The sequence below is a fragment of the Bos mutus genome, chromosome 28, assembly GCF_027580195.1.
Source record: "Bos mutus isolate GX-2022 chromosome 28, NWIPB_WYAK_1.1, whole genome shotgun sequence".
In the NCBI taxonomy this organism is placed as follows: Eukaryota; Metazoa; Chordata; class Mammalia; order Artiodactyla; family Bovidae; genus Bos; species Bos mutus.
In genome coordinates, this window is record NC_091644.1 from 3,630,102 (window position 1) to 3,918,459 (window position 288,358).

The following is a 288,358-nucleotide window of genomic DNA, read 5'->3' on the forward strand; positions in this document are numbered from 1 at the left end:
AGGTGGTGAGTAAAGACAGCACCGAAGTGGTGATATTTGAGCTAAGATTTAGAGGATGAGAATAAGGCAGTCAGGTGGAGAGCGGGGGGAGAAAGCAGTCCAGGCAGAGGGAACAACAAGTGGGAATGGGCTTGACTGTTCAAAGAACATAAAAGTTCATGATGCTGGAGCAGATGAAGTCAGAAGCAAGGGGGGACTCAGGGGCCACACTCAGCAGGGCTGCAGGATGGGGAAGAAGCGGAGGACACGTTATTTTAAGAGCAAATGAAAGCCTTTGAAAGGTTTTAGGGAAATAACAAGATCTGATTTCTATTTCTGACTGATGGAGCTGACTGCTGTGTAGAGGCTGCCGTGGCGGGGCCGATGGAGGGGGTAGGAAAGTACAATAGGGTTGTTACAGTCGTTCAGGCTGGAGGCACTCTCGCCTTGACATGGAATGGTGATGATGCTGGTGGGGTGGGACTGGCGAGAAGTAAACAAATATAGCACACAGTTTTGGAAGCAGATGGGTCAGGACTTGCCAGTAGTTTGAATAGTTTATCAGTTTGGATGCTTTTGATTTCAGGAAACAGAAAACACGTTAGTCAACTGTCTTCAGAATATAAGGTGAATTTAGAGACTCACACAAATAGAAAGTGTGATGAAGATAGGCTTCAGGCAACTTTGATCAAGGCTCTAACCTTATTTTTCTATAATTTTCAGTCTCTGCACAGCTCTTTCTGTGTTGGTTTATTCTTAGGCTGACTTCATACATAATTGCAAGAGGCCTTCAAGAGCAAGATACATGCATGCTTGCAAGATGGCTCCATTTGCTTGGAGGAGGAACAAGCATAATTTGTGACAATTATGAAACAAGAATCTTGATCTTGGGATTGACTGACCCATATTTAAACCAATCCTTATTGCCAAGAGCATGGATCAGATAGGTGGCTTAATACTCCTACTATACCTCCTTTGCCAGTGGACTGATTCACTTTGATGAAGTTACTGGAAAGAATTACCATGTGAAATGGAATTAAATTACCTTAGTTGGCTTGGATCAATGACGGTATAGGTGTGGTCTGTCCTACCCAAATGACATAGGTGCTACATAGTAGGCGAGAACAGCATGGATGTTGAGGAGAAGGTTACAATTTCCACTGTGGGAACTATATGAGATTTGAAGGCATGGGAGAACGTAAGGATGACTCCTAGGTATTTTGGAGGTGTGATATCTAAGATGGGGGAAGATACACAGGTTTGGAGGGGAATAAATACAGATGCCTCTTAGAGGCTCAGGTATCTGAGTCCAGTGAGCATTTGGAAACATGAGTAGAAGCTAAAGGGAGTTGTCCTGGGTGGAGTAACCCACATCGCATGCCATCCTCTAGGTGTGGGATAGAGTGACCAATTCCCAGTCTTGGCACGGTCTCTCTTGACAGCCCAGGAATTAGCACGAGGATAGGAGTGCCCTAAGCTTCTGATTAGAGATTTAGGGCCAGTGATTCTCCAGACCAACTAAAGCCATCAGTATTAGTATTCTACTACTAGGGGGATAAGTGGAGGATCTTAGTGAATATATGGATTGGGAAAATTTAGAATTAAAAACCCCTTTTGGGACTGCCCAGTGGTTCGGTGGTTAAGACTCGGTACTTCCACTACAGGGGATGCAGATTCAATCCCTGGTCAGGGAACTAAGATCCCACATACTGCATGATGTGGCCAGAAAAATCACAAACATACAAAAAAACACAAAAACCCACATCTCTTTTTCAAGTCTTTTCTTTCTGTGATTCTTAGAACAAACAAAAGAGGAAATCAGGAAGGAGATTTGGAGCCCCCTTTTTTGTGAAAAACTGAGATTCACACAGGTTAACTGATGACACCAGAGCCTGCACAAACCCCATCCTCTTGATTCTAAATTAAGCCTCCAAACCCCGCAGATCCGAGTACCAGATAAACTATTCTTGGAGAATGTGTCCATGACTCAAGACAACACGTGCTCAGATGTTTTTTTCAGCGGTGACTTAACAGGGTGGCAACAGGTAAAGGGCAAGAACCCTGGGCTCCCAGTCAAAACAACACCAACCTTGGAATCCCAGCTTTGCTCCTCCCTTCCTGTCTGACCTTGGGTGGGTCACTGAATTTTCCTGGTCTATATTTTCATCTAATAAGGGATTGGGATTTTATAGCTTGTTTTCAAAGTTTAAAAAAAAAAATGAAAGTATTTGTTTGTCTGTTTTTGGAGAAAAGCCATACCAGGATGTAAATAAACCAGAGAGATCCCAGCTAACTCGTCCCAGTCCTCTTCTCTGAGAACCATCATCCCGGAAGGCCTGACGACCCTCTTTTTGCATTCTAGGAGTCTGTGTGTTGCTTCCCTTTCTAGGGAAGTCCTGGGGCTGCCCACCCACCCCAGCTTTAAAGCCTCCTGTGCCCAGGAATGCTGCCTCACAGTCCCTGCCTTCACACCTGGCAGCCCCACGAGGCAGCGGGTGCTCTCTGTCCATAGGTCTGTCAGGGCACGAGCCCCACAGATGGAGTGCCTTGGTTGTTCTGCCTCCCTGGGTTTCAAAGAAAGCCTTTGTAGAAGCTCAGGCATCAGAGAGCTAAAGACACTATAATTCATCAGTTGCTGTTGGCAGGTACATTTGCCCAATCCTTGCTTAAGTTAAACAGGAAATGATTAAACAGCTCCCTGGAGTTAGAAAAGGCAAAAAGAATAAACACTCATAATTATGAGTAGCATTGCCTGACACTGTGCCGTGTGTCATCTCATATAATCCTCTGAACCATACTACGATCATAATATTGCGATTTCAGGTATTACTATCCACATCGCATATATGAGAAAACTGAGACTCTAAGTGATTATAAAAACTGCCTTAGGACACTGTTAATAAGTGACACGGTTGGGAGAGAAACTGCCAGAACTATCTAGATACAAATAGTTTTTCTAAGATTCTCTGGAATTAAGGAATAAAGCCAGAGAATCACAAGAAAACACATAAACTTATCCTCAGTGGTTACCTTCTTGGGACTTCCCTGGTTTTCCAGTGGTTAAGACTTCCAATGCAGAGAGTGCTGGTTCCATCCCTGATAGGGAAACTAACATCCTGCATGTCACGTGGAACAGCCAAAAAAAAAAAGAAATGGTTATCTTCTTTGGAATTCAGTCACTCATTCCCTTAATAACAGCTTGCTATTTACCAAGCTCCTGACTTCATTCTGGAGGTGGAGATAAGGAGATGAATAAGACATAATCCTTTCCTTCTAGGAGTTCATAATCTAGCAGGAAAATAAAGTCATACATTATTATTTGTTACAAGTGCTTTAGGTGAAGTTGATTAAAAATGCTATGGGGTGTCATCAGGAAGGATGGAACAATATATCTCACCATATAGTTCAGTTTTAGAGTATGTACATTAAAAAAGCTACAGGATCTCAGAGGAAAGTTAAAAGGTACAGGGAGATCCAGGAAGGCTTCCCTGAGGAGGTAAAATAAGCTCCCTTTCTATTCCCTCTCAAGTCTCTGAAATATAGTTGGCTTGCAATCATGTTCAAAGAGCACTGAGGTCCCGATTCAAGCCTTCCTTTCCTCTGTAAAGGCTTTCCATCCCATTGACAAAATTCTCCAAACTCTACTTGTTCATCCTTTCTTCAGTGGAAATTTCTTCTACATCCAAATATATTTTTTGTAACCTTTTAAAAATCATTGTTTAATAGACATCTTTTTTTTTTTTTTTGCCACACCATGTGGCACAAAGAATCATCCCTACCACCGATGAAACCTGGGCCCCAGATAGTGGAAGTACAGTGTTAACCACTGGGCTGTCAGGGAAGTCCTGTAATAGATTTCTTGCATGAGAATTTTCACATCTTCCCCATGTTAAAGGCTGGGTCAGGGTGGGGGAGGGTCAGTCCATGGGGATGTAAAGGAAGAGGTGGGCTAGGGGCTGAGTGTCAGGGCACGCGGGGCATCATCCTGTGACTTGTAGCATGGTTTTGCAGCACACTGTGCTTACACCAGAGTCACATGCTATAAAAGCGATGCTGATAAGGAAACCATGGCCCAGTGCCAGGATCCATTGGGTTGTGTTATTGATCAGAGTGGGTTCAGAACAACAAACAGTGGTGGACACACCACGGGGTACCATGGACGGAGCAGAGATTTGGAGATGGGCTGGAGGAGCAAGGTCCAAACTCTAGGTCCTGGAGGAAGGAGCATTCATCTTTAGAACAAGAATTGCCCTCTTGCCATGCTCCTCCCGCCCTGCACCACTCTCTGGACCTTAATATCACTGAGATTTGAGAAAGTCGTACTATTTTAACTGGGGTGTTTTTGAGATGTGAAAGGAGCCATTGCACTAAGGCCATTAGGGTTGAATTAACAAATGGGAAGAAAGAAATCCTGTAAGCTGAGGCAGGACACACTGATCAGACCACCCAGGTCTGTTTACAGATTTTGGACTTCACACTAACTGGAAAGCATAGAAGGGGGTTAAGCATAGGCCAATATGATACAATTTATAGTTTGACATTCTGCCACAAAGAAGAGTTTTTGTTAGGAAGAGTGGGCGCAGGGGATCAGTTAAAGGCTATTTATGGACATCCAGGGAAAAAATGGTAAAAACTTGGATTGTAACGAGAGCAGTGCAAGTGGAGGAAAGAACTGGAGGGTGGATGGGTTTCCAGGGGAAGATTACACGTTCAGCCTGAGATTGTTGTGGTGAAATGTCTATGTGAGGTCAAGCGGAGATGAAGAGAGGGTGATTAAGTATAAGGATTTGGAACTCAGAGATGTCAGGATAGGGATGCAGATGTGTCCCACTTTGCCTACAGAGTTGACAACTTGAGCTGTAGTCCTAGATGAGATTTCCCAGGAAACGATTACACATGGAGAAGAGGAAAGAGCCTCAACTGAGCCTTCAGGAACTCCAAGATATTTAATGGCCTTATGGAGGAGGAAAAGTCTTGAAAGGAGACAGAATGAATATCCAGAGTAACAGGGGAAAAAGAACCTAGAGTGGGAGTGTCCAGAAGTAGAGAGAAGTGAGTGTGTCAAAAAGGAATGTGTGAAGTCAAGTAAGGATGGAAAAACGCATGTTGGATTTCGTAACATGGTAGCGATCATTGATCTGGTTAAAAACTGTCCCAATGAAGGGAAAATGGAAGCCAGACTGGAAATAGAGGAGATTATTTCAAGAATTCTGACTGTGAGGTAAAAAAAAAAGAGAGAGAGAGAGAAATAAGGTAATGTGGAGGAGAGAGGGAGCTCTGTAAACTCTTGTTTAAGAAGATTGAGATTTGTGAATTCTCTGGTGGTCCAGTGGTTAAGAATCTGCCATGCAATGTAGGAGACCCGGGTTGGATCCTTGGTAGGGGAATTAAGATCCCACTTGTTGTAGAGCAACTAAGCCTGCACTCTGCAAGCACCCAGCCTGTGTGCCCCTCGAAAGATCCCACGTGATGCAACGAAGATCTGAAGCAGCCAAATAAATAAAATAAATATTTTTTAAAAATAAGGATGAGACTTGAGCAAGCTTAAATGTGACGGGAGACCTGGATGTGTTTGTGGGTATACTGGCAACATTTATAAGGAAGCTCCCATTGGATGGCTTCAATTTTCTTTGTGAAAGAGGAAATCTGCTACTAGCAAGGGAGGAAGTAAGAACGTAGAAAGATTGGGAAAAATGATAAGAATGAAGAAGATTTAAAATAAACGTTGAATTTTACCAAAGAGGATTACAAATAAGCACACAAAAAGATGTTTAACATCATCAGGCATTAGGGAAATGCAAATTAAAACCATGAGAAGTGACAAAAAAAAAAACACTTCAAAACCCATGAGAGAATTCTTGTTTCCAGGAAATTGGAATAGACATACGATTTCTTGTTCGTCTTGCCAAGTATAGCTAAAACCCCCAGACATTATGTATAAAACAAACAAAAGAAATCATCAAAAAGAGGGAGAGAAGGAAGACTGCTCAGAGACCTCAAGACCAAGAAATGACACAGCCGTAAGTTCCCTGGGTTTTCTTTCTTTTTTTTTAAATATGGAGGAAATGACCGTGCATGACTGGGTCTCTTGTGTGTGTGTATGTGACTGCTCTGGGTCTTTGTTGCTGCGCGGGCTTTCCTCTAGCTGCTGTGAGCAGGGAGGGGCTAGTCTCTAGTTACAGCACGCAGGCTTCTCATTTCGGTGGCTTCTGTTGTTGCAGAGCGTGGACTGTAGGGCATACAGGCTCAGTATTTGTGGTTCCCGGGCTTTAGGGCACAGGCTCAATAGTTGTGGTGTATGGGCTTAGCTGCTCTACGGCATGTGGGGTCTTCCTGGATCAGGGATCGAACCCATGTCTCCTGCATTGATTGGCAGGTGGATTCTTTACCACTGAACCACCAGGGAAGCCCTCCCTGGGTTTTCTTTTTCCTCCTGTATCACAGATTTGAAGCTGAAGAAGCTAGCAGCCTAGTCATGACAACTAGCGAGGAAAAAATAGAGCCCCAATGAAACCTTGCTCTCCCTAGCCAAGTCAACAGGAACGGTGAAACCTGGCGAGATAGAAAACATTTAGAAAATAACGACCCCAATTTACTTAAATACTATGGAAAATTATATTTAAACACATTATGTGTTCACATTATGTGAAATCATATAAATTTCACAACTTAAATTTTACCAATTCCTTAAAAAGTGCAAACTATCACAACGTATTCGGTATGGAACAGATCATTTAAATAGCCCTGTAACTTTCAAGAAAATTTAATTTATAGCTTAAAAATTCCTATTAAAGAAATCTCCAGGCCCAGAGTATTCTACCAAATGTTTAAAGAAGAATTAACACCAATTGTATGCAATCCCTTTTATATAATAAAAGGGAAGGCTTCTCAATTCATTTTATGAAGCTGTCATTATTACCCTGATTTCAAAACCAGACAAAGACAGGACGAGGAAACTACAGACTAATCAGTTCAGTTCAGTTCAGTTCATTTGCTCAGTCATGTCCGACTCTTTGTGACCCCATGGACTGCAGCACGCCAGGTCTCCCTGTCCATCACCAACTCCCTCCTACAGTTTACTCAAACTCATGTCCATTGAGTCAGTGATGCCATCCAACCATCTCATCCTCTGTCGTCCCCTTCTCCTCCCACCTTCAATCTTTCCCAGCATCAAGGTCTTTTCAAATGAGTCAGTTCTTCCCATCAGGTGGCCAAAGTATTGGACTTTCAGTCCAATACTTCAGTATCAGTCCTTCCAGTGAATACTCAGGACTGATTTCCTTTAGGATTGACTGGTTGGATCTCCTTGCTGTCCAAGGGACTCTCAAGAGTCTTTTCCAATAGTTCAAAAGCATCAATTCTTTGGTGCTCAGCTTTCTTTATAGTCCAACTCTCACATCCATACATGACTACTGGAAAAACCATAGCTTTGACTAGACAGACCTTTGTTGGCAAAGTAATGTCTCTGTTTTTTAATATGCTATCTAGGTTGGTCATAACTTTTCTTTCAAGGAGTAAGCATCTTTTAATTTCATGGCTGCAGTCACCATCTGCAGTGATTTTGGAGCCCCAAAAAATAAAGTCTGACACTGTTTCTCTATCTATTTGCCATGAAGTGATAGGACCAGTTGCCATGATCTTAGTTTTCTGAATGTTGAGCTTTAAGCCAACTTTTTCAGTCTCCTCTTTCACTTTTATCAAGAGGCTCTTTAGTTCTTCTTTGCTTTCTGCCATAAGGGTGGTGTCATCTGCATATCTGAGGTTATTGATATTTCTCTCAGCAATCTTGATTCCAGCTTGTGCTTCATTCAGCCCAGCGTTTCTCATGATGTACTCTGCATATAAGTTAAGCAGGGTGACAATATACAGCCTTGAAGTACTCCTTTCCCAATTTGAAACCAGTCTTTTTTTTCATGTCCAATTCTAACTGTTGCTTCCTGACCTGCACACAGATTTCTCAGGAGGCAGGTCAGATGGTCTGATATTCCCATGTCTTGAAGAATTTTCCACAGTTGGTTGTGATCCCCACAGTCAAAGGCTTTGGCATAGTCAATAAACAGAAGTAGATGTTTTTCTGGAACTCTCTTGCTTTTTCAATGATCCAGCCGATGTTGGCAATTTGATCTCTGGTTCCTCTCCACCTTTTCTAAATCCAGCTTGAACATCTGGAGGTTCATGGTTCACGTACTGTTGAAGCCTGGCTTGGAGAATTTTGAGCATTGCTTTACTACTGTGTGAAATGAGTGCAATTGTGCGGTAGTTTGCACATTCTTTGGCATTGCCTTTCTTTGGGATTGGAATGAAAACTGACCTTTTCCACTCCTGTGGCCACTGTACATTTTCCAAACTTGTTGGCATATTGACTGCAGCACTTGAACAGCATCATCTTTTAGGATTTGAAATAGCTCAATTGGAATTCTATCACCTCCACTAGCTTTGTTCATAGTGATGCTTCCTAAGGCCCACTTGACTTCACATTCCAGGATGTCTGGCTCTAGGTGAGGGATCACACCATCGTAATTATCTGGGTCATGAAGATCTTTTTTGCTTAGTTCTTCTGTGTATTCTTGCCACCTCTTCTTAATATCTTCTGCTTCTGTTAGGTCCATACCATTTCTGTCCTTTATCGAGCCCATCTTTTCATGAAATGTTCCCTTGGTATCTCTAATTTTCTTGAAGAGATCTCTAGTCTTTCCCATCCTGTTGTTTTCCTCTATTTCTTTTCACTGATCACTGAGGAAGCCTTTCTTATCTCTCCTTGCTAATCTTTGGACCTCTGCATTCAAATGGGTATATCTTTCCTTTTTTCCTTTGCTTTTCGCTTCTCTTCTTTTCACAGCTATTTGTAAGGCCTCCTCAGAGAGCCATTTTGCTTTTTTACATTTCTTTTTCTTGGGGATGGTCTTTATCCCTGTCTCCTGTACAATGTCCCTAACCTCCGTCCATAGTTCTTCAGACACTCTATTGAAAGGTTGTTGTTGAATCATGTAAAGACACTGGGATTCTTGGCCCTGGAGGAGAAGAATTCAGTCCGGGGCCAGAGACGAGGCTTGATCGCTCAGAGCTTTTGTGTAATAAAGTTTTATTAAAGTATAAAGGAGATAGAGAAAGCTTCTGACATAGGCATCAGAAGGGGGCAGAAAGAGTACCCCCCTGTTAGTCTTCAGCTGGATGTTATATCACTAGCAGTCTGTTAATGAAAGAAAGGAATGTCTTAAAATTCAGAATGGCACCAGGCCCCTCACCCATAAGATGCATTTTGGGATAATCTTGGCACCAAGTGGTTTATCCTGGGCCATAAAATGATTAACTTGAATCTTGAAGAAGGGCAGACCACCATACAAATAGTTTCATTTACATAGATTAGGGGAACAATATCTGAGTATAACATACCAGTTTGTCAAGTAGGTTCTGAGCCAAGAGGCGGAACTGACTTCAAGACAGAGTCTGGGGTAAATGCATAGCACATTAGCATAGCTTAAGACAAACATTTCTGTAAGAGAAAGGCGTTGGTTATCTCAAGGTTTGAGAATAGTTAACTTCAGGCGAAACCAGGTGTCATTATGGCAACACAGTATTTTAAGAGAAACCTCCTTTTAAATTTGTATGTGAAAGTGAAGTCGCTTAGTCGGGTCTGACTCTGCTACCCCATGGACTGTAGCCTACCAGGCTCCTCGGTCCATGGGATTTTCCAGGCAAGAATACTGGAGTGGGTTGCCATTTCCTTGTCCAGGGGATCTTTCCAACTAGGGATCGAACCTGGGTCTCCCACATTGTAGGCAGGCGCTTTACTGTCTGAGCTACCAGGAAAGCCCAAAGCCTAAATTTGTATAAAGAAGGAAAAAATATCACTAGTTTGTTTCCTCCTGCCGCTTAAGAGAGATAAAAATGCCTGACACTTGCAGGCTATTTCCTCTGTTTGGAGACCCCTGACCTTCCTGCCTGTTACCCTCTCACTATCAGATCTAATCCCTTTAATCTATTTCTCACTTCCACTGTATAATTGTAAGGGATTTAATTTAGGTCATACCTGAATGGTCTAGTGGTTTTTCCCTACTTTCTTCAATTTAAGTCTGAATTTGGCAATAAAGAGTTCATGATCTGGGCCACAGTCAGCTCCCAGTCTTGTTTTTGCTGACCATATAGAGCTTCTCCATCTTTGGCTGCAAAGAATATACTCAATATGATTGGAGATCAGTGGAGAAATAACTCCAGGAAGATTGAAGAGACAGAGCCAAAGCAAAACAACACCCAGTTGTGGATGTGACTGGTGACAGAAGCAAAGTCTGATGCTGTAAAGGTCAATATTGCATAGAAACCTGGTAAGTTAGGTCCATGAATCAAGGCAAACTGGAAGTGGTCAAACAGGAGGTGGTGAGAGTGAATGCCAACATTTTAGGAATCAGTGAACTAAAATTGACTGGAATGGGTGAATTTAACTCAGATGACCATTATATCCACTACTGTGGGCAAGAATCCCTTAGAAGAAATGGGGTAGCCATCGTAGTCAACCAGAGTCCGTAATGCAGTACTTGGATGCAATCTCAAAAACGACAGAAAGATCTCTGTTCGTTTCCAAGGCAAACCATTCATTATCACAGCAATCCAAGTCTATGCCCTGACCAGTAATCCTGAAGAAGCTGAACGGTTCTATGAAGACCTACATGACCTTCTAGAACTAACACCCAAAAAAGATGCTCTTTTGGTTATAGGGAACTGGAATACAAAAGTAGGAAGTCAAGAGATACCTGGAGTAACAGGCAAATTTGGCCTTGGAGTACAGAATGAAGCAGGGCAAAGGCTAATAGAGTTTTGCCAAGAGAATGCACTGGTCATAGCAAGCACCCTCTTCCAACAACACAAGAGAAGACTCTCTACACATGGACATCGCCAGATGGTCCATACAGATTAATATACTTCATGAATATAAGACACAGAAGTGCTTAACAAAATATCAGCAAATAGAAATCAACAACACTTAAAAACAATTATACCTAAAAACATGATCAAGAAGAGTTTATTCCCAGGGACAGAAGCCTGGTTCAATATGGGAAAATCTATCAATGTTATTGTGGACCAAGAATGTCATCTGCCATTTCAGTAAACAAAGAATGCTGACTGCTATTCCATAAACAGCAAATGTTGCCTACCATCAAGCCATCAGCCGCTGCAGCTGCCACCTCCCTGCAGTGCACCCTGAGGGGAATTCAGGATGGGAAAAACAGGATACTGGCCCTAAATAGCTAAGATGCATTTAAGGAATAATTTCAGTGTGGCTCAAACTCTTGTGTCTTCCCATTCATAGAAAAAGCATTAAAATCATCAACTTGAGATGTCTGGGTTTGTGTGTGTGTGTGTGTGATTAGCAATAGTTTTATGACCTTCAACTGCACACTGTTGTCGTTTTTCATGACAAACTCCTATCTATTCTGGCTTCTCTCTTACCTCTTCGGAGCAGTTCCTCAGAGCTCTCTGAAAGGCCTTCTCTCAGGCTTTGGTCCTCAGTAGGGTCCCTGAATGAAACATAACTCAGAAGTTTTAGGTTGAGCATTTTTCTTCAGTTGAAATAATCCACCGAATTAACAGACTAAAGAATAAAAATCACATGATCATACCAACAGATGCAGAAAAAGCATTTGATAAAGTTCAACACCCATTCATAACACAAATTCTCAGAAAAATAGAATAGAGTTCTTTAGGCCAGACAAATACAGTTTCTTAATTTGGTAAGAACATCTACAAAAACTTACAACTAACATTCTACTGAAAAGTGGAAAACTGAATACTTTCTCCCTAAGATCAGGAGCAAAGCAAGGATGTCCACTATCACATGTCCTATTCAATATGACGCTAAAACTTGTAGCCCTTAAAGTCAAGGCAAGGAAAGGAAATGGATGGTGTAAAGATTGAAAAAGAAGAGATAAAACTACCTCTATTTGCAGAGGAAAAGATTGGCAATGTAGAAAATACCAACAAATATCTAAATAAACACCTAATAAGTGAGCTAATAAGTGAGCTCAACAAGGTCACAAAATAAAAGAAAAACATATAAAATCAACTATAGTTTATATACTAGCAACTAACATGTGGAACTGAAATTAAAATACAATACCATTTATAATTATTCAAAGACAATGGAACAGTGGTAAATCTATCAAGACCTATATAGGACTTGTTGATTTTTAAAAAATGCATGAGAGAGTTGCGAGTTAAGTTTTATTTGGGGCAAAATGAGGACGGCAGCAGAAACAGCGGTTCAAATAGCTCTGAGGAACTGCTCTGAGGAGGTGTAAAGGGAGGAGCTAGAGTATACAGGAATTTTGCAACAAGGGGCAGGTAGTCAGGAACATCCAAAGATTACTGTTAAAGAAAACCAGATATCCTAAGTTCAGGAATTGAGTGTCTTTCTATATGTTTGTAGTTTAGTTGCTGTGTTTGACTCTTCTGTGACCCTGTGGACTATAACCCACCAGGCTCCTAGGCAAGAATACTGGAGTGGGTTGCCATGCCCTCTTCCAAGGGATCTTCCCAACCCACGGATCTAAGCTATGTCTCTATAGTTTCACAGTCAGAGGAGAAATGGGGAGGGGGAGAAGACCTTCTTTGTCTTTCTCGAGTAGACTTCATGCCTCCATTGTCATCAGGGCCTCCTGCAGCTTGGGCAGTGCAGTTTTTTTGTCCCTACGTGGTCAAGCTAGGTCCACAGATTTTTGTTTTCTTATGTGTTCAGAGATCATGTCCTATGGATGGCTAACCTACTGAGCTCCCTGGGCAGGATGTGGGTCTCCTGCCGCCACTGTTGTGTTGTTTGGGGGCGTGTCGCATGGTTTTGTTGCTAAGCAAGCCTGCTTGGTTTTGTGGTTAAGCAAACCTGACTTCTTGAGTGATCATTAATTTACAGGGGTATCCCATATTTTTTTCTACTTACAGCCCTCTAGTGGGATTAGCTAGGAGAAGGCAATGGCACCCCAATCCAGTACTCTTGCCTGGAAAATCCCATGGACGGAGGAGCCTGGTGGGCTTCCGTCTATGGGGTTGCACAGAGTCGGACACGACTGAAGCAACTTAGTAGCAGCAGCAGCAGCAGCAGCAGTAGGGATTAGCTATGTAATTACTTCCTTTGTCCCTTCACTGTATCCCTATCAAAACAACCAATTATGACACTCTCATGGTATTGCATCCAGCCCCTCCCCTCACTTCCATCTCTGGGGTAATTAGAATGTATTCATCCTGTGTGTTGTGAAAGTCCAGATACCACTGTCTAAAGTAGTTCTTTAATCTACCTTTCTAGTGATCCAGTCACAAATGGCTCAACTGAGCCTGGCACGCCCTGTGCTTGGTGTGATTTTCTACACAGCACACTCATTATGGGTGGATAAGACAAATGATCTGATTAATAAAGAAAGCATTTTGTCCGAGACCCTGTAACCCCCATTAGAAGGAAAATACATTTCCTGTTCGAGAAAGCTTGGATTTAAGTCTTCCATTTGGAGGTTGGAGAGTATAAAGAATGGACACTGTAGCAACAAACTCATCCAAATCTCTGTACAAGGTAAAGATTTACTACCGGCCTATTGTTCCGAGCTATTCATATTAAACTTTTGAGGGGAAAGCAGTCTGGAGTGTCAAGGTGACAGCATCTTCCTGCCTCAGAACTCCTGCGTGCCCTTTATATTACCAAGGAATCAAATGTTAATAATCATAAACACTTTGTGATAGAAACCACTTTCACCCCTCTCGGCGTCATTACACACTGCTCTGAAAATGTTTCAAATTCTTCCAAAGACAACTGCCCGGGGAGCAGTCATAGAACATTCTCCTTCAACCTGCTTATTGACCCAGCAAGCAACAGCTTTGGAATTATGCACCTGTGATCAGGCCCAGTGTGGTAGGAACATTATTTACGCCCATCTCCTCAGACAGAAAAACAAACAAACAAACAAACTCTGCATTGCACATTAGTCTCATTTTTTTTTTCTTGCTCTCTGCCCAGAGATCCAGCCCCACCCCTTAAAAGGCTGTTTATTCAATCAGAGAGACACACATAGTTGGCTTGTGCAAACCAGGCATAAAAGACACAGGAGCAATTTGTTCTGGTTAATAAGCCGGGAACAGACATTTAGAGGTCAACTGTATGGTGGGCGCAGAAGGGTGTCTTGTTGGCGGGTGTCTAATGTCATGGCAAACACTGTTAATTGTTTACCTACCCAATAGCCACCCTCCTTCTTTATTGACTAGAAAAGAACTATTTGTTCCAGGTATCAGGCAGGTGGCCCTGGGATTTAGGAAAGAATGATTTGCTACCAGCCCTGACAGATGAACAAATGAGAATTTCTCTATACAAATGTTGGGAGGCAGCTTCGGATCCTCAGGTGACTGTCACCTCCTGGTCTTCTTGTGCTTGTGTAATTGTCTCCTGCACTGAACAGGGCTGATGTGTCAACAACAGGCTGTTGTGGAAATGGCAGGGAACACTGGCCAGCAGACCTGAGGACCCCTAGGAATAAAACATCTCTTGAAACAAAACCCGAATCAGCCGAGACCCTCTGATCTGATGAGAGCTGCCTTTGGACCCATATAACCTTTTTAGCCAGGAGGAAGAAAAGAGTCGATACTCTTACAATGTATATACTCTGTGTTATCACTGGACTAGGTGCTTTATAAAAATTATTTTAGTTGATTCTCACCACTGTGTGTGGGCAGATATGTTGGCATTAGTCTCCTGATGAAGGACCCAAGGCACAGAGAATTTAAGTGACTTGCTGGAGGTCACCAATGAGCTAATTGGCGGTGGGGAAAGAAATTCATTCCAGGTCTCTCTCAGTCCAGAGCTCCAGCTCCTTACACTCTGGATGTTGCTATTTCCAAAAAAGTAAAAAACCACAGTAGACCCTTGATTAATCTAAGAAGAACTAAAGAGCGTTTGGATTAGATCATAAATATTGTGAAGTCTTTACTATTATAGTGCTCTGCTTAAAGTCAGGAGATACGGTTCTTTCCATACCCACATCTTCAGCCTTCAAGGAAGCACCTCTAGATGCCAAAAAAAGCCTGAAAGTAGCTTTTTTTGGGGAAAAAATGAGACCATTCCTGAAAACTTGGACTGGCAATGCCCTGGAAAGTGACTTAAGCCAGAGAGCACCAATGCTTGACTGCAACCTAAGGATTTCCTGGTGTGTGGTTATGTGCCAGTGAACAGAAGGGGCTTCACACACGAGGACTTGAAGCCCATCTTGAAACCATTCCTGAGGTGTGGTCAGTTCAGCAAACAGCACACTTGGGTATAAACCTTTTACAGGAAGATAATAGCCTGGTGGTTAAGTGCCAGTTCAGGGTGTTTGCATGCTCATTGTTTCTACTAGCTGCATAATCTGGGCTGCACTGGTTTATCCCATAAGCCTTAGCTTTCCCATCTGTAAAATGGGGATAATAGGGTTGCTTGTATGCAATTATGTATGTCATATGCTTGACTTATGGAAAGTATTCACTCATCTTTACGTATCTTTATAATCATCATTACTGTGCAGTGATGCAGGTCACTGAAGGAAGCAGAGTTTCAACAATAAAAGGGAGATGGTCCTCACTGTGTATCCGGATTCCTTGAAGCAGAGCTGGAAAGACAGGATGGACTTGGCCTCCCTGCCGCCCTAGGCCCTCCCTGTTGGATTGTCATTCCTCTGCAGAAGCAGCCCCACCCATCTCCTGAACATTCCCAACCAGGACAGGAGGATGTCATGGCCTCAACCCAGCAGCTGTATCACAGTTGAACCTCTCGCCAGATTTCCAGTGAATCCCAGGCCACCCCTTCTCCTATCCTTGTCCATCTGACCTGGCTTCTGACTGGTTTTCTGTGCTGAACACTTGTCTGGGACTGTGTCCCCAACATGGATGTCATGGTCCCCTGCCCAGAGGTTGGGGGAAGAGGCTCCCACATGCTAAGATGACAGCTGAGCTCAGTCCCTTGTGGGTGCTGACTGTCAGAAGAATGATGGCTCTCTGTTTACTGGAGCAGCTGCCACTCTGACTCCCTCACCCGATGAGCACATGCCATGCCCCTGTGGATCACCAGCTGTTTCGTAGAAAGGTTCTCCAGTCCTGTGATGACCTAATCTGGCTTTCTTATCGTCCCCAAAATATGATACCGCCGAGGTCCCTGTGGGTCTTGCAGATATACTGACAAAGGACATTTTATACACAAGACAAGCTGCTTATAATTAAACAGACTTGCTTTTCAGTTCCTGGGCCCTACTTCATGACAGATGGCAGCCAGCCATCTGGCTTAGCCACATAGACAAAAGGGATTCAGAAGCTTTCCCACTCATTAGAGCTGCCGCCTTCGATTCTAGACAACATCCCTTAGTGGATCTACTAAAACCCAGTCTCTCTGCTCCACCTGCTTGGTGTACCCCAGGCAAGCCCACAGGCTGTTCTTGATTTCAGTTTCTATCACTGATTGCTATAGGAACATGGGAAATAGTAACCACATGAGAAACTGAGAACGCTCAAACTACCGCACAATTGCACTCACCTCACATGCTAGTAAAGTAATGCTCAAAATTCTCCAAGCCAGGCTTCAACAGTATGTGAACTATGAACCTCCATATGTTCAAGCTGGATTTAGAAAAGGTGGAGAGGAACCAGAGATCAAATTGCCAACATCGGCTGGATCATTGAAAAAGCAAGAGAGTTCCAGAAAAACATCTACTTCTGTTTATTGACTATGCCAAAGCCTTTGACTGTGGGGATCACAACCAACTGTGGAAAATTCTTCAAGACATGGGAATATCAGACCATCTGACCTGCCTCCTGAGAAATCTGTGTGCAGGTCAGGAAGCAACAGTTAGAATTGGACATGAAAAAAAAAGACTGGTTTCAAATTGGGAAAGGAGTACTTCAAGGCTGTATATTGTCACCCTGCTTAACTTATATGCAGAGTACATCATGAGAAACGCTGGGCTGAATGAAGCACAAGCTGGAATCAAGATTACTGAGAGAAATATCAATAACCTCAGATATGCAGATGACACCACCCTTATGGCAGAAAGCAAAGAAGAACTAAAGAGTCTCTTGATGAAAGTGAAAGAGGAGAGTGAAAAAGTTGACTTAAAACTCAGCATTCAGAAAACGAATATCATGGCATCTGGTCCTATCACTTCATGGCAAATAGATGGGGAAACAGTGGAAACAGTGTCAGACTTTATTTTTGGGGCTCCAAAATCACTGCAGATGGTGACTGCAGCCATGAAATTAAAAGATGCTTGCTCCTTGGAAGGAAAATTATGACCAACCTAGACAGCATATTAAAAAGCAGAGACATTACTTTGCCAACAAAGGTCTGTCTAGTCAAAGCTATTGTTTTTCCAGTAGTCATGTATGGATGTGAGAGTTGGACTATAAAGAAAGCTCTAAAGATCTAAATAGACATTTCTCCAAAGAAGACATACAGATGGCTAACAAACACATGAAAAGATGCTCAACATCACTCATTATCAGAGAAATGCAAATCAAAACCACTATGAGGTACCATTTCACACCAGTCAGAATGGCTGCGATCCAAAAGTCTACAAATAATAAATGCTGGAGAGGATGTGGAGAAAAGGGAACCCTCTTACACTGTTGGTGGGAATGCAAACTAGTACAGCCACTATGGAGAACAGTGTGGAGATTCCTTAAAAAACTGGAAATAGAACTGCCTTATGATCCAGCAATCCCACTGCTGGGCATACACACTGAGGAAACCAGAAGGGAAAGAGACATGTGTACCCCAATGTTCATCGCAGCACTGTTTATAATAGCCAGGACATGGAAGCAACCTAGATGTCCATCTGCAGATGAATGGATAAGAAACCTGTGGTACATATACACAATGGAGTATTACTCAGCCATTAAAAAGAATACATTTGAATCAGTTCTAATGAGGTGGATGAAACTGGAGCCTATTATACAGAGTGAAGTAAGCCAGAAGGAAAAACACCAATACAGTATACTAACGCATATATATGGAATTTAGAAAGATGGTAACGATAACCCTGTATACGAGACAGCAAAAGAGACACTGATGTATAGAACAGGCTTATGGACTCTGTGGGAGAGGGAGAGGGTGGGAAGATTTGGGAGAATGGTATTGAAACATGTGAAATGTCATGTATGAAACGAGATGCCAGTCCAGGTTCAATGCACGATGCTGGATGCTTGGGGCTGGTGCACTGGGACGACCCAGAGGGATGGTATGGGGAGGGAGGAGGGAGGAGGGTTCAGGATGGGGAACACATGAATAAAGAAAAGAATTTAAAAAAAAAAAGAAAGCTGAGCACTGAAGAATTGATGCTTTTCAATTGAGATGTTGGAGAAGACTCTTGAGAGTCTCTTGGACTGCAAGGAGATCCAACCAGTCCATCCTAAAGGAGATCAGTCCTGAATATTCATTGGAAGGACTGATGCTGAAGCTGAAACTCCAGTGCTTTGGCTACCTGATGGGAAGAACTGACTCATTTGAAAAGACCCTGATGCTGGGAAAGATTGAAGGTGGGAAGAGAAGGGGATGACAGAGGATGAGATGGTTGGATGGCATCACCAACTCAATGGACATGAGTTTGAGTAAACTGTAGGAGGGAGTTGGTGATGGACAGGGAGGCCTGGCGTGCTGCAGTTCCTGGGGTAGCAAAGAGTCAGATACGACTGAGCAACTGAACTAACTGAACTGAGAAACTGAGCTTGACTCTGGAATATTATAGAATCCACATTTATAATAAATGGTCTTGAGCTTGGGTCTGTATTATTAAAGGAAATGATTCATGGATGCTTGTTAAAAAACAGCAAGACAGAGTTTATTCAAGACTATTGCAACAGAAGAGAGACTAACCTCAACTTTGAATATAAATGGAGATTAGGAGGGGATTTATAAACAAGGCAGGATGAAGGAGACACTAGGAGGAACTTGAAGAGGTATCAAGAGTTGGGAAGAAGAGGAATTTGATTGGCCCTGGGTGTTCTTTGAAAGGAATGATGCTGAAGCTGAAACTCCAGTACTTTGGCCACCTCATGCGAAGAGTTGAGTCATTGGAAAAGACTCTGATGCTGGGAGGGATTGGGGGCAGGAGGAAAAAGGGATGACAGAGGATGAGATGGCTGAATGGCATCACCGACTCGATGGATGTAAGTCTGAGTGAACTCCGGGAGTTGGTGATGGACAGGGAGGGCTGGCGTGCTGCAATTCATGGGGTCGCAAAGAGTCGGACATGACAGCGACTGAACTGAACTGATAAAAGTGGAGCAAAAGGAGTTTGATTGGAAATCAAAGCGTGATGGGGGAAAATTCTTCATAAACTGTCTTAGAAGGATTATTTGGTGAAACTAGACTTAGCAGGCCAAGGATGCACTCTAGTCAAGAAGATCAAGGAGGGAGTCTTTGTCAGTATCAGTCAGAATCTGTAGAGAAACAGAACCAACAGGATATATGTATATGGAGAGGGGATGTGGGATGAGAAGGAGGGAGAGCAAGAAGGAAAAAAAAGAGAAAGAGATTTATTTTAAGGCATTGACTCATGTAATTATGGAGACTGGCCAGTTTGAAATCCATAAAGCAGGCCAGCCGTCTGGAAAACCCAGGCTGAATTTCTGTGTTACAGTCTGGAGGCAGAATGTCTTCTCTGGGAAACCTCAGTTATTTACTCCTTAGGCCTTTCATGGATAGGTTGAAAACCACCCACATTATGGAGGGTAATCTGTTTGTGTATTTCTGATTTTTTTTTGACAGCACCACTCAGCATGTGGGATCTTAGTTCCCAGAACAGGGATCAAATCTGCACACCCTACTTTGGAAGTGTATAGTCTTAAGCAGTGGACGTCTAGGGAAGTCCTCGCTTCATCCCCGCTATATTTTTGTGATCTGCCTTTTTTTTTCCAAGTCAATTGATTGACCTGTCAATCATTATCTATAAGTCACATTTGTAGCAACATCTAGACTAGTGATTTGACTGGAAGACTGGCACCCTCTTTGAACCACCTTGACATAAAATCACAAGGTTCAAAGAAAGTACACTATGTGGAAAGCCAGTGGGTATGTCCAGTCCCCTTGGACATCTGAGGGGTGCGCACCAACCTCCTGATCCCAGTTTTACAGAAGATAATACAGAGGACCCCTCTCTACAATGGTCCTTTTTATAGCCCAGAGATTAAAATGAGGTAGAAAATACTTGTGCCTTTACACAAGTGGACATCTTTTGTTCAGGCACCCACTGTTCTGGGAACATCTGCCTCACTCAGCAAAGGTGTTTTGAGCTGTTTCATACAGACGCACTGCCAAGGAAAGGGAAAGAATAGTCACTTGAACCTAAAAGCAAGACCTCAGTCCCGGAGACATTGAGGTTTGGCAAAAATGCTAAGAACACTGATACAGGCATCACAGTGTTATTTAGAGGTAAGAGCAAGGAAGGATTAGGCCATAGCCCTAATGCCTAATGCTCAGGGATGACTGAAATGAAAAATCTCACTTCTCATAAATGCTATTGTTTCCTGACTCAAAAATGAGCTTCTAGACTGGGCAGGGTGGGAAAAAACACACAGATAAAAATGGCCACCGTCCTTCCCCAAATACGAAATTGGCTTGGAGCATCTCACTGGTCTGCTGAATCTTCATAACAATAACCCACAGAGTGAAAGCTAAGCTGCTCAGGACCAATTTCCTGTGGCGGCTGCTGCTGCTGCTGCTTCCCCAGGCACCTCAGTTCCACCAGGACGGGCTTGACCTTATTTTGCGGGGAGTTCCTCTAGTCGAAGACTGAGTTGGTCTTCAAATAAGCAAGGGAGTGAATATAGTTTTCCTCAATTCTGTGATGGATTTTCTTGGTGTTATTATAAAGCAGGATGTTTGTCTTTAGAAACACAGCTCCCTTGGCTTTACTTACTACATCCTGTTCTCCAGGAACTTAGACATTAAAGGCTGCGCTGAAGGACAAAGCTGCAAGACTCCAGGTCTGGCTCCTTCTTGACAACCAAGCCTGATTGGATGAGGCTCAACCTGTGGGAATTCCTCCCCTCTCATTCACTCACAAATGCACCTTAAAAATGTATTTTGAATGCTTATTACGCTCCAGGCACTGCTCTGGGTGCTAGGGAATCAGCAGAGACCACACAGCCTCCACTATCCTGAACTGTCCTGTCTCGTAGAGAAGACCTCTGCTCTCATGACCCCAGGGGTCAGATGTGTCCAAATTGGCCTGCTTTCAGTCCAGACTCAAGATGGGCTCTCTCACCCTACCTATGTTTGAGCCATGCTGCGAAGCATGAGAAAACTTCCCCACCAGGAATGGAATCTGTGCCCCCTGCAGCGGATGCTTGGGGTCTTAATCACTGGAGCATCAGGGAATTCCCTGCATATTTTAAAGAATATATGGAAAGATTTGTCAAATAGCACTTCATGGTAGATAGAGATCTTTAAAATAGGAAAATACAGAATAATATAAAAAAGAAAAGTAGTCCTTTCCACTGATACATCCATACCCAGAGATAACAACTATTAACATTAGTATATCAGTATATTTCCTTCCAATTTTTCACCAATATGTATAAAATTGAAAACATTCTACCCATCTTTGTAATGGGAAGAATTGGCTATTATCTCCATTTCCTCCAGAAGGACTTGGAGGATCAAAGGCCCTTGGCTGAGGATGAAGAGAAGGTATTGTTAGAAGCATCATTTCACAGATCCTCTCAGAGTAACCAAGGGAGCTTCCTCTGGGGCATAATGTGGCTCCTTTAGTTTTCAGGCCAGGCCCAAGGAGAGGCAGGAAATAATCCAAGCACAACACAGCCTGGCAATGTGGCGTACAGACTCCCAGGAAACAGGGAGGTGCACTTCTAATTATGGAGCTGCTCGGGGAAGAACTCCCGAGTGGGTTTGGACACTGTCTCTGACTACTAGCAGTGCTGTTTGTCCTTGGGACGTAAGGGTGTTGATGCTGGCTTTAACAGCTGCATCATTTGAGGAAGCTGGATGTAACAGGTGCATCCCTGGTAGGAATGTGGCAAAGAAAGCTGACCCAATGACGGCATCCACCTCAACCCTTGACATCTGAGGGAGAAACCACCCCCTCCCCCGGCCCAGGATGTGCAGGGGACTAGATTATGGGGTAGGAGCTCCCAATCATCCTTGCAAAGCCCAGCGGATGACAGACTTGGGCCTGGGGAAAAGCACTGGGACCTTATAAAGGCATGGGTGTGGGGAGTGAGAGGGCTTCCTCAGCGGCTCAGCAGTAAAGAATCTGCCTGCAATGCTGGAGATGCAGGAGACTCGGGTTCGATCCTTGGGTAGGGAAGACCCCCTGGAGGAGGGAATGGCAATCCACTCCACTACTCTTGCCTGGAGAATCCTATGGACAGAGGAGCCTGGTAGGCTACAGTCCATAGGATTGCAAAGAGTTAAACATGACTGAGCATGCGTGAGCATGTGGGGAATGATATACTGTTCCTCAGAGGGGCTGTGTTGCTCAAAAGTTGAGTGGAGGTTTAAAGAAGGAGGCATCACCACAGTGGAGCTGTTGCAAGAAGGGGATCTAGAGCTAAATTAGGACCTGGGTCATGCTCTGAGGGGCCCCTCTGTGAGTGGCTCATCTCTTTGGTACTGTTTCTTTGGATTCTGGGGAGAAATGCTAATTACCACCTTCCATGAGACAAATCCTCTTCTTTTATGTCCTAATCAAAGGCCTTGAATGACATCAGGGGTCAGGAGGCCCAGGTCAGAGTAGACAGATGCCACTGCAAGGGGAAGGCTCTGCCTCCTGGAAAAAAAAGGAGATAACCGCATACTTGTACCACAGAAGCCTTGCTTTTGTGGTTACTGTTTAAAAGAAGAAAAGAAAGAATGTGAGGGCTTCAGGAAAGAAAGACACAAAGAAAGGAAATCTACTGATAACATACTCCCACTCACAACATTGTCAACGTGGACATAATCAGGTAGCCTCTGTTTATTGATTTAACCAAAATAGTAATGGAACTATATTGGGAGAATGGAAGGAGGGAAAGATGACGCAAGAAAGCTAAATCATGGTCCGAAGGAAGTAAAGAAAGAATGTCTAAAATTAATAAATTATGATTAGAAGTGCTCTTCCAGGGAGAGCTGGGCTGTGGTCAGTGGTGCAAGATACTGCTTTATCATCCTCCCCTTCCTTCTCCTTCTCCTCTTAATCCTCTTAGCCATGTTTGTGCATAACTTTTACCAAACAATTACAATCTAGGAAATCATTTGGGAAATGGAAATGTGCTTGTTTATACAGCTGGTACATGGAGAGAAAGTCTTGGGGGCTACAGGAGAGTGGTAGAAGAGGGGGCTTCCTGCATGACTCCCAGCCTGCCAGCCCTGACGTGTGTGCTGTCTTGGAGGACGAGCAACAAGCAGCCACCTAGTCGATAGAATCCAGGAACAGCTCGAAAGCTGAGGACGTCCAGCAAGGACCCCTCCTGAGATACACGGTCAGACCTTCTCCCGACTTGTGTAAGTGAGAGGAAGCTGGTCTTGGATGGGGAAGTTGAGGCTGACCCTGATGCTTCACATAGCTCTATGACTTGCTTTTTTCACTTGTCTTATAGGCATTTTTTCATTATATATATATATGTCCACTTATATTTTCAAATTTCCCTTTGGACATTTGACTGAAGTGATATCTCATGCTGTGACTATTCCATGTTCACGGCAGAACCCAAAGCAGCACCGCTGAGTAAGAGGGCAGGTGTACCAGTCCCATCTTCTGGGCTGGAGTCCTGGCTCTACCACTTTCTAGACGTGTGACTTTGGGGACACACAGCTTCAGTTCCCGCCTCTGTAAAGTGACCTACTTCACAGGGCAGTTGTGAGATTTAAATAAACAGATACATGCAAAGTGCTTAATATAGCATCTGTTCCATAGCAAGCACTCAATAAATCATAGCTATCACTTAAATAATATTTAACTATCCTCATTTTTAAATTTAGTTTTTTTCCCCTAAAGCTCACTTTGATAAACATCCTTGTACAATTTTTTTTGTGAAACAACACAATTATATTTATTATAGAATTTATATTTATATTAATTTAATTTAATTTATTTAAATGTATTTATTAGAGAAAAAAATCAACAATGCAGATGAACAAAAAATAGGAAAAAGAAAAGAAGAAAAGCTGCTTGTAACATTACCCCTCAAAGACAACCGAAATATATTTGGTGTATATATTTCAAATGTTTTTCCTGTATATGTGTATACACACACACACACACAAACTCTTCACAAAATGAATCTTGTGATACTGTTTTATGATTTTCTATTTACCAGTTAAGAATAATCATGACCACTTGTCAGGAAAAAAAGGCAATGACCTAGTTTTTATTAGCTGTCTAGTATTCCCTTGTATATCATTCTTTATTAGCACCCACTGCCAATTACAAACAACATTTTATTATTCAAATTGTGTATATATGGTGGGATAAAAAGATCAGCACAGTCTCCTCAGGTGCAGAAGAATACAGCTTTAAATTTTCTCTATAATTAGCACAAAGTAGTCTCTATCAAGTGGAGCAATGACAAGAATTTAGACCTGCCATTTAAAAAGTTTTGGTATCTCTTCTGGTCTGTATCTCTTATTAGAGATATTAATAAATTCCTGTTGATATTTAGTCTTCTTCTGAAATGGGGATCTGGGTTGATAAGAGCATGGTGTGTATAGGAAGGAGGAGGCTAGTTCTGAGGCAGAACTTGGAGCTCTGTCTAGCATCAAGACTCTGGGGGTCCCTCTCTACCACCTGAGCCCTTGACCCCCGACTCCTGCAAACCCTCTGTCTAGCCACTTTCTCCATTAGTCTCTTGGACAGTCTGTCTTCACCAGTATTTATCAATCTTCAGTACATAGAGCAATTAACTGGAGAGCTTGTCAAAATAGATTCCTGGTATCACACCCAGAGGTTCTGATTATAGGTCTGATCTGGGGCCGAGAGTTTGCATTTCTAACAAACTCCCAGGTAAGGCAGGTCCAAAGGCCGTAATTTGCATAGCCCTGGTCCACGTCTCCATCACAACCTCTGCTTTGGCGTCACTTTGCTCTCACGAGGTGGTCTTATGGCTGGCTCATTGGTTTCCAGCTCAGCTGCCTACCCCATGTGTCAATGAATGCCTGCTCAGTCATGTCCTAGTCTTTCCGACCCCATGGACTGTAGCCCACCAGGCTTCTCTGTCCAGTGGAATTTTCCAGACAAGGATACTGGAATGGGTTGCCATTTCCTCCCCCACGGGATCTTCCTGACCCAGGAATCACACCCAGGTCTCCTGAATTGTAGGTAGATTCTTTATCATCTGAGCCACCAGGGGAACCCAGAAAACAGTATGGAGGTTCCTTAAAAAACTAAAAATAGAGCTACCATGCATACATGCGTGCTCAGTTGCTTCAGTCTTGTCTGAACTCTTTGCAACCCTATGGACTGTAGCCTGCCAGGCTCCTCTGTCCATGGATTCTCCAGCTAGGAATACTGGAGTGGGCTACCATTTCCTCCTCTAGGGGATCTTCTTGATCTGGGGATCAAACCCACATCTCCTGCATTGGCAGGAGGAGTCTCTACCACTGTGCCACTGGGGAAATCCACCCCATGTGTTACTGGGAACTTCAGAGGATTTCCGGATTCCTTGCATTCTACAAGAGAAGCAGGAGTTGGGGCTGGGGACGTGCTTCCTCTAGCTCCCCCTGGATGAGCATTCCATGCTGCCTCTTCTCCCCTAAAATGAGGTGGGGAGCTCCCTCTGAGAAGCATCCTTACAAAGTACTAGTTGGGAAGAGAAACACAATCTCCCTGTGCTTTAGGCTTTTGGCCAGAAGAGGCAGTTTATCTCTATGATCTTCCCCCATTTTAACTTAAGATCAAATGAATGTAGGGAGGGGTACCACAGGGACCCTGGCATTGTTTGTATCTCTCTCGGTCCTCTCCTTTCCTCCTCTTTTGGAAAGAACCAAAAAGGCTTTTTTTCATTTCCCCCTTTGTCTGAAAATCGCTTTCCCATTTTTAATGCCTCCTTCTTCCTATGGTGGACATTTGACTGCCTTCCCTGGGGCCATAATGGCAGAGTGGCTTCTGGGAAACATGAATAAGAGAATATTAAAATATATACAGTTTAATGTTTTCAAAAGGTTGTCTCTGATACATGCAGTAATTGTGTTATCTTTTTTCTTTATTACATTTGCCAGACATTTATCTATTTGTTTATGCTTCTTTATTTATTAATTCTACTTTTTTTTCCTATTTTAAAATTCAATAATACTGTTACTTTTTTTTTTTTTGGTTGCTCTGCGCAGTTTGTGGGATCTTAGTTCTCTGATCAAGGATTGAACCTGTGCCGCCTGTATTTGAGTCTCAGTGTCCTAACCAATGGACCACAGGAAATTCCCAATATTTTTACCTTTATGACATCCTTCCATTTTATATTTTTACTTATTTTTTTCTAATGTCTTGAATAGAAAGCTTAGTTTTCCAGTTTTTATCATCTTGAACTTTAAAAATATATTCATAGTCACATTTGGTATAATAGGCAATTTTACATAGATGGGATCATGTCACATATGGACACCTTCTCTGCTACCCTCAGTTACATCATACCTTTGCATCAGTACTGCATCCCTTTGCCTTTTTCTTCTTATAGAGCATTTGAGGCTAGAAGTTTATCCCTTTAAATAGTTTTGGTTGTATCCTATTAGTTCAACATATAGCATTCTCACTGTCTTTAATTTCTATAGGCATTAAACTCTGGCTGTAGGTTGCCACATAAATAATGTGAATTTGAACATAATGCAAATTTAGATCTATTGAAATGGTGCTTTGCCCCTCCTTTCCTCTGAGCCCTCTTTTTCCTTCTCAAATAGGGGGCAGCTAGAACTCTTATCGGAGAAGGCAATGGCACCCCACTCCAGTACTCTTGCCTGGAAAATCCCATGGATGGAGGAGCCTGGAGGGCTGCAATCCATGGGATCGCTGAGGGTCGGACATGACTGAGCGACTTCACTTTCACTTTTCACTTTCATGCACTGGAGAAGGAAATGGCAACCCACTCCAGTGTTCTTGCCTGGAGAATCCCAGGGATGGGGGAGCCTGGTGGGCTGCCATCTATGGGGTCACACAGAGTCAGACATGACTGAAGTGACTTAGTATAGAATTCTTATCTTCTGCAGAGGAAGGAGGATGTTAGGAGATGTGAGACTGGGCAATGAAATGAATTTAGCTGACAACTTCCTGGGATTCTCCTGGCCCACTGGACCCAGGTCAGTTGGAAGACAATCACTAAGCGATCCTGGGACTGTTGCTTATGTCCTGGATGGAACCAGCCACAGAAGTCAGATGCACCCCTGTGAATAGTTAGGTTGGGGCAGCCATCTGCCAGCAGGCAGGACCAAATGCAGCCAGGACCTGGATGATTTGGGCAAATCCCAGCTACAAAGACTTGACCCTCATCTTTTCATTTCATTAAACTTCTAGTAACATAAACCTGTACATTTTACAAAACTGAATATTTTGGACCCTTCTAAATGGATTATGGTGGGGTTTTACTGTAGAATGTGTCAACAAAGAATAATGAGCATCGATCATCACCCACTTATATTGATACAAGGGTTAAGCTGAGACTCACTGCGGTTGCCCACCGACAGTATACCCGAGAGAAGTTCAGGATGAAAAACAGGAAGAGGTACTCTGTGCTTTGGATAAATGGGCTCCGGTATTCCTAGGGAGTTAGATGCCTATCTCAGGAAGATAAATTCATTTCATTGTCCAGTCTCACATCTTCTAACATCCTCCTTCCTCTGCAGAAGATAAGAATTCTAGCTGCCCCCCATTTGAGAAGGAAGTCATTTCAATGACTCTCACATCTCCCCATATATATAACAAAACACTAAAAGCATTCACTTGAGATGTTTTTTATTTGTGATTAGCAGTAATCTTTTACCTTGATGTATGCTTGACTGTATGTATTTCCTAGCCAAAAACAAAACACTGGCTACTCTCCTACCTCATTGCTAACTAAGTGGCCATCTCCATGGCTATAGTCCTCAGTAAGACCCTGAATAAAACTTAAACTCGCCACTCTTATATTGTGTTTTTTGTTTAAGTTGAGAGATGAATTATACTTGAGTCTGTTCCTACCCACAACACCATGAATGCGCAGCTCCAGAGAATGGCTCCTGCCCCTGGTGTCCTCTTAGCCACCACCCTCCTTCGGCTCATCTCAACTGTTGTCCTGGTACCAGGCTTTTCTGCATTTTGTAGCCTTCAGTCCTATTCCTGTCTGCCATTTCCTCCCTCAAGCCTTCTGCTTCAACCAGTGGTTCTGGTACTTTTCTTTTGACTATATTTTAAAATTATTATTATTACTATTATTATTAGCAGTAGTAATATTTATTTCCTATATTGTATAGGTATTTTCTGCATACAGTACAGCACTGAAAAACTACACAAGAGTATACAGTGAAAATAAAGTCTCCTTTCTTCCACATCTCTTAGTAATAGGGGTAATAGAACTCCTCTTTGTGAAAGCAACCACTGTTAGAAGTTTCTTGAGCATCTTCTGAGAGATGTCCTTTAAAAAATACAAATGTTTGTGTATGTATCATAGCATCACTGACTCAATGGATATGAATTTGAGTGAACTCCTGGAGATAGTGAAGGACAGAGGAACCTGGTGTGCTGCAGTCCAAGGGATCGCAGAGTCAAACAGGACTTAGCGACTGAGCAACAACAAAAACCTGTTTGTTTTTCCCTAAACAAATTGTAGCACATTATAAGTACACTTTGCACCTGGCTTTTTCCCCTTGACATTGTGACTTAAAGGATGCCCCATTCCAACACATGGAGACTTGCTCATTGCTATTAAGACCATTACGTTTCTTTAGCCTTAACTTTGGGAAAAACATCTTGGGTCATTCTTGGGAACCCCCAAAGCTGCCTTCTGCTCCCCACACTGAGGCTTCCAGTAAGAGATACCGTGTGCAGTCCTCCTGCCCTCAGGGACTGGCTCTCCCTGGCTCCTCCTGCCACTGGTGGAAAGGAACGAGCCAGTTCTAGCCACAGCGCTCTATTTCTCCCACAGAACAGACCAGCTGAAAAGGGAAATGGCTTTTTCTGGAAGGGAGTTTGTGGACCTTCAACAATGACATGCTGACGCCTGGCAAGGAGCCCAGAGTCACAAATCCTCCCCAGTCATAGCAGGCAAATAGTGTTTATACGGGAAGGGCAAGCCTCAGTAATATCAAATCAGCAATCCTTTCTGCTTTATCTGCGTGTTTATCCTGTAAGAAAAAACAAAGGGTCACTCTCCACAAGGACCTGTCAGCATCCTTCTCAGGGCCCAGAGCTGCAGAATATCTCAATTTCCTGACTCCTTGATCATACAGGTTATTGTGTTCTCACTTCCTAAAAATCAGCCTTTTTCTTCCTAATTCAACAAATATTTTTGAATACACACTATTGTATTCTAGGCACCAAGAACATACCCATACAGGAAGGTCTTTGCTTTCAGTCTAGTTTCCTTATTTTTAAATTCTCCAGTCTTCTCTCTTACATACTCTAAAACCTGTTGGCCACTTCTTGTATGATATGTTCATGAGGTGAAATGAAGTGTTAGTTGCTCGTCATGTCCCACTCTTTGCAACCCCATGGTATATCCATGGAGTTCACCAGGCAAGAATACCGGAGTGGGTTGCCATTCCCTTCTCCAGGGGATTGTCCGGACCTAGGGATCAGACGCAGGGATCAAACACAGGTCTTCTGCATTGCAGGCAGATCCTTTACCAACTGAGCTATCATAATATGTTCATTGGAGAGTAATTTCGTGGCAAGGATTAAAAAACTCTGTTCAATTTCCTGCTTGCTCTTAGTTCCTATGCCTTCTTCCAGACATGTCCTTGGATCAGGTTTTTCAAGCAAAATCTCCTGGTTTTCTTGGTTTACTGCCTTGGTGCTCTGGATCATGCAGAGGAGGAAGCTGAAGGGAGAAGCAATCAGACACTTCACTGAAGTCGTCTGTGGCAGAGATTGCCTCTAATACACGTTCTCCTTTCCTTCGTAGGCATAGATTTTTTACCTGAACACAAAACTATAGAGAGGAATGAATGCATTTGGCAGCCTCCCTACAACTAGGTGTGGCCAGGATCTAAAGTTTGGCTGAGGAAATACAAGAGGAAATGTCCTGTCCACTTTCGGGAATCTTCTTTAAGAGACTGCTGGAGCATGAATTTGCCCTGTCTTCATTTCTTTCTCCATCCTACTGTTTAGAACACAGTCATTGACTTAGATCTTGAAGATGGGAGCCACACCCTAGGGATGGTAGAGGAACTTCCAGGGAAACTGATAGTGCCAAGCCCCCATACCAGCTGATACTGGGCTACATACACCTTGACTTTTCCTTGAAGGAGAAAGAAATTTTCGTGTAGTTGTAACCTCTGTCCGGTTGAATTTTGCTGATTTCTTTTTCCTGTCCCTACTGTATTCTATATCATGAACTGCCATCCACTCAAAATTCTCAAGAAATGTATTTTCAGGTTTATTTTAAAATCTCTGCTATTACTAATGGCAAGGGTTAATTTATAAATGTTGATTTAAAAGCTATCAGCTTGGGACTTCCCTGGTGGTTCAGTGGCTAAGACTCCACACTCCCAAGGCAGGGGGCCCTGGTCAGGGAAGCAGATCTCACATTCTACAACTAAAGATCCTGCGTGCTGAAACTAAGACCCAACACAGCCAGATAAATAATAAAAATAAATAAATAAACAAATAAAAGCTATCAGCAATTCTCAGCCGGCTGCCTTTCCAACCTATTCAGTAAATTCTTCAGCTTGAAACCTCAGGCCTAACCTCAGTCTTACCCAGTGTGGGTGAGCCTGAGAGCGGGGTATGGAGTGTGCCTGTGGAGCGGGGCAGGGGGTACAGAGGGGTTTGGAATTGTCTCTTTCAGCAGCTTGGATTCCAATCTGCCCAGGTTACTCAGGTGATACTCTGAACGCCGTGTTCTCGGTCCAGAGCCTGCCTGACCCTTGGTGTTTTGCTTTTCCATCATGAGCAAGTCACTTACTCCTCAAGGGTGCACATCCTCTTTCCTGTCTGTTGTAAGAACCAGCTATCGGTCAGTGCCCTCGGATGGGAATCCTGTCCATGGAATCCTTTCCATGGTACTCCCTGAGTACCAGGGAAACGGGAAACAGAATTGACACGGGAGCCAGTTGGGAGGAAAGGAAGAAGGCAGCCCATGGGTCACTAAGCAGATGGTTTCCTATCAGTGGCACATTATTGGCTGGAGGTTCATGGGCCCATTTACCCAGCTGGAAAGTCCAGGCTAATTTGTATAGCTTCTGACAGAAGCCTCTATGGGTTGTTGGTGCCTGGTGCCTGCTCTCTGCCCAGCTCTAAACCAGATGGGTCACTTGGAAGTGCTCAGATGCTGCCAACGGGCTTATAGTGTCCATATTGTTTAGAGAAGCTGCTTTTGGGCTTCATCACTATATCAGACTGGGATGGATGCTAGCTCATAATGTAACTCATATTTGCTATGTACTATGTATGATGATTTGGAATCATTGCTCCCTGTGTTGGAAGTCCTCTCTACAATGTCCTCACTGACCTGAGCCTTGGGATTACTCATCATCCCTTTTCTTCCTGGTCCATTGTTGATCCAATTGCCCGGGATCACAGACAGATTTCAGAAGCTCTGTGGTGTTTGCAGGAGCTGAGGTGAAGCCAAGTCATCCAGAAAGAGCTACTGAGCCAGAACAAGCCAAGAGGACCGTATCTCCTGCTACCTAATCTGGAGTCTCCACCTGGAAGATTAAACAAGGGACACAGCTCCAGTGACTTGAGAAGGCAGGAGACAGCATCTTTGAAGACCCCAATTCTTCCCCATGACCACAAGGTCTTAAAAGCTATAGCCCCTGCCTCTGTCATCCCCCATAAATTCAGATACTTTCTTACAGAGAGAAGCAGGGAATGGATATTGGGCCTTTTAACCGAGAAATAATCAAGGTATTATTTAAAAGATCAGCTATGTCCAAGTTTTAAGCAGATTGATAAATTCTGCCCCCCGCAAAACCAGTAAATAAGGAGTCAGGGGAAACGTCAGATTAGTTATAATCAAATAAAGGAGTTTAAATTTCTCTGCTATTATGGGTTAAATTGTGCTCCCCTAAAATTCATATGCTGAAGTCCTCACCACAGTACTGAGTGTGTTTGGAATGGTAATTAAGCATTAATCTGTATTTAAAGTGGTAGTATATTTAAAGTAAAATGATTTCAGTTAAGGTAAAATGAAATCATTAGTGTGGGCCCTAATTCAACATGCTGGTGTGCTTTTAAGAAGAGGAGAATAGGATGTAGACACAGAGGGACACAGGGAGCAGATGCTCTACAAGCCAAGCAGCGGGGCCTTAGAAGAAACCAACAATGCAGACACCTTGACCTTGGACTTCCAGCCTCCAGAAGATGAGAAAAAAAAGTTTTATTGTTTAAGCCACACAGTCTTTAGTACTTTGTTATGCAGCCCTAGAAAACTAATATATCTGCACATCTGAGTAACAGTGTAAATAAATTTATATTCCCATAACAACCTTAATTTTTATATAAATTGAAGTGTGCTATAATAATATCTAATTATTTAACACTTCTTCTGTGTCGGGCTTTGTTCTAAGGGCTTAGATATATTCATTTTATTCTTTTTTAAAAATTTGTTTGTAATTAGAGGATAATTGCTTTACAATATTGTATTAGTTTCTGCCATATAACAATGTGAATCAGCCATAAGTATACACATGTTCCCTCCCTCTTGAACCTCCTTCCCACTCCCCACCTCATCTCATCCCTCTAGGTTGTCATAGAGCAAAAGGTTCATTTTATTCTTATAAGAATAACCTCATTTGATCTCTGTTTACAGATAGGAACACCGAAGAACCAAAAATGTAGCTTCTAAAGCCCCACAAAGCATCTGCGGTGTGTGACAGAGCCAGGATTCCAAGCTAGACAGTTAGGCTCCAGAGCTACATGCTCCATCAGCATGGGGAAACTTGGTTTTTCACTGAAACATAATACTTCCTGGTAGTTTCCCATGTCAGTACATGCATACCTATTGCGTTTATTTAAAGAGCCACATGAAATCATAGTTTGTTTTAGGGTAGGGAAACTAAACCTGCATTAGTGTTTTTGCTGCCTTAACAAGAAGTCTTTTGTCCAGTCTCAGGAATAGTGATTCATCTGGAAAGAATTAGGTATTTCCTCTCACCCTGAATGAGCAGGGTGGCTATAGTGCTGCTAAAAATTGCTGGACCCTGGCTTCCCCGCTGCCTCAGCAGTAAAGAATCCACCTGCAGTTCAGGAGCTCCGGATGGTATCTGGGTCAGGAAGATCGACGGGACAAGAGCATGGCAACCCACTCCAGTATTCTTGCCTGGAGAATGCCATGGACAGAGGAGCCTGGCGGGCTACAGTTCATGGGATGGCAAAGGCTTGGACACGACTGAAGCGACAGAGCATGCAAGCACCTTCACTTTGCAGGGCTCCTTTTTGAGAAGCTGTGCTTGAAAGGAATTTAAACCATATTATGACAAAAAAGAAGCAAAATAAAGATTTGTAGGAGAAGTACTAGATGGATTTGTCTGGCACCTTGAGAAATGCCTGGGATCAGGGGATAGGAAGAAGTCCTCTGAAAGGTCTTGGGCCCATACTTGTATGGTCCTATCTATGCATATAGTGTGGAGAGAGTTAGGTCTAATGTGAATAGGGTCAGAGGACTCTAATAGGTTCTACTGGAGTAGCCAGGGTGGATGTCAGATTAGAGGTGTGCTATTTTGCAACAGAGGCAAAAAGCCAGGGTGGGCCACACAGTGGGAAGAGGGTGTTTGTCCTGTCCTGGTGCTAAAGTGCTGCCTGCCCAGCCTCCTGGGAGAGCCTATGAAACCCACATTCCCCAGTGAATCATCTGCCAGTGAGGATTTCCTCTTCATACTCTAGGAATCTGGTATGCCTTCAGGAGATTTCATTCAATTATTTAATCTCATGTCTTCAGTCTTTTTTGTTCTTTCATCAATTTCTGAGCGATTTCCTCAACTTTATTTTCTATCCCTTTTATTGTGTTTTTTTCCTTGCTGCTATATCTTTTTCATTTCCAATGGCTTTTGAACAGTTTTTTTCAGAACATTTCTTTCTTTATGACATGTATTCTTGTTTCATGGATGCAAGGATACTTCTTATTTCTTTCCTAATTCCTTAAATATATTATTGATACTTTTTTAAAATGAGGCAAGTGAATGGGGGATAGTTTTCTTCTTCTGCAGAGTTTCTGGTTCCTTTCAGGTCTATTTGTTTGAGTCTCTGTTTTCTGTGTTAGAGGTTATCTTCTAGTGTCCTGAAATTTTGGTTTCCTGTTCATTGTTAAGTAGGAAGGGGGAACTAAGGAATCCTATAAAATGATACAAAATTCTGTACCTATAGAAAATATGACTTTTTTGAAGTGCACAATGGAAAATTCATGAAAATTATCCAAATATTAGGCTCACCAAGAAAATCTCAAGCTATCCCAAATAATAGAACTATATAAATAACATTCTCTGATCATAGTGCTGTAAAACTTTGAGAAATTAATGACAATTTCTGAAAAATAAAAAATTTCCTTTAATCCATTAATTAAATATTGGATTGAAGAGAAAATAATAAATAATACTGCAAAATTTCTTGAAAATAATAATGAAAACATGACATAGAATCTCTGTGATACCACTAAGGCAGTTATTACAGGAAAACTTAAGAGCTTTCAAGCACCCTGATTGTAACTGAAATAAAAACATCAATATAACATCCCAAATGGGAAACTAGGGAAGTAAGCTAAAAGAAAGGAGAAAGAAATGAATAAAGATAAAATTACAAAAATAATGATTTGGAAAACAGAAAAGAGTAGAACTAATAGATCCAAGGGCTTCCCTTGAGGCTCAGACGGTAAAGAAACTGCCTGCAATGCGGGAGACCGGGGTTCGATCCCTAGGTTGGGAAGATCCCCTGGAGGAGGGCATGGCAACGCACTCTAGTATTCTTGCCTGGAGACAAGAGGAGCAAGACATGGACAGAGGAGCCTGGTGGGCTGCAGTCCATGGTATCGCAAAGAGTTGAACACGACTGAGTGAGTAGCACAATAAATCCAAAAGCAGGTTATTTGGAAAACACAACAAAATACATTAACCATTAGCTAACTTAAGCTTTAAAAAAGGAGAAACGTCTCAAGTGGTAAAGAATCTGCCAGCCAATGCAGGAGCATGCAGGAAACACAGTTTCAATCCCTGGGTTGGGAAGATACCCTGGGGAGGAAATGGCAACCCGTCCTGGGACAATCCCATGGACCATGGAGCCTGGCAGGTTACAGTCCAGATTTGCAAAGAGTCAGATACAACCGAAGAGACTGAGCATGCAAGCACACACAAATACAAGAGAGAAATTGCATTAAAGGGGATAAACCATTAGCTAAGTTACGATTTAAAAAGAGAAATAACAAAAATAAGAGGAAAATCACATAAAAACAGAGAAAACAATTTTTAAGAAAAAAGCACTTTGTGCAACTCTATGCAGGTAAACATGAAAACTTAGAAGAAATGGGTATGTTTTCAGGCAAAGAGAAGCTTCTAAAATTGATCCTAATAGAGACAGAAAGTCTAAACAAGCGAATTATTATAAAAGAAATGAAAAGGTTAAAGAGTTATTGCATAAAAACTAACACACAAAGAATCAGTAAGTCAAATGGTTTCATAAAGAGATTCCACATAATCTTTAAAGGCCAAATAATATCATTGTTACTTAAATTACTTCAGAGCGTTTCTTTTTAGGAAGCACATATAATCTCCAAGCCTGATGAAGACTGCCTGATTTTTATTTCAGTACATTTCAATTTATTTGGAATAAATTCCAAAGATTTTTAGTCCAATAAAAGGAAACCATACACCATTTTCACTTAAGAGTTTCCTTATCTATTCATCCATGTGTTGGTTATTGTGAATTATGTTGTGACTAACACTGAGGTGCAGATGGAGCTTCAGGATAGTGCTTCAGTGTCCTTCACATATGTACCCGGAAGTGGGATTTCTGGGTCACGCGGTAGTTCTATGTTTCATTTTTTGAGGAAACTCTGTAGTTTTTTCCATACTGGCTGTACCAAGTTACACTCCCACCAATACTACACAAGTATTTTCTATTCTCTAAATCTTTGCCAGCAACTTTTTAATCTGATTTTTTTTGTTGTTGTTGATAATAGCCATTTTAAGTGGTATGAGGTGATATCTTATTGTGGTTTTGAAGTACATTTCACTGATGATTAGTGATGTTGAGTATGTTTTCAAAGATAATAGATGTGTATTATAGTCTTTGAGCAATAAATTAATACAGAAAGTCCCTAGGAATACTGACTCCAAACTAGTAAAACATATTAAGATATCTATAAAATTAAGAAAATACACTGAAATATTATGATTGTATTAAGTGTGTTCATTATTGTGTAATATTATTGTATGAAGTGTGTTTGAGAATTGTGAGAAAAGTCTTTGCTTTATCTATTATGATTCTACTATAGATACTTTTTAATCTAATAAACATGCATGGTAAAAATATATAAATATGCTTGCTGACTCTTCTTTAGATTCATTCCCATACAAACATCCATAAGTCAGAAACCTCACCTCCCAGACATTCTGTGCTGTCATACCATTTTTCTTTATAAGCAAGTCCAGACTGCAATTGGAAAGATCTTACAATTCCCTGTTTCTGTGCCCTGATAGCACTGGGTCCATCCCACAAAACAAGGAAGGTTTGTCACAACACCAGCAGCCCTGCCTCAGCATTTTACGCACCTGCCCCTGACTCTTCACCTTCTGTTCTATTCCTCCTGCTACTGGGACTGGGCTCATACCCTGGACTTCTCATCTGTGCTCTGCTGCCTATGTTGAAGGCTGTCACAGTTATGATATTTATCCACATGGTAACACATGACACTTAAACCTTTGTCTCTCATCAGTGATTCATGGGATCCTGGGAGATGGTCATCTCCTACCTGACTAGGATGATAGTTGCATAGATTGCTGTTAGTAACAATGGTTCAAAAGGTGTAGACATTATTCCTTCCAGGAACTTATTAGAAATACAAATTCTTGGGTACCACCCAAGCCTTCTGAATCAGAAACACGGGGTGGTGACCAGCCATCCATGGTTTACTAAGCTCCCCAAGTGATTCTGGTGCATGCTAAAATTTGTGAACCACTGCTCATCTCCATCTGCCCTCTCACCTTTAACCTCTGTCATAAACTGGCTTTAGAGTCTCAGAGGTCAGACTTCCATGGATATATATAATAAGTATACACAATATATTTGTATTTAATATTAAAAGCTTTTCTATACACAGCTTATGTGCCTGATAGAATGAATCGTAACAACCAAGTAAATGAAATTGGGATTAAGAGTAAACAGCACTTTTCCGAATAAGGAAAATTAGATGAAACTGGGAGATATTCGTACATAGCAAGCACTCAATAACCTTTGTAGAGGAGGAAGGGAAAGGGGACAGTACTTAAGAGCTGCCAAAGAAAAGAGAAAACAAGATGATCTTGTCTTTAGAGCATCACAAGAGAGCAACCTAGCAGTTTTGAGAAACATAGCTCTTTCTGGTTTTTAAAACAGAGATGTTCCTTTCCTCGGCCCTTGTATGCATACTATCGAGTATGTAGCATTTTCCCTAGTTCCTATGTATACAAGCCATGAGGAGCCATTTTTTGTACCACCTCTCAGTTTAGCTGATGGCATAACTCCCGAAGCACGTTAGTTAAGTGCATCTCTTGAGGATGTTCTTGAGGGTTGTGTTCAAGGGTTCAGTCTGGTGTTTGTCTAATTATCTGACTTAATCCAAAGATAAATTACAGAGTGTTTAGATCTAGTCTTTCTCAACATTTTAAACATACATCTTATCATCCAATAAATACAATCTTTAACTTTAGGGGTTGATATTAAAAATGACACTTTATTTTCCAAATATAAAAGTATTAGGTCATATTAAGAGAAATGTGGTTCTACAAGTTAGGCATGCTCGCTGGTATCAGTCTGGAAAATTTCATTCCCTTTCCCCTTGAAGTATCACTGATCTGGAGGATGGAAAAAATAAGTATTTTTCAAGAAATTCTCCTTAAATATTATTTACTGCAGTGGAGATGTTGATAAGGCTGGCCCCCAAGAATTTCAGGTAAAGCTAGCTATTGCTACACAAGGGCAGCTTCAGGGCTTTTATATCCAGTAATATCCAGGGCAGAGGCCTCCGGGTGCAAGAACACTAAGAGGCCCAGCCATCAAGTAAGAAAGGAGAAGAGAAGACCTATGGGTGATTTAAGTCCCAAAGGGAAGGAGGACCTGGTCCCAGGCAAAGGAAACCCAGACTGATAGTGTTGTGAATTTGTTTCCATTCTCAGCACTCCGGTGTGCCTCTTCCTTCCCCTCAATCTCAGCAAGATCTGCCAGAGTGTGTGGTTCTGACACTACCAGAGCAAGCACGGGAGGGCAGAGAACACAGATGGACTTAGAAATACAAACTGTTAGAGATGTCTTCTCTATCCAAAGGTGGGAGAGGAGCCCATGTCAGACCCAAAGCTCAGACTACTCTTAACTTCTCAGGGTCAGGAGGTTGAATTGCCAGGTTTGACCACGGTCAGGCGACAAATGTTGGTTCAGGAGGCCGGCTATAGGTGGGTCAGCCTGTTAGAGGCATCACAGGTTTGCATGCAGCAAAGGCCTGAGTCAGGGGGCAGAGAGGCAAGGTCAGTGGAAGGGGGCGGGTCCCGAGTGGGGGCGTAGCCTGGGAAAGGCTGGCGTGTGGGCGGGGGCGGTGCCAGAGGTGGGCCGAGGCTGGAGTCAGACGGCGGGGGCGGGCCCAGAGGCGGGGCCTAGCCCCAGACGGTTCGCGCCTGCGCATAAGGGTACCGGGGGGCGGGGCTGCGCGCGCGCGGTGTGCGGGCTCCGGAGGGCGGAGTCCAGGCAGGCGCCGGCAGAGGGAGGGGGCGCGGTGGCTTTGGAGTCCTGCGCTCCCTCAGGCCGTGGACGCAATGGTGGCTGCTGCGGGGCAGGCGGCGGGACCGGCGTGGATGTGATGGGCGGCCCCTCGCTTCACCTACCGTCCTTGGGCCTGTAGGTCGCTGTGCGACCCATAGCCGGGCCGCGGCTGAGGAGGCAGCGCGACCTCCGCACGGTGAGAGCCGGGGTCGGGGCGAGAGCCGGGGAGCGAAGTCGGGGGCGGGAGACGAGGGGTGGCGAGCCCCCACGGCAGCGCTGAGCAGGGTTCGCGGTCCTGGGCCCAGACCTGGGCTCTTGGGATAGGGCTGTGGCGTCTTCCGGCCTCCTGCCTTCCGGAGGACCCTCTGGAGCCCCCGCGAGCCGCCCGAGGCCGGGCAGCTGTGGAGCGGGGAGGCCAGACGCCCCTCGCCCCTGGGGCTGTGACAGGCGCATCGGGGGCCTTGGGCCCCTGGGGCTGCGGCCCTTCTCTCAGGAGAAATCAGAGGCAAGCTGAGATACCCAGTGATTTCAGAGTCAGGATGCTTGTGAGGGTTGATAGGGGAAAGTACCGGGGTGCCCCGAATGACTGTGGGTTTTTTTTTTTTTTTTTCCTTTTTAAAATTACTGGGCCCAAACAAAGACACACCCTAAAAACACATCTTGAGGAAAAACTTTGGTGGCCCACACCGTTGCATAGGTTCAGATTCTTCTTTTCTTTTTATGCATCTGCCGTTTCTCTACATATATATTTTTAATGCACCTTACTTTTTTTTTTGTCAGGCAAAGGGAGAATGAATCCTTTGGGGGAGCGTTTGATGGCCAAGCTTGAGTTTGAATTTCAATAATTGCAAATTCATCTTTGTAGGCTACCCAGCCAATTAGGCTTGCTGTTTCTAGACTAGGCCTGAGCAGCGTGGAAATTACCGATGCAGGGACTCTCTGCAGTCCCAGACTGAAGTGTGTATGTTTCACTCTCACTGGTAAAATAACTGGAAGGTAGCCTTTTCAAAATAATATTTTGAAAGACATTCCTTTTCACCCCCTCAGCATTGAAATATTAATCGAACCTATTAATTTTGCCATTAAAAAGAATTTCTTAAGTGTAACCTTTTAAACTAGTTTAAAGAGAGTTTGGTTGTTGCACTTCTTTAACCTAAAGGAATTTAAGATACTTGCTTTCTGAAGAAGATAGTCACAAAAAACATGGTTTATCTGTAATTGATTTATATATTACAAGAATTTAAGCATTCCTCCCTGTTTTGCCTGAAGTCAGACATTATTATTGTTTACCTGTTTATTTACTACTTCGTATCTTTAGTAGTTTCTTGCTTGTTTTCTTTGGTGGTTCATCAACATGACGTCAAATAATCTTTAGGTAACACACACAACACACACTTCCTTGAACCTTTTAGCTGTAATTCATACTCTTTTACTTCAGCGTTGTATTAATATGCCATAGTAACAAACTGCTGGAAGCCATCCTGAACAGCAGGAGCTCTCCATTTAACAAAAACATAAGACAGTTTATTCTACCTTTCCTCACTCAGACCTACATTTTCTGTTTGACTCAACTTTGAATGGGAAAGAAGGGGAGACGTTTAAATTTCATGTTTAAAAATCCATCAGTGACTCTTCATAATTTGTATTCGATAAAAGTCAGAGTCCTTCACAGTTTCTGGTACTTGTCTGTATTTCTGATTTCATCTTCTGCCATTTTGCCTGCCCTGTCTGTACAAAGAGTACTTAGAGTTTTCTGAAGATGTCCTCTTGCTTTGTGCTTTTACCTCTATTGAGAGTTTACCTGTTGCCTCTATTGATAATTCTTCTCTAGTAAACAACTTGCCCTTCCAGGCCTGACCAAATTATCACCTCTGAATCTTGTCCAGACATCTTATCCCACTTGTCTCCACTGGTGCATTAGTACATTGTACATTCTGCAGTTAGTACTTGTCAGTTGGTAGTTAATGATTACTTAATACGTCTGTGTCTACTAGACTTTTGGGCTTAAGGGAAGAGACATTTGCAACTCCTAACACATGCTGTTGTATGGCACAGGTGCTCACAAACTGTTCATTGAATGAATTTTTGAGGAATGCTCCTAATCTTGAATATAGTTTCTAGGCAAAGCACGTTAGCTACCTCTTGCCATGTTAGAAAACTTAGAAGAAATGACTGCACAAGGTACTTTAAAATTTCTAAGAATAAAGTCAAACTTACTGTAGCTAGTTAGGAATGAAACCCTATTTATGAAACCCTATTCAGAAACCCTATTATGAAACCCTTTATAAAAAAAAAAAGCCAATATGTTTTATGACACAAGAATGACAAAGAGTATGACCAGTAAGGATTTCTGCTTTTTAAATTTAGGCCTTTAAGACAAATTTGGCCAAGGTCATGCAGGTAGAAAGGGACAGAACTGGGATACAATCCAGGTCTTTTGACCATCTGTGTCCTTGCCCCCAGTTTCTTATTTCTAACTCTTTTTAACAATCAGAGTAGGAGATTTTGAGAGGTTTGGACGTATTTAGTTAAGGGAGTCTATTAGTGGAATATCGAACTTGAAAGAATTAATAGATTATTTGGTTCAACTTTAAAATTTTCACTCATTAAGCAACTAAAGACCCAAAGGGCAAGAACCTTACTTGAGGTCACTTAGAGTTACTTGTATCCCGTATCTCCTGACGTCATGCTTGTGTATTTTTCATTATTCCATGGTGCTCTAGGGGAAAATGAGGAAGTTACCAATTTTCAGAGGGAGAGCAAATCAGCTTCAGCCTCCTTGACTGCTTAGCTGCCTGCCACTCTTAGGGTCTTAGAACTCTTGAGGCTAAGAAACATGATGATTCATTTGGGAATATAGGAGAAACCTAATCTCACTATTCCATTTGTCTAGAGAGATTTGGATCTCATTGCTCGACAGAGTGTCCTATAATAAGTGGCTTCTGCTCACCATATGGAGACCCCACATAAAGTTACATTTTGATGGTAAAATAAGATTTAATAAAATAAGGTTGTAGCTGGCCACTGCTACTGCTAAGTCGATTCAGTTGTGTCCGACTCTGTGCAACCCCATGGACTGCAGCCTACCAGGCTTCTCAGTTCATGGGATTCTCCAGGCAAGAACACTGGAGTGGGTTGCCATTTCCTTCTCCAGTGCATGAAAGTGGAAAGTGAAAGTGAAGTCACTCAGTCGTGTCTGACTCTTAGCGACCCCATGGACTGAAGCCTACCAGGCTCCTCCATCCATGGGATTTTCCGGGCAACAGTACTGGAGTGGGGTGCCATTGCCTTCTCCAACAGCTGGCTGATAGCATGGTTAAAATTACATGTATGGCTAGCTGTATGTGAGACGAGCTATCTGATTACACCTACATGATAGGTTTTTTAGGAAAGAAAAATTGGTTTTATGCCTTTGAAAACTTAGTTTTGGAATGTATACTTAGTATAATAGGCCTGATCAATATCAGCACGCTACTTAATGGTCAAAGAAATGAAAAAAAATTAAACTTAAAAGTTTTTTCTCATTTATTTGTAATATATACACGATTTTGTACTGTAATCAAAGCATAGATATAGTGTTCAATATTTGCTTTCATATTTAATGTTTTATTTTTGTTATGGTTTTTATGCATTTAAATTATTATACAGTGTTACAGTGAATTTATTTATAATAATTGGATATCTAAGCTGCTTCCCATTTTTCACAGGATGCAGTTAGTTAACTTGTCGAGGTCCTTTGTTTTGTTTCTTACCTTTAGGCTAAAGTTCCAGAGAGAGGCTTATAAGGTCAAAGGGTGTGAAGGTTTTTGTCATCTTTGAAAAATATTGCCAGATTTATTTCTGATGGTAGTATTTATTTACACTGCTTCCAGCAGCTTTGTTGACCAGTTTTATTTTTTACTTTTACAGGCTTTTGTTTTTAACTTTTTTTCCCCAAATGAGTATAAGAGTATCTGGTGTCTAAGATCATTGTTCACAACAGAAAAGGAAGTGCAGTATTTTTCTCATTGTATTTTCTTCTTTGTAGGATTGTCTTTTGCCTATAAATTTACTGGAATCTTCTTACTAATTTTCATTAGCACTTAGCCTCATAAATATATTATTCTCTTGAAATACGTTTGTGATGTTTTATTTTTGTTATTTTTATTGCTGTAGACTTTCAATTTTAAAATTATTAAAATCATTGACTTAAAATTTTTTGTGTGAGATTTCATCTTTTGATTATGAGGTCTGAGAAAAATGTCCTTCCACCATATTTTTATTTTCTTAAGCTTGTAGAGTTTGTTTTATATATGTGTGTATATATGTGTGTGTGTGTGTGTGTGTATATATATATATATATATGTATATGCAGTTGTAATTGCATTTAAGTTATGTGGCTTTTATACTAAAGAGAATCACATTCTTATGAATATCTGAATTTCCGTTGCTAAACTACTGTCTTTTTTGTTCTTGAACTTGGATAGGAAACAAAATGAAGCTAATATAGTTTTTTTTTTTTTCTTTTTTTTCCACAGAGTATTTAGTATCTATTTTTATGAACCAGTGTTCAAAAGCACAACTAACAAGAAGTCTGGAGCATTCCAGACTTGAACATTTTTAGGCAAACTTTTCATCTTCCTTGGCTAGATGAGCTCAAGAAAAACATTTCATTTAAGAGGGCTGCATTACAAAGCTTTGCCCCAAGAAAACACAAACTCTTCAAGAGTAAGGACTTGGGGCTGGTTTTCTCAGTGTCTCCAGTATCCACCTGAGGTGTCCTTACATCGAAGTATTCAATAAATATTTGCTGAATTAATGCCATCGGATGACCATCCTTCTTCTTCTTTTTTTTTTTTTTAGTATTTTATTTTATTTTTTTTTTTTTTGGTGCTGTGTGTGTTTTTTTTTTTTTTTTTTTTTAATTAAAAAATTTCAGGTATACACGTGCTCCCCATCTGAACCTCCTCCTCCTCCCCCCCCATACCATCCCCTGGGCCGTCCCAGCGCACCAGCCCCAAGCATCCAGCAGCATCGCACTGAACCTGGACTGGCATCTCGTTTCATACATGACATTTCACATGTTTCAATGCCATTCTCCCAAATCTTCCCACCCTCTCCCTCTCCCACAGAGTCCATAAGACTGTTCTATACATCAGTGTCTCTTTTGCTGTCTCGTATACAGGGTTATCGTTACCATCTTTCTAAATTCCATATATATCGGTAGTATACTGTATTTATTGTTTTTCCTTCTGGCTTACTTCACTCTGTATAATAGGCTCCAGTTTCATCCACCTCATTAGAACTGATTCAAATGTATTCTTTTTAATGGCTGAGTAATACTCCATTGTGTATATGTACCACAGCTTTCTTATCCATTCATCTGCTGATGGACATTTCTCCAAAGAAGACATACAGATGGCTAACAAACACATGAAAAGATGCTCAACATCACTCCTTATCAGAGAAATGCAAATCAAAACCACTATGAGGTACCATTTCACGCCAGTCAGAATGGCTGCGATCCAAAAGTCTACAAATAATAAATGCTGGAGAGGGTGTGGAGAAAAGGGAACCCTCTTACACTGTTGGTGGGAATGCAAACTAGTACAGCCACTATGGAGAACAGTGTGGAGATTCCTTAAAAAACTGGAAATAGAACTGCCTAATGATCCAGCAATCCCACTGCTGGGCATACACACTGAGGAAACCAGAAGGGAAAGAGACACGTGTACCCCAATGTTCATCGCAGCACTGTTTATAATAGCCAGGACATGGAAGCAACCTAGATGTCCATCAGCAGATGAATGGATTTTTTTTTTTAATAAATGGATTTAAAAAAAAATAAATTTAGACCAAAAATTTCATGAAAGCAATATTTTGGTTAATTGAAATATTTGTTGGTTCAGGATTAACTAGAAGATCAATTCTGATTTAACTTTTATTGTTAATCATTCTAAAATATATGAAAATAAAATTTGGTTATCTTCTTCCTTGGGGAGTAAGATAGTCTAGATAGATGAGACAATCTTGGCATAATAGTTAACATTGATTGTCGGTACTTTGCTGGCACTTTGAATAGAACTTCTTACTTAATCTTCATAATGATCCTAAGATGTGGATTCTTTTCATATTTTCATTTTGGAAATGAGAAAGAGAGGTAAGGTGACCTGCCAAAGGTAACACAGCTAGTAAGCATTGGAACTAGAACTCAAACAGTCTGCCTGCTTTTGAAGTTCTCTATTTGAAAAATATATTATTTTCCCTGCTAAGGATTTGAACTTTATCTTCAGGTCCTGGAAGCATATTAGGTGTTTCAAAGCAAAAGAATGATATAGGATGTTATATCTTTTAGGGAGATGGCTGCTGTGTCATTGGATACGTATTGACATATGTATATTGACATATTGTGGATATATGTTGAATTGTGTTTCTGATAGGAAGTAGTTGAAATAGGTCTAAGGAGAAATGAAGCCTAAACTGCAAGTTGGAAGTAGAGATCAGGGGATATTATGGAAATATATGGAGCCTAGTAACTGATAAGAGAGTGGGAAGCTGGAGTGTTGATTTGGACATTATCGAGTTGGATAATGACAAATGACTATGTGCTCACAGCACTTTGTTCTGTTTTGCTCATAGCACTGACTGTGATTTATTGTACCTAAAACTTAGTGACACATTTACCTCCCCTATTGGGTTATGTGCTTGCCAAGGCCAGGAACTGAGTAGAAAGCATGAGCTAATACAGGCAGATGGCAAGAAACTGAACTGGGGGTAGGAAACATGAAATCACCAAAATCAAAAAGTGGCTGGAGGAAGAGAAGCTCTAGAGAGTGGCAGCTGTCCGGGAGAAGGGGAAAAGCCATCAGTGCAGGATTGGGTGTGCTAAGGAGAGGGGAGTGTTAGCACTGAAGAGAATACAGAATGCCACCGCCGGCTGCAAATGGCTTTGGTTTGTGTGATTTGCTGGTGGGCAGTGGCTCTGTGGAATTAAATAGTCTTTCCTTCGTTTCTGACCTTTTCCCCTCCTCAGGACCTTTTTCAGACTATGCTGTGTCCTCTTTATAGCTTTTGCCATCTGCTTGCTGCAGGTGCTGATGCTGGGGCCTGACTCAGCCTATGGAGAGCAACCAATCAGAATGATCCTTTCTTTTTAAGTGAATTGACCAAGCAAGAGCATGATAGGTGTAGTCGCTTGAGTTTTCAGTTCTTTTCTCCTGAGTTGGTTGCCTTGAATGCTTCCAGAATTACCTCTCTGACTTGGTTACTACCTCTGGTTGGTTGAGATTTGGAGTCATTTGGAAGCCAGAGGATTCTTAAAGCCTGCATCCATGAAACATTTTCACATTTTCCATGTCAGTCAGAAAGTTAATTTGAAAATATTTAGATTGTTTTTGAGGATTGTTGACCATCATTCCAAATAATTAAGAATCTGTGTTCTCTTTGTATAGTTCTGTCATTATCTAAGGTGTGGGAACTTGTTTTAAATTTCTGTGATCAGTTCCTAACTTACTTCATTTGTCTGTTTTTCGAGGAGTCACTTAGAAAAGGAATTTGTGCATGATATCGTCTGCTGCCATTTGCTTCAGAGCATCCTTTCCTTCACTGTCTGCGTTGTCCTTTCTCTTACCCTTATGCCCAGTTTCTGTACTTGGTAAGTAGAATAGGAAGTGGAAAAGAGAAAAAATATGGGTAATTATTCCTCTCTCCCGCCTTTCCAGTTGTTACTCTTTTCCCTCCCTATTACTGCTCCCAGCTGTCCATTTTGGCATGATCTGCCCCATCTCTTCAATTCTGTGTGTGGTAATGGGAGGGAGATGCAAGACAGCTCTTTAATTGAGGAATGCTGGATTTCTTAGGGTTTTGTTCTTCTGTGGTCTCTGTTTTGATGTCATGTTGAAGAGCCTAGATGACATCTTATATCTTAACAGATGTTTTGATTCCCTGGCAATCTACTTCTCTTTAGAATGGAAAAAAATAAATGCAAATCCTGTTTCTTTGACTCCCTCCTGCCTCCCTCCCCCCACCCCCAACACCACCCCACCCCCGACCCCGTCCTCCCATATCAAGATACCACAATCTTTTGATGATGGAGCCCCTAGTGGATACCCTAGAGACAATGAAGATAGGCAGTCACCAGAAGCTACTTTGAATTGTTGTTGTCATTATATTAATGAGATTTGGTTGCAGCCTGAGTGCTTTGGGGAAATTTGAGAGCTTTCTCTGACCATTATGTCTTGGCAGGCAGTGTTAGGGTTGGGAGTTACAATTTTCTCAGAAGACCATAGCTCAGAAAAGCTGGGACTATTCATAAGAGCTGTTAAAGTGTACAGAATGGATCTGGTGATATTTTGATCTGAATTGGTAGGCTAGCCTACAGGAAACATATCCAGGTGGTGTTTCTTTACAGGGAGGCAGGGATGGCCGTTTCTTCCTCGTTTATTTAAAAATTTTATCTCAAGCTTATTTTATTTTAAGATAGTCTGGACTTGTCAGCCCTTATTTGTAATTGGCATCAGCTAGAGCCGGAAAAGGCAGTGGCACCCCACTCCAGTACTCTTGCCTGGAAAATTCCATGGACGGAGGAGCCTGGTAGGCTGCAGTCCATGGGGTCACTAAGAGTCAGGCACGACTGAGTGACTTCACTTTCACTTTTCACTTTCATGCATTGGAGAAGGAAATGGCAACTCACTCCAGTGTTCTTGCTTGGAGAATCGCAGGGACGGGGGAGTCTGGTGGACTGCCGTCTATGGGGTTGCACAGAGTCGGACACGACTGAAGCAACTTAGCAGCAGCAGCAGAGATGTAGATTTGGTCATTTTTATGGCCAGTTCTGCCGTTGACTTTTTTTTTAAATGACTTGAGGATTTCTTCATGGTAAGTTTCCTCAGCCCAGACTTTGAGACCAGTTCCTGGATCTGGATTTTCTTTGTCTATGCCATCTAGCCATTCAACAAATACTGCTGGGCACTTGCTAGTAATGATGCAGTGAAGAAAACATATTTTCTGATCTTGTAGGAACTTATATTCAAGTAACAAGATACGGGAAGTAAACAAGTATATATGTAATATGTTAATTATTTTTGTTGTTATTGTTTAGTTGCTCAGTCATGTTTGACTCTTTTTTGTGACCCCATGAACTGTAGCCTATCAAGCTCCTCTGTGCATGGGATTTTCTAGACAAGAATACTGGAGTGGATTGCCTTTTCCTTCTCCAGGGGATCTTCCTGACCTAGGGGTCGAACCTGAGTCTCCTGCATTGGCAGGTGGATTCTTTACCCCTGAGCCACCAGGGAAGCCCATCAGCTACTATATTGCTGTGGAAAAAAGCAAAGCAAAATAAGGTGGGAGAAACATGCAGGGGGGATGCTTCTGATTTATATAAGGCAGCTAGAGGAGGCTGCAGTGATGAGTGGTAAATGGAGATGTGGAAGAAGTGAGGTTGTGATTAATTTGTGCTGATATTAGGGGAGGGAATTTGAGGAAGATGAAATAAGAGCGCAGTCTTTTGTCTGAAGCATGCTTGTACTATTTGAAGAGTTGTAAGTAGATCCTTTTTTTTTTGTACTTTGGTGAGGGACAGGGATGCCTGGTGTGCTGCAGTTCATGGGGTTGCAAAGAGTCAGACGTGACTTAGCGACTGAACAACCACCACAAGTAGATCGTTGGAGGCGCTGAGGGAAATGACATGAAGGTGGAAGACGAGGTCAGAGAGGTGTGGGAGGGGCTGCAGGGATGGCAGTGGGTGTGCAAAATAGATCATATATGACGTTTTAGGCCAGTAGATCTTTTCAGTTTTTACCCTTGAAATGGGAAGCTATTGGTTGATTTTGACTTGTTTTAAATAGACCTCTTCAACTGCTGTGTAGAGAATGTCAAAGGTGAGGCATAATCAGATAATTCAGCAGGCTTCTGCAATAACCCCCGATGGGAGATGATGGTGATTTTAGGCAGGGTTGGGAGAAGTGCGCATGTTCTGTATACAGTACATTTTGAAGGTAGAGCCACCAGAATTTGGTGGTGGATTGGATGTGGGTTGTAGGTTTTGACGTGAAAACCTGAAAGAATGGCATTGCCGTTTACTGGCATGGGGGAAAACTTCAGGAGAAGCAGGTTTTAGGGGTAAGTAATAATGAGTTCAGTTTTGGATTTGTTAGCACTCCAAGTAGAGACACTGTCTAGACAGCTAGGTATACATGAGTCTGCAGTTCAGGTCAGACAAATGGCTGGGGATATAAGTTTCCTGTCATTGGCATAGAGGTAGTATTTAATACTATTAAAACTGATTGAGATAATCTAGGGAGTGAGAGACTTCTCCACTGGAGAAGTCAAGAGACTTTGCCTTGGGGTCCTATAATGCTGTTGGAGAGAGAGGGACCTGGAGAGCGAGAGTTAGTACTAGAGTTAAAAAAGGAGAGTGGATCACAAAGAGTCAGACACGACTAAAGATTGAGGAGGCGCGCGCGCACACACGCACACACACATCAATTTTATCCTAATCTGTGACCCTAAGGTCTGTCATTATCATATATGTGTCTTTATGTATTGACCTATTTTTTCCCAAATGAAGACAGTGGCTCCTGGAGAGAGATATAAAAGAGCATCTCTTCCCTCCACTTTGGTGAGTTTTCTTCAGTTCAAAAAACTGTAATTTTTATATGTGGGTAGCAAAATGTTTAATGAGTTATTAGGAATCTATCAAGTTTTTTTTTTTGGTTGTTGTTATTTTGACCAGTTTTTCTTTGGTAATTTTTACTAATTATCATTCTCAGTAGTTTTGCGCACTGCTAGCCATGTGGTTTGTGTGTTAGTTGCTCAGTCATGTCTGACTCTTTGCAACTCCATGGAGTGTAACTCAGCAGGCTTCTCTGTCTGTGGAATTTTCCAGGCAAGAATACTGGATTGGGTTGCCATTCCCTTCTCCAGGGGGATCTTCCCAATCCAGGAATCGAACCAAAGTCTCCTGCATTGCAGGTAGATTCTTTATCGTCTGAGCCACCAAGGAAGCCCTTAGCTGTGTGGTAGGTTCTGAATTTTGATTTGGTTTTCTCTGTCTGCTCTTGTAGTTTTATTATGAAGTACCTTAAATTTTTTTAAAGTAATAAAAACCTTTTAAAGTATAAGCAAAATACTTTTAAGGGAAAAACTCAGCGGCCACTCTTTCTCCTTTTTTTCTAACGTCTCTGGTTGCACTTGTACTGTAATTATTTCTGATTATTGAGTTATCTGAGATGAGTTTGGAAACTCACGTTGAAAGCCCATATTACAGTTACAGCACTTTATGTGCCTCTTTCTGTGGTTTACTTATGGTTGAGTAAGTAGTTGTCAATATTTAGTGCTGGAGCATTATTGCAGCCGTTTCTTCGACTTCTTTAGTTTTCTTCCAGCTTTTCTTTCCTTAGCCACTGATCCATGCTGCTGACTTGGATTTCTGAAACAAGCTTTGTTATTGCTTAAGAACCTTCTGTGTCCCTGCCCTGTGTCTGTCTTCTTTCCCTCCTCCTACCTGCAGTTGTGCTCTGCTTTAGGGATGTAGAGTGCTCCGTAGGGAATACTAGGGCACATTTGAGGTTTCTTACCACTGGACGACAGGGGAAGGGTCAGATTCCTTATCAGTGTACAGAAAGTCCTTCATGAGCTGTGGCCCTCACCTCTGTCATGGTTCCATGAAGATGAGAAACTCTTTGACATCCCCGTGCTTTTGCACATACTGTTTCTTATTTTTACAGAATACTATTCAACTTCTTAGCTCTATCTTGTTAAGTGACTTCGTCTTTTGAAAAGCTCAGCATAGACATCTCCTTTTCCAGGGTGGCTTCTGGGTCCATTTTTATCAGGTCTCCTCTCCCCATCCTCCATTATCTTCTCTGTCCTGTTACCTGTGTCCCTTTACATTTTGCAGTTATTTGTTGTAGTATTTGCTGTATGTTACTTTGTTTGCTTTTTGTCTGGTCTCCTTTGTTCCATTGCAAACTGATAGTCCCTCAATAAATTTTTGTTGAATGAATGATTGAATAAAGCAATTAATTATTCAGTTCAGTTCAGTCGTGTCCGACTTTCTGTGACCCCATGAATCGCAGCACTCCCTGTCCATCACCAACTCCCGGAGTTCACTCAGACTCACATCCATTGAGTCAGTGATGCCATCCAGCCATCTCATCCTCTGTCGTCCCCTTCTCCTCCTGCCCCCAATCTCTCCCAGCATCAGAGTCTTTTCCAATGAGTCAACTCTTGGCATGAGGTGGCCAAAGTACTGGAGTTTCAGCTTTAGCATCATTCCTTCCAAAGAAATCCCAGGGCTGATCTCCTTCAGAATGGACTGGTTGGATCTCCTTGCAGTCCAAGGGACTCTCAAGAGTCTTCTCCAACACCACAGTTCAAAAGCATCAGTTCTTCGGCGCTCAGCTTTCTTCACAGTCCAACTCTCACATCCATACATGACCACTGGAAAAACCATAGCCTTGACTAGATGGACCTTTGTTGGCAAAGTAATGTCTCTGCTTTTCAATATACTATCTAGGTCGGTCATAAGTTTTCTTCCAAGGAGTAAGCGTCTTTTAATTTCATGGCTGCAGTCACCATCTGCAGTGATTTTGGAGCCCAAAAAAATAAAGTCTGACACTGTTTCCACTGTTTCCCCATGTATTTCCCTTGAAGTGATGGGACCAGATGCCATGATCTTTGTTTTCTGAATGTTGAGCTTTAAGCCAACTTTTTCACTTTCCACTTTCACTTTCATCAAGAGGCTTTTGAGTTCCTCTTCACTTTCTGCCATAAGGGTCGTGTCATCTGCATATCTGAGGTTATTGATATTTCTCTCAGCAATCTTGATTCCAGCTTGTGCTTCTTCCAGCCCAGCATTTCTCATGATGTCCTCTGCATATAAGTTAAATAAGCAGGGTGACAATATACAGCCTTGACGTACTCCTTTTCCTATTTGGAACCAGTCTGTTGTTCCATGGCCAGTTCTAGCTGTTGCTTCCTGACCTGCATACAGGTTTCTCAAGAGGCAGGTCAGGTGGTCTGGTATTCCCATCTTTTTCAGAATTTTCCACAGTTTATTGTGATCCACACAGTCAAAGGCTTTGGCATAGTCAATAAAGCAGAAGTAGATGTTTTTCTGGAACTCTCTTGCTTTTTCGATGATCCAGCGGATGTTGGCAATTTGGTCTCTGGTTCCTCTGCCTTTTCTAAAACCAGCTTGAACAACTGGAAGTTCACGGTTCTCGTATTGCTGAAGCCTGGCTTGGAGAATTTTGAGCATTACTTTACTAGCATGTGAGATGAGTGCAATTGTGTGGTAGTTTGAGCATTCTTTGGCATTACCTTTCTTTGGGATTGGACATCAGTTTAATTTTTACAGGATGTGCAAATAAACAATTCAGACAGCATTCTTAAAGCCAAAGACTCACCCTCATAGTGTCTTAGGAAATTGACATTTTGTTAAATATTTGTTCTTATGAGCAAATAATAATATTTGTTGATGATTCATTATATAGCTCAAATTTCTCTTTTTGTCTGAATATCTGAAAGTAGCTGATTTGAGCAATACATGTTTGAACTGCATGTCCACTTACGTGTGGAATTTTTTCAAAAGTAGATACTTAGTACTGTACCATCTTGGTTGCTGACATCTGCAGATGCAGAGGGACCACCTATAGGCAAGGCTGACTGTAAGTTGTACTTGATTTTCAGCTGCATGGAGAGTTGGCACGCTTAGCTCCTGTGGTTTCATTTTTTTTCTCTTTGATGTTTCTGTTTGGATATTGTCCTTAGACATCTCTCATCCTAACCATATCTTAAACTAAACCATATCTTCCCTAAACTTTATCTTGACTTCTCCATTAGTGTTTTCTATATTACCATCTTGTAGTCACTTAGGTTTCTCTGTGGTAACTTTGAGTCTTCCTTCTATATCTTGTCATTACTGAGTTCTTTTGTAATTCAACAAAATGTTTTTGGCCACTTCCTGTGTTCCTGTTTTGTTCTAATGGTGAGAGGTCTAATAAGAGCGGGTCCCAGTCCACAAATGATTACGATGCAATGTGATGGGTATAATTTAGTAATAGTGGAATATCTAGGGCACCCTGGGATTAGAGAATATCTCTCTTTCATGTATCTGTTTAATTCTTATTTTGTCTACTGCCAGCATCTTTCAGGCCCTTGTTATTAACGTTTAGATAATTTTGCTGCTAAGTCGCTTCAGTCGTGTCTGACTCTGTGCGACCCCATAGACGGCAGCCCACCAGGCTCTCTCGTCCCTTGGATTCTCCAGGCAAGAATTTTAAGACTGCTTAATAGCTTGTAACTCTCTTGTCATTCCAGTTCATCATGAAATTTGTCACCAGGCTAGTTGTTTCAAAAAGGAAAGAAGAAAGCTACTTGCCTTTCTTTTTTCTCACAGAATAAAATCTAAAATAGAATAAAATCTGGAATGCAAGTCTTTGGCCCAGACCTCCTTTCTTGTCTTCTGCTACATGAACCTTTCATTCCAGCAAAACTCTCCCACTTTCTGTTCCCAATACACTTTGCACTCTTCCTTTTTTGTTTCCTCCTCCCAGCAATGTTTTTTTTTTTTCTCTTGCTCCTTCTACTCATTGAGATTGTATCTATCCTTGGACATAATTTCTAATTGTTAAATCCTGTGTGAACTGTTTAGATAATCATGCCCATTTCTTGACACCCTCTTTTTCTTGGCTTCCGTGATATCACTCTCTCCTGTTTCTCTTTATTACCTCTTCCTTCTCAACTGTCATTACTAACTGCTGTCCCTTAATGTTCATATTTTCTAAGGTTTCAGCCTGACCTCTTTTTTTCTTCATTGTTATGCTTTCTTGAACACACGTTATTTTTTATTACGTGTTCATTTATTCACCCTAGTTTCTCTCTTGAGCACCCCAGTCCTTAAGTTTGCTGTTTAGAATGTCCACCTGATTGTTTAACAGAAAATCTGAAACTTAAAACATCAAATATTTGTACATGGTCTTCTCTGGACTCACGTATTTACTTCATTTCCTGACTTGGCTAGTGATGTTGCCAGTCACTCAGTTACCCAAGTTGTAAACCTGAGAATCATCTTGACTTCTGTTCGTTTTCCTTTGGCGGTCAAGTTCTGCTGATGGAGCTTTTCCTTCCCCATTCTCCTTACTGTTTCCTTGGGCCAGGCTCTAATATTCTGAGTAGACCATTGTAAAAAGCCCTTTTGAAAGTGATTCTTCTCCTTGTGTCCTGGATATTCTACAGGAAATGCATGTTGGTTGTATCCAGCAGGAATGTCAAAGGCAAAATAATTTTGAATCTGCCATCCTAGAATAGCACTTGAACCAAGGACTAAACGTTGTGTATCCATTAAAGGTCTATTTCCTAAATATCTCTGTTAGGTGACATTGGTATATGCTTTTTACAAGAAATTTGCTTAAGGGTTAATAACATAATCTGTAAGGATAATGGGAAAAAGCAAGAAAAGATACATGGATAAGTGCCAGATACAACCTTACAGCACATTTTCTTAATGAGGTAGGAAAAGAGATTAAAGGTTTGAAAGTAATACTTGCTGTTCTGTGTCCAAATGCCAGTTAAAGAACAACTGAGTTTAGGAAGATCTTGAGGCTGTGAATAAATGAAAATAGGAGCTTTAGTGTGGAGAACTGTAAGCTAATATATTTGAGTAGTACTTTGAAGAGATGCTGTTTAACTGTCAGTTAATACCCAGAAGAGACTCCTGATATCATTGTTGCATGTTCCTGGAAGATGCTGGCCTAATATGCTGATGCTGCAGATAGGATAACATAATCACTGTACCTCTACATCCTTTAATATGATTCACCAGCACAAGTTGTTTAGTATTGAATCATCATTTTCTGAACCCAGATATAGCCATAGAAGAGCTCTTTAGTTTCCTGAACTTTTTCTTGATTTGCTAACAGATTTTGTAAAATTTTGTGGAATTTGTCTTGCTTGTAACATTTAAAGAATTCTACATTTGCAGAAGAAAGTATTTTAAGATTTGAATCCTTTATATTCTGGATGATTTAGCACATATTTCAAAATAATTGAATTTTACATGTTGGTGAATATTTTGCAGAAATACTAAGTGTATTTTTATTAGCCTTTGCTGTTGCTACATTGTTGATCTTTATTTACATTTTGGATAAATTTAGGGTTTGTGAGGCTGGCAGTAGATTCTCACTTGGAAATTATGTTGGAAAATCTTTGAGCATCTGTAATGTAGCATTTTGACATTTAGGGTGGGGTGTGTGAATCATTTTGGCTTACATTGTTCTGCCTGGGGAGCACCCTAGAGGAGGTAAGAAAGAAAGGTAAAAAGTCTTCAGAGAGAATAAGGTGGACCAAGGTCCATGGGTGGGCATTTTGAGCCAAGGCGGGTAGTATGGCTCCAAGACTGTTAAGAAGTCCCAAAAGATCATGGTATGGTCACAGATCCTTGGGTGGTTTGGTGTAAGTGGAAGACAGGGTTTATTGTGCAGTGATGAGAGAGAGCTGCTGCAAGGGAATGAAAGCCAGATTTTGAAGGTTTTTTTGTCTTAACTGCATTTTCTTTTAATTTTTATTTTTAGTTGGAGGATAATTGCTCTACAGTGTTGTGTTGGATTCCGCTGTCTAACAGCGTGAATCAGCCAGAGGTGTACACGTTCCCCCTCCTTCCTGAGCCTCCTCCCAGCCCCTCCTTCCACCGCACCCCCAGGTCGTCTCAGAGCACCAAGCCGAGCTCCCTGTTTTGTGTTCAGTTGCATTTTCTTACAGTCTGTGTGTCTATGGATAGGTCGTGTGGTTTCTCCAGTTTCATTTTGCTTAAATTTACAACATGAGAATAATGAAAATATCTACATTGTAGGATAGTTGTGAGGTTTAAATGAGGTATTGTAGGTACCTGGGATACAAGTCCTCGTTGATGTCACCTGCTGCTGTTAGTACTGTTTTAAAGCATTTGTTCTTTGGAGGGCCACTGAAAGAGTTTGAGTTGAAGAGGGAAATGATCAGATTTGTGATTTTAAATATCAACTCTGGGAAAGCTATAGGGATGAAATGAAGGGGAATAAACTGAAGGTAGGAATTAAGAAAAATTATGCTAGAATACTAGCTAGAGATGGTAAGATTCTAGATTAGGAAATGAGGTAGTGTTGGAGAAGACAGAATGGAGTTGAGAATTATTACAAATTGACATGACATTGTATTCCATGAGTTGGAGAGATCTAAAGGAAACGATTCATGGGGTTGCAAAGAGTCGGACACGACTGAGCGACTGAACTGAAACTGAACTGAACTGAAAGGAAACTAGGAGAGCAGACAGCCATCATGGAGTACCCAGCTAGGTAGGAAGCACTGTATTCTCCTACTCATAAGAGAGTGCAGAGAGGGTGGTTAGAAGCCAGTACTTGTCATTGCCAAGGAGCCAGTGACTGAGCTGGGTTGCCTACTTTTCCTCAGTGGGGCAGGAATATTTGGGCAAGTCTGGATGAGTCCAGAGCAGTGACTCTGGGCAGCTCACTGAGATGAGATAATGGGATGGGATAATGTGCCTACTGTCAGGAAACTCTCCTAGGTGGAGAAGAAGAATGACAGAGACCACAAGTAGACCTAAGTGTAGTGGGGCTTCCCAGGTGGTAAAGAACCTGCCTGCCAGTGCAGGAGACATAAGAGACATGAGTTTGATTCCTGGGTCAGGAAGATCCCTTGGAGGAGGAAATGACAACCCACTCCAGTAGTCTTGCCTGGAGAAACCCGTGGACAGAGAAGTCTGCCAGGCTGCAGTCCATAGGATTGCAGAGTCAGACACAACTGAAGCAACTTAGTGTATATAGACCTAAGCAGTACCAGGTATGAGATAGAAAAAGAGCTAATCCCGAGGAGTTGGAATGACTAACTGACGGTGTTGTGCCGTATTATTATTTAGATTTTCTAATTACTAAAAGAGGATCAAGCCCTACTAGAGACTCACCTAAGGTAGTTTTGTTAATTTTACAAGCCCAGAAGTATCCTTCAGACATTTGCTATTTTAACATTTGATAGTGAGACCTTTTGAAGTATTACTTTATAGTCATTTGGGTAAAGATGTATTTCTGTTTTTTAGTTGTGTTTTTCTTGAAATATTTTATACCCTTTATGTTTGTGTATTTTCATTTAATTGTGTTGTGTCTGGCAAGTTTAATTGTAGCATTTGAAAAACTACCTTTCACAGTAAAATGATTAGTTTTTGTTTATTACTGAGTTGACTATTCTTATCTGACATAATTTTACTTAAACATTCTTTCATAACAGAGAACAAAGTTCCATCTAGAATCTTATGACATGTATTTTCTTGTTACTGAAGTGTTCTATGCGTTGTATTGACCAGTTGCCAGTATAGGTTAAATATAAATGTACTTTGATTTTAAGGTGTGGTTTTAAGACTTCAGACTTCTGTGGTTTTAATACTCAGACTTCAGCCTTTAACTTTTTTCAGTCGTAGTTTATGAAATTATCTATTGTTTGTGTCTTTAAGGTAAACATGATTTTGGGATTGTTCATAGTGATATTAGTATTTTCATTTCTTTATCAGCAACCCCTAGTTGTTATGTTTCTTTTGCTATGGAATTAGAATAAGACTCTTTCCTACATATTGCTATGTCCAAGGTAAAACAAACAAACCCAAAACACCCTTATACTAAAATTGTAGTCATAACATTTATTTTCTTCAGTAACTTTCATTTCTTCACTCAGTAGCTTTTACTGTTTTTTCTACATCTTTAAGAAGGAAAATTATTCAGATATGTTGTGGTCCTTGTTTTCAAGGAGCTTGCAGTCTAGTAGAGAAAGTAGAACACATGTAGACATGATTTTAAAGATAAAATGGTGTGATACTTGCTATACTTAGAGAGGCATAGGAGTGTTTAGGAGGAACACTTGATCCGGGTAGAGATCACATGGACATGCTAATTCTACAGTGAGGTTTATTGTTTATGTTACATGAAAAGAGAAAATACAGAAGCACAGAGCTGTCATCTAGTAGCCTGATATAGATCAGAACATAAGGCATAGGACATTCCAGAGAGCAGAAGTATAGATATTGTACTTCGTGCGAGGTTGCAAATTGCAAAAAACCTGTTCTGGTCCTTCACCTCTTGTCATGCCATCTCTTTGTAGAGCTGTTGTGTATACTTCTTGTCTCCCTGGCGGGGACACTGCTCTGGGTAGTAGAAGAGACAAGTTGGTTTGTTGAGGGGAAATACATATGAGATGGGTTGATTATTTAGCATGGGTAAGAGAAATTTAGGACTGACTGCTTAAAACTCTTTTTTCTTTTAAATTTGGAAATTATTTCATATTCAGAAAAGTTACAAGAATGAGAGTAATACAGAGACTGAGTAGTGTTTATCCAGGTTCACCTTTTGTTAATATTTTATGCCGTTTGCTTATCATTTGCTCTCTCACGTATGTACATAAATACGCATATGTATACATATGTCTGTATATGTGTCTGTGTTCTTGCACGTGCCCACATGTGCCAAGCATTTGGGAGTAAGTTGTATATGTCATGACGTGTGTGTGCTAAGTTGCTTCAGTCGTGTCAGACTTTGTGCGACACCGTGGACTGTAACCCAGCAGGGTCCTCTGTCCGTGGGCTTTTTCAGGCAAGAATACTGGAGTGGGCAAGAGTAGTGAATACAAACTACTTCACTAAATTTTACATTGATACAGTAATTTAATCTACCATTTGTATTCCAATTTAAAAAAATTGACTGGGTCTCTTTTATAGCTTTAACCCTCTTCCACAGACTGCCTTTTAAAGAGCAGAGAATCAATCTTGAGAGATTTTTGGTAGCAGTTTTCTATTAAAAGTCTAAAGGAAATCATGGAGACTCAAGTTGGATTCCCCTTTTATTCTGCATCTTGTCTATCCCCCAGTCTTTCCATCTCAGAAAATGGCAGCACCATTAGAACAACCATAAGTTGTTCCATTTAATCTATCACCAAATGCTATGGCTCCTATCTCCCCAGTCACCTTGAACTCCTTTCTGTCCATCAACTTCACCCTGCCTCTCCATATTTCTCATCTGAATCCTTCCTGCCTAGCTTCTAAACTGATTTCCCTGCTTTCATCTTTTCTCTCTTACAATTCATTCTCCACATAACAGCCGGAATAATCTTTTAGAAATGAAAATTGAATTGTGTCACTCTCTTGCTTATAGCCTTGATTGGTTTTTCATTGCATCAGACTGCTAGGTCCTTTTAGATAACACTTAAATATTATCCCTCTAAGATGCTTTCCTTGATGTCCAGGATGCTCTTTTCTCCTAGCATTTCACTGTTTTCCTGCATAGGATTTATGATTCATACTTGTTTACTTGTATTTCTTTTTCTTTTTTTCTATCTCCTATGCCAGACTAATTGCAAAAACCATAGCAGTCATATCTATTCTGTCAGCTTCTGTATACCTGGCACTTAGTGTATTGCTAGGCGCTTAGCAAGTCATTAATAAATATGTGAATACTCTAGTAAAAGGAGACCTGGGGGGCTTTCTAGGTCTGCTGCCCGCTCAGTGTAAGAGTCTGCACTGTCTCTGGCAAGTGACTATCTGTCTTGTTTCTGAATGCATTAACTTGTTGAGTAAATTCTGACAGTTTGAAAAGTTTTCATTATTTTGGTCATAGTTTTTCCTCCAAGGAGCAAGCATCTTTTAATTTCATGGCTGCAGTCACCATCTGCAGTGATTTTTGGAGCCCCTCAAAATATAGTCTCTCACTGTTTCCATTGTTTACCCATCTATTTGCCATGAAGTCATGGGACTGGATGCCATGATCTTAGTTTTCTGAATGTTGAGTTTTAAGCCAACTTTTTCACTCTCCTCTTTAAGAGGCTTTTTAGTTCTTTGCTTTCTGCCATAAGGGTGGTGTCATCTGCATATCTGAGGTTATTGATATTTCTCCCGGCAATCTTGATTCCAGCTTGTGCTTCATCCAGCCTGGCATTTTGCATGATGTACTCTGCATATAAGTTAAATAAGTAGGGTGACAGTATGCAGCCTTGACATACTCCTTTCCCGATTTGGAACCAGTCTGCTGTTCCATGTCCAGTTCTAACTGTTGCTTCTTGACCAGCATACAGATTTCTTAGGAGGCAGGTCAGATGGTCTGGTATTTCCATCTCTTGAAGAATTTTCTACACTTTGTTATGATTTACATAGTCAAAGGCTTTTGGCGTAGTCAATAAAGCAGAAGTAGGTGTTTTTCTGGAACTCTCTTGCTTTATCGATGGTCCAGCATATGTTGGCAATTTGATCTCTGGTTTCTCTGCCTGTTCTAAATCCAGCTTGAACATCTGGAAGTTCACGGTTCACATACTGTTGAAGCCTGGCTTGGAGAATTTTGAGCATTACTTTGCTAGTGTGTGAGATGAGTGCAATTGTGCGGCAGTTTGAGCATTCTTTGGCATTGCTTTTCTTTGGGATTGGAATGAAAACTGACCTTTTCCAGTCCTGTGGCCACTGTTGAGTTTTCCAACTTTCCTGGCGTATTGAGTGCATTTTTACAGTATTGTCTTTTAGTATTTGAAATAGTTCAACTGGAATTACATCACCTCCACTAGCTTTGTTCGTAGTGATGCTTTCTAAGGCCCACTTGACTCACATTCCAGGACGTCTGGCTCTAGGTGAGTGATCACACCATGGTGGTTATCTGGGTCCTGAAGATCTTTTTTGCTTAGTTCTTCTGTGTATTCTTGCCACCTCTTCTTAATATCTTCTGCTTCTGTTAGGTCCCTACCATTTCTTTTTCTTTTTTTTGGTCCCTACCATTTCTATCCTTTATTGTGCCCATCTTTGCATGAAGTGTTCCCTTGGTATGTCTGATTTTCTTGAAGAGGTATCTAGTCTTTCCCATTCTGTTGTTTTCCTCTATTTCTTTGCAGTGATCACTGAGGAGGCCTTTCTTATCTCTCTTTGCTATTCTTTGGAATTCTTCATTCAAATGGATGGATTCAATCTTTCCTTTTTTCCTTTTTCTTTAGCTTCTCTTCTTTTCTCAGCTATTTGTAAGACCTCCTCAGACAACCATTTTGCTGTTTTGTATTTCTTTTTCTTGGGGGTCATCTTGATCCCTGCCTCCTCTACAATGGCATGAACCTCCGTCCATAGTTCTTCATGCACTCTATCAAATCTAATCCCTTGAATCTATTTCTCACTTCCACTGTATAATTGTAAAGGATTTTATTTAGGTCATACCTGAATGGTCTAGTGGTTTTCCCTACTTTCTTCAATTTAAGTCTGAATTTGTCAATAAGGAGTTGATGGTCTGAGCCGCAGTCAGTTCCTGGTCTTGTATTTGCTGACTGTATAGAGCTTCTCCATCTTTGGCTGCAAGGAATATAGTCAGTCTGATTTCGGTATTGACCGTCTTGTGATGTCCATGTGTAGAGTCTTCTATTGTGTTGTTGGAAGATGGTGTTTGCTACGACCAGTGCGTTCTCTTGGCAAAACTCTGTTTGCCTTTGCCGTGCTTCATTTTGTACTCCAAGGCCAAATTTGCCTGTTATTCCGGGTGTTTCTTGACTACATATTTTGGCATTTCAGTCCCCTATAATGAAAAGGACATCTTTTTCGGGTGTTAATTCTAGAAGGAATTGTAGGTCTTCATAGGTGTTCAACTTCAGCTTCTTTAGCATTACTGGTCAGGGCATAGATGTGGATTACTGTGATGTTGAATGGTTTGCCTTGGGAACGAACAGAAATCATTCTGTGATTTTTGAGATTGCATCCAAGTACTGCATTTCGGAGTCTTGTTGACTATGATGGCTACTCCATTTCTTCTAAGGGATTCCTGCCCACAGTAATACAAATAATGGCCATCTGAGTTAAATTCACCTATTCCAGCCCATTTTAGTTCACTGATTCCTAAAATGTCCATGTTCACTCTCACCGTCTCCTGTTTGACCACTTCCAATTTGCTAAAGTTAAACTAAGGCCCAACATTTATTTCCTTGAGATTTAAACACATTTTAATTTTTCTGCAGTAATGTATTAAATTAGCTTAGAGACCTGAGATAATTTGAATGAGAGATTGGTGCGTATTCTTTCCTGTCTAAATTATTTCTTGAAGGTACCAAGGCAGACTGCTAGTACATTATTTGACTTTTTTCTATCAATACTGTGATCCCTACTTTCCTGAAATAGGATACTATTTTGATATTACTTTCAGTTAAAACTAATAATTAAATGGTAATTATAACTGAAGTTTAGAAAGGATTTTTCTGAGAAAAATCTTACTGTAACTAACGTATTTAAAAGTAGACTTAAAAATGAATCCATACTTTGTTTTTACAGAGACATGTCTTTAGAATTGAATTATAGTAATGTCCAAACTTCAGGATGTTTATTTGAATACTTGGAAAGCTGTTTTCTTAGAAAACATTATTTTATGTTTGTACAATCCAAAATAATAGACAATAACACCATTGGATATTAGTAGTTAAATTTAGAAAATAAAATTATTCTTTTGAATTGATATGTGAAAAGAATCACATTTTATTAGATGAGCATTAAGAACATTTAAAAAGAATGAGGGAACTGACAAAGGATTAATTTCCAAAATACACAAGCAGCTTATACAACTCAATACCAGAAAAAAAAAACTTGGTCAAAAAGTGGGCAAAAGACCTAAACAGACATTTCTCCAAAGAAGATACACGGATGGCTAACAAACACACAAAAAGATGCTCAACACTGCTCATTATTAGAGAAATGCAAATCAAAACCGCAATGAGATATCACCTCACACCAGTCAGAATGGCTGTCATCAAAAAATCCACAAACAACAAATGCTGGAGAGGGTGTGGAGAAAAGGGAGCCCTCTTGCACTGCTGGTAGGAATGTAAATTGATACAGCCACTGTGGAAGGCAGTATGGAGATTCCTTAAGGAGCTAGGAATAAAACTACCATATGGCCCAGCAATACCACTTCTAGGCAAACACTCTTGAGGAAACCAAAACTGAAAAAGACACATGTACCTCAGTGTTCATTGCAGCTCTGCTTACAACAGCTAGGACATGGAAGCAACCTAGATGTCCATCCACAGATGAATGGGTAAAGAACTTTTTGACCAACCCAGTATAGTTCTTTACACTGGCCATCGTGTGACAATGTCTACTCAGGTCTGGGGAAAGGGGAAGAATGAGGGGAGCAATTCTCTGGATGACTGACAGCCAGTATGCAAGGTTTTATGTATATGCAAAAGTTTGTTGGTAGGGTCTTTACATTTTAAAAGTTTCTAAGACGTTGCAATAGAATGTTTTATCCTTGTGTATTTTAACATATACTGTTCAGAACATTTTACATGCTGCATACTCACACAGACACGCATAACTGAAACTACAGTGTCATGAAATACTTGCACTATGCATGATGCCTTCTGCTATTTTCTGTTCCATTCTTACTGTTGTATATGTAGCAGGGGCATTGATTAAGTAGAAAAAAACTGCCTTAAGACTACAATAAATCTATAATTTCTAAAATTTAATATAAAGATGACTCTGAAATGTTGCAAAATTAATTAAAAAAAAATCCAGCTGAGCTTTATAAAAACTGCTGAAGCTGTAACTATCTTAGATTCTACATTGATTTTCCTTATATGAGACACTTACAAAATAAAAATGTTTACATAAAATAATTACATTTTATAGTACTATTTCAGGTGTTAAAAACATTGCAGGCATGTTTCTTGCTCTGAGTCCACTGAATGTGACATGCCTCATTTCTTTGACCTGACAAATAAGACCATTACTACCCACAAATGGTATCACTCCATAGGAAGAGTCTGTCACCATTTTACAATCTTTTTCTACCTTAGTCTTTCATCAGCAGCTTGATTATAGAATTCAGATAAATCCTTTTGAGGTTATCTGCAACTTCTGTCTTCCTTTACTGGCATTTTCCCTCATGGTGGTCTATTCCAGTATTATTTTGCTATTGTTGTTGAGTTGCTAAGTCGTGTCAGACTCTTTGCGACCCCATGGATTTTGTAATTCATCCCAAATAATAATTGTTTTTTACCTTCAGACAGTTTTGATTTTTACTTCTCAGTTATATCAGTGTGAATTTCTACTTGCTGTTTTTCTCCTTTAATAATCATTGCCTACTTGTATTTGTATTCTCTTCCAACATCTCTTTGCCTTTTATTTATTCTGTAATAAGTTTTAGATTTCCCTGAAGTTCACCACTACTTATTGGCAAAAACATGTCTTCTTTCATCTGTCTTGTCTCACTTAAAATTTCCCAGTTGTCCTTTTATAGCTTCATTTTTCTTTATTTGTTCTTTAATTTCCTTTTACTGATGAAGGTGACTGGCTTCCAGTTCATTATCTCTCCTTTTACTTAAGATTTCTTCCCCAAACTGCTTTTAGAATTTCTCTCTCCATCGTTTGAATCAGACAGTTCAACTTCCAGTGCTGTTATGGCATCTTCCTGTATAGAGAATTGTTTTTCATTTTCCTCTCTTGATTTCTTAGCCATCTCTGATACCTTTAGGTGGTGAGAAGTATCTTCTTAGACTTTAGTACAAATGTTGAGTTCAGCCTCTCAGTTGTGTCTGACTCTTTGTGACCCCATGTACTACAGCACGCCAGGCTTCCCTGTCCATCACCAACTCCCAGAGCTTGCTCAAACTCATGTCTGTTGAGTTGGTGATGCCATCCAACCATCTCATCCTCTGTCGTCCTCTTCTCCTCCTGCCTTCAGTCTTTCCCAGCATCAGGAGCTTTTGTAATGAATCAGTTCTTCGCATCAGGTGGCCAAATTATTGGAGCTTCATCTTTAGTCCTTCCAGTGAATATTTAGAACTGATTTCTTTTAGGATGGACTGGTTTGATCTCCTTGCAGTCCAAGGGACTCTCAAGAGTCTTCTCTAACACCACAGTTCAAAAGCATCAATTCTTTGGTGCTCATCTTTCTTTATAGTCCAACTCTCATATCCATACATGAGCACTGGAAAAACCATAGCTTTGACTAGATGAACCTTTGTCCAAAACTAGAAAAAAACCAGAACTATTATCTTTATATCCTCTCAAGTTATTGCTTTTTTCTTTCCAGTCTTTGAAAGAATGGGTCACATTTCCTGACTCCATTTCTTTATCTTTTATTTACTCTTGAGATTGCTATAGTTAGTTTTCTGTGCCTCATCTTATTCCCTGAAACTCCTCTGGCAAAGATGACCAAATTTGCAAACTGCAAGGGGTGATCATTCTTTTTAGTATTTACTTTTTCTTTGCTTATCTGTGGAATTTGACACTACTGCCTACTATCATTTTCAAATTCTCTTCCAGTTCTTTTTTCTTTCCTTTGGATTAGGCATTCTCAGCTCCCTTTTTGTTGTTGTTGTTGTTTTCTTCTTCATTTCTTAAATGTTGGTGATACCCTGGACAGTGCCCTCGGTCTTTTTTCCTTTTTCTACATTTTCCCCAGGTGACCTCACCTGTTTCTGGTGGAACATTTGACAATTATCTCTATAGTCACAAATCCCAAATCATCATCTCTCATTCGGACCTTGCATTTCAGACTCCTTTCCATGGCTAGTAAACACCCCCACTAGCACCCTCTGTAGGTCCCTCAAGGTCAGCTTGGCATGCTAAGTTCATGGTCTGTTTCCTCATGTATAATATTTGCCTTCAGTTAAAGGTACCACCCTCTGCTCAGGCAGACAAACCCTGAATCCTGAATCCTTCCCTCTCTACATCTAATCAGTCAGTCAGTTATTCATCCATTTCCATCTCCTGTACCTAATCAGTCAGTCAATTATTCATTAAGTATTGTGCTCTCATTTTGTGTCTACAGTTGTGATAAAGTTCTCAAAATTCAGTATTGCTAATATCTTTTTTTATTTGTACCTTTCCCCCTAACCTTTTTGCTACAATCCTTGCCATCTTTCTCATGTTAAAACCTCTTATTCTGTCTTCCTTCCTTTGATCCAAACTTCATACTGAAATCAGAGTCAGTTTTCAAAATTCAGATCAGATCATTGTTGTTTTCTGGCTTAAAACCCTTTGACTTCCTAACTGCCCATAGTAGAGTTCAAATTCTTAATATGGCATTTAAAGCCTTTCACAGACTGTATTTTCCCCATTCACCTTCTCTTTTTTCCTGTTGCATCTTTGAACCCTGTTCACTACCCTTGTTTAATAAGTTTCCTGAATGTGCCATGCTGGTTCTTTGCTTTTCTTTATGCTCTTAGGCTGTATTGGTTCTCATATTAAGTGTCTTTATTATTATTTTCTATGTATCATTTGAGATTCAACTCAAGCATTGACTTGCTTTGTGACACCATTTGTGAAAACCCCTTCTGCCAATTAAGTGCTTTTCTTCTCGTGCCCCCATGGTATGCTCTCCTATAGCATTTATAGTACTTTGTTGCCTTTTTCTTGTTTGTATGTCTTTTCTCTGTATTGCAGTGTCTGTTGTATCTACAGCCTCTAGCACAGCCTGATTTGTAGTCAGTGTTTCAGTGAAAGTGAAGTCGCTCAATTGTGTCCTACTCTTTGTGACCCCATGGACTGTAGCCCACCAAACTCCTCTGTCCATGGGATTTTCCAGGCAAGAATACTGGAGTGGTTGCCACTGGAGATCTTCCCGACCCAGGGATTGAACGCGGGTCTTCGCATTTCAGGCAGACGCCTTACCATCTGAGCCACCAGGGAAGTCTTTAAAAAGGCTTTCTGTACATGTTTGATGACTGAGTGTTCTAAGTTGTTGCCATGATGAAAACTTTCCTTCCTTTGCCAGAGCTTAAGTTCCTCCTGGCCGGCATTGTATCTTAATCTATATTCCTTATCTTGTCTCATTGATGCTTAATAAAAATGTGTTGTAGTAATCTGAGGTGGAGGTATGCAGTGATATAAGTGGGGCTTCCCTGCAGAGGAAGAAGTTGAATTGTGTTAGTCCTAAGCACAATAAGATTGCTCTTATATTATGCAAATACTGTACCTAACCTTAATCATTCTGATTTTTGCCAAATCAAGAAAATTTGGAGTGCCAATACCTCAGGGGATTGATTAAATGCTATTAACTAGCTTGAGGATTTTTACTTTTTAAAAATGTTAAAGGAGTTCCCTGCTAGTCCAGTGATCAGGACTCTGCACTTCCACTGCAGGGATTGTGGGCTCGATCCCTGGTTGGAGAACTAAGATCCAACAAGCTGTGTGGCCAAAAGAAAAAAAAAATAGTTAAAATATGACTATCCTAGTTCTATTAAAAGTTGTAATTATCTCAAATACTTTGTAATTAAGTCACACAAAGAGTCAGCATTTAAAGAGCACAATCAGACTAAGACTGATTGTGTCATCCCATTTCTTTTGTAATTTATTTTTTTAGAAGTTTTAGGCCAAAAGTTTTAGGTTCCTTGGAAAAAAACAAAGAGTTAGGTGTGCATGGGTATGAATAGGGAATGAGATTCCAAACTGGAATAAATTCTTAAGAAGAAAGCTATCAAGGAAGAGATTGGCTTCTTTACTGCGTTTAATAACGAAGTGTGGTTTGAGGAGGGGTGGAGAAAAAAGCTAGTGTCATGAATTTGGGCACTTGTTCTACCTCGGAAAGTAGGAGTTTATAAATAGAAGCTTATATTTGTGCTGCGTTGTGTTATGTTTTATGCACATAGATGTTTATATTGTTGATTTGAGGTAAAACTAACAAAGTTCTCAGAAAGTCATGGTTAAGGAATATGCTTTTCTTGCTTTCAACCTGCATTTATAAAATGCCAGTTACATGCCAGCCACTTAATTTCTTGACTAAGACCACAGTGAGGAAACAAATGAGCGAAAGGCATAGTTTGTATCTCAAAGAACTTGGTCTCCAGTGAGGGGAACATAAACCTGGCGTGGTCTGAGGAATGCTTCTTGGCAGGAATACTTCTTGATAAGAAGTAGGAGTCCACCTTCATTTGGATACCCTGTGCAGTTACCGAGTTGTATCTGAACTGAATAGTAAAATTTGGAGAGAGAGCTTCTGTGGTTTGGCCAAAGGAGCTTGCAGTTAGTTATTCTTTACCTACTAGTATTCTCTTTGTTCCTTAAATTTAAGTTTCAGGAAGTAATGTACTTAGAATCTACATTTAATAACATCATTTAATGTTCCTAAACCACAAATTCATTTTGAGACTTTGAATCCCAAGTTGCTTTGGTCCCCATCTGCCTGAGAAAAAGTTGTAGCTTGAGGACAAAAAGTTCAGCTTGACTTAAAAAAACTATGGAGTTTTGTGTTGAGCTTGGTGTGCACTCTTTAAAGCCATGAAGAAGCTGGAATGAAGTTGTATTGTTTTAAACCTTTATTTTTGAGGATGCCATTTTTGCTTATTTAATTGCTGTAATCAAGTCTTTGAATCAACTTGACATAGATGACGGCCAGAAAAAAACAAGGGAGAAGGGGATTTGGTTGAGTGACACAAAGTAAAAAAAAAAAAAATTCTTTTTAAAAATTAAGATGTAGTTATCTGAATGTGAAAGCAAGTTTCCAGAATTAACTGGTCGGGGCATGTAGTCATCAGCATTGTTGTTCAGTTAATTGCTCTTGGACTCTGGAATGAATTTATGCCTATGTAAAAGCCCTGAAATGCATTCAAATTCATACCTTCTAAAAAGCTACTTGAAAAACTAAAAAAAGAATTTGAGTAGGTGGTTCCTCTGATGATAGGGTAATGGATATGAAAGGAATTTGAAAAACTGAAAGCTCTTACTTGTTTCTCTGCAAAAACTTCTTTAATCATTACCTGCATTCTTTGCGGTCTTCATGCTTCTCCTCTAATCTCTGCTGTCCAGTTCCTTCACTCTTGTCCCAAGCTGTCAGTAAACTCAGAATATTTCATTCCTTTGTCTGGAAGGCAGTCTGCGTGGATCCTGAAGTCAAGTGGACTTGAGCCTGGATTCTCTTCAGTAATTTCTGAACTTGTGACTTTGGACAAGTGTTTTAGCTTTTCTGAAACTTGGTTTATCTATTTAAAATAGGATGAACTCTACCACCTTATAATATTAGGGCAATCAAGCAGTTAACAGGGACAAAGTGATCAGGATGGTACCTGTCGTATAAGTGCTCAGGGATATTGGCTCCTGCTTTTCCCCTCTCATCCAGTTGTGGATTCCTTATGAAAGCAAAAAACTTTGATTTACAATTTTTTAAATAAGGAATTTATAAGTAGTTTTCGAAATTCTTTTAAATGTGAATTTGTTGTTCAGTTGCCCAGTTGTGTCTGACTGTTAGTGACACCGTGGACTACAGCATGCCAGGCCTCTCTGTTTTTCACCATCTCCCAAAGTTTGTTCAAGTTCATGTCCATTTCATTGGTGATGCCATCCAGCCATTTCATTCTCTTTCTGCCCTCAATCTTTCCCAGCATCAGGAAACTTTTCCATTGAGTTGGGTGTTTGCATAAGATGACCAAAATACTGCAGTTTCAATTTCAGCATCAGTCCTTCCAACGAGTATTCAGGGTTGATTTCTCTTAAGACTGACTAGTTTGATCTCCTTGCTATCCAGGGGACTCTCAGGGGTCTTCTCCAGCACCACAGTTTGAAGGCATCAATTCTTTGGTGCTCCGCCTTCTTTACAGTCCAGTTCTCACAACCACATGTGACCACTGGGAAGACCATAGCCTTGACTGTACGGACCTTTGTCGGCAGAGTAATGTCTCTGCTTTTCAACACAGAGTCCAGGTTTGTCATAGCTTTCCTGCCAAGAAGCAGACCTCTCTGATTTCACGGCTGCAGTCACCATCCACAGTGGTTTTAGAGCCGAAGAAGAGGAAATCTGTTACTACTTCCACCTTTTCTCCCTCTATTTGCCTTGAAGTAATGGGTTCAGCAATACGTGAACCGTGAACTTCCAGATGTTCAAGCTGGTTTTAGAAAAGGCAGAGGAACCAGAGATCAAATTGCCAACATCCGGTGGATCATCGAAAAAGCAAGAGAGTTCCAGAAAAACATCTATTTCTGCTTTATTGACTATGCCAAAGCCTTTGACTGTGTAGATAACAATAAACTGTGGAAAATTCTGAAAGAGATGGGAATACCAGACCACCTGACCTGCCTCTTGAGAAACCTGTATGCAGGTCAGGAAGCAACAGTTAGAACTGGACATGGAACAACAGACTGGTTCCAAATAGGGAAAGGAGTATGTCAAGGCTGTATATTGTCACCCTGGTTATTTAACTTATATGCTGAGTACATCATGAGAAACACTGGGCTGGAAGAAGCACAAGCTGGAATCAAGATTGCTGAGAGAAATATCAATAACCTCAGATATGCAGATGACACGACCCTTATGGCAGAAAGTGAAGAGGAACTCAAAAGCCTCTTGATGAAAGTGAAAGTGGAAAGTGAAAAACTGGGCTTAAAGCTCAACATTCAGAAAACGAAGATCATGGCATCTGGTCCCATCACTTCATGGGAAATCGATGGGGAAACAGTGGAAACAGTGTCAGACTTTATTTTTTGGGGCTCCAAAATCACTGCAGATGGTGACTGCAGCCATGAAATTAAAAGATGCTTATTCCTTGGAAGGAAAGTTATGACCAACCTAGATAGTATATTGAAAAGCAGAGACATTACTTTGCCAACAAAGGTCCATCTAGTCAAGGCTGTGGTTTTTCCAGTGGTCATGTATGGATGTGAGAGTTGGACTGTGAAGAAAGCTGAGCGCCGAAGAATTGATGCTTTTGAACTGTGGTGTTGGAGAAGACTCTTGAGAGTCCCTTGGACTGCAAGGAGATCCAACCAGTCCATTCTGAAGGAGATCAGCCCTGGGATTTCTTTGGAAGGAATGATGCTAAAGCTGAAACTCCAGTACTTTGGCCACCTCATGCCAAGAGTTGACTCATTGGAAAAGACTCTGATGCTGGGAGGGATTGAGGGCAGGAGGAGAAGGGGACGACAGAGGATGAGATGGCTGGATGGCATCACCGACTCGATGGACATGAGTCTGAGTGAGCTCCGGGAGTTGGTGATGTACAGGGAGGCCTGGTGGGCTGAGATTCATGGGGTCGTAAAAGGTCGGACACGACTGAACTGAACTGAATGGGTCTGGATGCCATGATCTTAGTTTTTTTAATGTTTGGTTTTAAGCCAGCTTTTTCACTCTCCTCCTTCATCCTCATCTTAAGAGACTCTTTAGTTCCTCTTTGCTTTCTGCCATTAGAGTGGTATCATCCATGTATGTGAGGTTGTTGATCTTTCTCCCACTTATCTTTTTTTTTCTTTAGTGCATTTTATTTTTCATTTATTTATTTTATAATTGAAGGATAATTGCTTAATAGAATTTTGTTGTTTTCTGCCAGATATCAACATGAATCCCACTTACCTTGATTCCAGCTTGTAACTCATCCAGCCTGGCATTTCTCATGATGTGTTCAACATATAGATTGAACAAACAGGGTGACAGCAGAGAGCCCTGTCGTACTGCTTTTCAGTCTTGAACCAATTAGTTGTTCCATACAGGATTCTAACTGTTGCTTCTTGATCCACATACAGGTTTCTGCCATACAGAATTACCATACTTTAAATGTACTATACTTAAAAAAAGATTACTCTTATAGAAAGTAACTCAGAAAATCTCAGACATTTCCAAATCCTGTACCATGAATTATTCTTAGTTCAACATTAAATTAAAACTCAAAGACAATTGTAAAGTATTTCAGAGAAGATTATATCATTAGATTGTGTAGTCAACATGTACTTTTTCAGATCGTTATGACTGCCTTGTTTAATTGCTTAATGGGGACTATGTGTCACAGCTCCTAAAATGAAGCCCACTCACAATGTCTGCTTCAAAGTTATAAACAAATATAGGAGAAAGTTTCATGAATATTTGAAGACCAGAAGTTAGCTTATCAACAAGTGAAGTGATGGCATTCATAATGCAAGCAAATAAGGAAACTTTATAGCTGAGGTGTCAGATTGGCTTTGTCTCAAGAAAGACCACAGTTCAAGATGATTGATATTATTTATGTTGCAATTATTTGTGTATTTAGAAATCAATAAGAGTGCGAGGTTTTGGCGGCCATGGCTCCCAACGTGCCTGCAGCCGAACCGGTCCCGGAGTCTCCTAAAGGCATTCAGGCCGTGCTCTTAGGGCCACCTGGAGCTGGCAAGGGTACCCAGGCACCCAAATTGGCTGAAAACTTCTGTGTCTGCCATTTGGCTACCGGAGACATGCTGAGGGCCATGGTGGCTTCCAGCTCAGAGCTGGGAAAGAAGCTGAAGGTGACTATGGATGCCGGGAAGCTGGTGAGTGATGAAATGGTTTTGGAGCTCATTGAAAAGAATTTGGAGACCCCTCCATGCAAAAATGGTTTTCTTCTAGATGGCTTCTGTCAGACTGTGAGGCAGGCAGAAATGTTTGATGACCTCATGGAGAAGAGGAAAGAGAAGCTTGATTATGTGATTGAATTCAGCATCCCAGACTCTCTCCTCATCCGGAGAATCACAGGAAGACTGATTCACCCCCAGAGTGGCCGCTACTACCACGAGGAGTTCAACCCCCCAAAGGAACCCATGAAAGATGATATCACTGGGCTTGATCTGCCGATCAGACGATAATGAGAAGGCCTTGAAAATCCGCCTGGAGGCCTACCACACTCAAACCACCCTGCTGGTGGAGCACTACAGTAAACGGGGGATCCACTCTGCCATTGATGCATCCCAGACCCCTGACATCGTGTTTGCAAGCATCCTAGCAGCATTCTCCAAAGCCACATCCTAGTAACAGAAGGCCAGGCGAGACTGCACCACTACTCATCACCCCACGGCATGATCCCTGCTCTTAGGTGCTGGGCAGAGGGAGGGCCGGTCAGGGTAAGGATGGGGGCAGAGTTGCCGTGAGGGCCCAAGAAGGGGAGAGGAGCTGTGTTGCCCTGAAGCAGTTTCTTTTACGTGGAGTAGAACTCTTAAAAGTATAAGCAAAGCGGAAAATTAAGTTTTTAAAACACTTGATTGGAGGCTATAAATAGAAACAAGGAGATGTAATGTTATTTCTAAGGAATCATGTTTTCATTTACTTTGGTCTGGTGACAACTGGACAGGTCTCAGTGCCCTGAGACCTCAGCTTTTATCAGAACCTCATGCCAGCCCAGGAATGCAGGAAATCACACTGTTGTCCCTTAGCTTGGAACAGGACAGGAGTTGATTACTAATCCTGATTACCCATACCATGAAATCAGAACGTCATCTCCCCACGTGAAAGAGACATGGAGTGTGTTCCTGGGGGCGGTGTCTCAACAAATCCAGCTTACTGGAGTCATGGGGCAGGCTGGTGTCCCTCCCTTCCATACTCACCACTGATTTACCAGCCCACCTGCCCTCACGGTGAGCCCTCGGCAGCCACCCAGCATACGCCACAGTCCTGCGCTCTTGCCTTCCTCCACCCACATCGTGTGAAAGGACTCTTTTTAATGAATGAGCAAGTGTCCTAAGCAACATTATCCAAAGACTTTCCTTTCCATCCTTAAATCCTATGACTGGGATCACTCTACAACACTGTGATGTATTATTTTCAATGAGGTGCCTTTCTTACTTGTCCAAATGCTGCCTTGTTTGGTTCCTAAATAAAGTGTGTTAAAAAAAAAAAAAAAAGAAATCAATAAATATTCTTGGTAGGAAATAGTGCATTCAGGTTCTAATCCTTTTTTTTTTTCCCCAAGTGATAGCACCCTAAGCATTTTGTTAGTAACAGTGTCTTTCTTGTGGACTTGGGCCTCTCAGTTATTAATACTTAAGATGTTCTTGGGAGATAACATATATTACCCTTACTTCAGACTGTTGAGTAGAAGTATAGAGAAGTGAAGGAATGTTCTGTTCCTTGTCTACTCGTGACTGGCTGGGGAATATTAAAGCCCTTCTGACTCCCAGATGACTCACCAGAGGACAGAATCATTAATGTGGGTTCTCTAGTGATTTGTAGGATGGCCCTGATATCTGCTATCATGACCAGTGTTCTTATGGTCATCCTGAAAGGATTTGTACATGTGGAGTGTGTTTTGTGGTAAAGGTTATTATCAGAAAATAGGGATGGCAGTCATCTGGCACAGGTATGCTGTCTCTTTTCCTGCTCATGGCAGATATTGCTGTTTGATCACAATTCTTTACTGCAGAGTCTAGATTTCACCTCAGAATCCTTCTGAATGGATTGCTCAGGGCCATTACCACAAAATGAAATTATTACTTTTCAGTCTTGACTTACTATTTATTAAGTTAATTTACACTGAGATTATGAGTTTACTTAAAAGGTGAGGCTCTGTCATATTTGTGCTCCTATAGTAGGCACCAAGTATGCCCTCATACCTTCCTTTGGGCCAGACAGACACGCATGCAATTATAAGACAGACTCAGCTCTATTAGTGGTGTGAAGGGAATAGCGAAGGATGAAGGATTAGTTTTAACTGGAAAAGTTTGTGAGTGTAGTGCTGTTTTACTTGGAGGGTGGGGTCTTCCAAGTGGTTTTTACAACTTTAGCAAGGGCATAGAAGGTAGAAAGTAGAGGATAGATTTTGAGGAATGACAGAAATGTATCTTGGCTTGAATGTACAGTATTTGCAGCGATAGGGTAGAACCTCACAGAGAAGCTTAATCTCTGCACAGTGGGTTTGAGTTTTATTTTATTGTTCCTGGGCCACATGTGGTTTTTAATCTGTAGAATGATATGATCAGATCTGTGCTTTGAGAGAATAACTGTTGACAGTCTGTATAGAAGTGAAGTGGAAATCTTGATAATGGAGGAAGCCTTTGTAGTCATGCAGAAAGAGGTGAGGGTGAGACCTAGAATTGTGAAACGGAAATGCTGAATTCTGTATAAAATTTTAAAGATAAAATCGATGTGACACATTAAATTGAGGTTGAAGTTTGGAGAGATCGAAATGGTATCTGTTGACTAAAAGAACCTTTTCTGCTTTTTAATTCAGACTTCTATTTTATGTCTTTTTAAGTATATTCATGTACTATTATAATTTTTAAGAACTTGTTTGATACTAAACACATTAAAAAATTTTTTTTAATGCAGTTTTTTGGTTAAAACATTTTAAGTGGCAAATATATGGGCATATTTAAAGTATATAAGCAATAATGATTAAAAGTAAAAGAAGCCTTCTTTTCACCAAATTCTCACTTCACTAATGGTAATCACTGTTAACAATTTTTTGTGTTTAAATATACAGGTGTACACATATCTCTATGTGGTATCTTTATCTGTTTATCATGTTACTTTTATAAAAATGGGATTCACTGTACAGATTCTGTAAGTAACAGAAATGAACATGTTCATTTACATGTCCCAAAGATAGAGTCTTTCTGTAGCATACAATAACAAAAAGCAAAATATGCAAACTTGAAATTATTCTTAGTAATCAGAGTTTAGTATTCTTACTTAGAAATGATGTTTCAAGCCAATGATTATCCATTAATTAATTTAGTTTGTCTAAGCTTTTCTTACCTTAAGTTTCTTGGAAATTATCTGTAAGCTGATGTTTAAGTATATATTTTCTATAAACATAATTATTGTTGAAATAAAATGTTTGTTAGAATAGTCATTCAATTTAAACAGTTTTACATTTTCATAATCTCAAACATTGCATATGCATAATATTGACTTATTTGATCAGTAAGCCTGTATACGTTTTAGAAAGTTGTTCTAATGTGATAGTCACTCTGCCTGCTTCAGCTTAGGTTTCAAAGCTGTGCTGAAGATGTTTTCCTGGACTTTTCTAGGGCATGCCTAAGCAGGTCTTTCCATCCAAACTAGAGGATATTTATTAGTTTCCAAGTTTTATTAACTCGCTAGTTTTCTCTTATTACTCCTTCTAGGCAGTGCAGTCAGGCTAGGAGCGACCACACTGTATGGAATCTTTTTCTGGCCACTACTTTTTAAAATTTAGAGATTTTTTTGTTTGAACATTTTCTTGTTTGATTGTAGCTGGTGAGTTTTTGGCTGAAAAATTACACACACATAAACACACATTTTGTATACTCTGTCCCTTTTATTTATTATTGAGGATAGGAAGTTCTGTAATTCTGTTTCACCCCACTATCTTTTATTTATTTATTTTTACTTAAATGTTTGTATGATTTTGTATGTGCATTTGACATGAATAATAACTAACATGTACATACTTTAGAAACTCTCTAATTCTTAAGATCAGAAATTAGAATCAATTTTTTTTAATTGAAAAAATAAAACCAACAAATTAAAGACAATGTCTTAAGATACATAGTTAAAAAGAATCAGTGACCCTAAGGCATGCATTTTGCTTTTATTTGAATTTTGCTCTTGTTCGTGGTCTTATAACATTTCTATATAACCACAGAGATCATATAGTGGCCATATTATATTTTTGTTACTGTTGGGACATCTTAATATTTTTAATATTTAATATTAATCTCAATTGTAATGTCATCACATGACATAGTGTATTATAGTAAATAGTTACTCACATAGAGGACTCTGTTTCTCATTTTATGCTCTTGTGTGTACTTTGAACCTTTTTATTGTTTTTTTAATTACCTTTAAAATAAATCTTGAGAAGTTGACATTCATGGATTAATCAATGTTAATAAATCATTTTGCCTCTCACTCTGGCACTAACTGTAATGTATGTTTATATTCCTGGATAGATATACTTTTGAGATATATGTTTAAAATGACAGCTGACATTTTATTCCTTAATGCCAGAATAATTTTTTTGCTGCTGTTGGATTCTTTATCTGCATCCTTCCCATAAACTTTAATAATGGAAGTTTAAAGTTTAAAGTTTTTGTAAGAGCATGTGTGCTTAAAAACAACAACAACAAACTCACACATTTTTAAAGGAGATATTAGTCACTCTTTACAACCCCATGGACTGCAGGCTTCCCTGTCCTTCACCATCTCCCGGAGTTTGCTCGAACTCATGTCCATTGAGTTGATGATGCCATCCAATCATCTCATCCTCTGTTGCCTCCTTCTCCTCTTGCCCTGTCTTTCCCAGCATCAGGGTCTTTTTCAGTGAGTTGGCTCTTTGCATCAGATGGCCAAAATATTAGAGTTTCAGCTTCAGCATCAGTCTTTCCAATGAGTATTTAGGGTTGATTTCCTTCAGGATTGACTGGTTTGATCTTGCTGTCCAAGGGACTCTGAAGAGTCTTCTCCAGCACCACAGTTTGAAAGCATCAGTTCTTCAGCGCTCAGCCTTCTTTATGGTCCAACTCTCACGTCTGTACATGACTACTGGAAAAACCATAGCTTTGATGCTATGGCCCTTTGCTGGCAAAGTGATGTTTCTCCTTTAATGTGCTGTCTAGATGTATCATAGCTTTTCTTCCAAGAAGCAAGCATCTTTTCATTTCATGGCTGCAGTCACTGTCCACAGTGATTTGGAGCCCAAGAAAATAAAGTCTTCCTAAACAGAAAAATAATTTGGATTAGAAATTGGAAGTTGTGCTATAGAAGTGTTATTTTCTGTACAGATTTGTAGTTTAATTTTATTATTTCTGGATTTTGCTGTCATCATCCATAGCCCAAGTTTATACAAGTGCATATAAAGATATTCTTTATTTTCTTTTTTTTTCTGAAAAAGAAAAAAATTTCATTTTAATCTCCATTTTTAAAAAGTAAAGCAAAAATTAAAAGGAATTAGAATTTACAAATAAGCCTAATGATTGCTTTAAAATGTAAAAAGTATTTAACAGACTTGATTATTCTTTATTTTCTTATAGTATTAAGTTATTAATTAGTGCATTCAGTATTTATTAAGAGTTCAGTAGGAATCATGAGTAGCTTTTGGGCTTTTCTGCATATAATTATTTAAAAATATGCATTCATATTATGTGATAATCCATGTTATTATCTTTATTTAGGAATGTTTAATCTATTCTTTTGTCTCCTCAGATTCTGTCAAATTTTAAGAACAAATGCACCGTATAGCTCATGGAAGAGAAAACACAAATCAAGACTTTTTTGGGTTCCAAGTTGCCAAAGTATGGAACAAAATCTGTAAGAAGTACACTGCAGCCAATGCCAAATGGGAAACCTGTTAATTTGTTGGGAACTTCCAAGAGTAGCAGCGTCAAAAGTTACATCAAAAATAATGGGTCTGATTGTTCATCGTCCCATTCATTTAACTGGAGAACAGCAAATAAATATGAGTTTAATGCACAAAGTTCTGAAGAGCCTAATAATACTCAGAGTTCACATGCTAAAGTAATTGATCCTGAAAAAATTACACCTACTCAAGGAGTGTTTGATAAAAATGGGATGAAGGGAGGTTTGAAAAATATTTCTCTACTCACATCAAAGTTATCAAAGCCATCCACTATGTTTGTGTCATCGACAGAGGAGTTAAACCAAAAGTCTTTGTCCGGACCATCTAATTTGGGTAAATTCACCAAAGGCACATTGTTAGCAAGGACTTCCTATGCTTCAGTCAGTGCTCCAAAATCTCAGTTGAATGGATTTTATGGAAACCGATCAGCTGGTAGCATACAAAGGCCTAGAGCAAACTCCTGTGCCACCAGAGGCAGTTCTGGAGAAAGCTTAGCACAATCTCTAGATAATATCAAATCGCTTGCTTGTGAAAAAATGGTAAGGTCACAGAGTTTTTCACATTCCATTCAGAATTCATTCCTTCCACCTTCATCTATAACCAGATCACATTCCTTCAATAGAGCTGCAGATCTTACAAAGCCTTATCAGAACCAACAGCTACCCATTAGAGTGCCTCTGAGGTCAAGTATGCTAACAAGAAATTCCCGGCAGTCAGAAGTCCTCAATGGGAATGAACATTTAGGATTTGGATTTAATAGGCCTTATGCTGCTGGTGGAAAGAAGTTGGCTTTACCAAATGGCCAGGGTGTAACTTCCACTTTCGGTTATAGGATGGTTCATCCCTCTCTTCTGAAATCTAGCCGACCTCCGTTTTCTGGGACTCTCACAGTTGATGGTAATAAAAATTCACCTGCTAACACATGTATAGAGGAAGACGCTGCACTTGTGGCTAAAGACAGAGCTGTGGATAAGGACCAAGAACTAATTGAAAATGATAGTTATAGAATAGAAAATGACCAGACCATGAAGCGTGATGCTAAAATTAGGTACCTGAGTGATGATGTGGATGATATTTCCTTGTCTTCTTTGTCATCTTCTGATAAGAATGATTTAAGTGAAGACTTCAGTGATGATTTTATAGATATAGAAGACTCCAACAGAACTAGAATAACTCCAGAGGAAATTTCTCTCAAAGAAGAAAAGTGTGAAAATGTACCACCAAAAGATATATTTGATTCCCCCAAGGAAAATGAAAAATCCTTCAGTAAAACTGATGAATGGATAGATATAAGTGTCTCTGGTAAATATTAATGTCCTTAATTTTTTTGCTTTTTTCTTGATATATAGCTGAATTTATACTTAGGATTATCTTCTGATTAATTTCAAAATAGTAACAATTTCATGGAGGGATGGATCTGGACAAAACTGGAATGGAGCAACATTTAATGTCCTTGTGACTTTTGTTCCTTGTCGTATTTTTCATGCTAAAACAACATCCATAAAACATCCAGTATCTTACCTTTGTTCTTTGTCACACACAGGCTTATTCCTGCTTGTTTCAAAATTATTTTTTTTCCCTGCTTCCTCCAATCAGTGGCATCCTATTCTAAACTATCTCTTCCCTTAGAAACTAGATCACTGCTTTGTGTTGAGTAAAGCTTCACCAAAGCGTAAATGGACTAATAGATGTAATGTCCAGTCTAATGGATTTTTTAACCTAGACAATTTTCATTTTTTTCAAGGAAGACTTGGATTTTCTTGCTTAGCAAATCCAATGGCTATACTTTTTCAGGAGCTTTTTTTTTTTTTTAATGAGAGAAGAGGGGTAGCACCTGTTTGACATTTCTTCTTATACTTGGTAATCTTGGTGCTGAATACTGGAGAAAATATATCTCTTTGCCCATCTGGACTGAGAACAAACTGAGGGTTTGGGTGAGGCATGTAGTCCGATCGAGGGAGTAGGCTATCACTGAGATATGTATAAACTCTTGACTGTCTTGAGGGTCTTCTAGTTAGGAATGACTGCTGGAGCAATTTATTTCCCTATTAAGAAGCAACTGCAAGAATAAATGATAAACACAGAGTAAGGAGTTTCCTGGGCAGTGCTTAAAAATAAATACCCTAGGAGATATTCAAAGAATATGAGGCTTTATTTACATTTCCAGAAATACTGCAGAAGTGAAAGATGGCTCAATGAAATTTATTGGGAAATATTTCAGTAGGTTATTTTTAAGATTTTACATCTTGATTTTTTTATTGTTTAGATTTAGAATACTAATTATGAATACTTTTTTGCCAACTCTTTTGCTATATCAATTTATTAAAGCTTGTATTTTTGAAACAAATAATTATATTTTGTGAACTAATAACTTTTTCCCCCTCTCTTTTAAAAATTCAATTGAAGACAGGAGTGAATGTTCAAAACATGCTTCTGGAAATAACTTGATTTCACCAGACACAGATTACAGAGCTGGTTCTTCATTTGAACTCTCTCCATCTGATAGCTCTGATGGAACGTACATGTGGGATGAAGAGGGCTTGGAGCCCATTGGAAATGTCCACCCAGTTGGGAGCTATGAGTCCTCCGAAATGAACAGCATAGTATGTATGGATTTATGTACCATTTGGGAACATTTTGTTTACTTTGCTATTAGAGAGACTTGGGATGTTTGGATTTTTGTAAGTTTATGAATTAACTCTCCTCGTCTGAGAAATGGGAATTCATATTTCTTAAGAGACTACAAAATATCTGGTCTTAAATACATAATGAAGCATATATTTGTGTCATATAAAGATTGAGTTAATTATGGTCTCATATACATTCATGATGCAGTTGACCTTTAAACAACATGGGTTTGACTTTTGAGGGTCTACTTATCTGTAAATTTGTTTCAGTAGTAGAAACACTTCAGCACTACACAGCCTGTGGTTGGTTGGGTTTGTGTATGCGAAGCTGCAGATGTGGAGAACCGCATAGATGGGGTGCCAGCTGTAAGCTAACCATGGATTTTCAACTGTGCAGAGGGCCAGCACCTCTAACCTTGCGTTGTTCAAAGGTCAGCTCTACATAAATAAATGCATATATTCACATAGGCATATTGTCTTTTTCAGTTTCTCAAGGTAGGAGAAGGCAGTCTAGAGATGTTTTTGTCACATTGAGGAATGCTGCTGGTAACTAATGGGTAGACACTGGGATACTGTTTAACATCCTGTAATACACAGGATAACACCCACAACAAAAAATTATCCAGCCCAAGATGTCAGTAGTGCTGCTGTTGAGAAACCCTGGGCTAGGCTGTGCTGTGGTAGCATTCTCAATGCCAATTTGCAGTGACATAACGAAATGAAAGTTTATTTTTTACTCTTACAAAGTCTACTGTAGGTCGGGACATCTCTGTAGGGCAGCTGTCTTCAGTGTTCTAAGCCACTTTGATCTTGGGGCTTCATTGTGGCCTTCTGAGACCCTTTGTCCCTATGGTAATGAGGATGTCACACAAGCAGTTTACTGACAGAGGATTTACACATGCAGTTACTGCTTTGGCCTGGAGATGGCATATGGAACTTTTACTCACAATTTACTAAACTGAGTTAATCTTATGTATTGAGTGGGCAGGAAGTGTAATTTTCCTGTGTGCCTGGTAGGCAAGGGAACCGGACATTGGTGAGCACTGGAAGACCTACCATATATTTATACATGCATATTTTAAGAAAAATTGCTAGTAATGTGGATTATATGCAATGTGAATAAAGCATAATTGGTGTGAGTAAAACTGTTCTCTATCATTACTTAATATATAAAATACAATTTTCCAGTAGTTGCAAGGAAAACTGGTAGTCCTTGTGGATATATTAAATTCCAGGAAGATTTTAGGTGATGGAATTTTCTGTCTCCATGTAAACCTGTGATTTGGAAAAAAAATAAAGGTCATTACCAGAAACTTGTTAAATTGCACAGACATGGAGAGGACACATACTTAATTTAGAGGCATCATCTCTTATTTCTTTAGATAAAGGAAGTTCAGAAAAGATTACAGTTTAAGAGCGTTACGTGCTGTCTTACTAGATAGAACTTTTTAAGTGAATATGATTGGAATTGAAATGAGCATTGAGTCCAGCAGATGGCAGCAGTCAGCCACCTGGTACCGGGCATTTTTCAGATGGTTCATTGTTCTTATTACTTAAATGATGAGATAGCCTCTGGAAGAGTTCAGTGCATATCTGAATTGACCATTAGTCTCTACAGTTCACGAATTTCCTTCTTGGTTATTTCGCCTGTGTATATGAGATGGTAAACAAAAATATTCATTCTGTGCTTTGGAATGGAATGGTGTCTGTGTGTCATTCTCTTTGGATCTAAGAGGAAGACAATTTGAGAAAGGATGGAGAATTAAGTTGAAAACAGAGTGTGATAGTGGGTTTACCATTTTTCTCTAAAATTCTACAAACATTTTGTTTTTTCTACTTTAAATTAGTTTTATTAGGTGTGTACTTGTTTAGAGTTGTTTCCTTGGTAAATTGGATTTCCAGTCATCATGTAGTGATCTTCTCTAACCCTCATTATGCCTTTTGTCTTAAGGCCTTTTTTTTTCAGAATTAGTATATTTTACCAGTTTTATTTATACATTTTTGTTGCCTTTATCATGTATGGTTTTAAATTTTCGTGTAAATAAGTTTAGTATTGTTTTTCTTTACAGTTTTTACTATGTGTGTGTGTATAAGACATCATTTTCTAGTCCTGGGGCCATACAAAATACTTAGTATGTTGAGAGCTGCTGCTGCTGTGGCTGCTAAGTTGCTTCAGTAATGTCCAACTCTGTGGGACCGCATAGACGGCAGCCCACCAGGCTCCCCCGTCCATGGGATTCTCCAGGCAAGAACCCTGGAGTGGGTTGCCATTTCCTTCTTCAATGCATGAAAGTGAAAAGTGAAAGTGAAAGTGAAGTCGCTCAGTCGTGTCCGACTCTTAGCGACCCCATGGACCGCAGCCTACCAGGCCCTCCATCCATGGGATTCTCCAGGCAAGAATGCTGGAGTGGGGTGCCATTGCCTTCTCCGAGTATGTTGAGAGGCAATATAGCAAATGATTAAGAACCAGGGCTATGAAGCAAATTAGATTAAAAATCCCATTACTGTTATATACTAATTGTATACCTTTGGATTCTCTGTTCCTTTATTTTTGTAATGGAATGGGGATAATAACAGCACGTATCTCTAGGGCTGATATTGGGAAGTACATGCCTGAATGTTTTAGCAGCCATGTGATAGTGGTTGTTGAGTATTTTCAGTATCATCTCAGACTACCCCATAGGATTGTTGTGAACCTTAAATAAGGTCATATATAAAAAATAATTAATGCCAGGGAAATAGTAAGAGCTCAGAAAATGTTAGCTATTTATTATTATGCTGTTGTTTTCATTTTTTTTTACATTTGAGACTTCCATCTGAAGTTGGTATGAGGCATAATAATTTACCTTCATTAATATTCTTTCATAATATACTTGGGGTGCTGTGTGGAAAAAAAAGAATTAACATAGCAGCTGAGATTGCCTGTCCTTAGAAAGGCTGACCCTTTGCTGGTAAACAGTTCCATTACTCTGATACAGAACTTCCCCTAAGTGGTAAGAGTGGTTCACTGTGCCTCAGCTGTACTCTGGTTTATGCTGTGTACCTGCGTTCCTTCTGGGGTCCTGACGTTTTCGTATATCCTAGTCAGAGGGTGCCCATGTCACCAGCCCTCAAAAACAACTGAGTTTCTTAGGGACATGTGTAATAGACAACAGTTTTCATGTGTTGTTGCAACTTGTTGGAGGAATTGAGCATGTACATTGATTCTACTGGGAGGGGACTCAAAGCTAATGCTTCGTTTCTTCAATTCTGCCCCATCTGATTTTTCCTTTTCTCTTTTTGTTTCATGTCCTTGTGCCGGAACACACATGGACATGAAACAAAATGAGTATATATGACTGCTGAGCCCTGTGAGTCCTTCCGTTAGACCATCTAACGTTGGGGATGGTCTCGAGGGCTCTGACATAGGCACTGATTCAAAGTGCCTTTGATTCAAACACCTTTGTTCACTGCAGTGTCCTTTTTGTTTATCATCTTTCCATATTTCTATAAGAATCCTTTGAAGTAGCTACGGACCAGTTAGTAACTCTTTCTTCAGATTTGGTTGAATTTAGGTGGATTGAGTAAATTGATATTGATAGGTTGGGAACTAGCTTACTCTCAGTCTGGTATTCTTGATTTTCAAGCCTTCTATCTACTCAGGATAACTGAGCATTTTAAAACTCAGTAAACTTTTAGTTGATATTTAACCTTTTTGAACAGGAAATACAGCATTTTTTTTATTTTGCTAGTAAATATTGTCAGAATCATACTGTATGTGCACAGCTTTAAGCGGAAGCATTTTCCGCTGTTAAAAGTACAGCGAACCGTACTCAGAACCATCTTTGCTGAGGTGCTGTGACCAATATAAGCGCTCCCATTGCAGGGGAATTGAATTCAAATGTCACAATGACTGATTTCCTGACCCTTAAATATTTAGGGATTGATAATTTTAAATCATCACATGGACTGCTTTTATTTTGGGGAGGATTTTTATGGAAGACTAAAGAAGTGGTTGAACCAGATGTTCCTGGCTTTCTTTTTTTGTTCTATCAGCCTTGACTTATCTTCATATAGTAGGCAGGTTTAACGTCCTTATCATTTAGATAGAACCTTTCTCATTTTAAAATGTAGATTCAAACTCTAGCTTGGGAGCTTTTGACAGTCAGTGAGTAGATGCCCACACCTTTCATTGCACGTTTACCTGTGCATTTGTAAGGGAACAGCTGGCTGGGTTTGGGTTGCTACCTTGGTGACTGATGTTGCTAGACTTTATTCAAACTTAAATGTATGCTAAATGTCATAATATTCCTTGCAGTAACTTATGTGGGAATAGGACTTCCCTAGGTTTATTTTGCACTGAATTTTGAAATTACCTGTGGTCTAGAAATGTAGCAGAGGAATACCAGAATATCAATTTGGTTTGTATTTGTCATATTTAGTTTTACTGTGCTTGGTTTAATTTCTGTCTACTGTTTCTTTGGGGTGTATTAACAGGAGTCAGCAGGCTACAGCCTTGAGGCTGTCCACTCATTTGTAAATCAGTTCAGTTCAGTTCTCAGTTGTGTCTGACTCTTTGCGACCCCATGGACTGCAGCATGCCAGGCGTCCTTGTCCATCACCAACTCCCATCGAGTCGGTGATGCCATCCAATCATCTCATCCGCTGTTGTCCCCTTCTCTTCCTGCCTTCAGTCTCCCCAGCAAGGTCTTTTCCGGTGAGTCAGTTCTTCGCATCAGGTGGCCAGAGTATTGGAGTTTCAGCTTCAGCATCAGTCCTTCCAATGAATATTTTTGTGAATAAACTTATGTATATTTATATATGTAGATAAATTTTTGCAATAAATTTACATGTAGTCTGGCTGCTTTTGTGCTACTCTGGCAGTGCTGAGTAGTTACAACAGAGACTGTATTGCACACAAACATAAAATATTTACTCTCTGAGCTTTAAGAAATAGTTTGCTGACCCTCATATTAGAACACTGAAAATACATTTTAAAGATTCAGAGATTAACTTTTCTTAGGCATTCAGTTTTCTCTGTGTTGTCCTTGCTAAGCTGTCATCCTCTGGCTCCCAATGGGAGGCAGCTGTCGATATATTTAACATATTTGAGTGACTGTCATGGGCAGAGTACTGAGGATACAGTGATCAAGACCGCTGCAGGTTCTGTTTTAGTGCTTACATTCTGTTGAGGCACATGTAGTTGAAGCATTTAGCTAAGTCATTCATTTTCTTCAATTGATAAGTGAGGAAAGTGCTGCAAAGGAAAATTACCAAGTGAAAGTATATTGCTGGAACACCTGGTCTGGTGTGGGTGCTAAATAAGGCTTTTTTGGAAAATGATGGTTAGGCTTAGTTGGCCCAGGGAATACAGTAAGTTGGTGAAAAGGATATATGTGATTGGAAGAATGTTGGTTTTAAGCTGGAAAGGGGTGCCGGGGTCCTGCCCCGGCTGATCCAGGGTATTCGAAGCGGGGACGGCGTCGGCGACCTATTTATTTAAGTATTTTATCAAAGATATAAAGAGTAATAGGATGAGGATAGCTCAGTAGGAAAATTCAGTGGAGAAAAGAGGCTGAGTAGCTTGGTTTACGCGGGAGACCAATAAAACTTCAAGATAAGAAGTTTGCACCACTTACGTAGGCCGCAGGCGTCCTTCCGTTCTCCCGAAGGAGAGGAGACACTGAGGCCTCCCCGGTCGGATCTTAGAAGCCCAGGCATAATTAGTAAGCATGGTGGGTTCCGCGCTCCAGATGGAGACTCAGCCAGAGTGGGAGAGAGAGCGACATGGGGAGACCAGTATTTCGAGAAACTGATCCCAATTCTTTATTTTCCATGGTCTACTTTTATACACTGAGATGTTATGCAAAAGTCACGCGGGGTCAGCAGTCCTGACTTTTATCAAAGTCAGGTGCTTCATACAAAGGTATACAGAGGTCTTAGGGGTGTTACATCATCTTCTGGCCAGGGGGGCCTGCTGACAATTTACGACCCTCTCCTTGTGACAGCGGTCAGTCAATCAGGACACTTATTTCTCCAGGGCTGATTATTCTCAAAACAGATGCCACCCAAGTAAAGTTACATTCCTACAGGGTGAGGGTGTAGTGGGTTTTAGTTAAGGAAAGAATTTACTTAGCCTAAGGTCTAACGTGATTAATATCAAAGGTTAATACTTATTTCTTCTATATATTCATTAATGTGTGTAAGGGCAGGGGATGTGGAGACGTAGCAACAAACATTGGCTCAACAAATGAAAAACCCTTCACCAACACAATTTCTAATTAGCCCACTATACTTATAGTTTTCTAACTTCTCTAAAGAACCTGTTTTTAGAGGGTTTAAAGCATCTTGTGCCTCTCACGGTTGGGAGGCTGTGAGCAATCACATGTGGCCGGAGGAGCCTGTCAGGCAGGCTAGAGAACCTTCAGAGGAGTTTATAGGTTAAAACACTCTTATCATGCCCAGGAATTATTATAAACTGGAGCTCTAAGTTAACTCCTTCTCCAAAAGAGGTGGTGGGGGACAGCCCCCCGTAAAGTCAGAGGTGTAGGTGAGCACAAAGTAGTAAAGTAGGCAGGCTCTGGTTATGGGGGTAGATGCTCGAGGAGTTCCAGGGGGACTCCTGAGGCTCGATCCCGCCTTTGCGTATGTCGAGCCTCCTTCCTCATGACCTTTGTCACAGGCGGAGTACCTCACTCTGGCCCCCAACAAAGGGGCATAACTTGATTTACATTTTCAGAATACTTTATATAAAGATTGAACTAGAAGAGAGGCAAACAGTGGCTGGAAGCTGTCATTCATGTGAGGGGTGGTAGTGGCTTGGACTAAAGTGGTGGCAGAGGGCAGCTTCGAGGAATCTGCAATTTTGAAAGTGGGTTTAGAGGGTACAAGTGATTAAATTCCATTACTCATTGACTGTAAGGGAGAAAAGTGTTACCTCCTCACTTTTAAAAGTTAGGATTGGTACTGCTGTTCTCATTCATTCTGCCAAAATCATCCTAAATTGCCAGTTTGACTTATTTTCCTGATGGTTTTCCCAAACCTTATAATGTCAAACCTGAACTGCTTGAGTGGCTCTCCATGGCCTGCTCTACTTTATACGGGTCTATCTCATTGCTTTTGATCTCCAGGTCCTACTACGTGTCTTGAATATAGTGATGACATCTCTCTCTCATCACTGTTCTAGGTTTCTGGCACTAAATAAGAACTCAATATATACTTGTTGAAATAGTGTCATGATGATGTGCCATTTAATTCAAAATAAATAGAAACACTTAAAACTAAATATAATGTTTAATATTCAATAGTTTTTCCATACACATTGTGACATAACCTATTTACAGAGTAAGTTTCTAAGGTACCACGTGTCATAATAGCAAGCTGCAAATAGCTAAAAATGTGACATTAGCATAGACTGATAGTGGAGGGACAGCTTACAGAAAGTTGAGACCGACCTAATATAGGTAAATGAACATGTCAAACTGACAGTGATACTTTCAGTACGCTCTGATACATACTTTCAGTATGCTCTGATACAGAATGCAGAACTTGAACTCATGGAAGGGATCTGTTACAAATAAGGGGACAGAATGAGTTGAGGAAACTAAATTTTTCTTAATTTCCTTTTTATTGGCTGGACTAGTGAATCTGCCATGCCCATTTAATTACTAACATAGCTTCTTGGCCTGTTAATGTAGCTTTTAGGTTTAAAAACAAAGGTTAAGTTTATTTTATATAGTTGTTGTGACCCTTTAAACATAATATTTTTCTTCATTCTGTATTATTATTACTTCTCATAAATTAAAACTGTTTAATATGAAGTTCAATTCAGTAATTATTTATTGAGCTTCTGGTATGTCTCAGGCATACTGTTCAGTGCTAAAGTTACTGAATATATGCAAGGCTGTCTTTATTCTTTATGGCTTTAAAATCTAGTATGAAAAGTGATTATAAATATACAGTCATAGTGTAGTTTTTAAGTGATATCATGCATGCTGTGTTAGCATATGTATGATATGCTATGAGGAAGTGACAGCTGAGTTGAGTTTTGAAGAATGGATACAAAGTTGACCAGTTGGTCAAAGAAAAGGGAAGGTGAGTGTTTTGGGCATAAGGAATAGCATGTACCTGGAGGGACCACAAAATCATGATGTATGAGAGGAATATCTGCATTGCTAAGAATATGATGTGTGAAGTAGAGAGTGGTTAGAGATGAAGCTATGAAATTAAGAAAGTGAAAAGGAAGAAGAATCTTGTATCTCAAATCAGAAAGACAAATGTTTACAAATCGGGTTTTAGAATAAGGCAGATATAATTTAAATTTTATATCAACATCTATATTTCAGATCTTTATACATACTTCCAGTCTGTATATTAAGACCATGAGTAGAATGTTTTTTTCTGCACAGTTTTTCAGTTTTCACAAACATGGAATTATTGGACTATCTAAAACTTCTGGGTCAAAGCCCCCATTTCAGAGAAAAAGTGAATTTAAAAGTAGTTTGTTAAAGAAAAATAAAAAGAATAAGTAGTTCACTACGAAGTCCTTTTTGCCTAGCAGAGAACCTGGCATACAGTAGATGCATAATTAGTAATATCGGAGAAGGCAATGGCACCCCACTCCAGTACTCTTGCTTGGAAAATCCCATGGACGGAGGAGCCCGGTGGGCTGCAGTCCATGGGGTCACTAAGAGTTGGACACGACTGAGCGACTTCACTTTCACTTTTCACTTTCATGCATTGGAGAAGTAAATGGCAACCCACTCCAGTGTTCTTGCCTGGAGAATCCCAGGGACGGGGGAGCCTGGTGGGCTGCCGTCTATGGGGTTGCACAGAGTCGGACACGACTGAAGCGACTTAGCAGCAGCGGCAGCATGAATAAAATACTGAATTCCATGAGTTGGATCAGATAGACTTTATGAACTAGTTATAGTTAATGAGGATGCTGAGGCTGAGTAGTTAAATGCGTTTACTAATTAAATGAAATTTGGGCTTCCCTGGTGGCTCAGATGGTAAAGAGTCTGCCTGCAATGTAGGAGACCCGGGTTCAATCCCTGGGTCCGGAAGATCCCCTGGAGAAGGAAATGGCTACCCACTCCAGTATTCTTGCCTGGAGAACTCCATGGACAGAGGAGCTTGTTGGGCTACAGTCCATGGGGTCAGAAAGAGTTGGATACAACTGAGCAACTAACACAGGAGTTATTGAAGTTGCTGTTCTAACCTAAATGAGTAGTCACTTCAGAATTGTTAATTTGTACCCTCACAGGACATACCTTTATCAATTAGAGTATGGTGCTTACGTAGAATTCCTTTGCCTTTAGCCTTTTGGACTCCATTCATTTCCACAGTTACTTAGGATAGTGATTTATTCCCCTCACCTCCTTCAATGGGGTGGTTTCATAAACTTAAAAAAAAATCATATGCATTAAGATTTACTCTGTGTGCTGTAAAGATCACTGAATTTTGACAAATGCTTAATGTCTTATTTCATAAAGAATAGTTTCACCATCCTAAAATGTCCCTACATTTCATGTATTTATCCCTCCCTGCAACGAACCCCTTGCAAACACTAATGTATATAGAAAATCTCTGTAATTTTGCCTTTTAAAGAATGCCATATAATTAAAATCATACACCATATAGCTTTTTCATATTGGCTTCTTTGATTTAGCAATATGTGTTTAAGACTGATCCATATCTTTTTATGGCTTGGTACTTCATTTCTTTTTATTGATGAATAATATTACATTGTATGGATTACCACAGCTATAAAGGACATTTTGGTTGCTTCATTTTTGGCCATTATGAATAAAGCTGCTGTAATTGACCTGCAGGTATTTATGTGGACAGGTGTTTTCATTTCATTTGGGAAAATACCAGAGTGCAATTGCTTAATCATGTGGTAAGACTGTTTAGCCTTATAAGAAATTACCAATCTGTTTTGCAAAGTGGCTGTACCAAATTGCATTCCCACTGACAGTGTGTGAGAGTTCTAGTTCTCTGTTCTCACCAGCAATTGCTATCATCAGTGTTTTGTTTTTAGGCATTCTAATAGGTATACAGTAGTATTCTGTTATTGTTTTAAATTTGGAAATTCCCTAACAGCAGAACGTTTATCATGTGTTTGTCATCTGTATATCTTTAAGTGTCAGTTTAATATCTTTTGCCCATTTTTAAATTGATTTCTTGTTATTGAATTTTAAGAGTTCTTTGTATGCTTCGGATGTGTCTTTTATTAGATGTGTGATTTGCATGTGTCTCTCCCAGCATATGTCTTGTCTTTTCATCCTCTTTAAAGTGTCTTTCACAGAGCAAAGTTTTAATAAATTCCCACTTAATTTTTTTTCTTTCACAGATCATGCTGTAGGTTGTATTGTTAAAAATCATCACCAAATGCAAGGTCATGTAGTTTTTCTACTTTGTTTACTTCAGTAAGTTTTATAGTCTTATGTTTTGCATTTTCGTCTGTGAGCCATATTGAGTTAGTTTTTGTGTAACACCCATGTTTGGGTTAATTTTTTTCAAGAAGTTTTGTCTAAGAGTTTGAGCACTGTTTGTTGAGAAGACTGTACTTTCCGAATTGAGTTCCGTTGCTCTTTTGTCAGAACCAGTTGAGTGTATGTATGTGTGTGGGCCTCCTTTGAGCTCACTGTTCTGTTTTGTTGATCTGTGTGTCTGTTCTTTCGCCAGTAACATACTGTGTTAATTATTGCCTTGTTATGTCTTATACTAAGTCTTGTGTTGTATAATAAAGAATTCAGCTGACTTTTGTTCTCAGTTTTTGTGTGGGAGCCTCTACATCTTTGGAAATTCCCAAGTGATAGGGGTGCTTTTGTTCATGGTGGGTCCTGATAGTTTATGCTTACAAGGTGACTCAGGCTGGGGGTAGGGCATGTGAGAAAAACCAAACATGCAGTTAGAAAGTTGGGGTGTTGAGCCCTCTGATAGTTTGACCTCCAGGGAGCGAGGGAACTGGGCTGGAGATTGCTTTGGTCATGCGGCCCATGATTCAAGCTCGCGTGTCTTTGCAACGAAACTCCAGTGAAAAGTCTGGATACCGAATCCCAGGTGCATGTCCCTGGTTAGCCATACTTTCTGCCTATTGTTATTCATCAGTTTGCCAAGGAGGTGACCTATTCTGACTCCATGGAGAGGGAACATGGAAGCTTCACGTTTGGGACCACCCTAGGCTTTGCCCCGTGTGTCTCTTCTTTTGGCTGGTCATGATTTATACCATGTGGACTATAATACAAGTGTAATCATAAAGTATAATCCTTTGCTGAGTGTCGTAAGTTGTTCTGGTGAACAACCTGATGGAATAGTTTGTTGTTTAGTTGCTAAGTCATGCCCAACTCTTTTGCGACCCCATGGACCATAGCCCACCAGTCTCCTCTGTCTGTGGGATTTCCCAGGTAAGAACGCTGGAATGGGTTTCCATTTCCTCCTCCAGGGGATCTTCCTGACCCAGGGATCAAACCAGCGTCTCCTGAGTTTTTGTGGGCAGATTCTTTACTGCTCAGCTACCAGGGAAGCCTTGAGGGAGTATTGGGAACCTCCAAGTTTGTAGTCAGTTAGGAAGTACAGGGCCTGGGAACCCCTGAGATTTTTTGGCCAATGGTGTCTGAATTAAATGTTAGTCTTATGTAAGACTGTCCCATTAACCTGTGAAGTTTGTGCTAACTCTGGATAGCTAATGTCGAAAGTCATTGTAGCTGGTGTCAGAAAAAAATGAAATATGCTACATCTAATTTGACTGACTGAAAGAAACATGTGGGAAGCAAAAGGATTAAAGGACTGGGAATGAAGAAATTTTGATTCTTGGATGGCTGTGTAGTCAGTGATCATATGAAACTGCAGCTGTGCTGTGATCTATTACTAAAGGCAAAAGTTTTGGAACAGAATTTAGAAATGGTGGTAGCTATAATCCCTAATGAGGTGACTCACTGGATACAGAAGAAAATGCAGAATAATAAGAAACAAACTGAATATATTATCCGTTGGCTATTGTTACTTGTAATAGCTAAAATGAAAGTAATACAGAGTGCTGGGGCTGATCGTGATGCTGGGCCAAGCTTAGATTTCAGTCTGATCTACTACCAATAGCTTTTAAAGCCAACCCTAATGGGAACGGTTATTCTAGGACAAAAGGCAGTACTCTTATGAACACTGGTTACCAGGAAGGTAGTAAAGTTATGAAACCGTAAAACTACTGAAACCAGGGGTTATAGTGCCAGGGAGTAGTCTTATATTGTGGGCTGTGCCATCAACTTCCTGAAGAACTTTTATTAAATGGATTGTGAGAGTGACTAATTTAGGAGTAGTATCTTTGGTTTTAAGTGTTTCAGAGTGGAAGAGAGTATTGGGTTGATATAGGTAGGACCCACAACTCACTTTAGAACCATCACAGATGGCTGTTCATAGTAGGTTACCTGGGGGAGTGGGTAGCCTGGTGGACTGGATAAAACCGACTGTAGTCTGTGTACCTGAGAAGAGAGACTGTGTTTCTTCCATAAATGCCAAGTGGAACATCACAGATGACGGGGCTGTGCCCTCTGTAGCAAGCCATGCTGGATTGACTTTATGATGATTGTATTATTTTTCTACTGAGTATGCCCCATAGTCAGGTCGTATCAACTCTTGTGATTAAGAGGACTCTTTTTACATGGGCACCTCATGAAATCATACAGTTGTAAAACCAAGCATCTGTCTAAGAAACCTTAATAGATTTGCCTTATTGATATTAAAGGTAAAAAAAAAAAGTCATTAACAAGAAAAAGGAGGAAAACAGAAGGGGAGAGCCAAGGGATTTGTCCCAGTAGGGGTTGATGTTTATGAGAAGTGGGGTGAATATATGGGACACTGATGAGGTTAAGATGAAGATGTTAATGCCGCACTGTTGAATGTTGAGTGTCCCAAGAGGAGCTGATGCTGGTTCTACAACCCCAAAGGGATCTCAGCTACACCATTCTATTTATCTCAGTTTGAAGGAATTTTAAAAGCTGACAAAGATGAAAATGAGGACTCTGACCTGGAATCACCTGGGACAGTAATCTGGTAGATTAGACAAAATGAAGATAGATGGACAAAAGGGACAGAGTCCCTTGGCTCTTACCCTCTGGGGAAAAGTGAGTGGGTGAAAGAGTCACCAGCTGTAGAAGAGACCTTTCTGTAGTCCTTGACACAGATACCCATGTACTTTGGTATCAAAACATGTTGATGAACAAGTCCTAAACTGGGACCCCTTTTAGATTGAGAGAAAATAGTAATGCTTGGGTTGATGGATTAAGGTGAAAGTACCAAGTGAAAGTTTAAGCAGGTTTTATGTAAAGTAATTGGTCCTGTTAACTGAATGTTTTATGGAAAAGGATATTATGCCCTTGGTAGTATTGTGAAGCCAAAGGTTTGATAAAATTTTAATAGAGGCTACTGTTAGGAATGCATAGTTGATGGTCCTATGAAGGTCTGAGAGTAATAATTCCACCACCAAAAATACAATTCTTAAAAACAGCTTGAGGATTTTTATCTTTATCTATTTGAAATAGTTTCTCTCTGAATGGTTATTCTATGAATTTGATGCACAAGTTAGACTTGTGTATATTATTTTACTTTTGATTTTTAGGGATTCGTTTAAGCATTATTTGCAATAGTAGAATATTGAAGACAGCATAACCCCCCAAATAACATTCGTAATACATAGGAATAGCATATTATAGAGGCTAAGTAGGCGAAACAGTATGATAATATAGATACTTGTTTAAAAGTTTCAAAATTTTATTTTTAATTAAATTAAAACTAAATTTATTTAAAAATAATTTAATTGTAATTTTGTGTATTAAATTTATTTTAAAAATAAGTTAAAAATAAGTAATTTTAAATCAGTAATTTATTAATTACTTAATTATTTAATTTTATATTGGTAATTTTAGTTAAATTAATACTCTATTTTAAATCAATAAATCTTAACAATGATGAATAGTTTAATTTTAATTTACGATCAACAATTTATTTCAAATTAATAATTTATTACTTAATTTTTAGAAAAAGTAAGCAAATATGAATATATTTACCGCCCTTCAACTTCTAAGCATATACATTATGCTTTTGCTGTTACAATTAGTTCTTTAATAAATAGCCTTGTCTTTTTGTATTTTGGGGATAGATATATAGAATTGTGATACTGTATTAAAGGTTAAATGTACAAGCAATTTTCTTAGATATTTGAGTAATATTTTTAAATTTTCAAAAGCTCTTTTTTATTCTTGAATGAAATTTCTTTCAACGTGAATGGTTAATTTTATGTTGAATGAAATTTCATTAGAAATGGATTTAGAAAACACAGAGGAACCAGAGATCAAACTGCCAACATCCTTTGGATCATCAAGAAAAGCAGGGGAGTTCCAGAAAACATCTATTTCTGCTTTATTGACTACACCAAAGCCTTTGATTCTGTGGATCACAACAAACTGTGGAAAAATTCTTGAAGAGATGGGAATACCAGACCATCTGACCTGCCTCCTGAGAAATCTGTATGCTGGTCAAGAAGCAACAGTTAGAACTGGACATGGAACAACAGACTGGTTCCAAATCAGGAAAGGAGTACGTCAAGACTGCATATTGTCACCCTGCTTGTTTAACTTATATGCAGAGTACATCATGCGAAATGCTGGGCTGGATGAAGCATAAGCTGGAATCAAGATTGCCGGGAGAAATATCAATAACCTCAGATCACCCCTATGGCAGAAAGTGAAGAAGAACTAAAGAGTCTCTTGAAAGTGAAAGAGGAGAGTGAAAAAGTTGGCTTAAAACTCAGCATTCAGAACAGTAAGATCATGGCATCCAGTCCCATCACTTCATGGCAAATAGATTGGGCAACAATGGAAAACAGTGAGAGACTATTTTTTTGGGCTCCAAAATCACTGCCAATGATGACTGCAGCCATGAAATCAAAAGATGCTTGCTCCTTGGAAGCTATGACCAACCTAGATAGCATATTAAAAAGCAAAGACATTGCTTTGCCAACAAAGGTCCGTCTAGTCAAGGCTATGGTTTTTCCAGTAGTCATGTATGGATGTGAGAGTTGGACTATAAAGAAAGCTGAGCACTGAAGAATTGATGCTTTTCAACTGTGGTGTTGGAGAAGACACTTGAGAGTCCTTTGGACTGCAGGGAGATCCAACCAGTCAATCCTAAAGAAAATCAGTCCTGATTATTCATTGGAAGGACTGATGCTGAAGCTGAAACTCCAATACTTTGGCCACCTGATATGATGGAGAACCGACTCACTGGAAAAGACTCTGATGCTGGGAAAGATTGAAGACAGGAGGAGAAGGGGACGACAGAGGATGAGATGGTTGGATGGCATCACTGACTCAATGGACTTGAGTTTGAGAAAGCTCTGGGAGTTGGTGATGGGCAGGGAGGCCTGGTGTGCTGCAATCCATGGGTCGCAAAGGGTTGACACAACTGAGCGAATGAACTAAACTGAAAGTGAACATTTCAGTGGCAGTTTGTGTAACCACTACCTCTCTTTAGTTCCAAAACACTTCATCAGCCCTCAGTAAACTTTGTACTCATTTATTAAGTAGTTACTCCCCATTCACCCTTTCCCAGCCTCTGAAAACCATCAATCTGCTTTTTGTATTAATTTACCTGTTTTGGATATTTCATATATAGAATCATACAACATGTGATCTTTCGTGCCCAGATCATTTACTTACCAGAATGTTTTTGAGGTTCTTCTGTATTTTTGTAGCATGTATTAAGAGTCCATTCCTTTTTAAAGTTGAATAATATTCCATCATATGTACATGCCATTCATCCATTGATGGACATAGTACATATGGGCTGTTTCTGCTATTTCGTTGTGAATAATACTGCTGTGAACATGTATGTACATGTGTTAGCTTAAGTATCTGCTTCAAATTTTTAAGATATATATATATATATATCTTTGAGTGAGATTGCTAGACTATGTAGTAATTCTGTGTTTAACTTTCTGAGGAACTGCTGAACTGTGTGTTTTTATTTTTTTTTAACTGTAGCTGAATCATTACATTCCCACCAGCAAAGTCTAAGTCTTCTAGTTTTTCTACATACTTGATGGTACTTGCTTACTGTTTTTTGTTCTTGTTTTTTTATTATAGTCAACCTACTGGATATTAAGTGGCATTCCATTGTGGTTTTGATTTATTTACATTTCCTAAATAAATAATAATGTTGAACATCTTTTTGTGTGCTTATTGGATATTTGTATATCCTTTTCAGTTAAAGTCTATTTGAGCCCTTTGCTCATTTAAAAACTGAGTTATTTGTGGTTTTATATATCCTGGATACTAGACTCTTACTTGATACGATTTGCAAGTTTTTTTTTTGATCTTATAGGTTGTCTTTTCACTTTATTGATAATGTCCTTTGATGCACAAAAGTTTTTATTTTTTTCACAAAAGTTTGTAATTTTGATGAATCCAATTTATTTTTTCTTTTATTGCTTCCACTTTTGATATTGTACCTAAGAATTTATTGCCCAATGCAAAGTCATAAAGATTCAGGTTCTTTCATGTTACCACACACATTTTATAATTATTTGTTCTAGTTCTATGAAAAATGGTGTTAGTATTTTGATAGTGATTGCATTCAATCTGTAGATTGCCTTGGGTAGTATGATTATGTTAACAATGTTAATTCTTCCAGTCCCTGAACACATACATCTCTCCATTTGTCTATGTCATCTTCAGTTTCTTCACTGTCTTATAGTTTTCAGAGTAAAAGTCATATTCCTATATATTTTATTCTTTTTGATGCAATTGTAAATGGGACTGTTTTCTTAATTTCTCTTTTGGATAGTTTGCTGTTTGTGTACAGAAATGCAACAGGTTTCTGTATATTAATTTTATATCCTGACACTTCAGTGAATTCATTTATTCTCAGTTTTTTGGTGGTTTCCTTAGAATTTTTTATATATAGTATCATGTCATCTATAAACAGTGACAGTTTTACTTTTTACTTTCCAATTTGATTTCCATTTATTATTTCTTCCTTGTCTGATTGCTGTGTCTTGGACTTTTAATACTATGTTAAATAAAAGTGGCAAGTGTGGGCATCTTTGTCTTGTTCCTGATCTTAGAGAAAATGCTTTTAAGTTTTCACTACTGAGTATGATATAAGCTTTAGGCTTATCATATATAGTTTTTATTATGTTGAGGTGTTTTCTCTCTATACCCACTTTCTGGAGAGTTTTTAATTGTAAATGGATGAATTTTGTTAAAAGCTTTTTCTGCGTCTGTTGAGATGACCATATGGTTTTTATCCATCTATTTGTTAATGTATTATATCACATTGATTTGCATATATTAAGCCATCTTTGTATCTCTGGGATAAATCCCACTTGATCAAAGTGTATGATTCTTTTAATGTGTTGTTGAATTTGGTTTGCTAGTGTTTTGTTGAGGATTTTTTCTTGTATTGCTATAAATTTCCTTTCTAGAGCTGCTTTTGCTGCATCTCATAGATATTGGAACATTGTGTTTCCATTTTTATTTGTCTCCAGGTTTTTGTTTTTTTTTCCCTTGATTTCTTCTGTGACCCAGTGTTTGTTCAGTAGCATATTCTTTAACTTCCATATGTTGTAGTTTTCTTTTTTTTCTTTCTTGTAGTTGATTTCTAGTGTCATAGTGTTATGATAGGAAAAAAATACTTTATGTGATTTCAGTTTTCTTAAATTTATTGATACTAGTTTTGTGACCTATGATATGATCTAACCTGGAGAATGTTTTATGTGCACTGGAAAGGGATTGTGTATCTTGCTCTTTTGAATGGCATGTCCTGTAGATAATTATTAAGTTCAGAGACTAATGCATTCTTTAAAGCCAGTGTTTCCTTACTAATTTTCTACCTGGATGATCTGTCTGTTGATGTACATGGGGTTTTAAAGTCCTCTGCTGCTACTGCTAAGTCACTTCAGTCGTGTCCAACTCTGTGCGACCCCATAGACGGCAGCCCACCAGGCTTTCCCGTCCCTGGGATTCTCCAGGCAGGAACACTGGAGTGGGTTGCCATTTCCTTCTCCAATGCATGAAGGTGAAAAGGGAAAGTGAAGTCTCTCAGTCATATCCAACTTGGACTGCAGCCTACCAGGCTCCTGCACCCATGGGATTTTCCAGGCAAGAGTACTGGAGTGGGTGCCATCGCCTTCTCCGTTAAAGTCCTCTACTATTACTGTATTACTGTCAGTTTCTCCTTTTGTGTTTGTTAATAATTATTTCCAATATTTAGGAGTTTTTCACTTAAATTGTTATACTTTCACCTTCAGAATTTTTATTTTTATTCCCTTATGTTCTATATCTTCACTGATATCCCATACTGAGATTTGAGCATATTTAAGATGGTTGATTTAAAGCCTTTGTCTATTAAGTTCAGTGCTTGCACTTCTCAGGGATCATTTTGGTTAGTTTTTTCTTTTTCCCTTCTGGATAGATGCTGCTTTCTTTGCATGTCTCTAAAAAGGTTTTTGTTGAAAACTAATCATTTTAAATATTTTAATTTAGCAATACTGGAAATCATATCCTTCGTCTTTAGGGTTTGTTTTTGTTACGTTTTTATAGGCTATAGTATAGTGTTTATTTTAGTGACTTTTCTAAAATAGAGAAGAGAGTGTGAATTTCTTCTCTTCTTGTCATGTATGGTCTATGAAGTGTGTTACTTTAGTTTATGTTTATTGAGTGTTTTATGCAGAGATTTCCTTGAATACCAAATGGCAAATAAAAAGAAAGAAAAAAGAGGGAGAGAGGGGGAGAGAGAGTAAGAGAAAGGGATTAAGGGAAAAAAGAAGATAAGGAGGCAGAGAAAGAAAAAAGAATTGAAAGTGAATTAAAAGACCTTACAGTCAAATTGAAAAAAAAAAAAAATCCTCCCAGTGACTCTGTCTGCACATTGGCTCAGTGTTGAGACAGTCCTTCAATACTTAGCCTGACCATTTACAGTTCTACCTTCGCCTTCATTTGCTCGTTTTTTTCTGGGCTAGAGATCAGCCAGAAGTGACAGCTTTGGGTTTTCTTACTTAGGTCTTTACTGAGAATACATTCTGCCCTGGGCATTTTTTGTGGCTTCTGAAATTCACAACATGGTGCTTTTGAATTACCTAATTTCCCAAAGAAATTCTCTCCCTAGCCTTTTTTTCTCAGTCTTTTAGTATTCTATGTTTCAACTATAATCTTTTGTCCCAGGGTGATATGGATTATTTATTTGACTTAAAATGTTTTTGACTAGTGCTCACAGCTTCTCTGCCTGAGTGAATTCCAAGTTGGGCAAAGCAATGATAAGCACTTTGTATTAGTCATTCAGGTAACCTCAGACAGGTTAGAGCAGACAGATACACTATTTCATGAATAAAGTTGCCACCCGTGCTCTTTGGAACCGGTAGCAGAATCCCACACTAGAAAGATCTGCTTTAAGTCTGCAGTCAAGCTGGGAAGGAGCATGTTGGAAAGGCCGATCTCAATAGTGATTGGAATGCAAATCATTACAGCAGTTCTGGGAAATGGTTTAGCAGTTCCTTATGAAGTTAAACACAGACGCACTATATCACCCAACAGTCCTACTCACCTGGGTATTTATTTATGCTAGAGAAATGAAAGCTTATGTTCACACAGAAACCTGTATGTGAATGTTCATAGTAGCTTTATTTATAATAACTGAAAACATGAAAAACCAAAGCATCCTTCAGTGAGTAAATGGATAGACAAACTGGTATGTTCATGCAGTGGAACACTTAGTTTTGTTTAGTTGCTGAGTTATGTCCAACTCTTTGCAACCTCATGGACTGTAGCCCGCCAGGCTCCTCTGTCCATGGAATTTCCCAGGCAAGAATACTGGAGTGGGTTGCCATTTCCTCCTCCAAGGGATCTTCCCGACCCAAGGATTGAACCTGTGTCTCCTGCGTCTCCAACATTGGCAGGCAGATTCTTTACCACTGAACCACCAGGGAAGCCCTACTCCTCAGTAAAAAAGTAACGAGTTAGTGATATATTCAGTCAATTTAGATTAATCATAAAGGCATTCTGCTGAGTGAAATAAGCCAGCTCCAAAAGGTTACATACTGTATGATTCCATTTATATGATATCCTTAAAAGACAAAACTAGTGATGGAGAATAGATCACTGTCTGCTAGGGGTGATGGGTGGAAGAGGGTGTAATTATAGCTGGATAGTACAAGGAAGTATCTTTGGGTGAAGAGATTATGTGTCTTGATTACATTGGTGTTTACACAAACTTATATGTGTTTTAAAATTCATAAACTATATAACAAAAGAAAAAATTAATTTTACCGGGTGGTGATTAATAGAAACTGGTGATGGTGTCCTTCATTTGTCAAAATCATTTAGGCTTTCTCCAATTTATTAGTGAAGGAGAAATTCATAGAAGGAAGCCCTGGCCCACCATCTGTTAGTTCACTCTTCTTGAATGGAAAAGCATTCTCAGAGACCAAGGAAGTTCTGTACACTTCTGCTAATATGTGTTCAGTCAGGGTTTTAATTCCAGTGGAACTTGTGGGAAGCCTCTGGAAGCCAGAGAGTATACAAATTTAGCTTTTCATTATCATACTCTCAGTTGATGGTTGTGCTAAGTGGTCTCTCAACTAAAACAGGTGTATGTGGATGTTGGCTCCCAACAAATGCAAGCTTGCCAGTGAGAGGAAGAGCCTGCCATCACAAACATGGGACAGGAACTCTTTCCCATGTTAAGCAGTCTCCATGCTTGTATGGCTTCCTTTCTTCCTATAATAATGCATTTCCTGGGATGTACAGATGACAGATTTCCAACCCAGTGAAGAAAAATTACAATAAATTTTTTCCCTTATCTCTTTGCTTGAATCCTTTCTGAAAGGTCTAATAATAATATCTCTGATACAGTTCTCAAAATTTGATATTGGAGAAGCAGAGACCTTCTGTAAAAATGAATATGGGAAAGACTGTCTAAGACAGATCTTAGAATCCTGTCTTCTCAGTCAGCATTGTCTCTCTTGTCAGACTCATTATTTGATAGCTTTCAGTTGTCAGTTATGTGAGTGACTCGCACACCTCAGATTTTTTTGCTCAACTCCACTCCCCTGTATATTTAGTTGTCTGGTGGACATCTCTTCTTGAAGGTGCAGCAGGATGTCAAAATTGTCAGGTTCTGATAGTGTATATTAATTTTTTATCTCTTATCAGATCTGGTTATCCTTTTCTAATACTTTATTTCAGTGAATGGAAGTCACTCATCTGTTTCTAAATCTAGGAACCAAGGAGTCATTCATGGCTCTTTTTTTACTTCTTGGTGAACTTTGGTCCTTTAGATCCTGACTCTTCTGTATGTCTTGTAATTGTTTATTCTTTCATTGTCATTGACGTTGATTATCATCAGGCTGTGTCATATGTTACATGGATTCTGCAATAACTGCTAAACTGTTTTCCCCCCATTTAAATCCATTGTCTATACTGCAAATAGAATAATGTTTCTTTAGTGCAGATCTCAATTTGTCACTTCATAAAATAAAGCTCAACAGTCATACCCTGTCATTGAAATACAGTCCAGATTCCTTAAGATGGCTTAAATAGTGGTTCATGATGTAGATGTACTTCTGGCCCTTCCCCTTACACTTTGTGTTTGAATGTTGTCTTAGTTCCAGTTACTATAACAAAATACCATAGACTGAGTGGCTCAATCGACAGACAATTATTTTGTACAGTTTTGGAACCTGCAAATTCTAGATGAAGGTATTGGCAGATTGAGTTCCTAGTGAAGGTCTCTTAACCTTTTAACAGAATCCTCATATGGTGGGTAGAGAGAATGTGTGCTCCTGTCTCTTTAACTTCGTATAAGTACTGCACTCAATATGTCAGCAAATCTGCAAAACTCAGCAGTGGCCGTAGGACTGGAAAAGGTCAGTTTTCATTCCAATTCCAAAGAAAGGCAATGCCAAAGAATGTTCACACTACCACACAATTGCACTCATCTTACATGCTAGCAAAGTACTGCTCAAAATTCTCCAAGCCAGGCTTCAACAATATGTGAAGTGTGAACTGTCATATGTTCAGGCTGGATTTAGAAAAGGCAAAATTGCCAACATCCATTGGATCATTGAAAAAGCAAGAGAGTTCCAGAAAAACATCTACTTTTACTTTATTGACTACACCAAAGCCTTTGACTGCGTGGATCACAACAAACTGGAAAATTCTTCAAGAGATGGAAATACCAGACCACCTGACCTGCCTCCTGAGAAATCTGTATGTAGGTCAAGAAGCAACAGTTCGAACTGGACATGAAACAACAGACTGGTTCCAAATTGGGAAAGGAGTATGTCAAGGCTGTATATTGTCACGCTGCTTATTTAACTTATATGCAGAATATATCATATGAAATGCAGGGCTGGATGAAGCCTAAGCTGAAATCAAAATTGCTGGGAGAAATATCAATAACCTCAGGTATGCAGATGACACCACCCTTATGGCAGAAAGTGAAGAACAAAAGAGCCTCTTGATGAAAGTAAAAGAGGAGAGTGAAAAGTTTGGCTTAATGTTCAACATTCAGAAAACTAAGATCATGGCATCTGGTCCCATCACTTCATGGCAAATAGATGGGGAAACAATGGAAACAGTGGCAGTCTTTATTTTGGGGGGGCTCCAAAATCACTGCAGATGGTGACTGCAGCCATGAAATTAAAAAATGCTTGCTCCTTAGAAGAAAAGCTATGACCAACCTAGACAGCATATTAAAAAGCATATTGTGTTGCCAAAAAAGGTCCGTCTAGTCAAAGCTATGGTTTTTCCAGTGGTCATGTACGGATTTGAGAGTTGGACTATAAAGAAAGCTGAGTGCTAGAGTACTGATGCTTTTGAACTGTAGTGTTGGAGAAGACTCTTGAGAGTCCCTTGGACTGCAAAGAAATCCAACTAGTCAATCCTGAAGGAAATCAGTCCTGAATACTCATTGGAAGGACTGATGCTGAAGCTGAAACTCCAATACTTTGACCACCTGATGTGAAGAATCAACTCTTCGGAAAAGACCCTGATGCTGGCAAAGATTGAAGGCGACAGGAGAAAGCGACGACAGAAGATGAGGTGGTTGGATGGCATCACCGATGTGATGGACATGAGTTTGAGAAAGCTCCGGGAGTTGGTGATGGACAGGGAAGCCTGGAGTGCTGCAGTCCATGCGGTTGCAAGGCCTTGGACATGACTGAGCGACTGAACTGAAGGACACTAAGCCATTATCGGGTCCCGACCATCATGACTTTGTCTAAACCTATTAATAATTATCTCCCAAAGGCCCTATTTCCAAATATCCTCATATTGGGGTTTAGAACTTCAACATATGAATTTTGGGGAATGCACACACAAACATCCAGTCTGTAACTAGTTTTAATGGTCTACTTGAGGTTATTTGAATAAAACAGGTCAGCAGACTGTCCTGTATGCCAGATTTGACCAATCACCTGATTTTTCACAGCCTGAAAACTAAGAATGTTTTTTACACCTTCAGAGGTTATAGTTTAAATGGTTTTATAAATACCTGCATAATATACTTGATTCTGTCTGTAAGCTTGTAAAATCTGTAATACTTACTTTTCATCTTTAAAAAAATTTTTTGCCAACATTTAGAGTGATGATGTGTTTTGCTTCCTTGCCCTTACTATACTGTTATTGCAGAAGGTAGTCTCCTCTTCCATGTTTTCGAGGCCAAATTTGTTGTTCCTTAGGTGGTCTCGACTTGAATTTGTTTTACGTTGACTCTAATTTGCTAAAACTTATATCCATCTGATGAACCCTCGTGACACTTGGACATTACCATACTATGAAGAACTGTGTGTTTGAGGGAAGACAGGTAACCTTGGAGGGCTGTTGTGCCTTTGTTAAATTAACATTTGTTAACTAGAGCCCCAAGGTGTTGGCTGGTGAACCCCAATTCAAGAAATGATCACATGGGAACTTGAAGTATAAAAGTTTATTGCTCACAGGTCCTGGAGCAAGGACATGGCATGTGTTGAGGAGCCGTGCAAGGGCAGACAGAGTGGCAGGAGCCTGGGGCATGCGCTTTTATCATCAGGGTCCATGGCTGGAGTGCTTTGAAGGTTCCAGGGTTGTGGCTGGCTTGGTCAGTTCAAACCAGAAAGCGCAGGGTTTTCATAATCTCTGTGGTGGTCTCATCTAAGGTCGCATAAGGGGCAGTACCTGGGAGACAGGGGAGACCATTGCTCAGAAGGGCTGCTGGAGAAGCCCTGTTAGGAACTTACATTTGCTTGTGACTCTGGCTGTTATCGGGGATGAGGTTGGGGAAGGGACCACTTTCAGTCCAAGACCCCTGCAGGCTGCTTGGCCAAACAAAAATGGATGCCACGGCAGCAATATCATGGAGTGTTTTAGCTAAACTCAACTAAGATAGGGATTGTCTTTTACCCAGGGTTGTGCCTTGTGTATATTGGTTTTTATATGTGTTGAATTTTTGAAGGTGTGTTTTGTGTTGCCTCATGGAGGCGGGATAACTCCCCTCCACCCAAGTTTGTTTTGGTGTGAGGACAGATGGTGCTATACATGTAGCAAGAGAATGTGGAAAGACGTACTCACACAGTGAGACTTTCTGGGAACACTAGGGCAGGCACCCAAACTACTCCAGATTGGCTTGAGTGAAGAGGGAAGAGGCAGGTGGTTGTGGTTATTACTGTGGTTAGTGGATGGGCTGAACTGAGGATTCCCACGTGGAGGCTAGATATGCGTGCTTTGAACTTCCCTGATCTTGCTAGAAGAGGTTGACATTTTTCAGTGTGAAATTTTGCTTATTATAAAAGCAGTATGTCCTTATTATGAAATAAAGTGTAAAAAGTCACAGTCAAAAGGAATACAAAGAGCATAAGCACATGTTGTCTCATGTAGTAGAAAATAATAACAATTCTTTGGTATATCACCATTTGGACATTTAAATGTGCTTTTCAGCATTAAAGATGAAGTCATATTGTACAGATGTAATTGCTTCCCCCCACCATTTTACAGAACGTCTTTCCATGTGTCTAGATAAATTTCTGAAGCATCAAATATAATGATTTATTATTGATGAATGTTAATGTGATTTTCTGTGCATTAGTTTCCTCATCTATAATATGGAGATTATATTAGTCAGAAAATCAAAGTGAAGACTAAAATTAATTAATACCTGTAAAGTGCTTAGAACAATATCCTACAGGTAATGAACACTGTGTAAGTTTTTAAAATGCAAATAAAAACCAACTGGTGGGGAAGAAGACTAGGGAAAGGATGTTAAAATAGCTTAACCAAGCAAACCAGTTGAATTTATGTTTTTCATTTAAAGATTGTGTCTTTAAAATCTTTTCTTAACCATACAAACATTGAGTAAAATCAAGTTCTCATATATCAGTGTTCAGAAATAATGATTATACTGAGCTAGGTTATAGCATTATTTTTTTTGCTTTTGTTGCCAGGATATTCTGAATAATCTTGAATCATGTGACCTTGAGGATGATGACCTTATGCTTGATGTGGATCTGCCTGAGGATACACCTCTTGAAAATGGTGAGTGTGGATAATATTGAAGCTCCAGAGCTACTTGACAATACCCAGTTTGGTATTTAATATCTACAGACTTCCTAATCTCTGGAAGTAGCCTTTTCAGACTAAGAATCAGTCTTAAGTGACATTAAATAGGTTCATTTGCACACTTGTTTAAATGTTTAAGACCTGACTTTGTAGGTCTTAGGTATATACTCTATGTGATCCATTGTGTACCTGTATCATAAAGTAACTGGTAGATAGTATTTGTCCTTTTATTCCCTTTGTGCCTACTCACTTTTTCTTCCCTTTGTCTCATTTGGATTTTAAGGAGAAATAAATTTAGAGAAAAAGAAATACCTTTTGTCTTATGAAACAGTAGTAAAGATCATTAAGTTAATAAATATTAAAAAAAAACCACGATGGTGACCTGAGTTAATCATTTTATTCTTTTTACTCGCAAATTCAGTCTGTCTTTGTCTTTGGATCCCAGTAACTTCTGAAGTGGGGCTTTAGATAATCCGTGTAAAAGACGGGCCTGGATGCTCTTGCCTCTACTGATGTAGCATTTGTAGGATTTTCTATCTTGAAGACTGGTTAAGAACCAGAGAGTAGCCTGGGAAGCCCCTGGGGCAAAGATTGAAATGGGATCCTCCTGGTAAGAAGTATCTCAGAGAGCTGTGGCTTCTTTGTCAGTCCGCACTTGCCAGGTTTCTTGACTTTCTGCGGCAGGGGTAGTAGAACTAAAAAGGGTAGTAGAGCCCTTTTATACCCAGTGCTAGAAGAATACAAGGGTAGTTTTCAGAGAGGCTGGTTGGTGGTTCTAGTGCTTTACTGAGGTTCTAGGAGCCTGCTTGCTGCTTGCTTTGGTCATACTAGTCAGGCTTATTTTTTCTCCCTTACTTCTAGGATGCTGCATAATAATCACTCTCAGAATCTCAGTGGCTTTCAAAATAAACACTAATTTTTTGTTTTCTTGAATCTGTGGATTAGCTGGGACAGTTCAGTCTGCGGGACTGAGTTTAGGTCTACTCATATCTTCTTCATTTTGAAACCAGGACTCCTTGGAGCAGGACATGCTCATGGTAAATAGCAAGCAGAAGGACAACAGGGAGAGCAGAAATATGCGTATAATATCTCTTAAAACTAATCACTTAGAACCAGTCCACTGACAGGTTACAGTGTCAGTAACCCTAACACCTAACACCTGGGGACTGGGAAGTGTACTCTGCTCACTGTGTGAATCTCTGTGGTGGAGGACGTTGGATATGTAAGTCTATTGAAGGACAGTGTGGAGCTGAGAACACTATCTATTCTTCTTCCACAGGGACAGAGACTGTTGCATCTTCTTATGGTTCTGCTGTCACTTGGGATACTCCAGCAGTCAGTGCTGAGTTCTAGCCAACTGAGAAAGAAAGGTCACAGCCAATACCCGGGAAGAGGAACAGGGAAGACAGCAGAATGGGATTAGAGTGGCCCAAAGAGATAATAACAAGGGCATTTAGATTCCACTGCAGGGCAGTGCTTTCTGGAGCTTATAAAAGATTTCCCAATAGAACAATAGATGACAGAAAGCTTAGCCACTTTTGAAATCTAAATTAGTGTCCTGGAAGATCAAATGGAAAAAATATTGTAGAATACAGAGGAAAAGCATAAACCATTAACAATTATAGGAGAAAAGTTAATGAGACTTTGTCATCTAAAAGATTTAATGTGAAGATTTTAGGGCTGGTATTGAGGGTGGCTCAGCTGGTAAAGAATCCTCTTGCAATGCCAGAGACCCCAGTTTGATTCCTGGGTTGGAAGATCCCCTGGAGAAGGAATAAGTTAACCACTCCAGTGTTCTTGGGCTTTCCTGGTGGTTCAGATGGTAAAGAATATGCCTGTACTGCGGAGACCTGGGTTCGATCCCTGGGTTGCGAAGACCTCCTGGAGGAGGGCATGGAACCAACTCCAGTATGCTTGTCTGGAGAATCCTCATGGACAGAGGAGCCCGGTGGGCTTCAGTCCATGGGGTTGCAAAGATTTGGACATGACTCAGCAACTAGGCGCGCACACACACACACACATACACACACACACACACACACAGTGAGAAAGGAAGGATTTACCTCCATGAAATACATTACATCCTTGATAATGGATTTTACTTTGACAGAGCTATAACAACTTCTCTCTGGAAGCCTGAGCTAAATCAGGAAGCAGAGAGATGGTGTTGATCTTAGAGCCTGCCTCATCTTTCAGTTCAGTTCAGTTCAGTCGCTCAGTCATGTCTGACTCTTTGCGACCCCAGGGACTGCAGCACGCCAGGCCTTCCTGTTCATCACTGACTCCAGGAGACTACTCAGGCTCATCTCCATTGAGTCGGTGATGGCATCCAACCACCTCATCCTCTGTCACCCTTCTCCTCCCACCTTCAATCTTTCCCAGCATCAGGATCTTTTCAAATGAGTCAGTTCTTCACATCAGGTGGCCAAAGTATTGGCGCTTCAGCTTCAACATCAGTCCTTCCAATGAATACTCAGGACTGATCTCCTTTAGGATGGACTGGTTGGAGCTCCTTACAGTCCAAGGGACTCTCAAGAGTCTTCTCCAACACCACAGTTCAAAAGCATCAGTTCTTCAGTGCTCAGCTTTCTTTATAGTCCAGCTCTCACATCCGTACATGACTACTGGAAAAACCATAGCCTTGACTAGATGGGCCTTTGTTGGGAAAGTAATGTCTCTGCTTTTTAATATGCTGTCTAGGTTGGTCATAACTTTTTTTCCAAGGAGCAAGTGTCTTTTAATTTCATGGCTGCAGTCACCATCTGCAGTGATTTTTGAGCCCCCCCAAAATAAAGTCTGCCACTGTTTCCACTGTTTCGCCATCTATTTGCCATGAAGTGATGGGACCAGATGCCATGATCTTAGTTTTCTGAATGTTGAGCTTTAAGCCAACTTTTTCACTCTCCTCTTTTACTTTCATCAAGGCTTTTTAATTCCTCTTCACTTTCTGCCATAAGGGTGGTGTCATCTGCATGTCTGAGGTTATTGATATTTCTCCCGGCAATCTTGATTCCAGCTAGTGCTTCTTCCAGCCCAGCGTTTCTCATGATGTACTCTGCATATCAGATAAATAAGCAGGGTGACAAGATACAGCCTTGACATACTCCTTTTCCTATTTGGAACCAGTCTGTTCCACGTCCAGTTCAAACTGTTGCTTCCTGACCTGCATACAGATTTCTCAAGAGGCAGGTCAGGTGGTCTGGTATTCCCATCTCTTTTAAGAATTTTCCACAGTTTGTGATGATCCACACAGTCAAAGGCTTTGGCATAGTCAATAAAGCAGAAGTAGATGTTTTTCTGGAACTCTCTTGCTTTTTCAATGATCCAGCGGATGTTGGCAATTTAATTTCTGGTTCCTCTGCCTTTTCTAAAACCAGCTTGAACATCTGGAAGTTCACGGTTCATGTATTGCTGAAGCCTGGCTTGGAGAATTTTTAGCATTATTCTGCTAGCGTGTGAGATGAGTGCAATTGTGCGGTAGTTTGCACATTCTTTGGCATTGCCTTTCTTGGGATTGAAAACTGACCTTTTCCAGTCCTGTGGCCACTGCTGAACTTTCCCAATTTGCTGGCATATTTGAGTGTAGCACCTTCACGGCACCATCTTTTAGGATTTGAAATAGCTCAACTGGAATTCCATCACCTCCATTAGCTTTGTTCGTAGTGATGCTTCCTAAGGCCCACTTGACTTCACATTCCAGGATGTCTGGCTCTAGGTGAGTGATCACACCATCGTGATTATCTGGGTCGTGAATATCTTTTTTGTACAGTTCTTCTGTGTATTTTTGCCACCTCTTCTTAATATCTTTTGCTTTTGTTAGGTCCATACCATTTTTGTCCTTTTTTAAGCCCGTCTTTGCATGAAATGTTCCCTTGATATGTTTGATTTTGTTGAAGAGATCTCTAGACTTTCCCATTGTATTGTTTTCTTCTATTTCTTTGCACTGATTACTGAGGAAGACTTTCTTTTTTTTTTTTTTTGAGGAAGACTTTCTTATCTCTCCTTGCTATTCTTTGGAACTCTGCATTCAAATGGATATATCTTTCCTTTTCTTCTTTGCTTTCACTTCTCTTCTATTCACAGCTATTTGTAAGCCCTCCTCAGACAGCCATTTTGCCTTTTTGCATTTCTTTTTCTTGGGGCTGTTCTTGATCCCTGCCTCCTGTACAGTGTCATGAACCTCCGTCCATAGTTCATCAGGCACTCTGTCTATCAGATCTAGGCCCTTAAATCTATTTCTCACTTCCACTGTATTAGGTAGCCTTAAGAGGCATCAAAGATAAAACAGTATTTAGGTTTGGTATTACTGGGAAGGAGGGAATGACTTTTCTCTTTATAGCTCTGAAGTCCTGAATGACTATACCCACTGCCCTTGAGGTTTTCTGTTGGGAGGATAGGAATGTTATACGGATTAGTACAAAATTTAAGGAGTCTTCGGGTTTTAGTTCCCTTGAGCTTCTGGTTTTTGAAGCTGTTGTGCAGATATGAGTAGAATTAGGGATGGATCACTCTGGATTTGATGGGTTCAGCCTCTCTCATTCTGCCAATATCAGTGGTATTTTTGTCAATAAGAAGACTGGCACCTTGTTGAGATCTGCACTTTGGGTTTGATTTGGACACAAGTTTGCTGTGACTTCATTATGAAAAGGAGAATCTTCTGGGATTTTAAGGAAGAGGCCATGAGGAGAATATTTCTCTGGCAGTTGCATTTCTGTACATATTAAGGTAGCATATGTGGTAGCACAGACAAGGAAGGAAGATTTGTGGTCAAATGTTCCTTGGACAGTTTTGAGCTAGGATTTGAGAACTGTCTGAGTATTGGAGATAGCTACACTGGGTGGTTTAGTGACACTGAAGGGGAGGATATATAACAGTCATAGGGTTAAAAGTTGGTATTATAGTATACCAATATACTATATAAATATAGCAATAATATATTTGCAAGGTTGTCCTTTACGGTTTAGAAAAATTTATCTTTGAATTTAAGGGTAAAGCCAGAAATTGGGGGCTTGATTTCCCCCTCAGAATACTCTGGTTAGTCACTCGCTTACTTTTTCTCTTTTATTTCCTAGGCAGTGCAAGACTCTTCATTTTTTTCTTTAGTGCCCTGCTATTTATATTAATGGTATCTATAAGTATATTAAGAGACCTCTTTCTCCAGTGCTTAATTTATAGGAGTGGAGGCATCTAGTTTTTATATGTGAAAGACATAATTTATTCTGAGCCTTATTCTGCTTCTTTCTAAGGCTCTTTCTAACCATTGGAAGTCTGGCAATGAGGCTGTTTACCCAATTGCTGCCTTAAAATCTTTTACAGAAAGTGAAGAGGGAGACAAGATCATATCACTTTCAGAATCTACTTCTGAATGTTCTCTAAGGGTGGTCAGTCTAAATCTAGTGGATTTTGAAATCTGCAGTGGATTTTATTCTTTCTTTGCTTATAGAACTAAATAAGAGCCCTTTTTGTGTTCACAGAAAATTCTTTTTTGGCAGCTTCTGAAAGTCCTTTTCCAACTTCTTCTGATTTCAGCTGCAGTTGTTGTAGTTTATGACACACGATCCCTAAATATGGCACCTTGGCATACTGGATATTTTAAGCTGAAAGAGTTTGAGAAAGTGGCAGAAATAGGAACGTGATTCTGATTTTCTCCTCCTATTGTCCATCGTCCCTGAAACAGGTCATAAAATCCTCATGTAAGAGGTGCCCTCCCCATACCTATAGGAAAAGACCATCCTTATCTCTGAAGACAGATTAAGATCCTAACAAACAAACCTTTGCTAAGCTTCTCCAGTCTACCATGCTTATTCATACTTCCTGCCATATTCCTTCTCCACTCTTCTTTGAGCCTAGCATAAAAATACACAGGTCTAACTGTTTCTTTGGGTCTTGTCTTTTTCCTCAAGAAGGCTCGCATGTCACGTATTAGATAAGTCTGTATGCTTTTTTTCCCGTTAATATATCTTGTCTGTTTTATTTTCAGACCCAAAGAGAGTTGAGAAAAACTTCCCTCCTGTATACAATCATGGGTTTGTAAGTCCACTTTAGGTTTTTCACACTGCCTTTTCCATTCTTTTTTTTTTTTTGTTCCTAAAGTTCCCTCTTATGTAGGAATTAATTGGTATAGACATAGGGGCCCTGGATTATCACTTCCTAAAACTGTTTAAATTCCTCTGCATATATCTCCTAAACTTGTTTAGACCTTAGAAAGTATATAGCCATGGCTCTCAGCTCAGAATGAGACCAGATCTAAAAATTCACCTTAAGGAGTTTTCCCCTCTTCTGCAGGAAGATTAACTTTAAGAGGTATAGAGCTTCTGAGGCTTCTGGCCAGCTTGAGGGGGTAGGGAAAGGAGGGCAGAGGGAGAGAGGGGGCAGAAGGAAATCAAACACAGAATGAGGGAAGGAGGAGTAAAAGGCAAAAGGACTTTAGATTTGAGCTGTGATTTAGGAGAATCTAAAGAGAGAGATCGTTCTCTTCTACATTTTTCTTTTACCTTGGTCAAGGAATCTCTTAAGGAGATAGTTCTAGAATCTGAATTTCTTTTAGCAAACCAGTGGGTATTTGAGGTTTGCTTCCTTTTTGCTCTAAAGGGTCACTCGAATGAGCAGTTGTGTTATGTATGTGTATCACTTTATTTTCTTGCTCAGGCTCTTCTGATGCTCGCTCAGTGCCTGCAGATCAGTGCCTGACATTTGGCACATTCGTAGTGTCATCTTAAGGTTTATTTATGAAATTTTCACAGTGTATGTTTTGTTAGATGTACTCTTTATGTGTTCTGTTTTAAACTTTTTTCTGTTGAAAAAGATGTCTTTCATTGCTTCCTGAATCCTATCCCACTGAGTTATGGTGTCTATTAAGTTATACATATTTCATGTTGTTTCCTAAGGCCACGTTTTTGTTAAACATTTTATTGGGGTAATAATCATAGGAGGTCAGTAGTACTGTTTTTGATCACTTTTTAGTTACTATATTTTTTTCTGGAAATTTTCTTTTTCAGTACTAATGGTGTTTAGTAATAACAGGTTCATGGTTTTTTTTTTTAACATGAGCTTTTCTTCTTTCAAGCCAAATTTCATCTAAAAGCTTTCCTGTTCAGATTGTAAAACCTCCTGCACAATACATTTTTCCCAGACTTTGTGATGTATATAATTTCTTCCTGCTATCTTCAGAGCTAGTTGTTAGTCATACATAGAAATACTATGTGTTATTGGTCATTATTTTCTTAGAAGTTTAAGTTATCAGAGGAAGAATCTAGGTTACTTTTGGCATCACATTTTATCCCTTATCAAATTAGAAGAAATGGGTATGATGAATGTTAGATGTAGACATCTCCATATCCTATGCCTTTCAATTAGCTATATTAGATTCTCTTTTCCTCTTCAGAGGGTGCACGTCCTAGTATTATTTGTCTCTTACTCATAGTAAAAGAACTACTAAAATCTGCTGCCTTTTACTTGTGTAGCTAGAAAGCCCCTTCAGAAGGCCTTTATTTATTCTCTATCCCTAAACTCACAGGGTAAAATCTGGTGTGTAGATAGTTTTGATCAGTATATTGGTTAAACATTTTTTGAACTGGAATACCTTTAGGGCTGCCCCATCCTGCCCTATGATATTACGCATTCAAAAGGATTTATTCCCTTTCTTAGTCTTGTTTGTCCTGTTCCTTCATTGACTCTGAAAACTTGCTTTAAATTAACTCCATCTTGTAATTTTATTGGCTCTGCATTTTATTTCTATGTTATTTCTTTCCCTCTGTAACAGAACCCTTAGCTTTTTCTAAGAAGCCTCAACTAATGTTATTAAGTATTTTTGTCTCAGTAACATTTTATAGTATATCAAAACATGATTGATGGATGCTGTAGGTAAGTAGTATAAGCAGGACATTCAGAGTCTCAGAGCAGTCATTTTTCTGAGTTTAAGCCTCCTCCATCCCAGTTTTAACAATAGTCCTCTGTGGTCCTGGAAAATTCTTGTTTCCCGTTCTTATTTGCCATTATGCTGACGGTTGAATTCACGTTTCAGTAAAAGTGCTCGATTTGGAGCCTGTGTGTAGTACTAGCAATCCTGAGTAAACACAGCATATCAATTTAATAAGAGCAGCACATTGATCTCTGCAGTATAATTTCCCAAAGTATTTAACCCCATCTCCTGGCCTCGTTATTTTGCTTTTTAATACTCTGTGTACTCTGTGTTGATGGTATCATATTTCAGATTCTTATTACAATATTTCTTCTTTGGGGAGTGGAATTTTACCTAAGTGAATAGGAGCTTTCCTAGTTGTCCAGTGGTTAAGACTCCACGCTTCTACTGCAGGGGGTGCAGGTTTGATCCCTAGTTGGGGAGGTAAGATGCTGCATGGAGCAGCCAGAAAGACCTGAAGGCTTTACCTGCGTGGATTAAGAATGTAAAGTAGATATAGATTATCCCTCAGCTACATAGAGTTGCTTAAACTAAAGTAAGATTTTAATGCCGTGTAGAAATACTTGAGGAACTTAACTGTGTATATGAGTATAATGCAAATGTGAACTGAAAACATTTTTAAACTTTTGTATGGGTTATTTTTCAATTTACTTTTGTTTTGCAGTCATATTTTCTACTCCTGATTTTTTTTTTTGGCATAATGGTCACCATACCTTTATTTACCTAATAGTCAGGTTTTCATTATTGATCTTTAAAATATATATATATCTCTTAATTTATCCCAATAAGATGATAAGAAATCATTTCAAATGTAAGACTTCTTTAAAAATTTTTTTAAACTATAAAACCTAAAATTTTTTCCCAAAATTAGTTCTGCTAATGGAAATTTTCTAATAAACAAAATTTCAGTATCTTTTGAAACTTTATTTAAATTGTTACTCATCTACAAGTAATATGTTCACAGTGAGTTCAGTGTATATAAGAATTGAACATATGCACTTTAACTGCATCAGCCTTTCTTTTTTGGAGTGGGGAAGTTTGTTTTTATGTGGTATCCTATGCTTCCATATATCAAATTCAGGTTTGAATTATGTGAAAACAAATCATTTAAATAATGAGTTTGCTTGTTTGTTTTTTTCCATTGGGGAGGATTACATTGATTTCTGAAGCTTCTTATTGCAAGGAATTCTGAACATGCAGGATTTGAACTTTCTCGAGTAATAATTGTTCTACTAGAAAGCCCTTTCCTGTTCCTGGCTTGGGTTAGTGTTTAGCTGTATTTTTAGTAACAGTCCTAACTCAGAGGCTATGTACGCACTGAGAAGATGGAGTCACAGGGTAAACTGGGCTTGCTTCCCACAGGGAGGGCTGGGAGTTGAGCAGGAAGGAAGGCCTGTTTGTCAGAGCAACTATGTCTGAGTAGGCAGCAGGCGACACAATGTCTCCCTTGTACAAAGTAACTCTCTTAGCGAGTGCTCAGATATGTGAGGAAGAAGTGTTTGGGTAAGTGAAGGAGAAGCTTGGGGTGTCTCAAAGAGATTCCTTTCATGTTTTTGTGGCATTTGGATTTCAGGGAGTGTACTGTTTGTTGCAGCAAAGTACTGGCTTTGTTTTCCGTGGCATTTTAGAATTTTTGAACAAGCTCTACTATCGGCAGTTTGGAACGTTTTACTTTCTAAAACTGTGAGCTTAATTTAAAAAATACGATTTGTTTGTGATGAAAAGTTAGTTTGTACTTCTTGAAATCAGTAAAAAATTAACTGTGACATTCATTTTTAGGAAGGAGTTCTTTCCCAGACTTAAAATCTTCTACTTTTTATTGTCATTTTCATTCTGAAGTCTGAGCCAAGGACTGATAATGATGAAAACCACTTAAAGCTGATTACTGGTGTTTAAAATGTATAATGTCGATTTCAAGGATAATTTGCTTGTTTTAAAACAGGGGGCTGTTGTTACTTCAGTGACTGTGATGAAAAAGTTTTTTAAATTTACTTCAGTTTGAATAATATAAAGTTCAGTTTTCAACAAAAGAACTAGTCATTTTTCTTATGGAAATCCTGATTTTTTTTGTGTTCAGCTAACATAATGGCTGTTATTTTAGAATACCGCTTTTATATTTTCAGCAGCCTTTAATTATCAAGCTATAAGTAGTTAACTTTTATAGAGTATATGTACATGTTTCTAGTGTTTTGCTTTTGGATTTGTCTAGTGGAGTGTGACAATATGAACCGCTTTGACCGATCAGACAGAAATGTTCGACAGTCTCAAGAAGGATTTTGGAAAAGGCCACCCCAGAGGTGGAGTGGACAGGAACATTACCACCTTAGCCATCCTGACCACTATCATCACCATGGAAAAAGTGACTTGAGCAGGTGAGTCTAATTTAAAATATGTTTTCTCTCTTAACTAGTTTTGAACCGTATTTCCCCCCAACCCCTCAAAACTGTTTTTTGCCTTTATGTTTAGAGGCACCGAAAAACATTTCAAGTTATCTGTGGTATTAATTGGAATAATATGTCTAATTCTTTTGTTTTGTCCTAAATCTTTTTTTCTTAGCTTTGTCATGAATATAAGTATTTATGTCTGCTGTTTGAACTTTAAAGTTTGATGTTATTGTCTAGTTCTCATTTGGAAATGATCAGGTGTTTACTTTGTTAAAGTTTATTATGTTTCAGATATTAATGTGTGAAATTAGTGCCAAGTGATTTGTCTTCTTTTGTTCATATAATAAATTGAAATTTAAAAATTCCTCAAGTATGATGTTAGAATTCTTTTTCTTTTGAAGTGTAACGTAGTCTTTAATTTGGTCAGACCTTATGTATAATGTGGCTATGTAGTCATTCAAAGCTGGGATCACACTCTGGCCTGGTACAGTGTAGCTTTCTTAGCTTAGATAATTTTTTAACCTCTCTCTGCTTCAGTTTACCATCTGTAAAGCATGCTTAATAATACCTTTCTCTCAGGCCCAAGGATCAGGGATAAATGTGCCTGGAGCAGTGTTTGACTTACTGTAGGCACCCAGTGGCAGTTATTAATTTTTTTCCTTTTTATTCTCTCATCTCATTCCCCTAGGGATTTAAAGTCCTTTTGGAGCACATTATTAGTACAAATAGTAAAATTGGGATAAAGAAATAGTGGAAAGGGGGAAATACGAGGTGCTGTAGAGTTCTTGAAGAAAGAAAGAAATTTGTCTCTAAGATTCCTTATAGCAAAAGAAAAGAACAAAAAGAAAAGAACAAAAAGCAAAGAACAAAACTTGATCCATTACAAGATTTATAATGTTCATGAATAAAGCATATGTTTCTCAGTTGATTTGCTTTTATGAGACAGAAACCTGTAAAGGATTGCTTTGCATGAGTTCTTATAAGGAGAACACCTTGTGATGTAGTGGAGAGGCCTCAGACAGAATCCCAAAGTAGAATTAATGACAAATTCCTTAAATTTTTAATTCCTTAAATTAATGATAAATTCCATAAATAAAAAATCCTTTTTTATTTGTGTTCTTCAGTTCATGCTACAAAGAACTCTAGTCTGAGAAAAAGTAGTTCTACAAGTGAATCATTGGAGTTCTACAACTAAAGTTCCTTCTGTTGATAAAGTCTGATGCCAGGATGAAATTTATAGAGTGTCTGAAAGAATATACGTAGGACATATCCTCCCAGACATTATTTTGGCTGTTCTGTTCCTTATATCTGGACTTTTGATAAGTAATGGACATCTGAGAGTTGGTACTATCACACAAGCATCTGATGTAAAGATAGTCTTCATTGCTAATAATGATGATGATGCTTCCTTCATCTTTGATGGTTGGTTTGTAAGAAGGTCAATTTAAGGCTAACTTACGAAAATTTAGAAGCCTACCTAAAATGTGAACCTTGTGTACAAGGTAAGATTTATTCAACCATTTAACAGGTATTTATTGAGAACCTGTATGTTGAGTTCTAAACTCTTAAGCTGGAATGAATTTGGAGATGGTGTGAGAGGTGAAAGCTGTAGATTGGTAATGGCTTCTTGGAGCATTGTTTTGAGAAGGATAAAACAAATTGTGCAGTGTGTGAGCTTAGTTGGAGTCATTGCAGTTATCAGGTTGGTAGAAGATTTTTGTGCCTTTTCCATCCCATAAAAAGATGAGTAGTAAATATTTCCTGCTGCCAGGGTGTTTAGAGTATGGGAGAGAGAGGTGTGTAGATAGTTATAATGCGGTAGTACAGTGTAATGATGATAAGTGCCTTGAAGTGATGTGTACAGGATTCCAGGAGCATGCAATTTTTTGCTTAGGATAGTGGTGTATCAAGAAAGTTACTGTTGAACTGATAACTTGACTGTAGCAATTGCAGAGGATGAGTTTCTATATAGGGGCTTCCCAGGTGGTGCTCGGAGAAGGCAATGACACCCTACTCCAGTACTGTTGCCTGGAAAATCCCATGGACGGCGGAGCCTGGTAGGCTGCAGTCCATGAGGTCGATAAGAGTCGGACACAACTGAGTGACTTCACTTTCCCTTTTTACTTTCATGCATTGGAGAAGGAAATGGCAACCCACTCCCATGTTCCTGCCTGGAGAATCCCAGGGACAGGGGAGCCTGGTGGGCTGCCGTCCATAGGATTGCAAAGAGTCAGACACGACTGAAGCGACTTACATGCACGCATGCAGTTTCTATATAAGGATGAGTATTCAGATGGAAAAAATAGTGTGTACAAAGCCATGTATGAAACACTATGGCGTTTTCAGAGAGTTACTCTTAGGTTCATAGCTGAATTGGTAGGTCATTTGGAGGCGTCAATAAATGTGATCTCTAACTATAGATAGCAAAAACTATCCATGCATTTTAAGATAAAGGGTGACAAGTTTCAACTTTGTGAGACTGTTAATAAGAATGTCCAAAATGGAATGAATTACCTGGATATAGCAATCTCTGTCCTTGGGAATGATCAAGCTGTGACTGATTATTTATCTGTCAGAAAAGTTAAACATTTTTCAGAAACTGTATTCCTGGATGTCAATAGGTGTAGAAAAGAAAACCTTTGATCAGATGACTATAGGAAGGACAAGTTAAATGAAGATTTTTTTTTTAATAGTAGACTCCAGCACGTTTAATATATAATGATAATTCTGTGATGTTGCAAAAAGCGGTGAAGAAAAATATGTAGCCATTTCCCAAAACACACGACAACAGATCCCTCCTATGCAGTGAACTTTGAGGTACTAGTGATTTGTGGGTCATCCACACTCGTGAGTCTGAATGAAGAGAGAGAAATGCATAATGCTGTTGATGGTTGCTGATTTGACTCAGGGCAGAACTTCCCAACAAATGAACTGACACACACTGGTTTCTTGTGACTAGTTATAAGTTAACCAGCTGATTTATTGATTCCCTCAGGCTTTTGGGTAGCTGTGTGAGGTTTAGGACTCTTAGATTTCCTAGAGCCAGTTATGGTGTGGGTGGTAGAGAGAAAAACCTCATCCAAGATAAGCCTTACTCCAGCCAACGTTAGAACTATTATTTTCTTTCTATACCTTGATTTTAAAAGATTTGGATGTGCTAACCCCAGGGCCTTTTAATATATAACATGTATAAAAGTTCCTCTTCCCATTCTTTGACTTCTTAAATGTTGCTGGTTCCCTTTCTTGTCTGTCCTTTAATTCACATTGTTGTCATAATTAATTATAGGATTATGTCGTATCTGTAACTCAGGGGACTGGTGGTTCAGAATCACTCATCTACCTTCTCTGTGTTTTTGTCAGTACTGCATTCTCTTTTCACCTAACCTAACCTGTTAGTCCTTTTTTTCTTTCCAGACCTCCCCTTTCCCCTACAGCGTTACTAGCCAAGTGAAATTCTCTTACATCTTAACATCCTTGACCTCTTCCCCTACATTTTCCTGATTGTAACTTTTCCCTGAGTGTAGCATTCCTCAGTAGCATTCTTAGATGAAGGATTCTTATTTTTCAGTCACTCTAGAACTGTTCTCTTTAGGGGTGAGGTTTTGTCTTCATTCCTCAGGGAGGGCATTTGTCTTGATCAGCTTCTCCTTAAGGGTCCCATTCCCTGGCTCACAAAAATCTTGGCCCCAGGCTCACTTCCCCCTGCATTGTAAGTTTTGCTACAGCTCTAAATGTAGCTTTCCTGTACGTGATTCATTTAAACTTCTGGCTCCCTAGTTCCTCTTAAATTAATGTGTAAAAATCTGTCATCTGAGAATACAGATAGTTTTACGTTTTTCTTTCCAGTCTGGATACTCCCTTCCCTGGCCCCACATGATTGCTGTGGCTGGAACCTCTAGTACAAGTTGAGTGATAAGAGCAGTCATCTTTGTCTTGTTTCTGATCGTAGGATCAAAGCGTTTAATCTTTTACTGTTAAATATGATGTTCACTGTGGGTTTTCATAGATGGTCCTTATCAGATTGAGGAAGTTCCCTTCTGTTCATATTTTGTTGAGGGTTTTTTAAATCATGAAAGGGTATTCGATTTTGTCATATGCTACTGCTGTGTCTATTGATAAAATTATTTTTCCTTTCATGCTGTTAATGTGATATATGCCTTTGATTGATTTTTCAGATGTACTAACTTATTAACATTTCTCAAGTAAATCTTACTTGGTCATGATATCCTTTTAGATGTTGCTAGATTCAGCTTGCTAAGTATTTTGTTGAAGATTTTCTATATACATTCATAACAAATATTCGTAGTTTTCTTGAGATTTTTTTGGGTTTTTGATATTATCACACAGATTGAATTGGGAAGTGTTTCTCTCATTTCTATTTTTGGAAGAGTTTGTGAAGGAGTTTTGTTAACTCTTCATTTAATGTTTTGTAGAATTAGCTGTTGAGGTTATTTGGGCCTGGGACTTTTTTTTGCAGTGAGTGTTTTGATTACTGATTTAATCTCTTAGATGTTCTGTGGATGTCTGTTTTTCTTAGTTTGTAGTGTTGTTCACGTCTTCTGTTTCTTTGGTGACCTTCTTAGTTGTTTTATCTGTTAATGAGGAGGAAACATTAAAGTCTCCAGCTGAAGTATATCATGTAGGGAAGGTTTGATGGCAACAAATTCTCTTAGGTTGTTATCTGGGGATGTTTTAGTTTGTCTTTAATTTTAAAGGATAGTTTTGCTGCATATAGGATTCTTGGTTAACAGTCTCTCTTTTATAACTCCTATGCTTTCTGTTGAAAAATCAGCTGTTAATCTTATTGAGCATGTCTTCTAACACAATAAAAGGACTTTTTTTCTTGTTGTGTTCAGGATTCTTACTTTTTATTTGGCTTTTGTTGGTTTGAATATCATGTGTCTTTTAGTTTATCACATTTGGGAACTAATGATTAGAAAGAAGTTTCCTTAAATGTCTTGCACCAGTAAGTTTCCCAGCCTTTTCCAAGGGGCTGTGTGTGTGTCTGTGTGTGTGTGTGTATATTCAGGGATACCTTCAACAACATGATAAGCAGTTTGCAGTACTGCCTTAGCTCTCATCCTGTTTGCTCAGAGGCTCAACATCAGCCAAAGGTGAGGGAGTAAGACCTTCGTAGGTATTTCCTTGACTTCCACACGTGTATGGCCTTCTCTGTGCCCAGGAGTATGCTAGGGCTTTCCAAAGCTTCCTGTGGACATGTGATTCCTCAGGTTTTCCTTTTAAATTTTTCACTTTCTTCTTTGTCCCAATTGGTATTGCCATCTCAGGTAGCTGAGATTTTTAAACCATTGTCACTAATTTTCTTCTCTTTTCTCTTAAAACATATTGGAGTTAAGGCTGTTCCCACTGAGGGAGCTCTGAATCAGGTCAAATAAAACTTAACTGCTGAGAATGGACCTTTTCTAGGGAGGTGCCGTTTAGGTCAAATAGTAACACTTCTCTGGAAATGGTGTTGCTTGGAGAGTTCCAATCCGAGTTTACCTCCCATCTCACCCTTAGAGATTGCTGAATATCACAGCTACTGCACTTGTAAAGCTGTTGTTTTTCAAGCTGCCACAGAGCTAGGAAGATAGACAAGGAAATAGAATAAATTAAATGTCACAGAGTTTGTTCTCATGAAAGTCAGTTGGTTTTCTTCAGTAAATGCTTTTTAGTTGTTAATTCCAGAGTTGATTTGGTTGTTTCTAGAGTTCGGAGAAGGCAATGGCACCCTACTCCAGTACTCTTGCCTGGAAAATCCCATGGATGGAGGAGCCTGGTAGGCTGCAGTCCATGGGGTCGCTAAGAGTCAGACAGGACTAAGCGACTTCACTTTCACTTTCATGCATTGGAGAAAGAAATGGCAACCCACTTCAGTGTTCTTGCCTGGAGAATCCCAGGGACAGGCGAGCCTGGTGGGCTGCTGTCTATGGGGTTGCACAGAGTCGGACATGATGGAAAGCGACTTAGCAGCAGCAGCAGAGTTGTTAAAGAGTTGATTTTGCCAAATTTGCCAGTATTCTGGATAGCTCAAATGGTAAAGAATCTGCCTGCAATGTGGGAGACCTGTGCTCGATCCCTGGGTTGGGAAGATCCCCTGGAGAAGGGCATGTCGACTCACTCCAGTAGTCTTGCCTGGATAATTCCATGGACAGAGAAGCCTGGAGGGCTACAGTCCATGGACTCACAGAGAGTTGTACACGACTGACCGACTAACACACACACTCTTAGAGTTTTTATGTAGGAGTGGATTTTTGGAGATCTTTGATTCTGCCATTCTGTAAGTACTTCATTCTTTTCCTTTTGTCATGACTGTTCAAAAAAAAAAATTAATGGCCTTTATTTTTTAGAGCAGTTGTAGGTTTACATGCCCTGGAGGGGAGGGCATGGCAGTCCACTCCAGTATTCTGGCCTGGAGAATCCCACAGACAGAGGAGCCTGGCAGGCTGCAGTCTGTAGGGTCCCACTGAGTTGGACTCAACTGAAGCAACTTAGCATGAATGCACACATGGATACATGTTTAGTTTGGTAAGAAATTGCCACGGCTGCACATTTACTTTTCTTCCAGCAATGAGCAGGAGCGCCTATGGATTCATACCCTTGTCAGCATGTGGTGTTGTGGATTTTGATCATTCTGATATGTGTTCAGTGGCATGTCATTGTTGTTTTAATTTGCACTTCTCTAATGGTATGATTTTGGGCCTTTTTTCATATCCTTATTGGCTATATCTGTGTTTTGTCTTAGTGAGATGTCTGTTTAGGTCTTTTGCTTATTCTTAAAATTGGGTTATCTGTTTTCTTGTTGACCTTTAGGAGTTCTTTATGTATTTTAGATACCAATCCTTTGTCAGATACATTTATTACAAATATTTTCTCCAGTCTGTGTTTTGAATTTTCATTTTCATAATATTTTTCACAGAGCATATATTTTTAATTTTATGCAGGACAACTTGTCAGTTTTTTCTTTCATGGGTTGTACTTTTTGTATCATAGCCAAAAACATATTGCCAAAGTCACCTAAATTTTCATTGTTACTTTGTAGTTTTGCATTTTACATTTAGATCATTGACCAGTCAGTGTTCAGTTAATTTTTGTGAAAGGTGTGCAAGGTGTTTTTTTTGGTGTATAAATGTCTAATTGTTTCAGTACTATTTGTTGAAAAGACTGTCCTCTCTCCTTTGAATTGCCATTGCTCCTTTACCAAGGATCAGTTCAGTTCAATTCAGTTGCTCAGTCATGTCCGACTCTTTGTGACCCTATGGACTGCAGCACACCAGGCTTCCTTGTCCATCACCAACTCCCAGAGCCTGCTCAAACTCATGTCCATCATGTTGGTGATGCCATCCAACCATCTCATCCTCTGTCGTCCCCTTCTTCTTCTGCCTTCAGTCTTTCCCAGCATCAGGGTCTTTTCCAGTGAGTCAGTTCTTCACATCAGGTGGCCAAAGTATTGGAGCTTCAGCTTCAACATCAGTCCTTCCAATGATTATTCAGGACTAATTTCCTTTAGGATTAACTGGTTTAATCTCCTTGCAGCCGAAGGGACTCTCAAGAGTCTTCTCCAACATCACAGTTCAAAAGTATCATTTCTTCGGTGCTCAGCTTTCTTTATAGTCCAGCTCTCACATCTATACACGACTACTGGAAAAACCATAACTGACTATATGAACCTTTGTCAGCAACGTAATGTCTCTGCTTTTTCAATGTAATGTCTCTGCTTTTTAATGTTCTATTTAGGTTGGTCGTAGCTTTTTTCCCAAGGAGCAAATATCTTTTAATTTCATGGCTGCAGTCACCATCTGCAGTGATTTAGGAATCCCCCAAAATAAAGTCTCTCACTGTTTCCATTGTTTTCCCATCTATTTGCCATGAAGTGATGGGACCAGATGCCATGATCATAGTTTTCTGAATGTTGAGCTTTAGGCCAACTTTTCCCCTCTCCTCTTTCACCTTCATCAAGGGGCTCTTTAGTTCTTTGTTTTCTGCCATAAGGGTGGTGTCATCTGCATATCTGAAGTTATTGATATTTCTCCCAGCAATCTTGATATGCCAGTCTTGATATGCTGTGCTTCGTCCAGCCTGGCATTTCACATGATGTACTCTGCATATAAGTTAAATAAGTAGGGTGACAAAATATAGCCTTGATGTATTCCTTCCCCAATTTGGAACCAGTCCGTTGTTCCATGGCCAGTTCTAACTGTTGCTTCTTGACAACATAACAGATTTCTCAGTAGGCAAGTCAGGTGGTCTGGTATTCCCATCTCTTTCAGAACTTTCCACAGTTTATTGTGATCCACACAGTCAAAGGCTTTGGTGTAGTCAATAAAGCAGAAGTAGATGTTTTTCTGGAACTCTGTTGCTTACCACGGATCAGTTGACTGTATGTATGGGTGAATTTTTGGACCCTCTCTTCTGTTCCATTAATTTTTTCATCTCTACCACAGTCTTGATTACTGTCAGGTGATACAGAAAGTCTGTAAGACAGTATCAGTGTTCTGACTTTCTTCTTCTTCAGTATTGTATTGGTTATTCTGGGTCTTTGCCTGTTCATATAAACTTGAAAATCACTCTGTTAATATCCACATAATATCTTATTTGCATTTTAATTGAGATTATATTGAATCTAGCATTAAAGAATAGATAACCATGATGTTAAAAATATATGTGTTTAACTTTTAATATACCATTTTTATTAATAGTGAAAAAAAAGCTAAAGGTTTTGTGAAGTCAAACTGTGATTGAGATTAGGAGATAAGTGAGAAAGCAAAATCCCCAAATCTCTCTCTTTCTTTCTCTCTCTCTCTCTCTCTCACACAGAGTATCTCCACTCACCATTCTAACCTATGAATCACAAATCTTCAGTTTCACATAAAAATCACATATCTTAGTCATAAAGAAGCTCTGATAGAAGTGGAGAAGAATGTAAATGTATGGATAGAGCCATATAATTTGGGGAGATTACTTTGAAATTGCAATAAGTGATTATGCAGCCAAGGGATTATTTGATGTGTGGATTGAATATCAGGTGCTGCTCTTGTATATGGTTTAAATTTAAATTGGTTTTGAAAAAGCTTATTTCTTGCAGATTCCTTTTTATAGTTATTGTGATCCTTTTTTTTGGTTGTTGTTGATTTTATTGGCTGTACTTATAGAATGATACTGATGATAGTGAGCATTTCATTCTTATGCTTCTTAACCACTGAGGTAATTTTTACCTTTATCCATACCTGTATTGGTTCAGTTCTTCATATCCACCAGCCTGTTTGGCCTGGGATTGACCACATAGGTTCTGCCTTTGCAAACACACTGCTCACCTTCCAGTGTTTTCTCCAAAGTAGCTTGAAGTCTTCTGCTGCTTTCATGACCTAATTTCTCTTCTAGAAGTCAGTGATTGTTAAAATTTGTACAGAAGTACAAATCTATGACTGTCAAGCTAACGTAGGTATTTTGTTCAGTCCTCTTTGGCTCATGTTTTTACCTCTCATTCTTTTTTAAAGATTGAGATTTTCCTTTGTGGACTGCATCGTCTTCTCAGAATGTGAAATCTCAAAATCTTCATTATCTTGTTTTTTCCTTCTGTTTTAAACAGTCTCTTTTTATTTTCTGAAAATAGCCTCTCATATATTTGCTTTCTGTTTCAGTTTTTTCTTCTTCTGTCTTTGTACCTTCTCAATTATATTCATTTTTTCCCCCAGCAACCTTCAAATGGCCCTCATTGAGATGTTATGTTATTTCCAGCTTACTGTCATACGGTTTAGTAACAGTTTACACCCATATTAATAGAGCATTGTGTCAGGATTTATCAATTGGGTAATCTAGGAGAAGGGTATATGGCATTATAGTGTTCTTTTGACATTTGTGTTAGAAAAAATATTCAATATAAAGAAGTTAGAAATTATTGATAGTAATAATAGTAGTAATACATCAGTAATTGGTTTTTGCCTAACAATTATTATATGTCAAGCACCATTCCAAGCACTTTAGCATATATTATTGCCTCATTTAATCCTTTTACCAATCAAGTGAGATACTCTTATTCTCATTTTATAAGTCAGGAAAATGAAGCATAAAGTAACTTGCCCTTTGTGTTATATAGCTAGTGAGTGACAGAGCTGAGATTTGAACTCAGATAATCTGCATTAATTGGCTAATGTAAAAATGAATAAATCCTTGTTTTCAAAGGGCTTATAATCAGAGGTGACATGTATGTAGGTTTCTTTCATTTATGCTATAAAATAAGTTATGGATCATAAAACAGTTTTATCTAGTTGAAGGGCATTAAGACTTGGATGAGATATAAGTTTAGTTTTTGGTCTCATGGTGGAAGTATTAGAAATGCAACTTAAGGCATATGAACTTTATTTGGTAGGCGCTGGACAGCACTGAGAGACTCTATGGCCCAAAGATATTGAGTATTTTCAATAGCTAGTTACTATCAGCCAACATAACAACTTAAGTTCTAGGCTGAAGCTGTGTCTTTTACAGTATTTTGGCTTCTCTAGGTGCCAGTTCTTTGTCCCCATATTCAGTTAGTGATCAAGACCTTTTGACCCTTCCTTCGAAATGTTTTTAATTCATCAGTTCCTTACATGTGGTTCATATTTATGCCTAAATCTAATATAAGCCATTATTCCATTCCTGATTCATGCTTTGGCAGTCTCTGGTAATTGGCTATGGATTAAAAAGTTGGTCTGAGGGAGGCAGGTTTACTGAGGGATGAAGTAGAAGAATGAATTGGATTCAGGCTGTGTGTGGTCCCCTAAGCCATTTATGAGAGTCTCCTTGTCCCTGAAAAACACGCACTTTTGTGCCATTTCTTTTTATTTTCTTTTTCTAGAAAGCTTTCACCTTGCATTTCTGCCCAACTCAAACCTTGTACTTTATAGTTCATCCCAAGTTCTTTCCTATTCAAAAAAATTTCCCAAATTATGTCAGCTTTTTCTCCAAAAACATAACTCTTGTCTCTACTATTCATTTGCCAGGTGATTCTTTTTGTCTTACTACTTGAAAAATTTTTCATCACTCTGTATATATCTTGTCTATTCAGTTACGGATGGTAAAGTCATAGTAATAATTATCAGTATTTAAAATTTAATAATTCAACTATATTTTGAATCAACAAAGATAAAATAGTTAAATGTGAACAAATTAGGGTCTTATCTGTGGATCAGCTATTTAAATGTTCTTAAAAATCTCTTTCTTGGGTTGAAAGAAAAATCAGGCCTGAAATCAAGTATGAGAAGTGGCTTCAGAGAAGAATAATTACCTTATGAAAACCAAGCTCATATTGAATATTTCAGAATTTAGAGATTTGGGAATATTTGTTAAAACCTAGAAAATTTATTAGAAAATGTATTTCTACTTTTGAAATTTAATGCATCCATGAATTTAACTTTAATCCTGATATGTTAATGTAGATGTTATATTGGAGAGAATACTTTTTTAGTGTACTATTTAAATATTGAAATTTTACATATATCACAAGTTCTTATATTAAAAACTAACTGGGATTATGTGTAATGTGAATGTAGTAATTTTTAGATTGCTATAGCTTTGACTGCTGGTTAAAACATTGTGTTTTTCATGTCCATGAAACACATTACCTCTAGTTTTTATTTCCTCTTTTTCAACATGTGTGTTATTGTGTGGAACAAAGGAAACTTTAAAATTTTTTAAAAAAATTTTTAAAAAAGAGCAGGTATTTTTTAAGATAGTTTAAGATTAGGAAATATGTGGTGTGTTTAAGACTTTTGTAAAACCTTGTTTAATCTTTACTGGAAAAGATGGTTTATCAGCAATGTAAAAACAAGAGAAGAATAACACTATATTTGTCTTAACTATCTGCTGGAACTTCCCAGAAATAGGTACATCTAAACTGGGAATTAATGAGGGTAATAGCTAAAAAAAGATATGACATTTAAGAGAGTAACTAAAATTAAAAGCTAAAGATCAATCAGTGCAGAAAAGTAAAATAAATATAGTTTTTTCCAGGCAAGGCCTTTCCCCAGAGGTTTTCTACTCTAGTTCCTAAGGAATAAGCTTTACTTAATCAATGTGTAAAATACACAAAAGGAGGGAGTGCAGATGATAACTGTGTTAATGACAACTAGAATTGATTGAAATTTTCAGTGAAAACAAATTCACTATCTGAGATGAGTAAAAGTCAAAAGGCTCTGTGATAATAAATGATTTGTAATAATCACTGTAATAATTTCATAATCTTTATTACTTTCTGAAATTATATTGTATATCTTTTCCTTCCAACTTCTTCCCCTGCCCTTCCAGAGGCTCTCCCTATAGAGAATCTCCTTTGGGTCATTTTGAAAGCTATGGAGGGACCCCCTTTTTCCAGGCTCAGAAGATGTTTGTAGATGTACCAGAAAATACGGTGATACTGGACGAGATGACCCTTCGGCATATGGTTCAGGATTGCACTGCTGTGAAAACTCAGTTACTCAGGCTGAAGCGGCTGCTGCGCCAGGTTAGTACGTAGGGAACATTTCCAGTGCTTGACATTTTCAATGGTAAATAGATTGACTTTACTTTGTTTTTAAAGTAAAGTTGAGTTTCTAATGACTATTTAGATTTGTGGAGAAATAATGGTCGTAAACAGTACCTAACAGTAACTCTTCTGAGAGCAAAAACACTTGAGGTTTTGCATGATGGTCTCTGTAAAGTCATCAACATTTATGAGCTATATAATATTTGGTGAGCTCTCTGCTTCTGTTTCCTCATTTTCATAGTACCTATGTTGTAAGGTTCTTAAGAGAGCTAGAGTTCATGGTTACAAATTGAGTGATTTAATACCTGAAACATAGTAGGTGTTCAGTCATCAGCGGCTGCAACTATGATTTCAGCTAAGTGAGAAATAAGAAACAGCATTTTGTATAATCATAGTCACATAACCCCACTTTGGTTTGAAACCTTCAAGTTTAAACTTTCCCAGTCTTCTCATTTTTTTGGAGAAAACGTGGACTCAGAGCAGTGATGTGCTTGTCCACATGGTGAGCTGATAGTAGAAGCTGACTTCTGATTCAGTAGTATTTTCTTGATTTGAACAGTTAACATATACATTTCCAATGTAAATAAAAAAACTAAGGAATAAAATACTAACTTTAAGTCAGGAATATCTTTAGTTTTAAATCTATATTTGTGTTTTGTAGACTGGGCAAGTTTAACTTAAAATTATGGTTGAGGAAGAACAGTCTGGATTCTCTGCATAACTTACTTTTTGAGTTACTGTCCTCAGGATTGTATGTACTAGCTTGTTATGAGCAGGGACCACATCTTAGAATTTCTGGTGGCCATCCAAACCATTTGGAGGCCGTTGAGATAAACGCTCAGTAAAGGCTATTTGAAATGAAATGTGGCTCCTCTGTTAGTAACTACAACTACTGTGAATGGTTTTATATTACTCAGTTATGGCTTTGCTGGACTGCTCTTCTCTATTCTTGTAGATATTTGAGTATTTTGAATAGTCCCCCTTTTAAAAAAGATTTATTCATGTATTTTCGGCTTTTCGTTGCTATGCATGGACTTTCTGTAGTTGTGGCAAGGGGGGGGCGCTCCTCTCCATTGTGGTGCACGGGCTTCTCGTTGCGGTGGCTCCTCTTGCTGTGGAGCGCAGGCTCTAGGCTCACAGGGTCAAGAGCACTGGCTCAGTAGTTGTGGTGCACAGGCTTAGTTGCTCTGCCACCTGTGAGATCTCCCTGCAGCAGGGATCGAAACCATGTCCCCTGCTTTGGCAGGAGGATTCTTAACCACTGGACCACTAGGGAAGCCCTGATATTTGACTGCCGTCTTAAAAGACACCTGTCTGTATAAGGCCAGGAGCAAGAAAGTGGAGAATCCTTTTCGGATCTGAGATTCTTAGATTTCTCTCGAGGCAGAAAGAGATTCAGTGATTCAAATACCCAGACACAGAGTTTATACCTTAGTATGACTGTAACTGCTACTGCTAAGTCACTTCAGTCGTGTCTGACTCTGTGCAACCCCACAGACAGCAGCCCACCAGGCTCCTCCATCCCTGGGATTCTCCAGGCAAGAACACTGGAGTTGGTTGCCATTTCCTTCTCCAGTGCATGAAAGTGAAAAGTGAAAGTGAAGTCGCTCAGTCGTGTCCGACTCCTAGCGACCCCATGGACTGCAGCCCACCAGGCTCCTCTGTCCATGGGATTTTCCAGGCAAGAGTACTGGAGTGGGTTGCCATTGCCTTCTCCGAACTGTAACTACGAGATACACCCAGACACAAAACAGGGTAAAGCTAGCTAACTCCAAATACATATTTAACACATTTCAGCTACTTCTCACCTCTTCTACCTTTTCTTTCCAATGTCTCTGAAGCTCCTGATCAAAAAATCTTCTAAAGATTTCAAATTGACTTCATCCTTTGTTTATGTAGTGAAAACAAAATTATGAGAAGAAAATTGCAGAATCTGTTTAGGATATCTTTAACATTTCCCAAAATGCTGATAGAAGTTAAAAAGCTGAATTAGTCCAGTATTTTGTATAACAGCCTGTTAATTTGTCCCTTTTAGTAATTATAAAAACTTCAGTGTGATACGTGTACATGGTTTTAAAAAAAATCACATAGTATCCAGAAGCTTAATGAAAAAAGCAATATTTCTGTCCTTCTCCCCACTTGAGCCAGCCTTTTGTAATCTGAACAGGTTACTAAGTGTCTTTAAAATTATCATACACAGATTTCTTTCATCATCTTCTGGGATTGAGATTGTTATTTCTTGGATAATTTATCTTCTTTTTTCTTAGTTTGCTCTCATATTTAGCAGGAATATATCCTTAATTTACTTCCTAAGAGAGGGCAAATGGATGGTACTTTTTTTCTAGCTGATATGTCATTGAAATCTCTTATCTACTCTCATATTTAGTTTATAGTAATACTTTGGCAGGGATACTTTGGCTGGTATAGAAGTGAGTTTTTCCTTAGAAATTTGAAGTCACTTTTCTAGCATCCAGTTTAGCCACTGAGAAAAGTATACTACATTCTAATCCATCTTACTTTGTGTTTTGTCTGTTTTTAGTCTCTCTGGGAGATTTTTAGTCCTTTATTCCTGGCATTCTGCAGTCTCAGTGATGTCCTGGGATTGAGATTTTGTTGTACTTGTTCATATTCCACTTAATGATGGGTAATCACTGAGTTTTATGAAGATTCATGTAGTGTGAAATTTCCTTAAGTCATTTCTATGATATTTTATTTATTCTGTTTTCTCTGGGTGTCTGAGTGTATCTTTCTGGAATTCTTGGTAATCCAAACTAGAACTTATGAGTTAAGTTTTCAGTCTTTTTTTCTTTCGTATTTTCCTTTTCTTTGAGTTTGACTACGTTTTCTGGTGTATTTCCTCACCTTCATATTCCAGCCCCCTATTTCTGTTGAATTACTTATCTTGGCAGTTGTATTTTCAGTTTCTAAGAGCTCTTTATTGTAGTCTTTCATTTTTCATATGATTCAGTTCTTATTTTGTCTTATTTTGTTAGTAAATATATTAAGTAGCTTGTTTCTGTTGTGTTTTGTTAAGATTTCTCAAGTTCCCTACATTATTATCTCTTTATAAATGGTCATTTTGTTTTTTATGTTTTAGTTTCTCTTTCTTTTGGAATATTTCTTCAGATATCTAATGAGTCTGTTGTTTATTACTATTTAAGATTAAAGGGTAACAAGTTGATCAGGACTCTTCACACATGGGTTGGCCTTGCCAGCTGGTGGCTCCACCTTACAGTGACACGTGGATATCAGTGGGCCTCAGTGCTCAGCTAAGCGGTGTGGGGCCTCAGTGCTCAGCTAAGCGGTGTGTTTTGCCTTCTCAGGTTGTTACTGTTTCTCCAGAGAAGAAACTTCTGCTTTTTTCCCTTCTTGGAATAGAGGTAGAAGACTGAGAATCTACTCTTGCCTTATGCAGACTTCCAGTTAATTCTCATATTTCTAACCCACATGAGCATGAGTGGTTTTGCTCATCCGTTTTCTTCACTCTTAGTTCATTATTTTCCCTGTTTGCTTTTATCATATTATCACATTCAGCATCTGTTTTGACCTTGGAGTGAGAAATGAAAAATGTGGAGTAGTGAAAAGTACATGATGGTATCTCTTTGATATTTTTCTTTGGGATTACAAAATATTTGATCCTGATGATTCATACCTGTCTAGCTATTTGATCCTGATGATTCATACCGTCTCCCTGGCATGAGCCTGAGTGTTTTATGAACTATCAGGTATGCCATACAAATGTTTTGTTTTGTTGTTTCCTCTCAGCTCCAGTGTTGAGAATAAAGCCAGTAGTGTGTCTCTCACATAATTCTCTTGTCTGTCGGTCTTTGTCTCTCTCTTTGTTCCTCTCTCTCTCTCTGTCTCTGTGTGGGGGGAATGGATACATGGATGCAGTGCCAGGTGGATGGACTGTTTACAGCAGCAGCTTCCTCTGTGAGTGCACTAAGAGTTGAGGAGCTGCTGAATGATTGCCACGTGGTGGCAGAGAACCACAGAAAAGTCAGGGAACTCAAGCTTCTCTATCCCCAGACTTTTTTCATCATAACAGGAAAACTAAGTTCATGAAATATACATGAAAGGAGCGTATACAGCATAAGGGTACCCTTTAATGAATAAAATGACACGGTTGTATACTCACCATCCAGGTTAAGGAATGAGACAGTAAGAAGTGTTCATTCTTCATTGCAGTATCTTCCCTTTCCAGAATCTAGTACTTCCCTTGTTTCTTTTTCTGTTGATTTTTGACCATCTTTGTTGGCTCAGATGGTAAAGCATCTGCCTGCAATGCAGGAGACCCAGGTTCGTTTTCTGGGTCGGGAAGATCCCATAGAGAAGGGAATGGCAGCTCACTCCAGTATTGTTGGCCTGGAGAATTATGGACAGAGGAACCTGGCAGGCTACAGTTCCTGGGGTCACAGAGTCCGACATGACTGAGTGACTAACACTTTCACTGTCTGTGTCCCTGTAAATATACTACTTTTGTCTTTTAGAACTTTGTATAAATGAAATTATACTGTAAGTATTACTCTGTGAATTGCTTCTTCCATTCAGCATTTTATTTAAGGTTCTTTGATATTTATATTTAGTTCTGCTTCATTAATTTTCATTTTTTAGTCTCCAATTCTAAACAGTTTCTTTCTCCATTTTACTATTGATGTCCATTTTGGTTCTTTTCAGGTTTTTTTTTTTTTTTTGCTATGACAAATGATATGAAGTATTCCTGGTATACATGTGTGAAAATTCGTCTGGAATAACTAACTAGGAGTGGAATTTCTCTGTCATGGGGCATAGAAATATTCCAGAAATATGAAGCTGTTTCCCCAAATTGTTCAATCTGTTTGAGCATAGAAATATTCTAGAAATATGAAGCTATTACCCCAAATTGTTCAATCTGTTTCATTCTTTTCAAGTAGTAAATACTTTTTTTGCATTGTTCTACATCTGAGCAGCACTTGGTATTATCAGACTTCTTAATTTTTGTCACGTGATGGGACTCTAGTGGTGTTTAATTGTGGCTTTATTCTGCATTTCAAAATCAGGAAATTTTGAAGTATTGACACATTACTACCATTTAATACTCAGAGCCTGTTCAGATTTTGCCATGTGTCTTGGGGTTCAGTTCAGTTCAGTCGCTCAGTCGTGTCTGACTCTTTGTGACCCCATGAACTTTAGCATGCCAGGCCTCCCTGTCCATCACCAACTCCCGGAGACCACCCAAACCCATGTCCATTGTGTCAGTGATGCCATCAAACCATCTCATCCTCTGTCGTCCCCTTCTCCTCCCACCTTAAATCTTTCCCAGCATCAGGGTCTTTTCAACTGAGTCAGCTCTTCGCATCAGATGGCCAAAGTATTGGAGTTTTGGCTTCCACATCAGTCCTATCAATGAACACCCAGGACTGATCTCCTTTAGGATGGACTGGTTGGATCTCCTTGCAGTCCAAGGGACTCTCAGGAGTCTTCTCCAACACCACCACAGTTCAAAAGCATCAATTTTTCAGCGCTCAGCTTTCTTTATAGTCCAACTCTCACATCCATACATGACCACTGTTGACAAAATAATGTATCTGCTTTTTAATATGCTGTCTAGGTTGGTCATAACTTTCCTTCCAAGGAGTAAGCGTCTTTTAATTTCATGGCGGCAGTCACCATCTGCAGTGATTTTGGAGCCCATAAAAATAAAGTCAGCCACTGTTTCCCTATCTGTCTTGATGTAGTATTCTTTATAACAGAAAGATCTGGTTTACCATCATACGTTGCTTTTAAAAATTATCATGTTTTTGTGCTGCTAAGTCGCTTCAGTCGTGTCCGACTCTGTGCAACCCCATAGATGGTAGCCCACCAGGCTCCTCCATCCCTGGGATTCTCCAGGCAAGAACACTGGAATGGGTTGCCATTTCCTTTTCCAGTGCATGAAAGTGAAAAGGGAAAGTGAAGTCGCTCAGTCTGCCCGACTCTTAGCGACCCCATAGACTGCAGCCCACCAGGCTCCTCTGTCCATGGGATTTTCCAGGCAAGAGTACTGGAGTGGGGTGCCATTGCCTTCTCTGATCATGTTTTTGTAGATTTCTTCAAACTGTGGTACTTCCTCAGTTTTCTTTTCACTTTGATGACCATAATATATTTACTCTTTTAACCAATTCTCCTGACTATAATCAGCTTCTCACTGCCTCTCCTGTACACTTGACCTCCTCACCTGTCTAAGATTCTGAATCTCCGTGCCTGGCTGCTCTCCTTTGTATACCTTCCTCACCCTACTTGGGCTCTGACTCCTTGTCAGTCTCATGGATTCTGACACACCACACCAGTCTCCTCTTCCTGTGGATGCCACCTCACTCTGCTTGGGCTTGACACTACAGTTGTCAGTTGATGCCTGCACTTGGGTGCCTTCTTAACCCTACTTGGGTCTGACACCTGACACTGGGCCTTTTCCTGCAGAGATGCCCTCTTCATGAGACTTGAGCTCTTGTAGCTCTCTAAAGACCCTCCTGGGGGAGTGTGCCCACTCCACGCCACTCTGCTTAGAAATAAATTTTGTTCATTGTAATTATTTTTCCTAATAAAGTAGAATAGTATAGAAACTATGCTGTGCTTAGTCGCTCATTTGCATCCAAATCTTTGCGACCTTGTGGACTGAAGCCCACCAGGCTCCTCTGTCCATGCGAATTCTCCAGGCAAGAATACTGGAATGGGTTGCCATGCCCACCTCCAGGGGATCTTCCTAACCCAGGCATCGAACCCAGGTCTCCCACATTGTAGGCATATTCTTTATAGTCTGAGCTACCAGGGAAGCCCAAGAACGCTGGAGTGGGTAACCTATCCCTTCTCCAGGGAATCATCCCAACCCATGAATTGAGCTGGGGTCTCTTGCTTTGCAGGCAGATTCTTTACCAGGTGAGCTACCAGGGAAGCCAGCAAACTCAGATGGTTTGAAGAGTTAAATATTTTTTTAAATGTAGAAAAATTAGAAGAAATCTACAACTAGTATTTTTAAATGGCAAAATAAACCTATAGAAAAAGATATCTATATGTACAAGTTAAACACTTAGGTTTAATAAAAAGGTTTATTATTGAAATTTATAATGAAATTTATAAATAAGGTTTGCTTAGAATATTACAGATTTTAGCCATATATAACAATGTTCTAGTCAATTTAAATGTCAGTAAAATTTTTGTTTTGAAAATGTCTTTGCCTCAAGTACCTGTGAGGATCAACTCATTTCTTAAACTCTTATTGAAAATCAGGCTTTATGATTATATTTTTATAATCTTTCCAAATATAGTTTGAATCATTAGATTTTAAATCCCATAGGTGAATTACAGTATTACTCAAAAATTTATCTTAGCACACATTCTACAGTTTGTGTGATATGATACGATGTCCATCCATTTACCTCTGCTATTTAAAAAAGTGACTTATGAAAAGAAAATGAAAAAAATCTCTCCTCTTCCTCCACTCCTTTTCCTAGGATGCCTCTTGTGATTGTGTTGTAGCATATCAGAAACACAAGGGAGCTTTGTTGACATCACTAATGCTGCTTGTCAGCAGAGACTGGTCAGTGCTGCCAGGCTTTTGGTTAGTTCATTTCAAGTGTCCATGTCCATTGCAACCGCCTTGGAACTGATAGGAAGATCACAATTTTTGGAAACTAATGGAAGACCCACCTGGGTAAGATGGAATTTGTTACAGGGTTTCCTACATGTTAATATGTGAAGAGTTTAAATATTAGAACCAAAGTTTTCCTTTATGCTTTGTTGAAAAAGAAAAATGGAAGACGGTGGAAGTCTTCCTCTTAGAACAGAGGAAGGTGTACCTGTCTTTTTGAATCTTCAGTAAAATACTAATGACATAAGAGTTAATCAACTTAAGGTTAATTGCATTCAGAGCTCAGAAATCCTAACTAGGACTTCCTTGGTGGTCTAGTGGTTAAGACTTTGTCTTCCAATGTAGGGGTCATGGGTTCCATTCTTGGTTAGGGAACTAAGATCTCACATGCCTCATGGCCAAAACCCCAAAATATAAAGTGCAAGCAATATTGTAACAAAGTCAATTAAGACTTAAAAAAAATCCTAACTAGAACCCACAGAAACTGCTGAAACACTTCACTTAGTAAAGCAGCCAGAATACTTGGATAATCAGTTAACTATGAATTGTTTACTTTTGTGCAGTGATGTGTTACAGTTTTTATGTTTTTGCATCTATGCATTTATTAAATATGTTTATTCAAAATGCTTAGAACAGTGCCCAACACTGGTCAAGAAACGCTAGCTCCTTAGGTGGTGCTAGTGGTAAAGAACCTGCCTGCCAGTTCAGGAGACATAAGAGACACGGGTTTGATCCCTGGGTCAGGAAGATCCCCTGGAGGAGAAAATGGCAACCCACGCCAGTATTTTTGCCTGAAATCCTATTGACAGGGGAGCCTGGAGGGTTATAGTCCATGGGGTCACAAAGAGTCAGACGTGACTGAAGTGACTGAGCACGGCCCTAGTATGTATAATATGAAGCATGAACATTGCATCCATGGTTGTTATTCAGTGATTTTTAAAAAGAGAATGTTTTCTGTACATTTTATGATTCCCTCCCCCCATCCCCAAAGCTTAAAAAGACTTGTCTCAAAATGTTTCCTAATTTTGGCCTGAATACTTTTCATCTAAGTCAAGGTTTTATAGACAGTACTACTATTATTTAGTGTCAAAGTTATTTGGAGGGTATGTGGTTTTATTATAGATAGAATTGGAGATTATGTTCATGATCTTTAAACTCTTGTGCTTTGATGGAAATAATAGCCTTTCCTTCTTTGATCTCTTGAATCTATAACATTAGCCTGATAAAAATTGGAAGGCTCTGAGACATGCGTTTGAGACATGTGGTTGTTCAGTTGCTCAGTTGTGCCCATCTCTTAGCGATATACCGGTAACTTTAAACATTAATGAATCCTAGTTGTCTTGGGCCGTGCTATAAATTTATTTTATTTAGAAGAATTTTTTTTAATTTTCAAAAATGCAGGTTTGGTATACAGGACTTCTTTTCTAATTAATTTCTAATCTGGTGGCTCAGCAGTAAAAAAAAAAACATGCCTGCAATGCAGGAGCTAATGGGATCAATCCCTGGGCTGGGAATATCCCTTGGAGAAGGAAATGGCAACCCACTCTAGTATTCTTGCCTGGGAAATCACATGGACAGAGGAGCTTGGCGGGCTACAGTCTCTGGGGTTGCAAAGAGACAGACACGACTTAGCAATTAAACAACAACAAATCTTAAAACATTAATAGTAAAGAATAATGTCTATAGGATATAAATTCTTTGGAAGGTATTGATATTTCCTTTGTGTCCTAAAGCAAAACTTTGGAAACTTTTGAAAACTTTTCCTTTGGCCATATAGTAAATATGTTTTAACCCTTTTAGATAAGAGGCAAAATTGATGTTATATTTGCTGTTCAGTCACTCAGTCGTGTCCGACTCTTTCCGACCCTGTGGATTGCAGCTCGCCTAGCTTCCCTATCCTCCATTATCTCCGGCTTCTGTCGCCCCCACTCTTCATGCCCTTAATCTTTCCCAGCATCAGGGTCTTACTCACTGACTCAGCTGTTTGTATCAAGTGGCCAAAGAATTGGAGCTTCAGCTTCAACACCATTCAGTGAATATTCAGGGTTGATTTTCTTTAAGGTTGACTGGATTGATCTCCTGCAGTCCAAGGGACCCTCAAGAGTCTTCTCTTTCAAACACCACACTTGGAAAGCATTCTTTGGCAGTCAGCCTTCTTTATGGTCCAACTCTCACATCCTTACATGACTACTGGAGAAATCATAACTGTGACTATATGGGCCTTTGTTGATAAAGTGATGTCTCTGCTTCTTAATACACTATCTGGACTTGTCATAGCTTTTCTTCCAAGGAGCGAGCATCTTCTAATTTCATGGCTGCAGTCACTGTCTGCAGTGATGTTAGAGCTCGAGAAAACAAAGTCTGTCACTGTTTCCATTTTCTTCCCCATCTATTTGCCATGAAGTGATGGGACTGTATGCCATGATCTTAGTTTTTGGAATGTTGAGTTTTAAGCCAGTTTTTTCACTCTCCTCTTTCAACTTTCATCAAGAGGCTCTTTAGTTCCTCTTCACTGCGTGCCATAAGGGTGGTGTCATCTGCATATCTGAGGTTATTGATATTTCTCCCGGCAGTCTTGATTCCAGCTTGTGGTTCATCCAGCCCAATGTTTCACATGATGTACTCTGCATATAAGTTAAATAAGCAAGGCATCAACATATAGCCTTGATGTACTCCTTTCCCATTTTGAACCAGTCCGTTGTTCCATGTCCGGTTCTAACTGTGGCTTCTTGACCTGCATACAGACTTCTCAGCAAGCAAGTAAGGTGGTCTGCTAGTCCCATCTCTTTAAGAATTTTCCACGGTTTATTGTGATCCACACAGTCAAAGGCTTGAGTGTAGTCAATGAAACAGAAGTAGATTTTTTTTCTGGAATTCTCTTGCTTTTTCTGTTATCCAGCAGATGTTGGCAATTTGATCTCTGGTTCCTCTGCCTTTTCTAAATCCAGCTTGTACATCTGGAAGTTCTAGGTTTATGTACTGTTGAAGCCTAGCAGTGTGTGTGTGTGTGAAGTGAGCCTGTGAGTTGTATGGTAGTTTGAAGAATCTTTGGCATTGCCCTTCTTAGTAGTATTACACTGTATACATATGTCATAGTCTGTTTATCTGTTTAGCAGTTGAAGGATATTTGTGTCTTTTCCCAGTTTTTGGCAATTATGAATAAAGCTACTATAAACATTCGTGCACAGATTTTCATGTGAGGATGTTTTAATTTCTTACCTGGGCATGGGAATGCTGGTTGATAAGTATATATCTAACTTCTTGAGAAATCAGCAAGCTGTTTTCCAAAGTGGTTATTTGATTTTGTATTCCTACCACGATTAATGAGAGTTCCAAGTGTTCTGCATCTTGGTCCACACTTGATATTGTCAATATTTTTCAAAAGCCCTTCCCATAGTTATGCATTGGTATCTCACTCTGGTTTTAATTTGCATTTGCCTAATGACTAATGACATTTAGCATCTTTTCTTATGCTTATTTTCCAATCGTATATCTTCTTTTGTGAAGTGTCTATTTTTTTTCTAACAAAATTTTTGTTTGTTTTATTTTTGATTATTAATAGTTCTTTATATATGTTTTTTATCAGTTATGTAAATGATGAGATAAATGGATATTGAAAAATTGAATGTACTTTTTGGGCAAGTATTTAAAATTTGAGTTAATGAAGTCAGTTAAAAACCCTAGATTCTCACATCATCATTATTTTTGTTGTTGGCTCTTGTTAAAAGCAGTCACTTTATAAATGCCTTTTGCCTGTTTTGGTGATGGTTTGCAGTTGTCAAAAAACCTGCTTTGGCTTCATTGATTTCTTTTTTCCCCCTGCATGTTTTAAATTGGCTTCACTGATTTATGTTTCTTGATTTTCAATTTCATTAATTTCCATACTCTATTATTTTCATCTTTCTGTTTGTGCTGGCTTTATTTCGCTCCAGTTATGGATTTGACAACTTTGCTTTAATATAAGTATCTGGTACAATAATTTTTCCTTCTAAGCACTGCTTTAATTGCGTTCCACAGATTTTGATACGTGGTTTCATTTTCCTTTCAACTCAAAATATTTTCTTATTTACCTTGGTACTTCTTTTGACCCATGGATCAAGGAAGTATCTTGTTACTTTCTGTTTGAAGACAGTTTTTCTGGTTTTGATTTTCTAGTTAACATTCCATTATGTTCAGAGAGCACATTCTATTTTCTATTCTTTTAAATTGAACTATTCAAATATGTAGGTTCATGTCTTTCACCAGATATGAAGTGTATTTATCCATTATTTCTTCAAAAATTTTTGCCCCGAGCCCTACCTTCTATGACTTGAGTGATATAAATATTAGATCTCTTGTTGTTGTCCTATAACTCCTGCACCAAGCTCTTTTTTACCCCTCCCCCATCTTTTTTTGTCTTTATTGTTCAGATTGGATTTCTGTTGATCTATCTTTATGTTCAATGTGTAACTCAAATGCTGGTACTGTATTTAGTCCATCTAAGTACCGTAGTGTTTAGTGCATCTAGTATTTAATGCATCTAGTGCATTAAACATTTTTGGGTGTTGAGTCTTTGCAGTTCTGACACTGTCATTTTCCACTTTGTGTGTTACGTCTTTGCTGAGACTTTCTCTTTCTGTTCCCTTTAAGAGTTCACCCTTTTGGAGAATTTTTATAATAGCTCTATTAAAATCTCTTGTAGTTAATTTTAAATTTTTTTGTTATTTAACTTTTTAATTTTGTCATTGATGTTAATTGTCTTTTTCTGTGTGTCTTGAGGTTTTCTTTCTTTGTACATTGAGTAGTTTTGGAGTAAATCTTAGACACTTAAATGTTGTATTATGAGACAGTTAATATTGTTTAAAGTTTATGGAGAATGTTGTTTTTTTTTTCCTTTTAAGCAGATAGATTATTTGGTTGGGATCACACAGCAAGTTCTGATTAGCCACCTTTGGGTTGTGGTTGTAATGTCAGTTGTTTCCAAAGCCTTTGCCATGCCTGCCAGGTCTGTTTTGAGTGTACACCTTCCAGTGGGCAGCTTGGGACCTGGGCAGTGTGGTCTTGGTTTATTTCTCAGAGTCTTTGAAATGCTTCTTAGGATCAGATCCAAGCAAGTGTGATACTCAAGAGTGGTGAACCTAGAAGTTTATATACAATTTTCTAGAGTTACTTTCTTCATGACATCCTGGTATTTTCTGTTTCTATGGGCTTGCCTTTTTATTCCTCTACAGTGAAAGTTCCTGTTCTACTGCACACTTCCCACAACTAAATCCATGTCCAAGGCAAAGCAGTGTGAGCTTGTGTTGTCTCCTATTCCTTGTGGTTCCTGCTTTGCAGTGGCCAGGAAGGTATTGTAGATGTTGGAAAATAAATCGTTTTATAGTTCCTCTTTTCTCAAATATATACTTATATATAGGATTGGCCTTGTTTTTTTTTTAACTTTTAAAACATTTTGTATTGGGGTATAGCTGATTTATATTGTTGTGGTAGTTTGAGATGAACAGTGGAGGGACTCAGCCATCCATATACATGTATCCATTCTCCCCCAGACTCCTCTCCCATCCAGGCTGCCACATAACCAGAGTTCCACGTGCTGTGCAGTAGGTTATCCATTGTATATAGTTGGTTATGCATTTTAAATGTAGCAGTGTGTACAGGCAACCATAGGTTCATTCTCTAAGTCTGTGAGTCTCTTTCTGTTTTGTAGGTAAGTTCATTTGTATAGTTTTTTTTTTTTTAGATCCTACATACAAGTGACTGTTGTATGACATTTTTCCTTCTCTGTCTGACTTACATCACTCATTATGACAGTCTTTAGGTCAGTCCATATTGCTGCAAATAGCGTTATTTCATTCTTTTTAATGACTAATATTCCACTGTATATGTACCACAACTTCTTTATCCATTTCTCTGTCAGTGGACATTTAAGTTGATTACATGTCTTTGCTATTGTAAACAGTGCTGCAGTGAACACTGAGGTGCATGTATCTTTTCAGATCATGTTTTTCTCCAAATATATGCTGAGGACTGGATTGCAGGGTCATATGGCAGATCTATTTTTAATTGTTTAAGGAACTCTGTACTCTTTAGTGGCTGTACCAATTTACATTCCACCAACAGTGTAAGAGGGTTTCCTTTTCTCCACATCCTCTCCAACATTTATTGTTAGTGGATTTTTTTGATGATAGTCATTCTGGCTGGTGTGAGGTGATATATCATTGTAGTTTTGATTTGCAGTTCTCTAATAATTAGCTATGTTGAACATCTTTTAACGTGCCTCTTGATCATCTGTATGTCTTTGGAGAAATTTCTGTTTAGTTTTTCTGCCCATTTGTCAACTGAGTTGTTTGTTTTGATATTGTTAAGCCTTGTGAGCTGTTTGTAAATTTTGGAGACTAACCCCTTGTTGGTCACATCATTTGCAAATATTTTCTCCCAATCTGTGGATTGTCTTTTCATTTTGTTTTTTGTTTCCTTTGCTGTGCAAAAGCTTTAGAGTTTAATTAGGTCCTCTTTGTTTATTTTTGTTTTTATTTCCATTATTCTGGGAGTTGGCTCAAAAAGGATATTGCTGCGATTTATGTCAGAGTGTTCTGCCTGTGTTTTCCTCTAGGAGTTTAATAGTGTCTGGTCTCACATTTAGGTCTATAATCCACTTTGAGCTTATTTTTGTGTGTGGTGTTAAAGAATGATCTAATTTCTTTTCTTCTTTTTTTTTTGTGTGTGTAGCTGTCTGGTTTATAGGACTGGCTCTGTTTTTATAGTTCAAGGCAGAGATAAACTTTACTAAAATGAGTCTTGTAAATTCCTTACTTCTTTAAAAAACATTTTTAATGTGTTCTGTGAACATTTGTTATTCATTAGGATGTTGGATTCTTTCTCAGGTCGAATCCTTAATGTCTGTGGCATCACCAATAAAAATGTAATTTATCTCTGCTGGAGATTTGACAAAGGCTAATACTTCACTGTCAGTCACTCTTACTTGTTGAGTTTTTCTAAATACTCATTCCTAGGCCCCATCACTAGAGTTTCTGATTCAATAGGTATATATAGTACCATAACCTTTTAACACTTCTGTTCCAGTGTAGGAGATTGCCATGTTTGGGGGATTTCCTTCAGGAGAGAGAGGTGCTATGGTAGTGCTCCTTGAAGGCTGTTGATTCAGTGGGTATCACAAGGCAGCCAGGTGCCATCTGAACAAATAAGGTATTGAGTTGCAATTGTACTGCATTGGTCAGGGTCTAGGTCCCTCACCATCATCCCAGGCATATTCTTAGTTCATCTTTTTTAAGGTTGTCTGTGAATCATTGGACATGCCATGTTTTATCTGATTATTCCTAAACTATTTCAGCAAGAGGTAGGACTTAATGATACCCTGTTATTTTTTTTAAAAATTGTGTTTAAGGACAAAAACTTTAATTTTTTCAATTTTTTAAATTGAGGTATAGCATATATCAAGTAAAGTGCTTAAAGGTGTACCAGTCTTAAGTGTAAAGCTTGTACTTTTCACTTGTATGTACCCATGTAACTGCCATACAGAGAGGACACAAAACATTTCCAGCATGTTTATGGGTTATAATGCACTTTACTGCCAATAACTCCTTTCTCCTAAGTCAGCCACTGTTCTGATTTTTAGCACCATAAATTAATTCTACCTCTTCTCAAACTTGATAGAGTCATGCAGTATGTATACTCATGTGTCTTCTATTCAAATGTTTTCTGTGGTCAGCTCTTTTTGAGTCATTTAATATTATTGTTTCTGACTCCTTTGTACTCAAAGCGCTAGATCTGATTCAAATCAGATTTAATTTGACTTTTATTTTACATTTTTCATAGGTGGAGTACTCTTAACATTTTTAAGGAATTGTCCTATATTTCTTTTCCCATTCTAAAACTTTCAGTGGCTTTCTCACCGTCAGCTTACATAGTGAATGTTCCACAAAATATTCTTTCTTGAACTCTGTTGTTTGCTCTTCTACGTTTGTTTCTACCAGTGCATGGAGGTAAAAAGGAGATTTCTAAAATCTTAATTGATTACCATTCTAGCATTTGGTCTGGGGTGAGTTCAGGTTGAGCAGAATATCTGCAGTTAATTGTATTACTCTTGCGTTTTCCTTTTCTTCTTTCTGACAGCATGATGGAAGTGGTTCATTGCATGATGTTCAACTCTCATTGCCATCTAGTCCAGAACCAGAAGATGGTGATCAAATATGCAAGGTATGATGACTAGGTAGTCATGCTGAATTAAAAAAAAAAAATTTTTATTACTAAAATTATAAAGCAATAATAAAACTTCTAATAATAAATATATTTAAACCTGCAACTTTGTTGTCTTGGGTTTTGGTCAGATTTGCTTTTCACTTTTACTAACTTTTTAAGTTAAATTGATATCCCTGTGGTACTTTAATTTGAGTTTGTTTTATCAGTTGTATAGTAATCTGTCCCAATATTAATATTGGTGCAGGATTCTTTTTAAAATTAATTAAATCTTTTTTTAGAATTATATGAATAACAATTTAAAATATGACTACCAATAAAAATTAAAACTGTTAATAGGTACTTCTCATATATATATGTGTGTGTATATATATATATATAATCACAATATTGAAGAACTTTTAGCTGAAAATTACATTTTTTTATGTTGAAAGATATATAGAATGCAGATGCATTTTGTACTTGAAGGTATATTTTTTTATAGTTCTCATCTTTAGGTCTAGTTTTAGTTGAAGAAAGATTTTTTTTTTAATCTTCCTGAATCACATATTTATTTCTTAAGGACATACAAGTATTCTTGTCTTTCCTATTTCCAGGTAAAATTATTGTTTCCTTTCACATTCTGTTTTCAAAGTATTCTAGTCAGTGTGTTCTACTTGTCTGTAGTAACAGCCTCAAAATATTGGTGGCTTACAATAACAAAAGTTTATTTCTTTTTTTTATTTGTTTTTAACAGAAGTTTATTTCTTACTTATTATTTCTCATTATGTTGCATTTTGGTTGTAGATTAGTGAGACTTCATGTTTTTTCTTCTTTCTGGGATTCTGGATGAAGGTCATGCTTTTTGTACCTGAGGGAAAGTAGCATTGGCAGAATACATTGGTTGAATGTAACATATGTTGCTTCCAAAACAGGTCAACTGACCAGTCTTGATATTAAGCGTCAGGGAAGCACAGTTTTTTCATAGGATATGGAGTGACTTTTGGGGAACAAATTTATGTGTAAAACACAAAATAAAAAAAATATCAGATAATAGTCACATCTGGTTATCTGATATTGGCTTTTCAGCGTGTTACCTACCTATTCTTTAATATAAATTTCTTCCCATCTCCATGTTTCCATCCTGTTGTGAGTATAATAATAGGTTTGCAGGAGAACATCTCTTCTTGAAAAACTTACTTACATACTCCCTTGAGAGCCATTGATTTAGATGATTTCTGGTTGTCTCTCAGTTGTTTTTTGTTTGTTTTGTGATTGCTACTTTAAAAGTAAAAACTGACTTTTTTCTAAATTTTTGTGAAACTTTTTTATGTATAAGTAAATTCTTTTTAAAGAAAAAAGTTAATTCCAACTTTTTTTGCAGAACTCGTGTCTTTGTTTTTTCCACCCTCCTCTAAAGTTTGTCCGTACATTTAGTGTTGTAGGATAGACACAGCGTGTGTCTCTCTCCTGTCCTCAGTGCCTTTCCTTTCAGGCAGATCGTCCCTAGCCTTTCTTCTTCTTTTTGAGGTCAGATGCAGTTTCTCACCGGGCTTCCCAGGTGGTGCCAATAGTCCAGAATCTGTCTTCCAGTGTAGGAGATAAGAGAGACGGGGGTTCAATCCCTGGATCATGAAGATCTGTGAGTAGGAAATGGCAATCCATTACAATATTCTTGCTTGGAAAATTCCAGAGACAGAGTGAGCCTGGCTCCCGGGTCACAAATAGTCAGACACAACTGAGCATGCAAGCGTGCAATAGCTCATACTTACTCTTTCTAGTACACTAGACAGTCCTTCACTTTCATCAGCAAATCCCCGAATCTGCTCATTGAGGATGGTTTTGCAGTTCAATTTCAAATGATACAAATGTTGTGACTTACACCATTACAACTTTAGGGCCTAAACTCTCCATTGGACCTGCCATGTCACCAGTCTCTCCTTTATCCCAGGACAGTTCCCTCTGCCATGTCCCTGATGAGCTATTTCAGACATTGACCACTTGTCTCATCCCCTTTCTCAGCCACTCTTCTCAGCTGCTGCATTTGCCTTGTGTTCATCAAGGAAGATCTTCTTTGCCTTTCTGCCTCCCAACTTATCTGTGTCTGTCATTCTGATTTACTTTATTCCAGTTACAGGGAAAAGTGACCACTGTGCTGTGGAAGACTACCCTTTATTGTTCTCGACTCTATCTTCTGCTGCAGTTAAAGACCAAACTACGTCTGCGTCCTCTCTCATGTCTCATTAGTGTGCTTTCTTTACTTCCTCTTCATCCTCACTTTATAAATTTCTGTGTCTTACCTATCCTAAATTCAGTAAATCAGATAAACCTTTCCTTGACTGTCTTTCTAGTTGTTCTGGAAACCTGGAAAAATACACATTTGACATGGCCTTTGTCATAAAAGCTTTATCCCTTGGTTTTTGTGTCAGTTCTTTTGGAATTCCCTTACCCCTTAACATCCCCTCTCCTCCTCCACACCACCTGCCTGCTTGCTTTTCTTGGATTCTTTTCTTTTTTAGAATGTAGGTTTGTATCTTTAGTCCAGTGTTCATTGAACTTTCTACTCTCATGATTTCACATGTAACATGTTGTGTTGTTAGTCACTCAGTCGTGCCCAGTTCTTTGCAACCCCATGGACTGTAGCCTGCCAGGCTCCTCTGTCTATGGAATTTTCCAGGCAAGAATACTGCAGTGGGTAGCCATTCCCTTCTCCAGGGGATCTTCCCAACCCAGGGATTGAACCCAGGTCTTCATTGCAGGCAGAGTCTTTACCATCTGATCCACCAGGGAAGCCCCAACACGGGTTTCCCATTGTGAGTGGGACACATTGGAAATGTCCTGTGGACGAGATTACCAAGTATGAGAGAGAGTGATTTTTATATGTATCAGTATAATCATTGTCAATATATCCTCCAAACAGCTGTCCAAGCCATCTCCAATGTAGATCTATCTGTTACTCCCTGGCTGAAGCATGCTTGATGTTCAGGCCCTCTGTGATCTGTCCCTTGCCTAGATTACTAACTGCATTGCTCCCCACTGTGCACCACAGCCTTCGTGTGCAGCATTACTGCTTCAGTTCAGTTCAGTCGCTCAGTCGTGTCCGACTCTTTGCGACCCCATGAATCGCAGCACGCCAGGCTGCCCTGTCCATCACTAACTCCCGGAGTTCACTCAAACTCACGTCCATCGAGTCGGTGATACCATCCAACTATCTCATCCTCTGTTGTCCCGTTTTCCTCCTGCCCCCAATCCCTCCCAGCATCAGAGTCTTTTCCAGTGTTTCAGCTTTAGCATCATTCCTTCCAAAGAACACCCAGGACGGATCTCCTTCAGAATAGACTGGTTGGATCTCCTTGCAGTCCAGGGGACTCTCAAGAGTCTTCTCCAACACCACAGTTCAAAAGCATCAATTCTTCGGCGCTCAGCTTTCTTCACAGTCCAACTTTCATATCCGTACATGACCATTGGAAATACCATAGCCTTGACTAGATGGACCTTTGTTGGCAAAGTAATGTCTCTGCTTTTGAATATGCTATCCAGGTTGGTTATAACTTTCCTTCCAAGGAGTAAGTGTCTTTTAATTTCATGACTGCAGTCACCATCTGCAGTGATTTTGGAGCCCCTCAAAAATAAAGTCTGACACTGTTTCCACTGTTTCCCCATCTATTTCCCATGAAGTGATGGGACCAGATGCCATGATCTTCATTTTCTGAATGTTGAGCTTTAAGCCAAGTTTTTCACTCTCCACTTTCACTTTCATCAAGAGGCTTTTTAGTTCCTCTTCACTTTCTGCCATAAGGGTGGTGTCATCTGCGTATCTGAAGTTATTGATATTTCTCCCGGCAATCTTGATTCCCGCTTGTGCTTCTTCCAGCCCAGCGTTTCTCATGATGTACTCTGCATAGAAGTTAAATAAGCAGGGTGACCATTATTGCTTATAATTCTCCAAATATGCTGTCCTTGTCCCCATCTCTGTATTGTCTTACAGAATCCCTAAACCTAACGTCAAAAGTTTGCCACACTTTGTGTTGTTAGAACTTACCCTTTAAAACTCGATTGGGGTTAACCATTTCCTGATATGTTTTCCTTTTCCTGTCTTTATGTGTAAAATCCTTAGAGCAGTGCTTATCATATAAATAATGCTATAAGCATGTTGGCTCTAAATGTTTTACCATACTCATATTTTGATTTCACTTTTGGGTTCATTTTCTCTAACATCAGCAGATCCTAGCAATGCCTGAATTGATATATAGTATTGCTATACAGTATTCCGTCAAGTTGCTTACATTGCATTTCAGTTATCCTCTTATAAGGCAGTTCTGAGTTTGTGAACTTGAAGATCTTATGGGTTTTCTTGTACTTAGGATCATTTCTTTGGCATATGAGTTGCATAACTGAAACTGGAGTGCAAGTAATTTTTATGACTGTTGTATATACAGTCATATGTTTGTACAAAAAGATCAGTTTTTATGTCTGATAATGTACCATTTTTTCTGCAGTCTTATTAATCACATTGAGTACTTCTCCCACTAATTTAACTCATGATTTGCAATCCATCTTTTTTTGATCTTGATTTGTGATTTTTTTAAGTCCCTGAAAGTCATTTTTTCATACATAATAGTTCTTCGCCATTGCTGTGTGAATAACAACTGCAAAATTAAAAAAAATATTTTCTTCTGTATTGTTTCTTTCCCATTTTGATGCTTATTTGATACATCAGAGCCTTCATAAAATTTTTGTTTTTGATCTCTTGTTAATGAGACTGAAATATCTTTTGTTCCCAACCTATCTGAAGAAGATGGTATACTTTGCTCATTACCAACACATTATATTTGCTTACTTATTATTCTTTCTGGAAAGATGTATCATTTATATGTATATTCTACAGATGACCCTTGAACAAGTTTTAAACTGCATAGGTCCACTTGGATTTTTTTAAAAAATACTATACTACATCGATCTGCAGTTGGTTGAATACAAGGATGTGTACCTTTTGGTTTTGGAGGAACTGTGGATGTGGAGCACCGACCAAAAGTTATACCCAGATCTTTTTACTTTGCATAGGGTGGGCACCCCAACCCCTGTGTTGTTCAAGGGTTAACTTTAGTTTCCCTTGGCAGCACTATTTCATCAGTATATATTTCTGGATAATTAAATAGCAGTAAACAAAATGATCTAAGTATAAGATAATGATACCTTACATGTGACAATATAACCGAATTCCTGCTTACCTTGACAATAGGTTTGTGTTCAGTTCAGTTCAGTCGCTCAGTCGTGTCCGACTCTTTGTGACCCCATGAACCACGGCACGCCAGACCTCCCTGTCTATCACCAACTCCCGGAGTTCACCCAAACTCATGTCCATTGAGTCAGTGATGCCATCCAGCCATCTCATCCTCTGTCGTCCCCTTCTTCTCCTGACCTCAATCTTTCCCAACATCAGGGTCTTTTTAACTGAGTCAGCTCTTCGCATCAGGTGGCCAAAGTATTGGAGTTTTAGCTTCAACATCAGTCCTTCCAATGAACACCCAAGACTGATCTCTTTTAGGATGGACTGGTTGGATCTCCTTGCAGTCCAAGGGACTGTCAAGAGTCTTCTCCAACACCACAGTTCAAAAGCATCAATTCTTCAGTGCTCAGCTTTTTTTATAGTCCAACTCTCACATCCATACATGACTACTGGAAAAACCATGGCCTTGACTAGATGAGGTTTGTTAATACCTGTTAATACATTCAGGAATTTCTTTCTTTCTTTTTTTTTTTTAATTTTGGGAAAGGGATTGGCCTTAATAGAAATTTCTTATAAACTAAGTTGACAGGGTATTTATTTTTTGATTCAGGCAGTTCTCATGAAAGTAGCTCAAAGAAAAAGAATCTTCCTTGATACCTTTTCAGGCACATTTACCTTGCTACTGATTTCTGCACCAGTCATGAAAATGACTCTGTGCATTTAATGATGCAGTTTCCTCTACTTGTGGCCTTCGTTTCCTCTGACAAGCACTCATATATTCCTTGAAATCTAGCTGAAGTTATTATTTTATGTATAATTTATTTTACTTATGTGGCTTAGTTCCTCATATCTCTGAAATGGGGATAATAGTATCTACCTCAGAGTTGCAGTCAGAATCAATTACTTAGATACCCCAAATTACTTAGCTCTTGGCGCCTGATTAGTACTCAGTGAATGTTAGCTGTTGCTGCTCTTATTGTTCATTGTTTATGTGTCAGACTCCATTAAACTATGAGTTCCTAGAAGACCAAACTGAGTTTTTTTTAATGGATAAATAGCTAGGATATTTAAGAAGAAACTTCATGTTAAATAAACAAACAGTTCATTGCTCAGTCTGCATCATTAATTTAATATTTTTCATTAGTGTTTTAAAATACAATTAAATACTTCACATTGAATCTTTTAAAATATTTCAGAATGAAGATTTACTAAATGAAATAAAACAACTTAAAGAGGAACTAAAGAAAAAAGATGAAAAAATCCAACTATTAGAACATCAGCTTGTAAGTATTATAGTGTGGTATGTAAAGTGAAGCCTTTTCAAACTGGGCAATATATATATGTTTTTTATAAAACTAGCCAGAATTGAAATTATACTTTATTTTTTGGCTTTAAAATTGCGCTATTACATTGTTTTTAGGCTGTATGCAGTCTATAAAAGTATGTGGTTTAACTTTCAGTCTAAATAATTTTTCAGAGTGAAAAACTCAATCCATTTTCAGTTGCGTCTGTTTTGGAGATTTGAAATACACCAACTTACCTTCATGTTACTGAGGAATGAAACTGGGTATTTAGTCTTAGAAATCTGAGTGGCTGTCTTGTTAGAAGAAGGTTATTCTAAAAAAATATTTCCCCATAGATGATGTTCCGTGATTTCTTAGAGCCATATGATTCTTTATAATTTTATAATTGTTACAATGTCAAATATTAGTTCCATATGAAAGCTGTATGTGCTATGTGTTGAATTTAATTAAATTTAGTTTGTAATAATAAAAGACCAGGATAACAAGAACGTAATGGCATAACAACCATAGTAGGCCAAAGCTTTCTTGGAAGTTAAAAACTTATATTGGCCAAGCAAAGTAATTTGGCAATATGAAATAGTAATTTCACTCAGAATATAAAATATCAAACATACTGAGCTCTGAGCCACTGGGGTCAAATCAGAGATCCAGCTTATGAATAAATAGTAAGGATAGGTGGATCAGATATTATGATTAAGGGTATCAGAGGATGTAATGAACCTGAAAAAAAAATAACCCAATAGTGCAAATTGAGGGCCTACCAAATATAAAATTAAGAAGGACAAGAGTTAGAGTAGTTTTTGTATTTCAAAACTAAAGACAGAGAACAAGATGATGGAGGAGTAGGTGGATGTGGAGTACATCTCTCTCCATGGATACATCAGGAATACACATTCAGAAACAGAAGTGCATGCAGAACACCAGCTGAGAATGGACAGAAGTAGCTGACAAGAGGAAAAGAACATACAGAACCACGCAAAACTTTGTAGGACAAAGGAACTAGGGGAAAAAGCAGAAGCGTTAGGACTGGACCTGCCCTTGGCGGGTGGGGGAAGTGAAACAGAGACCAGATCCCCACATCGGGGCAATTGTCTGAGTCGGAGGAGAAACATATAAGGCTGAGAGTGAAACAGCTGATCTGTGGCAGCCTAAATGGAATGAGAATCAGATCTTGCCAGAGCTGTACATACCTCAGACAGGGACTCAGGTTCCCTGGAAGGCGCAGTGGCTGGGAGCTGGAGTTTAGGGATTGTGAAGCAATCCCAGGGCAAGGGCTGCTGTTGACTGCAGAGAGTTGAATTGAGGGGATGTGAGGGAGGAGATTGTGGTGGGAAATGCCTGTGGAGGAAATCCAGGCAGCCATGGAAGCAAGGCGATTCTGCTGAGTCACGCATAGGGGATGGAGCCATCACCATAGCCCCTCTCTCCCCACAAGCCAGCATTGGCAGCTGAACAGTAGAGAGACTGGCCCATCAAATGCCTGATGCACTGAACTACAGAGCAAGACCCCACCCAGGGTGCCCCTTGAAGTGCCTGATGTGCCGATCTACAAACTAGGACCCCAGCCAAGGGGACCCCTCTATGTCCCTGACCCATGGAACAACAGAGAAGGACCTCAGGCAAGGGAGCCCTCGAAGTGCCTGAATGAGTGGAGCTATGGAGAAAGACTGCCCAAAGAGGCCTTCTGATTGCCAGCTACAAGAGGCTCGAAAAAAGACTCTGATAGCAGTTGAGGCAGTCTGTGTCCCTGTATGCTTGGTACCATCAGAGTCCCCACAAGCCAAGCAGCTGCGCCACCTTCATGCTCAACTGTCACTGGGGCAGAACTGCCACAGGAAAGAAAAGGCTTGCATTTATGCACGCAGGGTCGCTTTGCTAGTGTCCAGCTCTTTGCGACCCTGTAGACCGTGGCCTTCCAGGCTTCTTTCTCAGGGAGAGGGGTTCTCCAGGCAAGATTACTGGAGCGTATTGGCCAATACTGGTTGCCATACCCTTTTAGGGCACTCTATTTCCTGCTGCCCTAGCCACCAACTCCTCTGAATACCTGGTGCTGCCAGAACCTCTGCCACCCAAGCAGCTGGACCACCTCCACACCTGGCCCTCACAGGGGCAAACCCAAGTCCTCCAGGGCAGCCTCAGGAGCAAACCCCAGTGGACGACCCTTATCCAGAGGTGGAAATAAAACAATTGAAACCCAGGGGCAGTATGGCTAAGGAAGAAGATCCAAAACCTTCCGACTAGCTGTACAAGCTGCAGAGTAAATCCACATGATCAACTGTGTCTATGGAATATATAAAAGGTCATTGAGAGCTCCCACAAAAGGAAACGCACTAGTTCTGATAGCTGTGGACATTGGAAGCAAGAATACATAGGAGTAGGACCAGATTAGAATCTGAGCTGCCCCCACAGCAGGTCTAGAGATCAGCACAGTGTTGGAGGGCATCCTAGGGAGGTGAGGTGGACTGTGACTCCCAGCGAGGGAAAGGACTCTGACAGCAGTGACTCAAGAAAAATGTTTATTTTTCTTATGTTTTGACTTGTCCTGTAGATTCTTTTGGATTGTTTTTCTTTTTTGTTCCTCTCTTTCCCTCTCCATTGTAGTTATTGATTTTATTGGCACTATGAAATCCAATTAAGCTTTTGAGCTTTTTTTTTCCTCACTTTTTTTATTATTGTTATAAACCTCTGCCTCTTTGTTGTTTGGGCTTTTGCAGTTCTGTGGTGGTTTTTTTTTTTTTTTTTTTTTTTAATTTTAATTTTTTAAACCTATTATTTTTTTACATTTATTCCTTTGTTTACTTTTCCTACTGTTCTTTTCCCCTTGCAGTCAATCTTTAAAACATATATAAATCTTCATCTACCTCTGTTTAACTTTGCGATCTATTCTTTCTTTCCTTTGCTCTCAACATATTTGTTAGTTTTATTTTCATTGCTTTATTCCCCACTTGGCACCTTGCTTTAGTTTTGTTTTCCAGTTTGTACTTTAGTTAGTTTGGTTCTTAACTGGTTAATATAATTTTTGATTTCCTTTGTTTGCCGGGTCAGTCTACTGTACTTTATTTTTGTTGGACTGTTCTGACTTTGCTCATGGGTTATATGTATATGTGTATATTCTATTATTTTAATTATTATTTGCCTGATTTTGTAACTGCCATTTGTCTGGGGTTCATCTTTGGTTTCTCGTTTTTGGATATTTGTTCTAATCTCACTTAATACCATAACAAACCACTTTGGAATCCTCATTCCTGACCAGAGATCAAGCCCTGAGCCTTTGGAGTGGGAGTACTGACTCCAAGACCCTAGACTACCAGAGAACTAACCCTAGGAAGTATCAAATAGTGAGAACTCACACAAAGGAAACCACTTGAATACAAGACCCAGCATCACCCAACCACCAGTAGCACCCTGTACAGGACTCCTCATCTAAACAACAAACAAAACAAAAATACAAACCCAATCACCAGCAGACAGGATTACCACCTCACTCAACCTTGCCCATCAGAGGAAAAGCAAACAAAAACTCAGCACAAATCTCACCGTATATGAAGCTTACAGAAACTACTGGACCAAATTTAGGAGGGCAGAAACCAAAAGGAAGAAAGAATTCAACCTTGAAGCCTCAGAAAAGGAGACTTCAAACACAATAAGTTAAAAACAAAATAATGAAAAGGCATAGAAATCAATTAACAAATGAAGTAATAAACTAGAAACAGAGAAGTCCAAATAAATGAAGAGGAAATAGGCAAACTACCTGGAAAAGAATTCAGAATAATGATAATAAAGATGATGATAAACCTTGAAAATAAAATGGAGAAAATGCAAGAATCAATTAACAAAGACCTAGAAGAACGAAAGAATAAACATACAGAGACAACAACACAGTTACTGAAATTAAAAATACTCTAGAAGGAATCAACAGCAGAATATCTGAAGCAGAAGAACGACTCAGTGAGCTGGAAGATAAAATGGTGGAAATAACTTCTGAATAGCAAAATAAAGTAAAAAGAATGAAAAGAACTGAGGATAGTCTCAGAGACCTCTGGGACAGTATCAAATGCATCAACATTTGAATTATAGGGATCCCAGAAGAAGAGGAGGAAAAGAAAGGGTATGAGAAAATTTTTGAAGAGATTATAGTTGAAAATTTTCCCAACATGGAAAAGGAAATAGTCATTCAAGTCTAAGAGGTACAGAGTCCCACACAGGATAAACCGAAGGAGAAACACACCAAGACACATACTAGTCAAGCTGACAAGGATTAAACACAAAGAAAGAATATTAAAAGCAGCAAGGGAGAAGTAACAAGTAACATACAAGGGAAACCCCATATGCTTAACAGCTGATCTTTCAGCAGAAACTCTGCAGGTCAGAAGGGAATGGCAGGATATATTTAAAGTACTGAAAGGGAAAAATCTGCAGCGAAGATTACTGTACCCGGCAAGAATCTCATTCAGAATTGATGGAGAAATACAAAGCTTTTCAGACAGGCAAAAGTTAAGAGAATTCAGTACCACCAAACCAGCTTTACAACAAATATTAAAGGGATATATATAGTCAAGAAATACAAGAGAAGAAAAATGATCTCCAAAATCAACCCCAAATAATTAAGAAAATGGCAATAGGAACATATATATTGATAATTACTTTAAATGTAAATTGATTAAATACTCCAACCAAAAGACACAGACTGGCTGATTGGACACAAAAACAAGACCCAAATAAATGCTGTCTACAAGAAACTCAAAAGTGAGAGGATGGAAAAATATATTCCATGCAAATGGGAAGCAAAAGAAAACGAGTAGGAATCCTCATATCAGATATGCTGCTGCTGCTGCTAAGTCGCTTCAGTTGTGTCCAACTCTGTGCGACCCCAGAGACGGCAGCCCACCAGGCTTCCCCATCCCTGGGATTCTCTAGGCAAGAACACTGAAGTGGGTTGCCATTTCCTTCTCCAATGCGTGAAAGTGAAGTCACTCAGTTGTGTCCGACTCTTAGCAATCCCATGGACTGCAGCCCACCAGCCTCCTCCATCCATGGGATTTTCCAGGCAAGAGTACTGGAGTGGGGTGCCATTGCCATATCAGATATAATAGACCTTAAAATAAAGAGTATTACAAGAGATATGGAAGGACACTACATAATGATCATGGGACTAATCTTAAGAGGAAGATATAACAATTGTAATATCTGTGCATCCAACATAGGAGCACCTCCATACATAAGACAAATACTAACAGACATAAAAGGTGAAATTGATGATAACATAATAATAGTAGGAGACTTTAACACCCCAGTCACACAAATGGACAGATCATCAAAACAGAAAATTAATAAGGAAACAATGACACATTAGATGAGATGGATCTCATTGATATCTTCAAGACGTTCCATCCAAATGCAGAAGAATACACCTTCTTCTCAAGTGTACATGGAACATTTTCCATGGTAGACCACATCTTGGGTCACAAATCAAACCTCAGAAAATTTAAGAAGATTGAAATCGAATCAAGCATCTTCTCCGACAACAGCACTATGAGCCTAGATATTAATTACAAGAAAAAAACTGCAAGAAATGCAAAGACATGGAGATTAAACAACATGTTTCTAAATAACCAATAGGTTACTGAGGAAATCAAATGGGAAATGAAAAAATTTCTAGAAACAAGTGCAAATGAAAACATGACAACTCAAAACCTATGGTATGCAACCAAAGCAGTTCTAAGAGGGAAGTTTATAGCAATACAGTCCTACCTCAAGAAACAAGAAAAACATCAAATAGACAATCTAACTTTACACCTAATAAAACTGGAAAAAGAAGAACAAAAAACCCACAAAATTAGTGGAAAGAAAGAAATCGTAAAGACCCGAGCAGAAATAAATGAAAAAGAAATGAAAGAAACAATAATAAAGATTAATAAAACTAAAAGGTGATTTTTTTAGAAGATAAACAGAATTGACAGGCCTTTAGCCAGACTCATCAAGAAAAAAAGAAAAATGCAACAAAATTAGAAACAAAAAAGGAGAGGTTATAACAGACAGTGCAGAAATACAAAGGATTATGAGACTATTAACAACTATATGGCAATAAAATGGATAACCTGGAAGAAATGGACAGATTCTTAGAAAAGTTCAATCTTCCAAGACTGAACCAGGAAGAAATAGAAATTATGAACAACCCAATTACAAGCACTGAAAATTGAAGCTGTGATAAAAAAAATCTTCCAGAAAACAAAAGCCCAGGACCAGATGGCTTCAAAGGAGAATTCTATCAAACATTTAGAGAAGAGCTAATGCCTATCCTTCTAAAACTCTTTCAAAAAATTGCAAACTAATTCTACGAGGCCACCATCACCCTGATACCAAAACCAGACAAAGACAACACAAAAAAAGAAAACTACAGGCCAATATCACTGATGAAAGTGAAAGAAAGTGAAGTCGCTCGGTTGTGTCTGACTCTTTGCGACCCCATGGACTGTAGTCTACCACACTCCTCTATCCATGGGATTTTCCAGGCAGGGGTACTGGAGTGGGTTGCCATTTCCTTCTCCAGATGATCTTCCTGACCCAGGGATCAAACCCAGGTCTCCCACATTGTAGGCAGATGCTTTACCGTCTGAGCCACCAGGGAACTCATCACTGATGAACATAGATGCAAAAATCCTCAACAAAATTTTAGCAAACAGATTATAGCAACACATCAAAAAGCTCATACATCATGAATAAGTTGGGTTTATTCCAGGAATGCAATGATTCAATATATGCAAATCAATCAGTGCAATACACCATATTAACAAATTGAAAGATAAAACCATATGATAATCTCAGTAGATGCAGGAAAAGCCTTTGACAAAATTCAGCACCCATTTATGAATAAAACTCTTCAAAAAATGGGCATAGAAGGAACTTAATAAAGGCCACATATGATAAGCCTACAGCAAACATTATTCTCAATGATGAAAAACTGAAAGCATTCCCCCTAAGATCAGGAACAAGACAAGGGTGTCCACTTTAACTACTATTATTCAACATAATTCTGGAGGTCCTACCTACAGCAATCAGAGAAGAAAAAGAAAGGAATCCGGATCGGAAAAGAAGTAAAGCTCTCACTGTTTGCAGATAATGTGATACTGTATATAGAAAACCCTAAAGATAGTATCAGAAAATTACTGGCACTAATCACTGAATTTAGCAGAGTTGCAGGATACAAAATCAGTACACAGAAATCACTTGCATGTCTATATACTAACAATGAAAAATCAAAAAGAGAAATTAAGAAATCAATCTCATTCACCATTGCAACAAAAAGAATTAAATATCTGGGAATAAACTTACCTAAGGAGACAAAGGAACTGTACACAGAAAATTATAAGACACTAATGAAAGAAATCAAAGACAACATAAACAGATGGAGGGATATTCCATGTTCCTGGGTAGGAAGAATCAATATTGTGAAAATGACTATACTACCAAATGCAGTCTACAGATTCAGTGCGATCTCTATCAAATCACTAGTGGTATTTTTCACAGAACTACAACAAAAAATTTCACACTTCATATGGAAATTCAAAAGACCCTGAATAGCCAAAGGACTCAGGGTCTGAGTCCTTAGCTGGAGGACTCACCCTTCCTGACTTCAGATTATACTACAAAGCTACAGTCATCAAGACAGTATGGTACTGGCACAAAAACAGAAATATAGACCAATGGAACAAGATGGAAAGCCCAGAAATAAACCCATGCACCTATGGGTATGTTATTTTTGACAAAGTAGGCAAGAATATACAATGGGGCAAAGACAGCCTCTTTAATAAATGGTGCTGGGAAAACTGGACAGCTACATGTAAAAGCATGAAATTAGAACACTTCCTAACACTATACACAAAGATAAATTCAAAATGGATTAAAAACCTAAATGTAAAACCAGAAACTATAAAACTCTTAGAGGAAAGTATAGGCACAACACTAATGACATAAATCAAAGCAAGATCCTCTATGACCCACCTCCTAGAGTAATGGAAATAAAAACAAAAGTAAACAAGTGGGACCTGATTAAACTTAAAAGCTTTTGCACAGCAAAGGAAACTGTAAGCAAGGTGAAAGGACAACCCTCTGAATGGGAGAAAATAATAGCAAATGAGACAACTGACAAAGGATTTATTTCCAAAATGTGCAAGCAGCTCACACAACTCAATACCAGAAAAACAAACAACCCAATCAAAAAGTGGGAAAAAGACCTAAACAGACATTTCTCCAAAGAAGACATACAGATGGCTAACAAACACATGAAAAGATGCTCAACATCACTCATTATTAGAGAATTGCAAATCAAAACTACAACGAGGTATTACTTCACAGCAGTCAGAATGGCCATCATCAAAAAATCTAGAAACAGTAAATGCTGGAGAGGGTGTGGAGAAAAGGAAATGCTCTTGTACTGTTGGTGGAAATGTAAATTGATACAGCCACTTTGGAAGACCATATGGAGATTCCTTAAAAAAGTAGGAATAAAACCACCATATGACCAAGCAATCTAACTCCTAGGCATATACTCTGAGGAAACCAAAATTGAAAAAGGCACATGTATTCCATTGCTCGTTGCAGCACTGTCTACAATAGCTAGAACATGGAAGCAACCTAGATGTCCATCGACAGATGAATGGATAAAGAAGTGGTGGTACATATACACAATGGAATATTACTCAGCCATAAAAAGGAATGCACTTGAGTCAGCTTTGATGAGGTGGATGAAGCTAGAACCTATTATACAGAGTGAAGTGAGTCAGAAAGAAAGATATAAATATCATATTCTAATGCATATATACAGAATCTAGAAAAATGGTACTGAAGAATTTATTCACAGGTCAGCAGTGGAGAAACAAACATAGGGAATAGATATGGACATGGGGAGAGGGGAGGAGGGGGTGAGATGTATGGAAGAGTAACATGGAAACTTATATTACCATATGTAAAATAAGATAGCCAACAGGAATTTGCTGTATGGCTGTATGGCTCAGGAAACTCAAATGGGTGCTCTGTATCAGTATCAATCTAGAGGGGTGAGATGTGGCGGGAGATGGGAGGAAGGTTCAAAAGGGAGGGGGTATATGTATACCTATGGCTGATTTATGGTGAGGTTTGACAGAAAACAACAATATTCTGCAAAGCAATTATCCTTCAATTAAAAACGACTAAAGACAAACCCAACCAATGTAGCCAATTTTCAGGGAAAAGAAAAGGTAGCTTTAGGAAATTAAGCATCACATTTTACAGAAATGTATTATAGAGCACAAAAATTGTATCTAGTGACTTTAGAAAAAGAGATTATGACCCTCATATTCTGTACCTAAACACATTTTTATTTATATACAAAGGTACATTCTCTGACCTTTAATGTATTGAAAAATATGCTATATATTTATCTTTGTAAAATTATTTAATGATGCATCCCAAATACTTGAGAGAGAAATCTTAAAATAACTCAGGAGTAAGGAAGTAAAGATTAAAATGAATGAATGGTGAAATGGAAACCCATCTTTAGAGAGACTCGATGGGATAATCTTCCCAACTACTAACGGAAGAAAACTTGAGGCTCATTAATCATATGTCATTGTATATCATTTGAATGTTAAATTTGTTTAATTTATAGATTAAAACATTTCTGAAATAATTATTTTTAACTAAAAATTTAAATTTCTATTTTTGTAAATATTTAGATAAAATAGGTTTCAGGAAAGAGATAAAGGGTATACTGAAGAAGTACTGAATTATTTATCTACAAATAAGTATCTAAAATTATTCTTATTATATACTTAGATAAAATGTTTGTGGACTGCTCTAAGGTAACTATTCGTAGGTTAGAATAATGTATCTTGCAAAAGATAAAAGAGGACGTAGAGAAATACCAAGGATATCTAAAAATAGCAAAACTAAGGTGACAGAAATTCAACCGAATGTAATAAATATTAATATAATAAAAATGGAGATGGCATTATCTCATGTAGAGAGCTTTGTTGAGGATTTAAAGCAAAATCCATTCATTTCTTCACATAAAGGAAATTTAGGTAAAGTAAAATGGCATAGTAATACTGAATATAAAAGGTTGGGAGTTTCAATATTAAAATTAAAAAAATAAATCTAAGACTGAAATAATTATAAAAAAGTCACTTTATATTGATACATGATTAATAATGAAAGATAACAGCTTTTTATGCTGAGAAGTTTTAATTATTTTAACTTCAGTATGCCCTTTAAAAAATACTTTTCTCATTTATAGTATTACCTTTAACCAGTTAACAGTAATTTTTAAATATTTTCTAACATTCAGTCCATATTCTGATTTCTCTAGTTCTGAAAATATCTCGTATGTTTATACATTGCATCAAGTTATATCCCTTAAGTCTCTTTTACTTTAGAATTTTTTTTTTTTTTCATTGTACTCCCTTATTAAAGAGACTGGGTCAGTTATCCTGAAGAATATCTCACCTTACAAATAACATTTAGAAAGGTTTTAGAAATATCTAAGAAAATCCTAAAGAAAGAAAGAAAAACACAAGCAAAAACATTACTCTTTATTCACATATTAATAAATATGTGAAATTCTCTGTATTTGATATATTAAATTTAGACATTATTTATTTCAAAAGAGCCCATCACCTATCTTTAGTTATGGTCTAGAAAGTCTCTTGTTCAAATCAAGAATTTCAAAGGATATAAACTATTGAAAGCAGAGATATGCAATTGCATTTTTCAGATTACCAAAATTAAAATTTTCCTTTTTATAGTCTTTTTCTTTCTTTATATCCCTTAATTAGTTTTCTTAAAAATAGCAAAATGTCATCAGAGGAGCCATGGAATAGGAATTAGAGATGTTTCCTTGGCGTATTAATTAGCTGAATGACATTGGCAGTTTCTATCACTCTAGTGCTTTCTTTATCAAAAATGTGGAGGTTTTTCTAGGTGATTCAAAGTCCTGTTTCATTTTTAGCTTGCTATACTTTTTATTTTTTTTCAGAAATAGACACTCAGCTCTAACCTCTGTTTATATGTAAACTTAAAAAAATACATTGACAATATAATGTGTTAAATTCTTATTTTATGAGAAATATGCACATATAAAATCAGATTGCAGTGCTTCAAAAATTAGGCCAAAAAGTATAGAAGCTTGACTATTTAAACCTTATTCCAAATGCTTAGAATGTCTGTATATTTTCACCTCAGTATACTGTAGTTAAATAATAATTAATTTAGACATATTTGTTCTTTGAGTCCTCAGAGTAATCCTATGAAAGTACTGGTGTAGAATTTTCTTTGTGGAGACATAGAAGGTGGAATTCAGCTTAAGTAGGCTAGCTGTGTAATTGAGTATTTGAGAACCCATGACCAGACTGAAGCTGCATAGACCTAGGTTCAAATCCTGGCTCTGAAACTTAGTAGCCATACTCTCTTAGGGAAGTTACTTAATTTTTTTAACCTCTTCTGTGTGTGGGGATAGTGAAATAATACCGACCGTGACAGTATAGTGTTGTATTATAAATTAAATGAACTATGTATGTAAAGTCCTTAATGCTATAATTGGCCCATGGGTACATGATAAATAATAACTTACTTGATAATTTGCTCCAAATCACCATCTAGTGAATCAGTGCCTGTCTAGTGATGTTTTAAGTTTTAAGTAAAAGTCTGACTAAAGTGACTTGAAAATAAGAATGTTTATAAACTTAAATAACAAGAAAGTGTATCAGCCCATCTGTTTTCATGGTTTCCTAATTGGTCATATGGGTAATGGTAAAGTTCTCTCTGGCTTTTCTGAAGTCCTCTTGGACTCTTGCCTGTCCTTCCATGGTCACAAGATGTTTGTGGTGACTCTGTGTCATATACTCATGCTGTGGTCCCCAAATAGGAAAAGCACCTGTTTTTCTTTAGCATATCCATTTTTAAAATTAAGAACACTTTCTTAGAAAGAACCCAGAAGGGCCTCATGTTTTATTGGCTAGATTTAGGTTCTTTGTCCCTTAAGCATTGAGGAGTAGAATTAATCGCATTGGTTCAGACTAATCAAAGTCTATCGAGTCAAGAGAGGATACATACTTCCTGAAATATGGGACCACACAGAAGGTGAGCATCTGAAAGAATCTGTCAGCAGTAAAGAACGCAGATGGAGAGGGAATGATATGAGTAGCTGTTGTCTGTCTATTGAAATGTCCCTAAAAGCTACATTTTTCGAATTATAGAAAATTCAAATATTTGCCAGTTATTGTCCTACATATGTTAGTTAGCACATAGGCTGCAGAAAGGAAATTGTTCCTGGAATTGCAGTAGTCAAGATAAAATAAGTAATGTGCTTGCATTAAGATAAATGTTTTATCTTTTTTCTGCTTTCATACCTCCCATATATGTTAAAAGTTAAGTCCTACTGAATTCCAAGAGATCTAAGTTGACCTGTTTATATATTGAATTTCATTTCAATGACTGTCCCATGTTTTGGAATGGAAAATACGTACATACTACAAAGAATAGGAAACATGTCTGTATTACAGAGGTTTTTGTTTTGACTAGATTTTGATTGTGGAAATTGTAATGATTTGATTGCAATTAAGAAAAAATTTGAATATTGGTAAATATTTTAAAAGTAGAAACATCATTTTAGCTTGATGAAATAGTCAAGAATTTGTTATAGAGGTTTTCCTATAAAAAAGTATATTTACCTCCAGTGAGGTTGTTTGATAAATAATACAGCTGTATTGCAGCTTCACACTGAGGAGAAATTCTCATTATCAGTCTTTTCATTTTTTAAAAAAGTTTGATGTTTATTTGAGAGACCATAGTTTACACAATGGGCATGTTACTTTGTGTTGTGTAAATGACTGAATGAATATGTTGTGAGTGAAGTTAGGAGAAGAGAATTTATTTACGAACTGAGATGGTCAGATGGATTTTGTTAAAGGACAGAAATCCTTTAAAATACTCCAGTCCAATAAAGTTAACACGTCTTTAAAGAGCCTTTTAAATGCATTGCAGGAGTGAAGAAACAACTTTTCTGGAGGACCTGTAGTATTTAATATCTGAGTCCCATCAAAAATGAGTTTAAGAGACTGCGTACAGTGATTGTAGTACCATTTTAGGGAAATATTTAGTTTTGCAGTTATATTCTTTATATGCTTATATATTGCTGTATATATTCTATATCTGTATACATGTATATTTATATACATAAAACCATAGGTAGTGTGTTTCATGGTATGAGATTGCCAAGGGTAGTTTCGACTATTTAAAATTTTGCCTTGGTGGGTGAACCTAAAACCTAGTCTGTGGATAAGATGGGAGACTACTGAGTAGATTTTCATGTTTTTCTTTTATTTTAACCTCCTAAAGTGAAGTCGATCAGTCGTGTCCGACTCTTTGTGACCCCGTGGACTGTAGCCCGCCAGACTCCTCTGTCCATGGGATTCTCCAGGCAAGAATACTGGAGTGGGTTGCCATTTCCTTCTCCTGGGGATCTTTCCAACCCAGGGATTGAACCTGGGTCTCCTGCATTGCAGGCAGATGCTTTATCCTCTGAGCCACCAGGGAAGCCCCATTTTAACCTCCTAAGAGAGACCCTAATTGCTTTGTTTGTATGTATGTGTATATGTAAAATTACACTAACATATACAAAATTTTAATGTAAAAATTTGTGTTTTTGTTTAGGCAACTCGGTGTAACTGCCATCAAAAATCTAAAGAGGAAAAATGTACATATGCTGATAAATATACCCAAACACCCTGGAGAAGAATTCCTGTAAGTAACACATGCTCTTCTCCTCTTGTCATTTTCTATTTTGATGTTTTGGTCTACTGTTTTTACTCTAATAATTTTGCATCTGCCATGACTGTCAAAATATTTTTTTAAGGTAAGTGGATTTTTCTTGTCTCCCAGTTGTTTCTGTGCTTTCTAAAGTTTCTATTCTGTGTCTTATATGAATGAATGTGCTTTAATAGCTTTTCCATTCTGCATACTGTAGGTCATTTTATTTGAGTGTCTAGTCTCCCACTCATTGCATGTATTTATGAGAGTGGTGTTTCCCCATGCCTACAAGAAAAAGAAGTCCAAAATACAGTCTTCTTCAATGGCATGTGACTCTGAAAATATATTATGTAGCATATTCTTTTTATTTGTTGAGATTTTTCAAATATATTCTCTTATTACGATTACCCAAATGTTGAGGCTGTTAGGAAGCATAAATGCATTAAGATACAGACAATAGAGGTTATGTTTTAGGCATAGAGTAAGGAATAGTTTCTTCTAAATGGTAGAAAATAATCATGCATTCTGTGCTTCTTCATTGTTTTTCAAAAATATTACATTTAAAAACATATTATGTGCTAAAATATACTTTCTGAAGTCAGTTCAGGATATGCCTGAGCCAGAGAGCTGTCATGGCTATCAGTCATTGTTATCCTATGGTATGGTGCCAACTAATAAATACTTCTTGGTAAGAGAATGCCTGATAAGCCAGCCTTGACCCTGCTTTTGCCTTATTTTGATCTGTGGAACCCTAGTAACACAAATGAACAGGGAATTATAATGGTTAATTAATCAACAGTCTGATTTTTTAAGCTTAGTTATAGGCCTTTAAAGTTTATAAAATACTTCTTTTCATTTAATAAGTAGTTATTTTTTGTGTGCTCTGTATAAAGTATGATGCTAGTAATTTCAGCAAAGGTTTGCTGAGCCCTTCCTATCTCAGTTATTAGCCTCTTGAAGTGTAGAATTGGGGAAGAAGACACACAGACAAAGAAAGATTCTTCCATCTTCCATTCTTCTTAAAGTGCTTATTAAAGGAATTGGCAAGGTGATACAATTAAAGTGTAGAAAGTGCTGTAAGGTTCAAAGGATTGGGAAAGTCTAGATAAAAGAATCGAACTTAGTGAAAAGAGTAAATGTGGTGGTTGAACCATAGAAAGCACAAGATCAGTAGATAGAGATGAGTTCTAGAATTGAGAATGAGAGGCTCTTCTACATTAGCACCCTTCCATAGAATTTCCTTGCTGTCTAATGCAGTTGCCACTAGCTGAATGTGACTGTTGAATACTTGAAAATGTGGCCAGTGTGATGCAGAAGAGAATTTTAAGAACTATTTAATTGTAATTAATTTAAATATAAATAGCCACAAATGGCTAGTAGATATTGGACAGAACATCTCTAGAGTTAATGATGAAGTAGACGTAGATGTATATGGGAAAACTGTTCTGTGCATCGTTGCTCAGTTGTGTCCGACTCGTTGTGACACCATGGACTTCAGCCTTCTAGGCTCCTCTGTCCGTGGGGATTCTCCAGGCAAGAATACTGGAGTGGGTTGCCTGGAGCAATAAGTAACAGGGAAGTCAGTGAAGGCAATTTTTGTAAGAAATGGAAGACAGTTAAAAAAAAGGGAGTTCATATTTAGGTAGTGGGAAAAAAGAGAGAAAGAGGTAAGAATGAGTTGTAGGAGAAGATGGTACCTTCAGAAGAGTGGATAAGTCAGTTTCCGACCAAATGTTCTCATCTGAGGGACGGAATACTCAGATAAAATGGTGAAATGGATAATGTGGCGAGACCTAATCATTCACACAAAACACTTGGAAGACGAGGAATATGCAGGAAAGTGGTGATTATGTGAGAAAGAAGGATTCACTTTAGACATAAAAACTTAATGAAACTTACTTTTAAATATTACTATCCATGTGCGAGCATGTTCTTAGATAGCATTTATAAGGACATTTCTTGGACTGGATTGTAAGTTTTTAATGTATTTCAGTGTCACTGTTTAAATGCTGCTCTGTTTGTTATGACTGCACTGGGCCTTTGTTGCTGCAAGCAAGCTTTCTTTAGTTGTGAGTGAGTGAGGGCTACTCTCTAGTCGCAGTATGTGGCCTTCTCACTGTCACAGCTTCTCTTGTTGCGGAACATGGGTTCTGGAGCCTGGGCTCGGCAGCTGTGGCCCGTGGGCTTAGTTGCCCTGAGGCATGTGAAATCTTCCCGCACTAGGGATTGAACCCACGTCACCTGCGTCGGCAGGCAGATAACACTGGACCAACAGGGAAGTCCTCAGTATCATTTTAAAAGCATGTAGCAGCAGTGTTTGAAGATTCTCAGTTAGTTTGCACATTAAGTAAATTCTAAATTTTCATGATACATACTTTTATAAAGTATTTGTTCAAACATCTTAACTATAGAAGCCACAATACCAGAATACATTTCTAGACTCACACATCAGAACTTAATATTTTGCCCTTTAATCTCAAAGAAGGGATTACAAGATGGACCCAAAGGATTCATATAATGACCCAATCTGGATTACCCTGAAAATTGAGTGTAGTGTTTTATCAGTATCAGTGGTAAAGGTACCTATCAGTTGAAACTTAGATCATGCACAGTTTGACCTGATACTAGTTTTCTCTCATATTTAAAAAATTCTTACTAAAAAAAAAAGCTAGGCTTAAACAGTATGTGAACCAAGAACTTACAGATGTACAAGCTGGATTTAGAAAAGGCAGAGGAATCAGAGATCAAATTGCCAAAATCTGTTGGGTTATAGAAAAAGCAAGAAAATTACAGAAAGATAGCTACCGCTTCGTTGATTACGCTCATGCCTTTGACTGTGTGGATCACGACAAACTGTGGAAAATTCTTCATGACATGGGAATACTGGATCACCTTACCTGCCTCCTAAGAAATCTGTATGCAGGTCAAGAATCTATAGTTAGAACTGGACATGAAACAACAGACTGGTTCAGAATTGGAAAAGGAGTACGTCAAGGCTGTGTATTGTCACCCTGCTTATTCAACTTAATATGCAGAGTATATCATGTGAAATGCTGGGTTGGATGAAGCACAAGCTGGAATCAAGACTTCTGGGAGAAATATCAATAACCTCAGATATGCAGATGACACCACCCTTATGGCAGAAAACGAAGAGGAACTAAAGGGCCTCTTGATGAAGGTAAAAGAGGAGAGTGAAAGCTGGCTTAAGGCTTAACATTAAAAAAACTGAGATCATGGCGTCTGGTCACATCACTTCATGGCAAATGGATGGGGAAACAATGGAAACAGTGACAGACATTGTTTCTGGGGGCTCCAAAATCACTGCAGATGGTGACCACAGCCATGAAATTAAAGGATGCTTGCTCCTTGGAAGAAAAGCTATGACCAACCCAGACAGCGTATTAAAAAGCAGAGATATTACTTTGCCATTAAAGGTCTGTCTAGTCAAAGCTATGGTTTTTCCAGTAGTTATGTATGGATGTGAGAGTTGGACCATAATGAAGGCTGAGTGCTGAAGAATTGATGCTTTTGAACTGTGGTGTTGAAGAAGACTCTTGAGGGTCCCTTGGACTGCAAGGAGATCAAACCAGTCCATCCTACAGGAAGTCAACCATGAATATTCATTGGAAGGACTGATGCTGAAGCTAAAACTCCAGAATTTTGGCTACCTGAGGCGAAGAGCTGACTAAATGAAAAATACCCTGATGCTGGGAAGGATTGAAGGCAGGAGGAGAAGGAAATGACAGAGGACAAGAAGGTTGGATGGCATCACTGAATCAATGGACATGGTTTTGAGCAGGTTCCACCAGATGGTGAAAGATAGGGAAGCCAGGCATGCTGCATGCAGCCCAAGGGGTTGCAAAGATTTGGACACGACTGAGCAACTGAACCGGAGAAGGCTATGGCACTCGACTCCAGTACTCTTGCCTGGAAAATCCCATGGATGGAGGAGGCTGGTGGGCTGCAGTCCATGGGGTCGCCAAGAGTCGGACATGACTGAGCGACTTCACTTTCACTTTTCACTTTCATGCATTGGAGAAGGAAATGGCAACCCACTCCAGTGTTCTTGCCTGGAGAATCCCAGGGACAGGGGAGCCTGTTGGGCTGCCGTCTCTGGGGTCACACAGAGTCGGACATGACTGAAGTGACTTAGCAGCAGCAGCAGCAGAGCGACTGAACAATTACATGTAGCAAAGGAATGAAAAAAGATGCTTCTACTATAAATTTTAAATGGTCTGTTGGACTTCGTTTCTAGTACTGAATTAATCCACCTTATAGCATATTTAATAGATATGAATAAAGTTTATATAAATTTAATATTGGAATATGGTCAACATCATCTACAGTCCTTTGTGCTTATGCCTCAGATTTATTGGATCATTCATATATTTTAAAATGTCATTGTCAACTAAGTTCCTACTTTAGCTCTTTATAAAATAGACAATAGGAAAGTTTATAACACACATACCACAAAAAAACCTTATCAATTGTTCATAATTCCAAAAGGAGACAGAATTTACCTAGCTCTTACAGTCATGATATATGTGCTAGTAAAGAACTCCCATCCTTTTTTTGTCTTGCCCAGGATATAAGGTAAAATGTTAAATGTGAGGATTAATGTAGCTGAAAGATTTGTCTTGAGGACTTAGTTTTCCTAAGGACTTAGTTTTCCTAAGTCCTTTTTCTTAAATGCCTTTTTGATTTGGAAGTGGGCAGCATTATGTTTATTTTTATGTAAGGTTAATGTCCTGATTTTAAATATAGATGTGCCATTTTCTTCTGTTGGAGAGATGTTCCATTAGTGTTAGTATATATTTCCAAAGGGAATTCAGGGATTTATTTCTTTGCCAAATTCTTTATTTATATTCACTATTGTTTATATTTAAAATATGCCACTGGAAAAAGTATTTTAAGTGAAAAAAATATATTGCATTATGTGTATATACACATACATACTTTGGTGTATAAACATGTGGTATTTATTATGTAGTCGTGCAGTAATGTTTAGTCAGTACTAGACATTGAACATGAAATATGACCTATGTTTCAGTGAGCTAAATGTTGATAGGAACCATCTTTGTACCAAGACAGCATTCTGGCATGTATTTGTGCATGACAGTACACCAAGAATTCTATTATATATGCCTTTTACACTCAAGGCTAGGGACAAATGAAATTTATATATTACAGCAGTTGAGTGACTTATCTGATCATAAATTTAAGGATATTTAAATTCATGTTCTCTAATACCAAATTCCAGAACTAAAATAGTAACTTTGTTTAGAAATATCCACTGAAAGAAGAAAAATTTGTGTCACAGCAGGTAGAAAACAAAGGGCAGCACCAGTGTTTTCCATTGCTGGGAAATATTTCATACAGTGAGGGCAGGACATGGATTTTATTCTTAGAATTTCATGTTAGGAACTTCCTGGGTGGTCCAGTGGTTAAAAATCCACCTTGCCATGCAGAGGACGGGGGTTAATCCCTGATAGGGGAACTAAGATCCCACATGCCGAGGAGCAGCTAAGCCTGTGTGCTATAGAGGCCGGCTGAGTGATACAGTTAAAAAGTCTGTGTGCTGCAATGAAAGATCCCATGTGCCACAGCTAAGACCACAACTTATACAGCCAAATAAACAAAGGTTTTTTTTTTTCCTTTTTTTTTTAAAGAATTAATGTGAGGTAGTGAGAAATGCATGATCTTGCTAACTTTCTAAGAAGCAGCATGATTAAATCTGTCTTTTAGAAGAAATTAATCAGCTTACATAAGAGATAATAAGAGAGATGATAGAAGCTGCTCCTCTTTTAGTTTGTGTTAGCAGAGTGCTAATTTATTAGGGCTTCATTTGTTGGAAAATTCTAGCTTTTCTTTTTCTTAGGTAATTATAAAAACACTTTTCCAGATGTTTTAGAAAATTCCTTTTTTAAAAAATGTCATACGTAACTAAAATTTTTTTCCTAGAGAATGTCTCTTTAGTATTATGCTTGGAAGCTTCTTTTGGAAAATGACGTTGACATTCCTGACATAGCAGAAAATAATACCTAGTCCTAAAATTTCTCAACAAATGTAGCTACCCTGATGATTTAGAGCAGTAAAGCGCCAGTGACCTTCAGCCAAAGCCCACCTGTTATATGCCTGTGAAACAGGGTGGGTGGATTACTTCTTGTGGCCAGGAAGAACACACTTCATGAAGAATGATCTCAAGCATGTGCCAGAAAGAATCTTTTACAATATTTCAGCTTTTCTTGGATGGTTTGATCTAAGGAAGCAGGAGTTTGCTGAGATTAAATACTAACAGAAGGTAGAAAAGTCTGGAGTATTTCCTGTAGGACACAGTATAACCTTGCTTTTATCTGTACTTAGGCACGATTATGAAGTGACCGTATTTTGTTTCATGTTACCATGGGCCTGGAATAACTGGTACTCGGTGAGATTGTTTATGAGATCATTGAGCACCACAGGCTGCTTGTTATCTTTCTCAGACGCATTACCTGGGCATGGATTAAATAAAAGTTTACCAAGCAGATGAAATTTATTGTTAAAACTGTAACTTGTGGATTGTTACCTCTCTGTTTTTAAAAATCAGTTACTGTACTTTGTCATGTTTTAGTGTAGTTATTGGTGATGGTAGTAGTAATGATTACATTTAGAATATTATGAGGGAGAGAGAAGTTTGGAGAATTACACTTGGATGGAATTATGGAGAGACTTAAGATGTTAGACTGAGAACATTCAACTTAATTCTGTAACCGGAAGTTTCTAGCAGGGACCAAACTTACTATATTTTGCTATAGGAAGAGTAATATGAGAGGAGGAACTGAACATCTTGAGGCAGGGGCTGTGTCTCATTCCCTCCTGTGTGCTTAGTGTCTTAGTGCAGGGCTCAGAAGGACTGAACCAGTCCCAGTGAGAATGTAATGAAGGTAAGGAAAACTTATTAGATGATTATTATAACAGCCCAGGCATGAGGAGATGAGGGCTAACTTAAGATTTTTGATCTCTCATGGAATGGAGAGAAGATCACTGAAGCAGAATCTGTTGTCTTGATAGGTGATTAGATGAAAAAGGTGTGAAGAATGAAAAGAAGATGACTAAGTTATCAAATGTGGATGACAGGGTGGATGGCATGTCAGTTAAGAAAATGGGAGAACTGAGAGAAAAAATTTTATTAGGGAAGGAAGACTGCAAAAGGTTCCATATATTTTTTAATCACTTCAACTTGGATTCTGCAGGACAGAAGGGTAGAGGAATTTGAATATGTAGGATTGGAACTTGAAAGGTGCCAGAGAAATTAAGATACAGGTATAGATTCAAAATGGGGCAGGTTGTGTGTGTGTGTGGGGGGTGCATGCATGAGTGTATGGAAGACAGTTTCATCCACAAGAAAGCTCAGTGCTTCAGTGCTAAGTGCCCACACCCCTTCTGAAGCAAGGAAGACCATTCCAGGAGACTTCCTAAGCTCTCCCAGAAGAGGGAGACACAAGCAAACTAATCTTCATGAATCAGAAAAAGTTTTCTCTTCAGTGTTAAAATTAAAAGTCTGCCATCCTCTAAGCTCATGGTGACTCTCATCTGTGCTCATCTCTGCTTCAGGAAAAAGCAGCTGCTGAGGAAAGCGTGGCAGGTGTTCTGAAGGATTTGGCCCACAGTTCCGTATCTTGTTCCACAGGGTTAGAGTTCATGGAAGAATGTTTTTACTTGGTCTCTTTAGGCTTTATTTTGAGAGAAATGAAATTTTCTCGCAAACCCTGAGTCCAGATACTCTTTGTATTTTATGTTTCCACATTCCTTTGTTCGTGTTTGTGTCTGTGTGTGTGTGTGTTGTCCCACCAGTTTAAAGTGTACCTTGAGTGTTACGCATATGGTTAAGCTGTATGTCAGATATCCTATGTTTTCCTACAAGTACTTTATTTTTTCCCTTGGATGTAATATATCCATATGCATCCCTACTGCTTTTTGTTTTTATACATGTCTACTGTGATTTCTCTAGCAGAAAGCATCTCATGCCAACCATTTCATCTTAAAAGTCATCAGAAGATTTAAGGTAGACTCAGATGAGCAAAAGGCTCTTTCCTGGTCAGAGCTTAACTAAGAAAGCACCAACTAAGAAAGAATTATATGCTTTCCTGCCCTCTAATTAGTGCTCCAATATAAATATAATGTGAACTATATATATAAATGCTTTAGTATCCAAATTAAAGGAGAAACATGCAAAATTAATTTTAATAAAATATTCTGTTTAACCCAGTAGTACCATTTGAACATGTAATCAAAATAAAGAGATTGAGATAGATTGCATTCCGATTTTTGTTTTTGTACTAAGTCTGTGACATCTTGTGTGTATTTTACATTTATAACACGTTTCAATTCAGAAACGTGTCTGCTTGGCCCCGTGTAGTTGCTAACAACCATATTGGACAGGGCCAGCTCTGTATGGAGGTCACTGGGTTTGGCTTTAAACCTGAACTAAGTAACAGGAATTGACCAAAAAACAAAGTAGAAAAAACCATAGATCCATTTATTCATTCATTCAGGGAACTTTGACTAGTTTTTTCTGTATTTCAATCCCAGCACTAAGGTCTTTGGATACTAAATAAAAGGTTGCCTGAATTTTGGCTTGTGCTACTCATGGACAGACAGCAAGATGTAAATATGATGATAGGCCTTGTTTCTGGACCAGAGGATGGTGGACATGTCTTCCGGATATGGGGACTAGACCTTCTGACCCTCAAACCTGCCTTCATGCTGCCATGACTTCTGCAGTTTTCAGTTCAGGAGTACAGTGTATTCTAGCACTCACTGCCAGAACAGACCTATTCATCTGGGAACTTTTTCTTTCTTTGGTAATGCTGTCTTTTTGCTCAAAATTAAGTTTCCCTCCCTTTGCTTATTAAATCATACATTCTCTAAGTTTCTAAGTTAAACTCTTCCCTACAAGTTCTAGAAACACTTCCAGTAGACATGGAATCATGGGAGCCAGCACATACTGTTTCTTAGTGCTGTGGCTTGGAGTTGCTCACATGTCTGCTGTATCTCAACTTGCCTGGTCTCATTTAGTTAGTCGTATTTTATAGCTATTTCAGTTGTTTTTAACTACTGAAAGGAATATATAACTTTCTTATTATTGTGGAAATTAGTTTATAGAGTTGAGAAGGTCCTTAAACATATTTCCCTTCTCTCCCCAAGAAAATATGATCCTATTAATATAATTAGCATTTCAAATAATTTTCCTCTATGTTACTCTACAGTGCATTGCTTTTACGTCTCTATTTATGCTTTTACTTTTTATTTTAAATTCTTAAAATTCATAGGAAGTTGCAAAAATAGATCTCTTATTTCTTTCACCCAGTATCTCACAGTAGTTACATTTTATATAACTATAGTAGAGTATCAAAACCAGGAAATTGACATTTAGAGTATGTACTATTGCATTTTATCACTTGTGTAGATTCCTACAATGACTACCATATTTAAGGCACGGAATTATTGCACCACTACAAAGTTCTCCCTTGTGTGCTGCCTTTTAATAGTCATAGCCATTTCTTCCCTGCCTTTCCTAACCCCTGAAAACCACAATGTTTTCCGTATCTCTAATCTTGTCATTTCAAGAATTTTATATAAATGGTATATAGTGTGTGAGCTTTTGAGACTGGCTTATTTCATCCAGCATAATACCCAGGGGACCCATCCAAGTAGTTGTGTCTATCAGTAATTTGCTCTTTATTGCCAAGTAGTATTCCATAGTAGGGATGTTCCAGTTTGTTTCACCATTCATCTATTGATAGACATTTTGGTAGTTCCCAGTTTTTTGCTATTACAGATAAAGCAAATATTTGTGTTGGTGTAAAATTTTTCATTTCTCTAGGATAAATACCCAGTAGTGTGATTTCTGGGTAATATTGTATCTGTATATTTAGTTTTCAAAGAAAGTGGCTGTTTATCAGAGCATCTGTGCTGTTTTAGATTCTCATCAGTACTGATTGAGTGATCTGGTTTCTCTGTAGCCTCATTAGCATTTAGTGTTGGTTTTATTTTAATTTTAGCCATTCTAGTAGGTATGTAGTTGATATCTCATTGTGATTTTAATTTATATTTTCCTAATGGCTAATAGTGTTTGTCTTTTTGTGTGGTTATTAGCCATCATCATTAAAATGTTTCTTCAGATCTTTTATATAGTTTTTTTAATTGGATTTCTAATTGGATTGGATTTTTCTACTATTAAATATATACACTTTTTATATTCTTGATATGAGTTCTTTTTCAGGTATGTGGCTTGTGAGTTTTTACCCTCAATAGCTTGTTTTTTCATCCTATTGACAGTCTTTCATGGAGCATAAAATTTTAATTTTGATGAAGTCCAATTTATTAATGTGTTTTTCTTTTACAGATTGTGCTCTTTGTGTTATGTATAAACTCTTCTTGACGCTTAAGACACTGAAATTTTTTTCTTATAAAATATTAAAATATTGATAGTTTAATATTTTATATTTAAATCTATGATCTATTTGAGCTCTTTTTTTTGGTAGAATATGAGATTTAGATCAAGGTGCATTATTTTTCTGTGAATATCTAGTTGCTCTGCACCATATGTTTAAAGACTCTCCTTGTTGAACTGCTTTTGTGCCATTGTCAAAAATCAGTTGACTGTACTTGTGTGGATCTGCTTCAGGGTTCTCTGTTCCACTAATCTGTGTGTTTACTCCTTCACCAATACCATATTGTCTTGATTGCTGTAACTATATTTGCTGTTGTTCAGTCTCTCAGTTGTGTCTGACTCGTTGCAAGGACTGCAGCATATCAAGCTTCCCTGTCCTTCACCATATCCCAGAACTTGCTCAGACTCACGTCAATTGAATCAGTGATGCCATCCAACCATCTTGTCCTCTGTCATCCCTTCTCCTCCTGCCTTCAGTCTTTCCCAGCATCAGGGTCTTTTCCAGTGAGTCAGTTCTTCACATCAGGTGGCCAAAGTATTGGAGTTTCAGCTTTAGCCTCAGTCCTTCCAGTGAAGGACTGATTTCCTTTAGGATTGACTGGTTGGATCTCCTTACTCTCTAAGGGACTCTCAAGAGTCTTCTTCAACACCACAGTTCAAAAGCATCAATTCTTCAACACTCACCCTTCTTTATGGCCTAACTCTCACACTATGGGCTTCCATGGTGGCTCAGCTGGTAAAGAATCTGTCTACAATGCGAGAGACCTGGGTTCGATCCCTGGGTTGGGAAGATCCCTTGGAAAAGGGAAAGGCTACTCACTCCAGTATTTTGGCCTGGAGAATTCCATGGACTTATATAGTCCATGGGCTTGCAAAGAGTCAGACATGACTGAGTGACTTTCACTCTCACACTATATAATGTCTTAAATTGAATATAGTGATTCATCCTACTTTATTATTTTTTAAAAATGTTACCTTTTGATGTAATTTTAGAATAAGATTGTCTATATCTGAAAAAACAAATCGTGGATTTTGAAGGAAATGTGTTAATAACTAAATATCATTTTGGGGAGAAGTAGCATCTTTAGTATGTTGGGTCTTCCAATCCATAACTAAGATGTATCTCTCCATTAGTTTAAGACTTCTTTTGATTTCTTTCATCAGCATTTTAGTTTTCAGAATACAAGTTCCTGTATATGTTCTTAGATGTATTATTTCATTTTCTGAGTGATCATAGATGATGATATTATATTTTAAATTCCAGTGTCCGTGTGTCACTGTTGGTATTCAGAAGCACAGTTGATTTTTGTGTATTTATCTTATATCCTGTGAACTTACTGAACTCGCTTATTATTTCTGGGAGTTTTTCTTTAGATTGGGATTTTCTTTGTAGACCATCATGCCATCTGCAAATAGGAATGCTTTCTTTCTTTTTGATCTACATATCTTTATTTCCTTTTCTTGCATTGGCTAGAACTTCCAATACTGTGTTGAATAAGAATGGTGAGAGTGGGCATTCTTGCCTTATTCTTGATCTAAGGGGGGAGCACTCAGTCTTTCTCTAATAAGTAAATTTTAGCTGTAGGTGTATCATAGTGGGAAGGCTGAGGAAATTTTCTTCTATTCCTAGTTTGCTGAGAGGTTTAATCGTGAAATGTGTGCTGATTGTTAAATGCTTTTGCTATACTAGTATAATATGAGCGTGTGATTTTTTCAGTTTAGCCTGTTGATTGCATTGATTGATTTTTGAATAGTGGATCAGTCTGGTTAACCTAAATCCTACTTGGTCATGGTGTAAAATTCTTTTATATACACTGTTTCTTAATTATATACACTAGTCTTTTGTTAAAGATAGTTTACATCTATATTCATGACGGATAATGGTCTGTATTTTTTTCTTTTTTTGATGCTATTTTTGTCTGGTTTTGTGTTATTAGGTAATTCTGTCCTCGTAAATGAGTGGGAAAGCATTCTTTCTTCTACTTTCTGGAAGAGATTGTGTAGAATTGTTGTTAATTCTTTGAAATATTCGATAGCATTTGTCAGTGAAACCATCTGGGCCTGACAATTTCTTTTTTGGCAGTTTTTAAAGTTATAGACCTATTCAAATGATGTCTTTCATCTCAGATGAGTTTTGATAGTTGGTGGTTTTGAGGAGTTAGTCCATTTCTTCTCAAATTTATGACTAAAAAGTTGTTCATAGTATTCCCTTGTCTTTTTAATGGCTGGGAGACCTATATTGATATCTCACCTGATTTTGTTAATTTGTGTCTTCTCTGTTTTTCTTTGTCAGACTTTGGTGTGTTGATTTTATTGACTTTCTTGTTTTCTTAATTTTATTTGTTCAGTTTCAGTAGTTTCTCTTCTTTGTTATATTCTTCTTTCTACCTCCTTTTGGTTTATTTTGATCTTTACCCCTTCCCAAGTTTCTTCAGGTATGAAGTTTTAGCTTATTGATTTGACATTTATTTTTTCTGTTTTTTCTGCAACTTTTGAAATTTTGTGTTAGCTGTGTATTTTGCCAAATGTTTTCACTTCTGTCTCAAAGGATTTGTTAACAAAATAAGCCACTCCTTATATACAGATACATAATATAAATATTTATTAGAGAGTTCTCTAGTTTACCTTCAATATACTAACATTTAAAGAAAAGAGAAATAGAAACAGCAGAGGATACATCACCAAACTGGGTTTTGACCAACATCCAGACTTAAACAGTGCTGTGAAGTCCTGTGTCACAGCACATTTGGAGTCCCATTTGGGAAAAGGTCCCGGGCAGCACATCTGCTCTGTGGGTGAGATTTAAGATTGCAGTTCAGGGTTCCTGTTTATAATCCCAGGATGCAAACTGATATCATCATCAATCTGTGACCAAATTGGAGCTCGTTTCATATTAATGCTGTTTTGTTGTGTAAAACTTGCAGTGTAGTTAAGCCTGGGGCTTGGTTGGCCAGGCCCCCTCCAGGGGCTCAACAATCTCAAGATTTCTCCCCCATCTTAACTGCGGTGCTGCAGGTCTTGCACTCACAGCAGGCAGTCACCCACAGTCTCCCAGTCAGGGCAGAGTCCGGGAAGGTCAGAAGCAGGGTCAGAGGCCTGCTCTGCTCTGTCTCTGAAGCCTAAGCAAGACTATTCAGTTAATTTCCGTGACACTGAGTCCTGCAGCTTCTGATATTGTGTCACTGCTTCAGCTGTGTCCTACAGCTTTCAATAATATGTATTTACTTTTGTATTCATATGTGTGTTTTTTAAAATTTTCCTTGAGAGGACCTATTGACCCATGAATTACATTGTTTAGTATCTGAGTGTTTGGAAATTTTCCTGTCATCTTTCTGTTACTGGTTTCTCCTTTGATTCCTTTATGCTCAGAGAACACATTCTGTGTAATTTCAGTTCTTTTAGGTTTGTGGTGGTTTATTTCATGGCCTAGGCTGTGGTCTGTTTTGGTAAATGTCCTGTGGACTCTTGAAAATAATATGTATTTTGTTGTTGTTAGACGGAGCATTCTACAAATGTTGAGTAGATCCTATTTGTTGCTGGTGTCCTTGAGTTCTTCCATATCATTGCTGATTTTATTGTCTACTTGTTGTATCAGTTGTTGAGAGAGAAGTGTTGGACTCTGTACCTGTAATTTTGAATTTGGTTATTCTCGTTTCAGTTGTGTCAGTTTTGTTTCATGAACAGTTGGTGTGTACACATTTAGGCTTGTTTTGTCTTCTTGGTGGGTTGATTCTTTTATCATTTTATAAGGTCCTTCTCTATTTGATAATTTGCTCTGAATCCTCCTTTATCTGATATTAATATAGCCACTCTTGCTTTTTTTTTGAATGTTTTTTCTGGTATATACTTCTACTATTTTACTTAAAAATACTTACACTTTTATATATAAGGTGGATTTCCTGTGTGCAGCATATAGTTCGGTCATGAACTATCTGCCAGTCTGTCTTTTCATTTGTGTCTGAGCACCCTTTGTAGTAATGGGATTATTGATAACGTTAGGGCTTAAGTCTACCATTTCTTTGGTTTCATCTTTTTTCCTTTCTTTTATTTTCTGTTTTCCTGCCTTTCTCTGTGTTACTTTTAGTTCTTTTAGAATGCCATTTTGATTTATATGTAGTGTTTTGAGTGTATCTGCTTATAGAGAAATATCATGGTTGCTCTTGGTATTATGTTATATGTATAACTTTGTGTGGTTTACTTACTAAGCATAGAAATCTTACTTTCATTAGGTCTCTTCTTCTCCCCATTTGTAATATACATGTTTTAATTATTTCCTGTACTTAGGAACTTGCTAACTGAAAGGACCACAAACTGTACAGAGGCAAAAAGACAGTTTATTGGGGAGGGGGGCGGTCTTCAGAATTGCAACTTGGTGGTCACAGATTTCTAGAGGAAACGAGAATATTATCCCACTGGAGAAAAATGGGCAGAGGGTTTTATAGGAAAAAGATGGAAGTTAATGCACAAGTTATTTACCGAGAGTTTGTACTGGAAGGTAAAATTATTCTATACATACAATAGGGTTATGGAACGCATCTCATTCATTATAAGGGAAAAGTAAGTTTTCTTTAGTTCAGAAGATGTCGAGTTCTCAGCATCATTCTTCTCTTTTAGCAACTATTCAGCAGTTTTAATTTAGGATCTGCAGCAGGAGTCCAGCATGTGCAGGAAACAGATTAGAAGTCCTCAGCTTACATTGCCATCAAACCTGACATAGCTCATTTCAAAAACTCCGTAAGACATTGGTGGTAGAGCTAGTGAGAGTGGGAGCCTGCGTTTCCCAGCTGGCCTCTCCTAATGGGAACAGGCGTGCTAGAGCCACACTGCGTCCCGTGTGTTAGCAGTTTACTGAGCACAAGTGCTGTGTGTCGCCAGGCCACCTCTTTCCTGGTCCTTTGGCAGGGTGCAGCTTTTCCTTGAGACTTTGTTGATTTTGTTTATGTGTGTGCCCATTGGCATTTCCAGATGCTGGCTTCTTCATCACCTAGTCTGGGATACATTTGGTGGAGGGGCGGGAAACAGGGAATTTTCTATGATGTTTTTTTTTGGGGGGGTTGAATTTCCAGGACCCTAGCTGGTCTGTCTTCTCAACTATACCTTTCAGAGTTCTTTGTTTTAGATTTAATGTCTAGAGTTTTTAGCTGTACTTTGCAGAAGAAAAAGGAGAGTGTATCTGTTGCATCTTGTGTGGAACTAGAATTTTTTCTTCTATTAAATTTTAATCATAGTGTATTACTTTGATTCTGTGAAAGTCAAGAAGATATAGTTGACACCAAGAAAAGTAAGTAAGCTATTATTATCAGGGTGGTTATCTTTAGTAGAAGAATAAGGAAAATACTCAAATCAACATAATGAAAAGAGGAAGAAAAATTCTGTGAGACAGGTATCCACCAAGAGATATGGATGCTTATAAACAAAATGATTGTAATTTATTTAGGTAGGATCAGAAAAAGCTTTTACAAAATGGTTTGAAATGGCTGGATAGGATTATGATACCTAGGGTTTTGGAAGTGAAAGGAAGCATTTTTAAGTGGCAAAAATAGAACAAGTAATGTTCTTTGCCTTTTTAGGTAGAAAGTCAAATGTTTGACAGCTATTCAGTCAGCTTAATAGAGAAGTGCCCCTTGGCAGTCACAGGCAGAAATGTTTTTATGTATTATTCACAAGATTCTCTCTTTCTCCTTCTCATGCTCAGGTCCATCCCAGAGAACATGATTTATTGGTCTTGGGGGAATTAAGAATGGGTATCATTGTGTTTGTTTTTTTAAGAGAGACAATTTAATACAAAGTTGATTGTTTTAAGTGCCATATAAATAGAGTTATGAGGTTAAAGAATCACAATGACTGTGGAGTGGGGATATGGAGCAACTGAATTACAACAACTAAAAGTGTTTAGGCAGTTAGAATACCATAGACTAACTGGCTTATAAACAATAGAAATTTATTTCTTGCAGTTTTGGAGGCTGGTAGTTCCAAGATGAAGGTACCTGCCTGCTTCCAGATCGTAGACAGCTATCTTTTCCCTGTGTCCTCACAATGGAAAGGGACGAGGGAGTTCTCTGTGATTTATTTTACAGGGTACTAATCTGGCTCATGAGGGTTCCACTCTTGTGACCTAATTACCACCCAAAAGCCCACCTCCAAACCATCACACTGGGGCAATAGGTTTCAACATGTGAAACTTGGGGATAGGGACACAAATTCCAGCCCTGCATCTTACAAATGAAAACTGAGATTTAGAGATCAGTGGCTTTCTCAAGGTTACAGGGCTCTTAGAAGACACGGGGAACAACACAGTTCCCTGATTCCCAGTGGATACTATTTCCATAAAGCTCCAGAGAGAACTTCTTGGAGAGGGAATCTCTTGACTGCTGGTTTAGCTTGTATACAAAATCCTTATCTGAAAGTTTCTTTAGCCAGTGCAGTGAGTAGAAACTGACCCTGCTGAAACCCATAGGGAGGGAAGGGCATGCTCCTTCTTAGCTGTGGACTTGCTTTGTGTAAATGTTTTGGGTCAGAACATCTCTTAAGCAGCAAAATGGAGTTCTCAAGTAACATCTATGGAGAGTGCCTGAGGTCATCACCCTATTAAATATTTTCTAATCTATTTCCAAAAATATCCATTGCTAAATTAGTGGAGAAATTACAATAACTTCAAAAGACAGGATCTCTGTTTACTAGGATACTCTAAAGATTGTTAATTGTATTTAGGTTCTTATGGCTATTTGTTACCTTAATCAACATAGAAAATGAATCTTCTCTTTTGGTTTTTGCTTTATGGTGAGCAATGTAGAATTACTCATAAATCTAAATAAGTGTTTGATTTTACTGAACCATAGCCAAGGAATTGATGGTACAGGGGTGGAAATAAGTTTTCTGTTTGGACCTGAATGTTCCTGAAATCTCTAAACATCAGTAAAATACACTTGCAATCCTTTAGTACTTCATTTTAATATCAGATTAATTGGTGTGAAAAATTATGCATACTTTCTTTTTACACATTGAGCTAGGTATGGTGGTGTTTATGGGCTCATTTTTCTTGATGTTATCACGAGTGTTTCTATAGTTTAATGTGTCTCATCAATGAGGAGGCAAGGAACAGAGAGACATGAGACCTAATCTGGTTCTATTTGTGTGAACAAATTCCCTCTAGAAGACCCAGTTTTACCTGGAACGTGAGGAAATTGAAGTAAATGACATTTCAGTTGTATTCCAGTTCTTATAAGCTGATAAAAATAAGTAAAGCTAAGAAGCCACAAGTTGTTAAAAGGTTTGCATGTGTTACCCGTGGCCTGTATGTCACATTCTTGATATAGTACTCACTCTTAGAACTTTCTGAGTCTTTTGAGTGCTCTGGTGGTTCTGCTGTCTTCACTAATGTTCTTTATTTTTCTTGCTAATCCTTTGAAAACTACGATTTAAAAAAGAAATAAATTTTTGAATGGTAATTTTTAATTCCCTGATTTATTATTGATGCAATTTCTGTGTGTTTAACACCTAAAGTCTGTCTTCCCTTTTAAATGCTTTCATTTTTGCAAAAAACTGTAATGTACTACTTTAAAAAGAGTTACAAGCTGATAGATGTTTACCAAAAAAAATATTACTTCATATGCATTAACCATAAATGTTAGAGGAAATAATTTTTTCTTCATATACGAAAAATAACTAGGTTGGATTAAGATATAATTTTAGTAATTTGGGCTACCTGTATTTTAAAAAATGGAATCCGTCTTTTCATTAACACTGTTGTTTTTTTTTAAAGTATGACTGTGGTGTCTCTGTGTTTTGGTTCCCTTTTTTATTATGCCTCCCACCCCCGTCTCTCTCTGCACAGGGTGGGTATTCTGCTCCCTCCTTCTCTCCTTGGCAGGGCTCCTTCCAAGGGATCCCACGGACTGTCCCGTCGCATCGCAGACAGAGTGAGTCTGTGTCTCTCACTCCTATCCTGCTCTGCTTCCCGTTCACGTATCCCCTTCTGCATGACCACCCTCCCCAGCACCTCCTCTCTGTCCAGAGTGATCTGCAGGCACGTGCTAAACCAGCACCCCCTGGGCTCTCCTCTCTTAATTAATATTTCCTACATCTGCATGTGAACAGACTTTTCCATGTAGAGCCTCAGGAAAGCTGTCTGAAGTTAATGTCATTCTAATGCCATTTAAACCTGTTGCCAGTGATACTGTACCTACCGACATGCATCTGTCTTTAATGTGTTTTCTCTTTTCATGACCTTGAGATAATATGAATAAAGCTTGTTTTTAAATATAGTCATGTTAAAAATGTACACTCTAAATGCAGTGGTATAATGGACAGATGCATATTGTTTAGGGAGCAGGCTTACTAGACCATTGCACATTTCTTTAAATATTTCCTAATCGAAAGGCTTTGGTTGCATTTCACTGTTTTCTAATACAGAAATCTTTTAAGTCATTTCAAGGGTGTTTTTAAATAACTAATATGTCTTTATAATTTATCAGCCGCTTTACAGTACAGAAGAAATGACTTTTGAATATGCATGGTTTACTAACATTTCTAATGATTTAGTAACTGTTTGACTTCAAAAAAAAATCTTTGTTTCATTGAATCTGCTTTCCAAAACAGTGTTTATTTGTGTTATATACTTCCCTGGTAAGTTGATTATATTTTATCTTTTTTGAAAAGTCACCCAGAAAAGCTAATATTAATGAAAAAGATATTTAAATATTGTCAGTCACAGTCACTTTTATGCCTTCTCCATGGATTTGCCCTAATTTTTAATTCATATCAATTTTTTCATAAATTATCCTTACCTAAATAATGTGAAGTATCAAAGATCTAAAAGGGGGAAATTTTAAGCAGTTAAAATTTTTAAATGTGATTTATTCAAATAAAATTTTATTTCTTGAATTAGTCAATAGGAAGTATCAACATGAATTTGAGACAAGGTTTGAAATGTATGTTTTGGTCATTATGCCTTTCCTTCCCTTTTGCACTTTTTAAAGAATAGTGGGATAGAGTTTGCATAGGCTTTTATATCAAGTTATTTAGTAGCAAGTTAATTTGTTCAAAGCATTCCTCCCTCCTTCTTTCCCATCTCCCACCACCTTTGTAAATCCTCCTTTTTACTTCCCTTGCTTCAATTAAGTTGCATTCTTTTCTCCTCTAAAGATTGCTAGCACATAAAGAATTATACTGAATTGCTGGTGAACCAATCTGAATTCCAAAGGGCAGTTTTGATCATGTATTCTTAGGCTGTAGCCATACTGCATTTACCTCAGAAGGACGTGCCTACCTTGGATTTTCTGAAGCCCCCTTTTAGTCCCCGATCTTTTCCCCACTGTTTATCTCTTCTATTCTCCTTCCTCTTATCTAGATGCATTATGTAATTGGAGTTGACAGTTAACTCTTCAGTATTACAGATAGTTTTAGATTTATTTTTTAAAACATGTTTCCCAGAAGCACCCATTTCACTAGTTTCTTATCTGCATACCTTTAGAAATTTCTTGTCCCTCACCTGAGTCATTGGCCCTCCATTTCCAAATGCTTCTTTCTCCTTTGGATTTAGAACTACTTTTTAAATTTCTGTGAAGCAACACTGTCTGTTCTTCCATACTACTATCAAGATCTGTCTTTCTAGCTTTTCTGAAGATGAAACCTCCTTTCTCTGCATCTCCAAGTTAGCAAAAAGAAAGTTTGGTTCTCCAGCATTTGAATGTGTTGGCCTCAATATACATTGAGTCTTTTTCTTGATCATTGAGACCTTTAGGACTTTGTTTGTGGAAAGTGATAGAGGACTTGTTCACAGTTTTTTGACAGCTCTTCTTGAGCTTTGAAGGTTCCTTTAAAGGAAATATGTATTAACTGCTACATTATTTGAATTTACCCTGAGAACAGCTGACAGGAATATAAAAATAATAAGTGTAAAATAATAACATTATTATTATGTAATGACAAAATAATAGAGGAGAAGGTTGTGAAACAATGGGTAAATCCAGTGGTTTTCCAGAGAGTTTGGGAATAGGTCTCCCCTTTTCCTACACTAAACTGATTATGTAGTCAGTGATACAATATTTGTCTCCACATTTAATCAGTATGTAACTTCCAGCACTGACTTTTGGAGAGGTTAATTCTGCAAGTGATGGCATGTAGTTGAAAGAGTTCTCTTACATTATTGTATTTCAGTAGTAAGTTCTTTCTGATGCCCTCCTGAACATCAACTTAAGCGAACTGCCTTTTTTGGTAAATGCAGAAGCCAGGTAAGCTTGGCTTATTAGTTTTCAGTAAGATAGTCTGTGTTTGGTTTTGTATTTTAAAATGTGTAAGAGCAGTGGACCTAACACAGGCATAAAGAGATAGCTTGTAGATATTGCAGAGCGTGAAATAACTGATGTTTATGGGACTGTTTAGCTCTGATAACTCTAGAAAGCTGCAGTGGCTAAGGATGTTCTTGGTTAATTTAAGAATATCTCTAAAAAAGATAAAGGAGATAAACGGAAGATAAAGGAGATAAAAGGAAAATCCTGTTCTTTTTTAAGTGTCTTTCCCCCCCGCCCTCAGGAAATTTTGACCTATATTTCTTTTCTCAGGTATATTACTGATCTTAACTTGATGATGCTTGTCTTCCAGTTTCGAATTAACTTTTCCCTAGGTTAGAAAATATCTACATTTAGACATTCGAAGATCTTCCTGTTGTTAGTAGGCACTTCAGCTTTTATCCAGATTGACTTACCAGCTGGCATTAGTTTAGTATTTCTAATTTCCACCTGTGTAAAAGTAGGAATGATAGTTTTATGTGTATATGTATAAAAGTTTATATATATATGTAAAACCTACTTCACAGTATGAAAACTTAATAAAAATAATAACTTTTGGCAAGTAAAAGTCTTAATGGTAATCTTAAGTAACAGTTCTTGCCAGAGCATACTGCTTCTAGAAATACTTGACTTTAAAAAGTGTATTAATACTGCCTATTTCTTATCATGCCTAAAGAGACTTTTAAAATTTGCTCTTTAACACCTTTCTCGGAAGAATTTAGAAATCTTGCTACCTTTAGCTTCCATGTGCAGTAACTTAAATTGGAAGAAAAAAGATACTTTTAAGCAACAGAAGTCATTAATAATGTTTACATATTAAAAGCCCATTTAAGCCCAAAGTCTCTTTTTTAAAAAATTTTATTGAAGTACAGTTGGTTTACAGTGTGTGTTTAGTTTCTGCTGTACAACAGAGTGACTCAGTTATAAATATATATATTTTCATATTTTCTTTGATTATGACTTATCACAGGATATTAAATATAATTCCCTGAGCTATACAGTAGGACCTTGTTGTTTATCCATTTTATATATAATAGTTTGCATCTGCTAATTCCAAATTCCCAATCCAGACCAATAGTTTCTTGATACGGTGTTACCTGGCTTGTAAATTTATATAATAATTATAATTAATTATACTCACCAGAGTTATGTTAAGAATAACAATTATATTGTCTTATATTTTCCTCCTCCTCTTATAACCTTCAATGGTTGTTTTACAAACCTTTTTTGACAACTGACATAAATTCATTTTACATCATAACCCGGTATGTATTTATTGAATGAAACTATACAACCCAATATATGCATCTGTGTATATTTAAAATTCAGATAAAAGATTCATAAAATATTACTTTCTCTTAGGACATTTGATACGCTCATATTTTCAGTTTTTGTTTTGCTTTTTTCCATATAGTATTATCTGAGCATTTTTCATACAGTAGATATTTCTTGAAAACATTTTAATGATTACATGGTAATATGTTATCATGTGACTATGATATGCTTTATTGTTTTCCTGTTGTTTCCATTTCCCCTTATTAAATAGAGATACTGGAGATATTATTGTAGTGCAGTTTATTCTTGTGTATAGATCAGTGTTCGCGCTAGAAGGATGGTTGTTAAAGGGCGTGTGCTTTTTAGAATGCTTGATGTGTGTTGCTGAACTGACAAACATGTTCATAAGGTACACCTTAACGTGGCTCAATCCGATTGGCTTCACCATGTGACTGTAATCAATTTTATATGTAAAGATAGCATGTCAGTGCTTTAATGAGAAATTAGCTCGGAGAGTGACTTTTCATAAAAATAAAATATTTTTCAGTGAAGTAGAAAAGGGTAGTAAGTCAGTAAAAACAGAACAATTTGATTTTACAGTAGGCCATTTTTTTAAATGTAGTTAATATAGAATATGTGTCCACTGTGTCCATTTTGCAGCTAGTTCAAGTGCATATTAGTCATTGGTTAATTGACTAGAAATGTGCATCAAACATGGTCCTGGAAGCTGCCCTGTAAACATCAGCATGGGTTAGTTTCTTTCTCAAAAGCTTGCGATTATGAGAAACAAAGCAGTTGCCGTTGTCTGCATAAGCCATTCATAATGCTCCGCAGATTCTGCAGTTGTTTTATTAGCTGTGTTTGTTGCCTTGTCATAGTGCCTGCAGCCCCCTACTCTGGATAAGTATACCATGCATATTGGTCACCAGTGGAATTGTTCTATTATGATGTTTAGTTTTTTCTTTTTTTCTGAAGTATTCTGCATCCCAAAAGTAAATTCTGATGGGTTTTACATCTCAGAGATGTAAACTCATGAAATTTAGGCATCTCATACTGATTATGCCTGTGTGGTAAATTGCTTAAGGCACTATTATTCATGTTGTTAATTTTTAAAAGCTGTTAACTGATTAACTTAGAAAAGCCATTGAACTCCTTATTTCAGAAATTGCTTATTTTTAATTTCTATTTATCAGTCAGGTATCTTCCTTAAGTTCTCTTGAGATTTGGGGACATTACTCTGACATCTAGGGAATAAGACATTCCTGGTCTCCCCAAATCCCTGAAAACTTTGATTGGGTTCATGTGAATTATAGAGCAGAATTCATTGGACCCAGTTATGCTAGGGATCCAGTCCTGTCTTCCATCTCTCTAGTGATGTATGGAGCCTTACTTATAATGTGGGACATCATATTTAAGACATACATGAAGATCAGATTAGTCTTTTATTGCCCTTTAATGCAGCAGTAGTAAACTGAGTTGTGATTGCAATATGCAAGACTCTGAAGTTATTAAAAATAATTTCTACTTCCTTTATAAGGGATTACATGCAGTTAAACCATTTTAGGTCTTTGGAGTATGAATATTAATTGTGTCAAAATTCTTTTCAGTATTTTATTTGTGTAAGATTCTTTACGTGATTCCTTTTAAGGGTAAGAAGTTTATATACACTGTGCTGTGGATAGGAATATTTGTATTAACTTATAAACCACTTTAGCAAGTATAAATCTATTGAGATATGTTTTCATTTTATAGAAATATATTGAAATAATGCCTGAAAAAATACAACAAAAGCAAATACTGTTGGCTGCTACCCAGTCACGGCAGTTCCTTGGTGTTGTATGTGGTCTCTGACACCATTGTCCTGTCTTTTTCTTGTCTCTGCTCTCCCATTATGCTATTGGCAAGGAGTTGAGAAGTTAGTCCATTACTTCTCTGACAAAGCGTGGTACAGTACAATTTCAGATTTTTTCCTACCACCTTCCTCATTGTCACTTTTTTCTCCCCCAGTTTGCATGATGCATGTCAGAGCCTGCATGAAATTACAGGCATGTTACAAGTGGCTCCATTACCATCTTCCTTTTATTCTTTAAAATGTATTCAATATTGATAATAAAGTTATATGTACCAAGGAAAAATAATATTAGGTAATTCCTGTGTCTGTTATGCAGTAGCATTATTATGCTTTAGGACATTTTCTTCTTTCTACCTTACCTATATTGACATACTTTTTTTCCATCAGGACTTGATATTTCTAGCTGCCCTCTTACTACTGGCGACTTCAGAACATGAATGTTTACAGAAACTGATATGACTTTTTCCTTATGTTAAAATGCTTGATATCTTTGAAGTGATATGAAACAGAGGTGAAAAGTTTTTCTTAGTGATGTGTGCTGATTTGCATTTCCTTGTGTTCAGTGTATTTCCTCCAGTGGATCACTTGGAACCACCTTTTCCTGGAAATACTGTTTCACAGTGTGGCTTGAGTTTGGTATCTGAGCATTTTCCTGTGTAGGACAGATCAGCTAAGAAGGCAATAGGGCATCATCTAAAAGAGTTAATACCTGAATGTTGGTATTGAATCTGCCTTTTGAGTTTTTAAAATAGTCAGCTGGCTATATTGCATATTCTGAGAATCTGTGAGCTCGTTGGACTTAACTCAGTATACATGGAACAGTGGAGCTTCCCAGGTGGCTCACTGGTACAGAGTCCGCCTGTCAAGCAGGAGACGTGGGCTCAGTCTCTGGGTTGGGAAGATCCCCTGGAGGAGGAAATGGCAACCATTCCAGGATTCTTGCTTAGAAAATCCCATGGACAGAGGAGCCTGGCGGGCTACAGTCCAGGGGGTTGCAAAGAGTCTGACATGACTGAGTGACTGATCATGCGCTCACACAGAAGAGTCAAGTTTTAGTGCTGCATTTTAAATTCTCTGTCAGTTCAAATTCTGACTTTGCTGTTTGTTAAAGTGTGTGAATTTGAATAACTACTTAATTTCATTTAACCTCAGTTTACTCATTTACAAAAAGATCATACCTTCCACCTAGTATCTTATGATAATCCGAGATCATGCATGCTATGTAGAGTTTAGCTGTCTACCACTGGGAAGAAGGGAAACCCTTCTTTTACAGTCTGAAGTATATTTCTCAAGTATTTGGAATGTGTCAGGTGTTACATTGATACTGAGTAGGTTGTGTGCATGTTACCATTTCATTGTGATTAACAGCAGTTCACTGAGGTGTAGGTACTGATATTATCCTCATTTTACAAGTTATGAAATTCCATCTCAGAGGAGTAAGATAATTTACCCAGCATCTCATTGATAGACTGAGAAGCCAGAATTTAAACCCAGATCAGTCTGTCTTCCAACACTAAGTGGTTCAGTACTGTGTTGTACTGGCTCCTTCATATAGCCACATGTAAATTCTCTCTAAATGTTAAATTGCCTTGCATTTATTTCCTAGCTTTGGTTTATCTCCAGGAGGGCACTTGAGGATATGTGTCGTATCAGATATGCCTCCTGTGAATTTAAAATATTTAAATATGACCATTATTGAAATATGTATTTGGATTCTAGAAACCTTGTAATCTGTAACAACTAGTTTATTATAATACTATTACAGAATTTGCTTTTCCCCCCTCCAGACCTAGCTACTAAAGGGCCATAGCTTGAATTAATCATTTTCACACCTTTTAACAATCATAAGTGACATTTATTGAGCAATTTTGATGTGCTCTGGGAGGTTCTATCCTAAGTGTTTTACATGTTATAGTCATTTTTAATTATTAGAAATGGAAAATAGTTGAATGCTTGTTAAGATAGTTTCCCTAACACATTTCATCGAGAAATGTCTAGTCTCCAACTAAAAAGCACCTCTGGCGTAGCTGGTAAGTCAGTATGGGGGGGTGCAGGTCATATGGGAGGTGCGGTGTTCAAGTTAACATGTAATGAATCCTTCAGGCTGTGCTTCTAAACTTGAATCATTAAGCTGACCCCAAACTTAGAGAACACATTTTTTAAATTATAAAATTTCTTGTCCATCAGTGTTTTTTAAAAAATTTGTTTAAATTAGTGCTGTATCAGTGACCTATGGTAATTTATTACCAAAGAGGCAATTTTGGAATGTACTATTTATTAATAGTTATTCATTTATCCTATAAATATATATTTAATTCCCATTATGTGGGCTTCCCAGGTGGCGCTTATAAAGAACTGCCTGCCAGTGCAGGAGACACAATAGATGTGGGTTCGATCCCTGGGTCAGGTGGATCCCCTGGAGGAGGAAATGGCAACCCACCCCAGTACTCTGGCCTGGAGAATCCCATGGACGGAGGAGCCTGGCCGGCTGTAGTCCATAGAGTCGCAACAAGTTGGATGTGACTGAAGCGACTTGCACACATGCATGCACACACATACATGTGCAAAATACTGAGGATACCAACTACAGCAACAAAAAAAATATGAATAAAGAAAATATGAATAAAGAAAGCATGGTGCATGCCTTAAGGAGCTCATAGTCTTTGGTTATCTTTGTAAGCAGCACAGAATAGACTTTTAAGATTATCATTGAAGATGCCTGTCAGCCCCTTGCATAATTACTTGGTAGTGCGTATTGCTGGCACTTTTGACCTTAACCTCTGTAGCCACTGCATTTGAGAATTCTCAGAATAGTGCGTTGAAGTGTATGTATTCAACTCTTGAAGTAAGACTTGAAGTAGCTGAGTCCAGTTAGAAGCACTGAGCTCTTTCAGTCTAGGAATGGGTCTCCATTTTTAAACTTTAGTAACCAACTTTTCTATAAATTATAAGGAGTACTAAAGCTCTACTTATTTGTGACTACAGGGAGTTTCCTGAGATCCCCTAGGCGTAGGGGGAATTTGTCCTGCCCTCTGAGTCTTGTGGGCTGCTGAGGTTGTGCAAAGAAAGGACTGGTGGGCAGCTTACCTAGAGGTCTTTTGTTTCTGGATACAGGGCAGTATCCCATCTTTCATCTTCAAAGCCAGAAACCTAGAACTCACCTTAAACTTCTCTGTTTCACCTTCAAAATCTTTTTCAATCCTTTCCTATTTTTTTTTTTAACTAATATCCTAATTTAAAACCCATATATTAATAATTCACCTGGGTGTTGGCAGTGGCATACTGTCTGGGTGTTCTGCTTGACAGTCTCCTCCCCTTCTGTCACCTTCCTCACTGATTCCACCAGAATGACATTGTAATGACATTGGGTCTTGGGATTCCTCTGCTTAAAATTCCTCATCGTCTCCCCTGACCTACTGTACAGAGTCAAGACTGCTCAGCCTGATGTGAGTTCCTTTCTGAGCTGGCCCTTGCCCACACCTTCTCACCAGCACTGTGCTTGCCAATCAGTCTAACAATTGGAAGTTGCTGGAACATATCATGTCTTTTTTTTGCCTTTGTATTTCGCATGTTGTGGCCCTCTACCCTGACTGTTTTTCCCTTCCTGTCTTCTTGGCAAACTCCTGCTGTTCTTAAAACTCAGTTCCGATGTTGGTATTTCTTGGATGCCGTCTGTGACCTCTCTAATCAGGCGTATGTTTTGCTTCTACCTGTTGTTATGCTTGAGACATGGTCTCATCTTTTGTTTATCTGACTCTCTCGTCAGGCCTCTCAACCACAGGAACAGCATTGTGTTCAGGTTCATATTTTCCTGTACCTACTACAGTGTGTGACGTGTCAGACATTTTAAAAAAAGAATGTGTGGGAGTGTGTATGTATGTGTGTGCATTTAAAACATCTATAGCAACCATCCCTGTATCACAATAGGACCAGTAGGCTTTGCCCCATATACTGTAACTATTTGGGCCATAGAAAGATAACTTTAAAAGTCATATTTTCTTTACCGACTGCCCAAAAGTAATAGAAATCGTATATTTCCCTTGATTTGTATAGAATATAACCACGCAGTGGGCTCCAGAGAAGTGTGTGCAAGGCATGTCAGCCTTAAGAACTTTTCTATTGTAGGCTTCTGAGCTTTAGTTAAGGTTACAGGCAACTTGAAATCTGTTTTACTCTCTGACATCATTCAAAAAAGCTGGCTATTTTTAATTTTATTAACAGACATTTATTCCTGGGGAGGGTGAATCCATTTTTCACTTATCGGCCATAATAGAGCCTTAGTTGATCCCTCAAATGGCAATGAGACAGAACAAATAAACCGTGAAGGCCTTTCATTCCGAAACTTTTCAGTAAGAATGTTAAAAGAAACTTAACATTAGCTTAAGACGTTGACCTATTTCTGTGTAAGTGATTAGAATTTCACATCAACTTAGAATATAATCTTCATTCTAAATTGTGTTTATCTGCTGGTAATTTTAATTCTCAATTAAAATTTAGAGGTACAGCACCTGACACTTAAATTAATACTTCTTCTAATAAAGTGTTTTGAAGTGGAATACAGCTTTCCTTTAAAAAAACTTTAAAATGGGTAATATTCTGAAATTCTTAGTGACTGTCTGAATGTTTTATGGAGATTAAACCAAATGACTATATAGAAATCATTCTGTCAAGCTCTCTTTATATAAAGTTTTAAATAATTAATGAATCAAGATAGGAATCTTCTTTCTTCAATAAACCAGTGCTTTAATATTTTTCTTTTATCCTGTTTGATTTTGGATCTTGTTTAGTGTTTACTGCTTGTACCATTTTTTGTTTGCATCATCACTCATATGTGTCTCATAAATTACTTGAATATTGCAGCTTATTTTTTAATTAAAAAAAAACCCACATGCTTCTCATATTAAAACATAATAAGTGCCAGCACAGCCTAATTGGAACATATTAATTCTGGGTGGTGTTTCTAAAATGAATTGTTGCTAATGTTGTTTTTAATTTTAATAGCCTCAAGTACTACAGCCTTCCGGCAGCCTTCCCAGACCCACAGACCACACCCAGGGAAAACTAGTAAAGCCACAACATACCGAGGCCCACAGTGAGTGCACAGTCCAGGGCACACATCAGGGTGTTGTACCTCCAGATGAAAGCTTTACACACGGCTCGCAACAAGAAAGCAGCAACGGTCTGGAAGACCAGCCTTTTTCTTCAAGCCCGGAATTCACTAAGGATGTGGTGAAGAGTATGCCTTCTGAAGCAAACTTGAACACGACCTTGAATGCTCAAGAGCCTTATCATCTGGCAAATAATCAAATCGGTGACATGCAGTTTGTGCCCACTTCTCTTCAGACACTTCCCCAGTCAAGTACAGATGACCAGGCTAAGAGAGTTGGAAGAAATCAGTCTTCTCCAGAGGGCTACACATCTCAGCCCACGTCCTCGCAGCTTTTTAAGCCACCCATCTTGAATTCTTTGGTATCTCCTTCAGTTCCTGAAACATCTCCAAATAGGACTCCCACTTATAAGAAGTCACCAATAATCACACAGTGTAATTCCGCAAAACTCCAGCCAACATCTAGTCAAACAAATCTTGCAAGTAATCCAAATCCAAAAGTGTCTAAGCTCCGCCCCCCTTCTGGCTCTTTCAAACAAAAACACATAAGCAGCCCCCGACTAGAGCCTCAAAACTTCCAGGCCAAGACAAGCATCCCAAGGCCACTAATAAGAAGAAAAGAAATCATGCAGACTCCTAATGACAATTTGAATTCTGGGGATTGTTTGGCTTCTAATCAATACTCTCGTCTTCCTAAACCAAAGATACATTAAGTGCATAGCCATCACCTGCCAATTTGTTTTTTTTAAAAAACAATCTGTTCCGTAATAGCTTTATGTGTGCAGTTTGCTACCACGATGGAGGTTCCATTGAAAGCTTGCAAATCCTAAAATTAAAACATGGAAGCTTCTACTGGTTTGGCTCTTCTGTTTTATATCCTGGTTGAAGTATATACCATTTGAGCATATTTGTCTCAGGTAAACACGAAAGTTTGCTTACTCATTCAGAGGTCTACAGAAGGCTCTGATCATGTCATCCATTCCTCTGCACATCACAAACTTCATAACATTCTGCTTAGCAGGCAGCAAATGTGCTTGCTGACGTAGTCCCTTTAAGGTCTGTATTAATTGTGGTTCTCAGAGCCTCACCCTTTTCCATTTGTCCCTCCGTGAATATGGTTATTATTTTAACTGAAGATTTGGTGATAATGAAAGATGATAGTCTGTAAGCAGAGTTCTGGCCAGTGATTTGTATATTTTAAAGGTCTATGCAAAAGCTCTGTGATGAATAAAGGAGAATGAATTCAGGCTTTTAATGGGAAGTTAATATAAGTTTTATTTTTCCTTGTTATAGTCTCAGTATTTATTTATTTACCAAATTCCCCTGGCTAAAATTCTTCATATTATATATATATATAAACCAATTATATGTTGCTTTAACATCTTGTTAAACACACACACCCAGATTCGCACATAATTTGTATTTGTTTTTGTTACTGGTTAAATTTTGGAAGGCTTGAGTGAAGATACACCTGAAACCTGACCTAAAGATATATTCATTTGTAACATATGTTGGTGCTAGAGTTTTGCTGGTAATTCCGTTTTAAATCCTATAGGCTTATGAATCCATGCTAGCTGTTTTGAGGTTCCACAGTATATATTTTAAATTAAGTCTTTATTGTAATATTTATATTTATTGACTTTCTGCTAATATCCGAAGACTGGAATAATGGACTTGAAATGTTTGCACAGAACTTTGATGGGATATAAATGTCTCACACGTGGGGATTTAAAACTATTTTCTATAGCAAAATGAGTTAAAATATTTTGAGTATAATTATAAATTTAAGTAAGACTATCTTGAGAAAACCAGAATTCATAATAGTTGTGTTCTTCTGGGTTTTCCAGGTTTTCCTTTTATGTTGGTGTGTATTTGAAAAGTAGATTTGGGAAGAAAAATAAAATTGGAAAGGGGAAATTGTGTTTTATTAAAATGTATTAAAAGATATTTCAATGGCAATATGCTTATTTATTTTAATGTGCTAGGAAGGCAGCTGTGGAACTGCCAAGGGACCATACGCGTTAACCTAATCATGCTGCTGACCGCTCGTCAGGTGGTTCAGTCAATGTGCCCTCCTGTTCTCCCAAATCATGGTGTCTCTAGGCTGTTCATCTGCTGTTGCTTTCATTAGGATTGATGTCTTTCAGACAGACAATATTTACTAAGTCAATTTTTGTTGTGATCAGTTGACCAAAAATTTATCAAAAGGGATCATGGCCAAAAAAGTCAGTCACTCAAATTTCTAGTGGTCCCTTTACAAAATATACATTGCCCCATTTTAGAGAAACAGCACAGCAAGGGCTCTAGTGGAAATCTGAAAAGAGGTGTTTCCTGCCATGTGACACAGTCACCCCTTCCTGCCAGGGGACCATTCTAGTGGGTCTGCCACTTCACCAGATAGCGGCCCTTCTTGGACTTGGTGATAGGTGAGCAGCCCAAGTCTCGAATCAGGCTGTCATCCGACAGCACTCTGCCAGAGAAGCACTAGAGTTTAGAAAGTGTTCACATAATGCAGGTATTGTTACTATGCTAAGTGATGAGGTATATCAGGAAGGCTCTTTTTTTACAGGCAGTCATAGCTGAAGCTGTAAGTGGGTACGTGTGGTCTTTCATTTTGAGGAGGAAAGAAAACTGTTCTCAGATAGTGCAAATGAGGTGTTTCCCTAAAGTAGAACATACTGATTAATAGGTTTTGGTTTATTTGGACATTGAACCAAACTCTCAAGAAATGTTACCTTTATCTTTAGGGAAAAAATTTTTAGATATTTACTTTAACCCCCTCGTCTGAGGGCAATGTCTGTGTATTAAAATGTTGACTCCTGCAGTATGTTTATTAGAATCCTTTTCCTGGTCTGTTTTTTATTCCTGATGAAATTGCAGAAATATTAATCCATCAGTTCAATTTCTGTGTACCTTTGTTGAGCCTTAATCTTGGCAAAAGGCTCATCAATATAATTATGAAGCATACTATTATATATAAGAGAAAAAAAATCTATGATGCTTGCGTGAAATAACAGAGTATTTGCCTGCAGTTTTCTTTAAAAACTGCAAGAATATTATGCTAGTCTGTCTGCTCCTTAGTAAATGTTAAGTCAGAAATGAGGTGGGGCAGCAGCTCACCTGAGTAATCAGAAATTACTGTCTCAGATTTGGCTTGATCTCTCTGTAGTGCTTCTGTCAGTCAACTCTGTGCCAAATCCCTTTCCGTAGGAACTCAGATCACTTTTTTCCTTGGTTCTTGTGATTTTGGTGAAGATGGTTGCAGTGTATGAATTTTTAATCCTGAGGAAGAAGTTTTTATTGGTGTTAATCACATTTGTGGAAGAGAAAATAGAGTATGTGGAATTATATATTTGGCTGTTAATGGGATGCATATCAAATTCCTTAAAGACAGCTTGGCCTAAGGAGTTAATCAGTACAGATGCAGATGATTTTGAAGGCGCTTAAAGAATTATGTAGTTAATATCATTTAGAATGTTTCTGATAACTGAGACCCTCTAGCTTTTTTCTTTAGGAGTCTCATTTTAATTTGTGCAATATTTTCAGGCATACAACTACTGTTCATTGTATTTATATAGATATTAGAGAACCTTACTAAGTATTTTAACAAGTAAAAATCTGAATATGAGAGAAACTATCAGATTTGCACTTTAAATGAGCTTAATTGCTTGGAGTTGTGCCTGAAATATCGAAATGCCTCCTATTGGGTGTGGCTTCCTTTGTTGAAATGAATTTCTCTATAATTGTTGCTGTTCGAAGTACAGCCTTTCACAGTTGTATTCTAAGCATGTCACTTTTTCCATTAAAGCACTAAGTTCTTTGAATGTCTCATTGTCCCATAAGTATTTTACTCAGACCCATCAAAGAGAACACAGTCCCCCTATAGCTGTCACTTCTAGATCTTCCTGTAGCATAGACGGTACAACAGACACAGACGCACTCTGCATTTCTGAGCGGAATCGTCACGATGGTTTCCTGGTCTCTGGGCACTGAGGACGTGATTTGGAATCACCAGACACGCTTGCAGTGGAGAGCAGTGAGACTGCAGCACAGTTTCGGTTTACTCTCAGCCTTAAGTTTCGTGCTTTTGAATCAGTTGGGGTGGTTATGTTTGCATGCTTATCCATACATTTGAACATTAATTATAGCTATAGTACAAATACCTGGCGTTTTTCCTTGGGGATGATGGCCTTGCTATTTTTCTTAAGTCTGATGCCTGAATTATATTTTAAAATTTTCTTTTCACACCTCCCTTCGATTTTTCTGCTGCAGCAATTTGAAAGAGTGTGTTTGGATACATGATTATGATGGTGAGCACCAATCTACAACTATGCTGTTAAGTAAAAATACATTGTATGTTTTAACCCTATTGGGGGAAAGCTACCCACTTGCTCCTTGGTAAAGCATCACCACAACAAAGTAAAACTGACCCTAAGAATTTAAAATCTCTTAATCATTGCTGACTAAAAACACCACAATCTTTACTATCTGCAGTATTGTTTTTCCCATTGACTTAAAAACCAGTTCAGAGTAAATACTGTATATTAGAATTTGCTTGTAAAATGAATTATAAAAACTGGATGTAAAGTCTCTTTCCTGAAAATGTTGGCATAGTAAATAAAATAAAATTCATAATTATAAAAATTTCCTTGTCTTTCTCAACATTGATGTCCACAATGTACTTTTTCTTATACCTTTTTTCCCACAAAAATCTAAAATGTTCGTTTGGTTGATTTTTTTTTTTTTTTTCAAACTCTGTATTATTTCACACACGCCCTGTGTGATGACATATACATCACACTCCCAGCCCTCACTGAGTAAAAGCAATAAATAAATAATAAATTAATAATTTATTTCATTTTCCAAGTTAACTTTATGTGATAGACATTATATATAGGATATTAGAAGTTGCTGCAGGGATATGTCATGTTGTTAACCCAAAATGGTTACATAAATGCCAGAAAAAGAGTGAATGAAATTTTAGTAGTAATAAATAGGACAGTGGCATTTACCACATGGTAAGACACCGGTATCAGCTTTAAGGCCCTTAGTGGTGTTAGCAAGTATTCTCTTAAAATACCAGTCATCATTCTAAGCACTTTATACACTACTTTTTAATTCTAGCAACAATCCTATGAAGCAAGCACTAATATCTCCATTTTACAGAGAGGAAGGCAAAGCTCAGAGAAATTAAATAAGCTGCCTAAAATCTCAACACCTATTGAAATGGCACAACAGAATTTGAAACCAGACCATCTGTTTCAGAGTCCATGCAGTTAATCACAAGGCCATTATCATTTCCTAAGATATATTTCACCTGTTTCTTTTTCACATGATAGACTCAGGGTGAGTTAAAAGTCACTTGCCCAAGTCACAGTTATTAAATAGCAGAACTGGTTCTGGTGGGGGTGGGGAGTTGAAGAGAATATATTTTATTGAGCTGTGCTGCCATCTAGTGGTAAATCATCAGAAGAGAACTTCCTTTTACATATGTTACCTTGCCCGTTTCCAAGAGCCTTCAGAGTTGTGTAACATTTCAGAAGAGAGAAACCCTGCAAAATCCCTAAAGCATTAAATTAAGAGTGAAGGGACAACAACTAGACAACAATGGGGGTATGAAGGAGACAGTATCTTTAAACTGAGAGCCGACATGGTTCTGAGTTTCCTGGTAGCCAAGGCAGAGAGAAAATTTTAGTGAAAATGTTACTTGCTCATTTGTGTCCCAACTCTGCAACTCCACAGACTGTAGCCCACCAGGTTCCTCTGTCCACGTAATTCTCTAGGCAAGGATAATGGAGTAGGTTGCCATTTCCTACTCCAGAGGATCTTCCTGACCCAGGGATTGAACCTGGGTCTCCCACCCTTATGGCAGAAAGTGAAGAAGAACTAAAGAGCCTCTTGATGAAAGAGGAGAGTGAAAAAGTTGGCTTAAAGCTCAACATTCAGAAAACTAAGATCATGGCATCTGGTCCCATCACTTCATGGCAAATAGATGGGGAAACAGTGGCTGACTTTTATTTTTTTGGCCTCCAAAATCACTGTGGATGGTGATTGCAGCCATGAAATTAAAAGACGCTTGCTCCTTGAAGGAAAGTTATGACCAACCTAGACAGCATATTAAAAAGCAGAGACACTACTTTGCCAACAAAGGTCTGTCTAGTCAAGGCTATGGTTTTTCCAGTAGTCATGTATGGATGTGAGAGTTGGACTGTAAAGAAAGCTGAGCACCGAAGAATTGATGCTTTTGAACTGTGGTATTGGAGAAGACTCTTGAGAGTCTCTTGGACTGCAAGGAGATCATACCAGTCCATCCTAAAGAAGATCAGTCCTGAGTGTCCATTGGAGGGACTGATGTTGAAGCTGAAACTCCAATACTTTGGCCACCTGATGTGGAGAGCTGACTCATTTGAAAAGACCCTGATTCTAGGAAAGATTGAGAACAGGAGGAGAAGGGGATGACAGGATGAGATGGTTTGATGGCGTCACCGACACAATGGACATGGTTTTGGGTACACTCCTGGAGTTGGTGATGGACAGGGTGGCCTGGTGTGCTGCAGTTCATGGGGTCGCAAAGAGTCGGACATGACTGAGCGAGTGAACTGAACTGAACTCCCACATTGCAGGCAGATTTCTTTACCACCTGAGACCACAGGGAGAAGTGTCCATTTTTCTCACTGCCAAAAATAGAAATAAAAAAGTAATACACCAGCAGAGTTTTCTCGGTCTTGGGTTTCTTTAGTAATTCAACAATAGCGCTGAAAACACTGGAGGTGCCCTCCGTGTGGACATTCATTTACTGGAAAGGCCAGCCTAGAGTCTCAATAGAGCAGGTGTGCCTGTTTATGTAGGAGCCCTGGCTTAGCCTCTTCCTCTCCCCAGACAGCCTCTCCTGGGATGGGACTGCCTTCTGAAGTCTTCAGCAAATTACCCACTAGATTTTTCAGGCCCAGGTACCCACATGTATGGTACTTCCGGCCCAGCTATATTTCAGAAGCAGCACTGAGCACCTGCCATCCTGGTTTGGACTTTGGAGGATGACGATGATGGTGCTCAGTTGTGTGGGAGTCCACAGAGATGAACTCTAGACCTGAGAGTCCAGTAAAGTAGCTGTGAGCCACTCGTGGCTGCTGAGCAGTTGAAATGTGGCTAGTCTGAATTGAGATATCCTGTAAGTATAGAATCCAGATTCCATATAAAAAGGGTAAAATCTTATTAATAATTTTCACCCTCATTACTTTCTGAAGTAAAGTATTTCATATTGGGTTAAATAAAACATGCCATTAAAATTAAGTTCATTTATTTCTTCTACAATCTTTAAATGTGTCTTAAAAATTTTAAAATAACATATGAGGCTTGTGTTGTATTTCTCTTAGAGCCAGTCCAGACCATTTGCCATCCTCTTCCTGGCTTCTACCAGGGAGCAGGTGTACTTGGCACTGTGGTTGCCCTGTGATGTACAGGACCCTTCAGCCTTCTGTGCCATCAAGAGGAGAAACCCTGTTCCCGTCTTCCAAATACAGGCTGACTCCAGAGGGGATTTTCAAGACCCTAATACTAACTATACCAAAGCTGGGTTAGCGATGGAGAATTTGACTAACATGTCCAATAGTCCCAAATAACTTTGCTGTTTGGGACATCTTGTTCTCTAGAAACAATTCTAGGATGGGGGGTGGGGGGGTGGGGTGGGAGTACTGCCAGCAGCGGGAGAGGAGGAAGCAGAAAGCAGGTCTTTTTTTGGAGCCCAGAGTGAACAACCCCCTGTACCTAAAGGAGGTCTGTCTTTGGTAAAATGTCCTCCAGTCTCCAGGTGTATATTACTCAGTCTTCTGCAGGGTCTAGGGCCAGGGTTTGGACTCCACCCACTAAGGCACACACTGATTTGTTTTTGCATTGGTCATAGCTTTCAAAGGCCAATCTCTGCAGATTTCCTTTGGAGGCAGCATAAAGGTTTTGTCCATTATCAAAATCCCAAGAATAAACATGTGCCCACATTTTCGCAGGAACCACAAGTCCCCAATCAGATAACAGCTCATCATCACTGTGATTCCATTTTTTCCTAACGTGGTGTGTTACAATATTAAGAGTCAATTTCCCAGAAGTTTCAATGGCTTTGCTCTGACTGTGCCAGTTATATCAATAACGAACCCTCACAGTCACATCAAGTGAATGTCAACAGATCCCAGTGTGCTGTGCTCTGCATAATGACTACATGAAGCCAAATTTCTTTAGAGAGTTTTTGGGGGACAACAGGAATTTTTGGCAAAATCCAAGAGATGGCATCAAGCTCCTCCATGTGCCCTGGGCAGCCTGGCCCAAATGTGATGGCCTGGATGGCTGGATGGGTTTCTTCAGATTTTCCAGTCTACTCCTAAGGCATTTAAGGGTACCCTCCAACTCTTAAGTAGGATTAGGTAGGATGAATGCCCACCTGAGTTATTGGACAGGTGAGAGTGCCTCCCACACAGTAACTCCTCAAGTGTGAGTCTCTATATCAAGGAAGCCAGAGGTGCATGAAGCCTTTTCCTGGGGCTTGAATTTGGGGAGGGATCAGTGAGAAACCTCCTGCTGAGGTGCACAGGATTCATTATGGGGGCTTGCTCCTTGGTAAATCTGAATTTTGGGGGCTAGATCTGAAAGCCTCTAAGCATAGAGGACACAGCATCGAAGCCAGGAAGGTGACTGGCTCTTGGCGGGACTCCCATCAGCCCCGCTGAATGAATGCAAGAGTAAAGTTGAGTGAGCTGTGCTGGTCTTGCTGCCTGTTACTCTGGGCCGCTTTTGTGCTGCCCCAACTCTTCAGGGCAGCCCTGAAGGGGCCCTGCACCCAGTCCACCTGAAACTCTCATGGGAGGCCTAAGACCCTGGGCCAGTATGTGCTTCCTGAGTCCCCAAAAGGAAGGGGAGAGGCTGCTCCTCAGGGGGAGTGCCTATCATAGGAGGTCCGGTTCTATGAAGTGTCTTCCAGTTTGAGTAAGGCCCGTCGAAGGGCTCCAGGCACCTCCCCTCTTCTTTCCCCGCCTGCCCACGGGCGGTGCTTTCTCCCCAGGGCCTTTCCCTGCCGGTTTTGAGTCGGGTGGCCAGGTTTCAGGACCTGCGTTCCCGGAAATGGCCACACGGGGGCGCGCGGTTCCCGTTCCGAAGCAGCGTCTGCGTCTGGGAAGGAGAAAGGCAGACCGGCGTGGGGCCGAGGACGACTACTTCTTAGGGTCTCAGGAGCCCTGGCCCCCTCCTCGTACTCCTGTCTTAGGGCAGCATTTCCTTTGAGCGTCTAAGAGGCGACGCCGTTGAGCCTGGAGGTGTCCTCCGACTTCGTTTCCAAGGACGATCCCGCGGGGACCGCTGGTGCGGCCTGGGTTCCAGCCTATCGCCTGGTACACAGTGACAGCAGTTTTTTCCTGCAGGGTTGTTGAGAGATGGAAAACGTTAACAGGGGCCAGTTAGTCCTTTTCAGGTGCAGGGGAGATGGATGCGGGTCTCTTCTGCCTGCGGCGGGGCTGAGGGGGGTGTAGGAGAGGCGGAGACGGTGCCACGGAGGCCGGGGAGGCACAGGCAGGCTGGGGGCTCCCTCAGGAACCCTCTGCGGTCCTCGCCTGTCTCCTCCTCCCGCCTCTGAGCATGGGTCTGTTTGTCTGTCCGTGGTTCGCAGGGCCGCAGCGTTTGCCCCCAGCTGGGAGCCTCCACTGTGAGAGAAATGGGCTGGCCCACAAACTTGACCACTGAAGAAAGGGTTCCTGACCTTCAGTCCAGTCCTGAGTCATAAAGGGAACCAGCCTCCAGACTCTGACAGGAGGGGCTGGGGTGACCAGCCCGGCCCAGAGACCTGGCAACAGAGGGGCTGGGGCCTATGTAGCAGCAGTTCCAGCATCTGGCGCTCACTCCAGGCCGGGCCCTCCACGTCTCAGATGGTACCTCACTTAGTCCCACTGCCACTCAGGGACATAGGTGCTCATGGTCCTGGTTTGACAGATGAGAAAAAGGAAGCACAGTCCGCTTAAGGAACTTGCCCACAGCTCTACCCACCTGTAGAGGGTTACAGGGCTGTGAGGCTGATCTTAACCACTGCAATCCCATGGCACTAGTGGTAAAGAACCCTCCTTCCAACGCATAAGAGACACAGGTTCGATCCCTGAATCAGGAAGATTCCCCTGGAAGAGGGCATCGCAACCCACTTCAGTATTCTTACCTGGAGAATCCCATGGACAGAGAAGTGTGGCAGGCTCCAGTCTGTAGAGTCACAAAGAGTCGGACATGACTGAAGCGACTTAGCTGGTACGTACTCACATCTGAGCTGAGCATCCTTGTCTAACACATCTAGGCCTTTCAGCACTGCTGGGGTGAAATGAGTGTCTTGTGAGACACCTGGGGCAGGTCCAGGCCTAGAGTAAAGGTTCAGGAAGTAACTTTCCCAGGGAGCCCACAGGTGGCTGACCCAGTGTACAGAATTCCCATTGTTAAGGACCAGGAAAGTGTCTCATAACTCCTGGGGGATTCTTCTGTGTTTTATGTGAAAGTATGGAGTGCTTTTTTCACAAATATTTTTAAAGTGTTTGCCCTCTGTCTGCCCCAGTTCAAGGTGTTAGGGATGTACCAGTGTGAAGAAAAAAAGACACAAATCCCTACCTTCATGAAACTTACATTCTGGTGGGAAAGACAGAAGATAAATAGACCTTTAAATGGTGATCTGTGCTAGACAAAAAAAAAAAAAAAAAAGGACAGGAGACAAGGAACGTGTGTGAGTGTGTAATTTTGTATTTGATTGGGAGGTCAGGGTAGGACTTCCTGAGAAGATGCCATTTCACTTGCTCCCTGAGGAAACCAGGTGACCCCACCCTCTGACCTGAAGCTGCAGGGACTAGAGAAGCAAGTTTACAAGACTTGGAGCAGATGGGGTACATATGGAGGGCCCCCCAGAGTCCTCAGCACTGGCATCTGTAGGAAAATGACTGGCCATATTCTCAAAGGCCTAAGGGACAGCAATTCCTGTTAAAACAAGGCCAGGGACACGGAGACAAGAAAATCGACGAAAAGGTGAATGTCCTCTAGACGAGTAACTGGTTACAGTTGTAATACATTTGAATATATGATAATGTGGAATTTAAACCTTTGGGTAGCAGCAGGCAGAAATGCTGAATTTGACCTTCATAAAGTGTTTTATTTAAAATCATTAGATGTTCTGCCAGTTAATGTGCTGAGGAGGCAGCAAAAAGGCTTCCAAATGCATGCGTATCCCCCAGGTCCTGCTTCGGGAACTCATTAGGTCTCCTATGGGTGGGCCTGCTAGGGGTCAGGCTGCAGCCCTGGAAGTTGGGCTCCTGGCCAGCACAGTGCTCATTATCTGCTTGGCCGGTGGATGCCTCAGCCCTGTGGGCACAAGTGCCCGGCTCTGTGTGATGAGATTCCAGAGCCCAGGTATCAGCACAGTCCTGTGCTGACTGCCCAGAGGTTGGCCATCTTGTGATTTGGTCTGGCTCTTGGACTGAAAGTCTCACCACCAGAGAGGTCCCTTCAGTCCCAGGAAAGCCTGGAAGGCTGTTCATCTGCTGGAGGGCCAGGCACCTTCCCTGGGTCTCTGCCTGCCCCTTCCTCCTTCTGTAGCCTGTAGATGATTTATAAGGACCTGCCGATTAATGCTATGTTCCTGCTAGGGCCCTGAAATCGGACAGATGCAGCCAGGCACTTGGACAGCTCAATTTCACGCAGCTACTTCCGGGCTTTTTCCCTGGCCCTTGGGCATGGTGGCTTCCTAGCCTCAGTGTGGGACTCCCAAGGGAGGGCTCTGATTGGGCCATCTAGATCTGAGGACTGTGACCAGCCAGGAGAGGGCTGCTTCTGGGAGAAGGGGTGCAAGGGAATGTCACAGAGTGACTTCTATGGTAGAGACCATATTTACAGACTGGCGTTACTATCCCCATTTTACAGAGGAGGACATTGAGGCTCAGGGAGGAAATAATCTGCATCATATGGCTGGAAGCAGTGGGCTGAGATTTGACCTCAAGTCCAAATGACTCCTAAGAGCAGCTTGCCCCTCCATATTCCAGGCCTGTTTTGTGGGGAGCCACGTGAGGAGTCCCTGGGCTCTTGACTGACACCTTAGGACAAAGGAGGCTGCTGCTGCTGCTGCTAAGTCACTTCAGTCACGTCCGACTCTTCAAGACCCCTAGCCCACCAGGCTCCTCTATCCTTGGGATTCTCCAGGCAAGAATTCTGGAGTGGGTTGCCATTTCCTTCTCCAATGCATGCATGCATGCTAAGTGACTTCAGTCGTGTCCGACTCTGTACGACCCCATAGACGGCAGCCCACCAGACTCCTCTGTCCACAGGATTCTCTAGGCAAGAATACTGGAGTGGGTTGCCATTTCCTTCTCGGACAAAGGAGATTGGGCCCCCTTTTGTGCCCTTGGCTTCAGGTCCTGGCTTTCCAGGTGTCATTTCTGTCTGGGCCTCTAGGTGTCGCCCGCCTCCAACGTCCAGTCTGAATGCGGTTCCCTGAATTGGCCAACAAAGTCAGCAAACTGGGCTGGACCCCACCAAGTACAGGGCCTGGGTCTCCCTCCCACAGGCTCCTGAGGTCCTAACCGCTGTCCGCACCCCGGTAGGCTGCGCATCTGGGCGACTGGGAGGGTGGGAGGAGTGGGTGGGGCCATGGTCTCCCCGTGGGCCCCCCAGCCCCTCCTCTGAGCAGAAAGGCCGACCCCCCCCCATTCCTCCCCTCCCCTCTCCCCCATCTCCCCTCCCCTCCCACCCCCGCTCCTACAGGTAGATCCTTCAGGCACACTAGCCGGTCTCTGATGGGACAGCTCCAATGATGAACAGATCCCCACTTATCGGTATGCTGGGGCTCTGGGTCCTCTGCAGACCGTTCAGCTCTCCCTGTTGACCCCGCTGCGCCTGCCCCCGGGGGCCGGAGGAGCCCTGGACATTCGGGTCTCTGCCAGTAGGCCCCATCAGCGGGGCGCAAGACCACCCTCTGTGCAGTCCCGGCACGGCCAGCGATCGAGACTGCTGCCTGAGTTCCTTCCCGGCATGCGGCAGTCATGAATTGGACCGTCCGGGAGGAGGGTGTAGCGAAATAGTTGTGTTGTTTCTTAACGAAGTTAGTTCTGCTTGCCCAGAGACTCCGGTTTCCACCCGAGAGCGACGCGTTGACAACCTAAGGTAAGTCTGTGACTTTTCACTTTGGGTGGACGCTGCTGTTGGTTGGCTGGGGAAGCTTGTCTCCTCTCCTGTTCCCTCCAGGGTCTGGGGGTGACTTTGCTGGGGGAAGCTGGGGTAGAGAGGCATTGGGTCTCAGGGCATCTTTGGTCCTCCTCCACCTCACCTGAGGGGTCCAGTGAGTCCAGCCAGGGTCAGGTGGGCCCTGTGCCCCCCGCTGTCACTGGCCCCACCTCCATCTCCACTTTGCTGTCCCTTCATCCCAGCCACAGGGCCTCTCCCACTGCCTGGGTCCTGAGGAGGGGTACACAGGTATTCTGGACGGGTGTCCCCAAGGCTTTGGGCTGGGTCCGAAACAAAGAAAGCCCTTCTCCTCCACTGTTTGACTTTTCAACTAGTAAAAACCCAAACTGCTAGCCATCGTCTCTCATGTAACAAACCCAAACTCAGGACACCAGCAACATTAAGTTATGCCTTCCTGGTGCTCCGTCCACACGCACCTAATTCTCAGCAGCTCAGCGAGGCCAGTACTGTGAGCATTGTTGCCCCTGCCAAGCGGGGCCAGCAGCTTATGGTCAAACCCAGACCCACGTGGGTCCAAGTCCAGGTTTTTCCCATCCCCACAGGGCTGCACGGAGGGGAGCAGATCAGAGAGAACTCCAGCAGGAAACTGTACCAGTGTTACAAGAAGGAGGAGCACAGAGTGGGCCCCCACGGGTGCTCTGTCCTCTCGGCCACAGTCCCTGGCCTTCACAGACTCGGGGGGGTGTAGAAAAGAGAAAGTGAGCAAAACTTGGGGGAAGAAGTAAAAGGACCCAAAGAGATCATACTTCCTCCCTCTGAGGGCGGTTCAGTCATGTTTTTCTTTGTGGAGGAGGGGACTTAACACAGGGTGACTGTCTATTTGGGCTGCTACAACAGAACAGGTGTAGAAACATCGGAAGTTGATTTCTCACGGTTTTGGAGGCTGAAAGCCTGGGATGAAGGTGCCAGCATAGTCGGGTTCTGTGGCTTCCTAATTTGAATTCTGTCTTCTCACTGTAACCTCACTTGGCAGAAGGGGTGGGGGAGCTCTCCGGGGTCTCTGCTTTAAAGGCGTTAATCCCATTCACAAGAGTTCCACCTGCACGGCTTAGTCACCTGCCAGAGGCCCTCTTCTAAATACCATCACATTGGGGATTAGGAATTCAGTATATGAAAGTTTGAGACTTCCTAGATGGCGCTAGTGGTAAAGAAGGCACCTTCCAATGCCGGAGACACGGGTTGGATCCCTGGCTTGGGAAGATCCCCTGGAGGAAGGTATGGCAATCCACTCCGGTATTCTTGCCTGGAAAATTCCATGGACAGAGGAGTCTCTTGGGCTACAGTCCATGTGCTCGCAAAAGAGTCGGGCATGATTAATCACACACATGTGCACATGCACACGTACATACGTATTAAATTTTTGGGGGACACCAGCAATTCAGCCAGTTAAAATTCATGTGGCCTAAAACAGCAACAGAGCTGGGACTCATCCCCTGCCCATCTGTGAGGGGTTGCCTGGGGATGCTCTTTTCCTCCGCTCCAGGCTTAGGTTTATCCCTGGGGGTTTAAGTTGCAGCCTTGAGTAATGTCTGCAGTCAGTTTGGGTGGATCTGGCAGGTCCAGATGAACCCCTTACATTCCTTCCTTTATCCTTGACTGGCCCAATAGGCTTTTCCATGCTTCCCAAGTCTAGACTCAGCTCTGCCCCTGCCCTCCTCCATTGCACACACAGACACCCACACCATCCACAGCTCACCTCTGGGGCAGCTCGACCCAGCTGAGTCCCCTTTTTTCCATTAGTTTGAGCCAGGAGGGTATGTATGTATACAGGGTCCCAGGGCTGGTTATGGGGTTGTCTGTTGCCCTCCTCGTCTTAATTTACAACCTGGGCTGTCCATGCCACCCTCCATCCCCACGGCCATGACCCATGGTGATAACATTCCCCTGACTCTGAGTTCTTGAGCTCAAGTCCTGCAACAGGGACCCTGGTTAAAGACTTGATTTTCTCCATTATCCTCAATTTTAAACTCCTGTGTTCTTGTGAAAGAAGCTAGTTGCCAATTGACTGCTTAGAAATCTGAGGATCTCACCCCTAATATCCCCGAGAAGGCTCCCGAGGTAGATTGAAGTATTGGTAATAGGATCCTACATCCACCCTCACCTGGCCTCATGCTGTGTGGGGTGTTCTTCCTGGTCCCTGGCTTTGGCCTTGGCTATATAACTTTGGCCAATGGAATGCTAGCAGACGTGAGGTTAGCAGAGGCTTCGTGATGTGCTTGGCAGATTACCTTTGTCTCCTGCCGTCCGAAGATGAAACACGAGGCTCGTTTCTCCTGTATCTGCTGCCCTTTCATGCTGGGCTCCAGGACAAGCACGTGCAGAACAGGCGCCAACTCACAGTGGGGAGAGCACGGCAGAAGCAGAGCGGGCCTGTGTGCCCAGCCTCCACCAGTGGTCTTCACGGGCCACACGCACCAGCAGGAGACGTGCAGACTGCCACAGGCGGCTGAGGGTTTGTGCTGGCTGTCCAGCGAAGCTGAACAGTTAGTGCGATTGTGGGGTCAGAGTTCCAGCCCGATTCCACGATGTAAATGACTTCACAGTGGTGCCTGCATGTGTAGTCGTGTCTGACTCTTTGGGACCCCATGGCCTGTAGCCCGTGTGGTTCCTCTGTCTGTGGTATTTTCCAGGCAAGAATACTGGAACGGATTGCCATTTCCTTCTCCAGGAGATCAAACTTGAGTCTCTTGCATCCACCACGTTGGCAGGTGGATTCTTTATCACTGCGCCATGACTTCATGGTGACACTAATATTCTGAAGACTGTACAAGCCAGACTGCTGTTGGTTTCTTGGGGGCAAGGGGATTTTTGTGTGTGTGTTGCATGGAGTATGTATGTAGTAAGTGTGTGATATGTGTATGTCTGTGGTATGTGTATGTGATGTGTGTATATGTATGGTATACATATAGTGTGTAATGTATGCATATGTGGTGTGTGTGTTATATGTGTGAGGTATATATGGTGTATGTGTATGGTACATGTGTATGGTGAGAATGTGTGTGTGTGGTGTGTGTTTAAGTGGTGTGTATATGTGATGTGTGTCGTGTGTATGTGTTCAGTTCAGTTCAGTCGCTCAGTCATGTCCAACTCTTTGTGACCCATGAACTGCAGCACGTGGGCCTCCCTGTCCATCACCAACTCCTGGAGTTCACCCAGACTCACGTCCATCGAGTCAGTGATGCCATCCAGCCATCTCATCCTCTGTTGTCCCCTTCTCCTCCTGCCCTAAATCTTTCCTAGCATCAGGGTCATTTCAAATGAGTCAGCTCTTCACATCAGGTGGCCAAAGTATTGGAGTTTCAGCTTCAACATCAGTCCTTCCAATGAACACCCAGGACTGATCTCATTTTAGGATGGACTGGTTGGATCTCCTTGAAGTCCAAGGGACTCTCAAGAGTCTTCTCCAACACCACAATTCAAAAGCATCAATTCTTCAGCACTTAGCTTTCTTTATAGTCCAACTCTCACATCCATACATGACCACTGGAAAAATCATAGCCTTGACTAGATGGACCTTTGTTGGCAAAGTAATGTCTCTGCTTTTTAATATGCTATCTAGGTTGGTCATAACTTTCCTTTCAAGGAGTAAGCGTCTTTTAATTTCATGGCTGCAATCATCATCTACAGTGATTTTGGAGCCCAAAAAAGTAAAGTCAGCCACTGTTTCCACTGTTTCCCCATCTATTTCCCATGAAGTGGTGGGACCAGATGCCATGATCTCAGTTGCTGAATGTTGAGCTTTAAGCCAAGTGTATCACTCTCCTCTTTTACTTTCAGCAAGAGGCTCTTTAGTTCTTCTTCACTTTCTGCCTATCATAAGGGTGGTGTCATCTACATATCTGAGGTTATTGTCATTTCTCCTGGCAATCTTGATTCCAGCTTGTGCTTCCTCCAGCCCAGCATTTCTCATGATGGACTCTGCATATAAGTTAAATAAGCAGGGTGACAATATACAGCCTTGACATACTCCTTTTCCTATTTGGAACCAGTCTGTTGTTCCATGTCCCGTTCTAACTGTTGCTTCCTGACCTACATACAGGTTTCTCAAGAGGCAGGTCAGGTGGTCTGGTATTCACATCTCTTTCAGAATTTTCCACAGTTTATTGTAATCCACATAGTCAAAGGCTTTGGCATAGTCAATAAAGCAGAAATTGATGTTTTTCTGGAACTCTCTTGCTTTCTCAATGATCCAGCAAATGTTGGCAATTTGATCTCTGGTTCCTCTGCCTTTTCTAAAACCAGCTTGAACATCTGGAAGTTCACGGTTCACGTATTGTGAAGGCTGGCTTGGAGAATTTTGAGCCTTCCTTTACTGGTGTGTGAGATGAATGCAATTGTGCAGTAGTTTGAGCATTCTTTGGCATTGCCTTTCTTTGGGATTGGAATGAAAACTGACCTTTTCCAGTCCTGCGGCCACTGCTGAGTTTTCCAAATTTGCTGACAGATTGAGTGCAGCACTTCCACAGCATCATCTTTTAGGATTTGAAATAGCTCACCTGGAATTCCATCACCTCCACTAGCTTTGTTCATAGTGGTACTTCTTAAGGCCCACTTGACTTAGTATTCCAGGATGTCTGGCTCTAGGTGAGTGATCACACCATCGTGATTATCTGGGTCGTGAAGATCTTTTTTGTACAGTTCTTCTGTGTATTCTTGCCACCTCTTCTTAATGTCTTCTGCTTCTGTTAGGTCCATACCATTTCTGTCCTTTATTGAGCCCATCTTTGCATGAAATGTTCCCTTGGAATCTCCAGTTTTCTTGAAGAGATCTCTAGTCTTTCCCATTCTGTTGTTTTCCTCTATTGCTTTGCATTGATTGCTGAGGAAGGCTTTCTTATCTCTCCTTGCTATTCTTTGGAACTCTGCATTCAAATCGGAATATCTTTCCTTTTCTCCTTTTCTTTTTGCTTCTCTGCTTTTCACAGCTATTTGTAAAGCTCCTCAGACAGCCATTTTGCTTTTTTGCATTGTGTAGTGTGTGTGAGTATGTAAGGTGTGTGTGATGTGTGTGTGTTTGGCAGGGGTAGAGGACATGCTCTCCTGTGGAGCTCTGGCAAATGACCTGCACAGCTGTCCAAGGTGAGGGGCCAGGTTCCCACCTAGCATCACCCTGGATGGAATTCCTCCTCGAGTTGGCTTGACACCGCAACCTCATTATTAGTCGTCTCCCGGTCCTGTAAGCCTTTTTCTTAAGGAGCTGTTGATACCTGTGGGTAGAGTCCGATTTTGTTTCCTTTTTTCCTGTTGGGTGGAGGCAAGGTCCTGTCTCCATTCTGATGCTATAGCAGGTACTGCCACCAGTGAAGTCAGTTGTTTCCAAGCATTACAGATTTCCTGGTCCTCCTGGAATTTAAGTACAGCATCATGGTCTGAAGATCCTGATTTGCCTCGAGTTTCCATACCAGAAAGAGGTATCCTTCCCCAGAACCAAAAAGCACTGCAGATGGAGGCCTGAGCACCCTGCAGAGGTGTCCATGGTAGTCAGCCACCAGCCAGTAGGCTGCGTCTCATTGAGGCAGGTTCTCCAGGGTTTACCTGCCGAGGTCCAGCCCCGGCTGATCCAGGGTATTCGAAGGAGAGACGGCCTAGGCGACTATTTATATGCTAATTGGAGATATAAATAGTAATAGAATGAGGATAGCTCAGTAGGAAAATTTCAGTGGAGAAAAGAGGCTGAGTAGCTTGGTTTACGCGGAAAATCAATATAACCCGTGACACCAGGTTAGCTCGGACCACGGAGGCCGCAGGCGCCCTCTCGAATAGCAGAAGGTGCCCCACCTTAGACACCTTCTCGAGTGGGTCTTAGAAGCCCAGGCAAATAAATGGTCGCAGAGGACCTCCGCGCTCCAGATGGAGACTTCAGCCAGAAGTTAAAGGGAAGAATGACATGGGGAGACCAAGCATTGGTGAGCAAGGCCCGTAGCTTTATTATCAACAGGGGCTTATATACCCTAAGTTACACATAGAGGATAATAGGGGATGCAAAGTCAGCAGTTTTTGAGCCTTATCAAAAACCAGGGTTTCTTTCCTGCAAATTTATCGTATACAAATGGTTTAGGTGATTTACATCATCTTCTGGCCAGAAGGCCTATTAACATTTTATGACTCTTGACAAGGACTTATCAACAAAGACTTATTTTCTCTAAGAGTAATTATTTTAAGGTTTGGCGCCATCTTCCAAAGATAAAATTGCATTCCTATAGGGCGGATGTATAATGGGTTTACAACAAAGGAAAGAATTTATTACCTTAAGGGTCTAAAGTTACTAACACCAAGGCCACTACTTATTTTTTTCTACATACCAACTATTAATTAATACATATTCAAGGATACAATTCAGGAGATGTGAAAACTTGGCAACAAGCATTGGCTCATCAATGAAATCCTTTACTAGTTTATTCTGACAGTTTCTAACTCTCTGAGAGGTTCTAAGCTATTTGAATATCTTAAGCTTCCCGTGCCTCTTGAGGCTGGGAGACTGTAAACAATCATATGCATAGCTGTAGGAGTCCGGGTAAACTTGTCAGGCGAGTTAGAGAGCCATCTGAGGGGTTTGGATTTAAACACTCCTAATTGCCCAGGAACTTTATTAATTGGAGCTGTAAGTTAACGCTTTTGACAGAGAGAGTGAGATGGTGGTGGGGGACAGCCCCCAGTAAAGTCAGAGGTGAGAGCACAAAGCAATAAAGTAGGCAGACTCTGGTTTTTTGGGGGAAGATGCTCGAGAATATCCGGGGGGACTCCTGAGGCTCGATCCCGCCTTTGCGTATGCCGAGCCTCCTTCCTCATGACCTTTGTCACGAGTGGAATGCCTCACCGGCTCTCGGCATCTCCCCCTTTTTTATTTCTTAAAACAGCCAGATGTAGCTCAGTCACGAGCCTCTGAATGCTCTGCCGAAGAATCCTGACAATACAAGGAAGTATGATTATGAAAAGAAGAATTAAAACAGCCACCGTAGCATTTACCCTCTGGTTTGATAGGGTAGGTAGAAACCTCTGGGGGCTTCCCGTTGGGCATTAACAGCTGGCCTTTAGCCATCATTGTGGGCTGCCCTTCCTCCCTTGCTACCCACTTGGACATGGTGTATGCTTGGGGGATTTTCTGGCCAGCTTTGGACCCCTTCCCTAGCTCCAGCCCCTTTTCATCCTTCACCACCACATCTTCCCTGGACATTGTTTTGTGCAAAGAAAGAAAATACCAGGGAGTTGTCAGAAAATGCAGGGGTCTCATAGGACCCACTGGCTTTGATATCCGAGCTTCTTTTCTGAAATGTTGCTTCTAAAACTCAAAAATCGAAGCAGAGTTTTAGCAACCGCTCCAACTCCTTTCGATATGATGAAATAATGAGAAGCAATTGCCCTATGACATCTGACACAAAACGTTTCTGTTTCTAGTTTACCCAAATAACTAGATAGTTTCATTTATAATGAGATAAACGGAAAGGATGCTCAGTAAGGCTTGGTGTCATTATAGAGCTATTTCTATGTTAATGGCGATGGGAAGAGAATGCAGAAACGGCTGTCACAGATTGAAAGGGGTGATGTTAAATATGTCTGTTGTAATGCAGCCAAGGTGGAAGGCCCCATTTCAATAAGGAGGATGAGCAAGTACTGTATGACTTGTGTGTTTCCTGGAGAAGAGGGTGTTTGTGGCCCTTTGAGCCCCCTCCCCAGAGTCTTTCCATCAGTTACTCTGGTCTTCTCACACCAGACATTTGACCCTTTAGTGCAGGGGTTTGGGGGATGACCCCACAGATTCTATGGGATACAGACCTCAGGTGGTCAAGCTGGGCACCAGCAGGCCTGGGAGGAGACAGATCATGGTCTAAGGGGCCAAGGAAGGAACCTGACATTGAAGACAGGGCAACTGACTCCAAGCTGGGCTGGGGATGAAGCCATGGAATTGACTCAAGCAGCTAATGAGAAACCAGGTACAAATTGGCTTAAGCAGAAGGGATTCAGATGTGGCTTGATTTGGGCTTGAAGGACGCCATAAGAGTGCCATTTCTTTTTTCCTGCTTTGCGCTCCATTGTCTTCCATGTCTTGTCTTGTCTCAGGCTTCCCATCATGGTCAGGCCTCTACCCCTAGCAGTGCAGTCACGTCCTGGCAGGCTCTGGGGAAAGAGGAAGAATCCTTTTCTAGGGCAGCTAGGAGCATGTCATTGCCTACCTTGACTCTGATTGGCCCCTGTGCCCATCCCTGAAACCCCCCCATGCCAGTTGAAATGCGGTACTCTGGTCAGGCCTGCGCCATGGACTCCACCTGAATCCCATGGTCCCCAAATGATGGTCCTCTGTGAGTCCTTGCCCGTGTCTGGGGATTTCATGCTCCCCAACAATGCTGATAAGGGGACAGGTTGGGTGAAGCAGGATCCAGCCCTGAGCCCACCAGGGGTTTTAGGGAGGCAAATCAGCCTGGGTCCCACATGTATGGGAGTTTCTTCCATGTAACTCTTAGGCCCATCCCCTCTTTCTGCCTGCATTGCTGCTGCTTTATTTTGAGACCCCCATTTTTCTTTTTTCCCTCCCAAATCATTATGGTCTGAGACCTTTTTGTGAAACACAAAACCTGAGTATGCCACATCCATGCCAGGATGAGGCCAGAGTCCTTAGTGTGGTATCGGAGCCTTCCTGCCTAGGCCTCTATCCCTTCCTTCCAGCCTCCTCGGACCAATCCAGGGCCCCCAGACATGCTTGTGTTTTGCACATGCATCTCCTGAGGTGCCCAGACACCCCTGCCTGCAGCTAAAAACTCCTGTGTGTCCCTCAGGACCCAGATCACATTGCCTGTTCCGTGGCGCCTCCCCACGTTCTCCCAGACATCTGTCTGTCTGTGCGCAGGCTCCCTGTGTCTGCTTTTTCTTTATCAGTTTTAACAGCTGCCTCCTTGTCTCATGTCCCCAGAAGCCTGGAAGTTCCTTTAGGACTGTGCTATAAACTATTCTTTTAAATTTTTTATTATGAAACATTTCAAACATTGGAAAACTACAGAAAATAACAAATATGTATTCACAACCCAGATTTCATAGATAACAACGGCTTGCCACATTTGTTTTAGATTTCTCTTTGAAGAAATAAATATTAAAAAATATCACCAAAGCCCCAATTCCCCATTCTCTTTCCCCTCGCTCCTAAGCTCCTGAAATTGGAATGAATCTCTATTCAACACTACACTCCTGAGAATCATCCATGTTGATTTGTGTAAATATGTTTGGCTCATTTGTACCACAATGGAGGGCTTTTGATTTTAAGAATAAACTGTAGTTTATTTATCCTTTTTCTCCTCCCAGTGAATGGCCTTGTTTTTGCTTTTTCAATGTTCTAAATGTACCACAGGGAAGGTTCTTGTGCGTGTCTCCTGAGATCACAGGCAGGGAGCCATCAGCAGATAACCCAGTGGTGGAATTGTTGGTTCACACGTATGTGGAGTCCATGCATCCTTGCCTTTGATAAACTTTGCCTGAGTTCTCACCAGGGTGTTCTCACCAAGTGTGCCTGCTTACATGCCCCTGAGGGATTTCAGCTCTGGGCTGATCTCAAACCTCCCCAACACTGACTATCACGAGCCTTTTAAATGTTATTCGGAGCAGAAGGAAATGAAGTTTTGTTTCACTCGCCTTGCGCCACGACTGATGAGGCTGAACGTCTTTTCATGTGATTGTTGTGAGTTGTCGGTTTTCCTAGCAGCTTGCTTGTCGCTCTGCGTCCTGGAGTGGACTCCTTTTTCTGCTGGACACATCGTGTCTTGTCTGTTGGTGAGGCCCCGCATCCCTCCCCAGTGGCCCCTGGTGGACGTTTGCCAGAGAATGGAGGAGGTGAACCGTGGGAAGCAGAGAAGCTGGCCCGACCGTGCGACTGTACAGGATGGAGGAGATGGGTCTGCTGGGAAGCGAGGTGCTGGGGGCTAGAATCTGAGTGAACAGAAAGGAAGCGATGGCCGACAGCGCAGGAGGATGGATGTTGAGGCCCTGAGAAGGGATGTGAGCGAAGGGTCCAAGGCTGTGCTTTAAAGAAAGCCTCCTGAGGAGTGTGGTGGGGAGGAGAAGCTGGGGAAGCATCTCAGCAGGAGTGGTCGACTCGCCCATGAGGAGTGAGGACGTCACAGCTGCCTGAAGGCCAGGGGTGGGAGTCAGGGAGACTGCCGGGTCTGGTGACCCTTCTCAGCTACACCTTCCAGAGCGAAGAGTCTCCGAGTCTTCCTGACTCTGTTGACAACAGTTCCTCTGACGCCTCACTAAGCTCCTTGGGGGCAGTAAGAAGTGAGCCATGGGGCTGTCAGTCCTCTCTCCAGATGAACCTGTTAGCAACAATCTTCAGGACTTGTGTCTAGACGTTTTATTTCCAATTCCTCCTGTACTGAGTCATTCATCAGGCCCCCAGAATGTCTCCACTTGGACACACACTCGAGGGAGGGCAGCCCCTGGGGGCTTTGCAGAGATGGTAGAGGATGGTCCTGGGCTCCAGCACTCACTGGGAGAAGTGGGCACTGGAGTCTCAAGTCCTCATCATGTCTTTATTAGCGAAGATCCACTTGCAGCCACTCTGTGGCCACAGTTCAGTTCTCATCTATGCATAAGTGATTTTTTAAATAAAGTTCAGAATAAGCTTTGAGAGGACAGGGGTCATGGCTGACAGTATGCCAGCACCTTCGATACAGCTAGCACATAGGAGGCTGCACTAATGAGTTTTTTCAATACATGAATGAAAAGATCAGAACACCCAACACTTCAAAGACGGCAACTCTCCCCGAGTTTGTCTATACATAGAATTCCAATTCAAGTAAAATATCATCAGGGTCTTACTTTATTTTTTAAATACTTAATCAAATTATTCTTAAAGTTCATCTGAAATCATGAACATAAAATAGCCAAGAAAATCCTGAGATGAAAAATTTCCACAAATTAAATTTCTTTCCTATAATAAAACCTGTCATAAAAGGACAGTAATTGAAAGGATATGGTACTGGTCCAGAAATGGACATATTAATGGAAAATATTAAAATGCAGAAATGTATGCAAGTAATATTGGAATTTTGGTCATAATAAAAATGGCATATCAAAACAGTGGAAAGATGATTATTTAATTGATGGTGTTGCAACCTCTGCCAGAATATTTGGAAAACCAGAAGAGTTAAATCTTGGCTTCACACCATGCACAAAATTAAGATCCAGGTGCTGGGGGAAGTTTTCTAGAGTGCATTTCCAGTTTCCGTTGGACCAGGCTGCCTTGTTCCTTACCCCTAACCCCTCTCAACAGAGGGGGCTTGGGCCCAGTCCCACTTCCTTGGCCTGTCATGAGGGGCCACTGCTCTTGCTGGATGTGGGTCCTTGGTCCTCTTGCCCTTTCTTCTCAGGAGGTTGCCGTCCTGTAGGAGTGTGAGGATTTGAGGGGCTGATGACGGTAAAAGATATGACCATAAGAGGCAGCAACACACAGCAAACTTTATTGGGTGATGCTTGGACAGGTTTGCATGTGGGGGAGAAGAGTCGTAGCAGGAGCCTGGATAGAAGGCCTGGCAGCTCAGGGTTGCTGCTCAGAGGGGAGGAGGGCAAGGGACATCTCCAGAAGAGAAAGGAATCGAGGGGGGCAGCTTATGTATCTGAGGTCTCTCAGCAGCATAGGCCGTAGCAGCTTGGGGCCTTATGACTGCAAAGCCCATCTTATCAATAGATAGCAGCTGCTGGGTGAGGTGGTTTGCAAAGCAGGCATTCTCTAAATGGCTAAAAATGTACTTGTTTGGACTATATTAAAAATAATTGGATGTGTAAAAATTTGAATTTAGCAATGGCAAGCTTTTGAGTGCAGGGGTCTCGGTCTGCAGTGAAGAAATAAAGCACCATGGAGACCAGTACGCAGAGGCCATCTTTGGCTCATTTCTATAGCAAGTCCCTGTCTGCAGCTTCAGTGGAGGTGACTGGTGGGCCCCCCTCTCTTACCAGAGAAGCCGTGTATGAGCAGATCCTCTGAGTAGGGTCCAGAAGCCAGGATTTTTTTTTAAGCTCCCCATGTGATTCTACCGTTTTAGGCTTCACTGGAAACCACCGACATAAGGTCATGGTCCTCAGACCTAGCTGCCTATTAGACTATGGGGGTGAAGGTGAGAAGGGCAGTAGCATCTGCCAGGAGGGCCTCAATGCCCACATGGACAGGGAGTGAGAGTGTCCAGTTAGTGGCTGCCTGGGGCTTCCCAGGTGGCTCAGTGGCAAAAGAATCTGCCTGCCAGTGCAACAGACTCAGGAGTTGCGGGTTTGATCCCTGGGTTGGGAAGATCCCCTGGAGTAGGAAATGGCAACCCTTTCCAGTATTCTTGCTTGGGAAATCCTGTGGACAGAGGAGCCTGGTGGGCTACAGTGGGGTTGCGAAGAGTCGGACACGACTGAGCACACACGCAGGTACTTGATCATTTCCTGTGTCCTTGCATCATTTCAGACAGGAAACCATGCCACCCAGCCTTCCACTCCCTCCTGTTCTCTTCTTCATGTCACTCAGGCTTTGCCAGGATTTTTCCTTGACTGGCAGTGACACTGCCCAGACCTGGGATTACCTGTAGCAGTCATGTCCATTTACCGCCCACTCCTTCTGTGGTGTCTGACAGAGCTCTCTCTTGGCCTGTAGAGCTGAGATAGAAAGGTGACTTTCCAGCTGAAAGGTACTGGGATTACTGGCACGTCTTCCAGCGGCCCCGATTGAGGCCTTGTCTCTCATAGCTCAGGACGTGCCCCTTTCCCACTGAGGTGGGCTCCCCTCAGCTCTCTCATTGCTGCACAGATTCAGAATCTGATCTCAGATTCTCACGTAGCCACTGTACTGTTCTGTGGGGTGCAGAAGGCTGAGTGCCAAGGTCCCTCTCCAGACTGACCTGAGAAGAGTGCATAGTCTGTGCTCTGTGTGCAGGGCCTAGGACTCAGCCTTGCACACATCTGCTCTCCTGGCTGCTCCTGAGCCGGTATTCCACTGGGTCCCTGGCAGTTTGCGAGACTCTTCCCTGAGACGTGTGGGCTGGGCAAGGAAAGAGGGGTGCCGAGCCCACCTGTGCTCATCTCTCTTCCCTCCTTGCCTGCCCAGCTCCTTCCTGTAACATGTGTCCTCGAGTGGAGTTTGACCTTTACAGAAAGGAATGATTTGATTTTCCGGGGAAGGTGGTGAGCATCAGATAGACTTTAGCTATATCAAAGCAGCATATCAATTAAATATCTGCCTAAGAGTCCTTTCTGGGTTTCCATCTTCTAAAAGGCTCACAATAAAATCAACTCCAAAGTTACTGAACTGAAAAGTGGACAATTACTGTCTTGTTGGTAGAATAAAATAGGAAGGAATGTTTAGGCACTTAATTGGCATCCAACAACAGGCGATGGTATGTTAATTAGATGTCAATTACGGCAGAGCGCTAATTGACATTTGATAAGCATTTTGACTGGTAAGCAATGTTTGCTCTGCCAAATTAAATGGCTCGGTGGACTGTGCTTGACTGCTGGGAGGGGGCTTATCTAAGGGTTGCAAGTGCCTGGCGGCCTCCAGGAGGCACAGGCTGCCTCTGGGGCGCCCTTCCCCTCATTCAGAAACACTTCCAAGAGCCGAGTGATTGCTTCCTGGTCTTGAGTTTTCTTCAAATGTTGCCTCTGGGAAAAGAGATGGTCCTCCTGATGGAACCAGGTTTCACCTGCCTCAGATGCAGATCATCTTCCCATTTTCTGTCTTTCCTTCTCAGCCTGCTTGCCCCAGTGTGAGTCCAGTTTCTTTACAGCCATACCTATTTGAATGCTAAGCCTGGATCCACCTCTTCAAAGCTGTGAGCCCTGAACAAGTGTAGTTGACTTCTCTGGACCTCATTTTCCTTCTCACTGCCAGAGGGACATTGCCTCAGTATCAAGACCATTGGCAGAAAAATGTCAGGCAAATTTCTAGCACAGAGGAGGAACTCAATACATTTTAGTTCCTCTTTCTCTCTCTCCACTTTCCCTTCTGGTCTCCAAGTCCTACTCCTGGGCTATGGCTTTGTTCCATTCTGTTGCACTGTGGCCTGATTGCCATCATTCCCAGTGCTCCGTCTGAGATGAGACCCAGGTTGACAACCAGCAGAGAAACACAGTGGCTTGGTTTAAATGCTGGTTCCGCCACTCATTAGCTATGTGACACTGAGCCAGTTACTTCCCTCCTCTGTTATTTGGTTTTCTCCTCTGTGTTGCAGGAATAATTGACGATGCTTATCTTCTAGAGTTGATGGAATGACTTAAGATGAAGCCTGTGCTCTCAAGTGTTCAGTGAACATTGGCTGTTGAAGTCATCAGACCCAGTCGTCTAGAGTGAAACCATTGAACTTGATTCTCTTATTCAGTAACCAACTCTTGAGTGTATTCAAGCTTCCACAATCCTTTTTTAAATGGATGGCAGCATGCCAAATGGCCTTATTCCATCCTCTTCACCTCCTTTCTCTTGAGGACTGCTGGATTGGTTCAGATAGACTCTGGCTGCTGTGTGTGGCAACGGCATGGCACGCTTTGTTAAAGAGTGTATTTGCATGTCCGTGTGTGTGTGTGTACTTGCACAAGGGCCCGCAGACTGATTAAGTGTCAGTGAGTCCTAGTTCTTTTGTAATAAAAAAAAAAAAAAATGTGACTCTTTCTTTGCTACCAGTTGGCATTTTACTCTAAAATATCACTTGGGAACTTAGATTGCCGATGGAACTAGGTCAATTTGATGAGAGCTAATTTATTGAATGGCTAATTTGCCAAAAGCCAATTCACCAGAAGTTAATTTGCTGAAAATAAGTTTGCTGAATCATTAAAGCACTGAATGATCAGTTCACTGAAAACTGTCAAACCCTCCACCCTGTTTGGGAGTGGTAGCTGTAGATGTTTTGTGGTCAGAACCAGAAGCACATGTGGAAAAGACTCAGAGGCAAAGATCCTTAAAAATAAAGGAGTTAGGAACTGGAATTAAAGGGAAAGCCCCTCTGCTTCCAGTGAAATACCTTCTGTTTAAAAAGTGCTCTGCCTTTGAGTGTTGAAACTATACACGTAGTTGACCTGGGCTGCTCTGTGGTTCAGTGGCTGCAAGCAAGCGATGATGAAACAGTAACAAAAATTCATTCTCAAGTATGTATGACTAAATCACTTACAGACTGGCTTTGGCAAACTGATTTTCAGTGGATCAGTGAGAATGGCCAACTGAGAGAGGCCAGTCATCCATCCATAGAGAACAAGAGGCTGATGGTGGCCCCTGGTCCACATCTGCATCTCAGCCGGGGCTGGGACAGGGGAACTGGGGTGGGGAGCAGGTCAAGCAGCCTGTGCCTCTGGGTGCCAGTAGGATTGAGGATTAAGCCAGCAGTGGTTCTTAGTTCTGGGGCATGCTTAGAAGGATGCCAGACCCAGACACTGCTAAGAACGGGACAGGCAGAAGCTCAGAAGTGACCTGGGCCCAAGGCAATAGGCAGGGCTCTGGGGAGGTGCCCTCCAGCCCCAGGCCTTCTGTGAGGAGCAAAGCAGAATTGGCAGGGGCCTGGGGACAGCCCCAGCACACCAGGTTAAGGTGGAGACCCCAGGTTCCCTGAATGTAGGCTCACTTATCAAGTAAAAAAAAAAAAAAAAACCATCACGTGCTCATAACAGTCAAAAAGAAATAATATTAGCTGAATATGTTCTCAGTCATGTCCGACTCTTTGCAGCGCTATGGACCGTAACCCACCAGGCCCTTCTGTCCATGGCATTTTCCATGCAAGAATACTGGAGTGGGTTGCCATTCCCTTCTCCAGGGGATCTCCCTGACCCAGGGATTGAACCCAAGTCTCCTGCATTGCAGGCAGATTCTTTACCGTCTGAGCCACCAGGGAAGCCCCTGAATATATTGAGCATTTACTATGTCCTAGACCCATGCTAAGCACTTGTACATAAGATCACAGAACTAACAAGAGTCAGGGAGTGGCTTTACAACGAGCTCTGTCTGGTTGCAGATCTATGCCCTTGACTCAAAAAAGTTTATATAATTATCAGTGTGCTAAGTTGCTTCAGTTGTGTATGACTCTTTGCAACCTTATGGACTGTAGCTTGCCAGGCTCCTCTATTCATGGGATTCTCCAGGCAAGAATACTGGAATGAGTTGCCATTTCCTTCTCTAGGGGATCTTCCCAACCCAAGGATTGAGCCTGTGTGTCCTCGACTCCTGCATTGCAGGTGGATTCTTGACTGCTGAGCCCCCGGGGAAGGCTCATATGTAATTATATGTAAACATATATGCATGTTATAGCCTTTATTTTTAAAATACATGTGAGATAATATACTGTTCTATTTACTCTTTTCATTTAAGTACATGAATTGAAATTCTTTCTATGTCAGCACATATACATACTTCATTCTTTTTAAAAAACTGGGTAGTATTCCATTGTGTAGAGCTGTTGAATCATTATTTATTTAAACAAGTATGAGGTTCCGATTGCTATATTTGACAGTTCTCGGTATTACTCATACTTTTAAGTTTAGCCATTCTGGTGGGTGTGAAATCATGTTTAATTGTGGTTTTATTTTTAAATTTTGTTTATTTATTTTCGGTTGTGCTGAGTCTCTGTTGTATGAGGGCTTTCTCTAGGGGCGGCAAGTGGGGGCTACTCTTCCTTGCATGGGTTTCCCATCGTGGTGGCTGCTCTTGTTGCAGAGCACGGACTCTCGGGGTACAGGCTTCAGTAGCTGCAGCATATGGACTCAGCAGTTGTGGCTTGCGGGCTCTAGAGCTTGGGTTTAGCTGTTGTGGTGCAGGGGCTTAATTGCTTTGCAGCAAGTGGAATCTTCCCAGACTGGGGATTGAACCCATGACCTCTGCATTGGCAGGTGGATTCTTATCCATTGTACCTCCAGGGTCCTCATTGTGGTTTTAGTGTACAATTTTGTGATGACTATTGGAATTGAGTACATTTTCATATATCTATTGGGCATTTTTCTACTTTTCTGTGCCTGCTCAAGAGTCTTTCCTATTTTTCTATTGCAGTGTCTTATTTTTGTTTGTGTGTGTGTTAGTCACTCAGTCGTGCCCGACTCTTTGTGACCTCACAGACTGTAGCCTGCCAGGCTTCTCTGTCCATGGAATTCTCCAGGCAAGAACACTGGAGTGGATTGCCATTCCCTTCTTTACTTGTAGTAAATCTTTGTATATTCTGGATTCAGGTCTTTTGTTACTTACATGTGTATATTGCAGAAGTTCTTGCATCCTCTGACTTGTTTTTGATTCTTGGAATAGTATCTTTTGGAAATAAGAGGGTTTTCATTCGTTGGTTTGTTTGTGGTTCTTTTTGTGTTTCTTTTTTGGCTATGCCACAAGGTGGGTTGTGGGATCTTAGTTCCTGACTAGGGATTGATCCTGCTGCTGCTGCTGCCAAGTTGTGTCAGTCGTGTGCGACTCTGTGCGACCCCATAGATGGCAGCCCACAAGGCTCCGCCATCCCTGGGATTCTCCAGGCAAGAACACTGGAGTGGGTTGCCATTTCCTTCTCCAATGCATGAAAATGAAAAGTGAAAGTGAAGTTGCTCAGTCGCGTCTGACTCTTAGTGACCCCATGGGCTGCAGCCCACCAGGCTCCTCTGTCCATGGGATTTTCCAGGCAAGAGTACTGGAGTGGGGTGCCATTGCCTTCTCCAAGGGATTGAACCTAGGCCCCTTCAACCCTCCACCCCCAGTGGGGGTGCCAAATACTGATTACCAGCAAATTCCGAGAATTCTCAGTTTTAATCAGGTTCAACCTAGCAGTTACTTCCTTTAAAGCTGGTGTCCTCTGGGTACTGTTTAAACGTGATTCTTTATTCCAAGATAATGAAGATATTTCCCCATATTATCTTCTATACGTTTTATTGCTTTATGTTTTTATTTATATGTACAATCCACATGTTTAATTTTTGTTGATGACATAGAGGTCCAGATTCCACTTTTTTCCCAAATGTTTATCAAATTGCTGATGTATCCATGGAGAGAGATGTGCTCCACGTCAGCCCACTCCTCTGCCTTCTTGTCCTCCCTCCTTCTCTGTTTATCAGATTAACCTAATGCCAGATTGATTAAAGGGCCATTGTTTTTACCTTTGTTGTAAACGAGGGATTATAAGGATTGGATTGACTGTTTCTGGACTCATATTCTGTTTCATTGTTTAATTACTGACTTAATTATTTTGGCTTTCTAAATCTTTATAATCAGTAGCTCCTACTATTCCATCTGGTTCTTCAAGAGATTCTTCGTTTTTCTTGGCCCTTCGTATTTCTGTATAAATTTTAAAATTGTCTTGTCAACTTCCATGCTGGAATTTTGATAGGAGTTCATGATGAGGTGTATCCCTCCTTTATTTAAGTGATCTTCAATTTCTCACAGTATTTTGTAGTTTTCTGCAGAAACTAGAATTATTGTACCTTCTTTGTTAAATTTATTCTCACATTTATTTATTTTTCTTACCATACTATAATTGGAGTATTTTAAAGTTTCATTTTCTACTTGTTCATTGGACTTTATTATAAAGCTACAATTACTTTTTGTGGGTTGAGTTTGTACCACTGACTTTGCTAAATATATTAATCCTAGAAGTTTGTCTATAGATTTTTGTGTATTTTCTCTCATACTGTCTTTAATGCAGTCTATATGTTAATTTATGACCCTTATATTTTCAATATCACAGTAATCCAAGTCTATGCCCCAACCTGTAACGCTGAAGAAGCTGAAGTTGAACGGTTCTATGAAGAACTACAAGACCTTTTAGAACTAACACCCAAAAAAGATGTCCTTTTCATTATAGGGGACTGGAATGCAAAAGTAGGAAGTCAAGAAACACCTGGAGTAACAGGCAAATTTGGTCTTGGAATACGGAATGAAGCAGGGCAAAGACTAACAGAGTTTTGCCAAGAAAATGCACTGGTCATAACACACACCTTGTTCCAACAACACAAGATAAGACTCTATACATGGACATCACCAGATGGTCAACACCAAAATCAGGTTGATTATATTCTTTCCAGCAAAGATGGAGAAGCTCTATACAGTCAGCAAAAGCAAGACCAGGAGCTGACTGTGGCTCAGACCATGAACTCCTTATTGCCAAATTCAGACTTAAATTGAAGAAAGTATGGAAAACCACTAGACCATTCAGGTATGACCTAAATCAAATCCCTTATGATTATACAGTGGAAGTGAGAAATAGATTTAAGGGCCTAGATCTGATAGATGGAGTGCCTGATGAACTATGGACTGAGGTCCGTGACATTGTACAGGAGACAGGGATCAAGACCATCCCCATGGAAAAGAAATGCAAAAAAGCAAAATGGCTGTCTGGGAAGGCCTTACAAATAGCTGCGAAAAGAAGAGACGCGAAAAGCAAAGGAGAAAAGGAAAGATATACACATCTGAATGCAGAGTTCCAAAGAATAGCAAGAAGAGATAAGAAAGCCTTCTTCAGTGATCAATGCAAAGAAATAGAGGAAAACAACAGAATGGGAAAGACTAGGGATCTCTTCAAGAAAATCAGAGATACCAAAGGAATATTTTATGCAAAGATGAGCTCGATAAAGGACAGAAATGGTATGGACCGAATAGAAGCAGAAGATATTAAGAAGAGATGGCAAGAATACACAGAAGAACTGTACAAAAAAGATCTTCACGACCCAGATAATCACGATGGTGTGATCACTGACCTAGAGCCAGACATCCTGGAATGTGAAGTCAAGTGGGCCTTAGAAAACATCACTACAAACAAAGCTAGTGGAGGTGATGGAATCCCAGTTGAGCTATTCCAAATCCTGAAAGATGATGCTGTGAAAGTGCTGCACTCAATATGCCAGCAAATTTGGGAACCTCAGCAGTGGCCACAGGACTGGAAGAGGTCAGTTTTCATTCCAATCCCAAAGAAAGGCAATGCCAAAGAATGCTCAAACTACCACACAATTGCACTCATCTCACATGCTAGTAAAGTAATGCTCAAAATTCTCCAAGCCAGGCTTCAGCAATATGTGAACTGTGAACTTCCTAATGTTCAAGCTGGTTTTAGAAAAGGCAGAGGAACCAGAAATCAAATTGCCAACATCCGCTGGATCATCAAAAAAGCAAGAGAGTTCCAGAAAAACATCTATTTCTGCTTTATTGACTATGCCAAAGCCTTTGACTGTGTGGATCACAATAAACTGTGGGAAATTCTGAAAGAGATGGGAATACCAGACCACCTGACCTGCCTCTTGAGAAATTTGTATGCAGGTCAGGAAGCAACCGTTAGAACTGGACATGGAACAACAGACTGGTTCCAAATAGGAAAAGGAGTATGTCAAGGCTGTATATTGTCACCCTGTTTATTTAACTTATATGCAGAGTACATCATGAGAAACGCTGAACTGGAAGAAACACAAGCTGGAATCAAGATTGCCGGGAGAAATATCAATCACCTCAGATATGCAGATGACACCACCCTTATGGCAGAAAGTGAAGAGGAACTAAAAAGCCTATTGATGAAAGTGAAAGTGGAGAGTGAAAAAGTTGGCTTAAAGCTGAACATTCAGAAAACGAAGATCATGGCATCCGGTCCCATCACTTCATGGGAAATACATGGGGAAACAGTGGAAACAGTGTCAGACTTTATTTTTCTGGGCTCCAAAATCACTGCAGATGGTGATTACAGCCATGAAATTAAAAGACGCTTACTCCTTGAAAGGAAAGTTATGACCAACCTAGATAGCATATTCAAAACCAGAGACATTATTTTGCCAACAAAGGTTCGTCTAGTCAAGGCTATGGTTTTTGCTGTGGTCATGTATGGATGTGAGAGTTGGACTGTGAAGAGGGCTGAGCACCGACTGAAGAATTGGTGCTTTTGAACTGTGGTGTTGGAGAAGACTCTTGAGAGTCCCTTGGACTGCAAGGAGATCCAATCAGTCCATTCTGAAGGAGATCAGCCCTGGGATTTCTTTGGAAGGAATGATGCTGAAGCTGAAAGTCCAGTCCTTTGGCCACCTCATGGGAAGAGTTGACTCATTGGAGAATACTCTGATGCTGGGAGGGATTGGGGGCAAGAGGAGAAGGGGACGACAGAGGATGAGATGGCTGGATGGCATCGCTGACTCGATGGACGTGAGTCTGAGTGAACTCCGGGAGTTGGTGATGGACAGGGAGGCCTGGCGTGCTGTGATTCATGGGGTCGCAAAGAGTCGGACATGACTGAGCGACTGATCTGATCTGATCTGATATTTTCTTTTCCAAATTTTAAATATTTCATTTTTGGTTATGGCATATTGCACTGTAGTATCTCTAGCATAATGTTAAGTAGATGCTGTGACAACAAGAATTCTTGTCTCATTTCCAACTTCAGGGGGAAAGTGTTTAGAATTTCATGGTTACAAGTAATGTTGTTTGTAGATTTTTGTGTACCTGTAAATTAATAGATTATGAAAATTTCATTTTAGTCCCAATTTGCTAAGATTTTTAAAAAATCATGAGTGGGTGTTGAATTTATCAAATGATTTCTTTATTAAAATGATCATGTGAGTTTTCTGCTGTATTGTTTATGTAGTAAATTAAATTCATTGATTCTCTAGTAGTAAATTCCTGTCAGCAGAACAAAAACATCTTCATTGTGGCATATTATTATTTTTATGTCACTAGATTTGTATGATTTTTGATTCTGTGTTTATAACAGAGATTAACTTTTGATTTTCTTTTCTTGTAATCACTGTCAGATTTTGGAATCAAAAGTTGTGCTTGCTACATAGAGCACATGGGGAAGCATTTTCTATTTGGTTGTTTCTGGAAGAGTTTAGGTGTGTCTGACATTATTTCTTCTTTAAATATTTTGAATAATTCACCAGTGCAGCTGTCTGGGCCTGAAGTTTTGTTTGAGGAAATATTTTTGTTATGGATTTAATTTCTTTAAAATGCCATAGAACACTTTATATTTCCTATTTTGGGAGTATTTTCTTATATATTTATCCTTTTCATCTAACATTTAAATATATTGGTTAAAGGTTGCTTATTATTTTCACTTATTTCTTTTTCATGCCTGGCAGGTATGAAGTCATATCAGTTTTTTCATTCTTGATATTGATTCTTGTGCCCATCCACCCCATACTTAGTCTTCCTAGGGATTTATAAATTTTATTAAAGCTTTCCAGGAGCAAACTTTACTTTAGAACTTTGGCTCTCTTGATTTTCCTCTGTTCTACATTTGTTTCCTCTTTTATTAATTTCTGTTCTTTATTATCTTCTCTGACTCTGAGCTTGATTTGCTGCTCTTTTGCTGACTTAAGATGGATGTTTTAGATCCTTATCTTTTGGCATTTCATCCTTTCTCATGAGTACATTTAATGATAAACACTTTCTTCTATTTATAGTTTTAACTGAATTCCATACATTTTGACATGCCACGAGTCACTGCCTGCTGCTGCTGCTAAATCACTTCAGTCGTGTCCGACTCTTCACGACCCCATGGACTGCAGCCCACCAGGCTCCCCCGTCCCTGGGATTCTCCAGGCAAGAACACTGGAGTGGGTTGCCATTTCCTTCTCCAATGCATGAGAGTGAAAAGTGAAAGTGAAGTCGCTCAGTCGTGTCCGACTCTTTGGGACCTCATGGACTACAGCCTACCAGGCTCCTGCATCCATGGGATTTTCCAGGCAAGAGTACTGGAGTGGGGTGCCATTGCCTTCTCCATTCAGCTCCAGATATTTTCTAATTTCCATTGTAAGTTTTTCTTTCACTATGTACTATTTAGAAGTATACGGCTTAATTTCTAAATATTTGAGTTACTTTGTTACTCATTTCTAGTTTACTTCCATTATAGTTAAAGGTTATACTCTGAAAGTTTAATCTCTTTACATGTGTTGATATTTGGTTTATGAACAATATATGGTTGGTACTGGTAAATTTTCTGTGTGCCCTTTGAAAATAATTGTATATGTTGCAGTTTGAGATATAGTGTTGTATCTATGTCAATTAGCTAAAATGTCTTAAATAAGTTTAAATACTCTATCTGGAGTTTTGTCTACTTACCTTTTCAGTTATAAAAAGGTGTATATGAAAAATTTTCACGCTAAAATTGTGGATTCATTTACTTTTTTTCCTTTTATATTTGTCAATTCCTGGTGTTATGAATTTTGAATCTATGCTATTCAGTTCAGTTCAGTCGCTCAGTCGTGTCTGACTCTTTGCAACCCCATGAATCGCAGCACGCCAGGCCTCCCTGTCCATCACCAACTCCCGGAGTTCACTCAGACTCCGAATGATGCCATCGAGTCAGTGATGCCATCCAGCCATCTCATCCTCTGTCGTTCCCTTCTCCTCCTGCCCCCAATTCCTCCCAGCATCAGAGTCTTTTCCAATGAGTCAACTCTTGGCATGAGGTGGCCAGAGTACTGGAGTTTCAGCTTTAGCATCATTCCTTCCAAAGAAATCCCGGGGCTGATCTCCTTCAGAATAGACTGGTTGGATCTCCTTGCAGTCCAAGGGACTCTCAAGAGTCTTCTCCAACACCACAGTTCAAAAGCATCAATTAGGTACATATAATTTTAGATTTTTTTCCAATTTTACTGTTGTTCACTCTTTTATCATTATGAAATATCCCACATTCCCATTTGTAATATGTTGTCCCTAAAGTTTATTTTGTCTGATATTACCACAGCTGTCAGCTTTCTGATATTATTTGGTACCTTTTCTAGTTTTTTACTTTCATCCTTTCTATATCCATATATTTGGGGTATGTCTCTTATAAGAAGCATATAGTAATTTATTTTTAATCCCTATGATAACCTTTACCTTTTAATTGGAATATTTAACTTATTTATTTTTAATGTATTTCTTGATATGTTTGGGTTTAAATCTGTCATCCTGATTTTTTTTTTTTTCTTCTATTGATTCTGGCAGTTCTGTGTTCCTTTCCCTATGTTTTCTTGCTTTCTTATAGATTCATCAAGTAGTTTTTATCCCCTTCTCTATAAGTTTGATGGCTTTTATATTCCTTTACTGTTTTTTAAATGGTTACCTTAGATTTTACAGTAAGTGTCCTTGATTTTTTAAGCTCTAATAAATTATCCTTCACATCTCAGTAATTCAAAGAGTTTGAGATACTTTAACTTGATGTATTTGTTGCCTTTTGTACTGCTTACCTCATGTATCTTAATTGTGTAAAATTTTAAACCGTGCATTGCCAGGGTCCAGCCCTGGTGGATTCAGGGAATTTGAAGCGGGGACCGCGTCAGCGAGGATCAGGAAACAATTGCTTAATTAAATGTTAATTAAGGATATAAAGAGTAATAGAATAAGGATAGCTCAGTGAGAAAGTTTAGTGGAGAAAAGAGGCTGAATAATTCAGCCAGAAGATGAGAGAAAGAACGACATGGGGAGACCAAGTTCCGGTGAACAAGGCCCGCACTTTATTTTCCAAAGTAGTTTTTATACCTTAAGTTATGCATAGAGGATAATGGGGGAAGGGGTAGAGTCATGCAGTAAGCCGGGCTTTCTTCCTGCAAACTTATCATATGCAAAAGTTTAGGTGATTTGCATCATCTTCTGGCCCGGAGGCCTGTTAACATTTTAAGACCCTTTCTTCAGAAAACTTATTTTTCTCTAAAAGTGATTAGTCAAGCACCACCCTCCAAAAGCATTAGATAAAGTTGCATTCCTACAGAGCAAAGGTGTGGTGGGCTATAATAAGTAAAAGAATTAACTCAAGGGTCCAAGGTTACAAACATTAAAGCTACTACTTACACCAATTATATTAATCAATACACTGCCAGGGACACAGCAGGTAAGGGATATGGAGACTTAGCAGCAAACATTGGCCCAACAAGTGAAAATCCCTTCACCAATACAATTTCTAATCAATCTTTTAACTGCTCAAAGGAATCTGTATTTAGACAGTTCAGAACATCTCATGCCTCTCACAGTTGGGAGGCTCTGAGCAATCACATGTGGCCAGAAAAACCTATTCAGGCAGGCTAGAGGACTTCCAAAGGAGTTTGTAGGTTGAAACACTATCACACCCAGGAACTTTATTAACTGGAGCTGTAAGCTAACTCTTTTTTCAGAGAGACGTAGTGGGGGACAGCCCCCTCCGTAAAGTCAGAGGTGTAGGTGACAGCACAAAGCAGAAAGTAGGCAGACTCTGGTTTTGGGGGTAGATGCTCGAGAATTTCCAGGAGATTCCTGAGGCTCGATCCTGCCTTTGCGTTTGCGGAGCCTCCTTCCTCATGACCTTTGCCATGGGCGGAGCTCCTGCTTCCGGCAGTGCATGACGTCATTATTACTGTTGTTTCATACAGTCATTTAGATCTACCCATCTTTCAGTCTGGCTGTATGTATACCCTTCCTAATTCTTTTTGTCTTTTCTTGGAAGTCCATGCTTCCATTTAGAATTATTTCTCTTCTGCTTAAATAACTAGTGTTTTGTGTAATGCGGGTATCTTTCGTGAAAAAATGTCTGTATTTTGTCTTTATTTTGAAGGACATAAAGAATTCTTTTGCTGGTGTAACACTCTTAGTTGTCGGTTAGCACTTTGAATATATCCTACCACTGTTTCAGACATTGTCCTCCTTGTCTCCAGTGGGAAGCAGCAGTCTTATTTCCGCTTGATCATCAGGATCATGTAACGCAGTCTGTGTAGTTAGGCCCCCTTGTTGCTTACTGGTTTAATGGCATGTGAAGCTCAAAATTGCCATGTGGCAATCTCAGCTCCTAGTGTCTCTGGAAGAATAATCTCTCCCTTTGTGCTTCCCTGGTGGCTCAGACGGTAAAGCGTCTGCCTGAAATGCGGAAGATCCGGGCTCGATTCCTGGATCGGGAAGATCCCCTGGAGAAGGAAATGGCAATGCACTCCAGTGCTCTTGCCTGGAAAATCCCATGGACAGAGGAGCCTGATAGGCTACAGTCCATGGGGTCGCAAAGAGTCAGACACGACTGAGCGACTTCACTTTCACTTTGTAATTATGAGCTTGCAGCCAGCAGAGCTCCATTTTGTGCCGTATATGGGCTCTGAGTCATGCTGTGATCTTATCCTGGAAGTGGGTCTTCAGGCAAGAAGGAGTGGTAGCGGTGGTAGGGGTGTGGATCTTAAGACTGAGTCTCCTTTTGCAATTAATCCTCTTGATGCCAGGCAAACGATGACTCAAAAGGATCTGGGAATTTGAGGTTTTGGGTTTCATCCATGTCTCCCCAAATGACCCCATTCTCAGGGTCCAACCCAATCATCCTATCTTTATCATGAGAAATCTGGTGAGAGTGTAATTCTTTTTCTCAAGCTGTTTATCCTTTCACTGGGAACACTGCAGGAGACTCCTGCTTCAGTTCAGTTCAGTCGCTCAGTCGTGTCTGACTCTTTGCAACCCCATGAATCGCAGCACGCCAGGCCTCCCTGTCCATCATCAACTCCTGGAGTTCACTCAGACTCCGAGTGATGCCATTGAGTCAGTGATGCCATCCAGCCATCTCATCCTCTGTCGTCCCCTTCTCCTCCTGCCCCCAATCCCTCCCAGCATCCGAGTCTTTTCCAATGAGTCAACTCTTCACATGAGGTGGCCAAAGTACTGGTTTCAGCTTTAGCATCATTCCCTCCAAAGAAATCCCAGGGCTGATCTCCTTCAGAATGGACTGGTTGGATCTCCTTGCAGTTCAAGGGACTGTCAAGAAGTCTTCTCCTGCTTACCTCACAGTAATTACAAAACCGTAGGTTGCATGAAGCAGAAAGTTATTTCCAAGTCTGAAGAGAGCAGAGTCATAAACAATGTAAACAAATAGTAGGATTAAAGAATGTGTGCCACATTTGTGCTGGCAATGGGTGGAAATCCTTTTCAAAAAAATACTTCCATACCTTTTTAGTAGGAAGAATCATGGCCCGTAAAGATACCCACACCTAATCCCTCAAACCTATTCAAATGTAAAACAGTTTGTTTTATGTGATAGAAGGACTTTGCAGATGTCTTTAATGGACCTCGAGATGAAAAGCTATGCCTGGACCATCTAGAAGGGCTCAATCCAGTGCATCATTAAAAGGGAAGAATCTGTCCTGGCTGCAGGGAACCAGAAAGATGACAGAGTCAGAAGGACTTAAATAGCTACTGTTGGTTTTAAGATGGGTGAAGGGGCCATAAGCCAAGAAATGTGGGTTTCCTCTAGAAGGTGAAGGAAGAAAAGAAACAAATTCTCCCCTAGAACCTTTAGATAGTAACATAATCTAGCCAGCAACTTGATTTTAGCCCAGTGAGGTCCGTTTCTCACTTCTGACGTTTATAACTGGAAGATAAGTTTGTGTTGTTTAAGCTACCAAGTTTGTGGTAATTTGTTATGGCAGCAATAGAAAACTAATACAGTGAGAAAAAGACAAATAACTCAACAGGAAAATAGGCAGAGAATATGAAGAGATAATTCACAGAAATAGCCAATTAACATTTGGAGAGATGCTTAATCTTACTAATGAAGCAAGTAAATGCAAACAGAAATAAGATACCATTCTTCACTCATCAAATTGGCAAATGTTAAAGCAATTGATAATACACCCTAATAGTGAGAAATAAGTACTTTTAAACATTGCTGGTGGGAGCTGAATTTCTGTAACTTTGGGGAAAGTAATATGGTGATATCTAATAATATAAATAACATACAAATTTTCCTTTTAAAAAGATCTTCCCTCTTTATCTATGGCCTTCCCTGGTGGCTCAGATGGTAAAGAATCAGCGTGTAATGCAGGAGACCTGGGTTCAATCCCTGGGTTAGGAAGATCCCCTGAAGAAGGGAATGGCAACCCACTCCAGTATTCTTGCCTGGAGAATTCCATGGACAGAGGAGCCTGGAGGGCTACAGTCCATGGGGTCGCAATGAGTCAGACATGACTGAGCAACTAATCACACACTCTTTACCTGGAACTCATAGTCCCTCCTGGTTTTCTTATATATATTTATGCATTTTTCAGATTATTTTTGACTGTGTTGGATCTGTGTTGTTTCTCAAGAGCTTTCTCTAGTTGCAGAGAGCGAGGGCTACTCTCCAGCTGCGGTGCATGGTCCTCACTGCAGCAGCTTTTCCTGTTGCAGAGCATGGGCTCTAGAGGCTGGGTGTAGTAGTTGTGGCCCACGGGCTTAGCTGCCCCCAGGCATGTGAAATCTTCCAGGACCAGCGACTGAACCGGCGTCCCTTGCATTGCAAGGTGGATTCTTAACCACTGGACCCCCAGGAAAGCCCCAACACACAAATCTCTTGACTTAGTAAATGAATCCAATTTCGGCCATCTTTCTTTTACAGAAATAATAGGCCAATTTTTTTTCTGTAATGTAAAAGAAAATTTGGTGTCAGAAAGCTAGAACTAATCTGAAGTTTCCTCTTGGGTAGTGGTTAAATAAATTTTGATAAATTCATGATATGAACTATTATGCATAAAGTAATATTAACTAGATCTCTATGCAGGGGTCTATAAGGTGGTCTCTTGTGTACTATTGAATAAATAGATTGCAAGATAATGTCCATAATATGAATCCATTGAGATGCAAAATAATACAACAAAGCATAAAGTAACATTTGCCTGCATATGTTTTTATATATTTCCATTTGTGTAGAGAAATATGTGTAAAGATATACACAGAGCAATTAACATTGGACGTGGGGGAGTAAATTAACTTTTTTTCATACATCTCTATTGTTCATCTTTTTACAGTGACCTCATGTAAGTTTTCACTAAACATTTAAACATTTCTAATACAACACTTAAGAAAGGGAGGAAAACTTGCATTGTTGAACTTACACGTCCACCCGTCAGCTCAGCTGACACATGATCCTTTCAGCTGGTGCTGGCGGCTGTGCCCCCTGGCCACCAGTCCAGTTTTGGCCACAGCGTACCTTTTTGTCTACACAGCAGTGTACCTTTATGTAGCTCCTTCAGTGTTTTGTCCCTCTTTTATAAAAATGAGGGGAAGATGGGAAAAAATGAAAGTGCAGATAAGAAGTGTAGGTTTCATAAATTTAAAACAATAGACTCCAAGATGGAAATCGTTAGATGTGCTAAAAGTAATAAATCTCTTGCCTGAATCAGATACTCACTGGACTTGAAATAGTTGATGGTGAGTTTGGTTGTGAAAGAAAAGAATAAAATTAAGGAAAAGAGGCAAAGGTCTTATATCTTTTGAGGCAAGTAATTTGGGGTTACATGATATATTTTTTTCTCTCCAAGATGGAACCACCTCTAAACACACTTAAAACTGATAGGTCATTGCAGGTTATTCTCATAATTACACTTTTTTTCAAGTATACATTGGATGTGTACAATAATAATTTATGCTTTTACTGCTTTTTCCTGGCGTTTCTCTGTACACATGTCCTGATCCTCACCTCTGGTCAGGTAAGACCCTCATCTGGTCTTCAGGATGGGTAAGATAAATAGGAATAAAAAGAGCAGGAAATAGTCAAATTTCAACTATTTGTTTCCCCAAAAGGGCTTTTAAGTTTCAAAGGGGCAAACCCAAGTGAGACAAGGGACAGAATTTATATCACAAGAAAAGACTTGGAGAGAAGTAACAAGGAGAATAAAAAAAGGAAGGAGCAGGCTACCCCTCTTATGCCAGCTGGGAGCAGAGAGAAGGTAGCTCAGGCTGGAGAGGAGAAGGGTAACAGTGAGTCTGTCTCTACGTGACCCTGGCAGGGACCGTGACAGCCTTTGGTCTTTGCTTGATCCAGAATGAATATGGACACTATTTCTTTTTTAAACAAAACAGCTTTGTTTATTTATCTAGAGGCAACACTAAGGTGCTCAATGATAGTATTTATTCTTCAGTGTTATTTGGATTTTTTGTCACTTCACACCACCAGAAGCACTAGTGATCTGGGGACCCCTTTGCTTGCCTGTTGCCCACCTTCTCACATGTGCTGATGGGTGGTGGGCTATGTCCCCTCTACCCCTGCCTGTAACTGAGTGAGTCAGTGGTGGACACAAGACCCAGATTTGTTCATCATGGAATTTGCAATAGTAACTCAGAGACTCTGCTTCCGTAGTGCTTACTGGTGTTGGCCTCATGAAGAGCTGAGATGGCCATGTGCTGAGGAAGAGAAAGCTGGGGAGAAAGAAAGCTGAGGTTGGGCTTCTAGGGGATGAAGGGCTGAGAGAGAAAGGGGACCTGTCTGTGGAGCCTGGATGGATAGGGGAATCTCGTTCCAGACTTTTCCATCTCTGACTCCCTCCTGAGCCTTGACTGTATCCATCAACTTTTTTTTTTGCCATAAAACCACAGGCTATTAGTGTATTTATACTTCCTCTTACCTCCTGCCTCCTCTCCACTATTTAAAAGATTTTTTTTTTTTTTAGCTGCATCTCTTTGCTAGTGGGATCTTAGTTCCCCAATCAGGGGTCAAACCTGTGCCTCCTGCATTGGAAGCCCAGAGTCTTAACTGCTGGACTGCCAAGGAAGCCCCTCCTCCTGTTTGGTATTTTGATTAGTTCAGTTTTTGTTTTGTTTTGTTTTAACCTTTTTACCTGGAAATAATTTTAGATTTCCCAAAGAACTGGAAGGGTGGTACAGTGTTCTTGTATGCCCTTCATCAGCTACCGCTAATGTCACAGTTCACATCACCAGGATATACTTTAGTCAAAAGTAAGACATGAACTTGGTAACCCACTCATCCAGGTTTTTCTGAGACTGACCTGGTTTTAGCACTGAAAGCCTCCTGCACCAGGAAGCCCCCAGTTCCAGACAAACCAGGGCTATCCTGAATTTTAAAACTGGAAGTCCCATGCCTAAGAGATCCCTTCAGTCCTGGCAAACCAGGATGGTTGGTCACTCTGTTACCTAATGTCCAGGCTTCCTTTGGATCTCCCCAGTTTTTCCACTTTTGTCCTTTTCCTCTTCTGGGATCCAGTACAAGAGATCACTTTGCACTTAGTTGTCCTGTCTCCTTAGTCTCCTCTGATTTGTAACTATTTTCAGTCTTTCCTTGATTTACATGGCCTTAACACTTTAAAAAATTGATTAATCTATTTTAATGGGAGATAATTACTTTATAATATTGTGATAGTTTTTGCTATACTTCGACATGAATCAACCACAGGTATACACGTGTCCCCCCATACTGAAATACCACCCCCCGCCGCCTCCCTTCCCACCCTACCCCTCTGGGTTGTCATAGAGCACTGGCTTTGGGTGCCTTGCTTTGTGCATTGAATTCACACTGGTCATCTATTTTACGTATGGTAATACACAGGTTTCAAAGCTATTCACTCATATCGTCCCGCCCTCTCCTCCCACAGAGCCCAAAAGTCTGTTCTTTACTTCTGTGTGTCTTGCTGCCCTGTGTGTAGGATTGTTGCTATTGTCTTTCTAAATTCCATATATATGCATTAATATACAGTATTTGGGTTTCTCTTTCTGACTTACTTCACTCTGTATAATAGGCTCCACTTTCATCCACCTCATTAGAACTGACTCAAATGCATTCCTTTTACAGCTGAGTAATATTCCATTGCATATATTGTACCACGGCTTCCTTACCCATTCATCTGCCGGTGGACATCCAGGTTACCCCCATGTCCTGGCCATTGTAAACAGTGCTGCAGTGAACACTGGGGTATGTGTCTCTTTCAGTTCTGGTTCCCTCAGGGTGTATGCTCAGCAGTGGGGATTGCTGGATCACGTGGCAGTTCTATTCCCAGTTTTTAAAGGAATTTCCACACTGTTCTCCATAGTGGCTGTTCCAGTTTGCATTCCTGCCGATACTGCAAGAGGGCTCCCTCTTCTCCACACCTTCCCCAGCATTTATCGTTTGCAGACCCTTTGATGAGGACCACTTGGACCAGTGTGAGATGATACCTCATTGTGGTTTTGATCTGTATTTCTCCAATAATGAACTATGCTGAGCATCTTCTCATGTGTTTATTAGCCATCTGTATGTCTTCTTTGGAGAAATTTGTCTTCTTAGGAGACACTTTTAAGCAGTACTGGTCAAGTATTTTAATGGTAGCTTTAAAAAATTACTTATTTTTTATTTTTGGCTGGGTCGTGTCTCAGTTGCAGCATGTGGGCCCCCACGGGGTGCACAGGCTTCTTTCTGGTTGTGGCTCACAGGCTTCAGTGGTGCCGGTGCATGGGCTTGAGCTGCACAGAGGCATGTGGGATCTTAGCTCCCTGACCAGCATTCGAATCCACTTCCCCTGCATTGAAAGGCAGATCGTTAACCACTGGACCACCAGGCAAGTCCCTGGTCAGTATTTTATAGAATGTTCCTGAACCTGGGTTTGCCTGATATTTTCTCATGAATGGTCTGGGGTTATGAATAATAGAGGATGAAGGAGGCAGTGCCCTTTCTGTCATATCACATCAGGGGCACATGACAGCAATTCAACTTATTACTGGTTCCTTAACCTTGGCTGCTGGGTTAAAGTGATATCTGTCAGTTTTCTCTACTGTAAAGTTATTATTATTATTATTATTATTTTTGCCCTTTCATAGCCTGTTCTTTGAAATTGACTCAGTATATCCAGCTCACACCCAGGAGAGAGGAGTACCAAAGAATTTCTGGACATATGCTAAAATCACCATAGCAATGATTGGTGGAGATGCTTTGAGGCTGGGCAAATATCTTTGTTTCTCCTAAAAAACTGGCCCACTAATTCTCAGCATGCATCAGTGGGTCTTGCTTGTGAGTAGCTGTTACTGTGGTGTTCCAGTGCTGATTTTCTATCCTTTTATTAATTTAATTGTCAAAGTTTATAATATTGGTACTCTGTCCAGGGTGCCTCTTCTCCTCTTTAATTCTGTGAGCTTTACCTCAAGTTTTGCACTGATTCTCCACTTTGCCAGGGTTAGCTCAGCTGGATTCTTTTCCTTATAAGCCAAGTGAAGCCTCTGAGAGTGAGTACTTAAGATGTAGAAGGTGCTCAGTAAGTAATTTTTCACTATTGCCTTTCTCCCCAAGGCTAGCAGGGACCTATGCAAAAGAATAGCATCTCACTTGGAGCCCTAGTGGCTGAGGATTCTGGAAGAAGAGAGACTGAGGGCTGAGATGTCACTTCCCAGCATTTCTCTTCCACCTTAGTAGAGGACTCACCCAAACATGGGAGCACTTCCCTTCTTTCTTTCCCCTTCCCTATACTAAGTTCTCCTCCGTGGACCTTTCACATGGCTGCCAGAGTTCCAAGCTGTCTTCCTCAAACACAATACTGATCATGGTTCTCTCTTGAAAGCTATTCATTGCAAACAGAGTTATGTTCTAACTTGTCACAAGATCCTCCATATACTGTCCTTTACTTCCCCCTTCATCCTCATCTTTCACTATCCTTCTCTTTAGATCTAAAACTGGAACCACACTGTACATCTTTCCTTTTCCTAAAACACTGCTGTTATTCCATGGCTCTGTGACTCTGCATAGCATGACCTCTCCAGCTGGACTGTCTTTCTGTGATATCTTCCTTGACTTTGCCAAGATCTAGTTTCCGATGTTCCTACAGCAGTTTTCACCTATAAACCTCTGTCATGGATCATGTTATGTTTTGCAGTTTATCTGTGTCCATATCTGTCTTTTCTACTAGACTGAGAACTCTTTAAAAGCAGATCATCCTGTTTACTTATGTATTTTCGTCACGGAGCCTGGCAACTAATAATATGAGCTAACATTTTTCAAGTACCCGCTTTATACCTGACAAGACAAATTATATCATTGATTCCATTTAAGAACTCTCTAAGGGAGGTATTTTTTAAACAATTCAGTAGGGGCAAGAATAGTCTTTTCAATAAATATTTCTGGGAAAACTAGATAGCCACATGCAAAAGAATGAAGTTGAACCCCCTACCTCACACCATATACATTTAAATTAGATCACAGACCTAAATGTAAAAGAAATTGCACAACTCTTAGATTAAAACATAGGGCTAAATCTACATGAACGTGGGTTAGGCAGTGGTTTATTAGATATAGGGCTCAAGCAACAAAAGAAAAACAGATAAATTGGACTTCATCAAAATTAAAAACTGTTAGGCTTCAAAGCACATTATCCAGAAAGTGAAAAGGCAGTCCACAGAATAGGAGAAAGCACATGCAAATCGTATATCTGATAAGGGTCTTGTATTCAGAATATATAAGTAATTATGGCATGTGTGTGTGCTAAGTTGCTTTAGTCGTGTCTGACTCTGCGACCCCATGGACTGTAGCCAGCCAGGCTCCTCTGTCCATGGGATTCTCCAGGCAAGAATACTGGAGTGGGTTGCCATGCTCTCCTCCAGGGGATCTTCCCGATCCAGGGATTGAACCCACATCTCTTATACCTCCTGCATCGGCAGGCATGTTCTTTACCACTAGTGCCGTGTGGGAAGCTCTTGTACAACTTAATAATTCAAAGATAGTGGTGCCAGCAGTTTGGACAGGTGTCTTGATCTTTGTACTGCCAGGAGGCTCTGTAGTCACCGATGAGACCAGAGCGTGATAAACAGCACAAGAAAGCCCATTTGGGCAAAGCTGTGAAGGCCAACCCTTGTGAAGTCACTTCTCATGTAAAAGGAGCTGCACTAAAAAATGTGGAGTTTGGAGCCAAACAACCAAATTCTGTCATTAGGTGGTGTGTCAGGGTTCAGCTAATCAAGAATGGCAAAAACATCACAGCCTTTGTACCCAGTGATGGTTGTTTAAATTTTATTGAGGAAAATGTGAAGTTTTGGTTGCTAGGTTTGGTAAAAAGGTCATGCTGTTAGTGGCATTCCTGGAGTCTGCTTTAAGATTGTCAAAGTAGCCAGTGTCTCTCTTTCAGCTTTGTACAAAGGCAGGAAGGAAAATCTAAGACCATAAGTTTTTTTCCCAAGATTATAAGTTTTGATGGTGAAAGTGTGATAGTAATAAATTTTCATGTGCCAAAAAAATAATAATAATTAAAAGACTACCCAATTAAAAATGGGCAAAATATTTTAATAGATATTTCTCCAAAGAAAATATGCAGATGACCAATAAACACATTAATTATGGGAATACACATCAAAAACAAAATGAAATGCTACTTCACACTTATTGGAATGGCTGTAATCAAGAGGAACAGTAATAACAAGTATTCATGAGGATATGGAGAAATTTGGAACCCTCATATACTCCTGGTGAGGATGTAAAATGGTAAGTCATTTTGGAAAACACTGAAAATTTCTCAAGAAGTTAAACATGAAGATACCATGCTGCTGCTAAGTCACTTCAGTCATGTCTGACTCTGTGTGACCCCATAGACGGCAGCCCACCAGGCTCCCCCATCCCTGGGATTCTCCAGGCAAGAACACTGGAGTGGGTTGCCATTTCCTTCTCCAATGCAAGAAAGTGAAAAGTGAAAGGGAAGGCACTCAGTCATGTCTGACTCTTTGCGACCCCATGGACTGCAGCCTACCGGGCTCCTCCATCCATGGGATTTTCCAGGTAAGAGTACTGGAGTGGGGTGCCATTGCCTTCTCCGGAAGATACCATATGACCCCACAAGTTCCTATATATAATTGTTCTATGTACAGTTGTCCCTCCGTATTCATGAGGGATCAGTTCCAGAACCCTGCTGATACCAAACTTCTTGGACATTCAAGTCGTTTTTATAAAACTGTATTTGCGTATTACCTATGCACATCTTCCTGTACACTCTTCATCATCTCTAGATTACTTGTAATACCGAATATGATGTCAGTGTCGTTTAAATAGTTGCTGAGAGTGAAAGTTGCTTCGTTGTGTGTTGGTGCACTGCAAATTCAAGTTCTGCCCTTAGAAGCTTTCTGGAACTAAACAGTTTGTTTTCTGGATCCATGGGTTCACAGACACAGAACCCATGGATATGGAGAGCCAACTGAATATACTCAAAAGCAATGAAAACGTGTCTGCACAAACCCTTGTACATGAATGTTCATAACAGCCTTATGCATAATGTCCAAAAAAGCAGAAACAACCTAATGTCCATCAATTAGTGAATGGGTAAACAAAATGTAGTATAGCCATTAAAACAGAGTAATTATTCACAATAAAAAAAGAATGAAATATGGATACATGCTACAACTATTGATAGATGGACTTTGAAAACAGTATTCTAAGCAATGGAATATGGTCACTAAAGATCATATGGCTTCCCTCATAGCTCATTTGATAAAGAATCTGCCTGCAATGCAGGAGACCTGGGTTCGATTCCTGGGTTGGGAAGATGCCCTGGAGAAGGAAATGGCAATCCACTTCAGTATCCTTGCCTGGAAAATCCCATGGACAGAGGAGCCTGGCAGGCTACAGCCCATGAGGTCACAAGAGTCGGACTTAGCGACTAAACCACCACCAAAGATCATATATTGTATGATTATATTTGCATGAATATTCAGAAGAGTGACTGCTAATGAGTGTTGGGTTTCTTTTTGGGGATAATGAAAGTATTCTAATATTAGTAGTAATGGTCTCACAACTCTGTGAATATACTAAAACCCAGTGAATAGTACACTTTAAAGGGACTGATATTATGCAATGTGGATTATATCTCAATTAAGCTGATATGTGTCATAATATATCTGGCTTAAAACTCAACATTTGAAAAACTAAGATCACGGCATCTAGTCCCATCACTTCATGGCAAATAGATGGGGAAACAATGGAAACAGTGAAAGACTTTATTTTCTTGGGCTCCAAAGTCACTGCAGATGGTGACTGTGGCCATGAAATTAAAAGACACTTTCCTTAGAAGAAAAGCTATGACAAACTTAGATAGCATATTAAAAGCAGAGACATTACTTTGCCGACAAAGGTCCGCCTAAAGCTATGGTTTTTCCAGTAGTCATGTATGGATGTGAGAGCTGGACCAGATAGAAGGCTGAGAGCCAAAGAATTGATGCTTTTGAACTGTGGTGTTGGAGAAGACTCTTGAGAGTCCTTTGGACTGCAAGGAGATCCAACCAGTCCATCCTAAAGGAAATCAACCCTGAATATTCATTAGAAGGACTGATGCTGAAACTCCAATACTTTGGGCCCCTGATGTGAAGAGCTGACTTATTGGAAAAGACCCTGATGCTGGGAAAGATTGAAGGCAGGAGGAGAAGGGGGTGACAGAGGATGAATTGGTTGGATGGCATCACCAACTCAGTGGATATGAGTTTGAGCAAACTCTGGGAGATGGAGAAGGACAGGGAAGCCTGGTGTGCTGCAGTCCATGTGGTCGCAAAGAGTCTGACAGGATTGAGCGACTGAACAACTGCAAATGTCATAATATATGTATGTGCACACACACACTTAAAGATATGAGGTGGAGGTAGCCTGTGATTATGTCAACAATAATGGAAACTAATTTATTAGTTACTAAGAAATTTCTTCTACTTAAAAAAAAATTGAAGATGTATATTAATGCTATCTTTCTAAGAGTTTAATCAAATAATATTAGGTCTTTTGAGAATGTTTTCCTTACCCAGGGGCTTAATTAATTCAAAAGGTAAAAAAAACCTCCTTTTCTTACAGGTAAGAATTCTGAGAAACTCTGGAAGAAATGAAAATGAAGTATTAGAGATGAGATAAAATAAACTCAGACACTTAAATGAAGTGCTGGAGCCATGATGTTGGGCAGAGCACATTGAATAAAGAGAAGTATACTTGGGAAGAGAAGTGTGAGGAGTCCCTTAGGAGCCATCCAGTAAAAATCATGGGGCTGCAGTTGTTAGCAAGCTGGAAGGAGCAGAGAAGGGTAACCAGGGGAATACATGTGTAACTGGGAGCTTGGCAATGCTTGGTGCTGGAGACCAGAGCCAGACACATGCAGTACCTGGAGAACGATCTTATGAATAACCACTGAGATCTAGGGGAACTGTACAAGCGACACTCGGTGCATCTACTTAGATAATGAGAGGTCTGGAGAGAAAGTGGTCAGCAATGGTTAGTTACTTCTCTGCCCTCCCCCGCCCCTGTGCACACTTTCCTCGTTTCATTCCCTACAGTTAATGTTTTATGTCCTTTAAGTGATCCATGTAACAGAAGATACTTTAAGCCATTGTCTGTGAGCTTGTTCTTCAGTGACAATGGCCGGAACACTCTCCTTGGCTTCAGTTGGGGAAAAAAAATTAATGGAAATTTGAGGGTAGAGCTGCAATATGAGTAGAAATCGCTGGTGGTTTCTGAAGACTTGGTGAACTGGACTTTTGTGCATTTTCATGTTTCCTTTCAGGCAAACTCACAATAGTTGTACCTCTGAAAGCTTTGGCAGCTGCAAGGCTTGCTCTTGTCCGTGGTCTTCCAGGCCGCCCACGCGGGCGGCTGGACTGCTGGTTTCCTTCTGGAGTGGGCGGGGCCTGACACATCCCCCTCCACTTTTCCTCGTCCTCCTCCCGGTGGCCTTTTGGGAAATGTGCCCTCTGGGCAAGAGGGTCATCTTGACAGCAGTCTCCACTGCTCAGGAACTCTATATAGGGACAGTGTGGAGCAACAGTCTTGAGTGTGGCCAATCAGTATTACATCTATTGTTTCCTGGCCAGTCACCAGAAAATTCTCCAAGTTACTAAGGAGAGGAGGTATCCAATCATCTAAAACTGAGTCAAATGAAAGAGCTGTAAGAAAAGACACTGGTTCTCCCCGACTGGGGAAGAGAACACCCAAAGCTGGCATGTCCAGACATGACACTGAGTGCAGAGATTAGAAATGAAATGAAAGTGTCACAGGTCTGCACCGGGGTGGCAACAGGAGCTTCAGCTTCATCCATGAAGGGTGAGGTCTGCTTCATGGCCACGAGCCCAGGACCACCCGGGAGAGGCAGCGTGCACAGGGACAGTGAAGACAAGAGCGTGACACCCAGCCACCCAGAAGCACCCCAGGGCACCGAGAGGTAGGTCCTTGTCTGAGGGGCTCATGCGGATTTCATACCTGGGGCTGAAGTCAAAGACTCTTGTGACTGGGACCCACATTTCATGATTTTGGTTTTTCAGTCTGGCCTGTGGGAATGGATGCTATTTCTGGCCTTGTTGAATGCTGATCCCCCTAATTCTTGAAGGTGCCTCCCATGCAAGCTTCCCGTGGTTTCACACACACACACACACACACAACTTGCTAAGTACTCATGGGGATGGGCTGCACATCTCTAGATTTCCATTCCTGTGCCCCTCTGTCCTCCTTCCGACTCTGTCCTGGGGACTCTGATCACCTTTGTCCCTCTGGACTCTCACTGCTGTCTCCTCACCTCGTAGAACCAGGGCCCCGCATGGACCCCACCCCGCTTCCTCCCTTGAAGCTCCCTCAAAGCAGGAAGCTCACCATATCTGTTTCCCATCTCTCATGGGTCACCATTCTTCATGGCCAGATATCCAGGGTCTTGAAAACCATTATTTTGTACATCTAATGTGTTTGTTGTTGTTTCAACGGAGGCGGGGAAATCCAGTCCCTGTTACTCCATCTTTTCCGGAAGCAGGAGAAATCATGTTTGAACTTGGACCCAGTCCACTCCAGTGCATGCTTCACCCCACCACCCTCAAGCCTCAGGCAGAAACAGACTGCTTCTGAGCCAGCAGACGTCAGTCCAGCAAATGTCGGTCCATGTGTCTCCTCCTCAGGCCCTTCCTGGCCTCCTGAATTTGAGTCTGGACTCCTCCTGCTGTGCTGCCGCAGGAGCTCCCCGTGGCCCCTGTGGGCTGCTCCCTGATTCTCATCAACATCTCCCCTACCTGAGCTCTGGGGCTCACCACCTCTTCCAGTGCTCAGCCAAGACCAGTCCTATGGGTGGCTAAGGGGATGAATGAGCGAAGGAACTCTGGTCCTTGGTCAGCTGAGCCCTGGGAGACTGGGCGGGAGGCAGCTTAGGGAGGGAAATGATTTAAGTCTGGCCTAGTAATTCTGGCAGAAGTTCCCTCTGGAATCCCATTTCTAGGCTGCTTGACCAAATATGGGGACTTGAACCTGTAAAAACAAACAGAGTGGCATTTTATAGAGAAGAAACTTAACCTTCTTAGTTGGCATATTTTCAAGTGAGAAAGGCACCATCCAGTGAGGTTGGGATTGTGGTTCATAAAAAAGATCTGTCTTCATGGCCACTTTCTCATGAGGGCTGAGGAAGGGGGCTCAGACTCAGGGATGTTTGGCGTGATTCTTAGCATCCAGGAAAATATCAGGAAATGCATTGCTGATGATGACAAAGCCAGGTCTTGGGGGAGGGGACAGGGGCAAGAGACCTGTGCAGAGTGGTGTGGATTTGGGAAAATAAGAGAAAGATGAGAATGATTTATTTTTAGGCAAGGATAGTGTCATTTCATGGGCTTCCCAGGTGGCTCAGTGGTAAAGAATCCACCTGCAATGCAGGAGATGCAGGGACATGGGTTCGGTTCCTGGGTCGGGAAGATCCCCTGGAGGAGGACATGGCAACTCACTTCAGTATTCTTGCCTGAAGAATCCCATGGACAGAGGAGCCTGATGGGCTACAGTTCACAGGGTCGCAGAGTCGGACAGGACTGATGTGACTTAGCATGCACGCACGCCATGTTATCTCATGCTGTTGTCACATAGAGGAAAGAGTATACACGCTTGGTATAAATTTAAGAACTCATTGCTTATTAATGAGCAAGAAGGGCTCATTGCTTCACTTCCAAGAGACTCAATTTTGCTCTCTGTTGAAGGGGTTGCCTGGCTAGGGGAGACAATGATGGGAAGCACGAAGCCCAATACCATGTGGCTTTTCTTCCTCTTCTCACCTCTTGCCAGCTCCTGCTCCTTTATACAGGATGGGAAAAGACCAGCAAGATGTGTATGGTTTCAGTTCCTTAAGGGAACGAGGGCATGGGAGCACATTCTCTCTACCAGCCTGTCTGGAGCTTTAAGGGCTGGGTGACTGCGCTGAGGCTGCCCCATCATTAGCTGGTTGAGGATGCTCAGCCCAGAGTAGTGTAAACAGGAGTAGTTTTATTTTTCCCCAGTTGTTTCTCTTATCCACACCTTGCTGAATCTCTTTTGTGTCCTTGACAAAATCTTGTTGAGATTCTGTAACTTTCAAGTCTCTTTTGGATATTTAAATTTAATCCCGATTTACACCTTCAACCTCAACCTTGATTTGAACTCACCTCCTTGGAATGTAGGACATCTTTTTTTTTTTTTGCCTTGCCTTGTGGCATGTGGGATTTTAGTTCCCCAACCAGGGGGCACTGAATCTGTGTCCCCTGCATTGGGATCATGGAGTCTTAACCACGGGACTGCCAAGGAAGTTCCTAGGACATTGTTTAGTGGGAAACCTAACTGCTAACTCTTAGGCAATGGTGAGACTGTCCCTCAACAGGAAGTTTTGCTTCTTTGTGATGGAAGGGCAGGGATGGGCTCCTGTGGGGTGGTTAGAGGGACCTGTCAGCTTCAGCTGCTGGTGTGTGCCCTCCAGTGAGGAACTGGCCACTGGTGTGCTTGTGAGTGAGGAGAACAGTGTTGGCCTGCTCTCTCTCCTGTCCCCAGACGTGTACTGTCCATCTGGGATGTGGTAAGGTCATTTAAGAGCTATTGAAATCATCTAGTTCTAGCTAGATAGTCCAGTTGTCTTTCTTTTTGGGCCATACTTTCTGTTGAACCATTAAGAAATGTGCCTCTGAGGTAGAAGGGGATCTGATTCACAGCCCACCTCCTTTATTTCCTGTCTGCCGGTGAATGGGGAGCCTGGCAAGGGTCCCAGGAGGCCATTTGGTCCTCTTTTCTCCTACTTCCAAGTGCCCACACTCATTCCTGAGTCAAAGCTGACCATCCTAGCTATATGGAGGCTCCTGCCATTATCCTGTAGTCTTTCCTTCATCAGCTCCATTTTTTTTCTCCATCGCTCCTCTGAGATGGTGTCCCCTTGCTGACCACTCTCCAGCAGGCTGAGCCCACATGTCAGGGCAGGTGCTGGGCTCCCGGGTTGGTGGTGGGGACAGCAATGGTGTGGTGCAGGGCACCAAGGAGTGTGGTCTAAAGGCAGCATCATAAATGGCAGGGAAGACAGTGGGATTCTGAGCGAAAGGGAAGACTCCAGGGGTTTTGTAAAAGACAAGAAATTTAAGAAAAGATAAAGGTGTTTTCCAGCTCCAGCCCCAAGTGCTCAGGGGAAACTGTTTCCCATCAGCAGTAGGGAGGGCTCCAGGCCTGGGGGCCACTCCGCAGCCACGGCTGAGTTCCTTCTTCCTCCTGAACCCACTCATGGCCATGCACTGTGCTCAGATATGCAACAACTTCTAGATCCCTGCTTGGAGACTCTTTGCACTGAATCCCACTATCTACATCAGACAGAAAACAAGCTCATTGTTTGAATCACTTAACTGAACATGCTTACGAGACCTCATTTTCACTGAAGGCAGGACCATCCCTCTCACTATGTATCAACCAACCAACTTTAACCTTGGTAGTGCAGTTTCTTCTGGTTTAAGACATTGTACATTTGGTTAAGTATTCAACTGAATTCAGAACGGACCCTTTCTCCTCCCACTGTCCTCACTTCTGGGGAGAAATTAGTTCTCAGTGGGTGTTTCTGTGCCATCTCAGCTTCAGAGAGGGCAGGGTGCCACGAGACACAGACAGCAGACAGCTGAGCCCTATTCACCTTGGCCGTGGGCATTGCTGCTCCAAGACTGCTGAACTTCATCCCACCTCTGCCACCATGGAAACCAGCTACTCGATCCTGGGTCCTGCATCATGCAGGAGCCAAGGCCTGGTGGTAGCACCTGATTGGCCATACTCAGGTCACATGTCCACCCTATGGGCTGGCAGGTGGGGAGAGGGAGGAACTGCTTCCCTTCTCCTCTACTGCATGGCTTTAGAGGTAAAGCTATTCCTTTTTATCTTGGGATTCCCCCAAATAGGAAATATTTTGGGGGAACCAAAATGAGAAATATTTTCTGGAGCCGGAGAGGGCCTGAGCGAACGTCTGTCTGTGTTCCTTCCCACCCCTAGTCTCTCTCAGTTCTTCCAGAGCCAGGAGAAAATCTACAATGCTTCCCTGGTGGCTCAGGTGGTAAAGAAACTGTCTGCAATGTGGGAGACCTGGGTTCCATCCCTGGGTCAGGAAAATCCTCTGGAGGAGGGCATGTCACCCCACTCCAGTACTCTTTTCCTGGAGAATCCCATGGACAGAGGAGCCTGGTGGGCTACAGTTCATGGGGTCACAAAGAGTTGGACACGACTGGGCGACTAACCTTTCATTTCTTTTGGAGAGGGATGCAGACATTGGGCAGGGACTCTGAGACAATGTGCTGGCCAGAGCTCACTGTGGGGTGGGTCATGGTCCTCCCAGTGAGTGAGGAGCGGGCTGGGAACAAGGGTGGGCCTGACTAGTGAGTCTCAGAGAATCAGCCGTGTGAGAATGATGGAATCATCTGTAGAAGGATATGGGCCGGCGTTGTGCAGCCAGCAGAGAGCATGAGTTGACCAGCTTCAGACACTTGGCTGTGGCATCTGCATGGGCAGAGGCCAAAGGCCAGAGACTGCCCAGCCGACTGCCCAACTGAGGCCTCGTGTCCTACATTCCTTCTGTCCACTCGTGGATGCTTTGTCACCTGCCGATAAATGTCTTTTCTGATCATTTAGCCAGAATGAGTTTCTTTGTTTTAAACCAAGAATCTTGACAAATATGTTACTAAACATGTGGTGCCACCAGCTCTATTTTCCAGGGATCCCACGACACTGTAAAGCATCTGGGTGATGCTATTTCAGAATTTCAGCACCAAGTGGGGAAGCCTCCTGTCCTCTGCTTTCAGGCTCCCCTCCACGTAACTCAGCTCTCTCAGTCCCTTCAAAGGCACACAGATAATGTCCCACATATGGTGTCACCACTTCCAAATCCTCTTGATGACCCCCAGGCCCATCTCAGCAGGGAGATGGTTCTTTATCCTATCCTGCTTCCTTCTCCACATTCACCTCCTCTGCTCTGGGACTTTAACTCCAGGCTGCATTGACAGAGCTCTGGTTCCACATCTTCCAAATCAAATACATCCTTTGAAATTCAAAAGAAAATCAGTTCTCTTTTAAGCACCCAGCTCTTGGAATTGAGCTCAAAGGTGAGAATTTAACTCTTTGACTGGTCTGAATCTCTTGTCCCCCTTCCCTCCTGCTGAAGGCACTGCTGAGAAAAAGCGAAGTTTCCGTGAAAGGTGGGAAAAGATCACAGGACAGGACCCCTGGGAGCTGCCTTTTAATAACTGAAGATATTATAGCACTACATTTTACTTTTTAAGTTAGGTCACACTTTTATTAATTATCTCTGGAGGGCTTATTAAATTTTGAAGATTATGGTATGAAATTATTAAAGATGACTTTATAAATGGTAATGCATTTTCGAGTCCAGATATTAAACTCTATTAAAGACTCTCAATCCCAGATGGAGATGAGAAGATGTGTTTGTAGAGAGGTCAGCTGAAGACTCTTTGCCTCCAGGGAGCAAATGTGCAGGAGCCCGGAGTTTCCACAGTCGATGCTCCCTCCTTGTGACCCCAAACCAGGGAGCAGCTGCTGTGACAGGCAGCCCTGCTCACTCAGCATCCCTCCTCTACCCTCCCCCAGGGAGAGCCTCTGGGTTTTGCAGAGGTGGATTCTGCCTACTCTACCAAGAGTGGTAGCAGAGCCTCTGCAGGGGGAGACTGAGGACTGAGGATCGGCAGCAGTGCTGAGGGACCCGAGGACCCTGGAGGGAGTTCTAGAACTGCTTCCCGGGTTCTCAACCCACAGATAGCCGAGGCCAGAATGACGCTCTGCGGGGAGGCAAGACGCTCTTGGTGCTGTCCTTTTGTTCTGTTGGGGAGTGATATTTATATGGATCCACATGGACATCACCAGATGGTCAACACCGAAATCAGAGTGATTATGTTCTTGCAGCCAAAGATGGAGAAGCTCCATACAGTCAACAAAAACAAGACCAGGAGCTGACTGTGGCTCAGATCATGAACTCCTTATTACCAAATTCAGACTTAAATTGAAGGAAGTAGGGAAAACCACTAGACCATTCAGGTATGACCTAAATCAAATCCCTTATGATTATACAGTGGAAGTGAGAAATAGATTTAAGGGCCTAGATCTGATAGATAGAGTACCTGATGAACTATGGAATGAGGTTCATGACATTGTACAGGAGACAGGGATCAAGACCATCCCCAAAGAAAAGAAATACAAAAAAGCAAAATGGCTGTCTGGGGAGGCCTTACAAATAGCTGTGAAAAGAAGAGAAGCAAAAAGCAAAGGAGAAAAGGAAAGATATAAGCATCTGAATGCAGAGTTCCAAAGAATAGCAAGAAGAGATAAGAAAGCCTTCCTCAGTGATCAATGCAAGAAATAGAGGAAATCAACAGAATGGGAAAGACTAGAGATTTCTTCAAGAAAATTAGAGATACCAAGGGGACATTTCATGCAAAGATGAGCTCGATAAAGGACAGAAATGGTATGGACCTAACAGAAGCAGAAGACATTAAGAAGAGGTGGCAAGAATACACAGAAGAACTACAAAAAAGATCTTCACAACCCAGATAATCACGATGGTGTGATCAGTGACCTAGAGCCAGACATCCTGGAAGGTGAAGTCAAGTGGGCCTTAGAAAGCATCACTACGAACAAAGCTAGTGGAGGTGATGAAATTTCAGTTGAGCTATTTCAAATCCTAAACATGATGCTGTGAAAGTGCTTCACTCAATATACCAGCAAATTTGGAAAACTCAGCAGTGGCCACAAGAGTGGAAAAGGTCAGTTTTCATTCCAATCCCAAAGAAAGGCAATGCCAAAGAATACTCAGACTACCGCACAATTGCACTCATCTCACATGGTAGTAAAGTAATGCTCAAAATTCTCCAAGCCCGGCTTCAGCAATATGTGAACCGTGAACTTCCTGATGTTCAAGCTGGTTTTAGAAAAGGCAGAGGAACCAGAGATCAAATTGCCAACATCCGCTGGATCATGGAAAAAGCAAGAGAGTTCCAGAAAAATATCTATTTCTGCTTTATTGACTATGCCAAAGCCTTTGACTGTGTGGATCACAATAAACTGTGGAAAATTCTGAAAGAGATGGGAATACCAGACCACCTGATCTGCCTCTTGAGAAATTTGTATGCAGGTCAGGAAGCAACCATTAGAACTGGACATTGAACAACAGACTGGTTCCAAATAGGAAAAGGAGTTCGTCAAGGCTGTATATTGTCACCCTGCTTATTTAACTTATATGCAGAGTACATCATGAGAAACGCTGGGCTGGAGGAAGCACAAGCTGGAATCAAGATTGCCAGGAGAAATATCAATAACCTCAGATATGCAGATGACACCACCCTTATGGCAGAAAGTGAAGAGGAACTCAAAAGCCTCTTGATGAAAGTGAAAGAGGAGAGTGAAAAAGTTGGCTTAAAGCTTAACATTAAAAAAACGAAGATCATGGCATCTGGTCCCATCACTTCATGGCAAATAGATGGCGAAACAGTGGAAACAGTGTCAGACTTTATTTTTGGGGGCTCCAAAATCACTGCAGATGGTGATTGCAGCCATGAAATTAAAAGACGCTTACTCCTTGGAAGGAAAGTTATGACCAACCTAGATAGCATATTCAAAAGCAGAGACATTACTTTGCTAACAAAGGTCCGTCTAGTCAAGGCTATGATTTTTCCAGTGGTCATGTATGGATGTGAGAGTTGGACTGTGAAGAAGGCTGAGCGCCGAAGAATTGATGCTTTTGAACTGTGGTGTTGGAGAAGACTCTTGAGAGTCCCTTGGACTGCAAGGAGATCCAACCAGTCCATTCTGAAGGAGATCAGCCCTGGGATTTCTTTGGAAGGAATGATGCTGAAGCTGAAACTCCAGTACTTTGGCCACCTCATGCAAAGAGTTGACTCATTGGAAAAGACTCTGATGCTGGGAGGGATTGAGGGCAGGAGGAGAAGGGGATGACAGAGGAGGAGATGGCTGGATGGCATCACTGACTTGATGGACGTGAGTCTGAGTGAACTCCGGGAGTTGGTGATGGACAGGGAGGCCTGGCGTGCTGCAATTCATGGGGTCGCAAAGAGTCGGACACGACTGAGCTACTGAACTGAACTGAACTGATGGGCTTCCCAGGTGGGCTGGTGGTAAAGAACCCTCCTGTCAATGCAGGAGACACAAGAGACCTGGGTACAATCCCTGGGTCGGGAAGATCCCCTGAGGAGGGCATGGCAACCCACTCTAGTATTCTTGCCTGGAGAATCCCCATGGACAGAGGAACCTGGCAGGTTATAGTTCACAGGGTCACAAAGAGTCGGACAGGACTGAAGTGACTCAGCACACACTCAAGGGTAATCAGGAACATTGCATCTTGATAATGTGAGCTGGCTGGGACCTCAGTGACTGGGGATGGCATGACTATGGGAAGTCCTAGAGCTGGGGGTGGAGTGAGGGGCTTGGACAGTGAGTTGGGGCTGGCAGCAGGGAGAGTCCTGATCCAGGAGATGGAAGGGGTGAGCTTTCTAATGACAGCATCTGAAGAGCTGATTCTCACGGTGCGTGGTACAAGCCTGACTTGACCTGGATGCTGCTTTCCTCCCAGCCCTAAAGGGAAGAAGCTGTGATCTCTGCAGAGTCTTTGACAAAGAGTGACTTGGTTTATGAGGACCAAGGTCTAAGCTAGACAAGGGGACTGGGCAGGTGGGCAGGGTGTCAGCCTCCATCTGGCACCTGACATCTAGGATAGACCTGCCCTGTAGGGGTTAGGGTGCAGGAAGTGGAAAGAGGCACACATGTCAAGGTGCAGCCAACCTCAGGGGGCCAGGTCCTCTGACTTTCCTCCTCACCTGCGAAGAGTCTCAGGCAGCACCCGCCCAGAGGCCCCCCTTTCCCTAACTTCTGCCCTGGAGGTCACTGGACAGATGGAATCAAAGGTCAAACCCTTCCTTCCACTCCTCTTACCACATCTCCAACACTACAGTCCTTGCATTTTCAGAAGGCTGAGCCCCAACAGCTGTTCTTGAAAAGATTCAAGCAGGAACTTCTTGTCCAGTCCTGTTCTCCTTCATGTACTGCTGAAGCCCGGTTTGGAGACCTTTGGGCATTACTTTACTAGCGTGTGAAATGAGTGCAATTGTGCAGTAGTTTGAGCATTCTTTGGCATTGCCTTTCTTTGGGATTGGAATGAAAACTGACCTTTTCCAGTCCTGTGGGCACTGCTGAGTTTTCCAAATTTGCTGGCATAATGAGTGCAGCACTTTCACAGCGTCATGTTTAGGATTTGAAATAGCTCAACTGGAATTCCATCACCTCCACGAGCTTTGTTCGTAGTGATGCTTCCTAAGGCCCACTTGACTACGCATTCCAGGATGTCTGGCTCTAGGGTGGTGACCACACCATTGTGATTATCTGGGTCGTCAAGATCTTTTTTGTATAGTTCTTCTGTGTATTCTTGCCACCTCTTCTTAATATCTTCTGCTTCTGTTAGGTCCATACCATTTCTGTCCTTTATTGAGCCCATCTTTGCATGAAATGTTCCCATGGTATCTCTAATTTTCTTGAAGAGATCTCTAGATTTTCCCATTCTATTGTTTTCCTCTATTTCTTTGCACTGATCACTGAGGAAGGCTTTCTTATCTCTCCTTGCTATTCTTTGGAACTCTGCATTCAAATGGGAATGTCTTTCCTTTTCTCCTTTGCCTTTTGCTTATCTTCTATTCACAGTTATTTGTAAGGCCTCCTCGGACAACCATTTTGCCTTTTTGCATTTCTTTTCTTTGGGATGGTATTGATCCTTGCCTCCTGTATGATGTCATGAACCTCTGTCCATAGTTCTTCAGACACTCCATCTATCAGATCTAATTTTTTGAATCTATTTGCCACTTCCACTGTATAATTGTAAGGGATTTGATTTAGTTCATACCTAAATGGTCTAGTGATTTCCCCACTTTCTTCAATTTAAGTCTGAATTTGACAATAAGGAGTTCATGGCCTATGCCACAGTCAGCTCCTGGTTTTGTTTTTGCTGACTGTATAGAGCTTCTCCATCTTTGGCTGCAAAGAATATAATCAGTCTGATTTCGGTGTTGACCATCTGGTTATGTCCATGTGTAGAGTCTTGTGTTTTTGGAAGAGGGTGTTGCTATGACCAGTGCATTCTCTTGGCAAAACTGTAGTAGCCTTTGCCCTGCTTCATTCTGTAGTCCAAGGCCAAATTTGCCTGTTACTCCAGATATTTCTTGACTTCCTACTTTTGCATTCCAGTCCCCTATAATGAAAAGGACATCTTTTTCAGGTGTTAATTCTAGAAGGTCTTGTAGGTCTTCATAGAACAATTCAACTTCAGATTCTTCAGCATTACTGGTCAGGGCATAGACTTGGATTACTGTGATATTCAATGGTTTGCCTTGGAAACGAACAGAGATCATTCTTTCATTTTTGAGATTGCATCCAAGTACTGCATTTGGGACTTTTTTTTTTTGACTATGAGAGCTACTCCATTTCTTCCAAGGGATTCTTGCCCACAGTAGTAGATGTAATAGTCATATGAGTTAAATTCACCCATTCCGGTCCATTTTAGTTCACTGCTTCCTAAAATGTAAATGTTCACTCTTGCCATCTCCTGTTTGACCACTTCTAATTTGCCTTGATTCATGGAGCTAACATTCCAGGTTCTAGGCAGTGCTTCTCTTTATAGCATCGGACCTTGCTTCTATCTCCAGTCACATCCACAACTGGGTGGTGTTTTTGCTTTGGTTCCGTCTCTTCATTCTTTCTGGAGTTATTTCTCCACTGATCTCCCGTAGCATATTGGGCACCACTGACTTGGGGAGTTCATATTTCAGTGTCCTGCCTTTTTGCCTTTTCATAGTGTTCATGGGGTTCTCAAGGCAAGAATACTGAAGTGGTTTGCCATTCCCTTCTCCAGTGGACCATGTTTTGTCAAAACTTTCCACCATGACCCGTCTGTCTTGGGTGGCCCTACATGGCATGGCTCATAGTTTTGTTGAGTTAGACAAGGCTGTGGTTCATGTGACCAGATTGCTAGTTTTCTGTGATTGTGGTTTTCAGTCTATCTGCCCTCTGGTGGAGAAGGGTAAGAGACTTATGGAAGCTTCCTGATGGGAGAGACTGACTGAGGGGGATCAATCTTGTTCTGATGGGCGGAGCCATGTTCAATAAATCTTTAATCCAATTTTCTGCTGATGGGCAGGGCTGTGTTCCCTCCCTGTTGTATGACCTGGGGCCAAACTATGGTGGAGGTAATGAAGATAATGGCGACCTCCTTCAAAAGGTCCCCCACGCACTGCTGCACTCAGTGCTCCCGACCCTGCAGCAGGCCACCACTGACCCAAGCATCTGCTGGAGACTCCTGGACAATTCTGGGCAAGTCTGGGTCAGTCTCTTGTGGGGTCACTGCTCCTTTCTCCTGGATCCTGGTGCACACAAGTTTCTGTTTGTGCCCAAGAGTTTGTTTCCTAGTCCTGTGTAAGTTCTGGCGGATCTATGGTGGGATTAATGGCGACCTCCTCCAAGAGGGCTTATGCCACACCCAGGTCTGCTGCACCCAGAACCCCTGCCTCTGTGGCAGGCCACTGCTGACCCTTACCTCCACAGTTCAGTTCAGTTCAGTCGCTCAGTCGTGTCCGACTCTTTGCTACCCCATGAATCACAGCATGCCAGGCCTCCCTGTCCATCACCAACTCCTGGTAGTTTATTCAAACTCATGTCCATCGAGTCGGTGATGCCTTCCAGCCATCTCATCCTCTGTCATCCCCTTCTCCTCCTGCCCCCAATCCCTCCAAGCATCAGGGTCTTTTGCCATGAGTCAACTCTTCACATGAGGTGGCCAAAGTATTGGAGTTTCAGCTTTAGCATCAGTCCTTCCAATGAACACCCAGGACTGATCCCCTTTAGAATGGACTAGTTGGATCTCCTTGTAGTCCAAGGGACTCTCAAGAGTCTTCTTCAACACCACAATTCAAAAGCATCAATTCTTCGGCGCTCAGCTTTCTTCACAGTCCAACTCTCACATCCATACATCAGTTCAGTTCAGTCGCTCAGTCGTGTCCAACTCTTCGCAACCCCATGGATCACAGCACTCCAGGCCTCCCTGTCCATCACCAGCTCCCGGAGTTCACTCAGACTCACGTCCATCGACTCAGCGATGCCATCCAGCCATCTCATCCTCTGTCGTTCCCTTCTCCTCCTGCCCCCAATCCCTCCCAGCATCAGAGTCTTTTCTACTGAGTCAACTCTTCACATGAGGTGGCCAAAGTACTGGAGTTTCAGCTTTAGCATCATTCCTTCCAAAGAAATCCCAGGGCTGATCTCCTTCAAAATGGACTGGTTGGATCTCCTTGCAGTCCAAGGGACTCTCAAGAGTCTTCTCCAACACCACAGTTCAAAAGCATCAATTCTTTGGCGCTCAGCCTTCTTCACAGTCCAACTCTCACAACCATACATGACCACTGGAAAAACCATAGCCTTGACTAGATGGACCTTTGTTGGCAAAGTAATGTCTCTGCTTTTCGGGAAAAACCATAGCCTTGACTTGACAGACCTTTGTTAGCAAAGTAATGTCTCTGCTTTTGAATATGCTACCTAGGTTGGTCATAACTTTCCTTCCAAGGAGTAAGCGTCTTTTAATTTCATGGCTGCAATCACCATCTGCAGTGATTTTGGAGCCCCCCAAAATAAAGTCTGCCACTGTTTCCACTGTTTACCATCTATTTGCCATGAAGTGATGGGACCAGATGCCATGATCTTCATTTTCTGAATGTTGAGCTTTAAGCCAACTTTTTCACTCTCCTCTTTCACCTTCATCAAGAGGCTCTTTAGTTCCTCTTCACTTTCTGTCATAAGGGTGGTGTCATCTGCATATCTGAGGTTATTGATATTTCTCCTGGCAATCTTGATTCCAGCTTGTGCTTCATCCAGCCCAGTGTTTCTCATGATGTACTCTACATAGAAGTTAAATAAGCAGGGTGACAATATACAGCCTTGACGAACTCCTTTTCCTATTTGGAACCAGTCTATTGTTCCATGTCCAGTTCTAACTGTTGCTTCCTGACCTGAATATAGGTTTCTCAAGAGGCAGGTCAGGTGGTCTGGTATTCCCATCTCTTTCAGGATTTTGCACAGTTTATTGTGATCCACCTCCACAGGAGATACTCAAACACAGTTCTGTCTCAGTCTCTGTGGGTCTCTGGGTCCTGGTGCACACAAGGTTTGTTTGAGCCCTTTGAGCATTTCTGGTGGGTATGAGGTTTGATTCTAAATGTGATTTCCTACCCTCCTACCGTCTTGCTGGGGCTTCTCCTTTGTTCTTGGATGTGGGGTATCTCCTCACATTTGCTCAAGCGCTATGCAGCTGCTGCTCCAGTGCCTACTGTCTTGCTGGGGCTTCTCTGCCCTTGGACATGAACTTTTAGATGTTCAAGCTGGATTTAGAAAAGGCAGGGGAACCAGAGATTAAATTGCCAACATTTATTGGATCATCAAAAAAGCAAGAGAGTTCCAGGAAAAATGTCCACTTCTGCTTTATTGACTGTGTCAAAGCCTTTGCCTGTGTGGATCACAACAACCTGTGGAAAATTCTTCAAGAGATGGGAATACCAGACCACTTGACCTGCCTCTTGAGAAATCTGTATGCAGGTCAGGAAGCAATACTTAGAACTGGACATGGAACAACAAACTGGTTCAAAATCAGGAAAGGAGTATGTCACAGCTGTATATTGTCATCCTACTTATTTAAATTATATGTAGAGTACATCATGAGAAATGCTGGGCTGGATGAAGCACAAGCTGGAATCAAGATTGCTGGGAGAAATATCAATAATCTCAGATATGCAGATGACACTACCCTTATGGCAGAAAGTGAAGAGGAACTAAAGAGCTATTGATGAAGGTGAAAGAGGAGAGTGAAAAAGTTGGCTTAAAGCTCAACATTCAGAAAACTAAGATCATGGCATCTGGTCCCATCACTTCATGGCAAATAGATGGCGAAACAGTGAAAACATTGGCAGACTTTCTATTTTGGGGCTCCAAAATCACTGCAGATGGTGACTGCAGCCATGAAATTAAAAGACGCTTACTCCTTGAAAGAAAAGTTATGACCAACCTAGATAGCATATTCAAAAGCAGAGACATTACTTTGCCAACAAAGGTCCATCTAGTCAAGGCTATGGTTTTTCCAGTAGTCCTGTATGGATGTGAGAGTTGGATTATGAAGAAAGCTGAGCACCGAAGAATTGATGCTTTTGAACTGTGGTGTTGGAGAAGACACTTGGGAGTCCCTTGGACTGCAAGGAGATCCAACCAGTCCATCTTAAAGGAAATCAGTCCTGAATATTCACTCGAAGGACTGATGCTGAAGCTGAAACTCCAATACTTTGGCCACCTGATGCGAAGAACTGACTCATTTGAAAAGACCTTGTTGCTGGGAAAGATTGAAGGAGGGAGGAGAAGGGGACGACAGAGGATGACATGGTTGGGTGGCATCACCGACTCAATGGACACGAGTTTGAGTAAACTCTGGGAATTGGTGATGCACAGGGAGGCCTGGTGTGCTGCAGTCCATGGGGTTGCAAAGAGTCAGACATTACTGAGCAACTGATCTGAACTGAACTGTACTGCTTTAAAATCATTACAAGTACGAGAGCAGGAGTCAAGACCATTTAAGTGAAAAGAGGGTAATACTTGTTAGAAACCTGTTGACTTCCCTTATGATAAAGCACTTTTTCTGTGTGAAATCTAACACTAAGGCTGGACTATGAGACTCAGAGGTCTAGGGAGTAGGAAACAGGGGCTCCTGCGAGAAGGGTGCAGTGTGGACAGGTAAGAGGAGGATGAGATGCAGGGTGTTCCATTCCCTGGTGGCGATGAGGATGGAAGGTTGGGGAGAATCCTGCCTGGGGCCTGAGGAACACAGCCCCCCACACCTTACTCCTTGACCTGTTGGGCAATGGGCAGGAGAGGGGGCTGAGAGGAGAGGAGGAGCTTGGGCTTCTGAGGGAAGCCAGAAGTGCAGCTAGTTCTGGAACTACATCTGTCACTTGCTGATCCTTTGAAAATTGCTAGTCTCCTCTCCCCCTGCTGGGACGAGGCACCTTTGTCATCCAAAATAAGAATCAGAAGGATATCATTGTGTGCTCACTCTTGAGGGAGAAGAATGTATTTTTTCCTGAATGTCTTACAATTCTGACTTCTTACTGATAATAATGAAGTTTGCTTATGGCTCATTCAGATTCTGAATGAGCGCCATGGACCTCAGCCTCAGGGGACACCCCACTTTCTTCTGCTCTGCTCTCCAAGTCAGACTACTCCACCAGGGCCCCCTGGGTCAGTGGCTGCTGATGTGGCCCAGAGTACAGATGGGCAGAGGGCATTGCTGAGGGAAAGGCTGGAATTCAGACCTCCAGAGGAGAAGGCTAAAATGAGGTTGTTTTTGAAAGCACCCAGGACTAGTTGGAATTCATATGCCTGAAAGGATGCCCATAGAATCAGAAAAGGGAGGCCGCTTTGTCCTCCCTGGAGCGGCTTCCTGCTGAAAGAGGCTCTCAGTTCTGCATTACCAGCCGCCTGAAACATCAAACCCCTAGAAACCAGTTTTACTGCATCAGAAAATGATTTATTCTCTGGAGTTAATGATCCGGAACAATAGATGGGCCTTGGTCAAAAATCAATTTTTATTATTTGGAGAAAGGGTTGGATAAAGTCTCCTTTTCATTATCAAGCCCACAGATGACAATCCTAAATTACGATTGTTCAAGGACAAAGCTTCATTTGGATTGTGGTTTGGGCACATTCGCAATTTTTTCCTTTCATTAATTCTTAAAGCTGAAATCCATACTTGGTGATGACTTGTGTAACTCTCACTTAAAATAAATCAGCTAGATTTGGTTTCTACCTAGAAAAGAGGAGCCTGGCGCTCTTGGATACAGTTCTGAGTGAATGGTTCTTAAGTGGGTTCATTGTTTGTGTGATGCTGCCTGGAACATACTGGGTTGGCTCTGATACCTCACAGCAGAGCTGCTTCGGCACTTGTATGGTGTGCGTGCGTGCTCAGTCACTCAGTCGTGTCTGAACCTTTGTGACCCCATGGCCTGTAGCCCACCAGGCTCCTCTGTCCATGAAATTCTCCAGGCAAGAATACTGGAGTGGGTTGCCACGGCCTCCTCCGGGGATCTTCCCCACCCAGGAACTGAACCCACGTTTATTGCATTGGGAGACAGGTTCTTTCTTGGAACTAGTCTTAGGACCCTACAAATCACAATTCTCTGGGTCTTTGTATCTGTGGTGAGAAGTGGGAGGAGCAGGATGGCTCCTACTCAGAGGAGGAAGGGAAGGAGCCCAGGAAAAGGTGACAGACAGACTGCCAAGATGACCCCTCTCAGTCCTGATACTCTGGGTCCTCCCTCTGACTGATGAACGGCATTCATTCTCTCTTCCCCAGAGCCAGAAATTCCGTGGCATTTCCGACACTTTCTGCCTTATTAAGGCTCAAAGACCCTTGGGGTCTGGCTCCTACCTTTACTTTCCACGCCATAGACCTTCCATGAACAGACCCTCAGGGGCTTTGCCGCTCCTGTCTGCCTGCTTGGACTGGCCCTGCTCCTTGAATTTAAGCTTGGAGCAGCCGTCACCTCAGCAAGACTCCATGTTTCCCTGTTTGCCGTCACTTTGTCCCTGCAGGGTTAGTTAGAGAGGCATCAAGTCAGCCTTCATTTCTTCTTCTCTACTTTTCTCTTCTGTCTAGAAACTTAGGTGCCAGTGCATGCAAATGGGTCCCAGGGCAGGGTGGGGGCTCCTGCAGAGGGGGAGGAAGCCATCTGGACTGGGAATCCCTGTTCATGCCTGAGTGGCAAGGACGCCTGCTCGGTGTGGATGGGGCATGCCTGTAGCTTTTGATCCTCAGAATCTGATTTCATGGATCTTTGAAATTTATCTAAGCTTTTTTTTTTTTTTTTTTGGTCTTGCCTGAAACCCATGGATAAGGTTATTGTACACAAAGAGGTTGTGCCAGGGAAAAATGCCAGTTGGAGTTTGCAAGTGACACGGGGAGGAAGCTTAAAGGATGAGCCACACACTGGGGAGGCTGAGCTGTCTGGGTGCTGGGCTGCAGGGGGTGGGTGCCAGGAGGCCAGGTACAAGGTGGGGGGCAGGTGTGTGGAGACAGCAGATCAGCGGCCCTATATTCCCCATGGGGTCACAATCTCACTGTGATGTCCCTACCTCCTGAGGCCTGGTGACCTACTTTGTAGGTCACTAAGATTTCTCACTGTCCCAACTTGACCATATCCTAAGTAGTTTTCTTGAGGAGGAAATGGCAACCCACTCCAGTACTCTTGCCTGGAAAATTCCATGGATGGAGGAGCCTGGTGGGCTACAGTCCATGGGCTCGCAAAGAGTCGGACATGACTGAGCGACTTCACTTTCACTTTTCACTTTCATTGTACCTGTACTTTGAACATTGTCTCTGGGCTCCCTTGACTTCTTGGGTACCTCCTCTTTACCACCACTGGGGTTCCTACCGAGGTCTTTGCTGGCTTCTGTTTCCAGTGGGAAGTTCAGTTCAGTTCATTTGCTCAGTTGTGTCCAATTCTTTGGGACCCCATGGACTGCAGCACATTAGGATTTCCTGTCCGTCACCAACCCCTTGAGCTTGCTCAAATGCATGTCCATAAAGTCAGTGATGCCATCCAACTATCTCATCCTCTGTCATTTCCTTTCTCCTCCTGCCTTCAGTCTTTCCAAGCATCAGGGTCTTTTTCCAATGAGTCAGTTCTTTGCATCAGGTGGCCAAAGTATTGGAGCTTCAGCTTCTTCCAGGGGGAAGAAATCTTGCCAATTTAGGGCACTTTTTCTATGTCTGGACCTCTTTTTGATACTTACATGCGTTATCTTATTCTCCATGAAAACACTATGAAGGGGTGAAAGTGAAAGTTGCTTAGTCGTGTCTGACTCTTTGTGACCCCATGGACAGCTGTGGAATTCTCTGGGCCAGAATACTGGAGTGGGTAGCTGTTTCCTTCTCCAGGGGATATTTCCAACCTAGGTCTCCCACATTGCAGGCGAGTTCTTTACAGCTGAACCACCCAGGAAGCCCAAGAATACAGGAGTGGGTAGCCTATCCCTTCTCCAGTGGATCTTCCTGACCCAGGAATCAAACCAGAGTCTCCTGCATTGCAGGCAGAGTCTTTACAGGCTGAGTTACCAGGAAAGCCTACGAAGGGGTAACAGAGATGAAATAATCTGCTCAGAAAACAGAGTATAGAGGTAGGTCAACTGGAAGGCAAAGTGCCACCACCAGCGCCTCCTCCTCCTGTTCCTGACTGGTGATTTCCATCACTGTTGTGTAGTGAAGCACTGGTAACCTTCCAGTTGTAGTACCTCTAGATTGGGGGATATTGACAGGAAATGAGTCAGGGAGCCATTCAGCAGTTGGTTCCTTTTATGAAATGATCATATGTTTGAAAAGACACCTGCAACAGGCGTTGGGAAGGGGATGCTGAGAGATGCTAATCAAAAAAGAACTTTAAGAAAATTCAGTATGACATTTTTAGGTTAGGTAATATGATTGGGGAATTGGTCTTATCAGATGTTTGTGTTTAGAAATATTTTGGGTATGATCCTTGTCTTAGGAGTAGAATTAGAATGTACTGATTCAGCTGAATCAGAAAAATAGATCTAGGTCAACAATACAATAAGCAAGACAGTCATGAAAAAGTGGAAGACACTATCTTTTTATTTCTTAAACCTTTTGTGTTTGACCGCTTTAGTAATTACACAAAAATGGATGAGAGAAACTCATATTCCCTGTGTATTCATCACTTAGCTTTTCAGTTATCAACCACGGTCAACCTTGTTTCTTTTTCTGAACACTCTTTTTAAAAAAGAAAAATATTTATTTATTTGGCTGCACCAGGTCTTAGTTGTGGCTTGCAAACCCTTGGTTGGGGCATGTGGGATCTAGTTCTGCTGCTGCTGAGTCACTTCAGTGGTGTCTGACTCTGTGTGACCCCATAGACGGCAGCCCACCAGGCTCCCCTGTCCCTGGGATTCTCCAGGCAAGAACACTGGAGTGGGTTGCCATTTCCCTCTCCCTCTAGTTCTGCTACCAGGGATCAAACCTGGGCCCCTTGCATTGGGAGCATGGAGTCTTAGCCCCTGGACAATCAGGGAAGTCCCTCTTTCTGAATACTTTTGAAGCAAATCCCATGACAAGTAATATGGATGCTAGAAAATAACCCAAACATAATCATTACATCTAAGAATTTAATACTAATACTTTCAACATCAATATCCAGTCAATGTTTAAATGTCCCTGTCTTAATAAATGTGATTTTTTAATTAGTTTATTTGAATCAGGATCCAGATAAGGTGCACATCTTGAGATTAGCTGATTTCTTCTAAGCCTCTCAATTTTGTTGTTGTCTTTCTTATAAAGTTTCCACCGTCAGTTTGGTGGATAGCATCTTCAGAATCGATTACATTGTTCCTTGTCTCTTGTATTGCCTGCAAATAGATCTAGAAGTGTGCCCAGATTCGGGAGAGGTTCATTGGCAAGACTACTTCCTAGGTGGTGGTGTGACTTCCATTAAGAGTCATGGAGTGTCTGGTGTTTATTTTCATGATTAGCAGCCGTGATGATTGTACCTTAGGACCATTAATTCATTGGTAGTAGCAACACAGTGTCATACTATTTTTTAGTCTTTTTTTAAAATTTATAAACTGGAAAATCATTTACAAAGAAAAACCTCACTTCATTGGCTGTTGGGATACCCAGAAATCTAGGTGTATAGGAAAGAGAAATAGCCTTAATTCTTCCCCTTTACTTATAAGGTTTCAAAACAGTGAGCTGATTCCAGAACCTTATCCAAATGTGTCCAGTGTAGATTTTTCTTCTTGTGAGCATTATTATGAAACTCATAGGTTGAAACATATCAAATATGTGTCAGTCCATTGTAGCTTTTAGCCTTGCTGATGCCCCAGTTGTCCCTTCTTTGCTGGAAGATCCCGTCTGTTCAAACTGGCTCTGAGTCCTGTGGACGTGACTGATCGCTTTCTTACTTTCTAGTTTAATGAGGTGTAACATTCTCCCCTTGTTCATGTCCTGATCCAGAATGCACACTTCTCCTTGGAAACCTGGCTCCCTTTTGTGGGATTTGGAGACTACCGTCTGAATGCTAAGGGTGCTCATTGCTATTGGGTTGGTTACTGTTTCTAGACCTTCTCATTAAGCATAGCTAGGAAACATGTATTTGTTTTTAAATAAATTACATCATGAAATCATATTGCTACTTCCAGTTGTAGTTGAGGATTGTTGAATTTTTACTTAACCATATCAATTTGCTATCCATGTCCCCTCTTATGCTGAATACCCCAAGTTTCCACCTGGGGTGTCACTTGCTTCCCGACACCCGTTGCAGGTGTCTTTCTAAACGTGTGATCATACCCACAGAATCTTTGCTTTTACTCACAATATCCACGACAACAGAGGCTGGGTTAATTTTCTGGCTATCACACAAGTGAGAGGAAATGGTTTTCAGTTTGAGAGGAGCCCTTGGAGAATCTAATGACTCCATATACATGTGAAAAGTTTGATTTGAGGATAAGGAGGAAGGAGTTCACTGGACCCAAGATACTGAAAACTCTTGGGCACTTCCTGTCTGTGGTTTGTCCCACTGGGTGTTCTGAATCTGCCTGTCCTACATACGGGCTCTAGCTATACAAGGAAGCTCTGTCCTGGGAGTGGGGAGGCTCATGCTTCTGGTTGCTCTAGTGAGTGTGGCTCATGGTGGCACTAGGCTAGCTGCCTCAGTTTACCTTTTCCCCTTTGATTTCAGCAAAGGGAGGTGGACTTATTCCTCTCTCAGGGGTAGGGTAAATAGGATGAATCCCTTTCAATCCCTGAACAGACACACTATTTGCTTCACATCGCTAGTTTTTCCCTACCCAAACCATCCTTTGTTGCCTCTCTGGGTGTAATTACCATTCACAAACATGCCATGAGTCTTTGGGTCCATTTTTCATGCTGCTGCATACTTAATCACTTCAGTCGTGTCCAACTCTTTGTGATCCCAGGGACCATAGCCATCCAGGCTCCTCTGGCCATGGGATTCTCCAGGCAAGCATACTGGCATGGGTTGCCATGACCTCCTCAGGGGACCTTCCCGACCCAGGGATCGAACCGGCATCTCTGTGTCTCCTGCATTGGCAGGCAGGTTCATTACCACCAGCGCCACCTGGGAAGTCCTTCATGCTATTAAAATAGCTGAATATTAAAGTAGGATTGGAAACACAGTTAACCTTCCCGTGCGCCAAGCCTTTCTGCTTACAATCTTCTTAGGTTTTCTTTGAGGGCAGAAGAAGAAAGACACTGATTTTTCCTGGTTTGCTAGGGGGTGGGCTCATTATTCTCTGGTGGCCGTGTGACTATGCATGGCATGGGGAGGTCCCCTGTGGCATCTTCCTGTTACCTTCAGTAAGATCACTCACTCCTGCTGCAGGATCCTGATCATAGCTCCACGTGGGGAACAGATGATAATAAGGGCACAAGATTTGTTTTCTGACATAGAACAGATTTGAAGGACTGCCTTGGGCTCAATCTTAAGCCAAATGTTGGAACTTGATTCATTAGATCTCTACTCTGTGGGCTCTTGGCACCACCAATAATAAAGTGACATTCTGCTTCCTGTTTTCTGTTGCCATGATCTGGGTCAGCAGAATCCTTGGAAACTGTACTTCTAGTCCCTGAATGTGGTATCATTTAATAGTCTCAAGATGTAATTTTTACTTTTAATATAAAACTCTACAAGATTTGAGTCTTAAAGGAGATAGGTGACACACATCAGACCTACTCTGTGGGTTAGGACACAATGAGCTGTGGAGCTGGCACTGGTTTGTCAGTGTGTGTTTGGGGTGGAATAGAGTGAAGATGGGTTTTGACACTGCTGCTTACTGGCTGGGTGACCTTGGGTCAATCAGCTAGCCTCATCAAGTTCTACTTCCTTGTGTTTAAATAGGAATTTGAGTACTTACCTCACAAGGTCCTGAGAATTCAGTGAGTCAGTGGCACAGCACAGGCGCACATTCAGCAGATGTGAGTTTCTTCTTGATCTTGATTACCACCTGAATTATTGAATAGAAACAATACATTCATTGAATAAAATAGTTCCCACCTGTGACCCACCCAAAGCATACTAGCCTTGCTCTGGCAGAGTCAGATGAAGGCATCATTCATCTCATCCTTCCATCCCTAAACGTGCCAGGTGGGTCTGAGTTCTCTCTCTGTTTCTTGCTCTGAGGCCACATTTTCTTCTGTCCCTTGCTTCTTCTTCCATGTCTTCTCTTAGCCTCCTCTTTCTGACTCAATTATTTCCTTCATCCTCTCCCCGAACCTCCTGAACGTGACTAGAACCATATGACACATGACGGCATGGCTCTTGATATGTTTTTTCAGTAAAGCAATATTGCTATGAGGCCAGGGGGTCCCGAGCTCCAGGGGCTTTCTGGAATTTCCAAGATGAAATCTGGTAAGTTCCCTTGCTGCCTCTCCTTGCTAGAGACTCAATGGATTTGTTGATGTCAAAGTACAGGCTGTGCAGCAATACCACATTCCACAACAAAGCCACTTAGATTGTGACTTATTTTCCAGGCTCCCTTTCTTCTGGGTGCAGGACAGTGGCTAAAGGCCTGCCAGGGTTACTTCCTGGATCCCCAGTGCTTATTTGTCCCTCTTGTAGGAAGGTCTGATTTCCACCCAGCCTTCCTGGGCAAAAAGTCAAAGACCTATCTACATAGAAACTGAGAAATGAAGTCAAACCCATGTCTTCTCAAACTCAAAGAGCAGAAATATCTGTTCAGTACTCTCCAGTCCCCACCCCATCATCATAGGTAAGGTCTTCCCAATCCTGGGCTTCACACTTGCATGGGGAGGTCTTTTTGGACACTAAGTTAGGGCCATGCAAAGCTAAGCTCCGTTTCTGCTTTATATATAGGATTATTGGACCACCCCATCCATCCATGTCACCCAATTTCTGTTTGTCTGTTCACTCACAGAATCATTCATTAATGCATTGAACAAAGATTTACTATGAATCTGTGTTGTACAGGACACTGCCCTAGGCGCTGAAAGTTCATATAGAATAAAATTCATGCTAATACTTTCATTAAGGAGTTTTCAATCTGGTAGGGAAGTGGGGGCAAGTGTGCAGTTCTCTTTACTGAGACAGACTGTGATAAATGTCACAGGGGCAGCAACAAGCACAGACGGGGGTACAAACAAGGAAGAGAGCATGTCAGTCTGGAGGTAAAATCCAGTTGTGTGCCTTAAAATAGGTACCCCGTGAGCTTGAAACTGGGAAGAATTTCAACAGATGGCAAAGGGATGAAGTGCATTGCTTGCCGAGGAAATGAATGTGTAAAGGCAAAAGCGTGAGAAAGCACAAGGTATGTTTAAAGATGGTGTGTGGTAGACGTTAGGCAGTGGAGGGTGGGCTAGACTAGAAATGCAGGTTGGGATCTGATCATGGAGAGCTGCAAGCATTCAACCAGGGAGTTCTGACCTATCCTGACAGTCAGTCCACAGCAACAGAAGGTGTGACCTGCCATGTTCCTTTATTTCTCTAAATCAGATTTAATTTGCTCAGACACCCCCTGCCTGTCTGCTGGCAGGAGACCTGGTAGCAATTATAATGAGGCTTCATTCCCTCCTCCAGGGTTTCATCAAGGAATCTCAGGTACAGCTGGTGTCAGAAAAAAATTGAGAGAGGACCCACTTCCATCTTTTACATGGTGGTCCCACTGATTATTCAGCTCCTTAAGGCAGGTCTGGGGTTCTTATCCCTTTCTCCTCTTTGCCTGCTTCTGTTTCTGTCTTAAAAAACTCTCACTTTTATCCTCTTCTTCTATCAGATCAGATCAGTCACTCAGTCGTGTCTGACTCTTTGCGACCCCATGAATCTCAGCACACCAGGCCTCCCTGTCCATCACCAACTCCCGGAGTTCACTCAGACTCACGTCCATCGAGTCAGCGATGCCATCCAGCCATCTCATCCTCTGTCGTCCCCTTCTCCTCCTGCCCCCAATCCCTCCCAGCATCAGAGTCTTTTCCAATGAGTCAACTCTTCGCATGAGGTGGCCAAAGGACTGGACTTTCAGCTTTAGCATCATTGCTTCCAAAGAAATCCCAGGGCTGATCTCCTTCAGAATGGACTGGTTGGATCTCCTTGCAGTCCAAGGGATTCTCAAGAGTCTTCTCCAACAGCACAGTTCAAAAGCATCAATTCTTCGGCACTCAGCCTTCTTCACAGTCCAACTCTCACATCCCTACATGACCACAGGAAAAACCATAGCCTTGACTAGACGAACCTTTGTTGGCAAAGTAATGTCTCTGCTTTTGAATATGCTATCTAGGTTGGTCATAACTTTCCTTCCAAGGAGTAAGCGTCTTTTAATTTCATGGCTGCAGTCACCATCTGTAGTGACTTTGGAGCCCAGAAAAATAAAGTCTGACACTGTTTCCACTGTTTCTCCATCTATTTCCCATGAAGTGATGGGACCGGATGCCATGATCTTCGTTTTCTGAATGTTGAGCTTTAAGCCACAGGACCAACTAAATATTAATTCTCTTTGAAGGACCTAAACCATACACACCCAAACATACCCACACATCCCACAAACATGTAAATGTTTAAACTGGCATGCACACTCATGCACCCTTACACTCACACAAAAGTCTTAAGCTATCTCAAGAGTAGAGAGAGGTGAAGGTAAAGACAGATCAGAGTTTCAGGAACATGGCTGGGCTTGTGTTCCTGGAGAAGGGGGTAAGAAAGGATACACTAACACTGGTTAGTTTTTTCCGTAGTAACCTTGGGTACTGGAGAAGGAAATGGCAACCCACTCCAGTCTGGAAAATCCCTTGGAGAGAGGAGCCTAGTGGGTTACAGTCCATGAGTTCACAATGAGTTGGGCATGACTGAGTGACTAACACTAGTATTTCATGAGATAAAGGGAGTGGTCTAGAGATCTTGAGTAGGACAGTGACGAGTTTGCGGTGATTTTTGAGGTGGTCCACCTGGCATCACTTGCTCCTTGGTTTGCAGTGGCAGGAGAAGCAATGCTCCCCAGTGCCCCGTGCAGGGCCTGGCCTGCAGGCTCAGCTCAGTGCAAGCTTACTCAGTGAACATGTGAGCAGAGGACTGGCAAGCCATAGTGATGGTTCAGAAGAGAGAGCTGATTCCAGAGCCACGAAGATGACCATGCAAACGGAGACAGAACATTGAACATGACGTTGCAGAGGAGTGAAAGGACAGACTAGAAGCGAAGGGGGATGGCCAGTCTGTGGAATTCAGTTCCCTGTGGGATGGGGCTTTAGAGACCCTCTGTGACTATCTGCTGGAGACCCCTCCCTGCCCTTTGTTGCTTCTCAGCATGGAGTCTGTGCTGGGCTATGAATGACTTAAGCATGGAACTGAAAGCTGGGAGGGACCAGGGAAGTGGGCGAATGTGAAAAGCAAGAGGAGGCTTCTCTGCGCAGAGAACCTAGACCAAAGCAACAAGGGTTGGAGGGGGAGTTAGGAGGAGCCAGCTCTGACTCGGCAAGCCCTGCTCCTAAAGTCCTGAGGTTTGCACCAGGAATGGGCTCTGCAGGCAATGGCATTGATGGCTCCATTTGAGAAGAGCCAAGAATATAAAGGGAAATGAGATGGGCTTTCAGACCGCTCTCAGAATTCATGGAAGAGTCAGGATCCAGGGAACCATGCTTCCATCATCTCAGTGGAAAGTTTTGCTCTCTAATTCCACTGGCAGGTCCCTTTGGAGTGGTTCTTGGCTGTGGTCTTAGACTAAGAATGAGAAACTTAACATCTGTCTAGAGGGGAGTCATGGACTATTGTCAGGGGCTCTGGCCAAGGCAGTTTAGTCCTCATGCTTACTTCCTGGTCTTTAGTCAGAGACTGCTGCAGGAGCCCACCATTGGGCTTACCTTCCCTCTCCTCTTGGGTACAGAGGAGCCCTTTCAGGGACTTCCTGACCATAGCAGGTGTCATAAGTGCTCTAGGACTCTACCTTCCCTTGAACCTCTACTCAGTTTTGCAAGCTGGGTTTAAGATCAGAGCATTCCTATTTGGGGACAGACCAGAGCATCAGATGGCAAGAAATGTACTGTCTTTGCCTCCTGCCTGAGCAGTCATCCTGGGTCCCCTCCTTGAACTCTCAGATCTCCCCCAGGCCCAGGTTATGCACTCACCTCCACCACCGGTCATCTGGAGGTCCGTTTGTCATCCACCTGATGTGTTGATTCCAGACCTGGGCATACATTCAGCTCACGAATAGTCAAGGACCATAAATAGGTCATTCTGAAAGAGGATGTATAGGCTTTCATAAAGGTAGAAATATATGCTGTGACTTAAGAGCATTAACAAGAAGGATTAGCAATAAACAACGTTGGTAGTGAAGCTAAGGGAATGGACATTTTTTATTCTGCTTCTGGTCTGATTATCTGGGCTTCAGAAAATCTTCCAATGACCCATGACCAGGGACTTGCTCAAGGGCTTTTCTCTCCTTCCTCCCATCTTCTCCTCTTCTTCCCCCTCCTCTTGCTTTCTATCTCTAATTGATTTAGAAACCCTTTGTTATTTCTTGGACTTTTTGGCTATGAAAACAGCCCCAAACATACATAAAGTTTAAATACCTTGGGATCCCAGAAGCACATTTGTGAGCTTACTGGTGGGTTGAAAATTAAGACTATCCTAAAGGGAGATGAATCTCCCGGGCAAGATTTCACCAAGGCCTTCTTCTGATACCTTCTTGTTTTCATGGAAAAAAGATGGGACACCTGAGAATAGTGACTGGCTGGGTTCCAGGTTTGCCCTTCTGTTCCCTGTTCTCAGACAGGAATTTCTCGGATATATTGTTTTATTTAATCTGCACCAAATCAGCAAATGGGGTGTTTATTTAAAGCCTTTCCCCATAACTTTTTATTATGCCAACCTGTAAAATATAGGGAATTTAAGAGAATAGTATAGTGAACTCATCTGGATTCAGCAATTGTTAACATTTTGCCGAGTTTGCTTCTTGCTCTTTTTCTCCCCTCTGAACCATCTCACAGGAGATTGCAGGCATCATAAAACTTCACCTCTAAATACTTCAGCATGTATCTCCTAAAAATAAGTAAGTTCTCCCATGGAACTAGTATACTACTTTTACACCTGAGGAAGTTAGTAATATCCCAATATCATTTAAAACCCAGTCTATACACAGAATGTCTCCAATCATTACCCAGATTTTTTTTGGGGGGGTCTGTTTTTTTTTTTTTTAAATCAAGATCTAATTAAGTTTTGTGGTTTGAAGGATGTGGAAACTAAGGCCTCCCCTGGAAGTGAATAAGCTATCAGCCAGTGGACAGCGAGCCTGGGGTTCCCGGCCATGCCTGTAGAAATTCAAGTCCACATACTCCCTTGTATTATAAATCCCCAGATCTGGTTTTCACGGGCCAGTTCCATTTCCAAAAAGGATTTTAGATACCATCCCAACCATTTATCTTAGCAAATGTTAGCATTAAAAAAAACCTAGGTGTTAATCTTCATCACTTAATATAAAGAATAACATTTTAATGCCAAGATCGAGGACACAATTTCAGAATATAGGATCATCTTGCCAGAGTCCAGTTGCCATGTTGGCTGTGGAATTACAGGGCTGGAAGGGAGAAAACTATACCTGCTAGACAGCTGAGCTTGCAGAGAGGGCCTCTGAGGACCAGGAGCTGAGGGGTTGGTGGTAGGGCCCATGGAGCAGGGGCTGAGGGCTCAGGGGCTTTCTTATAAAGTACTGTCATCCTATCATCCCCATCCTCTGCAGGTGAAAATGCCCTCCCCAGCCTCTCAACATTGTATTATAACAATTTTCTAACAATATTCTTACCGAGAAAATTCCATGGACAGAGGAGCCGGGCATGCTACAGTCCATGGGGTCGCAAAGAGTCAGACATGCCTGAGTGAGCACACACGAAACACACAAGCATAACATACTACACACGGTTTACATGTCGCACACACACCAGAATACTTCTCTCTCCTACCCCTTGGCCTTCCAGAGCTGATCTGTCTCTAGTGTAAATTTTGTGACATGCACATAAATAAACGGAATGTAGCAACCACGGACCACACCCCTAAGCCTGAGACCGAGGGTCAGACAGCTGCCTGAAGCTGGCCGTCAGTGCTGCTGAAGTCCTGAGACCTAAGGGTGCATGACTACCAGGAAGAAGGCAGTTATTTTTTTCTCTAATTTTTACATTCAAGAAGGTGTCTTTTGAGAAAATTGCACAGCCCCACAAACAAATAAACATCCAAATCAAGAACGAGGACGACAGCCAACAAAACATTTCGCTGAGGTAAATGCCAGAGAAAAACAACTTTTAAATATATCTTCAGCCAGATTTTATAACTGTTTCCTTGTGAGTTATCTTCATCTCCTGTGAGTGTAACTAATGCTTTTGAGAAAGGTGCAGGAAAACTGAGAATGGAGAGAGACAATCTCAAATTTGTTAAAATGTTATGCAATGTTCTGTAGATACAAGTAATCTTTTCTTCGGAAGAGAAAGAAGCATATGATTTGTCTTAACAGAAAATTTGTTTTGCTGTCTTATTCTACCATGTTGAATAAGTTTACAAAATTGGTTTGAAGAGGCTCTGTGGAATCGGCCCACTTAGAATTTGCATCCCTGGGGGCCCTGGTGAAGCCGGCCTCGTCATCACCTGCTCAGCTCCTCCCTCAGCCTGACTCTCAGTGGCCGACCGCCCCAGGCCTCGTGTTCCTGTGCTGAGTTCCTTGCTCCATGGGGTCCTTTGCTCCCGCATCACTGAGAGGGCTTGGTCCCCCACCCGTATCCCATGGAGGAGACAAGGAGATAGAGGGGACCCCGTGGAGGTGGCAAGTGATCTAAGTGTCTTGGTCTCCCTCTCCCTGGCAGGCTGGGTCTGCCCTTCAGGTGTAGGCTCCAGGTGTGGAGCCAGGACCTGTAGTAGGCCAGGGAGAGGCTGTGGTACCCGGAGAGGGGAGGAGCTGCAGTACATCTTCTTGGGGTCCCCTGAGCTTCTAGAAGGGGCCAGCCCTGGTGCTGGTGAGGAAGCTGGGCTTCCCACAGGCGACTGAGTCTCTGAGTCCATTTCAAGGCGCAGCTACAGTCCCCAGTGTCTCTTTCTTGCTGGTTGTGCCTGACCCCACAAAGCTGACCATTTGGCTGCCTCTGGATAAAGCTGGACAGGATAGTCATCATGCTGTTAGTGTGGCATTCCTCACTGGAGGTGTTTGAGGGGCGAAGAGACTGGAGTCTTGAAAACTCTTGGCTGCTTCGGAGTGGTTGTCATTGTTCAGTTGCTGAGTCATGTCTGACTCTTTGTGACCCCATGGACTGCAGCATGCCAGACTTCCCTGTCCTTCATTTTCTCTATGAGTTTGCTCAAATTCATGTCCATTGAGTTGGTGACGCCATCTGACCATTTCATCCTCTTTTGCCCCCTTCTCGTCCTGCCCTCAATCTTTCCCAGCATCAGGGTCTTTTTCCAATGAGTTGGCTCTTCATATCTGGTGGCCAAAGTATGGAGCTCAAGCTTCAGCTTCAGTCCTTCCAATGAATATTCAAGGTTGATTTCCTTCAGGATTGACTGGTTTGATCGCCTTGCAGTCCAAGGGACTCTCAAGCGTTGTGTCCAATACCACAGTTCAAAAGCACCAATCCTTCAGCGCTCAGCCTTGCTTTATGGTCCAACTCTCACATCTGTACATGATTACTGGAAAAACTACAGCTTTGAGTAGACAGACCTTTGTTGGCAAAGTGATGTCTCTGCTTTTTAATACACTGTCTAGGCTTGTCATAGCTTTTCTTCTAAGGAACAAGTGTCTTTTAATTTCATGACTGCAGTCACCATCTGCAGTGATTTCGGAGCCAAGAAAATAAAATCTGCCACTTGTTTCCACTTTTCCTCCATCTATTTGCCATGAAGTGATGGGACTGGATGCCATGATTTTTGTTTTTTGAATGTTGAGTTTTAAGCCAGCTTTTTCACTCTCCTCTTTCACCTTCATCAAGAGGCTCTTTAGTTCCTCTTCACTCTCTGCCATTACGGTGGTGTCATCTGCTTTGGAGTGGAGAAAGAGCCAATGTCACAAATGTTGGAATGGTGAGGGCGTCTGGCACATACTAAGTGTCCAGCAAACACTCAGTGAGGGCACAGAGGAGAGCAACTTCATCAGAGGAGACAAAAAGAACCTGTGTGTTTGCAGCTGACAGCCACCCTGAGGTGCTTTGCACACCCCACGGAGGAGACAAGATGGACACTTCGCTAGGTCACGGAGGCCACCTTCATCGAACCAACTGTGCCTCCTTCCTGCCTGCAGTCTTGGCAGCTGTGTGGATCCCTCCAGTGGGATCCACATGCCATGTCTGCTCTGAGCTTTGAGGCTGCTTCAGTGAAACAGTTTCAGGGCATTCAATAGAAAAGGGTTTGGGGGCCCAGGCAGGGAGGGAATTTCTGTACAAACCAGGATAACTGGCCTCCTAGTTTATTCTACCCGCAATCAGAGAGAGGAAAAAATGAAGTTTTTTTTCTCTTCTGTTCTGCAAGAGTGGAAGCAAGACCTTTTATCTTAAAGAAGAAGGACATTTATGCTTAACTATTTCCTGAATCTTTGGGATGTTATCAAAAGGAGAAATTCTGCTACAACCCCATGGTCTGATCCTGTGAGTGGAGGTAGGTCTTTGTCTTGGCTGAAATGGAAACTGCTTCTTCAGAAACCCAGGGGATGGAGGGACTTGGGGTGATGGCCAAGCTCTTCAGAGAAGAAATGGGCTTCTCCCAGTGCCCCCCTGGCTGTACAGATCCTCCCTATTCACCCAGTATACCTGGTTTAGGCCAGAGTTGGCTGAACTCCACCCACCTGGGAAAGTGACACCTTTACTTTTTCATGGAGCCTGTTTCCAGAAGATGCCTGTGCTAAATTGTGCCAGGCTGAAGCTTGGCTGAGCACTCTTCCTGTTCTCTTAAATGAGGCCAACCAATATGCTGCTGCACTGAAAGCTGGAAATCTGGATCAGATGAAAAATTTGGGTAAGTTTTTTTTTTTTTTTTTTGATGGAAAACTTCCCAAGCTTCAAGATGAAGCTAAACTTGGCAGATGAAGTATGAGACAGAGGTTCCTAATTGAAGGGATCAGTGACTCTGAGTGACATTTAGAAACACAGGAGGGGGCATTTCCCTGGTGGTCCAGTGGCTAAGCCTCCATGCTCCTGGTGCAGGAGTTCTGGGTTCGATCCCTGGCCAGGGAACTGGATCCCACATGTCTCAACTAAGAGTTTGCATGCCACTGCAACTAAAAGATGCTGCATGCCACTTCTAAGACCTGGTGCAGCCAAATAAGTAAATAAATAGTAAAACACACACACACACACACACACACACACACACAAAACTAGACCAGCCATACAGCTCCACCCTGCCCTGGAGCTTCTACCACCTCTCCTCTGCTCCTGGCTGCAGTGGCACCAGAAGTCTCATTAACTGGCCACAGGCAACTTGCTCCCCCACAAAGGTGGTGATGCCATTTATCCCTGGGCCTCAGGAAACTCAATCTGGAGATGTTGGCGGCTCTAGTTACTCAACCATCCTCTAAGTAGCTGTAGGGCCCAGAGTGCTCACTGGATGACCAGGACCTTGCATCTTCTTATGCCAAGATGCCTTGCATGTCTTACCTGAGCTGCCCAGGCATCTGCTTGTGGAGGGGTGGTTCCTAGATAGTAACAGCCAATGCATTCTCTTTCTGAAGCCCATGGATGTCTTTGGAAGGTATGCAAAGTAGGCCATCTGTCAGTAATTGAACTGGGCTCATTGACAAAGCACCCAGACTCCTGTCTGGTTGACTTCATCGTCTAAGGAGTTCCCAAATAACTCTTGTTCTCTTCAACTCCACTACACTGCTCAAGCTTTTGAATAAAGCTTTATTAGGACTTTTGGGTTACAAGTCACAGAGTTTCAACTTTCAACCTTAACCAAAAAAAAAAAAAAAATCACTCTTCTTCCAACTCCATGGAATGCAAAGGAAGGCTGGGGCTAAAGTTGGGTCTCAAAAATGGGACCAGAGGTTGGGCAGTGCAGAGCCCAGACCACTTTCCATTGTGGCCTCTCTCCTGTTTCTCCTGTCGTGTTTGCTTCCTTTCTTGCAGAATAGCTCCCTCTACACTCTATCCCATGACAAATGGGACCACCACCAGCTTCTTTCAGGTTCATAATCACAGACCAGGGCCTCCAAGAAGATAGGATTAAGCTTCTCCAGTTCCCTGGGCTTCCCTGGTGGCTCAGATGGTAAAGAATCCACCTGCAATGCAGGAGACCGGGGTTCAATCCCTGGGTTGGGGAGAGTCCCTGAAGAAGGGACTGGCTACTCACTCCAGTATTCTTGCCTGGAGAATTCCATGGACAGAGGAGCATGGTGGGCTACAGTCCATGAGGTTGCAAAGAGTTGAAGATGATTGAGCGACTAACACACTTCTCTGGTTCCCAGGGCCAAGTTTCCAGGTGTGGGTCTCCCTGGCCAGCTGCAGGCAATTTCTCCCACAGGGCTGGGACTGTGAAAGGGTCTAAAATGTGCCCCGTTCATGACACTGCTCATTACTGGACCAGGGCAGAACAAACATCTGCTCTGTGGTAGATTTCCATTACGGTGCTAGGGAGATGGGCAGACCAAGTATTGACTGCAGCCCCCGGCGGCGGATCTGCCTTCCATTTTTCTCTCCTGCACTGCCACTGCCAGAGCTCCTCTCCTTAGGGACCCGGCTGGCTCCGCTGGCCAAAAGGAGGGACTTTTACCTCCCTAGTCCTGCAAACGGGGTTGGTACCTTTTCAGCTCCCAAAACTCCCATTTCTTATTTCCCTTCAGAAATCTGAAACATGCTCTGATTTTGTGTTTGCTTCTTTGCTCATGCTGTTTTCATTGCACACAACGCTGACCTATGTCTCTTTTGTCCAGTTAGTCCGCATCTTTCAGGAATACGGCTCAGGTGCAACTGCTCCTGACCAGCCTTTCCCAGATGCAGGGTCTGCTCCTCCCACTGCTGCTCCATGGACATGGCGTGGATCCCTCCATTCACGCAGCTTGTTGTCACAAGCCTGTCCCTCAGTGGAACTTGACCTCCTCCAGGCAGGGGCTGCTCAGCTTCGCCTAAAGGAAAGTAAAAGTGATAGTTGCTCAGTCGTGTCCGACTTTTTGGGAACCCATGGACTGTGTAGCCCACCAGGCTTTTCTGTCCATGGAATTCTCCAGGCAAGAATACTGGAGTGGATTGACGTTTCCTTCTCCAGGGGATCTTCCCTATCCAGGGATCAAACCCGCATCTTCTGCATCTCCTGCATTAGCAGTCGGATTCTTTACCACAGAGCTGCCAGGGAAGCGTTGATTAAATACTTGTGGAAGGAAGAAGTGAGTTGCTGGTGTCCCATGTGTGATCCTGGGTGACAGCAATGCACAGAGAGGGAGGGGCGGACACAGTCCATTTTACACTCTGGGTTCTTGGGTGCCTTTCTGGCCTTCTTCTCTGAGAGGGTTGCACCCTAGCCAGTACGGGGCTGGGGAGGGCATTCTCTGAGCCCCCAGGGATGAGGTCTGTTGCAGGGCAGGCTCGTTTTGCCAGGCAGTGAAGCCTGGTATCTGGTTCGGCGGTATCTGGTTGGCGGCATCTGCGGAGCTGAGCGATTTAGACTGCTTGGGAGGGAAGATTGGATTCAGGCTGCAGTCTGTGTCTCTCCAGGGAAATTCAGGTGAAGTGAGAAGGGAGAACAGGAGGGAGGGCAGAGACATCAAACCAGAGGCCCACGCAGGGCTGCAGTGTTTTCCCAAGCGCGGAGCTCCTGCTGAGGGGCTCGGCAGGGCAGGCTCTGCAGATGGGGAACCATGGTCCAGACCTGGGCCCTTTGAAGTGCGCAGGGGGAAGGGGCTCACACAGTCTTCAAGGCAAGTCAGGTTTTAAATGTCGCCCCCTCACCCCATTGTAAAGCGATGTGTGTCTATTGTGAAAGATTGCAAAATATAGAAAAGTCAAAAGAAGAAGAAACAGGCACCCATAAGGCCATCATCCAGAAATAACCACTGTCAGCAGGTGACTTCCCTGTTTGTCTTTTCCTTTATGATTTTTTTTTTTTGCATTGTTGATCTCATGCTATGAATACCAATGTGTCTATTGTTTTTTTTATTTTACATATGACCATTTATCTCCATAGCCATAAAAACACTTTGTAAACATGCTTTTATGGTCTCTGTAATATCGTATTTCTGGATGAGCCATACTTTGCTGACCAATTTCAGGCCAGGATTTTAAAAGTATGTCCATAGGGCTGCTACCACCCTCAGGCTGTGAAGGGGTGGCAGTGGCTGGGCCCAACTGAGTCAGGCTTGGTGCAGAGCAGAGCAGAGGATGCCTGGAGGTGAGGCCTTGGGGTCCAGGCTGCCTCTGCTCACATCTTAGTTGTGACTGAGCATGAGACCCATCCAAAGAGCTGATACAGAGGAAAAGGGCATGATTCCAATTTCAGAAAAATGGAAGTATGCATTCTGTTTGTCACTTCCTAATAACCGGACTTTGGACAATTTATCTAAGCCTGATGGATTTCAGATTTCTTGTCTGAAAATGGGGTGATAAGTAACTGATTCAAATGATGGTACTAAAAATAAAACAGGTAATAAGCCACATGGGATTCATAACATGTAATATTTTTGTATTAAACATAGAAAATATTTTGTTTTATTAATTATATTACCAAGATATAAATAAAGATGTATTTCATTAAATATATTAAATAATTATGTATTAAATATATAAAATATTTTTGTGTAAATGTATAGTAAATGTGGATGAAATATGTAATATGTGATGTACAGTTTTACTCTATATAAAATGATACAGAAAATATAGTATAGCCTATAGAAAATGTGCATATTTAAGTGAGAGATTGTAGTGTCTGGCACAGGAAACACATTCTAATATCTGATAGAAGGAGGGGACCCCCTTTTTCACTTTGCTGAATTAGATGCAGGGTGCCCTGAGCCTAAGTCACCACTGTTCAGTAAGCGGTTTAACAGGAGGCAGGCCAGGGGAGCCCTGGTCAGTGAGCCTGGCGGCACCAGGACACTTCTGTGTGGAGTACTAAGCACTCAGTGACCCAGTCCAGCAGAGCGGCTGTGAGGGGACTCCTTCCCAACTTCCTCAAATCTTGACCTCCTGCTTCATTTACAGACAGGCTGTCCCGAAAGACTGAAATCCTGGTTTGTGTTGTCCTGTTGGCACTCTAAATTGCAAGAAAAGCTTTGTAAAAAAGTACCATCTTCTGCCCCAGTGGCTGAGGTGCAGAGTTGCCCTGTGCAGGCTGGAGGAACTCTCTGGGAGACAAGTGTGGTCCCCTGAGGTTTCATCAGCAGAATGTCAGACATTCAGGGGTTCAATGGGATACCACTTGAGAGGTGGGCACGTGGAAGAGCTGGGCTTCTAGACTCCAATACTCAAGTCGCAGGTCCTTGTGGTTGGGGCTGGTTAGAGGTTTGGCCTGAGTTACAGTTTCATCACCCATTACTGATTTGTCCTTGAACAATTCACTAATCCTTTCTGTAGAACGGGTACCATGAAAGCCATGTTGCTAGGTTGTGGTGAGGACTAAATTAGAGAATGTGTGTAAGGCATCTAACCCAATTCCCTTTCCCACTGCTTCTTCCTTTCTCTCCCAAGAGATGCTCATGCCTCATCATCACCATGTTTACACAGAAACACACATCTGGACATGTGCACACACATGTGCATACAAGGCACACACTCACAGTCACACATGCATATGGACGCATGCACTCAGGCATATGTGTACACATGCACACAGAGCCATACACACGTGCTCACAGACATGCACTGACACATACACTCACATGCACTCACATGTGCACTCACACACATGCACGTGCACACGCACACACGCACACGCACACACACACTCACACATGCTCTCACACGTGCACTAACACACACACTCACACAAGCACTCACACATGCACTCACACACACATGCACTCACACGTGCACACTCACACACACGGACTCACATGTGCACTCACACACACACACACACGCACTCACACATGTGCACTCACACGTGTGCACTCACACACTCACAACGCACTTACACACACAGACACGCACTCACACATATGCACTCACACATGCACTCACACATGCACACTCACACACACACACGCACATAGTAGCCTACCCACATTGATCTATTTAAGTCCCTAAGCATGCTGTGCATTTTTTAAAATTTTATTTTTAAACTTTACAAATTGTATTAGTTTTGCCAAATATCAAAATGAATCCGCCACAGGTATACATGTGTTCCCCATCCTGAACCCTCCTCCCACCTCCCTCCTCATACCATCCCTCTGGGTCGTCCCAGTGCACCAGCCCCAAGCATCCAGTATCGTGCATCGAACCTGGACTGGCAACTCGTTTCATACATGATATTATGCATGTTTCAATGCCATTCTCCCAAATCTTCCCACCTCTCCCTCTGCAACAGAGTCCATAAGACTGTTCTATACATCAGTGTCTTCTTTTGCTGTCTCGTACACAGGGTTATTGTTACCATCTTTCTAAATTCCATATATATGTGTTAGTATACTGTATTGGTGTTTTTCTTTCTGGCTTACTTCACTCTGTATAATAGGTTCCAGTTTCATCCACCTCATTAGAACTGATTCAAATGTATTCTTTTTAATGGCTGAGTAATACTCCATTGTGTATATGTATCACAGCTTTCTTATGCATTCATCTGCTAATGGACATTTGGGTGCTTCCCTGTCCTGGCTATTATAAACAGTGCTGCGATGAACATTGGGGTACACGTGTCTCTTTCCCTTCTGGTTTCCTCAGTGTGTATGCCCAGCAGTGGGATTGCTGGATCATAAGGCAGTTCTATTTCCAGTTTTTTAAGGAATCTCCACACTGTTCTCCATAGTGGCTGTACTAGTTTGCATTCCCACCAACAGTGTAAGAGGGTTCCCTTTTCTCCACACCCTCTCCAGCATTTATTGCTTGTAGACTTTTGGATCACAGCCATTCTGACTGGCGTGAAATGGTACCTCACAGTGGTTTTGATTTGCATTTCTCTGATAATGAGTGGTGTTGAGCATCTTTTCATGTGTTTGTTAGCCATCTGTGTGTCTTCTTTGGAGAAATGTCTATTTAGTTCTTTGGCCCATTTTTTGATTGGGTCATTTATTTTTCTGGAGTTGAGCTGTAGGAGTTGCTTGTATATTTTTGAAATTAGTTGTTTGTCAGTTGCTTCATTTGCTATTATTTTCTCCCATTCTGAAGGCTGCCTTTTCACCTTGCTAATACTTTCCTTTGATGTGCAGAAGCTTTTATGTTTAATTAGGTCCCATTTGTTTATTTTTGCTTTTATTTCCAATATTCTGGGAGGTGGGTCATAGAGGATCCTGCTGTGATGTATGTCAGAGAGTGTTTTGCCTATGTTCTCCTCTAGGAGTTTTATAGTTTCTGGTCTTATGTTTAGATCTTTAATCCATTTTGAGTTTATTTTTGTGTATGGTGTTAGAAAGTGTTCTAGTTTCATTCTTTTACAAGTGGTTGACCAGATTTCCCAGCACCACTTGTTAAAGAGATTGTCTTTAATCCATTGTATATTCTTGCCTCCTTCGTCAAAGATAAGGTGTCCATATGTGTGTGGATTTATCTCTGGGTTTTCTATTTTGTTCCATTGATCTATATTTCTGTCTTTGTGCCAGTACCATACTGTCTTGATAACTGTGGCTTTGTAGTAGAGCCTGAAGTCAGGCAGGTTGATTCCTCCAGTTCCATTCTTCTTTCTCAAGATTGCTTTGGCTATTCGAGGTTTTTTGTATTTCCATACAAATTGTGAAATTATTTGTTCTAGCTCTGTGAAGAATACCATTGGTAGCTTGATAGGCATTGCATTGAATCTATAAATTGCTTTGGGTAGTATACTCATTTTCACTATATTGATTCTTCCAATCCATGAACATGGTATATTTCTCCATCTATTAGTGTCCTCTTTGATTTCTTTCACCAGTGTTTTATAGTTTTCTATGTATAGGTCTTTAGTTTCTGTAGGTAGATATATTCCTAAGTATTTTATTCTTTCCGTTGCAATGGTGAATGGAATTGTTTCCTTAATTTCTTTTTCTGTTTTCTCATTATTAGTGTATAGGAATGCAAGGGATTTCTGTGTGTTGACTTTATATCCTGAAACTTTACTATAATCATTGATTAGTTCTAGTAATTTTCTGGTGGAGTCTTTAGGGTTTTCTATGTAGAGGATCATGTCATCTGCAAATAGTGAGAGTTTTACTTCTTCTTTTCCAATTTGGATTCCTTTTATTTCTTTTTCTGCCCTGATTGCTATGGCCAAAAACTTCCAAAACTATGTTGAATAGTAATGGTTAAAGTGGGCACCCTTGTCTTGTTCCTGATTTTAGAGGAAATGCTTTCAATTTTTCACCATTGAGGATAATGTTTGCTGTGGGTTTGTCATATATAGCTTTTATTATGTTGAGGTATGTTCCTTCTATTCCTGCTTTCTGGAGAGTTTTTATCATAAATGGGTGTTGAATTTTGTCAAAGGCTTTCTCTGCATCTATTGAGATAATCATATGGTTTTTATTTTTCAACTTGTTAATGTGGTATATTACATTGATTGATTTGCGGATATTGAAGAATCCTTGCATCCCTGGGATAAAGCCCACTTGGTCATGGTGTATGATCTTTTTAATGTGTTGTTGGATTCTGATTGCTAGAATTTTGTTTAGGATTTTTGCATCTATGTTCATCAGTGATATTGGCCTGTAGTTTTTTTTTTTTTTGTGGGATCTTTGTCAGGTTTTGGTATTAGGGTGATGGTGGCCTCATAGAATGAGTTTGGAAGTTTACCTTCCTCTGCAATTTTCTGGAAGAGTTTGAGCAGGATAGGTGTTAGCTCTTCTTTAAATTTTTGGTAGAATTCAGCTGTGAAGCCGTCTGGACCTGGGCTTTTGTTTGCTGGAAGATTTTTGATTACAGTTTCAATTTTCGTGCTTGTGATGGGTCTGTTAAGGTTTTCTATTTCTTCCTGGTCGAGTTTTGGAAAGTTGTACTTTTCTAAGAATTTGTCCATTTCTTCCTCGTTGTCCATTTTATTGGCATATAATTGTTGATAGTAGTCTCTTATGATCCTTTGTATTTCTGTGTTGTCTGTTGTGATCTCTCCATTTTCATTTATAATTTTATTGATTTGATTTTCCTCCCTTTGTTTCTTGATGAGTCTGGCTAATGGTTTGTCAATTTTATTTATCCTTTCAAAGAACCAGCTTTTTGGCTTTGTTGATTTTTTTGCTATGGTCTCTCTTGTTTTTTTTGCGTTTATTTCTGCCCTAATTTTTAAGATTTCTTTCCTTCTACTAACCCTGGGGTTCTTCATTTCTTCCTTTTCTAGTTGCTTTAGGTGTAGAGTTAGGTTATTTATTTGACTTTTTCTTGTTTCTTGAGGTATGCCTATATTGCTATGAACTTTCCCCTTAGGACTGCTTTTACAGTGTCCCACAGGTTTTGGGTTGTTGTGTTTTCATTTTCATTCGTTTCTATGCAAATTTTTATTTTTTTTTATTTCTTCTGTGATTTGTTTGTTATTCAGCAGCCTGTTGTTCAGGCTCCATATGTTGGAATTTTTAATAGTTTTTCTCCTGTAATTGAGATCTAATCTTACTGCATTGTGGTCAGAAAAGATGCTTGGAATGATTTCTATTTTTTTGAATTTACCAAGGCTAGCTTTATGGCCCAGGATGTGACCTATCCTGGAGAAGGTTCCATGTGCGCCTGAGAAAAAGGTGAAATTCATTGTTTTGGGATGAAATGTCCTATAGATATCAATTAGGTCTAACGGGTCTATTGTATCATTAAAAGTTTGTGTTTCCTTGTTAATTTTCTGTTTAGTTGATGTATCCATAGGTATGAGTGGGGTATTAAAGTCTCCCACTATTATTGTGTTATTGTTAATTTCTCCTTTCATACTTGTTAGCATTTGTCTTACATACTGTGGTGCTCCTGTGTTGGGTGCATATATATTTACAATTGTTATATCTTCTTCTTGGATTGATCCTTTGATCATTATATAGTGACCATCTTTGTCTCTTTTCACAGGTTTTGTTTTAAAGTCTATTTGATCTGATATGAGTATTGCTACTCCTGCTTTCTTTTGGTCCCTATTTGCATGGAAAATCTTTTTCCAGCCCTTCACTTTCAGTCTGTATGTGTCCCCTGTTTTGAGGTGGGTCTCTTGTAGACAACATATGTAGGGGTCTTCTTTTTGTATCCATTCAGCCAGTCTTTGTCTTTTGGTTGGGGCATTCAACCCATTTACGTTTAAGGTAATTACTGATAAGTATGATCCCGTTGTCATTTACTTTATTATTTTGGGTTCAAATTTATACACCATTTTTGTGTTTCCTGTCTAGAGAATATCCTTTAGTATTTGTTGGAGAGCTGGTTTGGTGGTGCAGAATTCTCTCAGCTTTTGCTTGTCTGAAAAGCTTTTGATTTCTCCTTCATACTTGAATGAGATCCTTGCTGGGTACAATAATCTGGGTTGTAGGTTATTTTCTTTCATCATTTTAAGCATGTCTTGCCATTCCCTCCTGGCTTGAAGAGTTTCTATTGAAAGATCATTGTTTTGGGATGAAATGTCCTATAGATATCAATTAGGTCTAACGGGTCTATTGTATTGTTTAAAGTTTGTGTTTCCTTGTTAATTTTCTGTTTAGTTGATCTATCCATAGATGTGAGTGGGGTATTAAAGTCTCCCACTATTATTGTGTTATTGTTAATTTCTCCTTTCATACTTGTTAGCATTTGTCTTACATACTGCGGTGCTCCCGTGTTGGGTGCATATATATTTATAATTGTTATATCTTCTCCTTGGATTGATCCTTTGATCATTATGTAGTGACCTTCTTTGTCTCTTTTCACAGCCTTTGTTTTAAAGTCTATTTTATCTGATATGAGTATTGCTACTCCTGCTTTCTTTTGGTCCCTATTTGCATGGAAAATCTTTTTCCAGCCCTTCACTTTCAGTCTGTATGCGTCCCCTGTTTTGAGGTGGGTCTCCTGTAGACAACATATGTAGGGGTCTTGTTTTTGTATCCATCCAGCCAGTCTTTGTCTTTTGGTTGGGGCATTCAACCCATTTACGTTTAAGGTAATTACTGATAAGTATGATCCCGTTGCCATTTACTTTATTGTTTGGGGTTCAAATTTATACACCATTTTTGTGTTTCCTGTCTAGAGAATATCCTTTAGTATTTGTTGTAGAGCTGGTTTGGTGGTGCAGAATTCTCTCAGCTTTTGCTTGTCTGAGAAGCTTTTGATTTCTCCTTCATACTTGAATGAAATCCTTGCTGGGTACAATAATCTGGGCTGTAGGTTATTTTCTTTCATCATTTTAAGTATGTCTTGCCATTCCCTCCTGGCTTGAAGAGTTTCTATTGAAAGATCAGCTGTTATCCTTATGGGATTTCCCTTGTGTGTTATTTGTTTGTTTTCCCTCGCTGCTTTTTATTTGTTCTTTGTGTTTGATCTTTGTTAATTTGATTAATATGTGTCTTGGGGGTGTTTCGCCTTGGGTTTATCCTGTTTGGGACTCTCTGGGTTTCTTGGACTTGGGTGATTATTTCCTTCCCCAGTTTAGGGAAGTTTTCAACTATTATCTCCTCAAGTATTTTCTCATGGTCTTTCTTTTTGTCTTCTTCTTCTGGAACCCCTATGATTCGAATGTTGTAGCATTTAATATTGTCCTGGAGGTCTCTGAGATTGTCCTCATTTCTTTTAATTCGTTTTTCTTTTATTCTCTCTGATTCATTTATTTCTACCATTCTATCTTCTAATTCACTAATCCTATCTTCTGCCTCTGTTATTCTACTATTTGTTGCCTATGGATACATCAACTAAACAGAAAATTAACAAGGAAACACAAACTTTTAACGATACAATAGACCCGTTAGACCTAATTGATATCTATAGGACATTTCATCCCAAAACAATGAATTTCACCTTTTTCTCAAGTGCACATGGAACCTTCTCCAGGATAGATCACATCCTGGGCCATAAAGCTAG

At 40.7% G+C, this 288,358-nt stretch overlaps 1 protein-coding gene, 1 non-coding gene and 1 pseudogene across 8 annotated transcripts; all 3 read left to right on the top strand.

The window, feature by feature from the left end:
* Positions 1–38,992: 38,992 nt before the first annotated feature.
* CCSER2 (coiled-coil serine rich protein 2) lies at positions 38,993–197,909 on the top strand. 7 transcript variants are annotated; one of them, XR_011463003.1, is made up of 12 exons: positions 38,997–39,222; positions 77,885–79,340; positions 80,445–80,641; positions 106,113–106,203; positions 116,358–116,520; positions 128,818–129,013; positions 144,753–144,836; positions 151,242–151,328; positions 165,036–165,125; positions 183,401–183,485; positions 185,725–185,798; positions 193,984–194,120. XR_011463003.1 is itself a non-coding variant. In XM_070364714.1 (11 exons), exons 2-11 carry the CDS (start codon positions 77,924–77,926, stop codon positions 194,076–194,078), a joined length of 2,505 nt encoding a protein of 834 aa, XP_070220815.1. In that variant the 5' UTR covers positions 38,999–39,222; positions 77,885–77,923; the 3' UTR covers positions 194,079–194,217. The 7 variants fall into 7 exon arrangements, 5 of the variants coding, with proteins under 5 accessions (XP_070220815.1, XP_070220814.1, XP_005902654.2 ...); XM_070364714.1 differs by lacking the exon at positions 185,725–185,798 and having other exon boundaries at positions 38,999–39,222; positions 193,984–194,217; XM_005902592.2 differs by lacking the exons at positions 183,401–183,485; positions 185,725–185,798 and having other exon boundaries at positions 39,002–39,222; positions 193,984–197,909.
* LOC102276769 (adenylate kinase 2, mitochondrial) lies at positions 72,034–73,561 on the top strand. Its single transcript, XR_001351685.2, has one exon. It is a non-coding gene; the product is annotated as an adenylate kinase 2, mitochondrial (transcript).
* Positions 197,910–238,335: 40,426 nt separating the features above from the next.
* On the top strand, positions 238,336–242,076 carry LOC102278180 (small ribosomal subunit protein uS12-like; annotated as a pseudogene).
* The last annotated feature ends 46,282 nt before the right edge of the window (positions 242,077–288,358 follow it).

Excerpts from the sequence above, each read along its gene's own strand:
- CCSER2 (XM_005902592.2), top strand. The coding sequence starts at position 77,924 with ATGGAAGAGAAAACACAAATCAAGACTTTTTTGGGTTCCAAGTTGCCA. Across the intron at positions 80,642-106,112 it reads CCTCCGAAATGAACAGCATA|GATATTCTGAATAATCTTGA; the intron begins GTATGTATGGAT and ends TTTTGTTGCCAG. Across the intron at positions 151,329-165,035 it reads AACTATTAGAACATCAGCTT|GCAACTCGGTGTAACTGCCA; the intron begins GTAAGTATTATA and ends GTTTTTGTTTAG.